This window comes from Megalops cyprinoides, chromosome 10 (genome assembly GCF_013368585.1).
Source record: "Megalops cyprinoides isolate fMegCyp1 chromosome 10, fMegCyp1.pri, whole genome shotgun sequence".
NCBI classification, from domain to species: Eukaryota; Metazoa; Chordata; class Actinopteri; order Elopiformes; family Megalopidae; genus Megalops; species Megalops cyprinoides.
This window is the reverse complement of record NC_050592.1, coordinates 10,419,860-10,664,082: the sequence shown is the minus strand read 5'-3', so window position 1 is coordinate 10,664,082 and position 244,223 is coordinate 10,419,860. Positions and strand designations below refer to the sequence as shown.

The window sequence follows — 244,223 nt, the reverse complement described above, 5'->3', positions numbered from 1 at the left end:
CCGCATTAGACCACAGGCTATAATAATATCTACGTCACTGATGGTCTGGGTAAAAAAAAAAAAAAATGGCTCCTCCCTGTCTAATATCAAAATAATCACCTTCTTAACACTATGCACACTATGCATGTTTTCCTCTCTGAGCTGCAAAGTTGTGCTTTTCTGTCCTGTTTTGTATTTGATATGCTACTTCTGGTATAACTCCTTTGTAAGGTTGTTATTGCAAAAGAGAAGGTATCTGCAATTACCTTCCTTGATAAATAAATGAATGAATATAGATCGTAATTATGGAAAAGTTAGAGTCATTAATATGCAGTGTAACACCTCCCTGGTTCTGTGACCTCAGAGGCCCCCATGTTAATTGATTCCTGCTGTCTGAGAGTTTATGAGTTTGCTGAATTATTTAGTTCTCAATTGATATATGTGTTTGACATCAATGTAGTGTCTGTGGACCCTTTTTTCTCTGGCAAAAGGGTAGTGACTAATCAAATTTAAACAGGCAGGGGTAGGGGTGCCGGAAAAGAAAATTACTGTCATGAAGACATGTGGAGTGGGGTCATGGATATGCTGGAAAGGGGGAATAGTGATTAGTGGTAAATATTGGAGGACACGGGCATGCTGGGAAAACAGAGTGGTATGAGGGTCTTATGGGAGCAGATCTGGTAATAGCAGTAAGAATCATGAGAATCGGGAACGGTGGTATTGAGGAGGTTGTAGCATGTGTCACTGGGTGAGTAGAACATGTATTATTGCACTGAATGGTGGCTATTAGTAGTAAATAAACACAAATTAATTGTTAGAAATGAGCATGTGCTCAGAACATTAATGAGCGGACCCAGATGAATGGAATATTCCAGTCAATAGCACGTGTGCGTGGTCGGGGATTAGGGTCGGCAATAAACATAGATGGGAAGTGGTTTAGTAATGAGAGTATGAATATGCAATAGGACTGGGAATAATTGAATTAATGAGGGACTAAGTGAGAACTGGATATACGGAAGGACTCTGTGTGCAAGCTACATGAATGAGTTGATTGAGTGAGGTGTCGCAGAAGGAGGCAGCGGGGACACACAGACACTGGGGGGGAGATGCCACTCTGTACCCTCTCTAATGGATGTGTGTGTGTGTGTGTGTGTGTGTGTGTTTCCCTGCAGAGCTCCATGTACTCTCTGGCTCTGAAGTGTCTTATCAGCCTGTCCACGGTTATCCTGCTGGGTCTCATCATTGCCTACCACGCCCGGGAGGTGCAGGTGAGTGCCACCTGCTGGACACCCGTAGCAGCTGCAGTATGGAGCTGGGATTTGGGACAGGAAAGTCGGTTGCAGGTTTAGTTCCCAGATGAGGATCTGCTGTCATACCCTTGGGTGAGCTGCTTGGCCTACATCACATCTGGAAATCTCTGACTGCATTAATGGGTCAGAGTGTCTAAAATATGAAGAAGTAAATAATTATGCATTTTATGAGCGCTGATAAGTAATGACACCGACATATTAAAACCTACGTACAGTACCAGTCAAAAGTCTGAACATAGCTGATAAAGATGGTGGGAAGCATACATTCAAAGACATTTTTATGCTTAAATGCTTGAAATTTGTTACTTAGACAAATATGAATGGTGAAGCTGATGCCTATGTATGAATTTATTTCCAAAAAAAATTTAAAGAATTTGCTACTTTGAAGAATCTAAGTTATGAGATAAAAGATAGTTTTAACTTAAGACTGTTTTAGTCACTGCATAATTCAATTTGTGTTATGTCATAGTTCTGATGTCTTTACTATTATTATAAAATGTGGAAAATAGTAAAGGTATAGAAAAACCCTTCTATGAGTGGGTGTGTCCAAACTTTTAACTGGCACTGTATGCATTACGTACACCGAATGATATTTGGTAACATATTGCATTGAGGAGCTGATGAACACAGAGATAAGGCGAGACTCTCTCCTCCATGTGCTGCTGATATCCCTATGCACAAAGGGCAGGTGAAGACACACACGACATGGATACTCTAGGTAACTATCCACTGACACAGTATACAAAGCAGCTCATTACAGTGTAACCCACCTGGGAGACAGGTATTTCCCCTCCCCATACCATGGTGCAGCCACAGAAATTATTTTAAGGACTAATTCTCTGCCTTTTTGGTAATATACTGAAAAAAGGCTGATAAAGGTCTCAGTGCTGTTTTGAAAATAAAACTCAGGAAGCGGGATTTCTGGTACTGATGCAAATTTAAACATATGCTAATGAATATGTGCCCGTAAATCACTGCCACTGATGATCAGTGATAAAGACAATCTATTGACACGGTTGTAGTGGCAGACACTCATGTACAGGCACGCTGACAGAGGGATACAGAGTACACGTGCACTCACGGATTTACCGAAACACTCACGCTGTGACGTAACTCTGACAATCAAATACACTCAGAAGTAGACACGGAGAGAGAGTGGGAGAGAGGGAGATAAAAATGGTCTTCTCTTAATCTCTCAGATATAATACCTTTTGATTAAATGAAGTTTGAGGAGGATTTAGTGATAATCACTTTTTGTAATAACTGGGAACCCCTTTACCACTTTACGCCCCTTCCATTCGTGTCTGCCCAGTCCTTTTTACTGTTTGCAAAATTGTTTATTTGCATTTATGCAAATGAATGGGTGTGTTTCCATTAATACACGCTGCTGTTGCTGCATGAAATGAAAGCTTCTGTTCAAGGAAGATAACATTCTAAAGATTATTGCACATCCAGGCTTGGATAGTATTGGATCGTACAGGATATTTGAAGTGGTACGTTCCCTCTCTCTCTCTCTGACTTACCTCTCTTTACCTCTTTTGATCCCTCCCTGCCCCTTGCTTTGACTGCTCTCTCTTTATCTGATTATGTCCCCTCGTCTCTCTCTCTCTCTCTCTCTCTCTCTCTCTCTCTCTTTCTCTCTGTTCATTGGTTTACCTCCCCTTACCTCGCTCTGTTTTGGTCATAAGTGTCAAGCTGTTTCAGTCTCTCTGGGTATTCCTGTGCTTCTCTGGTTCTCATTGCTTCTTTGCATGTGTATGAGTGAACACAGTCAATACGCTAACAAATAAATCAATAGGTTTCAACAGGGGCGGATCTTTAACACGGAACGGATGGCAATTCAGACCTCTTATTCATCCCTTTAAGGGCTAAAAGGGAATTGTCGTTTTTTTTCAGTTGGGAATGAATTTTTTTTCTCGAATCTAGGACAGTGTATTGGGAGGGTTGCTGTTGAACATTCTAGGAAGGTGTCAGTTCTGGGGCTTGTCTTTGTGGCTCATATCTGTCTGATTCAGATCCCTCCGGATGACTGGATCCCTCTACGAGGAGAGGTTGGGAGCTGTGTGTCAGCGCTCCGCCGGGTTTCAATGGCGACCATGAAAATAAAGCAGCTTGTGTAATGGCCACATGGGCAGGGTGTGCAGAGGCCCTGTGTGACTCCCATTTTGCAAAAGTGCATCACTCACTGTCAGTAAGGGAATAATGATGATAAATTTATGGCGGCGCACCCAGGCAGGGCAAAGAACTCTAGACTTTCATACTTTCATCGATAGTCAGCTGAGACATTACTTTACATTTAGTTGCTTAGCAGATACTCTCATCCAGAGTGACTTACACGGGTTACAGTTTTACATGTTACCCGTTTATACAGCTGTATAATTACTGAGGCAAATCTGGGTTACCTTGACCAAGTGCGCAGCAGCAGTGCTCCCACGGGGAATTGAAAGGCAACCCTTAGGTTATGATCCCTGCTCCTTACCATAACACCCCACTGCTGCCTGGTTGTTATGTTACATGTTGTTTGGCTGCGAGAGCGGAGGGAGAGAGTGATTGTTGTGGTGTGTAAACTCTTTTGAGCGTGACAAACGCAGAATCAATGAGTGAGACTTACTTAGTGGATCAGACAGAAACAGCTAAATTTCATGGTGCGAGCCTCCGTTGTGACAGGGAGAAGCATCTCAAGATTAGCACGAGCTACTACTGTCCACATTGCACTGCGTTATAAGGGAATAACTGCCTCACTTAGGAGTATGCAAAAAATAAAGGAGGTGCTCGCCACAGAACCATAGGGATATTTTTTGCTCAAGTCAATACTCAGGAGCTCATTAGTCTGGACCTGGTCCCAGTTTCTATGGTTGGGAATCATAATGGATGGAGCGTTGGAAAGTTACAGTATGCTGGTCTTTGAGGAGAGTGTTTATTGCCAGGAAATCTGCTTTGTCTATAATGCATTTACTGCTGGGCCCACTGATGGTGCAGCGCTCCATTATTTTGTTACGCAGTACAAGGTATCTTAACTTGTCCTGTGGCTTGCGTCTTCTGTTGAGAACAGTAGGGGCAAACCGAGCAGCTCACTAGATTTTCAATCTCAGCTAGTTTTTCCTCGGCCACGTCTTTGTGCAGGTGCCCCGGTGCCGTGACCAGAGTGGCTCTCATTCGTGTGATTACCGTGGCGTTTTGGGGAAGGGAGATCACACTGTTCCGTCACCTCTAGGTGATGCAGTTATACAGTTGGGTGTACGGTCTAATCATGCTGGCCCAGACCCCCACCAGCGTCTCTTCCTGGGAACTTGTGAAAGAGACTCAGTTCTCTCCTCACCAATTTTCGCACTTTCCCTTCCCCTCTTTCTCACTCCCTCCTGACCTGTCCCTTTTTCCTGCTCTCTCACTCCCTCTCCTTTTCCAGTGATTTCTCCCCCACCCCCCTCACTCCATCTCTCAGTGTATACAGTGATGGAGTGAGTTAGGCAGCTCAAGCGTGTATGGGCAGTAGCATTCAGTCACTCCAATTGACAGATTACCTTCCCTAATGGAATTTAATTATTTAACAGGTCCTGGTGGCCATTTAACGAGAAAAAGAAAGACTAAGAGGGAACGAGTGAGAGTGAGGGAAGGAGAGAGTGGGTGGGAAGGAAAAGAGATGAGGGAAGAGAGAAGAAACAGAAAGAGGGAAAAGAAGGAGCGGGAGAATGTGGGTGGAGAGCGAGACGGAAGGAGGGTGAGGAGGGGAAGGGGCGTTGAGAGAAAAATGACAGTCATTTCCTGACGGCGCTGTGCATCTGAATCAGATCTATTTTGATTTTGCTGGCCGTCACTCTCCAGGAGGGAATGGGGCGCTCATGTCCAGCTTTTGATTGTTTTTATTACTCAGATGTAAACACACAACAGGCGCTGTGATTGTAGACTAATCCAGGAGTGAGAATACAAAGAAACCGATCTGTTCATGTGCAATCATAAATTCATAAACCCAGAACCAGAATAGTAAATCTCCAGCAGGGGGACAGATTCATTGCATCTGATAAAAAGGAATACACAAAGATCATGCATTCTCATGAAGAATGCTGCACATAAATTCCCTCTATATATCTATGTTATACAAAATCTCTCTCTCTCTCTCTCTCTCTCTCTCTCTCTCTCTCTCTCTCTCTCTCTCTCTCTCTCTCTCTCTCTCTCTCTCTCTCTCTCTCTCTCTCTCTCTCTCGCTTTCTCTCTCTCTTGCTCTATCTCTCTCGCTGGGGACCCTAATTAAGCTTGGCTGGTCTTTGATGTTGTCGCCTTGGCAACAGTCACCATGACGAGGCTGGGCTTGCAAAAAAACATACTCACACACTGACACACAATATACACACGGCTGTACACACACTGACACACAATGCACACATACGCATTGCTGGCCACATGGCAATGCAGCCTCCCACTCATGAACCCCTATACATGCCACAAACGGTGTTCAGATTAATACATATATAACACAAACACCAAGTGCAGGCTCACTGATAATAACACCGACCCCCAAGGTACAGTTAATAATAGTAGCGATAAAAAGATGTACTCCGCTATGGGTCCGATAAAATGGCACACAAGCACACAGGAACACTACCATAACACATACCCCTGTGTCAGTGGTAGTAGTAATAATAACAACAACAGTGATGGCGGCTTCAGCAGAGGAAAACGGGTGAAAACTCTGAATGTCATTGTTAAATAGCATTAAATACCATGAGAAAGGTTTGTGTAACCTTTTGAAGTATAAGTATAGCAGTATTTATAAAACAAGTTATGAACTCATTAATATTAATATTGATAATGTCAAAGCAGATGATTTCAGCTAAGCTGTGCACCACCCCCCTTCCAGCGTCAGTGACAAATGCCACATGTTAATACCAGCTACTCCACTACCAAGTATTCCCTGTCCTCTTCCTCTTCCCAGCTCTTCGTCATCGACAACGGGGCGGATGACTGGCGCATCGCCATGACGATGGAGCGTGTGCTGCTGATCGCCCTGGAGCTGCTGGTGTCGGCGGTGCACCCAGTGCCCGGCGACTTCAAGTTCCACTGGCGGGCGCGGCTGGCCTTCTCGTACGCGCCCTCGCTGGCGGAGGCGGACCTGGACATGGTGCTGTCGGTGCCCATGTTCCTGCGGCTCTACCTCATCGCCCGGGTCATGCTATTGCACAGCAAGCTGTTCACCGACGCCTCGTCCCGCAGCATCGGGGCCCTGAACAAGGTCAGGAAACGTCCTCTCTCTCCTCCTCCTCCTCCTCCTCTGTCCTCATCCTCCTCCTCATCTGTCAGTCCACACCTGCTTTATTGGCATGAAACCTGATTTGTAAACATTGCTAAAGCATGTTATGTAATGCAGAAAGTGAAACCAATAGTAAATTGGTAATAGTAAAAGTACAACCAAATTCTAAAATAAGATTAAAACAATGATTAAAATCTGTTCTAAAATGCTTCACAGTTTCATAGTTAACAGGAAAATATATATGTCAGTATCATCATTTGGCCATTTACCCTCAGCCTATGGCAGGCTAAGATGTAGGGTAGGATTGATCCTTTCCCTAGCAGGACCCTCTCTCTCTCTTTCTCTCTCTCTCTCTCTCTCTCTCTCTCTCTCGTTTATCTATCTATGTGTCTATCCCTGTATTTCTCCCTCTCTCTGTCTCTGTCTTTAGATCTTCATCACTGGCTGCGCCAGCAGTCTGAGGTCATACTTTCTCTCTGTCATGTCTGTCTCTCTCTGTCCATTCTTGGTTCCGCCCTCTCCTCCAGCACTTGTCAGGAGTCACAGAGGTCAGCAGTCTGTCTCTGCCCGCGGTGCGGCCGAATGTACTGCAGCAGCAGAGACCCGTCCAGGAGGCCGTAATGAGCGTGGTTGCCAGCCTCTTTTGAGCGGTTGTTGTGCACTGTCATGAGCAGGGGCCCCCGTGAGTGGGTCCCACCCCTGACTTGTGTTGTGTTCATGCCTCCAGGTGCACTTCAACACGCGCTTTGTGATGAAGACCCTGATGACCATCTGCCCCGGAACCGTGCTGCTGGTCTTCAGCATCTCTCTGTGGATCATCGCTGCCTGGACCGTGCGCGTCTGTGAAAGGTGGGTGGGGGGGGGGGGGGGGGGGGGGGGGGGGGGGGGGGGGGCAGGGGGGTGGTGGCGGGGGGTGTAGGCAGGGGGCTGAGGAGAAAGGGAGAAACCAAAAAACCAAAAAGGGGAGATGGAGCAAAGGGAAGGGGGGCTGGGGCGGAAGACAGATGGAAGAGAGACGCAGAAGAAGGGAGGAGAAGTGAGGATGCCGTGTCACTGTGGGGGAAAGTCCTGATCTGACACCGAATGGAGAATTGGAGCAGGAGTGAAAATGGCACAGCGGTCTCAGGAGGTGACAGCCGGGGAAAACAGGGAGACTCTACAGAGTGTGTGGCACAGAAAAGAAAAGACAGAAAGAGAAATGACTGCACTGGGTCTTCCATATAGTACCACCCCCCCCCCCCCCCCCTTCCCTGTCCATCATTGTCCCTAATCTTCTCCTGTCTTGCTAATATCCAGAACCTTGGGATCTGTTGAAGACTCTCTTCTTCTTCTCTCTTCTCCCTCTGCGTCAGGTACCATGACGCCCAGGACGTCACCAGCAACTTCCTGGGTGCCATGTGGCTCATCTCCATCACCTTCCTGTCCATCGGGTATGGGGACATGGTGCCCCACACCTACTGCGGCAAGGGCGTGTGTCTGCTCACTGGTATCATGGTACGTCCGCTCCACCTCACGCACCAGTCCAGGCAAGCTTCACTGGCAATGTGCTTATTACTAAAACCTCTCACATATACATATTAACAAATGGATAGAAATAACACAGCAATGCAATAACAACAAGCAATCCCGGCACGTATCTATTTATCTTCCAAACACTCTGACACTCTTATTTTCTCTGCCTCATCTCCTTCTCTCTCTCTCTCTCTCTCTCCCCTTTTTTCCTCTCTGTATGCACGTAACTATGATACAGTCTGTCATCTTATCTGTTCATCTCCTCAATATTAGTCTGCTTCTATGCAGTGCCTCTCTGGTTGACTGGGGAAATAAGTGTCCAGATGTCTTTGTGTGGAAGAAGTGTTACTCCCTCCGAAGTTTGGGTTGAGTCCTGGTGACACTCACTCGCCCCCCCCCCCCCAAGACAATATTGTAGCCTCTGTCAGATTCCATCTGAATATTTTCTCCTCGCCGCTGTGTGTGTGTGTGTGTGTCCTGTGCATGTGTCAGCACTGGCGTCGTCACCTGGGAGTTCTTGGTGTTTGTTTGTGTCTGTCTTTGCTGTGTGCTATTACTGTCTCAGAGTATCTGCGCTGCGTCTTTGTCCTAAGCTGATGACACCTGACACAACATATGTCACTTGCGTGCGGGTCTCGGTCTCTGTGTTTATTTCTGCCTGCCAGTCTGCCTGCCTGCCTGGCCGTTTGTATCAGTTACTCTGCCTTTGGGTGTATTTCTGTCAGAGTGTCACTGCTTTGGGTGCAAGCGTCTCTCCATTCCTGCCTGCCCGTTAACCTGCTCTGTGTGTGTGTGTGTGTGTGTGTGTGTATGTATGTGTGTGTGCACGCGTGTGTATGTATGTGTGTGTGCACGCGTGTGTATGTGTGTGTGTCTGTGTGTGTATGTCTGCTTCTGTGTGAGTTCATGTGTTCACACGTGTTCATGTCTGTGTGTCTGTGTCTGTGTGTGCGTGTTTGTGTGTGTGTGTGTGTGTCTGTGTATGCGTCTGCGTGTCTGTGCGCGTATCTGTGAGTTATTGAAGGGTAAATGCATCTGTCTGTCTGTGCCTGTCTGTCTCTTCCTGTCTCTGTGCGTCTGGGTCCCCCTGTCTCTCTCACCTCCTGTCTGTCAGACACTGAGACGCCCCACCCCTACTGCGGCAAGAGTGTCTGTCTGCTGGCAGGCATGGTGGTTCTCTCTCTCTCTCTCTCTCTCTCTCTCTCCATTCATTCACTCGCTTTTTCTCTTCATTTATTCTCTCTGCCTCCCTCTGTATCTGTGTCACCCTGTCTGTTTCTGTGCAGCGCACACACTCCCAAACGCCTCCTCATTCACTCACACATCTACAGAGAAATGCAGACACACACACACACACAGACTCACACACGTACATGGAGGCACACACTTGGGGGTGGATACAGACACACAATCACACTGACACAGACAAACTCCTACACATTCACAAGCACACACACTGATATAGACTCACAAGCTGATCAAGGCAAGCTCCTACGCACTCAGAAACACACACACACACACACACACACTGATCGAAAAATCCAGAATTATACAGAAATGGACAAATTATCAGAAACACATTTAGTTGGGTACAGTGAGGGACTTCATTTGTGTTCTCTGTCTTTTCATATTTGTTCCTGTTTTATTTTAGTAAGCTGTGAGAAGGAATGGATGTAGAGAGAGGGGGAGGAATAGATAGAAAAATAGAGGAAGAGTGAAAGAGTGTGCATTAGAGAGGGATGTGATTCAGTGAAAGTGATTGTAATGACTTTCTATAGGTGGAATTCTCAGCCTCGTTACCATGACAACACTGAAGGCCAACACCGTTTGAATATACCATTGCCCTGAGGGGCGTCAGGGGCTGGCAGGTGGCGGGGTTAGGGTGGAGGGTGGGGGGTGGGGTGTGTGTGTGTGTGTGTGTGGGGGGGGGGGGGTCATTCATGGATACCAAAATAGATTTTAAAAGCATGTCACTGTAAGATATTTTAGTCTATAATGCATAACAATGTTAGTGTTTTTCATTAACAAAATGTTATGGCCAAGCAGTGACATTTATTTGTTTTGAGAGCAGTACCAGAAACACTCGCTTTTACTAACTAAATAATGAAAGTGTACAATAATGCCTTATGGTTCCCTTTAAAAGAAATACTTTTTGCTTTACCAGTAGTCATTTAGGTACTGTACTGTACATTTCAATCCAATAACAAAAATGGATTTACAGGGAAATACTTTGTTGGCATGTATGAGGCGGTTATGCTAAGCAATGTTGGCAGGCTCACACATTTAATGAACACAAAATGAATTCAAATGTGATCTTACATTTATATCAGCTTTAGCAATTAACAGGATGCCTCATAATAAGGGCTGTTTTCAATGCTCATAATCACAAAGTTATTTAATATGCGCGGTGTCATTTAGTACAGATAATGATATACTGTTGTTTATTCGTATCTTTATTTATATTCCTTGAAAAATCACATTGTTAGGGCTTTTAATTAATTTCCATAATATTTCATTTACAGGTCTAAAAGCAATGCAAATATGATGTGAAGAAACTCATTCTGAGTCTTGGACAAGACTGTGGCCAGACTTCAGTGTTATTTATGACAGGAATTTCTCATTTACTGGACAATTTTTAAAATCCTGTCTACAGAGTAGATTTAACGAATGCAGGCATGTAAGCACAAACACATATACACACACTCAATTTTGGATTTAACCTTTTTTTTTCATTCAAATGAATTCCTTATCTGGAGTTACATGCCCGCTAACAACCTAGTCCTCTCTCTCACTCTGTCTCATATACATATACATATATATATATATATATATATATATATATATAAATATATATATATATATAATATGAGATATATACATATCTCCAGCGTTAATTCACTGTGTTGTATAGTTCCAGTTCCTGTTTATGTCCTCTCACACCCTCTCTCCCTCTCTCCCGGTGGAGTGTTAATGAAATGTATTGGGTACATACCATACTAACCACTGCCTCTGTCTCTTGTGTAATGGGCTGTCATAGCCCAGTTAATCAGTCTGCTGGTGGAGCGCACAGCTGATTAACTGTTTTCCCTGTCTCATTCTTGTTCTCTTCCACCCCTTCTCCCCATCCCTATCTCCTCTTTCCTCCCCATTTCCTTCCAAGGGGGCTGGATGCACGGCGTTGGTGGTTGCCGTGGTGGCAAGGAAGCTGGAGCTGACCAAGGCGGAGAAGCATGTCCACAACTTCATGATGGACACCCAGCTCACAAAGAGGGTAGGGGGGGACTCTGCCTTAAAGCCGACACTCAGATTTGTCTGTATAATGGCTTTCAAACCATATTGCCCTCTGGGACGAAGTGCAACCCGGCCAGCATGTAGCATTGTACATCAGACAGGAAGACTCTAGTGCAATTCTCACGTGGGAAACGTGGAATGTGATTGCGTATGGAGGTCTCTCTGTGTTTTCCGCTGCCCACTGATGGAGGTAGTGTTGTTTATGCGTTCTCTCAGCCCCGTTTAATTTTTCATGCTGTTGAAAGACCGACATTACAAAAATATCTCAAAATATCAAATATGTAGGATGCATTACGGCTGTATGGTTGCTGGCTTGAGGGCAGCATGATCAATAATTGCAGCACAGATAAATTATCAATTAAAAGCTTGGTTTTCTAGTGTTCTTCTGGGGAGATGGGAAATTTGGTGGTACCCCATGAATGTATCCAAGAATTTTAACAGCTTTATGAGGGTTTACAGTGTTTTACATTTTAGCAGATTTGCTTTAAAGTGAAAGAACTGCTTTGCCTTATAGAGCACATCAACATTGGCTGATTAATAAATATTGTACTGCATGTGTAATTGTTTGAATATGTCTTGCATGTGCTGTGTTCAGAACTGTAGTTTTTTGAATAATCACAGAGAGAATATTTTATAGAATTAGTTAGTTTTGGTTGAATTACAGCGCTTTTAGTTTCAATAAATAACTTCACAATAATTAAGACTTGAACACAGGACTAGAAATATATGACGACGGCAAGCAGTACTTAAAACTTGCTGAGAAATTGATCAATAACAATTGCATCATAGCAGTAAGGCCTATCATCATTTCTAAGCTACAGATTGAAACCCTTTCCCCATCTCCCCATAGATTTGTGGTGTGTAAGGATGTATTACAATCCTTTTTTCAATGCCATACATTTTTAAAATGACATAGAGGACACATAGATTGCCCTTCTCAGTCCCCAAAATAGAATAGTCCCCCCTTCCCTGACACAAACAAAAGCCATTATTCTTTAACATGATACACCGTACTACTGCAAAACATGCACGCTACCCTACCGGCTCCTCCCTCCATAGAGCTGGGCGCTTGGACCAACTCCCCAAACAAATCAGCTGTTCCCACGCTGTACCTCTGTGGTGTATCAGTGACTCTCCATTAGTCTGGGTTACGAGTGTCTCCTGCCTAAACTTAAGTGGCGCATTCTCTGTGATGTGCAGAGATTCTGTTTGTTAGATGAGGGGGATGCAGTGCTCAGACAGGGAAATCCAGTAATTTGCTGGTACTACTGCAAATTGGGAATTTCCCCAGAGGGGGCTGAGGAGCACTTTTTGTGTTTCTGGCACCATGAATTTAACTCTGCACAAACCCACCAGCTGATGAATGAGTGAGAGATTTTAGAAATGTGTGAACTGTGAACCCTTTGAACTGGAAAGGCCTGTCTCTAATTGGATGCCCACATAAGTTCACAGTTGTTCTGAGACCCCTGCGACAGCATGTCAGCCGCAGTAATCTGTAATCGGAACCAAACACCATTCGTGGTGAGAATGAGAGTGAAGCAGGGTTGTGTTATTGCTCTAACACGCTTTTCTGTCTCCATCAACTGCCATAATACACCTTCTGAGTGGTAAGGTCCCCCCGTGGAGTTCGACCTCCCCTCCCCCTTGTGGTCTGACAGAAATCTATTTGACCTCTGTGGCCAAAGGTGCCAAACAAAGTCCACAGAATGATCCCTGGTGGAGCTCCAATATGAACATGACAGTGCCTTCTTTGCCCTGTCTGTACTCTCTGAAAAGGACCTCCGAACAGCTATTGTTACATTAACTGTAGCCTCTGAAAGTGCTAGATTGCTTTTGAACAAGAAGAAGAACACAAGTTCTCCATCAGCCTATCACAGAAGATGAAATAGACAGCTTCTCCAGTCCTTCCATTCAAATGAATGGAGGAACTCCACAGAAAGGCACAACTTTACTACTTTACATCTAATCTGGGCTCCTTTTTCACCAAAAACAGACCTAAATTTGGAAATCCCCCCCCATTTGAAACAAAAAAAGCACAGCTTTTAGATCTTCCAGGCAAAATCGGTGGTGGAAAATTCCAGACAAAGCCTTTGTGATTTAGGGAAGAATCCTTTATCTACAGACACTGTTTAAAAAGTCTTTGTAAGACTTGAGCAATCTGCTTATAAGAATGAAGTGGAATGAGAAACTGAGAAATGTGTCTTTCCACTGAGAAGTTGGTCATTCCTTAGCCTATGCTAGGATCCTATGAAGAATCAAGGAAGTGTCACATCATAAAAATGAATGCAAAGCAGCAAGGCACCACAGCCGCAGTTATCGTGGAGACACTCGAAAATAATGACCATGAGTCAAACTGTGGTTTTATGTTGTATTTCGTTAAGGCCAATGACTGGGCATTGGCTTGAACACCGCCAGCAGTTTGCAGGGTGACATTCGTATAATTAATGTGAGTCATGCTATTTTTAATTTATTTAACAAAGAATTGTAGGAAAACACTGAATACTTCAAATATGTTTTGTTCTGTGTTTGAAGACCTTAGCCAAGGACATTTCCTAATTAACTGAGAGAACAATGTTTGAAAGAAATGGCCAATTTTCCCCGTCGTTTGGAACCCCACTTTTAATAATCAACCACTCATACGAATGAATTCATTCCTGGACAGATGTGATTCATATGAGAGGAGTGCACTGTATTTTTGTGAAAATGAGAGGTGTCATTCAGAAATTAGTGCATTCTTGAGCTTAGTACATTCCTGATGGTGGGAATTTCACCAGACCATGTGGACCAGGTTGCTGAGCCCCTCGGACATAACGAAATGGCAGCAGGGGTGGAGACAGACAGGAGGAGAGGTGCCAAAAACCACAAAGAGGACAAGCTTGTGGGATTTATATAGCTGCTAACACAGGTGTGACTGGTTTCAGGTCATTAGATAGGGACAGGCTGCGATGCCCTTTCCCGAATCTTTGTTTTTGAAAACTCTTATGAGTCTTTGAAAGTCAAACTTCTAGTTTACTGGACCATTGTGATTCCAGCTGTGCTGCATGATCCAGAAATATACATCACATGTACTAGACATTACAACATTTTGGAGGAGTACCACCAACACTATCTCCGGATTAGCTGAGAGAACAGAAGCACAGACGCTAATGGCTTGGCCTAGGTAAATTCCCCCAGCAGAGACTATGATCCTCTGCAACCAGCTTTCCTGGACAGGTCACGCCACTGACATGCCGGATGCCCTTCTGCCAAAGAAAGGCTTTTTCTTGCAGGTGAAAATAGCTGACAAAATGGGAGGAAAACTAAAACACTTCTTAGATACCTTGAAGACAAATATCAATAAGTGTAACACTGATATCCACTTTGGCAAGTCCTAAAGCAGCTCAAGACTCAAACCTGAAAAAAAAACATAGTAAGGCTCTTTGGGAAGGAACTCAAAACTTTGGCACAGCTTGACGACCGGCAGAAGTCAAGGAAGAAAAAAAAAAAACTGTCAGAAAATCTGATGCAACACTACCTCGCCCATTCCTTCAGGAGACACCTGTTCTTACTGTTAACAGATGTGTGCATCTAGAACTGAGCTCCAGAGCCACCTGCAGACTCACTAAAACTAAAATTCCTCAGAAAAAAACAGCCCTACTCATTTCAGAGTGATCACACGCTATTACTACTGCTGTTATCACTGATCCCTGAAGGAATAACAGTTTCTGATAGTGAAAAAGCAAGCTAGGAATGGAACAGTAGTTAAAGGTAGGAACGGTTAAAAAAGTAAATAAAAAATAGTAAAAAGGAAAAACTACATCAGGAAAGAAAAACAGTGCTTGCACGTCAAAGCTCATTGACAGGGATACACAGAAACTTTATGCGATAGTTGCTAAAAACCAAAAAACAGCAGCCTCAGAAGTTACCAAGTTACCACAGAACTGAGTCTGCACCTCAATAACCCAGTCTCAACAAAAACTGTGCATCGTGAGCTTCACAACGCTAATAAGTTATGGTAAGGCTGCCATTCCCAAACTGCTCATAACCAAAGCCAATGTGCAACAATGCATCTAAAGAGCACAATGCCTGGACTTCTGAGAAGTAGAGGAAAGTAATATGGTCTGATGAGTCATCTTCTACTCTTTTTCCTACATCCGGATGGATTCAAGTTTGGAGAAAGCCAAAGGAAGCCTTTGACCCACATTACCTTTCCCCAACTGTTAAACATAGTCATGTATCTTTTATGGTATGGGCAGCTGTCTCATAGGAGTCATTGGGTCTGATTACTACTCTGCACAGTAGATTTACAGCCAAGGTATAAAAGCCACTTTAGGCAATCAGGTGTCTCCTATGGTACAAACGTCCCATATTCCAAGATGGTAACACCCCTCTACACACTGCTTAACACATTGAAGAGTGGCGTCATGAACACCAGGGTGAAGTTAAACACCTTCCATGACCTTCCAAATCACCAGATCTAAACATTTTTGACCCTTTATGGGAAGCTCTGCAATGAAGAGTGCAAAGTAGATTTCAACCTCCTTCACCCCTCAAAGAAATGGAGGCTTTCTTTCTTGAAGAATGGTCCAACATTCCACTGGAAACAGCTCAAAACTTTTGACAGCATTTCCAGGACTCGAACGACTCTCTCTGTCTATTATATAAATATATATATGATAGACAGAGAGAGAGATAGGTAGAGAGACAGACACAAAGATAGCTAGATGGATAGGGTGACATAATTGATATTCACAATAACAAAATGCATTGGTTTTAATATTTAGGATCACATGACCTGTGACCATTGGGAATAACTTCTCTACATGGAAGGGGTTTTTATGCCTGTCGCTGACAATGTGCTCCTGAATGTGATTCTTCCAGATAAAGAATGCTGCAGCGAACGTACTGAGGGAGACCTGGCTGATCTACAAGCACACCAAGCTGATGAAGAAGATCGACCATTCCAGAGTGCGGAAACACCAGCGCAAGTTCCTCCAGGCCATTCACCAGTGAGGCCCCTGACAGAGACAAGACATTCACTGCAATCCACAACACGGACTGCTCTTCACCGCACCCCAACTCACATCAACACACTGCACCCCGGTGCAGATACAGACACAGACTCTGCAGCTGGCAGGTGTACCCTATCACACACCCCATCAAGCCATCGCACCCTGAGGAACATGCTGTTCCCCAAGGGCACCCTGTCTGCATTTAAGTGAACTTGAGTGAGCAGTGGGATTGATGCTGTGCTGTTTGTTTCTAGACTGCGCAGTGTGAAGATGGAACAGAGGAAGCTCAGTGATCAGGCCAACACTCTGGTGGATCTGTCAAAGGTGACACACTCACATGCACATGTGCGCGCACACACACACATACACACACACAAAACTACAAACACACACAAACTACACAATGCCTTACACCAAAAGCACACGCTAAACTGGCTCGGCGTGAGGCAGGATTCAGCTGGCCGTCTTGACTGTTTGCTGTGTGTATGGATACATGCTCAACACATCGACAAGGCCATTCAAGTAACCTACACACTGACACAGTGTAAAGACAAATGCCCTGAAGCAGGCAGCAAAAATACATGTGTTCACACATAATAACGCACAGTGGCACACTCACACATACCTTTATACCCGCCCCCCCAACAGATCTCGGCATTCTGCCGTTTCCATGCTGACCTGTATGTTTCGGTGCCTTTGAGTCTCCTAGCAACCAGAACAAGTGTTAAAACAGGGATGACAGAGAGAGAGAGAGAGAGAGCATGAGAGATATAGAGATCGATGGGGGGTGTGAAAGAATGCAAGCAAATGTAAATATTTACTCTGTATGTAGAGTATGTATGTGTGCGTGCGTGCATGCATGCGTGCATGAGTGTGTGTGTGTGTGTATGTCCTCTGTCTATCTCTCATTTTTCTTTCGGATTTATGTCTTTTTACTCTGTACACAGTTACCACAATTGTTGTATGTGTAAACTAATCACCTGTAATAACTATATGGCAGGTTATTGGATTACTCTATACTGTGCATCCACCTGGCCATTGACATCATTCTGTATTATCCATGCCTCTCTGGAGGGTAATCCCCTCAGATGCGTTACTCCTCCAAGTCCACTGTTAACCTACTTTTAAATCTTTCCTTCTTCCCGTCCACATCCCTTTGCTCCTCCCTCTGTCTGCCTTTTTCTCCATTCTCCACCTGCCTGTCCTTTCTCTCCAACCTCCTCCCTTCTCCCCTGCCCTCTCCCACCACCCTTTCTTCCCCTCCTCCCTGCACTTCCCTCCCGCAGATGCAGAGCGTGATGTACGAGCTGATGTCAGAGCTGAACGACCGCAGTGAGGACCTGGAGCGTCAGATGCTGAGTCTGGAGCAGCGGGTGGAGCAGCTGACAGCCGGATTCAGTGCCCTGCCCGCCCACCTGTCAGCCACCCTCACTGCCCAGCACACTGCCCTCCTGCACCTGCTCCGGGAGAGAGACAGCAAGGCCGGGCCGGAGAGGGAGGGCAGCCCCAACACCAGCTCCTCCAGCTGCTGAGGAGGAGACGCAGGGAGGGCGGAGCCGGGGGTCAAATACGGGGCAGGGATATGTTATTGGGGGCGTGGCTTAGATGGGGGGCAGAGGGATTATAAGGGCAGGGCAAATATGGTGGCCTAAGAGAGCAGCACCCACCAGCTGCTGAGAGCGAGTGGCATCCAATGGGGAGAGAGGCAAAGACAGGAAGTGGACATGGAAGGAGACATGAAAGAGGAAGATTTCAAAGGGAAGGGGGTTCAGGGAAGGAAACACGGACAGCGATCGATAAGAAAAATAATGAAAACTGAATAATTTCATGGAAACTGGACTAATTGTGGGGAAATCTCTCTGCCCCTCGATCAGGAATGAATGACAAAAGCTTTTTAATCTCACAATGTATTTTCTAACTATAATGAGCTAAAGAACATCCCTTTAACAAGAATTTTAGTCAATAGATTTATTCCGGGTAGTGGGATTGCACTGGATAAAGAAAGACAAAAACCCAATATGAAATATGTTCCACTTCCATCTTTCAGACAATACAAACAACCATGTGACACCATTAAGCTACACAGTTCAAGCCTACATAAAGCCTATGATATCTACACACTGCACTCCCAAGACAAAATGTTATGTAATACAAAAACAAACCATTGATAGGAAACATGCTCACAACTGATTAATTCTGTAGCCATTTTACAGGTTATTCATACCCAAACACAAAATACAGTATGTTCTCACTGTTTACTGTACTTGAATGTACAAATCTCTTTCTCTCTGTCTCTCTCTCCCTCTCTCGCTCACACACACACACACACACACACACACACACACACACCTTCAAACACACACGCATTTCATATACATCTTTGCTACCAAAGTGCTCTCTCTCTCTCAGTGACTGAAATGGACTCTACAAAGAAAGGTAGAGAGACAACACAAAGAGGGAGAGAAGGGGTGATTTGGTGTCATTTCCCGTTCACTGAAGATCTCTTGGGAGAAATGGCTAAAAGAGAATATGAAAATAAAGACAGTTTGGACCCGCACTTTTTACAGCCAATATGACAGATGAGAAGAACAAGCAACTACTGGAGCTGAATCAACAGAAGCAAAAGAAATCAGACAAAGTATAAGAGAGACAAGAAAAGAAGAAAAAAAATCAGATGCTTGCAATGTAGAAAAAACCAGAGGAACAACTGAAAAGAAATATGGTGTAATGGAATATCTAAAAGACTGTTTTGCTTCTGACTCCATTCTAAGGAAATAGTTTTTAAAACTGTCTTATAGCAACACCCTGTGGCCGGAAAACTGAACTACACCTGCTTGGAATATTGTACGGAAATCTAGCTTTGTATTGCTCATTTTTTACCATTAAAATATTAATAACACAGTTATAGGTGATATTTACTATTATACTATAGTATTCTTCTCATTCGTAATGACAATTATTAAATATGTATTAATAAAACCTTTAATAACACTTAATTACATATTACTAAAATAAAGGATAGGAGAGAGGTGCCATTTAAGGTTGAAATTATTTTGTAATTTTATTTTACCAGAGAGAATTAATAAAGTATATATCTATATTACAATACCGTGTAAATGTTTTATTTATTCATGTATTTATATTGCTTTTTGTTGCTAAGTCTTTTGGAAAATATGCGCAGTATTGTCAAGTTTGGGTTGCGAGTTTGGTTTTTGTAGTTGAGGCACAGTAGAAGCTGTTAGAAGCAGAACAAGGAACAACAATGATACTGATGTAAAAATAACGATACAATGAACAGGCCGTGCAAGCAGCGATTTAAAGTCATTTTGGAAGCTTTCGTTTTTTCTCGAAAGTTCCGGCTCTCGTGCAGTGCAAAATCAGAGATTACATTGATGCTTTTTAAAGGATGCATCCGCTCAATCCAACGACTGGCCACGTCATAATTTCAGACATGCAGTTTTTTTTTTCGTCTTAAAACGCCATGTTGTTTTTTTAGGTGTTGAGTTGACACATCAAAGTCAAGGCAAATGATTCCACCGTTTTACTTTAGATACAACGACAATAAATTTGTGGCCTCGAAAATGCACGTTTTTTTTTTCTACGGTTCTTCAACCTTTTCCACGGTAACGGAATGTAATTAATGAACTCAGTCACCCTTCTAAGAGAGAACGCTAACGTGATCGTAACAATAATTACGTTATGGCTGCTACAGAGTTCATTTGTAAGAGCCATTTTGAATATTTCCAGTAATGCTAAAATTTAGTCTGAAGTGGGGTTTTGTGATCTACACTTTACTTTGAATAGCCCCACTACCCGTGTGTTTACACTGTGTAACTGCTGAGCATACTCACGTGGTTACATAGCACTTTCAATCTATAGTACTCCATACCTGTCTGTGGCTTGTGTAATTACACTTCTGCAATAACCAAAATGATGTTTATGTATACAGTAGTATATGTGTGTGTGTACATCATTTAGATGCAGCATAAATACACATGTATCAGGACAACTTAATGTAAAGAGACTGTCAGACTATTAATTACAGGAACCAGGTTGGACGTTTTCATCCTACTTAATTGCGTCATTGCAAAAACAGCCGTGCACAAATCCACACATGCCCTTAAACTCTCGGTAACGAGCTCCATAATTAATAGAAACAAACATTACATTGTCTCAGGAAGGGGTGTGAGGACATACTGTGTATATCCTTATCCGGTGTGTGGGTGGAATTTCTGGGAATCTACAGCGCTAGAGGCAGCAAGTGTGCCGCCTGCCTCTCTCTACTCCTCTTCTATTCCCTCGGTGCACCTGCAGCCAGGGTTCCCTGGTGTCCACACTATGTTTATCCCAGCTGAGACCACAGCTTGGGGCAGGCCCAGGGTCCAGAACCAGGCCAGAGGGAGGCCCTGCTCTCAGCATAGAAGGGGATGAGAGAGATGAGGAAGTCTCGCAGCGTAGCGTATTTGTGTTTCGGTGTTGTTTGTGTACCATTGTGAATTCCAAGGGATTCATTTCAGTGGAAGAAATAGTTTGTGTGTGTGGGTGTGTGTGTGTGTGTATGTGCACATGCATGTGCGTGCGTGCGTGTGCATGTGCGTATGTGTGTATGTGCGCATGCATGTGCATGCATGCATGCATGCATGTATGTGAGTGAGTGGATTGTAATGCGCTGCGCTGTGACGTTGACGCTGCGCTGTGACGCTGTGACGCATTGTCACTCAGATGACCTGGGTACAGATTGTTCTCAGAGGACCTACTGTTACATCTGTCCACTATGTCATACACCTCACAATAGTTAACTCATTATAAATTAATACAGTGCTATTTTTTCTACTTCATTGTTTTAATGTTTTTACACTGAAAATAATGAGAGAGGGTCTTACAAACCCACCATCATAGCAAGCTAGGAAACGAGTTTCTAAGTTCAGAAACGATTATAGGTATGGAAACAATTTAGGTTGCACTTAGCAGTCTTGTGGAAGTGGCACATGTTGATTGTCCGCCTTTCAATTTAAAGAGGAGAGTAATACTGACATCTTGGTGCAGTTATGCTTCATGGCAAAACTCTGATACCAAAAACTCACAATAGAAAATAGAAATTCCATTGTTATTTAGTTTACCATATTGTAAGTTTTGATGAGTTCCAAAGAACATAGTAACGAAAGGCATACAGCACATTATTTGGAGTAGGTGAATGAGTAAGATTGTGCACCTGGAAGAGTCTCATCTCTGGACGCCTTAAAATGAACAGGGAATCACACCCTTGTGTGCCAGGGGATTTTTTTCCCAGCACCAAACAACTACTGTTCATTTTAAGTACGAAAATGGTGCAATAATAGAATAAATTATAAATTAACTAGGATTAGCATGTATATTTATTAGCATGTATGTTTATGAAGTAATGTAGTGATAAATAAAATTAGTATGTATATTTATATAGTAATGATATAAATACATTTAATGCATAAAATAAATGTATGGCAATGTGGTTTGGCATAATACACTGTGCAGGAACAGAGAGTGAAGCCAGGAACAGCCAGTGTTGATTGGCGCAGATATTCAAAACCGTGAATCACAAATCTGTGAATGGAGAACCCTTTGTAATTACCTAAATGTACCACTTCAAGTTTATCTTCTGAATCAATGGACAACATGGCATATGTACAAGGTTCAGCATACTACAGCTGCGCTGCACCAACATAACTTATTTTATATATGTGGCAGAATAAAAATGATGTAAGACTAAATTAGTCTTCCTTCAGCTGCTTTATTTGGTATAAATTTGTAATACAGCTTACAGCCACATTATGCATGTTGCCGGTTTGGGCAGAACATGCCGGTCTAATTAACTGGCCTCTTCACACGTTCCTTCACAGCGATTGTTTTCATGAATTACCGGTGCTCCCCATTTCCAGTCTTAAAAGGGAATCTCGAGAGTTCTGCATTAAGAGGTAATAATCAAGAGAATATCTGTGTATTAGGAATTGCACTGGAGGTTCAATTCTTTTTTTTAAATTTGACCTAAAGATCAAGTATTCCTTATTTGAGATCATTATTCAAATTACTATTTATTCTTCGAATATCAGATTTTTATTCACTCACATTAATTAACTAAAGATAAAGTAAAATCCTGTCATTGTGAAGAAGAGCCCTACGTAAAATGAGATCATTCATTGATACTGTTTTTCCTTACCTGAAAGAGTGAGTGAGTATAGATCTCTTTGCAGTGAGTCAGTATTTACATGGAACTGAACTTTCATACAAAGCTTTAGGGAAAAAAATTGGAGTTGGCTTTCATGAATATTACATCATGGGAGCCGTAGGATATTGGAATATCAAATTAACATTACATAACGGAAATGCGCATAGATAATATGTATCATAAGACTATTGTTTTTTTTTCATTGTCAGAGCTGTTCATTTATATTACAACACAAACTAATAGCAGTGGTGTGTGTGGTTATCTGAGATCTGAATTTATTTTGTCAGTGTATGACCAACAGCATTATAACAGTGTACCTGGGACTTACTTTGTGTTGGGATCCATGGGTTAATAGCCATTGTTCCAGAAAACAAGGCACCTAGAAATGTGTTCACAGAACAAATTATTTTCAAATTATAAAGGTCACACCCTTCCTCTAGCTGAATATGGTGAGGTACAGGTTGGCAGAGAAAGGAGGTCACCATTGTGGACCATCGAACAGGGCCAAGCCTCACTGTCTCTCACATCGTCCAGTTTCCTCCACCAGTTGACCCATTAACCTTCAACCAATCAGGGACTAGCATGAAACATGACCTTTTCTTCCACTTTTATTGGCTGCATAACATTGGCCTAGCTGTAACCTGGAGCCAGCTGTCCATTCACTTCTCCTGTCCTGAGGCTTTGTCTATGTTTAGAGCTTTAGAATTACTGTTTGTAAGTTGCATTATAAATCCAATATTTTATTTATGAATTTTAGTATGTTTATCAATTTAAATCTAGTTTTAAAAGGTGTATAAGAGTAAGAACACCCACAGCTCTACTTAATGCAGGCACCAACCTCTTCTGGGAGCACTTCCATTAACAGACCTTTGACAGAGTAATGTGTACTGTACTTTCCCTAATAATCAATTCATAATTCAATTCATTTCTTTATGTATTATCAGTTTATAATGCTAACGTTTATAATTACTTTGCTTTGGCAGTATTTAAACTCTCTTATCATAACAATTATGTCTTTTAAATTGAATCAAATGGACTGCTCTGCTCATTTCTTCCTCTTGGACTCTTGGTGCCAGGAGTGGCAGTCCTGGCAGTCCTGAGTGTCCAAGCCTCCCAATGAGGTCTGCATCTCACCTCCCCACTGCTCCCCATTGCCTTGCCCCAGGCCATCTGAGTGAGAACTCACACACCTGGACACGTATACATACCCAAGGAATCACACACCGATCCTAATATCACAATATACACCCTGCTGCATGTTATTCCCACAGACTGCACAAAATGGCAGTGACCAATCTCTGTCATTGGTCATTGTCATTGTCTATCCCTTTCTATCGGTCTCTCATTCCTTCTCTCTGTTGGAGTCGGAAGGAAGACAGGTGTGTGTGTCTGAGACTGAGTGGTAGTGTCACATGTCTGACATGATCTTGATGGCCCATGATGGGGACACCCACTTGGCTCATCGGTCACAGTCAAAGCTTTGACCTTTCACATCTGACTGCCAGTTGCCTTCTTGACCATCGCAGCCATTCCTTCTGAGTTTCTCCCTTATCTCTTTCTCACCTTACCATAATGTAGTGAAAACATTGGAGGGAAGTCTGCCCTAATAATTCCTGTTATCTGCAGTACATAGGCTCCACCAGACTGTCCTAACTCTGTGCTTCCATTTTTGCTACAGTCCTAGATCTACTATGTCCAACATAATGCTCCAGTACTGGGTCAAGCACCAGACATCCACATAATCAAATTTTATGCACACTGATGTATCATTTCCAGTATGCATTTTGTTAATGACATTTTTACCCAGGTGATTAACAGTTGCTGAATGTATAATCTTATTGAACAGCCTTTTCTGCGCATTTTATCTTATTCGTCACCCTTCATGTCAGGTAATGAATATGATTTTGTCGGAAATGTACAGAATGTTAACCACCAGTTCCTCTCTCCACCTCACTAACCACCCCATGGTCTGGCTTTGGCCCTGAACCCCCCAATCAGCCTGAGGCAGGAAGTGAAGATCCACAGCCCCTCAGTCTAGCTGCATGTGTTTCCATGGCAACCCGGGGGGGGTGTACTCCGGCAGCGTTTGCGTGCAGCTAAATCGCACCGAGCATTCCAATGTTACATAGCCGCATCATTCTCTTACTTGTGTTGACGTAGCTGTGGCCGTCTCCGTGGCTGTGCAAGTGGAGGGGGGGCTGGCCGCTGGACGGTGTCTGACAGCAAGGTTGCCACGGTGACTGCGAAGGGGGCAGTGATGGCAGGGGAAAGGAGGGGCTGCACTTGGGAGCAGGTTCCAGACACACACGCAGTCCACTATAAACTACAGAGGGTCATGCTACTTATATACAGTAACATACAGTAAATTGTACATTGTAACACACCCTGCACACAGTGAAAAAGTAAGACATGCCCTGCACATTCAATGTCATCAATTCACAGACGACCATTGTGCAAACTTTCATAAATACATGCTGCGCAGCATAACACACATTCACATTAATGCACACTATACACACATGCTGTAACACACTGGCTTAGTCAAACACTTCACACAGTCCCTGTAACATGCCCTGCTCATTCTGGCAACTTTGTTCTCTTGCTGGTGGCTGTGTACTCTCTGTCCTCAGATGATTGTCCTGAGGTCAAGGCGGATACAGGGGAAGGTGTAGGGAAGTGTAGGGAAGTGTGGTGGCTTTATGGGAAAATCCAGTTCACAACCGAGCCCATGAACACACCATTGCAGGGATCTAAGTGCACAAGGTCTCTCTTGCTCTCCCTCTGTTTGTTTTACACGCACAGCTACACATACACACGCACCGCACTCAAACACTCACTGTCACACAGATACAAACCCTGTCCTCACTCTGGTGCCCATCAGAGACTACTCCCTGCAGTCTCTGCTGGCAAACATGAAACTGGTCAGAGTCTTCACCTCTTGCAAAGGTCCACTGGTCTGCAGATCGGTTCAGGCAGGTCCACTCTTTCAGAAATTAGAAAGAATTCTGCTTTTATTATACCTCAGGGAAACCTAAATCATCTGAGAGCCTCAGGTCTAATAGTTGCTTACTCCAAGCCCCTATAAAACCAAAGTCAACCCCCCCACCCCCCACCTCCCCCCACCCGCACCCCCCTTGAGGACCAGAACTGCTTACCCCTGCTTTAGGGTTTATGAGGAAACCATTTATTTCCGGGGGATGGAATCAATTAAGCCATTTCATTTGGGTGCATTAAGCTTGTGATCTGATCAATGGAGTTACGTATAAATAATCTGAAAGTTCCATTAGTTGAGCTAGCTTAACTGATCAATGTCTTTCATATGATTTTCAGTCAGCGGAAATTAATGAGATGACAGTTAAGCATGCTCTTAAATGCTGAAGCTCAAATTGATTAATTGCTTTCAGTCTTAAGAAATGGATGGTGAAATGGTTCCCAATAAAACCCTACAGCAGTCAGATTGCCCCTTCTGAACCAGGGTTTGGAAATCTGCTGTAGTAATAAGTAGGTCTGGAATTATGGTGCATTTTATGCTGTATATTGTGTATCGGGTGGTACTACACAAAGAAGTACTATGAGTACAAATTAGCTCTATATAACCGTACAATGTACGTTAAAGTCGTCAGCATGCTCTAATTAATTAACTTCATAGCAAAAACAATGCTATACATTACATTCCAGTTCATTCAATTCAAACCAAACCAGTGAATTACTCAGGCCGGTATTATACAGAGATGTGAAATACACAGTGCTTTAGTTACAACACAGCCACCAAGCAGTATGCATAGGGGACAAATCTACACGGTCCTTAAAGAAGAATACTGTTGTACAGCACTGGCTGGATGGTACACTGTTGCCATAGAGTCTTGGACAGCAAGCGGCATTAATCCTCTAATATATCATTGAAAAGCATAATTTGTCATCCTTTTAAAGATTTTCATCTAGCATGTTGCACGAAATCATAATTTGCTTAATATCTTGGTGACATAAAAACTGTAAGTAGGTTAGATTATAAAGCCAAATGAGAACAGCAGTGTCCTACCACTCAAATTATGTTTACATATTTTTACTTTTTAGGCTTGTCTCACCGCCACAACCTCTGCTGTGCTTGCAAGAGGACTGAAGTGAGATGAACAGAGTCCTCTGCCATAGTCACGCGAAGCCAACGGCTAATTCTCACGCTGCGAGTCACAGAGTGTACCACAGGGAACAGGGCAGAGATCGGACGATGGAAGCTTCTCCGCTGATGTCATCCAAACAAATTTGCAGGCGCCTGACAAGTCGTAGGGTGCCTGAGAGCGGTGAGATGAGGAATCCCGTCCGACGTACCCACCCCTACCCAAGGCAGAATGAAGCCAATTTGTTCCACTGTTGTGGGTTCCCAGCTGACGGCACAGTAGGAATCGAACCCGAGCCTTGCTGACTTGAGAGCCCAAATTTTTGCTTAGGAAAAAAAATTATGCAATGTTGAAAATGAATAACTTTGTCTCTTATATTCCATGCCTGCTAAGTAATGTATTTTGTAGTTTCATTTAGTTAACAAATCTGATGTAATACAACTAGTAGTAATTACTGATAATGTTTTTGCATTTAAACCTTATTTATTTGCAAACTAGATACATCACATTTCACTAAACACCTTTACTGAACATCTGTTGTTTACTTAATTACAGGTTCAAGGCTTGCTGGAATGATTTCAATGGGGAAAACACAATCATAATTACTTTAATGTTAATATGGTTTAAAAGATATATGTTTAGGGGAGCTCAACAGTCTCCTTTAAGGACAGATGGCTTATTGCTGCCACCTGCTGCTAAAGAAAAATAAACTTCCTTAGGAGTTCATCTGGAAGAGGTGTTTGGTGAAATAGAACCACAAACAGCCAAAAAAGATATATCCTACTCACAGTGTTAGTTAATTAAAATTTAAATTTAAATAACCATGTTATTTGATAAATTTACTTTACAATTATTAAAGATTTGACAGCCCAATCGGTGATAGTATGTACAAATGTTTACTTTGCAAAATGTTTTTTTTTAAATGTTACATTTTGGGTGACAGGGATTTTTACTGAAGGGGTGTTAACTGACTTCATTTGTCTTCATTGTTTCATATTCTGTTGCATATCTCTGACAATATAAAAGGCATTTGTCTGTCTTTCAGGCAAAGGCATGGATGGTTCCAGCTGGAGACCAGAACACACTCTGCTCACTGGTACCATGGAAACACATCAGTATAACATCAGCAAATATATTGGTCAGCAGGAAGAGCTGTTTACTCCACGGTTCCTCCACAGTGCAGTGGTTTTCCATCAACTTCTTTCTGCTCCTCCTGCCCCACCATGTACCTTATTAGCATAGAGGGCAGACAAACACAGCCTGGAGCTTTTGAACTGTATGGTCATTGCACGTGTGTGTGTGTGTGTGTGTGTGTGTGTGTGTGTGTGTGTGTGTGTGTGTGTGTGTGTGTGTGTGTGTGTGTGTGTGTGTGTGTGTGTGCGTGTGTGTGTGTGTGTGTGTGGAGTGTCCTGAAAGAAAACATGACCCATGAAGCTGATTTTTTTGGCGTGTGAGAGACTATTCAAATCCAATAAAGAGTGGTTATCACATTCTCAGTAATGCTGTGTTAGCCTCAAGCTGAACCATCATGCTAATACCCCCAATGAAATAAGAAACGGCACTGAATTTCCATAATGTGCTGTATCACCAATATGTCCATATTTCCATGAAGTGGTGTAAATTGAAATTGGGCCATTAATTTCAAACCATGCATTTCTTTTAATGTGTGGAATTTGCATCTTGATATGTGTGCAGTTCAGCATTTTCAGCCATTACTCTGAACTGTATAACTGTTTTCCATCAATGACGCGGCCTGCCACTGACACTGGGAGGAATCTAACATTTTCATTACTGCACCACATTGCATCACAAGACTGGATGAAACATTTTGGGATTTTTTAATATGATTATGTACATATATATTCAGTCAAAGAGACAGAATTCAACTTACAAGCATGCTCACCATTTCTAACTCCTTAAAAAGCATGGATCATGTAAGAGAAGATATTGTTGCCGTGGGGACGTATTGACCCTATGTCATGTGAGGGTCTATTGTCAATAAACCCTCACATGAGGGTTTATTGTGAGAGAACATTGTCAATGATTGTCAAATGTCCTATGATAAACCATAAATAAATGATAGTTATTCATTACTGCATTTCATACAGAGTCTGAACAGCCTGGACTTGTTCCTGCATTCCTCTGTGTGGTCGGGTACTCTGCCATAATGCATTCTGTTTTAGGAATAGGCAGCACAATAATTTGGTTTGTACTTTTGTATTTCCCAGTGAGCTGCGAAATGTACACACTCAATCCATAGCTCTCTACAGCCACCTAGAGGTCAATGGGAGTATTACAACTCCATGCTGTAAGGAACTACTCTTCACATTCTGTTGCTTGGATAAGGGCCATGTTTTTTTTTCTCTCCCTTACTGAGAGCACAGATTGATTTGTCATCAATCCCTCACAGGCTTGCAGATGTTCCTTTTCTGTTGGAAATAAAGCCGTTTTTCATCTGTATTTGATTGCTACCTTATGAAACCCGTTCTCATTCTTTTAGCTCGAACATTAATCAATCTTAATCTTTAAAGAACGTGTACTCGTGTCTGGACGAACATTAAGATAAAGAATAAGAGAGAGTGGCAAAGGGGGAGAGATGTTGCCTCACCATTTATGTTATATGACAGGCAATACAAAGAATAGGAAAGATGCATTAGGTCTGAGAACCTTTTTGTATTACTGAGTAAAGACACTGTAAAATTGAACTTTAAATTTTAGTGACAAAGGAACATGTCATTTAGAAGAAAATCAACTTAACACCAGAATTATATATACACGTGCCGTTCAAGTGTCTTTGAAAATGTGTCCATATGTGGCTATATTTCAACTCCTTGTGTTCTTTTTACCAATTATACCTTGTCGGTTCAGTGTCAGTTACCATATCTCTCCGACTTTTTTCTTACAATGGCAGTAGAACTGTGTGGAACACAAATTATTATCATTCTTTGTTTAGGAAACACCCTTATCCAGCATGACTGACAGGTTACATGCTAGTTAATTTGGTCGAGGTACCGCTACAGAGCCTTTCCACATCCAAACCCAGAGCCTTTCGGTCGGACCTATCTGTCGCCAGCAAAGCACAGAAACAATGCTGTTAACTATGAGCATCCTACACAATTCTCTGTCATGCAGCTTAATGCTCTATGACCATGTTTCTCCTCCATGAACTCTGTGTGACCCCCCCCTCAACCCTGCAGTAACGTCTGCCACTCTCTTTGACCTTTTCCACTGCCAGATCAACCTCCTCAGTATTGTCCACCTCCATCTCTGTTACTGACACTGACTCCTCTTCCTCTCCCCATTATTCCATCTCAGTAGTAAATCAGACAGTATCAGTGGAGAGTGTGTAATAAGGGGCATAGTGTGTTACAGGCGGTGACAGCATCAGTGAGTGTGCGTGATAGGCATGGAGTGTGTTACACGCGGGGAGGGGGGGGGGCAGTGTCAGTGGAGAATGTGCGGTGGAAGTGGAGTGTGTTGTATGCAGGGACAGTGTTAGTGGAGAGTGTGTAGTAGGGACAGAGTGTGTTACAGGTGGTGACAGTGTCAGTGGAGTATGTGTGGTGGAGGTGGAGTGTGTTATAGACAGGGACAGTGTCAGTGGAGAGTGTGCTTGGACGGGTCCTTGCAGCTCTTCAAATACTGGCTGAGAGGGACCATTGTGGCATATACCTACGACGGCTCATAACTATTGTACAGGGTCCAGCACATATCTTATAGCGACCTCCTAATAATAGCATATTCTCACAACTGTTATACACTTAATCAGTGTGTACATAACAGGAGAAAGTAGTCTGTGGTATTAAAACAGGACCTCCCTCCTGCCCATCCACTTCTCCATGAGTTTCTTTCCCTTTCCTCCACTTCTTCACCCTCACTATCCTTCTCCCTCTACTTAACTTTTCTTTTCCATATGCCTATCCTGCACACCCCTCTCCCTTTGCCTCTCCTGTCTTACCCTGATCCTTCCTTGACTCCCTGTAGGGATGACCTAGTTCAAGCCACTCCAGCCACAGTCATTTTGAGCCATACTGTGGCCTTATTAAACCCTGATAAGGAAAGAGGGAAGGGGTGGTGGGCCATAAGCCCCTTTTCCTGCGAGTTCCAGGTGGAATCATGGCTACTCAGTCCTGTTCTGACCCTACCCTGCCCCCCCCCCCCCTACAAAATGGATCATCCAGCCTGGGGACGCAGTCTACTTCCACACCCCCCAACTGAAGCAGAAGGCTACTGGCAGAATAGGGGTTTCCATGTGTCGCTCACCATCAGCTTTTCTGGGTTTTCAGTCTCATAAGGAGGCCACAGCATTGAAATATTTAACCTGGACGTCCTGAGAGGGAGGCTCTCATACTAATTAATTACTGGTGAGCTCATCACTGGCTCAGTTCTCTAATCATCCTGGTTCTGAGTGGAGTCAAAATATGTTCCTGAACTGACGGCTCATGAATACTCATGAGGTGAGACAGACAGCAGTCATCGCTGGAATCATTAAGCTTTCAGAGAGTACTGCTTTGGTGGAGACACAAAAGTCAGGACAAAAGTGTTTCCTGCAGCAATAAATGACTGAAGGTAAGGGAAGGAATCAGGGAAGCTGAGAGGGCAGTAGTAGTTGCTGGTTATGACCGCCTCACCTCAAGTGCCTCAAGTGGCTCACAATTTAAACGTAATGTTTTAGCAGATACGTTTTCATAATCAACCGACATCAAACAACTGTGTACACTTCTGGATTTACAGTATCAAGGGTCGCTGGTGAAAACATACATAATTGTTGCTGACTGTGTAGTCAACTTACATGTAACCACATACTGTATGGATACTGTGAAGCCACACTTACCCTACTCTCTCTCCAGGCCAGTGTATACCCAGTCTTTGTCCTTGGCCTCTCCTCCCTCTCTCCCCCTCCGCCTTCCTACACAGACACCCAGCTGTCTTCTCTCTCATCTCTTCTGAAATGCCCTACCTTTACACCACCTGCCAGTCCCACTCCCATCAACCAGACACTTCCCTGAGCTGTCTGTCCTGGGCCCCAAGGATATGCTGGGAGTGACCCAAGAAGGAAGGCAGCAAGGGCACAGAGGAAGTGATGTCACGACAGGAAGATGGGAAATGAGATAAATGAGGAAGTAGAGATTTTTGAAGGTTGTATGGTGGACAATATATTTGTGTGAAGAGCAACTGTTGAGTCAATCACCAGATTCAGTATGTAACAAACCCTTGACCTGTATTTTCTTTCACGCCTCTGGTCCCTGCTGGTGCGATTCCCCACTGGGGCACTGCCGCTGCACCTTTGGGCAAAGTACCTAACTCAGATCTCATCAATATCCAGCTGCATAAATGAAAAATGTGAAATTGTAAAAAATGTAGCAAATGTTAGTCACTCTGGATAAGAACGTCTGCTAAATGACAATAATGTAATGTACTACGCTACACAGGGGCTCTACCAGAAAGATTGCCACCCCCCTCCCAAACTCCCAACCATCACTGTGACCAAACAGCTTCCAACAAGTCAATGAAACACATGCTGTGCAGGGCTATAGACCCCTGATGCTGAGGGGATGCAATGCAGGTCCAGCTCTTTACAGACCACTTTATCTCAGAACTGGTGAGGACTCAGTAATCAGAGAGTGTGTGTGGGGGGGGGGGGTGGCAGGTAAGACAGCCCCTTCCTGTGTGCACCAGCAATTAGGAGCCCTGTGCTTTGTTGTTTGTATCAAAGGAGACGACACCTTAAAAAGTGGTCAAACTGTACAGAGACGGTCAGGGAAAAGTCCCATACCACATGATGCCACCTCAGCACAAAGATCAATTTTCAGTGCAAACAACTGTATCTGTCCTCTATCAGTCTTACACTTGTGTACAAAAGCTTCTTTTTATTGCTGTACTTCCATCAAATGTTATTTGTGTTTTCTCTCGGAAAATGAGTAAGCATCCACAAAAAGATGCGTTTCAGTGGTTGAGACCTGGAAACATTCCCAGAACACACTGGCTCCGGACCACAGGCTGAGACATGCTTCCAAAAGAGTTTTTGCACTTCAGAATGTGCACCAGCACTTGCAATTCCTCACCTAAACACACTCTTGTCCAGTGGAGCTCTCCCACAAGAGGAGGAAAGAATTTTATGCCGTGTATCACCAACAGCATGTTGACCCTGTCCACCATCACTAACCAGATGCTATAATATCTGCTGCCCTATTCTCCCCACTCTGCTTTCATACACCATCCTCCCACAAGTTTACTATGTAGAAGATGAAGCTACAGTACACATTGCTAGAGAAGTCAGTACAAGCATGTGCAGTCAGTAAACCTTCATCTACAGTGGAAAACATATTTCAACATTTCAAAAATCTAAGGATACACTGGTACAAAAGCAGGAGCTATAGCCAAAGGGGTGATGTGTGAAAGCATAAGCATGCTATAGGTTACCACATGGGGTTAAATGAACCACTTTTGTTAATAGAACATGAAGAAATAAACTGCCAAAAGAGACACCATGCCAATCCTTTAATGATTACCAAAATTTTATTGAGTGAGAGGTTTGCGGGTTGGAGTTACAGCATATCAGTGGGTCCAGTTTGGTTCTTTCCTGCTCAGCTAGCAGGCTTGATGCTTGCAGGTCTTTCTTCTCAGTTCCGGCTCCACACCCTCCAGGTCAGAAATGTCACGGTCAAATGGAAGTCACTGATGTTGTGCATTCCAACCCCACCTCTCGCCCCGCCCTATGTGGGCACTGATGAGACTAATGCTGCTTCCTCCTGAAAGAGCATCCTAAAGAGTGACACAGATAGACCGTTAAGCCTCTGACCAGGAGGGAGATGACCAAACACTTTTTAAAATGTACAAAGACATTACTTCACAGTTTATGGGTTGGGAAGTAAAAGGCAGCCAGGTTTTAGTTTCCTAGGACACAGCAACTTTTTGACATGGAGTGTCACTCTGCATGCAAAGGAACATTTACAGAATTAAGAGGAACTCTGGTGAAATCACACATTGATATATTTGATGATATATATGAACATTATTATTAGTATTACGTCAAACACATACCAGAGAACCTCAATATAACGTAGATTCAGTCTTATATTAATCCCCTGGTGATGCCCATGGGTCATGAAGAGAGTCATTTTGTCCTCAAGTGCACCTCTGACAGTCCTGCACTTTCTCTGAAGGCCAGCTGCACAGCTCTGCCTCAATTCTGCACTCTAGCTGAGAACTGAACTCCCACACTGGACAAATTGTACCAACTACACTGACATTTTTGAAATCTAATGCATGGTATTCAAGTTCTTTATTACTTGTCAGATGTATAGCAAGAATTACAACTTATTTTATGACATATGATGTGATTTTCTCATTGACCGTTTTCCTGTGTCAGCTAGCTAGCACATTCAACACCCAATTCTGCAGTCACCTCTAAAAAGTTATCTTGCTAACTAGTCAGCTGCTCCAGAATGGTATCTCGCATAATTCATAGCTCTGTAAGACAGTGAAACAAAACTGCTACGCAACCTAGCACAAATGCAACTTAGCACACATTTTTGTTAGCACATTTTTAAAATAATGTGATAAATAACATTTTGAACCACAAACTGCACACACATTCAGTCACACAAGGATGGCATCCCATTTTCCACCCAGCTCAGGCAGGTTTACAACATCTACTGTAGCTCCTCCTCAAAACTGCGTTTTGACAAAATTACAGACAGGAGCTCTCCAACCCCCTAACACAACACGGGATCTGCATTCCAAGCGCATGTTCGTAAACATATGAAATCACTGATTCTGATAAGGGCTCCCCTCATTTTTTCCCCAATAGAATCAGGCAGACGGAAGTAGGATGGCATCAAAAGCTTACTGACACAGAGTCCGAGAGGAAAATGGAATTCACCAGAATGAACAGCGATGATTTAGCTGCTGCTGGGCACAAGGGGATTAAAGGGAAGCAGATGGAATGAAGAAAGTTAATACCATTGTAGAAACTAATACCATGAAATGAAGCAGATGGAAGGTTTGGCACCACTTGCTACACGGATGGAATCGGCCAACCTGTCACAGCGCACGCACGCACACATACACACACACAAACCTCAGCCCTTACGCAGAGAGCTGGAGAACCAACACTGAAAGAGCGGAGCAAAACTGTCACTGCCCGCTGAGGAAACAATGCCAGAGGCTAGGAAGGCAGGAGTTACCATAGCACCACTTCACAAGGGAAGCACCACACAAAGCAGCAACCAAACAAGTGAACGCACAGTGACAGGAACAGCAGAGATCTCACAGCTCTGACTGTTACACAAGTCACCGACTGACCTGAGCCTACCGCTGGTTTCAGCCAGTCGGTCAGTGACTTTGCTCAAACGGAGCAGCACTTTGTGACACAGTCCAGAGAGAAACTGCACTTGGCCTCTGGACAGAGGGAGACGGGCATTTGCTAACCTTCTGTGAGGCGCGCTTTTCCTCCAGTGGGTTGACACAGCACCGTCGAGCAGCCGACACACAGGACGACAGTCTGAGCGTGGCTGAACACTGTGGTGATCTTGTAGCATCCTATGAGGGGGGGAGGGGGCAAAAGGGCAGACGGTCACTTCATACTGCTACACCACACACAGGCCCACTGACAGACCCAACACCTGCTGCCTGTCCAGCTAGGTTGGCAGAAACGGGCTGCACTCTGACAAAATGCTGTTTCAAAGGATGACAAAACGCTGCACTTGCATGCCATGTTGAATACCACGTTTGACAAGATCCAGGCCTTTCTGTAACCATCTATATCACCATTGAGGATAAGGCCATACTTGAACTGAGACCCAGACCACGAGCATGTTGTCCACTAACCTGGACACTTGACATCCATGAAGTAAGAGTTTGGGCTCTGGACCAGACGCTTCTTCTTGTGTCGTCTCTTCTCTTCCTCAGGGGATGGGTGCAACAGGTCTTTTGCGAGCTGCAGGAAAATAAGAACGTTACTAGAGAAAGCTGCTGTTTCGAAGTCGGATATGTTGGTAGCATGTATTGTATGAATTAGAGTCAAACACTTTTTGAACTCATGATTAAGCAGACAAAAATGACAGTGGCCTAGCATCCATGAGGTGGGTGGCGTTTTCGCTCGCTGTCTGTGTCGGTAACATTTTTCTAGGTATCCGACTGCAGGTCAGTTACGACACTTCAATGAATTAATCCTACAGTTACCCGGCGGGTTGGCAACACTGATGAAATTCAACCACGTAGCAATACCTAGCTAGCTAACAAATTAGCTGGAGAGACTGGATTGACCTAGCTAGATAATTCAAACAATTCCCTAATGCGTCAGACGAGTACGGCTAGCCACATGTCCTTCATTTGCTAGCCAACGGACCAGGTTAAGAGGCACACACTCATTTAAACTCATAACCAAACAGCTGCCAACAAAGCTCATGAATTGCTGTAAGATACAACGATTAATACACCGCGATCCACATAAATACCCTGTCCATTCCGTCTCCATGCTTTGTATTGCATGTAAGCCGCCATCTTGTCTCTGAAACACAGATCCATAACATGCGTTCGTTTCTTAACTGTTAGGTTTTATTCGCAACTCTCCCGACCTAAGACTTGAAAAACGCACGGATACATTTGTCAGTTTCATACGCAGTGATCGGTCAAGTCGTTTCTCTCCTCGGCTTCCTAAAACCTATATTACAACAGATTTTAGCGACGGCGCCAACACTTACTGGCATGTTGGCGAGATAGCAGCCGCAGCCGAAAAGGAGGGAGAAGCGGAAATAGACAGTTCTTATGAACGGGGCTCTTAACCAGGGGCAGGAAGTATCCGCGAAGCCATCTTTTTTTAAAGCTAGCTACGTGTGCGAAGAGAATGGTGGGGAGTGTTGGATGCCATATTGTTAAGGTCGGAAACTAAACTATTTGAACTCCAGTTATAATGTCCCGTTTTTATTTTTCTAACACTGAACTTATAAATTATGTAGGCCTAATCATCTTTTCTGCACAAAACATTGCCCTTCATTTGAAACATGTTATGCTTCTCAGGGCATAATCCACGTTGCGATCATATATCAAGAGCAGAAGCGACTGATTATAAGGAGTACATCTGTAGATCTCTAAGAACTTTAAAGGAACTTGTGTGCACACCTCTCTCACTGAGATGTCATTTTGGGGTATCAAATCTGAAGTGGGACATTTATAGCAGAGGTATTATTATAAATGAATTTCTTCATTGAATCTCGTGAAATGAGAGACAAGCCCACGTTGCGAAATCAATAGGCCTAGTTTCCGATTATAACACAGATTGGAAACACCCTTCAAAATGCCACATTGTAAAACACATTGTTGCTTTTTTGAAAGATCATTCAAAGTGAATTAGCGCCCTCTGTTGGCACAACACGCATGTTCCCACTCTCCCACTCCCACTCCCTTCTGTCCAACCTAGCGGAGTGCTTGGGAACCTTTCGACGTAATCTGTCGAGAACTCCGACAGCAAAAAAAAGTAAATTTTTAAGCGAAAACGCGAATGTGTAGATACGTGTTAATCGATCCTCTAGGAAGAGAAAAAGGCTTGTGTTTGATTCGTTTTATTGTACTGTTGCTATGTACAATACTTTAAAAACTCTGCGATGAGGGACAGTTAGAGTTAGCATTTGATTCAACTTTCGCTTTTATGTATGTTTCTCCTGTTATTTTCTCTCGGAAGAACTGAAACTCGGTTGAGGACGGGAATCTGTGACATCTTTGGAGGACAGTATCCAAATAAACATAAAGACTAAACTTCATTCTGTCAACGGAGAGTTCATAACTTCGATGTGGTTATTGTGGGAAAAGTAGAGGCTTAGAAAGGGAAAGGCGGAGGTTTATGAAAGATTACCGTACATTTTTACGTTCACTGACTGGGTGTATAGAGAAGACTAACAGACAATGGCGAAGAAATACGACTTTCTATTCAAATTATTGCTAATCGGAGATAGCGGGGTCGGCAAGACTTGTTTAATCATCCGATTTGCGGAGGATAACTTCAACTCCACTTACATATCGACTATCGGTAAATATAACATGAGTCGTCTTTTTCCCGTTGCTGTGTTTGATATTGATGTTTATTGTCGTTGTTTGTTGTCGTCATACTTTTACTTCTGCTATCACTAGTTACATATTGTATAACAAAACTACCACAACCAATGCCCTCTCTCTCATGTTTCCAGTAGTGCTCGTGTCAGTACCTGTTTGACTGCCAGCTCTCTCCTACCCATTCCTTTTTTATGCCTCTATGAATTGCTTATCTCTGCATCTGACCCTGCACTGGCTCTATACACTACCTATCTACCTATCCTTTACCTTTTTCCCTTCTTCCAACCCCCCCACTCTCCCCACTCTGCTTACACCCACCCCCACTCCGTATCTCTTTTGCAATCTTTCATTCTATGCTCAACATAATGGCTGTCTTCCCTGGCCTTTTGTGCACTCATCCACATCTTCGAAAAAGACCCCCCCCCCCCCCCCCCACCACCACCACCCCTCCCTGTCTCCCTGTCTCTCTGTCTCTGCCTGTCTTTATCCACAGGAAATCCAGACAAAAACAAACCTAGATGCAACATGAGTGAGAGAGGGCGAGGGAGTGGGGTCATTAGATGGGGCAGAGAAGAGAGATGATGAATGCAAATTCTGTAGTCAGAGGTGTTTAATTGGCATGACCTAGATTTGCGGTTTTGCCAAAGCTGTGGCCCAAAAGTATTTAACACGCTCCTTCCCTTCCGCTTTTACCCGCCGTCTGCCTTCTGCCTACCAAACACCAAACACAGCTCACCTGCTCTGTCTGTCACCCTCTGCAGGCATCGACTTCAAGGTGAAGACGATAGAGGTGGAGGGAAAGAAAGTGAAGCTGCAAGTCTGGTGAGAGTCTCACGCGCCCTGAAATCAGTGTGTAAACCGGGTCGCGCCGTATATGGAGTTTAATCTGTGGAATCCATGTGTAAAATTCAGCAGCGTTTCAGTGCACCGCTGAAGACACAGAGAATGCCTTAAGTGTACCGCATGGGGGGATGAATCGCAGGCGTGGGTGTACTGTACTGGAAATCAGCTGATGTTCGCACAATGTCTGACAAAATACTCACAAGCACATTAGTACTTACACCCTCCTTGATGAAAGCAGGATATGAATATTTCCCAAGAAATAGGGAAATTTCAGTGGTTTCTGAAGATGTTTACACAAAAATGGCTTCTCCAGTGTAGCATCTGGGGCACTCTATGTGTTTGTGTATGTAGGTGTTTGTGTTCTTTCGTTATGTTGCATTAAGTTCCATTCACATGACTATGGTGAACTGTTTGCAGCACATTTAAATACTGTACATGTATAAAAGTGAATAGTCTAGTTTGGTTAGAATATATAGTTTACTACACATATCTGAGGTCAGAAGTTACTATATATAAAAAGTTGTTTTTTAATATAAAAACAAAAAGAATCTCTCCAAAACGGTCACCCCACAGCATACAATTAGAGCTGGAGAAACACAAGTAGACTCTTGCATACTTTTTTAGCTCAGCAAACCTCAGCAGTGCAAACTACATACTCAGGGTTGAGCTGGTCACTGCAATTCAAAGAGAACAATCTGCAGTGCATTTCAACAGCGGGTAACTTGTCTGCGATATTGTAGTGGAGAGCACTACAGAGAGAAGCAGGGAGTCAACATGCGTGTCCACCGGAGTCAGCTGTGTGTTTTCACAGGGATACAGCCGGCCAGGAGAGGTTCAAGACCATCACAACTGCTTATTACAGAGGGGCAATGGTGAGTCTGTCCTTCCCTCGCCGCGGTGAAGCAGGCACATGTGACAGGGCGAGTTAAGGTATATGTGCTCACTGTGTGCGTTTCTGTGGCTGACGGATTAGGGCATCATCCTGGTGTATGACATCACTGATGAGAAGTCCTTCGAGAACATTCAGAACTGGATGAAGAGCATCAAAGAGGTAAGCGAAACACAGGCAAAAGATAGTGATGTGACATCTGGGGGGGTGGGGGGGGGGTCTGAAGCAAAAGTCCCCTGCAACCAGATCTCAAAACTAAACTAGTTTTATTTTAAGTAAAAAAATAAGCTGACATGCTGTAAAAATGCTAATGAACCATTAATCAACATATGGATGACATAACATTTGCTTGCGTGATTGTGTTGGAAATATGGTCACAGGATATGTATTCATACATTCCCTTTGCAATCACTTTGCCACACACTGAGTTCCAAATTTCCGATAACAGGCCTGTTGCTAAGTACAGTCATGTGACTGCATATTCAGTTCATAGCACAAAAACATGCCACACATTTTTTGTTTGGCGCTCAGATACAGATCAAGATCATTTTCTACACCACTCTCAGCTTCTTGCTAGCTGAGTGATGAGGTTCCATCGAGAGCTTATTTGGAACAGCAAACTAGTGGATACTGGGGTATTCCAACATGAGGGGAAATTACAAAAATGTTGTTTTGCACACTGTATTACAGTATAATGTCTCTGGTGAGTAATGAACCCTGTTCACAATCCTGTTTCCCAGAATGCATCATCTGGGGTCAGTCGAATGTTGCTGGGGAACAAATGTGACATTGAAGCCAAAAGGAAGGTGTCCAAGGAGACGGGGGAAAAGGTGAGGAGAGGCACAACAGTAACCAATCAGAATCATTCCTCGTGTTTATTCACAGTGACACTGTCTCTCTGACTGCCTGTCTATGTTTTGCCCTGCTAGTGCAGGTCTGTAAAAACAGGGTTACCTAAATGATAAGTTAACATGTGAATGTGAGGTCTTGTTTTACTGATATCAAGTCATGTATGAACATATTTTGTCAGAGGGTCTGTGCTGATTTCCATCCAGATGAAAATTGTGGAGCTAGGGAATTCTAAATGTTTGTAGTCCAGATACTATTAATACCTCTGATTTCTTCAAATGTGTAGCAGCATTGGGGTTAATAGAGGAGAGATGTGTATATTGAATGGAAGTAAAATGGCCAAATATACCTCCTTTAAGTTATTTTAAAGATGTTTAGATATTATTAATAGTAGTTACTGTATGTCTTTCTGTAAATCTGTATTACTTCTGCTGTTGAAAGCAATTAAAACTGTGGACTTTAAAACAAAATATATTTTCACTCACATGCATACAGATACATGTAAACGGAGAGATGGTTTTGTGTCTATGCTTTGTAGTTGGCAAATTATTGCTGTTTTAATAGTAATACTGACAGTGAAGAAGCTATATAAGTAGTAGTGTTCACAGTAATGATATTGGTGTGGTATTCATGACAGCTGGCAAAGGATCATGGGATTCGATTCTTCGAGACAAGTGCAAAGTCCAGCATCAACGTGGAGGAGGTGAGGGAGAGAATGGAAAAAAGAGAGAAAATAGCTTTGAGTTATTGACTTATCTAAACTGCCTGTATTCTGTCTTATTTTCTCATAATTCCTGTAACTGTTCAGTAGACCCAGATGTAGACAGTGGTCTGTTTTGCTTTCTATGCTATTTTCCTACAGGCCTTGCTTAGGAGGTGACAGGCAGTTGAAGATTGTGTGAATAACAGACTTAAGCAAATGTTTCTCTTTTGGCTAGTAACACAAGATTATGAGTTTGGCTGTCACTGAAATGGACAAAAATGTGCTATTCATGAAGAGGAAAGTGTGTCCCCTTTCTCTCTCACTTGTTTTCTCTCTTTCTTTCTGTCTCTAGGCCTTTGTTGCTCTGGCACGAGACATCCTACTGAAATCCAGCAAGAAACCGGTGAATAGTCAACCTAATTCTGTCTACATGACTCCATTGATTTCTCAAACACACACTCAGCATATCAGGAGTGACTGCACACACACAAACACACTGTTCACAGACACAAACCAATTGTACACACAGGCACACATTATACACATATTGTGACTCACAGAAAAGCCCCAAAACAGTCTTTTCACCAAAGAATTATTCTATCTATTATTCTTAGGATCAGATTCAAATAACTGTTGCAGAGACTATAGTACAGAGTGGTACAGCATTACGATGTGCCCTTTTTTAGTTGGCTGCTTGTTCTTCCATGTCATATGTTTGTTGTGTAGCTGGGAAGTGTAATATACAGATGTTGCTGTGCGCTGCTCTTAATGTACAGTTTTGTGTTTTGTGTCTCATAGGGTCCTACAGGTCGAGAGGTCAAACTGACCACCACTGAGAAGAAAACATCCAAATGTCTCTTACTCTGAACTGAGCAAACAGGTCATTACCAGAGGGGTATTAATGGATATGAGGGGCGTTTAGGAGCAGTATTACAGCCAGGAGTGTTTTTATGAATGGCAGTGTAAAGTAGGAAAGTGTTACGAATGCAGGATAGCCAAGGGGAAGTTTTGAAAGGAGAGGTTAAGTAGGAAGATTGATACTATAACATAGGTATACTGTACATACAAAATACAATCTGCTGCAATGACTTGTGTTACCATGGTGATTACCATGTTACTTTAACTCTACACAGAATTACACTTCAGTTACACTACAGAGTCACACATTATTGGCAAGATACAGCTGAAAAGTATTATGAGATGAAAACTGAGTAGAATATTTGTGGGTGGATTAGTTTAGACTAGTACTGCCCAGCTACCTGGAAGACTGCATTCCAGTAGGTTTTAATTCTATCTGAGCACTTTATATCCTGATTGAAATCACTGTCCTTTTTCATTGAACCAATTCAAACTTGTCAGGTCCTTGAGTGATTCAATGAGAGCTGAAAACTTGCTGGACTGCAATCTTCCACGAATGAAGGAAAGCCTTGTGGCTGAGGAGAGTGTGATTGAGAATGTGGCAGAGAAAGATGGAGAAATGTGGGATATACATGGGCAGGGGTGGAGGAAGGAAGGGTATAAAGAGTATGAATGAGTCAAAGGAGCAAAGTCTCAGAAAGGAAGGAAACAGCATGCTGATGAGTGACTGGAATACTGACGCGTCTGACAGACTGACGGACGGACTGACTGATGGACTCACCGGTCGTGTATCTCATAAGGTCACAGTTTCTGTATTTGTGCAAACAAAGACACCGCTTTTCCCCGCTCAGTCTTATCACTGCAGAGTCACTGTGGGGCTACTTCTGTCTTTCTGTTCCTCACTGTCACCTTCACTCCCTTTCCTGTCCTTTTTTTTTCTGTCAGTCTTTCACTCTGCAAATGAAAACATTCCTTACTTTTCATTTATCTTGTTTTCCTATCAGATTATATACTGTATGAGCTGCTTAAAAGACATCAACCAGACTGTAAGAATATAAAATAAAGCAAGTTAAAGGGACGTTCTTTGCTGAGTTTTATATCTGTGATGCTGAATACACACACATGCCCATGTATCTATCAGGTACATACCAAAAATATTATTATTATGTAAAAAAGTGTTTTTTGAAAACTGCTTCCACTTTTTAATGGTCCCAAATACAGGATTTCCTGAACCGGAAAAGCAATACAGTTCAACCTTTCATGGAGACCAGAATGTTCGACACACAGACTGGTTTGTTTGCTTTTCTTAAAATAAACTCCACATGCTATCAATTGGGAGCAAGACTAAGTGGAGTTATTGGTTTAATTTAATTATATTAATATTACATTTATTAAATGTGTACATTATATGAAATAACAAGTAGTCATAACATATGGATATGAGAATGAAAATGACTGAAATGTTTTCAAGACCACAATCTCGTTAGGGGGTAAGATCAGAAAACACAGATTACACAGATAAAACATAAAGTAGCATTGATTTGAAACAGTGCGTGTTAAATTTGTGTAAGCTAGTGTCGCCCCGACTGATTACTTGTTTGGTTTTATTTTGATATCAGTCATTTTAATTGCAGAGCATTTTTTTAAATTATCCTACGCAGAACATGACTTGCCTTTTTGTTTACTAAAGGGTTATATTATAGGTTATATTAATATTAAAAATATATACGTATTTAACAAAAGTAAAAGTTAGCCTGGTAACGAAATCACCTACGAGCACCTGGCAAATTACTTTTTCATACGACCTATGTATACCCCTATCTTTTCACATGATTCCAAGTAAAAATATTCACAATTAGACACCGTCCGCTCATTGGCTACGGCGTGGATAATAAGGACAGTTTCCGGTGAGGAAGGTATCTTAGCGAGCACCTCGCGTGGAGGTAAATTCCGGAATTCGTGTGATTTCGTTGTACTCTCTGCAACTGCTGTTTGATAATATTGCCGTGTCTTAAAACCAATCGAAGTGAAATCACGCCTGAGACCCATATGTTTGTTTGACGCATGTGAGAGATTCAGGTCGCTAACTTCATCAGAAATAAAATACATTAACACGACACGTCGGTACCAGTAGTGAAAACGGGGTTTGCCATGTTTTGCGAGTGCTGGTTTATATCTTTCGGACCAGCTTTTGCATTGTTCGTCTTTGCTGTCACAGGCAGTCCGGTTCGCGTGGTTATATCGGTCGTTGGGTGAATGTAAAAGTTCGATCGTTTGACAGTGCTTGTGAAGCTGTTTCTGTATTAAACCAAGATTAATTTAGGGTGACCATACGTCCTCTTTTCCCCGGACATGTCCTCTTTTTGGGACCTAAAAAATGCGTCCCAAAAAGAGGACATGTCCGGGAAAAAAGGACGTATGGTCACCCTAAATTTATATTAAGGGGTGGTAACATAGCACCACATACCCATTCAGGAGATCCAAGGAGGCTTATATTGCAGCTCTCCAATCCATAAACGTTCTTGGAATAACAGATGTTTCCTGACAGAAGTGCAAAAATATGGAATGTGCATGGTTTTAAAGTGCTGCATGCCTAATTATTTGGTTTTGCTTGAGTAGTGGAAAATTTTCACAATATAATGGAGGCCATTTGTTTCATATTTTGGAACTAGCTGTCTACAAGTTGGCTTCAGTCCATGTGGCAGCAAAAATTACCGTGTTGAGCCTGGGTCCGTTGTGCACTTTGCAGAGAAACATATATGTCCTAACTGTTTAATGTCATCATTTTTTAACATCCTATTTTCCCTGCTCTCTCTCTCTCTCTCTCTCTCTCTCTCTCTCTCTCTCTAAGGGCCAGTTTGTGGCTAATGTCTCTGTTATTGTCTTCAGTGCTGTGGTATGCACGAATGTCCGTCTTTGACTACCCTGATCCAAGCCTGCAGTTGCAGCTTCTGGCCACCGGGGTGGCGCTGGCAGCACTGCTTCAGGAGCTGGTAAGGGCAGTGTCATGCATCCTGCTGAGGTGCGCTGATAAGGATACCATGTACAGGTGTCCCAGTTGTTGCACTGGCTGCATGTGTGTTTGTCTAGATTTGGATTTTCCTGTTTGTACTAAATAAGAATAAGATTATCACATCCTGACACAATCACAAGTTTGTTGCCGGTTTTGGGTTTCTCATGTGAAAGTCACAGATTTTTATATGAACCCTTGGTAAGGATTAGAATGCCATATGATTTCTCGAATGAAATGTTTCTTAAATATTTATGGATACGGTTCATATTAGAAATCTTCCCTAATTAGACCTCTTAACAGAAATGTATATCCCAAAAAGGTAATCTGAAACAGGACATGTCAGAATATGTGTTCATTTCACACAATCCAATAACTAAACAAACACATACAGTATTTAGACATCTCCCTTGTTTTTACAGATATGGTTGTGAGTTAATCTTTGGCCAAAGTGGCTATTTGTTGTCTGTGTGCCTAATTCATCAAATGTGGCAAAGGAAGACTCCTGCTTTCTCTTCAACAAAAGTCCTTAGGTGGAACTTTGGCAAAGGTACAGAATGCAAACCAAACTGAAGATTGAAACTGCATTTTACTGTAACTCAAAATGTCTCACTCTGCCTCTGTCTCCCTCTCCCAGTGAGCGGCTTGGCCTTTGGCCTAATGAGCTCAGCCTTTTCCTCTGCCAACATCCTGCCACTGTCGCCGGGGCCAGGCATTGTAGGAATTCACGGGGAATCGTCTCACTTCTTCATTACCTCTGGTATGTGACAGCAGAGAGAAGTAATTTCTGTTACTATGTTTAATTAGAAATAGTGCCAAACCCCAAATCTTAACCATATGCTTTAGCACAACACTTTTTTTGTGATAAGTAACACACCCTTTGATTCAATTAAGCAAGTTAGTATACATGGAGGTGAAATATGAATGTATTAATAGTTCTGGACACTACCCCCATCTCCTTATACTTGTCCCATTTACTTAAATTGACCTCTATATTTACCTCTTTTGCCTTCTGTATTTTCACGCCTCTCTCTTCCATTCCCCTTTCTGTCTATCTACTGTGTATTGTCTTCCCTCCCTTTCCTGTGCCACCATTTCCTTTCCTTCTGTCAGCTTTACAGCCCATGATGCAATTCTGCCTCCACATCCGCTGCTCAGTGTTGGTGTTCTCTGCCTGTGAGGGGGCAAGTCGGGCGAAGGGCGTGTCTGTGGTGCTGATCCACCTGCTGAGCTGTGGACTGGTAATGGGTGGGGGAAGTATCAGACAGACCTAATGTATCCTGCTCTGACTCTCACACAGATGACTAAAACTGAGGTCATGGAGACCCGGTGTTTATGCTATCTTGTCATGGGGTTACGTGTATTCTGGGCAGTTAAAATATGTCCTTTTCATCCATTAAAGTGGCAGCAGGTGAAAGTGTGTTTTCAACTCTCTGACTTATACTCTGATTTTCTAGCACTAAATATGTGAAAAGTTCAGCAGCATTAAAATTACATAGCATTGCAAATGGGGGGGGGGTCATTTGTTGTAAGCAATCAGTCTTTTGCAAAAATATCTGGTCTTTTTCAGTTCCAGTCAATTGCAAAGCCAAATTAAAACAGATTAAAAACTTCTGAGAACAATGTGTAGGTCTGTGTGGTATGTGTGTACCTATATCAATAATTAGCCGAACTGAGTCATGCAGGAATTGGCTGGAATGAAGCCAGTTTGTACACTAGTCATACAAGATTGGGGTTTGAAACACTTGATCTGTGAGAATGAATCAGTTTCCGTTTTCTGCCTCTTTCTCCCTCAGTCGTTCTTGAACCCTCGCTATTACCTGAGTATGCTGCTGCAGTGCATGCTGGTGGTTGTCATGGTGATATGGGCATGGGGCGGAGTCTGGAAGGCGCAGATGCCCAGGTTGGCTGGGTTATGGAGGTGCAATAGGCCCACTGCTGAGGGTTGTCATTAACAGTGGAACATCTGGTGGGCAGAATGTGTCCTCTGTCTACCACAGTGTTGTATGTTAGGATTATAGTTTTCTTTTTTAAATTATCAGCACATTTAATGACTTGGTAAATAGCATGATCATATTCATATCGACTTGTGGATATTTGTCCTCACTTTCATCTGACACATATACAACATTTCTTGCATTTAATGAAAAATGTGATGTTTGTTTACAAATTTTTCTTCTTAGTAGACCAATGTATAATTAGTGGTGTTCCCCTTTACTGATTCGTACATTTAAGGCCTATGTTGCCAAGATTGCTAAAGTAGCAGATTTCCTCATTTAATCTGGTTATTCAGTCAATGAAGAGTCATTTACTGCTTACAAAGGAAGGTAGAGTGTGCTCATGGAAAAAAACAGAGGCAGAAAAACTTTGACAATCTCAACTCAATAATAAAGAAGCACCTAAATCAATTATGCGTGTGACTTTAGAGGACCCCACCCCCAATAGAAAGTTCTCGTCCAATATTCAATTATAAGGGTCCTCTTATTATAAATTTCATTGGGCTGCAACAATGCACTATATTGAAGTACAGTTAGCAAACTGGGTCGTGACATTTCTTATCATCCAATTATCTCTGGTTATTTAATGAAAATCAAATGTAATTCATTGTCCCAATTTCTATAATTGTCAAATACGAGTTTGTTGTACATCTCTTGTTTTCGGCAGGACTAAGGGGAAGGATCAGTATGATGCCTTGAGGAGTCCCATAGAACAATGATGCCGTACCACTCACTGCCTCAGCCACAACAGGGACAGCACTGGGACAACCTGCAAAAAAAATCATATCAACAATTGCCTTATCCATATTGTATGGCCATGCAGGGTCAATAGAGAAGCGCTATTTTATTGTTGCTATTTTGCTGGTTATGAAATACTTCTCAATTTATCATAACTAATGAATGTACTATTTTTGATATATACAGGCATTAACAAACAATTTGGAAAATTGCGTACTTGACATCTGTTGCTCTCATTTGTAACAAGAATATTAGCATTTCACTCACACCGCCCTAAAAAGAATAAAACAACAAAAATGTGTTTATATTTGTAGTGGAGGGAATTATCCTAACACAGTGTATTTATAATTATGCATAATAATAGCTTATATGAGAACATCTTATGGCTGATTATCCCTGATCTTGAGTCCTATTTGGTTGAAAATGTTAAATGTTCTGGTTTGTAATGGGGCATAAATAATAATCAAATCACCATATACATGCATGCAGATATGCATATTTATGTAGGAAAATTACAACACTTGTATTCCCTTTTTCAGTTCTGTCCCTCTTCATTTTGTTTTCAGTTGGTCTTGTTTGTGATCTTTCCTAAACTAATGTATGTAGACATTCTATTAGGACCAGATATTGAATGCATGCATTCCTCCTGTTCTCAATCTAGGGGATTCATTTTATTAACAGGAGATACCCGTGCTGGTCTGTGTTCCTATGCCATTTTGATTTAGTCTACATCCCTTCAAGAATGTTCATAACAAGCCAGCAAATCAGCGGCCTGTTTCAGGAAGCAAGCTCAACTAAGCTAAGCTTTTCTAGAGTTGACCAGTTTAAGTTAGCCTGCTAACTGATTTCAGATTGCTTCAGTTTCATGATGGTGAATTCTGGCTAAAGTTAACTACATAACTGAAGTCAGATTTGAATGATCATGCTAATTGCTTGTGTCTGACCCCAAAAGCCATGAGTGCTGCTTATTGAGTCATCCTTTTGTAACTATGAGTACCCATGACAGAGCCTCAGAGCCTCAGAGCCTTTTCTGCAGGTGAACAGAAAATCTAAATGGAGCTCTATGAGGAATATTTATTCATTATAAATATGAAAAGTTATGCAGCAGCTGCTACTAGAGCCGGAGAGGAGGCTTTGCAAAAGTCACCTATAGGCTGCAAACTTTATTTCTTAATCATATAAGCGACTGCAAAGAAAGACTGCAAAAACAGTCCATCAACACAAAATAGGCTAACAGATCAACATGGCGCTAAAATGAAATATGGATTTATGGCATAATGTATTTAAAAGTATTTTTGTTTTAAGTAGGCCATTAGGGCACTCGGTTGGACAACATACTGGCTCGCATTACAAGTAGTCATAAGGACATAATTAATGGTTCATGGCTTTAAGCCATTAAAAATAATCATGTCCTAGGACATTTAAATTTGTGTCATCCATGTTTATTGCCTGTTTTTAAGGCGCCAATTCAAGGCTTTCGTCTACACAAAATGTCATCAGTTTAGTGAGTAACAGCAACATTTTGGAAGAAGTGTGCTTTAGCTAACTACAACGCCGAGCGGTCTTGCATGTTTGGACCTCCTGCAGGCACACAGTATCCTGTCCGATTGGATGTCTCCGGTTGCCCTTGGAGGCGGTCGCATGGCAACCGCCCCTCCCGTGCAGCTTCAGAACCTGGCTGTGACAATGTTAAAACTGCCGCATCCCAAACCGCATGGAGAAGCCTCTGTCCCTCTACTTTGGTCTTTTTTTCGCTCGTAGTATTTTCAGACAGCATTCTCATATGTGTACATTACTATCCACATGTACAGAAACACTCATATTTACACGTATGACTTAATAGTGTTTAATAGTGACTACAGCATTCACGTCACCTGTGTTCAGAGGAGAAGATGAGGAATGAGAGGGAAAGACTGAGCACGTTCTGTGCGGTCGAGTGCAGCGTTGAGGGTGAAAGTGAGCGAGGGGGTGAGTGTGAATATGATTTCCTAACTCCACCGATGACGTAGAGAACAGCGCAGTGAAGTGTATGTCCGGGATAAATGCACAGCGCGAGAGAGCAGGACAAGGACCCGCGTGACTGCTGCAGGGAGGGGAGAAGGGGGGAGTGTGTTCCACCACAAAACTCCCACTGAAGAAAAATGGAAAAATAAATATCCAAGGAATCTCTTTCATCATCGCCATCATCATCAGCAGCAGCTTCCAGTGGCATATTTATTTCCAATTATAAATAAGAAACCATCAAATTTAGATGTTTTTGCTTTTTATATCCAATGCATCATAACTATCATAAAAATCAGCGTGCTTGGATTTATCCGCATACAGTCTTCTTGTTTTTACTTATCGGGGCTTATTTCTGAATTCCTATCTTGGCTGGCAGCGAGGATGCTCTATAGCCGAATCTAAATGAAGACATCCGTTCTTCCGGGCCCGTATCCAAAGGCTTTACGCTCCACCTTTATTCACTCTCACCGCACGCGCATTCGTGAGGATTACATGTTTTACGGTATTACGGGTTGTGATTTTACAGAAGGACAGGGAGACGGGGACATAGCTTGCTGTGGGCCTAATGTGAGTCTTGTGAGCAGATGCGGTAGTGTCACGGCCTGTACGGTGCAGATACCGCAGTGCTGCCGGGCTGGGGAGGGGGAGAGAGAGGTGAAAAATGACAGAGGGATAGGAACCGAGAAAAGATGGATGCATGCTGCGAGTAAAACGCGTTTTTATTAATATGTACTGTATTTTGTAAAAGTGTACCAAAGTCGCAAGAGTGACCGGACACGGTGTTTTACTCGCGGCAGCGCAACTGCTCTCGCTTTGCAATATGTTGTCTTAAAGTGAGCTGCAAATGAGTTGGCCTGCGTATTACCATTCGCCGAGGCAGGGGGACTGTATCTGTGGTTAAGCGAAAAGGATGCCATGACCGACGAGACTTCTGATGTTCCACAATGATTTTGAAAAGCCTGAAAAGATTCTTAAGACTGCTCAAACTCTGGATCAAGCTTCCGTAGACTAGACTGGACACAGGCTTACCGTACAAAGTTATACTGGACTGTTGCTAACTGGGCCGTGTTACTCTTGTCTAAACTTGACTGAAGAATCCATATTTCCGTATATTTTTCTAAATTCTTCATCAGAATTACACCTTACTCTTCCCAGTAATCATCCTCTGTAGATTTACACCGTTCCCATATATTACAACAATTCCCTGCTTTGTAAATTGAACTGCTCTCAAACCCCCCACCATGCCCTCCCCATCAGATTCAAGTAGTGTGGTGTCGGTGTCAGGGTCCCGGGGTTTGTCAGGAAGTCGCAGGGGCATGTCTGGGCGGGGTGGGGCACGCCTCCTGCTGTACCTGGGCTTGTGTCACCTGGGGCTGGGTGCCATGGTTCTGGCCTTCAGCTTCACCAGCCTGGCTTTCACCTCCTCGCCCCACATTCGACAGTCCTGTCCTTTCTGGGCTGGCTTCTTTGTGAGTAGATTTCTTGTGTGTTTGTTCATGTATGTGTTTGTGTGTGTGTGTGTGTGTGTGTGTGTGTGTGTGTGTGTGTGTGTGTGTATGTGTGTGTGTATGTGTGTATGTTTGTATGTATGTGTGTGTGTGTGTCTGTTTGTTATTTGTTTGTGTGTGTTTTGAATGCGCCACTGCAAGTGAAATTCCAACTGGCTTGCAAAGTCATAGATCAAAGCAGTGCAATACCTGTTTTGCAGTGCATTAAACCGGTTATTGTGTCATGTCATATTTGTATTTTGTGCAGTTGTTGTTTTGCTCATGAAAATGACCTCCAGTTGGTTCACCTCTTAGAGTAAAGGATAATGATATAGCTGGGACTGGTGCTCAATGCAATACCATGGGAAATTATGTGTCTCATACATTTCAGTTCTGTTTCTCTAGGTGGTGGCTTCAGGACTTGTGGGGGTGATATCGTGGAGGAGGCCAATGACTCTGGTGGTGTGTATACACAAGAGACAGGGCATTGAGTTTTGCGTGAATAATCTTTTTTACTTGCTCTTACAAAAGTGCTTCTTCAAGCATCTCCTTAGGGTTTTATGGCAAACTAATTACTGGGATTACTGAAGTATTGCCAGATAGCCTGTCGGTAATTGCAAAATGAGTAGCCAATTTAGAAAAACAAACACATGGCCATGAAATAAGAAAGACGTGATACATATTGAAAGTACCACAGCATGCTCAGAAGTCAAAGCATCTGCCAAGTAAATACATTTATTGTAATAAATCTATGCTTGAATTGCCAGTGCACATTCATATAGCAAGTGTTCTAAAAGGATATTGTTAATTACAGATCAGATGAACAATTTAGCAGTGCTCCTATAGTTCCACTGTTCCCATAGCTCCCTGGTGCTATTGTGTTGTGTGCTTTTCAGAGCAGCACAGCACAGTGGCTTTGGAATAAAATAATATTTTTACCCAGGTAGAAATGTCAAGGTAGAATAAATGGAAATGGAATAAGTCTGACTTGTTGTTCGCCTCTCATCCTGCAGGTGTCACTGTTCATGTTGCTGTCGGCTGTGTGTGTCATTCTCAGTCTAGCTGGATCAATGCTGTCCTGCCAGAATGCTCAGCTGGTGAAGTCATTGCAGGCCTGCCAGGTAGTCTCCTCTCAGTTTCAGCTTAGCACAGTTAATACACACATGTGCGCTACACTCAGGGCCAGTGCTATGGGGGTGCTTAGGGGTGCACCCCCAGACGGACCTCAGTGCACCCCCAGTTGTCTCCTCATACCCTGCTGTCCACATAGTATTTATTACATTTTTTTAAGATATGACGCGGTGGATTGCAATTGCACCCCTGTGTATTTTGCAATTGCACCCCTCTGTATTTTCTCTCGGCGCCAAGCCTGACTAAACTGTGCAACACTGTGTTATACTAGACTGTGCCGTCCTATGCTAAACTGTTCCATATACGTTGTGATAGTGATGCTTGTGTACCGGTGAAAAGTCACATTTACATTTACATTTATTTATTTAGCAGACGCTTTTATTCAAAGCGACTTACAAAAGTGCATACAGCAAGTATAGCGACAGTACGGGGACAGGATGTGTACAGTTCCACAATGAGACAGTTCTCAACTGAGAGCAAGGTCTGTTTGAGGATAAAGTATTATTAGATTTGTACAATTACAGCCTATAGGGCAACTAATACGATACACTTTCAAATGGCGGACTTCAACAACTTCAAACGGCGCAATGAGCATCAGGGTAAAGGCGGCAACAAGAGACAATTTAAAAAGCACAATTTAGAAAGCACAGCAATTTACAACAGCACTGATGGGGGGGGGCAGCAGTTGTGTGCTGGGTCAGTCCAGGTAGAGTCTGAAGAGGTCACTTCTTAACACCGGTGAGATTCATATGAGGGCAGCATGTGCATTGCTGTCTCATAGAGCTTTGTGCTGTTGTGTAGATGTGCGATGGACTGGTATTGTCTGTAACAGCTGTGCTGAGTGTGGCGCTGGTTTCGTCTTGCTGTGTAGGTGGAGGACGGGGTGTGCTGGTGCTGTGACACTGGAAACACCTGTTCCCTGTCAGATGACACGCTGGTGCTGTACCCCCACACTGACTGTCACTCAGTCCGCCACCAGCTGAAGGTATGCATCCCTCTCTCCCTTTCTCTCTAATCCCCTCTCTGTCTGTCCCTTTCCCTCTATCTGTCTGTTTGTGAGTGGCTGTATTGATGCTGTGCAGAATGTGTTTGTATGTGTGTGTGGTTGTCTCGTGTGATGTATAGTGTCCATTGCCTTGCTCTGACTGTTTGTGTGTGTATGTGTGTGGTCAGGATCTGCTATTCAGCGCCTGTGGTCTCAGTATTCTCTCCACCATCATCTGTACCCTGTCCACTGTAACCTGCAGCATTCACATCTTCTCTCTGGACCTGCTACACTTGGTGAGTGTTCCACCCACACGCACACACACAGACATATGCACGCACGTACATACCATAGAGATAACAAAACAATCATCCGCATCCTCAAGCAAGATTGAATTGTCTGGTAAAATTATAATGGTTTGTAATATTGGTATCTCTCTCCCCTGTTCTTTGTCCCTGTCCTCCCCCTGCCTTTACTCCCTCCCAGCTTGTTCCACATCGCTCTCGCTCGGTCAACCCAGAATGCACCACTCCGCAGGATGCCTTCCTCACCAACATCCTGGACTTCGAGGAGTTTGTGCCCCCCATACCACCGCCACCCTACTACCCCCCGGAGTATACCTGCAGCTCGGAAACCGATGCTCAAAGGTGACGGTTACAATGTTGTCCCTATACAACGATCGCTACACCACTCACTGTACACACTATACACATTCCTCTCACACACTAGGCTGGAAACCTGACACACTGAGGCACAGATGTGCTGTCACACTCCTGGCCCGCCTCAGTGGTACTACATATCATTAATCCCCTACTGACTTCACTGATACTGTCGCTGGCATTTAACTTTTATGAATATACTAACATGTCTAATGATTCTCTCTTCACACTGACATACTAACACTGTAACACTAACCCTGTGGTGCGTGCGTGCCTGTGTGTGGGTGTGTGTGTGTGTGTGTGTGTGTGTGTGTGTGTGTGTGTGTGTGTGTGTCTGTATGCACGTGTGTATACGGCTCTCCCTGCAGTATCACTTACAATGGGTCTATGGAAAGTCCAGTGCCTCTCTACCCCACTGACTGCCCTCCCCCTTATGAGGCTGTCATGGGACAGAGGGCAGCCAGTCAGGTGAGTATCCCTCCGTATGCATTCCACCTGTACACCTATCTGTGTCATTCACTATTCATGAGTGTGGACCAGTCCATGTAACCAATCATAATACTGTCCATTTACATCTCTCACTTTTCTCCTCTGTGTGTCATTTGATTTTTTTTACCTCATTGTTCTCTGTACTTCCTTCTTCCTGTATGTCATACTCCTGCATCTCTACATCAGGTGTAGTTACTCTGTCTGCTCTCGGTGTTCTCCTCTCTTCCACTTTAGTTGTTGTGCACTTGTGCTTCAGCACTGACGGTTGCTTCGTCAGCCATTTGTGTCTGTATTTTTGTCTTTTCTCTCCTCTTCCCCCCATGCTTTTTATTGCTGTGTCCTTGGCAGAGCATGTCTCATTCTCTTTGCCTTAGTTGGTCATTAATTTAAATGAGTCTGGTGAATTTTGGTTGTCTAGGCAACGGTTTATGACGCCAATGGGACAGAGTTGTCCTGTGAGAGAGGGACGTCAACTGCCTTCAGTGGGGAGGGTGAGTCTCTTTTTCTCTCGTGTTCTCTCTTTCTCACTGTTAAAAATATCAAATGCCATTCACAGACTTGAGGCAAACACTGAATCATTTTCGTCGCACCTGTAGTGAATGTTTCATAGCACAAATTGTGTAAGGTTACAAATTTCTGTCACAACTCCATGCCTAAATTGCACATTCCAATCCAGGGATGGGAATATGTTTACATTCCAATCCAGGGATATGACTATGTGTGCATTCCAATACAGGGATGTGAACATGGGTGCATTCTATCCAGGGATGTGAATATGTGTACATTCCAATACAGGGTTGTGAATATGTTTACATTGCAATACAGGGTTATGAATATGTGTACATTCACATCCAGGGATGTGAATATGTGTATGTGAAGCACTGAAAGCAGAATGCATCCCCTGCTTGTTTTCCCTCAGCCTCGATGGACAGCGGCTCCCTGCTGATGTCAGAGATAGTGGACATCCCGGACGACAGCTCCCCCTCTGAGGACTCCTGTCTGCTGGAGGTGGGGGTGGGCGTGAGAGGGCGTGGCAGCAGCGGGGGCGACGGGGGCGAGTACGTCAGCTTCCGCTGCCCCTCACAGAGCCAGCCCCCCCCTGAGGTTCCCGCCATCTGCCCCCAGCCCCGCCGCTGTTTCAGAGGAGAGAGGTCTAACTCCTGCTCCTCTCCCAGCAGCTCAGCCTCCCACAGGTAAGGGCTGGTCACTTCACAGTATTAATATGCTGTATTCATGTGTCTCTGCCCAGCCATTCAGCCTGTCCTAGTGTTTTTTCTCTTTGGCCCTCAATGTCAGGGAATACATTACATTACCAACATTACATTGCATGCATTTAGCAGACGCTCTTATCCAGAGTGACATCCAGCACAACAGAACATAAGTGTATCCTTTCAAGTTGAATGAGCAATGCAATATTTAAATGGAGTTATAGAGTAGTTAATTTTGTCTCTTATAGTAGTGTTAACACTAGAGCTGCCAGTGCCTTCACATTTAAATTTTAAATTACTCTGCTGCTGATATGCAGTTGTTCATTGGACATGTGTGTGTCCTTTTTCTAGATTTGTGTATTTAACATGCTTGTGCCGCTTGGAAAATCAGGACGTGCCGATAAAGTGTTTTGATTTGAATCATCATATAGAACAATTCACCACTTTGTTTATATTGATCTTTGTTTTTCCCATTATAAAACAAACTGTACTTGTCACGCCTACTGTAGCCAATGAAGGACTGCATGATGTACATTAAGCAGGTGAAACAATGTCAAGCAGCAAGGTGTAACAAACACAGCCCCAAACCTGTGCTCTGAATGTTCAGGAGACACGTGTCATACATGTATAGTGAGAGTTCAGAAGTGAAAATTGTGATATACAGGGCACAGGGTAAAAATAGCCAATATGTGTTTTCGTTCATTATTCATTTTATTTATTTCCTGCAGCAATTCATAATGGCTTGAGTGGATTACCAGTTTAACAGTGCAACAGTTACACAACCACATTTTATTTAATAATTTCCATGATTATCTTATAAAATGTATACACGTATATGGTTTTGTATAATGTATGTTATGCTGTGTATAATTGTAATCTGTTATACATAGCCTCATTCTATTTGATTGTCTTTTAAATAAATATTTACGTAGTTAAAATGTAAAGCATTTCTTTGTTTTGTGGTAAATCTGCTCTCTTTCTGCTGTCTTTTCACACTCTCTATCTGCAGGTCTCCAGTCTTGCGTCGCCAGGCCATGCTGGCCAGCAGTTGCTCCCAGCTGGAGCTGCTGGGGGGCGCTGGGTCACAGCGCTCCTCCATCCCAGAGATCCGTGTCCGCCCTTGCACCCCGGCCCGCCGCGGCTCCGACACCCCCGCCCCCGCCACGCCTGCCTCCCCGGCGACCAATCGCAGCAGTGGCCCGCCCGTCCTCCTCCTGCCCCCTTACCCCCGGCGTCACGGCGTCGGGCGGGACCGTCGGGACAGCGACTCCCTCCTCCCGCTGGTGCGGTCACACAGCGAGCCGGGGCTCAGCTCGTCCACAGACACAGGTTCGAGAGAGAGAGAGAGAGAGAGAGAGGGCTTTGTCCATTTAAGGGTGTCCATTTAAAAAACCCCTTGGTCAGCTTATGCCCTGTCACACTCCGTTTCAGGTGACTTCAGCGGATCGATTGCCAGTAAAGGAGTGAGCGAAGAAGGCTCCCAGACCTCCTCTGAAACTGGTGAGGAGGGGCTCAAAGAATGGAGTAGGGCTAATAGCAGGGTTTTAAGAATGAAAAAGAAAACTTTGAGCAATGTTAATAATCAGATGCTCCATAAAATCCCTTACCTCTGTAGCCATCAAACTGCCTTCACACAGGAGACAACATAATCCTTCTCCTGGCTGATTGCCTGAAAAGTAATCAGGTCATTACTCACGCCTCCTCCGTGAGTCATACACACAAGAAAGCATGATCTTTCCACAACGGTCGGCATATGGTAAAGTCAAAAGAGGCAAGACATCCTGTGTTTTCACTTATGAAATGAATATTGTAGTGCAGAAATATTGTTACTTTCAGAGGACATTTTATAGATCAAGATGGATATGGAGGGAGTCAGAAGAGACTCTGAGTGACTTTTAACTCCCTAGGTGATCATAGATCAAATCCAAGATGGCTGTCTGTCAGATGAACTGTGTACAGATGAGCTGATGAATGCGTGTATTCTATCTTTGTGCTGACCACTCTAATAAATGTACGGGGGAGTAAAAGGTGTAGCCTATAGTCCCCCTCCTCCTCATACTGCATCTTTCACTCTACCATTTTTCTCTTTCACTTACACTAACCTTCCTTCTGTATAACCTGCTTCTTTACTCTCCTCTATCTCCTTCTCCCTCTTTCCCCCTGTCCAGGTCCATCCTCTGAGGCATGTCTGTTACCTCGTTCTGCTCTGGCGCCCCCTAATGCTCTGCCCAGGAAAGGCAGTATGAAAGCAGGGATGGGGGTGTTGCCCTCTAAACCTCCCCCTGTCTCTCCTCTCCGCCTCCCCAAGGACTGTGCTCGCTCACTTGGAGACCTCAAGGTCATCCTCTAATCAACTATTCATAGACTGGCTTTAATATATTTGCATATTTAAGTTTTGATGAGCATGTCTTTGCCACTTTTTGACTCTTTTGTCCATGTCTTGTTCTCGCTCCAGGTGACGAGAGTCCTGGTGGCTCGATTCCTGCAGCGATCTAAACGCAATCTCGCTCCCTCATTGGATCATGCTGGGAGTAGCGGACAAGGGCCAAAGAGGAGGGCCGGCGCTGAGGGCAACGGGACAAGTCATCGCCCTTTCGAACAGGTGAACCAGATAAAGGAGAAGCACAGCGCGTGGCAGCATGTGGGAGATTAGTGGTGAGCAGGTACATTACCTATCCAAAGCCTCACCCTCTTTTCTGCCATCGGTCAGGTCCTGCGCAACTCCTGGGGAGCCAGCAGGGGGCAGCAGTACCAGCAGCACTCCCACCATCGCAGCCACCATTCCCAAAGCGAGAGCCATAGCCGTCGCCGTGACAACCCCGTGCGCGTGGAGGGCATCCACCTGCGCAGCTGTGGGGACCTGAGCTCCACCTCCGCGGCCTCACTGCGCAGACTCCTCTCCCGGCCCCACGGCTCCTCAGGAACCTTGTACACAGAGTCTGCACTGTGATTGGCGGAGCAGGAGGGGATCGTGTAAGGAAGAAGGGTGGTGGAAGGAGGAAGAGATGGGGGGAGAGACAAGGAAGTGCAGAATTCATTCTGTGTTGTTAGATGACAGAGGTGGGGAAATGAGTACACTAATTGTGCTGTACAGTTGAGATGAAGGAGGAGAGAGGCATACAGATGAGGGGGATAGAATCTGGGTTAAAGGGAAGCAGGGATATGGGGAGGGGGGTGTACTCAGAGAGTAGAGGGAGGGAGGGGAACACGGGATCAGTTTGGGGGAAAAATAATGTTGAAGAATAGAAGGAGAAAAGAGGAAAACAGTAGTGAGGAGCAGAGAGACTGAGAAGAGACTTTACAGATGGAAGAAGGAGGGACACCAACACCAACAACAATGCCAGCGATCCACCAATACTTCTGTAAGAAGGAATGAAATGAACCCTCACAACAGTCGCCTTGGAGTCTATCCCAAACACCATACAGAGACAAAATGGTGCTGTTCCTCATCAAGCCTCAGTCTTCTTCCTCCTCTGTCTCCCTCCGTCAGTTACTTTCTCCACTCCAATCTCCCCTATTTTGACAAACTCGCCACGTATCTGTGTGACAGGCCATTGTCACACAAAAAGAAGAAAACACAGCGTGCACATCTGCTCAGCTGCACACCTGCACAAGCTCACATGACAATCTCCACAACACACACACACACACTCACATTGTGCCGGCTTCTTAATACACACCTCATGTTATTGTCTTCCACATCTTAACGCACCTGAATGACATTTCTGTCTTTTTGGCAGAGGACAAGGGGGACGCCTGAACACAGCTTAGGACAGTGTCGTTCTGGTCAGGGCCTGTGTGTTTCTGTACCAGCATGAACCCTCTTGTCTTTTTGTCACATACACTGTAGACACTAGAGAGTCTCTGTGAAGGAAACTTAGGTGATGTATTGTATGTACTGTGTCTATAGTTGCTGCACTTAGAAATGTTGGATCTCTGGGGAGTCTCAGGGACCCTAACATGCAGATAAGGTTTTTTTTTTTTTTTATTTGGCTGCCATGTCTAAGAAAATTATTATTTTGGTTTATTTTTGTGTGTGACAGCAAGCTTTCGTCAATATATTTTTCCTCCATGTGATATTTTGAAGCTCCCTTGAAACCTTCCTACACAGTGTGTCAGTCCATCCTGAATGGGAGGTGGTCATTTTCTAGTGTTGCCATGGCTGCAGTAACCTCCTTGCAGTGAAATCCTCATTCTTCATTTATGTCATTACTTCATTTCACTGAGAGGAGAAACTATGTGTTTAGTTTCGCAGTGAGAACAAGACTCCCATTTCACAATGATTTGAGTCAGTCTAGGTCTGATATTTATTGAAGTTTGCTCTTTGTTTTCTTTGAAAAGCGACCCAGAGACAATCTTTGCCAGCACTTATTGCCCAATTATACAGCTGTTCAGATTCAGATTAACTGTCTTGCAAGTTCAAACATGCAACCTGTAGTCTATTTCCTCAACCATAATGTTGCACTGCTGCATAATAATATTTCTTTCAGGTGTTTGTACACATAGGATATCACCATTGTATGAAAGCTGTCATGTTAAAGGGCTTTGGTTGATCCTGACGCTCTGGATTCATGCTGTTTGGTTCATTTATATGAATGCATGCTTTGAAGTCCCAAATGTATTGACCCTACACAATGGGAGTCTTGTTTGTATCTATCCCAGCATATATATAATCCTCTACTGTTGGACTTTGTGATGTTCCCTCAAAATGTGCCTGCATGTGTTGTAATGCTTTTTTTATGGTTTCTTCCTTACTTAACCACTGACAATAGTACAGCCCTGTTACAGTGTGATTCTGTATAGATGGATGGGGTCTGCTTGGGTACTTATACAGTGCAATACTGTATGTTATAGAGCACTTCTGTATGGGAAAAATAGTGGCAATAAATGTGTATGTACAGCTGCAGATGTTAGAGGGCAGATACTTAGAGTGGAGGGGGTACATTTTAGGACTGGGAGTTATTTTAGTGATTAACTGGTCAGAGTGATATAGTGGTTTCAGTCCAGGCTTCAGACAATGAAATGTCACCTTACAGACATTATTTATGTCAGCATGGACACCTCTGGTCATCTTAACATTTTTGGTTTGAACTGAAACTTCTCTTGAATCCAGGTGGAACCACACCTAGTCCTTCCTCTCTGACAAGTGTACCTTCCTCCCTCTCTCTCTCTGCCATCTGGTGGATACAGCTGGAACCTCAAAGTGAAAATAGACACACTATATAGATTAAAAAAAACATCCACACACTCTCAGAGGCACTGACCTGTGAGGGAGTTTAAAATGGAGCTTTAGTTTCTACCTCCTGTCTTGCACATCAATACATTATCCAAATTAAAAACTGTATGGCTATTCATGATAGAGTCTTGATACTGACTGAAATTATCTTGATAAACATGCTTTACAAGGATTTTAAAAATGGTTCTAGTTCAAGAACTTTTAATGCAAGTTATGTAATTATATCTGTATAAATATATGCATACACTTACAAATATGATGGATATGAACAATTTTGCTCTGGTTTGTGTAATTATTTGTATGTGTGAAATTGTGTGGTTTTATGTATATAGTAACCATTTTGTGTTAATAGGTCAAAATATGTTTTTATTTTTTCTCGTTGTCATTATCATCAGGCTAAATCAAGATTTCAGAATTGCACTGAATACAAAAGCATCTGATCACACATGTTAGAGTAAAGTCATGGTACATTAGATAAATGATTCGATATTACTAAGGTAAGTTTGTATTCACTACTATTGACAATCGCTATATTTCAGATATGTTGTATTCATTCATATCGCAGTCGGCTGTCTAGAATGAGTAGAATCCACACGTCTCTGTAGACCTATTTATTGTGTAGTCATGTCCAACGTGTCGTTCTTAATGATAAATGTTAGATACCCTACTTGATCAACAACTGAAAATCAAATCAAATCACGTTCAATGTTGCTCTATACAATGCAATACCCAGCTCTCACATATTCTACAATATCTAGCTTTAAATACGATGGATGATTAAGGCATTCCACATCGATTCTGCAAGTAGGAAGTAGTATCACCCTCAGTCTTCCACTCGGCTCATTATTGTTTCCACAGTAACGCCACCTCAACATCAGATGGGTCCACTGTGCAAGGCTCCGCCTCCTTAGCCGTTCTATTGGTCTTAAGCCCTAAAGCCCATCCTCGTCCGATGGTAATAACCAATAATAAGTTGTGATGTCATATGAAGCCTCGGAATGCCGCGCCTTTCCAAAACATGCGCAATATATCATGGAACTTGGAGTTCATTATAGCGCAAGGTCTTTGACAACCAACGAACCAAAAACTACAACGAACAGAAAGCACCTACGGCAGTAGTTTGACGTTTTGCTCGATGCGGTAGAAGGAGCTTTGCAAAGTAGTACTTGGTCAGTTAGTAAGTGTTGTGTGGACCTGGATGCAAGGATGGTAAGACCACAGTATGCAATATTCTACATGTTTCGCCTAACTATAGTGAAGTATTACTTACTATTATTACTTGGATGATTACTGCTTTCATTTTGATAGAATTTCATTTCTCTGTATCTACGATCAGGCTAGCCAGCTAGCAGTTGATGTATCTAGCTGATACCCTCTGCAGCTATTTAGTTTGGGAGCCAGTTTGCTAATTATAGCATTTTGAATTCTATAATTAGACGTTGTTTATACGAAGGGACCTTGAAACGTTTTTATATTTGCTAACAGTTCTGTCATACCCAGCTAGATAAATTAGTTGAGTCACCGCTGCACTCTAGACTGGTTAGTAGCTAGCACTGTAATGTTACTTAAACTTGCCAGCATAGTGCAATTATTATCTCTTCATGCCTTTATGCTTTATGTTATTAACTGATTCAGTTGAAATTTATATCGGAAATGTTGCTGGAAACGCTAAATCCATTTCCTCACTAAGGATAGATTATTCTTTGTTACTATGTGAACCCAGAGCAGTTTGCCCTTGTACCACAATTTTTGGTAGAACTGTGATGTACTGGTTTGTACATTTGCACACACACTTTTGTTATTATACAATATTGCAATACAAACTTATACAAATGTGAAATGATCGTACCATCTGTTGCATCATGTAAGGCAAAAATGATTCCATTTGTTAAATATTTCATAAATGTTCATGTCTGTCTGTCTGGTACTCTCTCCCACACACTTAATTTCCTTCCAATATCCTTTTTCACCTTCCCTTCTCTGATGTTCTCATCTCTCATTCCTGCAACTCTATTACTCTCCACCCTTCACCAAATTTTCTCCCTCACTTCTGCATCCTCTGTACCTCTTCTGCCTCTTTCAGGGTGACACTAAGTGCAGTAATGGGATTCAGCACCAGGGGTCAGCGAAGACTGATGCCCAGCTGTTTGACGAGCAGTTCGAGGAGCTTGTGTCAGAGCTCGCAGAAAAAGACTTCACTGACCCTGTCCTCACAGATGCCCTCAAAAGGCTGAGAGAGGTATTGCACACACAGAAAGCATTATATTTATACTGTAGATAGATGTGGTGGAACTCGGATAAAGTGGGGACAGGCCTTCAAAATACTGCTAATATTTTTGTCAGGTTTCTCATCAGAAGAATCCCATAGACACACATACATGTATTGACATACAGCTGGGGGAGAGAGACAGTCAGTTACATCAAGTGCCATGTGTACGGTTACTGGAGACTTGAAATCACTCCCACCTTCACTCATTGGTCTTGAAGAGCATCAGAGATAAAGATCAACTGTTCATAAGAAAGAATAATCTTTCTAACCTAAGAAAGAATAATCTTTCATATTAAAGTGCAGCAATATACTGTAGTGTAAAAAATTGTAAATTCCCTTTGTTGATAGATTGGTCAACTTATTCTGAGGGAGGCATAAGTCTGATTCATAAATCTCTCCCATAGTCAATGAATTGACTACCTGATTGCCTGATTTCAGATATCTGTGTGACCTACAGTGGAGCACAATTCATGGAATTGTTCTGTATTTTGTGTGTTTTGATGAAGGTTGTTTAGACCGAAACATTAACGTGTGGTGCTCTGAAAGGGCAGTGTGCAAGAGTCTTTCCTGTGGCTGACGAAGCACAGCACTCGTCACTCCACAGGCATTCACAAATATAATGCTGTGTTGGTGATAGAAGGAAGTAACACACACCAAAAAGAGCAAAATAATCGCGTCACTTTCCTCTTTCGCAGGTGCTGAGCTACAACGCCCCAGGAGGCAAAAGGAACCGAGGTCTGTCAGTGATTGGCTCCTTGAGGGAATTAGTCCCTCCCTCAGAACTGTCGCCTGATGCTGTCCAGCGTGCGCTTCTGGTTGGCTGGTGCATTGAACTGGTAAGAGGGATGAGCAGGGCCTAAGTGGTGTAGACTGGGAAATGCATTTGAAATACAGGAGCATGCTTCACTTTTAGTTATGAGCGAACAGTGTAGTACTATTGGATGTATGACACTGGACTGTATAGCACTGTACAGGTGTGTCGTTTGACTGTCACTGTCCTTTCAGCTTCAGGCATTCTTCCTGGTAGCGGATGACATAATGGATGCATCTCTGACTCGGAGAGGACAGCCCTGCTGGTATAAAATTGTGAGATTGATCATTCTTTTTCACTTGAATTTCTATCATTCGCCAATTCAATCATGAATTATTAGCGTTTACCCCCCTATATACAAGTGTTGCTGTGATAGTCCTTTGACTGCTCATGTTTTTCTCTTTTATTCAGGAGGGAGTGGGTCTGGATGCCATCAATGACGCGTTCCTCCTGGAGGGGGCAATCTACAGGCTGCTCCGAAGGCACTGCAGGGAGCAACCCTACTATACACACCTGCTGGAGTTGTTCACAGAGGTGATACACACACACACACACACACACACACACACACACACACACACACACACAACAGGCCTTGCCAAACATAAGTCTGCTACACACACCTGCTGCAGTTTTCCATAGAGGTGAATGTAACTATAGAAACAGTCACAATTTGCAAAACATAGGACTGCACTGCGCAGCATGCTATGTTTGCGCACAAATCCTGTGGCAGGTGTTCATATTATATCGTTGCAGTACCGTTTCACAGCACATAACCCCTTGCTTGAAGCAAGAGATTTATTTTAAATGTGTGAACTTTCTGAATTGATCTTTTTACACATACGCATAAGAAAACCAACAACCAACCACTTGCCTCTAACCCCTCCTAACTGCAAAGGTGACATTCTGCCACCACCTCATTCTGTGTGTCCATCCTTCCCAGTTTCTTTTTCGCTGCAAGCTGCTGTATCGGCTTAACAAAGATCCCATGTTGCGGAAGTGTTTCACACCAGCGCTTTGACAAAGTCTTTCAGACAGATAAAGACAAATGACTGACCCGTAATGGAACTCAGTCTCTTAATTAGAGCAGGCCCTGCTTGTGTGGGTGAGGCAGACAAAAATAGCCAGCGTTGCGGTTTTCAAAGAGAGACTGAGACTGTCTCAGCAAGAGGCATGACTTTAAAAGTAAGCGGATGAAAACGCACGCTGTGTGTTCAGGCTGAGTGTATCAGGGTGCCAACAGCCTCAGGTTGCATTGTGTGCGAAGTCAGATTTTGTGAATAGTACTTGATGCTCCTTTGTTATGTGCTTCTCACTGTTCCTCCCTTTCTCTGTGTCCACATCTCTGTCCCCCTACCCTTTTCAGACCTCTTTCCAGACAGAACTGGGTCAGGCATTGGACCTGATGACAGCTCCCCCTAATCAGATTGACCTAAACCGTTTCACAATGGAGAGGTGAGGCACCATTTGCACCCGTAACATTGCTCAGGAGGTGTTAGGGAAAAATGTGTGAAAACTCTTTGGGTTAAATCATTCTCCACACAGTGACCTTACAGAGATTAGATACGGAGGTAAAGTTTCATGTTATACTGCAGATGGAAAAAAAAAATGATTGATGGAAAGTAATTGAGTCTCCTCTCATTCTCATTCCCCTTTTCACACCACTCTCAATCCTCCTCAGATATAAAGCCATAGTGAAGTACAAGACTGCCTTTTACTCCTTCTATCTCCCTGTGGCTGCAGCAATGTACATGGTAAGTGTGTGCTCTTTATATATGCTGTGTTGTATATACAGTGATGACAGATATGTTCATTTCTAAAATTGTCTGGTTGTTACTCAAGATATTACAGAATAGTGTTTTTTTTTAAGTTCTCAAATTCAAGCCATTTTGCAAAAGTAAAAGTGTAAATAGAAGTCTGCTTGACAAACTGCGAATATTATTTTAAGTAACGTGATTATTAGTAACCAGAGTACACAGAATAATGTTAAATAGTCCAGTAACCTTTTTGTCTCCATCCTTCCTCCCCCTCTACTGTACTTAATCAGAAAAATGTGTGGATGTGTCATGAGTTGTCGTTTTATGTGTGTTCATGGATTGTGTACTGCAGGCTGGAATAAACAATGAGGTGGAACATAACAATGCCAAAACCATCCTACTGGAGATGGGGGAGTTCTTTCAGATACAGGTATGACTTCCATATTGCTTATACTTTGCATTTTCCTTGGAGTTTGAATTGCCGATTCGATTCCCCGCTGGGGCACTGCTGTTGTACCATTGGGCAAAGTACTTAACCCACAATTGCCTCAGAAAATATATAGCTGTATAAATGGATAACATTATTAAAAAAACTGTAACCGATGTAATTTGCTCTGTATAAGAGCATCTGCTAAATGTCATTAATGTAATGTAATGTAAAACATTAGAGGGGAAAAAAGGACATGTTCAAAGAGGTAGGTAATGTGAAGAATTATATGAGATGAAGTCTAAAGAAAGGTGTGCTGCTTCTAGGATGATTACCTTGATTGCTATGGAGATCCCGCCATCACAGGCAAGATTGGCACGGACATCCAGGACAACAAGTGCAGCTGGCTGGTGGTGACTGCACTGGGAGTCATGACCCCTGCACAGAGAGAAGAGCTGCAGGTGAGAGAGGAGTGGATCCTAGCCAGCACTGCACAGTAAAACCCCCATTGTCTTTTCCCTGTCCCTCTCAAGACTAATACAAGTGTAACATGGCACAAAGAAGGGAAAAAAACAGGTTAGATCTATTTTTTTTTTTTTTTCGGGTAAACAACCTGTCTCACCTCACCTCACCTCTCCTCCCTCCTCCCTCTGTTAGTCCTGCTACGGGCGCAGCGATGAGGCAAGCGTGGAACGTGTCAAGGCGCTCTATGACACGCTGGGGATGCCCGCCCTTTACCGGCAGCACGAAGAGGACAGCTACCAGCGCCTGCTGAAACTCATCGAGTGTCACGCCAAAAACCTTCCCCATGCCGTCTTCCTGAACTTTGCAAAGAAGATCTACAAGAGAAACAAGTGAAGGGGCCGGAAGGATTAGTGACCAAATACCCTGGATAGGACTGCTCCTATCAATGATACAGTGAACAGAAAATGTTATCGTCAGGTACAGGGAAGGGGGGAACGCTAATGGTGTGACACTACATGCAAGTGTGACCCAGAGAGTGCAACATCATTAGCACTATCACTGATATCTGTAATTATGTTAGAGAAAGATATAAAGGAGCAAGTGACTGTGCTTCATAAATTAGAGAAGCAATCTGAAGATCACTGGACATAATGCAGATGAGCCAAGTTAACATCCTATTCGAGCTTTCTCCTGCAGTGATTTATGTTACATGCGATGTTAGTGGTGATGTTATCATGATTAATCTGTATTTGATACAAAGAGCATGATTATAGGGGAATTGTTAGGTTCGCGCCTCACCTTTACACCTGAGTTTAAGCATTTAATCATTAATTTATTTGAGACACAGCATGGAGAATGCAAAAAGGGATGAATGACAACCACCAACAGCTAAGGTGAAGTATAGTGAATGAATTGTTTTTTAATAAGTATCCCTGTTCTGTGTCATCTTGTCTATATCAATGTCCTCTCTCTCTCTTTCCCTTTCTCATTTTCTGTGTCCCACTTAATTGCTCCAATCTTTCCCCCCTTCTCAGTAACTTACTTGTAAATTTTGTTAATGAAACTGTGTTCCAAGAGTAGGAGAATTTTAACTGTTTATTAAAAAATACTGAATACATTGTGGATTCGTTCATTAATTAGCAAGGAAGGAAGTCTGAAATGGCATCTGACCGTGTCTACGCGTCTTCATGTTAATGTCGACTAATAACTAACAATAACCATCAAAGCTGTTTTAAGTGTAAAACATGTAATTTAAATATTTTAAAGTAATATATTTTTAAACTAAATACATTTTAAAGTAAAATTTTGGAGGCGTATCTGTCACAGAAATGGGGAAATTATTCAATGTTTCGAGGGGAACGCTGTTGAAAATCATGACGGCATAAACCAAACACAGGCAAACTGCATCAGTTTTCAAAACTAGAAGCTCACCAAGAGGGATAGGTAGATGCTTGGTAGGATGGTTGCTAAAAACCACACAACAATGTCCTCAAACATTACAATTACAACTGAAGCTCCTCATCTATGACCCAGTCTCAACAACAACAACAACAACAAAAAGTATATTGAGTGTGACAAATGTTGAGGGTGCAGTTCAGAAACTGTTTGTAACCAAAGCCAATGTGTGACAACTCGTAACTTAGTTCAATGAGCACTTCTTTCTTCACAGCATTGGAAGAAAGTATTATGGACTGATGAGCCATCTTTTACTCTTTTTCCTACACGTGGACAATTACATTTAGAGAAAGCCAAAGAAAGCCTTCACCCTGCATTGCCAGTTCCCAGCTGTTAAACATGGTGGTGGATCTCTTATGGTAGGGGCAGCCATCTCATGGGAGCCATTTGGGTCTGATTATTACTCTGAATGGTGTACTTGCAGCCAAGGACTGTAAAGCCATTTTATATGACCAGGTGCACCCTATGGTGCAAGAATTTTTTCTCCAAGATGTTCCCATATTCCAAGACAATGATGTCCCATATACACTGCTAAATGGAGGGAGGGTCTGGAACATAGAGCACAGGGTCGATTTCAACCTCCTTCATCTATTATGCATAATGTCTTATAAATCTAAAAGATATAATCTATTGTAAGATATATATATGATCTATTTGATTGCTGTTGTGCTGTTGCTCTGTTTTTCTGTTTTGTGCTTGAACCTGCTGAATGCATATATGCAATGCAGCCTATGTATGTAGCCTTTCTTTTTAAGTGGAATATTCAAATGCTTACCGCATAGTGTTTAAACAGCACGGGTGAATATAATTAGATGATGGCAGACGGAACAGCAGAGAGAAAGACTGGGCTTAAGTGGAGGAGAGGAAGCGGTGGCATGAAACACAGCTAAATAAACGAAGATGGAGAGGGCGATTGAGGAATTAAGGGGTGGGGTTAGTTGGTGGTTGGAGGGAGGGGGGGCGGATGACGAGCGATAAGGAGGTGGTCGCTGGGAGAGAAGACTTCGCGATCATTCAGAGAGGGTCCTGTGGCTTGCATCTGCATCCGCAGCATTCTGCCTCCATTTTCCCCATCATTTTCTCCGCTGCCGGTGAGTTTTAATGAAGGACGGCCTTTTCCTTTTTATATGCGCTCCTCCATTTGTTCTCCAGACTAAATTGTATTTGCGGGTCCTGTATTTCTGTCCGTATGTCTGAATTTTGTATTCTTATACTGAATAGCTTTATTTTTTCTCATAGCTATCCAATCAGCTTTATTAAATGTTTATTTATAGCTATTTATGTATTGAAACATGTACGTATTTTGTCTCTATGTAGATCATAATGGTGATTAAGCGGGGGAGGTAGCAAACTGTGCGATGCGGCGGGGAGTGCCCCCCTCCCTCGTCTACCGCGGCCCCCTTGGATCGATAGATGCTTTGGTAAATACCTGTAAACAGGTTATTTACTGCTGACGAGGTCATATGTGTGTTCAGTATATTATTATAAAGATTATTATTTGTAGTCGAATGCTAGAATTACATTTTTTTCCCCTGATGTAATGATTGATATCTTTCTTCCGTTTGATCCAAGGACACTGAATGATTGTGTGCATAGCCAGCGGTCTGTGAGAGAGAGAGAGAGAGAGAGTGACAGAGAGAGAGAGAGGAAGAAAGAGAAGCATAGTGTCTGCGTAATTTTTTGTGCTCTATATAATTTCGTTCGTGTACCCAGTGTGATCTGCATTTGCGTTTGAGAAGTGATGCGATATGTGCAAATTACATGCCATATGTGTATTTGTTCGTCTACATCATATTCAAGTCGTTTCAGGTATATAATTAACAACCTTCATTTATGTTCATTTGAGGTTAGAGAGGGAGAGAGAGAAACAGAGAGAGAGAGAGAGAGAGAGAGAGAGAGAGTGCATAACAGCATTTCCTTTACTGTAGCCCTGTGGCATATCGCTCAGCAGAGCGGAATGCATTGAAATGCTGAAATATGAGTATAATTGTCAATTAGTTGCCTACTGTCTTCATTGGTTCTGTGCCTGACTTTGAATTTCTCTCTCTCTCTCTCTCTCTCTCTGTATTTGTGTGTGTGTGTGTGTTTGAGAGAAAGAGCTATTTCATTCCAAAGGAATAAAAAGACTGCACAGGCAACTGGGCTGTAAAATATGGTTTTGCATTCTGCAGTGTTTTTGAGGGATAGAGCAATTATGATTAAATGAGCCCAGAAGCTATGGTTGTGTATGTTACATTTTGGCCGTTTTGAATTTCACAATGGATCAGGAGAAAAATTGAATGTGGTCTGTCATAAGCTGGGTTGGTAATAACAGAGCAGGGGTGAAATGTGTTGACTCCATGTCTCTTTTGTTATTTCAGGAACTGAGTGGAGTCAAGATGTGAACATGATGTATGTTCCTAGCTGGGATCTTTTCTCCCTCTACATCTGACACGGACTTTCAAAACGCCAAAAACAGACAATAGCAGCCTCTGTTTCCCATCATACCATCCATCATTCCATATAATGCTCTCTTCTGCTCGCCCTTCTGTGCCCCCTAGGCCCCGTCGCTTTGACAACCACAAACGTAACAATGTGGTTGAACCAAAGTCTCTTGGTCAAGGTGTCAGTAGGGGGGACAAAAACATGAACACCACCACCACTGCTACTTCCTCTTCCCTATGCCGAGCCAGCAAGGTGCCTGCTGAGTCTTCCAGGTCAAGAAGGGGCGACCAAGTCCGTGCCAGTGTGGGTCAGCCCAAGGTAGACCAGCGAAAAAATAGTAGCATTCCAGTAAGGGCAAAACCCAAACCTAAAACTGGACATTTACCGTGTGATCCAATCTCTCTTCCTGACCCAAATTGTAATGAGCCAAGTTTGCCTTGCTTGTGCTGTGATGGGCACTCACCCCAGGACAGCAACAGCCTCTACAACCACAACTACAACAACAACAACACCATTACCATCAGACAACAGCTAGAACAACCAGCCCAAAAACAAATCGGGGAGGAGACATCTCAGAAGGCTAGGGACACACAAAAAGCTCCACAACAGCACAAGCAGCAACAAAAACAGCCGAGCAGTCCTCCGAATGCCCCAGAGAGAGAGAAAGCAGTTGGGAATGAAGATACGGATACCAATGAAGGCGATGACGAAGATGACGATGACGAAGACGATGACACCCTAGTTCCCTCCTGCCGTGACTGCCCTCCCTCTCTTCTGGAATTCTCCCTCACCTCCTCTACCTCCTCCTCCTCCACCTCTATAAGCAGTTGCTCAGATTTTGAGAATGATGGGCCTGACACTTTCTCACCCTCCTCCAAAGAGATGCCCCCTGAACTGTCCCCACCAACTAACTCCCTAGCTTCCCTGCCTAAAATGATCCCCATGGATTCCTGTCCCCCTCCGCTACCACCCCTACCTCCCTGCTCCCCAGATGAAGGATACCCCTCTGCTCGATCCTCTCCCTCTTCAGATCTCCCAGAGAGTAAGCTGTCATTGGCACAAAAATGCACAAAACTAGATTTCCTGGCCCTCTTGGATTCAATGGATCAACTGGGCAAAAGAGAACACTTGAATCAAGTGGTCCGATTGGCTCGCTGGGAGATGGAGGGTGAAGTGGAACTGAAGGATCGACTCGGTCACTTGCAGAAGCTTGAGCAGGTAAACACACAAGTGAAGCTGGCTCACCTGGAAAGACTTCAAGATGCTGGGGTAGATTTGGGCGAAGAGTATCTTTCAGATGGCCTGGATGGGATGGGGAGCATCGGTGATCAGTGGAAACTGTACAAGGGGCATGATATATGTGACTCGCAGGAATTCTCAGATGCTGGAGTTGACATGACAGCTCCCTCAGATGTAGATGAGCCCTCCCTCCCCGACTCACTTGCTCCCTCTCCCTTACAGCCACCCCCCAGGCCCCCCAAGCCACCTATGAGACACATGGACTCGCACACAGACACACACACATACATTAACATTAGCATCAACAGTGATACCCATAGCCCCCCCATTGTCTCCTCCACATCCTCTTCGAGCCCCTCATTCAGTACGGTCTCTTCAGCCTCTTCCTCTTCCTCCTGTAAGCCTGAGAGCACCATAAGGGTGCCTCCATCCCTCCTTCCTCCTCCATCACAGCCCCTCCCCTATTTTAACTTTTACTCCACTAACCCCTCCCTGGCCTCACCCCCACCCCCAATTCCTCCACCCCGGAGACGGCACAAAGCCCGGATGGAAGCTCTCAGATCTGCTGACCCCGAGGGCGAAAAAACACCCCTGTCCCTCCCTCCTCCCACCTCCCGACCCCCACCTCTTCCTCCCCCTCCTGCTCTTCCCTCACCTCCCGCCATTCCTCCCCCTCCTTCGCTTCCGCCCCCTCCCTCTTTTCACGCCCTGGATGCGGAGATCCGCAAGCTGCTGGTGCTGGCCGGGCTGACCCAGGCTGAGCTGCTGAAGCTGAGCCCTGAGCTGGGGGTGTGCGTGACAGGCGTGCTGGATGATGGTAACGATGAGCTGTCCCAGGATGTGAGGTCAGGACAGGCGCTAGAAGAAAAGGAGGACGGCGAGGGAAGAGAAGCTCAAGAAGGAGTAGAGATAATGAGGGATGAATGGAGAGAGGAAGACAAGAAACAAAGACTGAGAGAAGTAAAGGAGTCAGGCAGTAGAGAGGATGAGCAAGAAGGATCATTAGAGGAAAAGATGGAGGAGAAGAACAGAGACACCTTTAGGACAACCTCATTTACTGAGATGGCAAGAAGGCGCAAGCGAAATGGCAGCAACAGTAACTCCAGCTGCAACTGTGGGCACAGTCTGGATATTAAACCAAACCCTGATTCTTACTACAGTACAGCTCATTGTAATTCAAATAACTCTGTGCCTATCTGCAACAACAATTATGAGTACACCTCGATGATAGAGCCGCCTTCTCCTCCTCCTCCGCCCCCTCCTCGACCCTTACCACCCTGCCCCCCAACACTCCCCTTGCCACCTCTCCAACCCCCCCTGACTTTGTGTACTGTCCCGGCCAATGCATCCCGGCCAGAGCGCTTTGATTGGCTGATAGCCTTCTCTCCAGACACAGAAACACCTCCCTTTGGAGTTGAGGTGTCAGGTCAGGGCAGTCCACACAAGTTTGCGATGGGGTCGAAGGTCACCACTTTTAAAGAGCTGCGCTACCGAAGCAGACAGAACCCACAGCCTCCTCCAGTCCAACCGGAACCCGACCCAACAGTCATAACCCCTGATCCGGACTTCTTGTACAACCTGAAATGGAGGAGAGAGAAGGCTGACGGAGATGGCACCCAGTGGGAGTACACATCTCAAGCACATTCCGCCTTCCTTCAGCCACAACCTACCAGATCACTGACCTTCATCAAGGAGATGCTGCAGGTCCCAGATGGGGGTGGACTGCCGGACTTTGGCCCCCCGCAGCGTATTGGCTGCTCTGCCAGCGATGGCAACCTTTGGACTGCAGGGGGCAACAGGGAGGGAAAGAGAGAGAAGGAGGAAGAAGGAGGGGTGAGAGGAAGAGCAGATGGAGGAAGGAACTTGGAATCAAGAACAACAGGTATGTCTGGGGTGTCTGGGGGGTGGTCAAACAGTCCAGTGTTTTATATACACTTACACAAGGACTGTGAGAGCAAAATAAGTTCTGACAGAGAGGCACATTTATATGTAAGAAAGTGGTGGTCCAACTGTGAGAATAGATAGACTGACATATCGGCATACTAGCTCGCAAGGACAGAAAAGCGTTTGCAGTACAATGATGGTATTTCTGCAGAGTCCTTAGTGCGGTGTCATTCCCAGGATGATGTCATCACTGCCTCATTGAATTATTTATCAGCTCTGCAGAATAGAAGTCTCATAGTGTGCTATCTCTCTCTTCATGTCTCTCTCTCTCCCTCTCCCTCTCTCTCTCTCTCTCTCCCCCGTTCTCAAATTACTGAAATAATATGCATTACATTTCTGCATGCTGAGAACACTTACAAAATTATATATCAGAAATGCAATGTACGACACTTAATAGCAAGAAATAGATCTGATTATTTTAGTGCAAATAAAACGTCCAGGGTAAATTGGTATTATTTATAGATAAACCATCATAAATCTGTAGTCACAACAATTAATGATCATGGCAGTAAAAACACAAGAGAACGAAAGGAATGATAAGTGATGATGTTAAATGATTTGTGTATTTGAGTACTTAAAGAGATGTTTCTCAGAATCCCTCTGGCTCTGACTCTCTGTTTTGATTCCTTTCTCTTTCTGCCTCTTAGTATACCACGGTGTCTCTCTGTCTCTCGGTCATACACTCACTTTGTCCATTTTCTCTTTCTTTATTTTATTACCTGCTTCCCCCTTTTCTCCTTGTCATTTTTTGTCCTCCCCCTTTATCACCCCATCTTTTGCTTGACCCCTTTCTACACTCTTATACTTTTTGAAAGTGCTATTTCCTTGCTCCTCTATCTCTTCTTCATTGTACTGGCCTGTCCTTCTCTGGTCCTTTTCTCTCTATCCATATGGTCAGCTGATCATTCGATTGTCAAGTTTAATGCAGTTTTGTTGTTATATAGTAGGTACTTGTATCATGCTTCCTTACTCTAAAAATCAAACAATTGTTAAAAGCAAATTATTGTAGTACAAGCTTGCATTTGTTGGTGAATGTGTGTGGCATCAGTTATGTGGCTAAATTGTACATGTATAAGTGCATGTTTTTAACATGTTGACGTAGGTGAACGTACTGTCTTCTGGCATTTATAAATGTATGTTTATTGTGCGCTCACAAGTTCTTTGTCACTTACATATCTGCATATGTGCAAATAAGTGTGTTTATGTTCAGCGGAGTAGGTGCATATATCAGTGTTTATTAGGTGTGGTCATCTGTTAATGTCAGAGCGTGAGTTGAGCGTCAGATGTGTGTATCGCTTTAAGAACAAAAGGGGAGTGTCTGAACCATTGAGCCAATAGCAGAGAAGTTGTAGTGGAAATACAGGAAAGGCTGTGTCAGGCTGTACTGTATCTGAAAAACAGAACCACAGAAGGTATGGGGATCAATATAATCTATCTCTCTTTTTCTGCATTATTTCCTATGTAATCAAACGGTTCCATCTTACTGTAAGGGATTCCCTGTTATACAGGGAGGAAGAGGCAGATTCTGTACACAGACAGTATTGAACACTGACTCAGCACAAACATACAGTACACATCGTGAAAGCCCAGCACATACTCTTAACGGGGACAGGGCACACAGTGTTTTTATGAGCATGTAATAAACATACAGTTAAGCGTTCCATCTTGTGAAGAGAGCAAAGACTATGAAGGCTTGATTTGTCCTGAGAAGGAACCTAACGACGGTTAAACCACTGAAACTGAAGGTAAAAACTGACAGGAAATGAGACAATGTATACAGTATTTATGTGTGTGTATGTCTGAAATATGTTTGTGTACTCTACATTCATTTTGAATGTGTGTAGCCAAACATATTCCAATTTGAGTTGCATTTGGTTAACTTATAATTGTTGCATTTGGTTAACTTACAATATTGTACTCCACAAATATATAATACTAAAGGTTTCTTACAACTTGATGATTTTTGTACCTATTTATGAAGACCACTTTCAGTTAAAAAGTATTTCAGTATGCTTTCTGAGTGTTTGCACATGCACAATGAGAACACATGAAGTGTGAGAAGTGTATGCTGAGTGAAATTTTACTTCGGTGTACCTTCACAGATGTACATTCGTTCTCCACAGACGCTAACATTCTCTCCATTTCTCTCTCTCTCCTATTTATTTGCAATGTCCTCTTTTGCTTTCTTCTCTTTTATTTGGCGCAACTTCTCCTTCTTCTCCTCATCCCTCCATCCCACCCCTCCACCTCCTCAATGTGGCCTCCTCTCTCCTGCTTATTCTGCCGCTTCCCTCATTTTCGCTCGCTCTCCACGGGCAGTGTCCTCTCCCCCCCTGTCTCTCGCCCTGCCCCACTCCCTGCCCTCTCCCTACTTCCTTCACTCCAGCCCTCAAGGCCCCCGGCTGAATCAGGCTGGCTTTTTTGGGCCCCGGGCAAGAAGCTCCCCTCGGCATCATAGCCATAGCGACCGAACAAAACCCAGTGTTTCCATCACACAGAACAACGGAGATTTAAAATACCTCACTGAATCAGAGAGTAATACACACTCACTGTGCTATACTGGTCCAGGGAGTAATGCAGACTCTCTGTACTATACCGACCAAAACAGTAACGTAGACTCCCTCTACTGTACCGATCCAAACAATAATAGGGACTTTCTGTCCAGCTCTGTTCCTGAGAGAAAGAAGACCGGCGCTGATTCTAACAGAAATGGCAACACAGTCGTGCAAATCTGCACAACCCCTTATAAAAATGTAGAAACACTGTGCTGCAGTAACACGCGCAGACAGTTTGACATGGACTCGCTGTATTGCGCTGACTCTGAGAGGGGGGGTCACGCAGACACTGACAGCCGCACTGGTTTGGATCAGAACAGCAACCGGCTGAGCTGGCGGTCTACGAAAGAGGCACAGCGCTCGGCTCCAGCCGTTTGGTACCTTTACAACCCCAGTAACTGCCCCTTGCACAAAGGAGCCCCTCCCCGCCTCTCTCCTGTTGGAGCGATTTCCCCTCCTCAGAGGTCCGGACTACCTGCCCCAGGGGCAGATGTGTCCCGTCTGTGCTCCCCGCTGTTCCCCCGTAGTCGCACCCTGCCTGCCCTTGCCGCCCCCCTTTATTACCCCTATCTGAAACCGGTCTCCGCTATTGCCCCCTTGAAGGACCGCAAAGTCCCAATTCTCACCAAGCAGGCACAGCTGTGTACTCTGAGTAAGAGCTCTCTTTCTCTCTCTCTCTCACACTCTCTCTCTCTCTCTCTCACTCTCCCACACACTCGCTCTCTCTCCCTGTCTCTGTCTCTCTTTCTCTCTGTCTGTCTGTACACTACACCACTGCTATACCCTACGGATGTTGGGTATATTGTGCTAATATGTTGCATGGACCAATGAGCATGAGAACACTTAACGAAAAGGAGATTAACCCAAGTTTATTATCTGATAATAATAACAATGACATTCATCATGATCTTTATTTTTGTCATTTTTTTGTGTCCATGTGTAAAAGTATTGTTAGAAGTCGTAAGCAGGTGCACAAATAGGTTCCAGTGTTTGTAAGTGGCTTGGTTGTGTGTCATGTGAGTGGACATGTGATGACACTGTGTATATAAATGCACATTTCTGCATTTATATAAGCAATTGATAGCAATTTAATATTATCTATAAGCCATCTTCTAAATTATTATTTTCCAGTGCATGTTAACATTTCCTTGTCATCTGAACACAATTCTATAAATACGTTCCCTTTGTGTCGAGGATGTCTTAATTTCAGGGACAATGCACATACTTTTCCTTTTCCTTGCTCCAGTAAGTGGCAGATGTTTAACTGTAGGCATGAGACATGTAAATTTAAAGGGGGGCAGTGCTCCTATTCTCAAAGGTACTGGAAAAATACCGTGTAGTACACATCTGTAGCCTCTGATTCAGTACATAATGCTTTATTATTAAAGTGGCCTTTTGTTAAACTATATATCCTTTCTGAGGAAAAGGATGAAAAATACTTATTACAAATTAGATGACTTCTTTATCCCAAGAACCAAGGCAGTCCTGTGTATATAGGGTGTACTATTAAAAAGGATTTATTATATGGATATATTCTGTTGGTAAATGTAAAAATACAGTGTAAAAATTACCAAGGGGTGATTGCCCATGCATAGCGCCTCAAGCATCCTTCATTAGAGCAGGTTACATTTGTCTGTTATGTTGTATGGAGGTACAGTGGGACATAACTGTGTAACATTATTGAGACTGAACTATAGAAGAATTTGACTGGGCTTCCTCTCTCACTCCCAGCAGTCCGTAGCGTGTCATTTGCTGGCTCAGTGCAGAAAGGCGGGGCCTGGATGGCCAATGATGTGAGGGGTCCTCTGAGAGGTCAAGAGCTGTCTTCTTTGTGCCTCCAGGAAAAAAGAGGTATGGGCCACCACTTCTTGCCATACACGGATAGAGACTCTTGCGTAATTGTTTAAACTGTTTTACAAATCCGTGCATCAGAACAGCCCTGTGCCACTTTGCTGTGGTGCACATCTATGGTAGCCTACAAAGCAATTTATGAATACATACGTACAGTATGTACTGTAATGTACTATTTGGGCCTTATGTGGATAATGTGTATGCGCTATTCGTGTAAGGATTTGTGCATCAGTATGTGACGCTATTGTACTGTCGTTCAGCTCTCCTCAGTGCAGTCAGTGTTGCAGTGGAGGCCATTCTGGCACAGTTCAGCTCTTCTCGAACCCTCGTCCAGAAGGTTAGCATCTCTCTTAATGCCTTCATCTCCTGCTCTGAACATTTCAAACAGCAGGAGCCACAGTTGTAGCAGGAGTTCTTGGTGTTGCTTATATCAGGAAACACATATTAAATATCCATAAAAATAACCATGATGTCTTTCTCTCCTTTTCTGTCCTATCTCTCTGTTCCTCTGTCTCTCCCAGTCTTTCACAAGTCAAAAGGTGCAACAGTGTTTTCAAATATCCCTTTCTCCTAGTCAGTACAAGCCACTCTGTGTATTAACCACCTTGCCCCTACACCCTACCTAAATCTCAATACCCTCTTTTTCTGTACCTCCCTTCCCTGTCTTGCTGTCCCCCTTTTTGTCTTTATATCCCTTCCTCTCTTCATCCCAATTTCTTCTATCTCTCTCTGGTCCTCACCTCTCCTGTCTTCTCTTTCCTTCCTGCTCCTCTTCGCTGGTCTTATCTCCTCCTCTCTCCACCCATCTTTCTTTCTCCTCTCTGCTTTTCTTGGTCTTTTCTCCTCCTTCTCTCCTGTCCTTTGTCATACTCCTCCTGCTCTCCTCACTTCCTCTCTCCCCTAACCACCTGTTCTCTCCTCCTTTCTCCCTCTTATTCTCTGTCTTCAATCTTCCAACTCCCTCTGTCTCTCCACGGTCTCTGTCTTGCTTCTCTCCCCTTTCCTCTTCCTTTCTCTGTCTTCTTGTTTCTCTTCATCCCTCCGCCCCTTCTCTTCTTCTCTGATCCCCATTCGTCCAGGCCCAGTCAGGTGACAGCAGCATAAACCCTTCTCTGGGGCGGCTGGTGCTGCAGTGCCTGTGCCCGGCTCTCCGCAGCCTGCTCTCTGACGGCCTCAAGCCCCACCAGAGTGACCTCATTGCAGGCAGGAGGCCAAATTCGCCATGGGGGCTGGTACAGGCCTCCACGCGGCCAGGTATGGAATAGAACCGTGCGGTATAGTCACTAACATGACACCAGGCTGTTGTATGGTGTGTCAGGTGCAGGAGACCAATCGAAAATATCTCTTAGAATAGGAAGTAATTTAAATGTGCTAGTGTGAATGCATTGTGAGTGTGCTGTTTAGAGGATGTATGCAGCTTCTCAGTTTGGCTTATGACCTTTCCTCTTGCCTTTTTTTAGTGCTGTCATTCTTTGTTAAGTATTTCGATGTTTTTCTCCTGTTTTTCTCCCTCTGCCCCCACCATCTCTTTGAGTGCATCTGATTTGCAAGTTGATTAAAACCACTCTAGTTCGGCTCAATGAAACCATTATATTAGCTTGAAAAAGATCTGTTTCAGCATATCTGACTCACGCTTCCTCTTTCCCACAGGCCCCAGCACACAGGCCTTGTACAACCTGCAGTGTCGAGTCGCTGAGCTGCCCCAGCTCAGGCAGAACAGGCATAGGTTCAATGCCTTCCTGCTCGGCCTGCTCAAGTAAGCTCTGGTTTGTCACAGTCCAGCTTAACTGAAGTTTTATACTGGGGTTAGGAAACACCTAGCCTGGCTTCATCTGGCTTGAGTGAACCTGTACTTAATACTGTAGGGCAGTATAAAAATGAAATGTAACAACACTTGTTAATCACTGTGTGCTGTAGCTTTGTGTGCTAATCTCATTTTCTCTCTTCTGCAGCATAAAACTCTTGGATTACTGGCTGTCACATCTGCAGTCCTGTGATGGTACATACTTATGCCTACAGATACCTTTCTCTCTGAGCATACAACTTGCACTTTTGAATAGCCAATGTTATAAATACCACACAATTTGTATTCTTACACACTGTACTTATAATAAGTATGAAAACAGCACATAGGATTCATGATTCATATTTTGTCAAAGGCATGTACCCAAAATCACTGTAGAGGCGTATATATGTTAACAAATTATTTTTCTTCTTTCTCTCCCTTCCTCTCACTGTCTTTTTTTCCCCAGATGTACTGACGACATACTACCATCCCAATTCCTTCATGCGTCTGTCGCACACTTCCTGTCAGCCCCTCTTTGACGAGCTCCTCCTCCTGCTGCAGCCGCTGTCCCTCCTAACATTTAACTTAGATTTACTCTTCCAGCACCACCACCTTGACCCCGCCTCCCCTGGCCTCTCCCCGGCCAATCACAGTCCAGAAACACCCAGCCCGGCCAATCAAGACTGTAGTGTCAGAATCTCTCCCAGGGGGATTTCCCTCGGCAGTAGGCCTACCTTAGACATTGTGTCAGAGCAGGACTTCAGGGATTTGGAACCGGCTGAGGCTGCTCAGAAAACAACAGCTTCACCCAACCGTGTTGTTGATAGTGAGTTAGATGATCAAGCCAGTCACAGTCCGGTGCCAGGAATGGCTTCGGCCAGCAAGGGAGAGACAAGCCCGCAGCTTCAGTGGGTACGGGAGACAGAAATTTTGCCCCCTAGTGTTGGCAGCCTCTCTCAACAGGCTGGCCAGGTTATACAGCAGGGATGGGGGGCGGTAGTGCGCTGGGGTGAGCGACTGGGGCAAAACTGGGGCAATTACCATACATCTAGTGCAGCTGGATCTGAGGGGGACAAGCCCCCTCCTCCACCACAGGACATTTCATCAGGAAGTTCCTCAAGCACTCTTATTCAGCCTGATCTCATCAGTCATCAATCCCCGTGCGACTCTTCTCCTGAAAGCAGTCCCACAGTCCCCTGGGGTCTGGGCAGACTTTTTGGGGCCTCCAGGGGACAGAAAAATGCTCAGACACGCACACCTTCAGCTAGGTGAGCTGCCTCTGTGGATGTCTGTGCGTGCCTGTGCACATGTGTGTGTGTTGGTGGTAGGAATCAAACGTAAGGTTTGTGGATGTGGGAACATAAAGTGTTTACAGACAGTTATGTTTCAGTCTAGCACAGTGCAATGTCTCTCACGCTTCCCACTCTTCCCTTCCTCCATTGCTTATGTAGGCGTCCGTCCCATTGGCTTGCCCCTGGCGTTTCTGTTCTGAGCCGCATAGTAAGTCCCACCCAGAACCCAGTGCCTGAAGAATGCAGGAGAGATTCACCAGAGCAGAAGGAGACGGAGGAGACAGAAGACAAGGGAAGACCTCTCAGGTAAGAGTAAATTATTCAGATAACTCCATTTAGTTGAAGTTTTGAGGCTGTATGTATGTTTTGTGCTTTGTGCTTTTTTACATTGCATTACATTATTGTCATTTAGCAGACACTCTTATCCAGAGCAACTTCCATAGGTTGCAGTTTTTATGTGTTATCCATTTATACAGCTAGATATTTACTGAAGTAATTCTGGGTTGAATACCTTGCCCAAGCGCACAGCAGCAGTGCCCCAGCAGGGACTCAAACCAGCGATCATTCGGTTATGAGCCCTGCTACCACCATACTACAAAGCCACCCTACAGGTTTGTAAGTGATATCACTGTCTCCCATTTCCTGTTGTCACACCTCTTTGTCTGTGTGTCCAGGTCAGTGCGAACCCTGTGTGACCACACGGGCACAGGTGAAGAGCTGAGCTTCCAGAAAGGGGAGGAGCTGGAGGTGCTAGAGGGTGTCGACCACGACTGGGTTCGTTGTCGTCGGGGAGACAAGGAGGGGCTCGTTCCCATTGGTTATACCTCCCTGATTATGTGACTCCAGCAGTTCTGACTGGATGAAAACATCAGGAAGGGTAGCAGTGTTGAAATAACCTGCAGCAAGGCTTATCAACTCCGGTCCAGAAGGACCTTACTTCCTGTTTCCTTTCATTCCAGCTATTCAAGTAATTATTGTCCAATGTAAGAAATTCAGCTTCCCTTCCTCTTTCTGAGAGTGTTCATGGTTTAAGTCATGGACACCGGAACACCTGTGTGGACTGTGGCCGTTCAGGACCGGAGTTGTGTAGCTGAGACATAACATACCCTTAATCTCAAAAAGAGAGGAAAATAGTGATTTAGTGATTAGTGGCTGTGTTTAATGTCCATCTCTCCTCTCTTTACCCAGGTTTGTGTTTGAAATGTTTCTGCTACTATTAGTGTTCAGTTGAAAACCATGTAAAACTGAATGTATAAATATAAATATATATATAGGAATATATATTGAATTTGCATTGGATGGACAGATAGGCAGAGACAGAAACTAGGTCATATCAAGTTAAAAACAATTACCACAGACAAAGAGCTGATGAGAGTTGTGAAATAGCACAGTCTGTTAATTGTATCATTCAATGTCAATCATCAATATATCACATACACACTTAATTTGCAATCCTGCTTAAATATCACTCACTATAATTTGCTTTGTAGTGTGCTGAAAGAAAATGAGTGTGCATTGTGTCAGTAAAATAAGTATCAAAGAGCTTTTAAGTGTTTTCATTATAATGGAATAAGCTATTACAGTTACCAAAATCTCTAGCACTATTGAATAGATGCAGCTGTTTATTATAGAGAAACAGACAATATATCACAAATTCTCAGAGTGAAACAAATACAATACCAATGCAAAACAATGTTACATACAGAATATATCAGCCATGTTATGAGTAGGCATAGCAATACTAAGGCTCTGTCATTGGATAGTCAAAATTCAAAACGATCTTCGTGTTTTGCAAAAGTATTAAAGATCTGTCATGTTTTTTTGCAAAATGATTTTCACAGGGCTGTCTATAGATTTAATAACTACTATGCTTACAAATAGTATGTAACCAGGTGTTTATGCACTTACAGAACACAACTGTATTACAGATTGCCTGGGAAAGGCATCACTTGTGGCGTTGGCACTTTGACAGAGGAATGGGCCATTTACTTTGACTTACAGAAAGATAAGACCTATTTATGTTGCTAAAAAAATCTTATGAAATTATCATAATTATTATTATTTATATGTGTGATAGTAGTATTCGAGGTGGTAGCAGCAGTGCAAATAGTATGCTATCATTATGCTGATTATTGCTGTTGTGTTGATTACAATATAATTTGTATAGTTTGTTTTTGATGATGTATTTTAATAGCTATGCATACACTGTACATGCTACATCTGCCCCAAAGCCTGGGAATCTGGGTGGCAACTCAGGGTGGGTAAACATGGGGTCAGAGGTCAGGATGCATGAGACTGCATGAGGTTTAAAAATATCTCTCTGGAAGTATAGGATGAAGGCTGTGGTCTTTGATCAGCCCCAGTTAAACAGCTCCTGTGCCAGCAATCCTACACAGCAAAGCACTGAATCATACTCAAAGGTTCACCTTAGGTGAATTAGAGTGGAGATGTGGAAGACCGAGGGGTGGTGTGATGATTTAAGATGGGTGTTCTTTTGTCTGTTGTAGCCCATCAACTTGTAAACCATCTTGTAATGGGAGACTCAGAATCATAATTAAGTATTCAATTTTTTTTTTTTTTTTTGCAAAAATGAGTTCATAGCAAGGATGCTAAATAAGTGTACAGATGAATTTGAGGGTAATATAAGTGGCAGTCACCACTAGCGTCTGTCATCAAGCCAACATAGATGTCAGTTGTGTAGGCTGTTGCTGGGGTGCATCACAGCCATACTAAAAGGAATATCAAACAAACAAAACAACAAAACTCAGGAATGCGATCATTTTGAAAGATGATTTGTTGTAATAGTGGTAGGATTGTCGACACTGGTATATATATTTTTTTTTATTTTTGTACATTTTGTTTAATTTATTTAAACGTCTGTCAAATTATTGCATTTTAAAAATGTGTTCAGTTGTTAATGTTGTGTTATTTATTGATTCAGCATAAAAGGGAATATAGCTGTCATCAATCTCCCCCTCTCTCTCTTTCTATCTATCTATTCATCTGGAGGTGTATGTGTAGAAGTGGGATCTGTAGCTCAGTGTGATTGTCCTGACTGTACCACACCAATACTAATGTACTGTGCTCCTGCGATAGTGTGAGTCCCTGTTAAGCTGCCCCTGCATGTGCTTGTCTGTAAATACCCAATAAACTGAATGTCCCCCAATAACCCTCATCAGCGTGAGACTGATTCTGTTACAGGAATCGATTCATTGTGTCAATGAGATATCGGCATTGAAGCGCACCAGAATAGCACTTTTCAACCCTTTCAAGGATCTCAAAGCAGCCACGTTGCCTTAGGCTTGCTCTCAGGGGGTCTCGGGCCTAGTAACAATGTAAAGCTGCTTTGTGACAACTTGTGTTGTAAAAAGCGCTGTACAAACAAAACTGAATTGAATTCTCATCACCTTTTACCCTTGCTGAGGTGGGAGGGAAAAGGCATTTCTTTAGCTGTTTGGTCAGGACTTCCAGGAATCCCCCTCATCTTTGCAAGAAGCGTTTTGGGGATTTTGAATGAATACAGGGCCACCCTTTAATGTCTAATCTCAAAGATGGAATCTTCTGCAGCACTCTCTCCCTGGAGGTTTTATCCATGGTCCCCCCGGCACCCGAATACCACTTCTAGCAGCAACTTCATCGCCTGCAAGACTTCATATACTGGATGTTGCCATATAAAGTAAACCTTATTGACTCTGAAGTCCTGAGCATATTATACAGAGTGATAAAAATAGTGGAGCAGGACCTACTTCAGAATTACACCCACCTAGAGGTACTGTCGCAGTCATGACAACTCCTGATTCTGGATGTCCAGGGTATGAAGAATTTTAGAGATTCCCTTCAATCAGCAATTGACTGACACCTGGAACAAAAAGGTGATTCAACTGCCTCAATTTACTCATCTGATAACTGAATATTTTTAGCAGAATCAAACCCTGCTGTTTTCTCCTAGCTCTGTTTTAAACTCCACTTCTTTTGTGCGGCCACCGCAATATTCTCATTTTCATTTTCCTTATGAAGTAAATCTTGTATACTACTCAAAGCATATCTGGTACATCATGTAAATGCCTGAATGGTCTCGTCTCTTATGGGATCCAGAGACTATTGTGATATCAAACCAATGACTGTATGACAAATGCCTTTTGATTTCCAGGGAAGCCGTTGGATTTGTTCAGGCATGTGACAGACACATATTTTCACTTGTTTACTTTCTCTTGCTTTTGTCTCTTGTATGTGTCCAGTGTCTGTTCATACCTTAATCACTAAACAAAAAAAAACAACCAACATTGAAAAGACAAAAAAATGACCATGTTTCCTCAAAAAAAGATCAGTTTAATATTTTACACTGTTTCCAGGAGAGAGAATAAAGGAATTACGCATTTATCGATGCTCAATTTCTATAATAATATTATATTAGTAATAAGAAGTAAAATAAGCAACGTTACACATTACATCAAATGTAAAATCTGGAATAAGTCTTGTTTTTAAATCAGTATTTTATTCATTTTTTACAAAGATCAAAATTCAAAACCACATTTTTGGGCGATAAATTATTTTTTTGTTTTGTTTTTATTTTTCCTAAAAGTAAATTATTAGCAGCATTTGTGTAGCAAAAACTCAGACACATTGCTTTCATGCAAACTAGATAAATAATCCTAATAACCATAATCATATTTGCAATGATAATAATCATGATAATCATCATCTATTTGCAATAATGTAGTGCTTTTTATTAAAAAAAAAAAACAAACACAAAAAACTAATAAACATATAAAAACAAAAATTAAAAACGGACAGCATCGTTGTGACTTTAGAATCATAATTACAAACTTTGAACCAGAGAGGAAGAGAACTGGACAAAGAGAACAACCACACCCAATGTCTGCCCATCAGTCCATTTACAAAAGCCAACGGTTTTGCGATTGTCTAACCAAAAAAAAAAAAAAATTAACGAAAGAAAGAAAAACAGAAGAAAAGTTACACAAAACACACGCAAAAATACAAGAGCTGCGTTTATAACCGCTTTCACAAAAACCATATTCTAGTTTTCATTTTTTTTAAAAAGAAAACATGAAAAAAAAAAAAAACTATAATCTTTATGAGGAATAATATTGAGTCGACAGGTTTTACTTTTGTTTCTGCCACCTTTCAAAATATGATAAATTTTCACGTTGGTCTGTTTTTTTAGTGTTCAACACTTTGCAGCAAAATCGAGAAACATCATTTTTCCTGCTAAATTAATAGTAACTAGAGTACGTCAGTGTCAATACGCTGTCCTGTGCCTCCACATCATAGTTTTAGATTTAGTTTATAGATGCAACAAACTGTGATTTGGATTTAAGCATGTTATTCACTGCTAACAGCACTTGTTGCATTTAATAGAGACACTCCTGTTCTGTGCTTTCCCAGCTTACACGTGACGACAATAATAAGGGCAAAAATAATAATAATAATCATGATCATAATAATAATAACTGTATTTTAATACATTTAGGGCTCCATAGGTTGGGTCCTGTACAATACAATAGAAACAAAATCCATAGTTGAGATATTGCTTTTCGAGACTCAGCTCACTTCATTCCAGTCTATATACAACTTGGCACTTTACAGCTCCTTCTCTTCATTTGTCAGTTTTTCCATCTGTCTGTCTTTCTGTATCTGTCAGTCCATCTGTGTAGGATGGCAAAGCCCATCTGTTTCTGTAAAGTCAGTTCTGTCTACCGTTTTTCTGTCCTGGGTCCTAACCATTTAAATATCTCATCACAGTTTTTCAAAAACATTCTCCAAGGCAACCAGACACACAAACAAAGAACAATCTGAACAAACCCCCCCCCCCCAACACCCCAACATCGCCCCCCCCTCCCCCACGTAAATTGTATCATGTTAACATTGTACCACGTTATCATATATATATAGATTAAGTGCTTTTCAGCTTTTTTATTGTTTTGTATTAACCATTAATGACAAACCTGGTGCAGTGAAGCCCTTAAGTTTTGCACAGAACTCTGCCACACCTATCTAGGCTCCAGACTTTTAAGTCCCAAAGCTTGATAATTCCTCCACTCTCCCTCTGTCACCACCCTCTGTTTTTTTTTTTTTTTTTGTAAAGCTGGTGTTTAGACTGTCTTCAGGTTTCTATGCTTTCTGCATAACATACTGGATTAGATGTACCACAGCCCTGAACACAACAGAGCTCAAGAGAGCACCTTCCAAACCAGGCCTCTGAACATTGACTCTCCGACACTGATCTAAAGTTGGGTTAACTGTGTGGTAAAAACAAACAAAAAAAAAACAGCCTATGCATCGATTAACTTAGCAGGTTCCTTGTTACAGTAGTGTGTGTGTGTGTGTGTGTGTGTGTGTGTGCGCGCGTGCACATGGGCCTGTGTCATTGAGTGTGTGTGTGTATGTGAGTGTGTGATTGAGTGTGTGCATGCATGCACGCGCGCATGTGTGTGTGTGTGTGTGTGTCTGTGTGTGTGCATTCTCTGGTTTTACTGAATAATATTTCTGCAAAAAAAGACGTGTATAATAGTAAAGCACAACAGGTTGTGAATGTCCATGCTCTGTCCTCTAAACTCCTGACAGCAGTGCTTCCTCCACACTGCCAGCGTACTCACTCTCACGGTGTCTGCCTCAGGTCTCACGGTGCTCCCTCTGTTCCTGTCCACGCTGAACCTGGCGCGTCTGCTCCTTCCTGCAAGCTGTCTGTCTGTTCACATTTCTATTCATTCGCTGTCCACTTCTGCCTCTACTCTTAGTGTGTCCACTTTAATCAAAGTATTTAGTGTGTCGCTCTTCCCGCAGGAATACTAGTTCCGTTTGAAACATTTTGTTTTTGGACACATTGTCTCCTTTGTCCGTTGTCCGTACACTGTGTGGGTGTGTGTCTGTGTCCCTGCCCCCCGACACACTGGGTTTCTTTTCCCTCCATTTTATCTCTTACTTTTTACACTGTCTCCACAGTGTCCACCTGTCTGCCAGACGTCTATCTCTTCGGGGAAAGAGAGACAGGAGAGAAGAGCAGGCGTGCGGGGGGCGGGGCTGAGTGGAGGAGGAGAGAAGGGTTTACCCCTCATTGTCTCTCTCGCTCATCCCCGTTTCTTTCATGCGACCACTGGCTTCCTTCATTTCTCTGCCATTGCATCAGAAGGGGTGAAGGAGGCGTGGCTTATGAGGTGCAGCGGGTGACATCATTTCCTGCCACCGAAGTCACCCAATCCCAGCGTCCGCCTGCGTAGTCGCCGCCCAGATCCCTCCTCCAATAGATAGGTCACGTCTATGACTGAAAGAAAGGCAAGACAACACTACTATTAACATGGTATGATAACTGAATTCAGAAAAGGCTGACACAATTCCGTCACCTGGCTCCCTCCCAAAGCCCCTCCTCTCACACGCATCTCCCTCTCTCACCATTCTTGCTGGGTGTTTGGTGCAGTAAGTTCAGGAGTATCTTGTTTAGCCGGTCCCTCTGCGCCTCTCTCCTCCCCAGCTCAGAGTGGTGGAGGGACGAGGAGGAGGAGGGCGTCTCCAGAGCTTCTCCCTGCTCCAGCTCTGCCTCCTCCTCTTCCTCGCCGCCTCTGTCTTGGGGGGTCTGTGGTTGAGAGGCTGTGGGCGGGTGCGGCGGATGGGACAGGAGGGGCGGGGGCTCTCCGGGAACAATGTCCATGTCCCCCTCCCCGCCTCCCTCCTCGCTGTCCATCTGGGGCCCCCCTCCTCCGTCACAGAGCCGGGGGTCGCCAGAGGACGAGTCTTCTTCGCAGCCCACGCCGCCCAGGCCGTCCTTACACACCAGCTTGGGCCGCTCGCTCTTCCAAGAGGACCGCCCTCCGTTCCTCTTGTAGTTGTCCGGGACATAGTGTGGCTGGGAGCACAAACACACTCTCTATTACCTCTAACTCCAGCACTTACAACAGATCAGTGCAATAAAAACAAAACAAATGTCAGTTATTCAGACCAGAATAACAGCAGATGGAGGAGAGAAAGTTCCAAGTTCTGTGATTAAATGACTGTGCTTCAGAAAACTACGGATCGATGTGGATTAATGCCACAGAGCTATTTGAGTGCCACCACAATGACAGGCTCCAACTGTATGATCCTGTCAGCATTTTATTCTGTCGGTGTTAAAGCCGCTGGATTTCAATGTGCTGTGTGTGGCAGCTTGACTTTTATTCAGCTATCAAGTAGCACCGCAAGACTCAAATGATTACATTACTGCTCACTGCAAATCCTGCCGAATTTAATACATGGTTTCAGTTCGTATTTCAAATAAGAGAGAATATATTTAAAGGCTGCACTGAAATAAGAATATGTATGAATTTAAATCAGGGACACACTGCCTGTGATTAACAACATACACATGGACGGATGGATGGACAGATATGGACACACAAACACAGACACACACGCACACACAGAGACAGAGACAGAGACACAGAAAGAAACAGTGACACAGACACAGACAGAGACACAAACTCACAGACACAGACACAAACTCACAGACACAGACACAAACACACAGACGCAGGCACACAGACACAGAGTTTCCCTGTTCTCACCGAAAAGTCCCTTTTGGGGGTCAGCCTCTTGGGGAAGTGGTTGAAGGCAAAGGGCTTGGTGCAGACGGGGTAGCGGTTGCGGTGGATCTTGTAGAAGAGGTGAGCTGACTTGTCCAGGCGGTAGTCGCAGATGTACACGTCCTGCTCCTTCACGCCTTTGGGCCGTCCTGTGTGTGTGGAGGGGGGGGGGGGGTTATCAGTCAGTCACCTCCGTGTTACAACAGCACCCGAGTTCAGGGTGATACTAATGATGAAGTGATTTTCATACAGCACTTCAAAGTACTTTCCAAAAAAAATAACTTCAGCAAAAGCTGCACATTACATCATTAGCATTTATCAGACGCTCTTATCCAGAGCGACTTACCTTCGGTTACAGCTTTTTTTTTTTTTTTTTTAACAATGTTTCCCAGCAGGATATTTACTGGGGCAATTCTGGGTTAAGTAGCTTGCCCAAGGGTACAATAGCACTACTGCACATATGGAAAGCGTGCACAGTTTATAACAGAGATGACAAGCGATAAAGTTTATATTTTAAATATGAGGGTGCATGCGGGGGCCTCACCCTTGCAGTAGGTGTAGAGGTCCAGGACACAGCAGGTTCCCACTACGGCCTCCAAAGGGATGATCTCGTAGAGCGGCACACGGAACAGCTCGTTGTGGTAGAAGCGGCGCGAGGGGGAGTGGTGCGTCTCGTGGGGGCGGAAGTAGTGGTGTCCAAAAGCGAAACGCTCGCCCCTAAGCAGGAGAGAAAAAAGAAAGGAGTGAGGTGAAAGGAGGGACAGAATAACAGATTCAGACGGTGGAATTCTCAAGCCTGCACCTCAGTACGGGGGCAGAGTCTTGCTTGCATGCCAAAATGCTTCTGCTCACCCCATCGAATCACCCCCTCCCCCACCCCTTCCTCTACTCAGAATCCCAGAAGACCATCCGTATCTCACTTCTCGTTCTTCCACAGTTTCTCGATACGGAAGATGTCCAGTTTGTCCCTGTTGACATGGGACAGGAGGCGGTAGGACTGTCTGACGGGCTGGCCATCTGGGGTACGCCGGCTGTCCCTCATCAGGTACACACAGTCACCTGCACAGGTAACACAAACACACAGCTTAACACAGCACAAGGAAAATACAGCTTAACAGTCATTTATATACGAAGAACACAGACAGAACTTAGTTAGTCACCTGCACAGTTTGTTACCACAAATATGTTCCATCTAAATATGATCATGGTAAGTTAATGCAAGTGAAAAAAAACACTTCCAGAAGTCCATTACTCTGCCTCCCAAGGCATAGCTGAGAATTAGCAGCTCCAGTGGGAATGATGAGTCCTGAAACTTACCCTGGTGCAGCAGCAGGTCGTCTCTCAACAAACAGATGTAGTAGACGGAGCCAGACTGGGCATAACTGGGCTGGGGCAACATGGGCACCTCCTGCAACATGCCAAAGAAGCCACAGAGTCAACACAGAGGAGAACCCACTCTTTAATTTGCCCAGACACCCCTCCGCTCTGGCACACAGAGGAGGCCGGTGACGGACTCACCCTGTCCACGGACCGGGGGTCACACTGCTCGCACAGGTAGTGCTCCACGTCCGCCTTGAGCCGCATGCAGTCACAGTGCTGCCACACCTGAGGGAAGGGGGGGGCGTTACACACCACTCACACTGTCACCAACACAGGGCTCATACGCCCATCCTAATGCATAAAACTAGATCTTACATGGTTTCGCTGAGGCAGGGGTTAGGTTCTTCAAACTATGAGAGGAGTTAGATTAGTGGTGCAACAACTAGTGGCAGAAACAATCAAATCAGAAGTTGACTGACTTTTGACACACATGTAACGCATATACATATGGACAGCAGTGTAGCATAGTGGTAACGAGAAGGACTTGTAACCGATAGGTTGCCAGTTCGATTCCCTGCTGGGTCACTGCTGTTGTACCCTTGGGGAAGGTACTTAACCCAGAATTGCCTCAGTAAATATCCAGCTGTTTAAATGGGTAACATGTAAAAAATTGTAACCTATGTAAGTTGCTCTAGATAAGAGCGTCTGCAAAATGCCAGTAATGCGTACAATACGTCTACAGAATGCAGTTGCAGTGTATTGAAAGTCAACCACTCAAACTGAACACTTTTTTTTTCCGGGATTCTCCACCCCGCCACCCCTCTCCTCTCCGCCTCCGCCCTCCCCTTCTTCTCCTCACCATGCATTTCTCGCACTGGATCATCAGGCCCTCGTCCTTGTACATGCCGCAGATGCAGCGGATGACGTCGTCATCCTTGTCGTGCGAGCCCGCCCGGCCGTGGTGCTGGTGGGCGTGGTCGCGCTCCAGCGAGTCGGAGCTGTCGGCCTCGCTGGCGGTCTCGCCCATGATCTCGTCGATCTGGACGGCGGCCTCGTGCCGCGCCCCGTAGTAAGCCTTCCGCAGGCGGCAGACGTCCCGCCCCACCGAGGACTTGCGCCCGTAGTACTTCTGCGAGTGAGGGCGTGAGAGAAGGCCTTAAATCGGCGTCGGAATTTGGGAATGGTAATCTGGGTGCTGTTAGGAAGGCGCTGCATAAAATGACGCTGAATATTTTCAAATGTGTCGTCGCAGCACCCTGAGAAGGGCCAGCATAAACTGAGAAAACACATCCACAGACGCAGTACTGCATCTGAACACAGAAAACCTGCCCCAATGGGACGCCGCATGGCCTCCAACTCCTAAACATTTACACTGACAATTCCTCCCTCATGTTAAAGGAGTCCCATGTAAAGAACAGATTAAAAAAACACATTCCTGGTTTTTAAAATGATTCCTTCAAGAGTACGCCTCATCTTGTTTTTCATCCTGAGAATGACAGTGGCCAATATAAGCTCCCACACACACTCACCTCTGCGTTGCGGAAGACTTTAAGCATGTCGGTGTCGAAGGCCTCCACGGTCTTATAGTGGCCAGTTAGGATCTGCTTCTCAATGGTGCTGAGGTCCAGAGGGTCAGAGACCTTCTCATAGTACTGTGTATTCCTGGGGGTACAGTGGAGTCACTCTTACACAAGGAACCACTGATTCAAAATGGCTGCACATGCCACTGCCGTATAGGACACACGCAACACTGTAGAATACAGGGACACAACGCTGTACCACATGGCAAAGCAGGGAAGCACTGCCCCGTACTGCTGCACACAGCCTTGGCCAGCGGTTTCACAAGCAAAGCAGCCGCTCGCCAGATTAAACGGCACACAGCATACTCGCTTTTGCCAAGGCTACTCATTCCATAGAGAAAACGCCGTTGCACATTCTTACAGAAATCACACGTCCCTGGAACACACATAAAATGCTACTGCTCAAAAGCTGTTAAATGCTGCTGTTCATACACTGTATATACAGGGTGTAATTTATTTCCAAGTACTGCTATACAGGATACAAAATATGTAAAAAAACTACTGCTTGGGCCAAGGGGGTGCTTCTGTCATGTGTGTGAGCTGTGACTCAAAAAAAAAAAAAGTCGAATAGCTTATGATGATGGCGATGGATCTCAAATTCAAACATCAGGGGGCGCAAGCAACACACCAGCAGCCTCAAGCCAATGAAATCCATTTAACTCTAACAGCTGATATGTGTTACTGTCACGACGAACCATAGTTATTTCACCTTAATGCACAGCTTACAAGGGATATAGTACGTCTCTGGTATGCCTGTGTACCAAAAGTCAGCCATTTAAACACACATCTGTTCACTGGACGAAAACGAAAAGGGGAAATGAAGGGTGTGGTAAAAATGGATCGCCCCTGTTTAAAATGGTCCCCAGTGAGGTAGACCGCTGTTCACGTACCAGATCCACGCACTGACAATGCACACAAAGGACGTATCACTGTTCATTCTCCAGGTGCCAGACACCACGCTACACTGTTTCCATAATAGGATGAACAAGCTTTGTTATAGCGCAGTAAAGAGCAAAAGTAGCTTTGAAAAATGAGCATAAGTCTATAATTGGCTAAATGACAACACAAACGGCAGGAAAGCTCCTTAATGTGCATTTTTCTGAGCTGACATCAGTGACCTGGGACACAATACAAAAGCGAGGCTTCATTTTGACTCAGCCTTTGTCCGTGAAATCACCGCCAAGCCGGCCAAAAAAACTGACTGACGGAATAAGTGAATGCGGAAAGCACACGGCACACAGAGAAGGCAAAGGAACTGTGCAGAGGAGAGAGAAGCTGGCAGCGGATGTGGCTGTGGTGGACAGCGCTGATTTTTGGAGGCAGCCAAATGAGGAGAAGCAACGAATGTGACACAGATCAGAATGTGGACGGCACTCGCGTCCTCCTAATACTCAGCCCCACCTCGTGCGATTCATCCAGCCAAAAAGTTCAGCATCCTTACTGATGAGAACACCACTGCCTCCAGCAGGCGCTGACTGACCGGTTATGTTCATGCTCTCTGAGAAGCTGCACGCAGAAACATTCTTTCCAACATCGGAAAAAAACCATATGTGTTTGAGTGGGAGGGGAGTGAGTGATTATGCTGGCATGCCATCCTGTACGCATCAACCTGAACGTTACCCAGGCAAGGCCCGATGCTAACCGTGCGCAGTCGGTCACACACTGTAAGACTCACCGTTTCCTGGAGGGCAGAGTGAGCAGTGGGGCAGCGAGGGTATGACTGGATGAGTCTGCAGAGAGAGAGAGAGAGTCAGACAGGTTAACCACATCAGTGGCGCAACACAATCTGCAGGCCCACAAGGGCGATCAACATTATCTACACGCACCACAACAACCTCAGTCATCATCTCCAAGTAGGTGTCATTTCAATGACACTGCCAGTAAGTATCACAGTAAGATTGCCTTACAAATGTAGCAAAGGAGTGTGCACCCCTCATTAATAGTTGGAGCCAAGCAGAGTAGCAACAGTCTCATTCTTCATGGGGTTGAGTACAGTATCATGAATTAATGGAGTTAGGTACTGCAACACACAGACCCTTGAGGCTGAGTACATACAGATGTTGAGAACATACAGAGTAGCACACAGATTTCTGGGGTTGAGTACAGTAGCACAATGATTGCTGGGGTCAAGCACAGTAGCATAAATTGTTGAGGTTGAGTACAGTATCAGGCATTAATGGAGTTAGGTACTATAGCACAGAGACCCTTGGGGTTGAGTATAGTAGCCCACAGATTGCTGGGGTTGGATCGAGCAGCACACAGATTTTCGGGGTTGATTGGAGTGGCACACAGACCCTTGTAGCTGATGATCATGTCGCAGATCTCCTTGAAGATGTGCGCGAGGCGGGCGGTGCGCGTGACCTCCATGTTCTCCTCGGCGGCCGCCAGTCTCCGCGTGCGCACCGACCGCGACGTCTGCAGCGCCGAGAACTGCGTCAGGAACACGTCTGCGAACGCCCAAAAAACCACCGGTGAGCACAACCCCCAACACACCCGACACACAGCGAGCAGTACAGACAGAAATGTACATCCACACCGGGCACGATGGATAGGAGCGGATGCGCCCATACCTCCTCACGGCGCCACAGAGCCACACAGGGAGGCGCACCTGATTTGATGTTGCCGTCGTCTCTGATGACTCCCCCCCAGCGGCTGTAGAGCGAGAGGCTGCCGCCCTCCCTCTCTCTGTCTCTCTCCCGCTCACGCTCTCCCTCCCTCTTCAGCAGCTCCTGCTTCTCCCTCACGCGCTCCCAGTTCCTGACCAGGAAAACCCGGTGCTTCAGCACAAAGTTCCTGCCAGAGAGACGGGGGGGGCAATTATTCAGCATGTTGCCGTGAGGTTCTCTCATTTTCGTGACCGTGAGAGCAGCTTGCCTCTGTACCTCTCTCTGTTGGACATGGGCTTCATGTGCAGATGAGGAGAGAACTTCCCACTGTCGCTGGACTCTTCCTCCTTTCATGGGGAGAGAGAGGAAAAAAAGAGGAGGGAGCTTCAGCAAATCCTGGGCTGTGAGGGCCAACTGTTGCCACTGAATAATCACAAGCATTTTAGTCTTATTGGTCTCATTTCAGTGACTCACAATGCTGACAGACTGAAACACCACTCACTTAGTTTCAGTACTACTAGTTCTCTCAGTTTCAGATTTAGTAAGTGTGAAATGATGTCCAAGTGTCAAGTGCTTCCCCGGGCCACAGGACCACCTGCAACTCCGGGCCTAATTTAACATTTAAATCAGTTTTGATAAGTGATCAAGGACTAAGACCAGAGCAGCCCTTGTAGTGGAGCTAATTCTTCTGATCCTTACCCGCTTCTTGAGCTGATGCTTGGACTTGCGTTTCTCCTTGAGTCGGCCCGGTCTCCGGGTCCCGCCCCCGGCTCCGCCCCCCTTCCCAGGAAGCCCGTTGACCCGCTGGCTCTTTCCCCCGATGATGCCCCGGCAGCTCTCCGAGCCACACTTACACACTTGCTGTGCGGAGAGAGGTTGATGGAGGGTAAAGAGAGGGAGGAGAGATGGGGTGAAGGGAGAAGGATGGGTGAAAGGGGAGAGGATGAGAGGCAGGTGGATATGCGTGTGGAGAGAGGGAGTGAGTTACAGCCAGAGGAAACAAGTGATCGCAAAGACAGAGCAGCATTTCTGTGGGTGTGGCTGACAACAAGGGCGTCTCACCTGCTTCTCTGTGTTGAAGGAGTGGAAGTTGTAGTCGTAGGTGAGCTCTGTGCCGCTGTCCATATCCTTCAGAGCGAACAGACCAATCCGGTACACTCCATTTACTGACCTGAGAGGGCAAATCGGGCATGTCGTTCAAACACACTCTAATCAAATGCAAAACATACACATAAGTACACTTACATCTGTAACGTCATCATTATCTACCTGAAGCTGTATAACACCCACGTAAGCTTCAGTCCCACCAGACAGTGAACTGATCCTGTATTAACCTGTTCACAAACTATACTACGCTAACTATACAAACTTTCCAGAAGTAACTTAAAAATAATTCCATGTCCTCTAAGTGCCTGGCAGGGTCCCACACAGCATTCTGAAACCTTGCGCCTCCTCTGTGCCAGCAAGCCCTGCAGCTGTCCTGAAACCCACACAGTGAGGGATCTACCTAAACTGCCAGACGCACTCACCACTTCTGCATCTCGCAGTTGGGCTCGCAGCTGTGGTTGATGAAGCGTGCCTCGTTCCCCATGCGGTAACTGTCAATCACCATGCCGCTGTCCAGGTTCAGGCAGTAGTGGTCGTTATGCTTGTAGTACTGCTCGATCATACGGTTCCTGCGAGCGCGCGCACACACACACACACACACACACACGCACACACACACACAAAATCATGGTCAACACGGCCAAATTCAGCCCACACAAGCATCCCTTTGAAGGAAACTCCCAGTTGATTTGCATTACCTGTCAATGCAATGGCGTAATGGTAATGGTGTGCATTTGCGGGTGAACTAATTTCCCTAATGTGCCTGATGATGCATGAAGGGTCTCAGGATATCCATACACAGAACTCAAGCTGGTCAGTGCTATCATCTATGTTTGCACGTACTGTGCACCTGCCAATCAGAGTTCACTTAAGTATCTTACCCTTATTGTCCTTAACCACTAAAACAGGTAATCAAGCCATCTGTGAGCTACACCTACAGAGACGGCAGTCGGAGGTACTTCACAATGCGCTCCACAGGTATGACTCACAGGGGAATGCAACCTACTTGTGTTACACATACCTGTGGTGGTATGCTTTGACCAATGAGGTCAACCTCCTTATCCACTAATGCAGGGGCAGTCCTGTTTGAGTGTGTGAGTGTGTGTGCGTGTGCATGCGTGTGTGTGTGTGTGCGTGCGTGTGCATGCGTGCGTGTGTGTGTGCATGTGCGTGTGTGTGTGCATGTGCGTGTGTGTGTGTTTATGTGTGTTCCCCGCTGTCCTCCTCACCGGAACTCCTGCTCGCTGACCACCTCCCCCAGGTACTCGATGATGAACTGGCCGGCGCGCAGCGGCTCCTTGGTGCGGATGCCCCAGCCCTTGCCCTCGGCGCGGAAGCGCTCCAGGCACTGCACCCACTCGTGCCTCTGGATGTGCTGGTTGTCACACTGCTCCCCGCAGGGGCAGGTGTTGGGCGCGCACTCCGCAAAGATCATCCTGCGGCAGACACAGAGTCCAGGGGAAGACTACCGTTTACAGTCAGCCACTCTCCCCACCAACATCGTAAATAACATACAGGCAAGGCCAGGGCTGTGCCTTCAGTGTCATATTAGATGACTATATGAAATCCCAACATGGCTACAACATTATTTAATCAAAAAGAAATCAGCAACATGTAGTTCAGAATCAGGAAGCCTGAGTGAGAGGATCTACGATATCCCAATAATTAACCCTGTGAACCCACTACTCCTACAAGCATGAAGTAGCAGCATTTGTATTTATGTGTTATTAGTGGTGGATGTAAGTACGACATACAGTTTTTTGTGGGTACCGCGTGGTGTGTGTGTGTGTGTGTGTGTGTGTGGTTAGTTAGTGGGTGAGTACCTGTTGAGGCAGTCATCGATGCAGCCCTTATCGGCACGGTTTTCTGGCTGCTTGCAGTTACAGGTGGTTGGCTCATACCCCGAGAAAGGCTTCACATCCACGTACACATCTAACAGCGGGTCACAGGGGGGAGGGAGGAGAGCGGGTACTCAGAGTTTCAGCGTAAACACGCTAATGAATTACACAGTGCCACGACACACAGAGCCGGGCACAGCAGCGGTGCGCGGCGCAGGGCCGGAGGTACTCACTAGATCTGATTTTCTTGTACAGAGGGACGTCAGGCTTCTTGTACAGCTGCAACACAGAGAGACACTGTCAGCGGCGAGGCAGCCGTTACAGGCTGAGAGGTACAGACCCCGCAGCCCAGGGGCAGAGCTGTTTATGCTGGAGCTGGGCCCCTGGCCCCCTCCTTCCCACGGGACTTCCTGCCCTCAGCTCTGCAATAACACAAACTTCAATGAATGTCATAATAACAAGTACCTGGTTGTGCTTCCACTGCCACAGGATGTCGTAGGGGAGCTGGAAATCAATGCGCTTCTGTCTCAGATACTTCCCTGTGAGACACATGCGGAGGGAGATTAATAGCCGAGCTGCACCCACCGCCGTATGCAAACCATTATTTAACACAGCTGCTTTCAGCCCGCTGCTTCTCTCGTGGGGATCCTCGGAGGACACTGATTCACTCACAAATCCCATTTCAATTCAATTGGTCATATCCTTTTTGAATTTCTTCATCAGACGCACGCACACACACACTCACACACACACACACACACATGCACACATACACACACACACACAAACTCCTATTTCAATGCCAACTGTTGAACTTATTTTTCATCCTGCAATTAATCCTATGACTCAAGAAAGCAAGTATGCTTTTTGTACCTAAACTGAGTTAAATCAACAACACACCACACACACGTACACACACGCGGTTGCGCACACGCACACACGCACACACGCGTGCACAAATGTACACACACACTCACCGACATGGATGGGAGCTGGAAAGAGGCCATACTCGTGCTCCCCTGGCGTGTACTCCAGCCTCTCTTTCTTCAGTTGCAACAGCTGGCTGCGAGGACTGAGGTCAGAGAGAGAGACGCACAGTGAGGACGTCGGAGCTGGAAGGAACATGTTCATAACCACACATTTTCTACTGATCGCTCATTACTCGAGCACTATGCCACTGCGCTGTGCCAAAGCCCTACAGACAGCAGAGCAACAGAGGTGGGCACGTCAGAGTGTCTGTGCACCATGCCGTGAGGCGGTGAGCCACAGAGCACGCAGCAGGAGTGTCAGAGTGTTGAAATGCGCACACGTATCTGCAGCTGCTGATGGGCTCGAGCCTATCAGTGTGTCACAGGCAGAGAAGCTTATGCATTTTCTTTGTGCATGTGCCTGTGTGAGTTTGTGGGTGTGTGTGTGTGTGCGTGTGTGGGTGTGTGTGAGAGAGTGACAGAGACAGAGAGACAGAGACAGAGAGAGAGGGAAAGCAAAAGTGCATGTGTCTGAACTCACTCCTCAGTCTTGTACACGTCAGAGTAGAGCCCCGCCCTCTGGAACTTCTTCTTGGGCGGTCTGGCAGCTCTCTTTTCCCGTTGGCTGCTCAGGGCTAGGGCCGGGGCATGTTCCAGTGGTGACGGCACCAAATGTTCCCGGGAGGAGTGGCCTTCAGCCTTACCCTCCAGAGCTCTAAGAAAAGACAGAGACACAGGAGCACACACTGTCTTTAGCTCACAGGACTTGTAAATGTACTAAAAATCAGCAACGCCCTGGAGTCCTTTTATGTCAACACAATGAACTGCATTCAGAGATTGGCAGTGTATGTATCATAAACTGTGTTGTACAGAGGCAAAAATAAGCAACATACTAAGGGTTGAGGCCCTTCTCACTTTGGTATCAACTGAATGTATACAGAAAATTTAAACTCAACTGAATGGATACAAAGCACCACAACCAAACAAGCTGGAGGAAATTACATGTTCGGTGTTCAGGACATTATAGAAAACATCTGGAATAATTTCACGGCCCCAAAATTAAAAACCTGTATAAACCAGGCCAATGGAAAGAGTATGGAATGTATTATTAAATGCACTGAAAACACATCTACAAGAAGCGCTAAGCCAAGACTCAAGCCAATTAGACTTACACTTCAATTGTTCGTAGTACACACTTGAAAAGTGTAGCTCATTTTGGATTTATAATTGTCCTTTCATGTTTTCAAAATATTGACCGTGACTTTTGGTGAAAGTTGGCACCTGCAGACTGAAATCGCACCTCAGCCTAATACCTTAAATTGTGCTCTGCATCAGGTCCTAAGCAATAAGCCATAATAGCTGTATAGCTCTTTCGTACACCTTATGAGGTGCAAGCAGATATCAAACAGTCCTGCAAAGTTTCTCCTATTCAAGCGCTGGAATTTCATAAGCAGTGAGGGACTGCCAACAGCCATGAAAAATAACCACTAAGTAATGTTATGTGTCAACAAAAAAAACTGCAACTTTTTATAAGCTGTTCATGTTTCTTGTCGGACCACAGCTAAAAGCAGCAAGACCACTGTGGAATAAGAAAGATAAAATGCCAAAGATCCAAGTCACTGGAAAATACACGCAGGGGAGGGGGAAATTCATTAAGATGAGGCAGAAGCACAAGGGTCTGCTCTGTCCTCAAACAGCCACCACGACAAACAATGGAAGCCTGACGTGGAGAGAGAATTAGCCGTGTACCTTAAATAAAAACAGGTGGTAACTTTTGTAAGCCCTGGAGTTATGACAAGTTCCTTTTAATCAGCAGCAACAGTGACCAGTGGACAGTGCTTTACGGCTTCAAAATTTATGCCAGGTCCTGAGACAGTGCAGCACAGCACGACTCCCTGACTCAAACGCTTGTTTGGTGTGTGCTGGCCCAAAGTCCTCCGATTCTGCAGCAGCCACACGGTTTCAGATTCACTCGGAGCACACTCGTGCGCAATTCAAAGGACCTCAGTATGCGTGCAACGCTCTACATGCTGCGATGAAGACACAACAGCAAAAGCTCCAAGTCAGACTGACAAATACCAAGAGATGCCTCATTCATATAGCTACACTGCGTTTGATTCTTTTTCCTCTGCACTCATAACAAACAAGTTTCACATCCTCTCAAAGAGACTTGGTTCACGGAAGCAATGACAAGCAGAGCTTTACGAAAAGGTATTTTATAAAAATGTAATAAATATAATCACTCAATAATAACGTAACGCCGAAACAGGACAACATTCCATTGCATCCAAGTAACTGATTGGGATCTGACGTAAACTGAAGCACTAACCAATAGCTAAACTCTGTACAGCATGCCTTGTCACAATGTGTAAATCCTGTTGCCTGTAGTTCTGTATGAGCAGGACAAATAACAAAAAAGGACAAATAAAGTTATATTTTATTCTACTGCACAGCAGTGTACAGCTGAGAGCAGAGATTAATTACACCACCTGGTGACACAATCTGTAGCTTTCATAGAGCTTCTTTGTTTTTTAACCTGCCCGTATTGAATGCGTAGTAACAGGCAAACAGGTAAAGGTCTAAAATGTGTTGCAAAGAGAAAGCGCATTGAATTCAGCAGTACAGATGGCGTGCACTGAAATGCACTACCTTGCCGCATGGTCTTACCTGCGGAAACAGTGCATCTCCTCCTGGGTGAGCCAGCCTCTTCTGTCTCCTCCCCTGGGTGCTCCCCCTGCGCTCTCTTCATCTTCCTCCTGTTCTTCCTCCTCTTCCTCCCCCTCCTCTCCATCTCGGTCTCTGGCCCAGCGCTTCCTCTTCTGACCCCTCCTGTGCTGACCCTGCACCACGGCCTCGATCACATCGGAAACTGTATCACCCCCCCCTCCTCCTCCTCCTCTATCTCTGTGCTGAGGGGGGGGTACCTCTGGGGGCGGAGGTGAGGGCGGCGGGGAGGGCAGGGGATACTTCCTGGGACGTCCCGGGCGCCTCTTCTTCACCACGTTGTTGCCCGTGCGGGCCTGCCTCTGCAACTTCTTAGCCTTGAGAATCTTGTTGACGTGGTTCAGGCTGCGCTTAGTGGACAGCACCCTCTCAAACCCCTGGCCAGACGAATGAGAGGGAGGGTGGTGGGAGGGCGACTGATTTGAATGGTGCGGGGAAGCAGGGGCGTCCAGGTAACAGGCTTGAGAGGAGCGTGTAGAGGGGCTCGCCTGGCGGCTACCGCTCCCTCTCTCCCGGCTGGGGGGTCTCCCGGGCCCCTGTCCCCCTCCCCCGAGAGCGTCATGGCTACAGTGTGAGTGCCGGGAAAGGTAGTGTGAGTGCGAGTGCCCGTGAAGTTGGCTGAGCTGCGGGCTCGGCTGAGAGTGATGGTGGTGGTGCAGTCCCCCCTCTGAACACTCGGGGGCGACAGAGCGTGAACCCCGTGTCTGAACGCCCACCGTCATTCCTGCACAGTGGGAGAGAGACGAAGAGCAAAGAAAGCATTAAAAGGTAGCCAGGGAAAGATGAGCAAGTTTAATGCTTTACCCTGACCAGAGGGATCGAGAGGGATCGATACACCTTCTCCTTGTCTCACTGTCATAATGTTGTAGTCACCGCCTTGTTCTTTTCCCGGCAATGACTTGGCCAGTATGGAATTGGAATTCCCAGGGGAGCACACTGAATATGACATTTATTCACAAGAACACACCATAAAACCATAAATATCAAAACCAATTACAACCCAACACTAAAAGAAAAAGAAGAAAGACAAGGTGAAAAGGTAGACCAGTTGCCCTTGCCAGACCAGACTGTCCACTAGCCCTACATGGAATGGGACCAAGAATGATGTATTACAGTGATGAAATGAGTCAGAGCAGTTTCCTGCAAAATTGGCCTTCCCCTAAAGGATGACTGTTTCTGGTAATCCCCCCAAACACACACACACACACACACACACACACACACATACAATATGACACTGCATGTATTTACAACGTGAAAGACAAACTAATCTGAGAATCACAATGCACATACAGTCTAAAATTCTAGACAGATCTACTGCAATAGCCACTTACAATCAGGCACTAGAATTATCTGACTGCCCACTCGTATACACTCTGCACACAATGCTCTCACTAATCACAACACTCACTTTCTGCCACACAGTAAGCATGATCCATATCGCATTTCTGTTTCAGCTGACTGAGACCGTTGGTCAGCGTACCTGACATGCTGTTTTACTGGATATTTGACCTTTAGTTGTGAAACCGGTCAAAAGGCAGAAAGAGATGGAGGGGGTAAGTAATTACAAATGGGCGGGCATTTTGGAGGTACATATTCATCTGCCTATTTAAAGTATTCCTTCCAAACATCCTTCTTCACAATATTATTCACGATGCATCCCTCAAACTCTGTTGTTCCTGTGCTCTCCATTTCTTCCTTCTCTCTTTCAATTCATCTCTCTCTTTATTCAAAATTACTCATCTTCTGAACCTTAGATAACCCCACCCCCCCCAAACACAGGCCAACACAGACACTCAAACACTGCAAGAGATATCTTACAGCAACACTAGCAGGTCAATGGCTGTGTGAAATTCACAAGCCAGTAAACATAAACCACACTTACAGACGTGCGGTACAGTCATAACAAGAGAGCCTGAATTTCCGGTAGCTGGCACTGGCGCACTAATAAACATGTGAGTAAGCAAATCTGCATGTGAGAAACCAAATGAGTATGTGAATAGGCAAATTCATATGGGGCTGCGGGACAGTTAGCTTCCCTTTATTTGCTTACTAACAGACCTTCATCTACATTTTAGATCTTAACCTTGAACTGAGTATAATTACTATTCGACAAAAGCTCAATGAAAAACATTCATTTTTAATGCAGTATTGTAACTGTTCACATGGAAATGCTTACTCGGAGCAAATCTCACTGTCTTATTTATTTTGAACAGCGCCTAGGTAAATTATAAGCCAGGTTCAAAGCCTGATAAACCTCTGTCAAAAAAAGTGAAGTGAAATTTCTTTCATCTTTATTTCTGTTTCCTTGACTAATACATTTCAGAACAGTGCTGTCTCAATTTAAGAAAACAGAAAAAAAATTAACGGCAAAGGAAATTTCACTTTGAAGTAGCAGCCTTCACCTTTTTTAAACCCTTGGGTGTTTCAGTGCACTTGCACCTTCTGTATATATTTTTACACATTTCAGAACATGTGAGTGTTTGTTCCGAATGCGCTGATGGGACTTCCTTATCAGAACGAAGTGATGAAAAAGCAAAACCTAAACTGATTTTCTCCTGAAGAGCCTCACACTTGAAAGAGTAGCTGTATGAAGGAAATGACCCATCGGTTCGTCTCTTCACACACTTGCCTTGTTTTACTCACACATTCGTCCCGTTTCTCTCCTCACACACACACACACACACACACACACACATCCTCTCTGTTTATCCTGACACGTTCATCCTCTCAGTTCCTCTCCACACACTTGCCTCTTCTACTCACACTGCATTCTTAGTTCTCTCGTCACACATTCTCCTCACATCTCCTCTCACATTTCCATCCCGCATTTCCCCTCGCATGTCTCCGTTCTTCTCTCGCTTTTTTTCCTGCTCTAACATTCGTCCACTCGCCACAGATTTTCTCACCATCTCCCCTCGGTCTGTGACCGGTGAATGACCCCATGTCCTTAGTTGTAATCCCATGCTTAGCCTGGATTACACCTATTGACTGGCTTGCTACGAACACACACACTACAACACAAACTCCGCATGGAGCGTGCACTAACGTGTTTTGTTACGCAAGTGGAGTGATTCCTTACACACTAAACCTAGCCAATACGGAACATGCTCACAGGCTATGATAAACACTGAGAGGAAACTCAGTCCTGCCATCCAATTGCCAAAACATTTACTGTATTTACCACAAGCCAATCTGACAGAGAGACACTGTGTTGCACACACATATACAACAAGGACTGGAATTCCAATGTTAATTTAACATAATCTATTGACTACGTACACAATAAATGATAGAACCCAAAAATTATGATATTTTACACTTATTGTTAAATAATCTTAAAACTCTTATATTTAACAATTCACAAGAACACACACAGCCAAAATATAATGTCATATGGAGTACTTAATAGATCAAAAAGGGAGCTGAGATGACTTATCTAAATTTAACCTAATTACATCCACCTCAACAGGGCAACAAACAATTTGAACATCATGCACCCCCTCCCTCCTCACCTGTCTCTCTCCTCTCCGCTGATGAAGGGCGGTCCTTCCTCAGCGTCTTGTCCAATCCTGCAAAGTTCCTGGCACTGACTGTGCTTCCACCCCTCTTGCCCCTTCCAGCCGCGGGGACTGTCCGGCTCAGGGCAGTGGCAAACAGGTTGGTATGATGCGTGGAGGCATGTGAGTGCGCGGACATTGGTGGTGGAGTCTGAGGCTCCTCTTCTTCACTGTCCGAACCTCCTGCGAGGTCTGGCTGCTGTCCTCCTGCGAACGAGTCTTGGCTGGGGTTCTGGGACAGGTTGGCATAGTCCGATTCAGGGCTCCCTCTCCTCAGCCAGGGCTCCAGGTGTGCATGCCCCCTGGACGCTCCAGCTGATGACAGATACGAAGGCCCCAGGCAGGACAGAGATGTGTCCTTATGTTTGTACCTCTCCGCTGAGGAGGAGGAGGAGGAAGAAGGGGAGTTTGCCGCAGGGGCTGTTGAATTAGAAGCATTGGTGGCAGAAGTGGGATCTTTTCCGTACCGGTAACGTCTCAGTGAGTCCATCATTCCCCCACCGCCTCCTCCCATTCCTCTACTTCCAGACACCCTCCCTCCCGCGGCACCTCCCCCCTCTGCCCCACCCTCCTCCTCCCGTCGGTCCCGATGCTTGTGCCTGTGTTTGTGTTTGTGTTCATGAAGCCAGCTGTAGGACAGCTCAGGGGGCACAGCGGGGTAGAGCACAGGAGACCTGCCCCCTCCTAAAAATTCCTGTCTGAGAAGCTTGTGTTTCTTCTTGTGAAATTTAGCAGGGTTGAGCAAGAGGTGAGGGGCATGGTGGTGCATGTAGGAGGGCGGAGGGGGTGGGGGGAAGGAAGGGGAGTGGTGTGGGTGCGGTGGAGGGGGATGAGGCTGTGGGTGGTGCGGGTGGGGATACAGGGCTGCAGCTGGTGGGTATCCTCTATAGTAGCTCAATCCAAGAGGGGTGGTGGAGTAGGGAACACTGTAGGAGGGGTGGTAGTATCCAGCTCCTGACAGGGGGAACCCCAGCCCATGGACAAACGGTACCTCTGCCATCGCCTCACGCAGCTTAGGTGGGCGTCCGCGTTTTTTCTTGAGGTCTGGCTTCCGGACATAGTGAAGGGAGTCACATGGGTAGGCTGGGTGCGGAGAGTAGTACCCACTGAAGTTGATCCTAAAAATGGTGGGGAGGAGGTCTCTGGCCAAGTAGTGATGAGGGAGTGGGTGACTGTTGCTCCCTAAGCTGCTGCCACCGCTACTCCCACCAGCCCCAATGCCTGTCCCTCCAGTCCCGGCACTGCCTAGTCCCAAGCCACTCCCTAACCCAACCGTACTGCGGTGTGCTATCCGAATCTCACTCAGCCTGATGATCAGGTCCTCCAGCTCAGCCAGAAAGTCCGGATCCTGCCTGCGAGACCGGAGCTGTAGGTACTTCTTCTTGCGCTTGCGTTTCTGTCTCTTCAGTTTGTCATACCCAGGGCAGCTGTGTCCCCGCCGCTTGCACTTGTGCTTATGTTTCTCCTTGTGGCCCACCAGCGCCGATGGTGGCGGGGGAGCATGAGTCCGGCAGGGGTCTGGTGACGTCCCAGGGCCCAAGGGGGAAGGAGAGGGAGAGGGGTGGTCGAGCAACACTGAGGACGAATGCCTCCGTCTGCCACGGGGACTGACCCCTACCCCTACACCCGCTACAGATCCCACTACCCCGGGCATCATCATTCCTGCCGCCATGCCCTGGGTGATACCCACACCACCCACCCCGCTACTACCGCCTCCTTTCTCCCCCCGGTCAGAGGTGCTGTTGTTATCTGTCCCAATGCCGCTGTCACTGGGTACAGTTTCCTCGCTGTGCGACTCGCTGACAGGCGAAGGGGTGGCTTCCTTAAGCTCGCTCAGGTGCGCAGGGGACGTGGGCAGCAGGGGTGGGGGAGGGGACAGCTTTCGGTAATGGTACTGGTGGCGGTAGTGGTGGTGGTGGTGCCCGCGACACGAGGACTTTTTCAGCGAGGGAGTGATGGAGGACGACGAGCCCAAAGGGACGAGGGGTCGAGGAGAGAGGGCCGGGGAGGACGGTGGAGGGAGGGGGAAGGAATGGTGGGCGTGGTGGGAGTGGCTGCAGTGTGGGTGCTGCAAGAAGTGCACGGACCCTGGCTCCACAAAGCCTGCATCACTGACCGGACTCTGGGCCCTACTAGACTGTGAGAGAGAGGGGGAGGGAAAGACCTCTGATGGGGGTAACTGTTGCTGCTGTGCATGTACAGACTGGGAGTGATGGTGTAGGGGTGACGCGGAGGTCGGGGACAGAAAAGGTTCAGGAGGGGTAGCAGAGGAATTGGCAGAAGGGTTGGTTGAAGCCTTAGGCTTGCGCCCTCTCCTTTTGCCCATGTATATTGTCCCTTTTTTACTGACATTAATTTGGGGACCCAATTTGCCTCCAAAAGAGGCCGCGAGGGAGGATAAGGAGTGTGTTGCAGCAGCAACTGAGCCCACTACCCCTGTCCCTGTCCTGCGAGAGGACTCAGCCTCACCTCTAGCACCCCCGACTCCTGCCACGGGTCCCAGCAGGATTTGATTGAGAAGACGCTTGCGCTTCTTGGTTTTCATTTTGTTGATTTTGCGAATTATGGTTTTCATCATCAGCTGCCCGTTGCCCTTCTTGCGGAAATGCTTGTCCCCTTCCATGCCCTCCCCAACGGTCAACCCACCTCCCCCCTGCTCCTCAGGTGCTAAGGTTGGGGGTTGGGTCTCCTGAGGGAGGGTAGGGGGCAAGCGTTTGGGACGTCCACGCTTTCTGGGCATAGGCTTTGGAGGATTCAGGTCTACTTCTGGATGCAAGACAGGCGGGTCCTCCTCTTTGGATTTGAGCAAAGAGTAGACCTTGGAGGGGGGTAATTTGAGAGAGCGTCGAGGGACAGGGGCATCCAGCCTAGGCATCTTGGATTTGGGGCGACCCCTCTTCCTGGGAGGAGCTTGGAGGAGCTGGGAGGTAGCAGGAGGGACCCGATTTGGGTTAGGAGGTCGTCCCACAGGCCTGGGTTTATGTGGAGGCAGAGGCAAAGGTGATGATGTGGATAAGGAGGATTTGCGCAATTTAGAGGTTTGCTGATCAGTACAATTAGCAGTGGCACTCAAGGGAGATTCCTTGCCCTGTGTCAGTCTATGTGTCCGATTCACAACCCGAGTCCAACGTGGACGTCGGCCTTTGCGTTTCTTGAGGGGTTTGCAGTCTTGCTCTGGGGGGGAACTAGGGAGAGCGTTGATGTCATCTGAGCAAGGCACAGAGACACTGGTAGTGGGAGGATTTGAAGGTGAAGCAGTTTGTCTTGTGGAATCGGAAGGGGCTGTTCCACTGGTACCTCTGTCCCGATTTGGACTTGGCTTGGTTGGACTAGTACTCTTTTTGCTCTGCCCAGCAGAAGACAATACAGCCGCCTTGCTGCTACTCTCCTGCCTCACAGGTCCTGAGGGGGGAGGGCATTTGTTCATGCTCAAGTCCCTGGGACTGTCTTTGTCTCTGTCTCTTTCTCTGTCTCTATCACTGCCCTCTGTCTGGGTCGGACCTCCTCTTGAAAGGTTGACAAGGGAGGTGCTCGAGCCACGCCGGCCATCTGGCGCTCCCCCAACCCTCTGATCTAAAGAAAGTGGGGGTGCTGAAGTTGATGCAGGAGGGCAGGTGAGATGCGTATGTTGCTTGACACCGTTGCTGCTTGCGGTGGTTGTAGAGCTGCTGGTACCATTAGTGCTTGCAGTGCTGCCGTTACTGCTGTTGGCGCCCTTGCCTTCACAGCCCACTTCTTCTTTCTTAGGAGGGGTGGAAAACTTCTCCAAAATACTGTCTCTGTGTCGTGGACCAGGGGGGCGGCCAGGGGGGCGGGAGACAGGAGGAGGGTGGGCCGGCTGGGAATTGGATGGAGGAGAGGAACCTGTTGTTCTGCTTGATGCAACAGGGTCTGGCCGTGGGGGACTGGGGGAAATGGCAGTTGGAGCTATGTTCGCGTTTGTGGGGGCAGCGACAGAGGGCAGCTTGCGAATCTTGCCCTTTGCCGATTTTGAGGGGGGGCATGTGGCAATGAGCTGGGCCAGTTTCTCCGTGACGGTGGGCGCCCCCCCATTTAGGACACCCCGGTCCTTCTCCCTCTGGCCGTCAGTTTGGGGGGACTGCGGCGTGGGTGTTTTGGAGACTCCTTCGGCGTTGGTGTCCTGTGTTGAAGGGGCTGGGGATGGAGGTGTTGGGGTAGAGGAAGCTGGGAAGTTGGTTGGGGAAGAGGGGCTTTTCTTTCCAGAGCGGGGAAGTTTGCCATCAGCATCAGGGCGGTGAAGATTCAATGGTCTCTCCGATGATGTGTCTGATTTCACCTCTGACTTACGGGCCAGCTTGGGGGGAGCCTGTAGAGAAATGCAGAAATTAGAATCTACTGTTGTTAATCACAGCCATTAACACACACTGTCTAGACTGGTCACAACTTATATTCCCAGTGCACGTCAATAAATACATCTGTTGGCTTCAGACTTCATACTATAGCAAACAGGATATTTTAGTTATTACTCTTTTTCTCTCACCTCCCATTTGATTATCTCTCCTAACTTTGACATAAACAGCTGGTAAAAAAGAGAGAAATACAGCACAAAGGGATGGAAGGCTGAGGGTTGGTGGGTTATCTACTAACAATGAAACCCAGATTCATAATGTGCGCAGTATTGTGTTTAATAGGTTGTACCGTTATGCGTTTCTTTACTGCCTCATAACTGCATTTGCCAATGAATGATCGGCAAATGAGAGGCAGAGAGACAGACATGTAGAGAAACCCTACTTCTCCTTGCTACCACTCAATAGCATTATCAGGGTCAGAGAGAGGACAGTGAGAGAGAAATTGGGAGGGGGTGGGGCGGAAGGGAGAGGAAGAGAGGACACAGTGACATAGAAACAGTCGAGAGGTAGAGGGCAAGAAAGAGAGGGAAAGGGAGGCTGCCAAAGAAACATGAACGTAAAGGCAGGGAGAGTGGCATGTAAAAAGGAGAGACACAAAGGTAGAAAGAGAAACAGATTAAAGGAGAAAGAATAGAGCATAGGTAGAAAGAGACAAAGAGAGGTAAAAATAGACAGGTAGAAAAATCGAAGCAATTTCACTGGTAACTATAAATTGCCACCAACAGAGACCCAGAAGTTTAATGTTTTCTGTTTGGTTCTTAATTCTGAGTGCACAGGAAATGGTATTCTGCATCTCCAGCATAAACTGCAGCATGACTGACACAAGTGCTTATGTCTGCAAACCTGAGATGGATCATACTCCACTAAAGTGGGACATCCACTGAATAGTGGAGAAACTTTTCCTTACCCTTTTGCCTAACATGTTGCCTGTGACAGAGGTGGGTGGAGCAGGAGGAGGAGGAGTTGGGGGAGCAGCTGACAGAGACGAGGAAGGTGGCGGGGGCTGGTTGGTGATGGGGTTCAGAGACGGGCTCCGCTCTCTGTCTCTGTCATGTGAGGGGCTGGGCACGTGGTTACTCCCTGTGCCCCCGCTGTTGGCCCCACCTCCACGACTGCCCCGCCCACCTCCGCGGCTCTGTCTCACAGAGGTCCTGATGGCCGGCCGGCAGACGTAGTTCTCCAGGATCTTGGGTGGCTTCTTCATTCGCTTTGCCTGTAGACCGATCTTGAGTTTGACATTGCCCTCCGAGAAGGTAGTCTCTTTGACTGAAAACTGCTGCTGCTGTTCACTGCTAGCGCTGCCCCCTCCAGCTGAAGCATCTGGTGTGGCGCCTTCTCTCTCCTTCTCTCTCTTCTCCTCCTCATTCTTCCCACCCCCTCCCTCCTTCTCCGACTCCCCTGGAGGAGCTACGGGGGGGAGGGGGGGTGGTGTTGGTGGCCCCCCCTGAGTTCTCTGATCCATCAGAGATTTGGGGGGGGGAGTATGTGGGACAGAAGGGAATGGTATTGTCGCCCAGTACAGTTTGTAGGGAAAGATGGAGGGCGAGGGATAAGGGGAGAAGGGAGAAGGGGAAGGGGACTGGGGTGGTCAGAAAAGCAATCCTGGTTGATTGGCTGTCGTTTTATCCTCTTGCAACAAACCAGTCCTCTCTCTCTGTGATGAAGTAGGAGAGAAAAAGATGGAAGGGAACAGAAATACAGGAACAAAGTTAGATTTGTCATTCTGATTACAGAAAAGTAATCAGCAACAACACTCACATCAATAAGTAGATAACCACCGATAAAATAACAGAAGAAAGACCATAATTGTGCATTTCACCCAAACACTGGCATAAATGTGGAGTACAGTGACTACTGTTGTAGTATAAACAGTGATAATGCAACACACCTGTTGGTAAGGACAATGTAGTTATGTCCATTCCAAAAAATAACTGACACACACAATCGTCAGTACTCAAATACAACAAGCAGTGTACTGACAGTGTTGTGTGGTCTGCACTAACTGTTGTTATGCTACTGTAACCAGTGTAGCACAACAAACTAGAAACAAAAGACATATGACGTTAATACTTTAACATAGTAACTGGTAAGTATGCAGTCCAATGCGGTCCTTAATCCTGTTCCTGAGAGACATCCAATAAAACACATCATCTGCTTCTAAAGAGTGCTGAATAATTTCAAGTGGGTCATCTCAGCAGGTGCTTTCTACGCAGTGAAGTCATTTGGATATAATTCAGAACAATGACCTCAGTATCTTGTCCTCAGGGGCTATATAACATCCAGCAGTATTTCCCTGCCTATAGAGAAGGTAAGTAGAATGAGCTCAACTCATACTGAGGGTTTGTGGACTGCTGCTAAGGAGGAAAGTGCTGTATATAGCAGCATAGCCTGTTATATTAAGAGCAGTGCAGAAGCTGAATGAAGATTTGGGACCTTTTCCCCATGCCCCACGCCTACTTTCTATGTTTACTACAATTACTCACTCCCTCTTGCTCTCCCTCCCCTCCCTCACACATACCATACTCTGGGCCCACCTCCCTCTGACTGTCTTTCACTCTCTTGCTCCCTCACTCCATCAATCCCCCCCCCCCCCCCCCCCCCCCCCCCCCCACGCTCCATTTTTCCTTCCCCTCCTCTCCTTATTGTATTCCTTCAGAACTCTGGTCTTCTGGTGATCTTTTTTCTTTCTTCCTTTCCTACTGTTTTCCAGCTTATGCAAGCCACATTTCCCTCCCTCTCTCCTTCTTCCTTCACTCTGTAGTGGCACAGTGGCAATCCAAATCACAAGAAACAAACTTAAGCCTATAGGAAAGTGAAGCAGCTACTCTTAAATTCCTAAAAAAAAGTCAAATGAGCTTTTCATGGGCCCAACGGTGAATTGACATTAACATGAAATTACAATTGTAACACAACCCAACAATAACATTCACTCACAACAGTAATGTTTTGCATAACTCTCTCACACTTCTTTCTCTCTCTCTTTCTCTCACTTTCTCTCTCTGCTGACCACCACACAGCATTGCCAAGATAAACACCCTCTCTTCTCTCACACTCACTCACTCTCCCTCTAACAAAACACACCCTCTCTGTCTTTCATTCTTTCTTTCCCTCCTGAGACACTTCTCATACTCTTTGTCTCATACTCATTTCCCAACAAATTTTCACTGTCTTTTCCAGAGATTCGAGATTACTTTTTGAAAGTCCTTTCCTTTTCAATGAAGGCAAAGTCTCTGTTGCTTGCCTTCCCAGCATCCTTCTCTGAGCCATCACCTTCTCTCTGGCTCTCACTCTTTCTGTTGAGACAGCAGTTTGATCCAGTTGTGCTCTGCTTAGCTGTATCAGGTAAACAGGTTCTTTCCCTCGCAAATGCAGTGATGTTCCAAGGATGTGACAGATAAATTCGCAGCATAATGCTGTTACTGGTTAAAAAAAATGTAAATAACATGCTGAGTTGTGCCCTATAAACAGCTGTAGAATGCCTGAATGAGAGTATGAGGTAGCCAAACACCTGGCTGACTGACAATATAGCTGAAAAAGAAATACTCTCTGTACTTAACTGAACAATCTGTCAACGGCCTTTACACTAGCTGTCTTTACACTAGCAGACTGCCTGACTTGTTTATTGACATACAAACCGACAGATAAAAAGACATGCTGGCAGACCATCAGTGGCTTGACAGACTGAAACAGACAGTCCAGGACACAATAACCAACAGAGACGAGACCTGGACTAATTTACAAAATTTAGTAACGGACTGTACTTTATAAGAGACAGATGAACACCTCAACTTGGACTACTTCAGTCAACTGACTCAAATTTCAAGAGTGAGAAAACTGTAATACCACGCCACAGACGCAGGGACAATAAGCGATATACAACCCACACACTGTACAGAAAATATATACAACAACTTGTAGACAGAAATGCCTAAAGTTCTATAGAAATAGTGATAATGAACTGAACGACAAAACGCCAGGATTACGAAGAAAACATACTGGCTTGAGAAGCCAGGCAACTAAAGCAGGGAAAGAGAGCGACAGGGAACAGCGCGAGTGACAGATGTGAGAGAGAACAAGAATCCTGTGCAGTCAGTGAGGAAACCGTAAACAAGTAGCGTAGTACCCCCCCCCACCCCAACCCCCCCCAACCCTCCACTGTTGCACACATACGGCTAAATTCACCTACGCCACTAAGCCCTCACAACTGCTTAAGACCGAATGCAACCAAACTTGGCTTAATCACTAGCAATTTTAGCACAGCAGAGCCGCTTGTAGACATCCCCGTGCCACTCTCGTCATTCTACTCTCGCTGAGGATGCCACAGTTACTATTGTTTAAAAATGTAATTGACAACGTCATTATGCAAATACTATTACTGGAGCCTTCATCATGACAATTCTGCAGCTCCTACCGAAGTGTTACTGCTGGCATCCCTGTTTAAACTATCATTAGCATGGTTTTCATCATCATCATTATTAGCCATTATCAGAGTTGTACGTCCTAATTGCTTGTTGCAAGTGTTATCGTGAGTATTGCTATTGACGGCTACCCCTGACAGCACATCCAAAACAACCATCTTCACAACAGTTAAATTGCTGGCGTAATTCAAAGACGCGGAAGGCTGTTAGCCACCCGTTCCGACAAAACGTTTAGATGCGCATGTGGCGAAGCACGCCGGAGTAAGGTTATTTGAGGTACATCTTGTTATATTGGTGTTATCTACATGTTTTATCACGTGTCCGTTTCAAAATTTAAAACGACATGGAAAGCCATTCACGGGGCCAGCACGGGGCATGTGCTGAAACGAGCTGCCCCATATGGTGAAGCTAAAAAGATGTATCATGTAAATTGTACCACAGACTCTAGCCTCTGGCGCAGTTGTATGATCAAAAAGCGTGGTCGTATAGTACTTGTGTACAGCTTTCACAAATGCTCCACCCAGCTACAGCCCAATTTTGGGCTTGCGAGCATCTGCTGTACTACACAACGTTTACAACTTAAATCTTAAATGCATTGACTTTATTCCAGTTTTAATGGGTTAATTGCTTCAAACTCGGCCACTGCCACTTGACAGATTATTTTGGCTAACAGTGGATTTCAGTCGATGTAAAATGTTGTAATGCAGTCGGTGGGTAAGTCAAAAAAAATCAACAGTAACTAGCTACTCAGCAGACATCGTCACTGTCATTGCTCTAAATTGTGCCGTTGTTTTACTACAACTACAGAAATTATAGCGTTTGACACCTTATCCATATCAATTTATGGAAGAAACCCGGCGGCAACAGCTCAAATAACAATACAAATGCAGTATCCTCTAAAGTTAAACGGCAGATCTCTCAAAGAAAGACACCCGACAGAACCAAGGCTAAAAATATGAAAACGTAAATATCAAAACAGTCACGGTTTCTAGTTTCATTCCAGCTTCATATAACTGTAAACTAGATTTCTTTTGGAGGGAATACGGGCTTGCAAGGTTCATGAAAAAGACTTCTGTGTGCATCAAAATGACCCCAAAATCAATTATAACCAACTATACAGAGGGCATAACAATCTGGCATTATTATCGAGTTAACGAAATCGATCACAATAAGATAAATAATAATAATAACAATAATGGTATAAGGTTAGAAAATTAGCATATAGGTGGCTACTCACCACGGTGCAAGTCCAAAAACGGTATTCACATCATTCGGATTGAAATCCACTCTCCTTGCGTATCAACATGGTCAATGCTTTATTTTGATCCTCGTCGTTTTTTTCGTTTTCAAAATGGCAAAATATTCAAAACAGTCTCAACGTGATAAAGCAAAGGAACTCCGATGTTGCCAAATAGTAAAAACGTGGGGGAAAGAATGACCTGTACCAAGTTATAAGTATTGATGTTGACAGTAAGACAGCTTGCTAATAATACTAATAAGGATGGCGAACAAATCCATAAATACAACTAGCAACCTACCCCCCCACAACCTTGACACAGAGTACGACCACCGTTAGACCTCGGGCTGAAGGGTTCGGCCACGCATACAGTCCCAAAATCGTCGTACAAACAGAAAAAAAAATACTAACAAGGCATTTCCCATGAAATAGCAAGTTATTAGATCACGAGAGGCATAGCAATGGTGGTTCAATCGTCCTAAAAATTATAAAAACAGAAAGAGCAAGTCGTTATAATTGTTTTAAGGCGCAGATACAATAATCGTGGTGAGCGCTCCTGTCCCTCTCATTTGATAGCTAACGTTAGCTACAGCGAAGTACAATTCATTCAGTGTGTGATGAGGTACAGTAGCTAGCTGTATCGATAATGTTTATTTTGCATCATTCGCAGCTAGCTAGGCACGTTGTATCAATTTCTCACGCTGGGTTAGTTAGCTACGTAGCTAGCTATGTGAGCCTGTGTGTCAGTCTATGTCGTTTCGTCTATTAGCCAGCTAGCTAGCTGGCTAGCTAGCGGAGACGTGCTAGCTAATGCATTTTGTTATTTAATAGCTAGCTGCTACAGCTAGCTGTCTAGAGCTAGCTAGCTAGCTACAATATATTTATGTGTGAATATATCAAGCTAGCTAGCTAGTGTGGGTACAGCTCACAGACAGTTCAGTCACATAAAATATATTATTATCTATAATATAACTGAACAAGAGTAAAAAGATTAAGATTTTCTTGACGATAATTTAAAATTGTAATAATAATAATAAAAATATAACAATATTAAAAACACGAAGTGTCAACAAAATGGCGGCGACGTCGTTGAATCAACTGAGTTCCGAAATGGATCTCTCCTTGCTTTCTCTGTCTCCCTCTCCTTTTTTCTCGCAGCGGTCGTTGTCCTTGTGTCTCCCCCGCCGCGGAACACCCTCTCCGGCCTTTCGTTATCAGGGCCGAGCCGAGCTGAGTCGGGTCGGACTGGGCCTCATTCACAAAACCGGGCCTCCATGTCAGTTGAGCCCGTATCAATTCTGTCAGTAAAACACGGGCATTCTCACAGAAACACGGAGGGAGGGAGAGAGGGGGGAGGAGGAGAGGCGAGGGAGGGAGGGAGAGGGGGAGATACAGTATAGGTCTTTCTCGTTCGTTCTTGACTTTTTACACTAACTTATTTAAAATATTTTACATTCTCCCCGCATCACGTGCAAGTAGCACTCTGTTACTCAGTAACTATATGTTGTTACTTTCTACATGCAGCTGGGGGACAAACCTGCCAAATGTGTGAAGTTAATGAAAGTAATTGCGGATAAACTGATTTAGCTGGCCTGCCTTCAATTAAGTACGCGGGTTTTCGTTTCCGACTGAAATCGTGTTTACTTCACTGTAAAAAAATAATAATAAGGGTCCGCAGGGAGCAGTGATTCTGGTCCTTACATTAGAACTAAAAACCGCGTAAGATTCGTATTTTCATTGGTTCTTACCCCAAGAGCTCTCCGTTTTCATTGGTCTCCTTCGTGATGATGCCGGGAAATTCATAGTTACAAAATAGTTTCAAAACGTGTTCAATAAACCACATGGTAATTTAACCGCGTGTCTCAGCTCTTTGTACGTCTCTGCATATTTCATGGTTTGCCTTTTAAAGTTGTACCCTTTTTATTGAATTTGTTCTGAGAGCACCATATCCTTCCCCGATCCTGAGGTAGTCTCGTTATCGTGAGATGTCAAAGTCTTAGTACGAGGCACGCTGTGCAGCAACCCAAATTTAGCATAGATTAGTGTAGGTATAGTTAGAATATAATGATTTGTTGTTGTTGTTCTTTTGTTCCGTTTTAGATGCTTATGGAATTTCTGTCCGAGAGTTTGTTCATGAATGAGTGTTAAGCAGATTCTAACAAGATCAAATTATTTTGCCCTTTCACATTGTCGAATTTGTTTAAGAAAGGAGGCAGATGAAAACAAACCGTGGCAAATTGCTCAGTGTTATGTTTTTCATATTTATTTTTCAATGCTTGAAGCAAATCTTGAGGGGAACAGTGTCAACCGATTTTCATCATTATGTGTAGCCCATAGTGTTGCGTAATGCTAAGAACGTCTTAATCACTGTCTTACCGACTTCAGTGTATCAGCCTTTGATATCAGGCATAGCAGGTATAACCGTTTTTAAAATTATGGTTGGACAAGGAGAACTCAGTTGTTCCTTATATAGAAGGGTTTCAGCATACCCTTTGAAAGAAATTCGTCACGATAAATATTTGGATGCGAAGTTTGTTCTTACACAACAAAGTTAGTAAATCTTGGGTTACTACTACGTACATAAAGGGGATTGTTTTTGGTATGTTCAATCATTTTTACTGGTGTATTAACCAGAGGGGGCAGGCCATCACAGGAGACATTCCTAAAACCTTTCTTTCTACTTTTTTTTTTTTTTAATATTGTATGTGTGTACTGTTGTATGTTTTATATTTAATCGATATCTCACCCTATAGCAGTGCACGGTCATCAATGTCTATTGCTGTTCATATTCTGAAACGCATGTCTTTAATAAACCACATGGAAAAAAAAAAACCAACCAATGTCAACACGCTAAACATGTTTGATATATAATGTAAATAACAACAAAACTGAACCCCAAGATGTAGTATCTTCCACAACAAACACTCCATTTATCACGCAGCGCGAATGTTAAGTCAAGTTTTACTGAACAAAGAATTTGGGGCTGGGGGCTCAATCAAAACAGCAAGTGGATAAATCATTTGATTGTCTTGCGCTCTGCTAGATTATCTTGGACAGGTGTTTGAGCTCTGCTAGATGATCTTGGACAGGTGTTTATTTTCCAGGGACAGATGGACCACCATGAGCTAAGTAGACGTTAGAGAAGAAAAAAATAATAACAATTTTCAAATTATTTTCGGACTGCTACATGTGACTGCATGTGACTTGGCACCACGTTGTGCAGAAGGATCTTGACTTGCTACCACTGTTTATCAACGATTAAACAATACCCGAGAAAGCAACGAAGCATACTTTGCTGCGATCAGTTTAAGCAAAATAAAGACTGATATAAAAAGAAATACGCAGAGATGTTATATGTCAATGTTCTTAATCAGGAAAACAGCCTTCAATATCAATATACATTACAAAATAATAATGAAAGTTCTTAAACGGGGCATCTCGTGGCATTGGTCAACATAGTGGACAAGTTGGTCGGGCACAATGCAGCAATATACAATTTAATCCACAATTATAAAGAGCAAACTGTTCTAAACATACACAAACTAATTTCGTAGTTTAGCATAGTGTCTTAAATGTATTGATAATTGAAAGTCACGGTTCACGGTGGGAACTAATCAGTCTGCAAAGATTCAAGTATTAGGACCAATTAAAAGGCGAATCCTCGCGCGGTTCCTCAGCCTCTTACGCGAGCTCAGGTTGTATCCACCGATCACATTGGTCACATTTTCCCCATGGGATACACTGATACTAGCTACGGGGGTGGGTTGCACTGACAACACGCAGCTGCGGAGTTTACTTCCTATGCCTTCGTCATATTGCCCCAAACGAGTATGGCGGCGTCCACACTGGTAATGCGGTGACAGAACGACCGGACAAAACGGGTCATATCAGTTAGTGTTTTTGCTGTTACATTCACGAATGACACGTTTGGACAAGAATAAAGCTGAAGGTTACAAGTACGCATTTTCTACACGTCGTTATCATTAACTGCCCGGTTCTTGGTATGTATTGATGTACTGCTAGCCGATTAGCTTGCTCCACATTCTCGTGTGCTGTGGAATGTCAAATTGATCAAGGACGCAAGCGAAATATGATTAGCTAGCTAGTTAACTATACAAGGTAATAAATGTATTGCAGATTGCGTGCTAGTTAGCTAGGTTTTGGTTTTGTACCGCTGTCATTATGTAGTAGTGTGTGTGATGTCTTGGCCTCAGTCAAATAACAAACGGTAATAGCTATCTGGCGATAGCAATTGAGTGCGTTGTACTGTTTGGATGATAGCTTTGAATTTCACGGTGATGAATAAATCTACCTAACAAGTTATTGAATCCCGATGTTATTGTGTACTCAACATTTTGATTTACTACTATATCTTTCAATTAGCTTTTATTTTAACTGCTACCTGTTAATGCTGTCGTTCAATAGTCCAGCGTATTCCACATCATGGCTCTACACAGGCTGTCTATGAGACTCCGACAGACAGTAAGTTTTCAAGTTACCCTCACCATTATTTGTTTTTATTTACCCGTGCTAACATCATAAATGAAGAGGGAAGGGGTTGCCTGTTTGAAATCTAGGTAGCACACTCGGGCTAGTATTGTTACTCTTTAACAGCAAGTGCAGTGGGACCTATAATGACCATAGCCGACTCTCTTGCCAGTGGTGTGTTACGTCTGCTTCCTTGAGCCAGCCTGAGCTACATATTCCTGTGACATCAGTGGGATAGTGTAAAATGTACTGGGCTTTGTGGCATTTCACAAAGTACCACAACTTTCTCATCAAATTGAAGATGCAAACACTTTTGCTCTTGGATGGTAGTGTGTCAGTAGTGTCTCCAGCAGAGGTCATCATATTGTTTCTACACAGATGTTAGTGTGTGCTAAAGAGATAACAGATTTGCTTACGAACTAAGCTGGACATTTGAATTTCTGTAACCTTCTCGTGCAAATGAACAATGAAATCGACAGGTGACCCAGGCACGCTCCTTTCATGGCACCGTGTGTGGACAGCAGCTGGGGGTGCTGGTTGAATCTGAAATCCCAGCCAGAAGTGAACATGCAATCTCCAGAACCACAGAGGGGGATCCAGTGAGTACCGCCAGGCAGATGTTTCTTATTGCCTGTCACTCTTACAAGACCCATCTGCTAACAGAGAGGATACTTGTCTGACAATATTTAAGTCGCTCAACTGCACTGACTCTCTGTGTCTTCCTCTCTCCATTTACTCTCTCAACTTTTCTACTTCATCACATGACTTCCTCTTCCTCCCTTCAGGCCAGTCACACGGAGCACCATGTGGGTCAGCACTACACCCTGCCTCCCAAAGTTCTACGATCCCTCTTCCCCCATGGACTGCCCCCTCGATTCCAGATGCAGGTAGCTATGAGAGGGGAAGCAGGCTCTTCACTCTGGGCACCAGAGACAGAGACAGTGCTGTGTGTGTGTCTATGGTTATTGATTCTCCCTTTTGGTGTCTGCTCCAGGTGAAGACGTTTAACGAGGGCAGTGTGATGGTGCGGGAACCAGCCCTGGAGCTTATCTCGTACCTGAAGAGAGCCAACTACACAAAGCCTGCCTTGCGCTACCTGTTCTGTATCCTCTGGCCTGTGTCCATCCATACCTAGTGTTTACTCTCACTTAACCCTGCTCACTCAGAAATGCACACTCTGCTTCCTCACAATTGTACACAGAAGGACCTGTTCAAGCAACTGAATACCCCTGCACATATTATATTGTGTGCATGTATACACACATATATTTGGTGCGCACTTGTATACATTTTAGAAACATATTTCTAAGGCAGTGTTCTGTGTTGACACATTTGTGTGTGCAGATGTGTCTGTTTAGTGCATTACCACATTGTCTCTATGTGTTATGATTAATTGCTGTGTTGTAGAGCTCTTTTGACCTTGACTGGTTGTGTAGATGGGGAGACAGGCAGTGGGAAGACAATGTCTATGTGCCATGCACTGCACTACTGTTTTAGTCAAGGCTGGCTGGTTCTACACATACCAGATGGTAAATACTACCTTATGACTGTTGCTGCAATGATATTTGTTATTAATAAACTAGTGTGCCCCTGAAGCGAGGTATTTCAACCAAGCACAATAGCTCTATACTGATATGCCTCTATGATGGTGTTGTAGCATACTATACATATTGAAACCTTTCTGTCACTGTTAACAAAATGAGACTTTGCTGTCTGGCCCCCGCCTCCCCTGTCTTTTAGCGCACCTGTGGGTGAAGAACTGCAGTGAGCTTCTCCCGTCTTCCTCCCGCCCTTCTCGGTTTGACCAGCCAATTCAGGCCTCCCAGTGGCTACGAAACTTCCGGATTACTAACGAGCACTTCCTGTCTAAGGTATTGGAGCAGAGAGACAGACGCTCACAGTGATGCATCATTTGTATTGACTGATTGATTGACAAGTCATTGTGAAATCACCCAGATAAAGACAACGCGGCGCTATGCGTGGACTAAGAGAGAGAGCACCGAGGAGGGACGGCCACTAGGAGAGTTGGTGGAGCAGGTGAGCCCTGGACCTCCTCTTCCTCTTCCCTCTAACCCACAGTACTTTTTTCTGTTTTGTTATCTTTATCAGTGCTTTTCCCCTTTTTCTTGGAATTATGTGTCTCATTACCTCACAAACGCGTGCAGGCATTTTTGTCTGGCACTGTCAATGTATTGGTGTCTTATTCAGCTGGGAGGGCACACATGACATTTAACCCCTGTCCCTCCCCTAAATTCTATACACTACATTTTCTCTGTCTGTTATTAATGTGCTGTAGCATCCAGTAAAGTCAGACAGTGTGCTGTGCATATGTGATGTCTTGCCATTCGGTACATTCGGAGCTGTTATCCCCTCTGCAGGGTGTGTCCAGAGTGAAGAGCAGCAGTGACGTGGTCGGGGCCCTGCTGAGGGAGCTGCGGCTGCAGTGTGGAGCAGGGGAGGAAGGCCAGGAGGGCTTCAGGCTGGCAGTGGCAGTGGATGGGGTGAATGCGCTCTGGGGGAGGACCTCACTGCGGAAGGAAGACAAAAGCCCGGTACGTGCTCTCCTCTGTGTCCCCCCCCCCCTTTTCTCTCTCTTTCTTTCTTTCTCTCTCTCTCTCATTCTCTCATTCTCTCTCGATCATCAGTCCATGCATCTGATTCTTCGTCTTTCCGTCCTGCTTTCCTCTCTCCCTCACAGGTTTCCCCTGAGGAGCTGACTCTCATCCATAACCTGCGGAAGATGCTCAAGAATGACTGGGTGAGAATCGGCATGTTTCTGTCTGAATGCACTTCCTAGTACTTCCTAAATACTTAATGAAACATAAAAAAACAATGAAAGACCATGAATTAAGAAACACTGCGTTGTGGATCCATTTGTTATTTAAAATATTCCTGTCAAATATTGTGTGAAAATTTCCAGATTTCTGTTTATATTTGATGTATGATTTGAGCCGTTTGCTTTGTTAGCTTTTACTTGAAATATAGACATTTCAAAAGTTGACTAATCCTGTCTCTCCTTCCCCTTGTTTGTCCTTGGGTGTCCACACTTTCTCTCACAGAGTGGGGGGGCCATTATTGCCACACTATCCAGGACAGGTTCCCTTTTCAAGCCCCGCTTATCCTACCTGCCCCAGGAGCTTCTGGGAGAGGTCAGATGCAATTCTCTGAAAACGTTCAACATGGGTTGTGTCCCAAATCACACAGTGGCATGACGTGTAGTGCAAACTCTGTAATGACTATTTCAGTATGTATGCAGAGGATTGCAAGTATGCAGTATGCATCAATTGTTTACACACGACTGCTTTATATTTCTGTGTTCACAAACTTTGACCTTATTTACATTAGCCAGGCTACCTAGCAAGCTACATATGTTGGTGTTTTGTTCTCATAAACACAACTACTGCTGAATTGACTCGCATGACAATGGGTCAAATGACTCATGTTAGCTTCACGCCTAAAACACACAGAAAACAAATATGCTATTTCATAAATACTCAAGGTTGTTTCCCCATTCTGAACTTCACAATTATGCTCCTCCCTTGAATTTGGTAATGAATTCTGGAGTAGTAAGTGTTTCACACTTCCTGGATGGCGTGCAGCTTATACATGCTTTTTCAGTGTTTGTAGTATGACATCTGGGTACTTTGAAGGATATTGCTCTATCCATAAACTCATGAATGTGTTTGATGACTGCTCATAATTTCTGTGCATACTCCATCATATGCTTAGTATGCTGGTGTGCAGTTTGGGACACAGCTGTGCAGTGGAGTTATTACTGTGGACTAAAAATAAATGAAGTTTTGCCTGTGTTTCTGACAATTACACTGGCTTTTAGCTACTGATTTTGTCTGCCTCTTAAGAGTGAGTTTTATAAGAAAATCAAATTAGAGAGGCTGAAATGGAATATTTCTGAGGTGGAAATCTCCTTCTTATTTATTGCAAAGATACACTCTTTCTGGGTCATACTAAGTTGATTTTTAAATAAAAGTAAAGTAAATAAATGAACGTGTAGCTACTTAATGATCCTTATAAGAAGGCTTAAACCCTCGATTTCATCCCATCAGGCATTTTGATTTACCCTCTCTCTCTTTGTCAGGAGGGCTTTGACAGCTTGGACCCCTTTATGCCCATTGCAGTACCAGTGTACAGTGAGAAGGAGTTTGAGAGCTGCTATCAGTACTACATCGACCGCAACTGGTTGCAGCATCCACACAGTAAGTTTATGTGCGATTCGTTGATATGTACGTTTTGCACAGCTCGTTGGTGGGTGTGTGTGAGACATTTTTATGTTGCTGGTTCACAGCATAAGACCTTCGTGTGTGTGTGTGTGTACTGTCCCCTGCAGGCCGCACCGAGGAGGGGAAGAAGGAGCTTCTCTTTCTGAGCAGCAGAAACCCAGCTGTCCTAGAGAGACTGTGTGCCTCCCTCTGAGTGAGAAAGCTGTACCTGCTTCGTCACAAGATACATTATTTAACCCACATTTACATCAACGTCATGCTTCATGTTATGTGTTTCATAATAAAATGCTGTAAAAATAAACATGGCTGAAATACTTTACACTCTTGTTCCATTTGGAGATTTTGTGGTGTTGAAGGAAACCCCTTGTCCAGTGCATTGTGGAGATTTTATGATTTTTGCACTGTTGGAGGAAACAGAATAATCAGACTTCTTTCTGTTATTAGTATAATTAATCTATGATTTGTGGGTGGTGTTGGACAGAGTTCTGAATAAGGAAATTTCACATGACTTGGCATTATAAGTGAAAATATGCAATACTGATCACTTGATCGGGGCAAGAAGGTTTGGATAAAGCTCCTTTGTTGGGGTTACGGGTCCAGGATGTAGGTTTACCTCTTAGATGAAAATCCGTAAGATTTGCCTGTATAAAGACATTAATACAATGTTAATAGTATTGCAAAACTATGAAATTAGCCGCTGTGTATCAGAAACGAACATAAAATAAGGATGTACGACATTTAGTTACGTATGGAAGCACAAAAATCACTATGCAATAGAAAGGTAGTTAATTACTGACAGAGTTAACTGGCCACCTAATGTCCGTCAATAAAGCGTGTGCACCTGCCTCTTGACTTGGCAAGTGCTTCACTGTCGACATCTAGCGGAATATTTATACAGTTACATCAAGAAGAAAAAAAAGACGCTGACCGAAATGTCACATGACCGTGATGATGACGTAACCACGCCCCTTTCGGAACTGCAGGTGTCATATGATCGCAGAGATCCCAAATTCACCGAAACCCGGATATTGGAATGACAACTTGCGACAGGCATGTGTCTCTCGGGGCTTGCTGTTACACAAATTGTATGTGCAAGCTAGGAAAATAGTGCGAGTGCGGAAGTCAGCGCAAAGGGGAAGGTATGACGAAATTGCAAAGTTTGCAAGTTTGCAGCTAACCTAGCCAGCTAAATTGTTTTGAGACGTACTTTGCCAGAACTGTTTGCGGGTTTTTGTTCGGGAAGAAATACCTCAGGTAATATTATATTTATAAAATGGCAGTGCGAACTTTGTGCCTCAGTGTCAGATCCATGCTGCAACGTAATGTAGCACCCAAATGCAGCATCTTCATCTTACATTCTCTCTGTTCACAGGATGACGCCACCAGCCGTCCTCCTCTTCCTTATGGTCGCGATAGCGGCTATACCTTCCAGCAGAGGTCAGTCGGGCAGTCTGTTTTAGTGAGTGCACTGTGGTTTGACCATTTACATCGCTGTCTTTCTTTCTAATTAGTGTATATGCATGGCAGTAAACTGTGGACATATGGAACGTTATCGTGTCTACTGCCCTCATGGCACTGCTCATTAATATAAAATTAATGATATGTACGCATTTTCCCACATGTTGGATCTTCTGCCGTAGTTAAAAAAATCAATAAATCTTCATTTCCCACCTTTGCCCTGTCAAGTGACCTTGCTTGCTACCTTATCCTGTGTGTGTACATATGTTACAGGCAGCAATGAATGTGTGCCCCGCAACTTTGGCCATGGCTCTGTGGTGTGTGAGTGTAACTCCACCCACTGCGACTCACCAGGCGTCATCACTCCGCCACCACCGGGGCAGTATGTCTCCTTCCTCACCAGCCAGGCCGGCAAGAGGCTGGAGAAGGGGCAGGGGCAGATGCAGAACAGCAGCACTGGGGCAGGTGAGGGACGCAGTCCTGAGGCTGGGGGTCTTTGTTGATGCATTATTTTGATAGCTATGATAAGATCACTATTGGAGTTTTATTTATGTAAGGAACAGAGGCAAACTTGTACCACCAATTAAGTATTAATTAGGGCTCATTCCCTTTTCTTCTCATTTTTCTTTTCCCCTGTTTCTTCATACTTAACTTTCTTCTCCCGTCCCAGTTCTCAGACTCACTATAGTTGGCTATCAGAAGTATCAGAAGATTAAAGGCTTTGGGGGCGCTATGACGGACGCAGCGGCCATGAACATTCTGACACTGACTCCAGGAACACAGGACCAACTGCTGAGGCAGTACTTCTCTGTGGAGGGTGAGTCTGGTTGAGAGTCTGTTTGTGTTAGTATCATCGTCAGTTCTCGGCAAAGTGATGTTAGAGGACATGGCCAATAGAGGGCACTAGTTAAGATGTGCCACCGCAATGAGGCCATATTAATCTAGCACCTCAAGACTTGCAGACATTTTAAGCTGTCTGAACAGTAAAGCATAAAAGACTAACTGGCTATAGCCATAAATCAAAACTCAAGGTATAAACACTGTAATGATAACTTACAGAGATGAGAAGTTTGGAGAAAAACGTCTCTGTGGCATACACTTTAATGTGTATAGTGTAAAAGACCAGTATTGATCATTGTTATTAATGTAAATCATAATGATTGTGTTTATTATTTATGAATTTTCTGTGTGCTGTGGCAGAAAAAACACAGCTGCATTTGCTAGCTGCCATATCACCCTGTTGGCTTTTTGTGATAAATGGCTTAAGTGGGGTTGGGCTTGGTGAATAACCAGATGGCAGACCTCCTGGGAAAAATATAGAAACCTCTTTTGTGCCTTGACACAGTCTGTAATCAGTCAATTAGTTGGTGGTGTGTTGGTGCCAAGGAGAGAACTGCAAGCAAGTAAAAGGAAGTTGCACAAAAGTCTTTCATAGAGGCTGCAAAATGTATTTTCTTCTATTTGCTCATGGTTAAAGTGCAAAATTGCTCAGTGTCTCCACTTTTCACTAAGCACTTTTGCATTTCAAATATGAGCCTCTTTGAAGGATTTTTCCTCATTAATATTATTGTAGTGTGCAAGTTTCCTTCCCTTGCTTGTAGCCCTCCTGGGAAACCAGGTAGCTGCTGGAAGTGGTGGTTGGCCAGTAGGGGGAGCTGTTTCCCCTTGCCAACTAAATCCAGTGCTTAAGCACAGTGATGGGGGCACTGCTGCAGAAGGTGCTGTCCTACAAAAAAGATAAATTAAACCAAGGTCCTGATGTGCTGTGGTGAAACGATTCCAAGGCACTTATCCAAAGAGTAAGGGTGTGAACACCGATGTCCTGGTTAAATTCCAAAACTATCGGTCTATCTGCCTACATTGGGCCACTTAATTATCCCCCTACACTTAAACGGCTGCACAGTCCCTTGCATTGTCTACTTAGATCCATCATGCTGAATCATTGTAAGTGCCCTTAAAGCAGCAAAGCTCAATATGTCACAAAGGGCACCAGCCTAATGTTCTTCTGATACATTGACATCAGAAAGGACTGTTTCAGTGTGCTACTTTAGCCCTAATGTAAAATGTAAAAGTCTTTATTTTTGCTGAGCCCCCACCACTGTGTGGAAGGTGGTTATGGTGAATGCTGCTCTCTGTCGCTCACTCAGGTATAGAGTACAGTGTGGTGCGAGTCCCCATGGCCAGCTGTGACTTCTCCACACGGCTGTACACGTATGCTGACACACCTGGAGACCTTCAGTTAGACAACTTTACCCTGGCCCCTGAAGACAAAAACATGAAGGTGGGTTCTGTAGAATTGAGCTATGGGAGCACAGCAAGCCACCTAAGGAGTTAAATGTGCTGATGTAAAACTTCAAAACGTCTTTGTTTTCTTTCACTAAGCAAACACTTAAAGTTAAATGCAAGCGAAGCAAATGAGCAATTTCCATAAGAGTCCATGAATGAAGATGCACAGGAATTTGTTTAGGGTGTCTCCACTTGCCACAAAGTCCTGGTGAATATTTCATTTTTCAGTGGGAGAATTCTCTCTATTCTAGGGGTGATGGAATCAATTCACAGAGAGTCTATTTTCATGCTGGTTATTTTACCAAAAAAGTAATATTCATTCCACTCTTAGTTGGATATATTAGTCATTTTTCTGTATAGATTTGTGCTGATGGATATCCCAAAACATACTGGCCTAAAATGTTTAAACATACTGTATTGCACATGTTCATTTTTAGTTGTTATATGTCTTTTATTGTCAAAAATGTTGATTTTAGTAAATGAGTAAGTGAGTAAGTAAGTAAAGGTAACTGAGAGATCAAAAGCTAAGACTGGGACAACAACCAGCACTCAAGAGTGGCCAAGCAGGAACAGAATCTGACAGCTCTGTTCTATACCCTGTCAGACAGCTGCAGCATATGCTAAAATTAAAGTACCTACACTACTGTCCCTTCTTTATCTATGTTACACTGTTAGAATTTCTCTTCCTGTGCTTTGTGTATCATATTTGGCCTCATTCTTATCCTTAGCTGTTTTTTTTTTACCCCCTTTCTCCCTGTGTTCGCCTGTCAAACAGCCATGACATCATCTGACAGTTATGTCACCATCCTGTCCTCTCTATTTCCTCTTTTCTTCTTCCTCTTCTGTCATCCTACCCACAATGCCCTGCTCAGATCCCATTGCTCCAGCGTGCTCAGGCGCTCTCTTCACGGCCCTTGCGTCTGCTGGGCAGTGCCTGGAGTGCCCCCGCCTGGCTCAAGACTAATGGCGCCCTCATCGGCAAGGGTACTCTAAAGGGGAAACCAGGGGGCAAGGAGCACAAGACCTGGGCTAAATACTATGTCAGGTAAACGGTGATGATGTAACACCACTCAGCAATACAAATCAAATGAATGCACATCTACTCAGGACAGAGGAGAGGCATAACTAAATTACACTTAGATCTGTTTGTAAGTTCCACCTGGTGTAGCAAACTACATTAGGCTATGTTAATAGGAATTCTTCTCTCCAAGGTTTCTGGACGAGTACAAGAAGTACAACCTGACCTTCTGGGCGATGACGACGGGGAATGAGCCCACAGCTGGAATGATGACCAATTACAGCTTCCAGGCACTGGGCTTCACACCGGAGAGACAACGTGATTGGGTGACCCTGGATTTAGGCCCAGCCCTCAACCAATCCCAGCACCAACACATTGAGCTCATAATTCTTGATGATCAGAGGCTGCTGCTGCCACACTGGGCCAAAGTGGTGAGTAGAAGGAGGAGAGTTGGAGGAAGGGGAGGGGGGCCTAAACTCGACTTAGATGTTAATAGACGGAGTGTATAAGTGGAAAAAGAGCAAGTCCACAGAACTCAGTGGGAGTCATACTTAATGACTCTTTTCCCTTCAGGTGCTCAGTGATGTCCATGCTGCCCGCTACATCCACGGTATTGGAGTTCACTGGTACATGGACCAGATTGTCCCGGCTCAGTTCTCCCTGTCCACCACACACCACCTCTTCCCAGAATACTACCTCTTTGGCACTGAGGCCTGTTCAGGCTGGACTCCCCTGGACAGAGGGGTAAAGTTGGGCAGCTGGGACAGGGCTGAAGACTATGCCCATGACATCATCGAGGTGAGCCCCAGGCTGTGGTAACATCACAGACATCAGCCTCATACCCATCTGACATACAGGTCACAGGGGCAGAGAGATTAGGACTGATTATCTTTTTTTTTCGATGGGATGTCATCTCATCTACCACCTAGGAGTGAAATTAGATGTATTTTGTTTTTTTTTTTAAGGTAGCTATAAAACCTATAGGCCCTCAGAACCCTGGAGATGCTTATTCTGTATCTTTATGTGGCAGAAATGTAATTCAAAAAGTAGTTTCCATTTTACATGAGTCACTGAATATATGTTCATTTTTTTGTAAAATCATCAATTTACTGTTTAAAATGTGCATGTGATGTTTCAGTTGAAATTTTTTGATCTCAGAGATGATGTATTTTTAAGGCAGTTGATCAGCTTTTTATCAGAAAATATGAAGCAATGACAGGCAAACACATTTAAGTGAATATGTAATTGATCTTATTGCATTATATCCAGAGGGAGGTACAAGTTAAAACATGTTTGCTGTTACCTTTCCAGTACTTCTGCCAAAAAGAATGTACCGGATTAACAGTGAGGGAAACAGGTTGTCATGTGACTTCTGCAACCTGCGGGAGGTTTCCAAATACAGTTGACACCACACCAAAAACAAATTCCATGCCCCTGTTTTCCTCTACTTTTTCCAGGACCTGAACCACTTTGTGACAGGCTGGACTGACTGGAATTTGGCTCTGGACTTGGGTGGAGGGCCCAACTGGGTCAAGAACTTTGTGGACAGCCCAATCATTGTGGACAGAACCAGAGATGTCTTCTACAAGCAGCCCACCTTCTATAGCATGGCCCACTTCAGGTGAGGTCCACCTGGGTGGGGCTGTCAGCCTGCGTTACACGTGTTCGATCTTATCTTTGCCTCCGCCTGTACAACCTGTCTCAACATCACCAGATGTTCTGTACTGTCATTCTTGATGTTCTGTGTGCGCAAAGGGAGACTTCATCGATGGCTAGTAAAATATTCCAACTGTCTCCCTCAGTAAATTCCTGTGGGAGGGGTCTCAACGAGTTGGCGTGTCATTCAGCTTGGACTCTGATTTGGAGAGCACCGCCTTTATCAGGCCGGATGGATCCACAGCGCTGACTGTCCTTAACAGGTGAGAGTTCAAAAGAAGGGAGTAGATGTTAGGGAATTTCTGCAGTCTCGTTGTCTTTTTCTCTCTGATGAAGTCTTGATGTTAGGGCAGATTTTATTTCAGTACCTCTGATCTGTCCCTGTCTCACTGAATACAAATGATTGTATCAATGTGTTTCAATGTGTTTCAGGTCTGATAAGGATGTGCATTTTGAGGTCTGGGACCCAGCTGCTGGCTACATCCCCTCCATCTCCCCAGCACACTCCATTCTCACACTCATCTGGGCAGCACACTAACAAGGCAACCATGCTCAAACAGGAACAGACACACCTTCAAACTGATATGCATGTAATCTCATACAGTATCCAGTAAATGGACAATCCTCCACCATTGCAGTACATGCATGCCCAAATGGCAAACTTGTCCCAAGCAACACTTATGGCTTGAATATAACTCTCACTTCAAGTGGCTTTGTCACTGATGCCTTGCACTGAAATTCATGACTGATTGCACACTCCGTTAGACTGTTTAAAATCATTACCAAACAGGCTTGTGTTAATTTCAGTATAATGTAAACCAATGATGTACATAATTATCATTTCCTGACAGTATCTAACCTAAATAAAGGTTATAACCTAAATAAAAATTCTATGCAACTTAAGGTGTGGCCATTAATTACTCAGTAATATCAACGGAAATGTTTTTTTTTTTTTTTTTTTAACTGAGTGCTCTAGTCAAAGGATGCTGTCACCAGTTTGAAATGCTGTCCATTCTCAAAACAGAAGAATATCTGATGCACCCCTCTGTCTCCTCCCTGGGATCTGAATTCATGGGAAAGGGCTGTCCTATGAGAGGCACTGTGTAGGTAGCAGTGGTGTCACCTGGACATGAGGCTTGTGGTTTGAAAGCTATTGAAAGAATGAGACTGGTATACTGTTGAGCATGGTACTGTACCTCAGATGCCCCTATAAAAATTGAAAACATGTATGAATTTCTTAAAAGGAGAGGGTTCGGAGAGCGCAAGTACACACACGACCCAAAGGACCATACATTATGCATTATAACCATACACACAGTCAAAACCCATGAATGGGGTGCCCGGAAGGAACCAAGACAAACAAAAGAACAAGTATAATCCAGAGTAATGAGACACTAGGAGTCTCTACACACTTCTCATTGGTTACATACAGTGCTGGGGGGCTGGCAATGTGGTTCACTCCTGTAATCCAGTGCCTTACATGTCCCAGTGCTTTCTACTTGTGCTCCAACAGATCTCATCCCCACTTCCTCACAGACATTCAGATGAACTGTAATTTAAACTGGATGCCTGACAGCGTAATCGGATCAGTTGTTGATTAGCCAGTGTCGTCTTGAAATCCGTATCATTTTCATATCTATAACATAATCAAATCAATGACAGCCCTGCCAAAAATACCCACACATTTTTCTGTGTACATTCATGAATCATATAAAATGCATATGGAAATGATTTTAATTGTTAATCATATGAACTATATTGAGATATATTAACATTTGATAACAGGCTTCACTAATGATGTACAAGATTTGCTTACATTACACTGGCATTGTTTGACTATTACCATTATCTACTTCATGAAATGCATCAAAGAATTCATTCACAATGTGAACAATGTGTTATCAGTTTTTATTCTTTTTTATTATCAATACATTGTCATACACATTTTATTATATATATATAACACATATATATATATATAATATAGTCATATTTAGGGATCCACCATTTATTATCAATATGCTTGCTTAGTCTTTTTTTTAACCAAAAGTTGTTGGACTAAAATTATTTACATTAAAAAAATAGAGCGATAGAAATGAGAACAAAAGATAAATTTGTCAACTGAAGAAATTAACTGCTGAAGATCTGTTGTAATATATACACCAGCAAGAGAGCTGTTGAGGGGGATGTGGAGACTGACAGAGACAGGGGAAGAAATAGGCAGAGTGACTGTGTTTTCAAAAGACCAATAGGGAATTACAAGTCTGCAGTGCATTAACCAGTGAGCTGGATCTGGAGAGAGAATTAAGTGAAAGGTGCGGGACAGATAAGAGTACAATCAGATAGGGGTATGAAGGCAGAGGAGTTCAGTGGGAATTATCAGAAAGTTTTACTGAACTTATACAGCATACTGCCGAATTGCAGAAGCGAATGGGGAAAAGGAGTGAAACTGGTTCAATAGCCAATCCTGTCTGTGGAAGGGTGATACCACTGCCGTTTGTGATCCAGGGCTTTGGTAACGACGCCCTATTGGACTGGCTGTAATCGGCTGGGTGTCAACTTTAGATAAGAAGAGGAATTCAAAGGTCCAGCCTCCTCTGCTACCTGCCATAGGCTGACAGGGCGGAAAGACAGAATAAAAGGTGCCAAGATGAATAGGCCAGCACAGAAGAAAGGCATGAGGCCATGAATCCCTCTCTGCAATGAACAAAACATGGCCACTCAGAGAACAGGACAGAGTATTACAAGGAAGGGTGTACATCTCCTAGGTGACAGACTGAGATGCACTGAGAAAAGAGGGTAAGACTGAGGCACAAAATGAATCTCTCAGAAGACCCATCTCCTTATGTGCGTGAGAGAGGTGGAGGGAGGACGTGGAGATGTACCTCTCAGAGGGCCAATCTCCCTACGAATGTGGGCAGGGGGAGAGAGAGGCGACGGAGGGACGAGATGAAGGTTTATCTCAGACAACTGTCTCCTGTGTGTGGGGGAGGCGCGTGAAGGGAGAAAAGATGAGATGACAGTGTAGCTCTCAGAAGGACCATCTCTCCTGTGTGCGGGGGTCCGTGTTGAGGGATGAGGGCTCCGTGGGCTGCTGGGTGCTGCTGTCCTCCCCGTTCAGACTTTTTCGGCACACCGGACACGTGTCATGCTGCAGAGGACAGGGGGGGACAGATGACATCATTCATTGCCTCTCCTGTGCATGTCATCCTTCCCACTCCTTTCCTCTCTGTGCCTCATAAGTTTTCTCCTCTATGTTTCTGAGGGACCCGCACTATCATCCTCACTTTTTACACCTCTTTTCACCTTGGCTCCTCTTCCTGTTTTTTTCAACCATCTCTATCATCCACAAATGCACATAAATGCACATCTCCCCCTCTAACCCCTTTTCTGCCCAATCTTCCCCCCAGCTCAGCTCCCACTCTCTCCCTGTCCCTCACTCTCTCCCTCTGATGTGCATCCCTCCCCTCGGCTCTCACCAGCTCCAGCCAGGGCACTATGCAGTCGCTGTGGAAGAAGTGGTTGCAAGGCAGCTGTCTGACAGGCTCGCCCACCGCGTAGTCCTCCTTACACACTGGGCACTCCATATTGGAGTCTGTCGAGGAGGGAAGAGGACACATACAGTGTCAGAGGGCTTTTGTTGTCTAGACTTAAAAACAACAGCACTGTTTACTGTCAAAGCTTGATTAAACTGCTCCGCAAAAGGGCAGAGCAGAAACAAAACACTTAAGTTTTAATTGTGAACATGCAAAGACATATCCATGCAACACGCAGCCTTGTAGACACTAAGGAACAACCATCAAATGAAAAGATCAGTTATGGAAGGACAACCCCATTATCCATTAGCTTCGCTCAGTGTATGACATTGTAGGAAACCACAAACATCCTGCCAGGGGCAAGGCTGGAAAGGGGAATGCAACTTGGTGAATGGATTACTGAACAGCACCACTCAGTGTGAATGAGAGTAATGAAACACACATAGATGTGTTAAAGTAAACACTGAAGGAGGGGGATGAGGGGCTGACCGGCTTGTTCCTGAGAGACGATGACTGTGGGGAGGGAGGAGATTTTCTCTTTCTCTGCAGGAGGGGGGCCCGTGTTCTCAAACTGACCCAACAACTGAGCCAAAGGGCACCATGGACAATCAAAAAGGAAAAAAAAAAAATAAAGTCAGTTTGCCTTCAGGGTTTGCCATTCTGACGAAAACAGCACTTGCGGTGTGGCAGGATGTCACTGACCTGTGTGATGACGGCGTCTAGTCCCCCCTGACCCCAGGCGTAGTCCCCGGGGTTCGAGTGCAGCATGCCAGTCCTGAGAGAGAGACACACAGGTATCAGTAGGAATGCCAATAACTGTATGCACTGACAGATAACTGTATGCAAGACAGATACAGTGCTAAAAGGAATCACAGAACTTTACCATGAGAGCGGAGGAGAGCCGGGGACTCCGGAGTTGGCAAAGAGACCAGCCAAAAACTGCTGTACAATCCTGCAGAGGGTAGGTGTGGCAAACAAAAAGAGGGGGATGGAATGAGATAAAAACTATTTACAGTGAAATACAAATAACTCAGATCGTTGAAGCACCCATTTAAATCTAAGTTTTCTTAGTCTGAACTTACAAAAAGTTTACGTTTTGACACTTGTGATTTGACACAATGCTGAGCAACTATCTGCAGCTTTAAGTGAATTCTCACAAATTGTAAGTGCTTCTTTTCTGCAACTTGTATAGCATTTTGCTTTCACAAAACAGACAAAAAAAGAACAAGAACAAAAAAACCAACGCTTCCTTAATTTTGTTGACCAAAGTTTTGGACAAACACCAGTACGTGAGTACTGAACGAGATGCTGAGTTTGCATTAGTTTCTCAGTTTCAGCTGATTAGGAAAATAGAACCATTCCAGCTTAAGGTCTAGTCAAGACTATCCCCACCACAGAGAAGGATGCAAATAACTGCAGAGGAAAAATTCGGCATTTTCAGTCTGGGAGCACCATGTGGAAAGTGAGTTTGAGGTGGAGAGCGGAGAAACTCACCCTTCTACTGCTGGTGAGCGGTCAGGTCGACTGCTGCCCCGAGACCGGTATCTCCTCTGACTGTGCAGGCGAGGGGGACGCCCAGGACCCCAGTGTTCACCCCCTCCGAGTGGAGTCCCCAGACCCCCTCCCAGACCTGTGCCGATGGGGCCTCCCCCGCCCCCACCTGGACCGCGGGAGTCAGGGTCCAAATTGTCAGAGTCCACCGTGAAAGGCCGTTCCACAAACAACAGGTGCCAGAGCTGGGGCAGGGAGAGAGCCGTCTTAGGACGGACAAAACAAAATACCCAGAATCCCACTCCTCTCCATTCCTGGATTCTATCATCTGACAACAGCAGAGGAGAGGAATGGAGAGTAAACTGAAGCTGGATCTGGTTCCCAGTCACACTACCAAACAATGCTTCCAAATTACAGATAGGTGTCCTTTCACAGCAACCTAAGGAACAACCACAAAACTGCCACAATCAAGATGCGATATGTGGTGATCATCTGTCAATCCACAAGGAATAAAAAAAAAGAAAAAACAGGAAATCCATGGCTCCAGTCACACTGAATAAATGCCAGCATTTTTCCAATTTTGGCAACTCAGACACACCGCAAAATTTCTGTAAAATCGCTGGAGGGTAAATGCAAGAACTCCACAATTGGTTTTGGCCCTCATTCACATCAAAGCGATGCCAGTAAATCTGTGCAAAAACATTGCCATTTTCTTGCAAGCTGGTGTTATGCAGTTGGGTTAGGGTGGGAAAGTCATGGAACACAAGGTGACAGGTGCATCATACCTCTGCAAACTGTGTAGCTGTGTCATCACTGATCCCGTTAGCGCCACCCTCCAGCAGACTGAGGGAATTTGTGCACAGGGAAACACTTTGTTACAATAACCATCATCATGGTAGCAACAGGTAAACAGAGGCTCCCAATATTTCAAATCATGGATGAAGGACACCAGACATTGACATTAGCTAGTCATTTCTCACCTGGAGTCTTCTGTCACTTCCTCTATGAAGCCTGACTCACATCTGGGACATATATATTCCTGAAAGCATACACCACACAGTGACTTCAGTCAGAAGATGGACCATTAGCTGAATGTGAAAGAGCTGGCAACTGGCAACAAATGGAAACATGACTCTCTTTGCTTAGTATTTTGTACACACTTGAGGCCTAAACAGCCACAAGGCCTCCTGTTCAATTCTACACTCCATATGACCTATAAAAGACCTGAAATTCTCAGCTTCAATGGTTATGTCAGCTGTGAGCACTGAGTCTTGACAGCACATCATGAACATAGCAATCAGTAATTTACAGATCAGCAAGTCAACGCATGTAAAGAACTGTAGGCCTACTTGTCTTCCTAACAGCGGATGTATATGCATAGTTGTGTGTTACATGCAGCTGAATGTAAAAAATACACTGAAATGATTATTCTATTTTAGGGACCTACACTTTCCAATTCAAAGTAGACAGCATAAAGTGCTAAGTGTGTGGGAGGGACATTCCCAAGGTATTAGACATGTAATTAAAAAAAAAAAAATCAGTAAGATGTTCACTTTCTGTTGGTTCCAGACAGATTTGCAAACACTGAAAACTTGCGCCTTCACAACCACAACAGCAGAGCTTCTGTTAAATATGTGTAGCTGTTGTGGCACTGGTCACAATCTTCCAGTGACAGACCCGCTGGCAGAGAAATATGGATTTACCGCCGACGGACAATACACAAATAGAGGATAACTGACTCACATAACCGGACGTACACACGCACTGATACAGGGTGATTCTAAGAAACAGCAAATGACACAAAAATAAATAGAAATCAACTCGCTTTCAAGTGTAGACGGACACAGCCATCTTACGACCTGCGGCGACCTTAGATGAGTCTAAACACCACTGAGCAGTTCCTGATTCAGTGGTATGCAGTGGCCTACACGTGTAACACCGAGTTTAAGACACTTGTCCCGCTGTTAGCTGGCAGTGCACCAGCCAGCTTACTAGGTATAGTTTGTCGTTAGTATCAGATTAGCAAGCTAGTAACTTACTGCCTATTCATTTCACTTTCTCTTCCTCCGCCAAATACAGTACGCACTTAGCTCACTAGCTAAATCAGGAGACTTGCGACCTAGTCATAATGTCAAACACTTTGGGCGTCAAATATCTTTAGAAAAGTTACAGGTCAGACTGGTAGAGCGGCGTCGATCTTAAATAATCAAGGATTTCCGATAAGTTCACCAATACACACGGAACCCGACTAAACACGGTCACAACACACACAAACCCAGCACAGCTCCGAATTCCCACAGAGCAACACTAATCACGCCATTTTCAACCGCATTTTAACATTCAGTTCGAGTATCGTTAATTTAGCTAGCTAAGTCAGGCTACACGAACAAAGAATTTCGGTGTTTCATGCCTGGAAAAATAAAAGCATAACAAAACACTGCTTCAATATTTATGCCGAAGGCCTTCCAAATGCCACTGCAGTTGCCTCGGGCTCGACTCGGTAGCGACGGATGAAGAGGCAATATCGGCGCCTGGACGGGACTGGGGGAAACACAGCGCCACGGCAGACTCACCGGGAGTTTGGGGTTGACTTCGCCTTTACAACAGTGACAGAAGAACCGATGCTGTGGAACAGCCGCAGCCTCCGCCATCTTCCACGGAATGGCACAAACACTGACGTCGGTCCTCCTGCTCAAACAGGAGGCGGTCCGCCGTCACCCCTGCATGCAGCGCGATGACAGCTGTTAGGCGAATGGTATATGCGGAGATTGCCGAATCACTGCCGAAGCTGAACGATTGGCGCAGCAGTGGGTGGCGGAAGTTGCCGAATAGCCTGATGGACACATGGTTTCTTGGTTTCTGTGAAAGAAGTAACGTTAGCGAGATTATTGTATGTGACTCAAAACCTCTCTGTCAACGACAACGTACAATACAACAACAACAGCCAGGTTTGTGAAATGCGTGGTGAAGTGTGATTTTAGCTACATGAAGTTAAACAATGAATTAAAGTCAGTTACTGAGTAAAGTTAGCTAGTTTACTGTGGAGCACCGCTTCAGCATCTACGTGATCATCCAATCTTCTGTACATACAGCGATGTAAAACCATATACCTAACTCCCTTAGACTGGCTTTAGTCAGGATTTGGCTTTTTCTGGAACATCGCATGCTAAAATAATGGCCGTTTACTAGCGAGTTAGCTAACGTTACTTGCAACACTGATGCTTAGGCAATAAAGTGTTCATGTGGCGTCACTGTAGGTAACAGTGCTAGTCCATTTGTGTTTGTGTCATAATGCAGCAAGAAAGAATGGATTAGTTTTGAGAGTGCAGCTGAGTTCTTGAATCAGTGAAGACGGTGGTTTAAAAAGAAACTTTCCAGGCAGCTGGATGCATTGTTACCGATCTGACTACCTAATTCTGGGAAAGGGTCAAGCTGTATGATGATCGTGGGAAAGGCAAGAGTAACAATGAGAGTCCTGTATCATATGTATGCACACATTTTCGTGGTGATTGTGTTAATATATGAATTTGTGTGTAGTGCCTCTGTTGACGTTTAGTCAGTGTAGTGGTTCTGTGGATTAAGATCTCTGGTAACTGCGTGTGTTTGGGCAAACTTACATATATCTATTGCTTGTTGTTTAACTGAAAAATTCCAAAGCGAGAATATCATGAAAATTACCTTGATTATTGTCATAGTTGGCATGATTTGTGATATAATAGGTGTAAGAATAATGTAATCTCATAATTACAAACAAAGAAGAGGTGAGGGCTTTGTTAGTTTGTTGGGCCAGTGTAGTAGAAAGCAAGGTGCACCAACAGCGTTTTGAAATGGGGTTGTGCACTAGTAAGCATCCAGTGAAATGTCACAGATACATGCAGGAAGGTAGAGGACCAGCTAGGCAGCAAGGCATAGATAGTCCCATGCTGTCCAGGTGAGTGTGTTGTGTTACCTTAATTTTCCCGGTGGCGCTATTGGAGGTCACCAGGATGTTATCTAGGGAGGTGGTGAGGCTGGACTATCACAGAGCTATGGAATGCATACTTATATGATGACTGTGTGTTTGTGTGCGTGTTTGAATGTGTGCAAATTGCATCCGTGCAGTTTTGTGGTGGATGTAAGGTTTTGTTTACATTCACATTTATTCGTTTGGCAGATTCATTTATCCAAAGCCACTTACAAGTGAGGCAGAGTACAACATGAGCAAAACCCATACATGGAGTCACAATATTAGAAATGCTGCTTGACCTAGTTAGCCAGACAAGGTACAGGCTTGCTGGTAGAGACACATGTGCATAAACCAATAAATCCGAAGCTTTTTTTAAAGGAAAAAAAAAAAAAAAAGAGTTTACTCTGCGTAGGTGTGTATGGTGGTTCTGTGCATGACGGTGTGGCTGTGTGTGAGCAGATGACGGTGCAGGAGGTGCGTCTGTGTGGGCTGCTGCTGCAGGAGCATTTCGGGGAGGTGGTGGAGAAGGTTGGAACTCACCTCCTGAGGACTGGAGCACAGACGCTGCGCGCCATCGCCCACGACACCAGCACTCCGCTAGACCTGGTACTGCTGCCGCTGCTGCTAACGCACACACACACACACACACACACATACACACAGTCTGACTCATGTACAATACCTACAGCCCACTGGACACTGCTGCTGTTTCATCCATAACCACTCTGTTGTCAGACAAGCACAGCTGTCTTTCTGCTGTGATATTGTGACAAAGACGCAGTTGTTTAATAAGGGGTCTGAATTGATTTTGCAGTTCTACAAATGCGGTGCTTCATGGGAAGAGGCCATGCACAAAAACAGACTTATAAGGGCAAAAGGCACATAGGCATTATATTACATTTCATTACATTATTGGCATTTAGCAGACACTCTTAACCAGAGTGACTTACATAGGTTACAATTTTTTTTACATGTTACCCATCTATACAGCTGGATATTTACTGAGGCAGTTCTGAGTTAAGTACTTTGCCCAAGGGTGCAGCAGCGGTGCCCCCATGGGGAATCAAATTGGCAACCTTTCAGTTACAAGTCCTGCTCCTTACCATTATGCTACACTGCCACCCCTTAAGCAGAGAAACACACATTCATGTGTTATTTCGTCAAAATGCATCTGATTAATTTGTCACACTTAATCCTGTAATGCAAGAACATAATAGAATGTCTCTTTTTCAGTCAGTATTGACATTGTCCCTGCTCTGCTCTCCCCCAGGTGAAGAAGTCTCTGTGTGTGCTGGTGCAGCACGGTGTCTGTGTGTTCGGAGGGGGCCGCAGGGGCCCCGGGGGGGCGGTGGAGTACCGAGCGAGCTGCTCGCGGGTGCTGCGCATCCTGCGGTATCCGCGCTACATCTACACCGCGAAGACGCTGTACGGAGACACGGGGGAGCTCATTGTGGAGGAGGTGCTGCAGCGCGGTCACATGACCCTGAGTCACGCTGTGAGGACCGTGGCTGACAGGCTGACGCATAACATGGAGGGTGAGAGGAGGAGAGGGAAAGAGGCATGGGCTGGGATAGGGGCATGGATGATGTGACAGACCCAGGGATGGATACTGTGAGGTTACAGTATTTTACATTACATTATCGGCATTCAGCAGATGCTCTTACCCAGAGCGACTTACATAGGTTACAGTTTTTGCATGCTATCCATTTATACAGCTGGATATTTACTGAGGCAACTCTTAAGTAACTTGCGTAAGGGTAAAGCAGCAGAATTGATCCAGCTACATTTCAGTTATTTTAAGTTAAGCATGTGTGTCACAGGTTCTCTTGTTGTTTAGATGGCTGTAGATCGGAGGCGTGAGGTACTTGTTAGCCATGGTTGCCTTTTGTTTGTGTGTGGTACAGAGGGCCACAGTATGGAGTACAGTGAGGTAGTATCTTCCTTTTCTCGACTGGTGGAGACCCATTTCCTGCAACGCTGCCCCCCTGTGACAGAGGTGGGAACTGCATCCTCAACAACATCAGCCTCTGACACTCCAGCTGGCCCAGCAGCTGTGCCGACCCTTGCAGACAGCCACCCTGACCGCTACACGCTGCCCCATATCAGTCTCACAGGTAACATAATTCTACACTGCGCTGCACACTCCAGAACACCGCTGCCTTCACCCTGCGCTTGTTTTCTTGTGTGCAGTGAATATGCTAGCTGAACTGTATTCAACGTTGTGCATGCTGTGTGTGCATGTGGACTGTGCTGTGTATCGCCATTTTGTGTGTACTGCATTGTACGCTGATCGTAGTGTGTGGTGTCGGATGACTGCAGGTCGGGGGAAGCGCCGGCGCTCCAGTGAGGAGAGTGAGGGGGAGCAGAGAGGGGGGAAGAGAGCCAAACTCGATACGGAGGCAGCGGTGAGACACCTCAGTGACACATTCACGCTCTTAGGGGTGCTGCATTACATGCTGCTTGTAGCGCACTACAGAAATGCCACTCTCATTCCCTTCCTCTCTGTTTCTTCCTTCTCTCCTTTCCTCCGTCTGCCCTCATCCTGCTCAGCCCTTGGGCGACGAGGGGATCTATTGGCAGGTGAACTTCGACAGGTTCCATCAGCACTTCCGAGACCAGGCCATTGTCAGTGCAGTCGCCAGCAAACTTGACCAGGTCAGTATGGTTTACTATACGTCACTACTTGATATTAACTAAACTTTGCCAGGTGAGTGTGATGTGGTATTGGTTCTGAATTCAGTTCATTCTGAATTAGACAAAGTCAGTGTAGCTTAGAATACCTAATAACTGAGTGTGAGCTGGACCAGATCACAGTAAATTGATATATGTCAGTATTCAGTTGGAGCAGGTTAAAGTACATGAGTATATCCTAGTAATCAGGCCAGAAATTTGGACCGGATCAGTGTGGGTGAGTATACAACAAGACTCGTATATAAAGAAAGTATTTTACAAACCAAGAAAGTGTTTTACAAACCAAGACTAATTTAGGTGTATTCTTTTGTATTTTTGAAGTGTGCGTGTCAGTGCTGACATGTCATGTCTTGGAAATGATGCTGATGTGCGTTTGTTGTATATAACCGCAGACAAGCAGTGAGATTGTGAGGACCATGCTGAGGATGAGCGAAGTGACGACCACGCCCACCGCCGCCTACACACAGCCCCTCTCTGCTAACGAGGTCAGGCTCAACACTCACCTCCCCTGCACTCAGCCTGAACACCACCAATCACAGAGCTTCAGTAGTTTCAGCAGGTCTCAACCTAGCATCAGCTGAACCTGTGAAATGCATTACGTGCTGCTGTACTTGTGTTATGTAATGTGTTGTTTGCTCTGTGAGCTGCTACATGCTACCCGTGATTTACAAGTCACCAGGGCATCTACCAAAACAACAAAAATAACCTTGCGTGACTTTTGATTTGCTGTGTGTGACCGCGTGCAAAGCTTTGCCTTTTTTTTATGGTTTTTGTTTCAGATCTTCCGCGCCCTCCCTCCCAGTTACAGCATCAGCCGCCCGGTTCTGGAGCAGTACCTCTCCCTCCTGGTGGACGACCCGGTAAGATGTCAGGCGCCAGGATTGGGATCGGCTCAGATCTACCGCTCCTGTCCTTCAGAACCACCTGATCCCCAGTGGAGAGTTTGATTTCTGTCTTTTCCTCTTCAGTGCCCCTCTGACCTGTCAGTGTCTCTGTCTCGCAGATGGAGTTTGTAGGGAAGTCAGGAGACAGTGGCGGAGGGATGTATGTCGTCAGTATCTTTTGCCATCGAGAGAATTGTGTTCACCACAGTGCTGCACTGAAATATACCACAGTGAACACTTTATACACGTAGAGCCACTTGAAAGTAAATTATCCTTACAATGCTGTACAATATAATGTAACTCCCAACAATACAGTACATTCTGTATTACTGTTTAAAAGCATATGGCTGCTCAAACTTCAGTGCTGTTTATGCAGTCATTGTGGGTAGAGCGGCAGTAGTTTCTGCTATACCTCGGTCCTTGACTGTGAGTCAGATCTGCACAAGGCCCTGGCCAGCCTGGCGAGAGCCACACTGGAGTCAGTGGTACAGGAGAGGTAGGAGGACCCGATTTCTGTCTCAGAATCTCTGCCTCTCTCTCTGTCTGCCTCTTTATGTGTCAGAAACTGTATGCCCACTATCTGTGCAAACACCCATTTTGGTCATATGCCCATCAGTTTATTTCCTTGCCTGTTCTCTGTTTGCTATTTATGGCTATAACTCTTACATTGTCTCCTTGTTGCTCTGACACTGTGAGTGTCATGGTCTCCCGTTCTCGCTCTCTCTCTCCTCCCACTCTCGTGCATCTGACAGCATACTCTGTGGGTGTAACAATTGGAGCTATAGTTATTTTTAGAGGCGTTCATAATTCAGGCCTCCCTCCCACGGTCTCTCATCGATGATCTGACATCCTCTTCCGCCCAGGTTCGGCTCGCGGTCGGCGCGCATTTTCCGGCTGTTGCTGCGGAAACGGCATCTGGAACAGAAGCAGGTGGAAGACTTTGCAATGATCCCCGCAAAAGAGGCCAAAGAAATGCTGTACACGCTTCTGTCCGAGAATCTGGTCCAGTTGCAGGTAACACAGATACATGCACACACACACACAAGCATGCACACATACGCACAGGAAACATACCTGTTTATGCACTGTGCTCTGTTTACTTCCACTCAGCTGCATACAGCCTGGAACAGATAATGCACACATTGCATAGCACACTGATGTCTGATGCTTTATGTGCCGTTATGTTTGCAGCTGAATGAGCGCTCACATGTGCAGATGGCTGTCACTGTCTTGAGGTCACTGCAGCAACAAGTCTTCATACACTGCAGCTCAGTTAGGCCTGGAGATGTGCTTCATGTGCTGAGCAGAGTTGTAATGGATGTTGTCTGTGTCTCCTCCAAGGAAATCCCAAAGACACCTGATCATGCCCCGTCTCGTACCTTCTACCTGTACACTGTCAACCCCCTGCCCACGGCCAGGCTACTGCTCCAGCACTGCTACAAGGTACTAGCACTGTGAGACGCCACCTACTGGGAGAGCGCTCTCCCAGCATGTTTGGAAAGGTTGTTTCCTGACCTCCCTTTCTCTCTCTCTTTTCGGCTGCAGACGGTAGCTAACCTGATCGAGAGGCGTCTGTATGAAACCAAGGAGAACAAGTGGGTCCCTCTCCATCTCTCTCAATGCTAGTGGTAATGATGAATGTGACCCTTCAGAGACATGGCTCTGTCTGGGACCATGTTGTCAACGCGCTGTTCGTAGACTGATGCCAGGCCAGTGTTGCTTGGCACTGCAAGTGAGACATGATGGTGCTGTTGTAATATTCGTTGCTTTTGGCCTGGTAGAGGCACCGCTTGGCTGCATTAGCAGTGCGTGATGACTAAGAGTAATCATTGGAAATGCAGATGAACCTGGTTAATGTCTGCTTGATTGATGTCCCAATTCATGTCAACGTCAGGTTTTCACAGAAGGCATTTGCCATGCATTTTTATGTTCGGTGAACAGCGTTACTGTCAAAACCTGCTTGGCGACAGCCTGAGTGTGAGAATGGGTTGACTTTTCGGTTGACAGGCGTCTGCTGGAGAAGTCCCAGCGCATTGAGGCAATTCTGGCATCGCTGCAGGCCAGTGGGGCGGAGACGGGTCAGCTGACAGAGGTGGAGGAGATGATCACCGCCCCCGAGAGACAACAGCTGCAGGCGCTACGCAACCACGTCAACAAGTACAGTACAGTCACACAATACAGGACAGACACACTGCAGAGCAGAGACACACAATATAACACAGACATACAACGCAGTGTTACCACGTCAACAAGTACAGTACAGTCACACAATACAGCACAGACATACAATGCAGTGTTACCACGTCAACAAGTACAGTACAGTCTTCCAATAGAGTATGGACACACAGTTTAACACCACAAATTCAGCACCATCAGACACCGCAGTAGTCACACAATAAACAGTCATGGGCAGTTCCACCACATTCACAAGTATAATAACATAAGTTAGTGTTCCTCATGAGACATACAGAGGTGTTGCGGATGGAGTCGCCAGTTATGATATGGCTGGATTATTTTCAGTGTCTTTAAACAATGTGTAATTTATTTAAGATCCTCTTTCTCCATTTCTCTCTGCTTGTGAAGGTTGGATTCCAGTGAGAACCAGGTGGATGAGACAATCTTCCTCTTGGAATCCTACATCAACTCTACAGAGACTACACACTGACAGCGTGTGTGGCCCACAGACACACAGTAACACAAAGAACAGGGAAAGTGCTTGCAGCAATACACACTTCCTGGCTCATAAGTGCAGATGCACTCAAAAACCTTTTACTGACTATGGGTATTAGCTGTGGTTAAGGCTAGATGAAGGTTCACACTATAAGTTTTATTATAATGCAGATGTGCATATTTTCTGTATTTACAGGAAACATTACTGCTTAAACTTTTTTCTGTGCTCAGTGCTGGTTCCAGACTTTTTCACCCCAACAGAAGGGAATGAAATGATCACAGCTGAGTGGTTTAATAATAAAATTGTTTGATCCTTAATGCTTTACATGTAAGTCTGTGTTTAAAAACCTCTTGATACAAATTGTTGATTGTGGACAGTTCTGTATGCAAATGGAGATCAATGTGTGTACCATCATTCACAAAAGAGTAACGACACATCTGAGAACAATATGTACAAATCAACTTTAATGTTCCAAAAAGTTTACGTTGCCTCTGAGTAAAAAAAAAAAACGACAAAACAACAGTGGTAAATTCACAAAATACAACATACAAAATGCAAAAAAAATATTTATTCTAAGACTTTATTTGGCATGGCTGAATATTAAATAGATGTATTCGTTTTGGTTGTGTTAGTGTGTTCTGTTTCAGAAATTGAGTTTTTCTTAGTGATTCCTGCCGCTACAAATGATGTAATAGTCCGATGGGCGATATTCTCATGGCACAGAATTCCCGTTTTGCTGAACCTCCATGAAAGCCTGACGTGAGGTCGAACAGGTTGTGCTTGATGGGAAGAACAGTGCAGAACATTTTACAGGGCACTGTTTCGTGCTGTTCTTTTTGAGCTGTACTGGTGAGGTTGTGCATTTTGGGGGGGGGGGGGGGGGGGGGGGGACAGGGTACGGGGCATGTGCAGGCTGTAGGTGTGGGGTGGGTAGGAGACACCGGTCACCATGGATACTGTTTCAGTCCTCTGCGTGCTCATCTTCCTCCTTCCTCTGTTTTCTTGTGAAGAACCCCAGCTGGGAGGGAGGACAAAGTGTCACGTTATCAATCCATTGATGCAGAAAGCAAACTCCAGAAGTATCCATCCATCCATCCATACTAGTATGGACAGAGTTACTCCACAATGATGCCAGATGGAGTGGTTGGTTGTGTGAAATAATTTTGTTTGATTTGTGTCCCAACCCCCGTTTCATTTACGTTACATTTACATCTATTAATCTATTCATTCTATCCATTTTTTTCTTTTTATCTAATTTCACCCTCCATTTAAATTTTTTGAGATAGTGTGTTTATTTATGCATACCCTTTGTAATGTCTTTATGAAGACATAATACTACCAAGTGATCCTTGGAACAATAAGTGTCAGTATATACAGTGTCAGTATATGCATCTGTGCTCAGATCTCAGTATACATAGTGTGTGTCTGTCTTTAGGCAGAATGAAATAAGCCCTTTTTAAGTTTCATTTTTTAACTGGCTCAGTTGGTTACAGGCCCATTTCATTACATTACATTCATTTAGCAGACGCTCTCATCCAGAGAGGCTTGCCTTATCCAGAGGCTCTTATCCAGACTCTGCCTCTTATCCAGAGTTCCCTTGCCACTAAACCGCAGTACCACAACACCGCACAGTACCTTCCACAGAATGAAGATGATGAGTGCAAGCAACAGCAGCCCCCCGATGATGCTGCCAATGAGGATCCACAGAGAGATGGGGATGGAGCGGCCCTTCAGCACCTCCAACACCGTCTGCGCTCGGGGAGGAGGAGAGAGACCGTGAGAGCCTCTTACCGAGAGGGACATAAATACCTAACCCTCAACAAGCCCTTTGCATAGCTGTTTACACCTCCGTCCCATCAGGAGGTGAGGCTCAAGAGAGCCTGCACCTCATGTCTACACGATTGCCACAGAAATGTGCACGTATTTGCATGCGTATCCACATGCAAGCAGGCAGCTCTCTCACCTCCCTCCAGATGGCGCTGTTGCCTAGTGTGATCAGGCTGGACTCCTGCACGCCAAGACTGTAGGTGCTCACAATCCTAACTGCTCTGAACTTGGCCTGACAGAGATGGCACAACACAGTTACTCAACACAGGTTATGGTAAACAAGGCTTTATGTTGTACAACACTGATTGGGCCATAATGTATGGGCACCACACCACCGCTGCAACACTGCAGCAGCTTTATTTTGTATTAATATACTGGCAGAAATTTTGTGTTGTATGAGTCACCAGCTCTAAGTACACTTTTGGCGGGGGCCCTAGAAACAACTTTAGAAACTGTATCATCTGTCACTCAATAACAGACTTGGCTGAGTGACTCCCCAAACTAACCATAGTAGCTTAGGAGACAGGCAGAAGCCATTAATAAGGGATCCATCAGCGTAGTTCCAGCCCTTGAACAGAGTCTGTTTCTGCACTTTTTTTGTCCGTAGCTATAAGTGTTGCCCTGTACTCTCCTGTACTCTCACCTGTCTGAAGAAGTTGTCCTGGACCCTCCGAGTAATGCGTATCAGGGCTGCCTCTCCCCGGTGCAGCTGCTGAATGTGACACAGCACCTCCACGCACCATGCCCTGCTGCAGTTCTGCAAGGAGAGACACATCGCACGCATCCCAACTGACGTAACCAGTCGGGAAAGGACTATACCCTGTTTGCAACTGCTGATGAGCAAGGTCTGGTAATTTCAGTCTGGGAAATATTATGAAATATAATACCACCTCTGCATGCCTTCCTGAAATCTGCATCCCTTAGGGCCTTCTGAACTTCTGAAAAGCTATCTAATGGATATCACATTTGTTTGCACAAGCTCTCACTCTCTCTCTCTCCCTCTCCCTCTCTTTCTCATTATACAGAGAGAGTATATGTTTGCGTGTGCATGTTTGGCTCTGGGAATGTTAATTTTGTGACTGTTGACTGTGTATGGGCAGTATTTGCGTCTTTCTCTACTTCTGTTTATCTCACCAGCTGATCCATCTGCTGCATGTCCTCGGGGTGAAGTGGACGCACATCCCTCTGCCTGTCCTTCAGCTGGGGCAGGTCACTCTGCACACTGCAGTTCACTCCTGATGCCTACAGAGCGACACACACAATGCCACATCCCAGTTCACTGGACCGCAACCCATCCGGGCTGATTCACATCCTGCCTGTCAGCACTGCAGCTGTGCCTTCCCAGAGATGCGGGCCCACAAACCATGCCAAGTGTCTGTATGCCCTGGTCTCTTAAGAATTTCTCAACAAATGATAATAAATCAAATCAACTCAAACACCGTCCAGACACAATAGATGTCAAAGGTTTGCTGATTCTTCTCTGCCTGGCATGAACTGGGGCACACTGTGGCAGACACAGCCTCACAGCATACACACACACACACACACACTCACACACGCACACACACACTACAGCAGCACGCACGTTGTGTGAGCTGGCATCGGCGACTAGCATGAAGACTCTGTCTCCGGATGCCACAGCAGGCAGGTGGATCCTCAGCTCCAGGTTGGTAACCGAGTAGCAGCCCAGGTTCTGCAGCTGCAAATACAAACACACAGGCTGGTCATTAATACAGCGACTTCACAACAATCACTCATCTGACCACATGACAGACCCCCTCACAATGCTGGAGCACAGCAAAAGCATTCACTAGTTGTATGTAAGGGACTCTATGAGGGTTGGACACTCAACACAGAGTGGTGAGTACCCTGAAGTTGGTGTGGAACTCAGGCCCGGTTCCTTCAGACGCCGTGCGGGTCGGGTGGACCTCATACCGGTTCAAATTGGAGTCACTAAGGAGGGAAAAAAAGGAAAGATAAGAGGGTAAGAGTGGGAAGAGCAGACAAAGGTAGATATGGAGGGGAAAATACAAAAAAACACAGGCAAGGACTGCAGGTGAGTGGAGGTGACAGAGAGATTGAGCAGTCTCTGACCTGGTGATGAACAGATCAGGCTCGTACTGTACGGCACTGTGCAGCTGAACGGTGTTGTCCTGTAACGTCTCCTCCCTCTCCACGCTGTCACTACAACATGCACAGACAAAACATACACAGATAGACCAGCATGAGTCTTGTGTCTTGTGTTCATGTCCTATTTACATGTGTTGTGTCTGTGCTGTGTGTATGTTGTTCTATAGATGGCATTTCACCTAAGCATAAAATGGAACTATATATAGTATATTAGAGCAGTGTTATTTTTTAAATTACACAATATTTCTGACGTGGGTCAGTAATTTTTGTAGTAACAAAAAGCAACAGTTTTTAATGAGCCACGGAAAGTGGTGGACAAACAGATCTGTGGTTTGACTGAATTTCAGGCCACGATTATGTTGTTTAAGTGAGCTGTATATGTTTTTTGTTGTGTTTAAGTGAATTGTTTCTGCGGGAACATTTTGTTTAAGTGAGTGGTTTGTATGTTGATAGTGCTTCTATGTGAGTTGTATCTATGTGTGATTTTGTCTATGTGTACACTGTATATCTGTGTATATTACATTAATATTACATTCCTGTGTGTGTGGAGAAGGAAGGGTGTGCTACCTGGCAGCTGTGAGCTTCATCTGAACCTTGTTATGAAGGGAGGTGCAACTGAACTCAAACTCCAGCATGAAGTTCACCTGACAAAACAGACATGTCTCACAAGCCCATCCCTTCAGTCAAGAATGAAAACAATATCAAACACTAAGAACAGGGAGTAGCAGACCTTGGATTGGGAGCGGAAGACAGGGTAACTGACGTTACAGGAGTGGCTGTTGGCACCGAGGGCAGTACACTCGATCTTAAACTGGGAGTCTTCCTGCAGAGAGAGAGAAGGAGGGGAGGTCAACTTCCTTCTATTCAAAGAGAGAAGACAAGGCTTCAACAAGCTGACACTGTCATAACGGGTGTGAGCAGCAGTTTTGTGACACCACTATTAGCAGTCGCAAAAGTAAAAGCGCTAACAGCTTTTACAGTCACAGAAATGAGACGAATAACAGATGTTACAGTCATGGCATGGCAAAAGCAGATGGCATGATGGAAGCAGTAGTCATAAGAGTAACAGCATTAAGGTTGTTACAGAACAGCAATAGCTGTTACAGTACCAGCAGTTAAGAATAGTAGTAGCTGTTACAGTAAAAGTAATGAGAGCAGTGGTGGTGTTACATCAACAGCAATCATAGCATAGAAGGCTGCAATATAGCACAAGCAGTGAGAGCAGTAGCAGCTTTTACAATAATTGCAATGATAGCAGCAGCCATTGTTACAGTAACAGTAGTAGGAGAAGTAGCTGTTACAGTAACAGTGGTGAGAGAAGTAGCCACTGTTATAATGACAGCGGTGTCAGCATTACCCACTGTTACAGTAACAGAGATGAGGGCAGTAGCTGTTGTTACAGTAACAGTGGTGAGGGCAGTAGCCGTTGTTACAGTAACAGTGGTGAGGGCAGTAGCCGCTGTTACAGTAGCAGTGGTGAGGGCAGTAGTTGCTGTTACAGTGACAGTGGTGAGGGCAGTAGCCGCTGTTACAGTGACAGCAGTCAGAGCGGTGAGATCAGTACCCGGATGCTGAGGCTGGAGAAGTGCAGGTTGCGGGAGTACTGCAGGGTCAGGCTGGTGTTGTAGGCGTTCTCCAGGCGGTTCTGCAGCTGCACCTCCACTGCCAAACGCCGGCGAGGGCTGCGGATCACGTAGGGATCCTGTCTGTCAGGGTAATGAGCAGCAATGTTATTACAACTGTAGTTCACATAAAACACGGTCAGGCAGTATCCTTCTGTGTGTGTGCATTGCAGAATATGGGAATTACATTCAAATCAGTGGTTCTACCAAGTGGGCCTCAGATGGAATCACAATGGTTAAATGAGTCTGGTCAACTGGACAGTAGGTGAAATGATTATGAGGTCATGGGGGTGTTGTCTTGTGGTGACCATGTTGCTCTGGACATCCACACAAAGAGAATGCAGGAAGTGTTATTTCAGCTGTGCACCTTGTCCCAGAGACGTCCATGCGTGCCTGAAGCACAAGGTCGGTCACACACACGTCATCCTCACCACAGTCCTTAAAGAAAGGGATCTGGAGAGACAGAGATAGTCAGTGAGACTGGGAGAACAGCAATAGTCAACACCAGTCTAACTGACTCTGTTCAATTACGAATCAGGTGCTCACTCTACTAAAGAGCTTAATTATGTGTTCTCGGGACATAATGATTGCGTGTGAATGTATATATTTGAAACTCAACGCACAAACTTCTTGATGGTGGTGGGCCATCCCTCATCCAGCACAGGCCCGCTCTCTGTATCATTGATCTTGAAGCGGAGTGAGAAGCCAATGGGCCTGATGTAGTCTGCTGTGTCCTGCCGGCGAGAGCAAAAATGTCTTACATCCAGTTGCACACACAGTAAAACCTATCATACCTACAATCAATGCTGTATGTTTTCTAGAACTATTAAAGTGTGCACAGTCCGCAAGTTCTAGTTTTACTCAATGAAACAACATCATCTTTTTGTTTTTATCAACTGAATGCAGGCTCAAAGAATACAGAGTACAGAAAAGATGTGTTACCAGAGTGCCATAGTGTTTTCCTGTCATTTCTACAGTGTAGAAACTGCATGTATGTGTGTGTGTGTGTGTGTGTGTGTGGCTTGCCAACTCACAAACACATGGAAGGGCAGAGCGAGGCAGACCAGCTCCCCGACCCGCACTCGTGCCCCGACCAGCGTCTGCCGCTGGGAGTTGTTGTCGAAGAGCGCCCGCGCCGACAGCTTCCTGTCGTCCAGCATGGCCCCCACCTGCAGCTCTGAGCAACACACACAGCAAAGACACGTCACAGAGGTGCGGGGGCAGTGTGTGGCAGACACGTGGGGGTGGGAGAAATTCAGCAAAAGTAATAATGATACAAGAAAATCTGTCAGCTTTCAATTAATCCTGAGTGTGTCAAAGCAATGTCAAAGTTTGACTTTGTACCGTATGACCACATACAGATATTCATGTGACCAACTGCATGGACTCCGTGGTGGGTAAATAAGCAGGATTCAAAGCCACCAATCCACAGGCAGGTGGACACACAGTTAGGACAGGACCTGTGAGGGCCCTTACCGAATTCAGTCCCATGGGCGCCCGGGGAACGGGAGAAGGCCAGGAAGCAGGCAGTGGCATTGAGGCAGGCGGAGTCCCGTGTCCCTCTCTGACAGTTCTTATGGATCACATTGATGGAATGGGGCTGGAAACTCAGGCTGACGTTAATCTGGACAATACTGCGAGAGCTGGCAGAGGGAAGGCCAGATAAGGATGGACACAGAGGAAGAAAGAAAAGAATGGGAAAGGGGCTTGTTATGAGTAAGGCAGAGAGCACAGCAAAATGAAAAAAGTCACCATCTTGTCTTGAAACACTGACAAAACAGACCAATTTTCAAAAACCCATATAAAGGCAAAACACCCACAACAAGGGAGAGGCTACAGTCCAGGAGATTTCTCCAGCTGAGCAATTACTTCGATTATTCTGCTAATTGCTGCCTTAAATTAAGCAATTTAAGGACCATTTGAAGTGAGTTGGAAAATTGGCTAGACTGTAGCTCTCTGGGGTTAGGGCTGAGCTCCAGAGGCCCAGACATGCAAGTGATGGTACCTGAGCAGCACTGCATTGCCGTGTGCCCCCACAGCCAGGTCCAGCAGCTTGTCCCCATCCAGGTCCAGCCGGGCACTCACACTGCGCCCGAAATACTGCAGGCCAGGGGACAGAGCCTGTCCTGAGATACGCTGCAGAGAGAGACAGAAGGGGGTGGGGGTACCAGTAGAGAGGAGACATGGGACAGGGGAAGGAAGGCAAAGAGTCGTGGAATTGTACAAATTGCAAACAAAAACTAGAAGAGGACAAAAAGAAAGAAGAACCATAACAGCCTTTATCTTCATTCAGAGCTTGCACGCAATCTACCAGTTTCTGGTAGAGATATAACAGATGCACACACTGTCCTTTTCCCTTTCAGTGACATTGACACATAGTCACCATTTCAACAAAGAGTAAAGAGCTGAATTGTTGTGGAGTGAATAATCATGATGAATAACCGAACCCAGGCAGACATACTCCAAGGTACCTGTTTGAACTGAGGGATGATGTTGGTCCCCTCTCCGTGGTAGACATACAGTGCCCCCCGGTGACCGTCCTCCAGTGGCGCACCCACCAGCAGGTCGGCGTATCCGTCGTGGTTGAGGTCTGGAGTGGCTGCCATGGCGTAGCCAAACCTAGCATCCTGGGCCTTTCGCTGTGACTGCAGGGTTCCGTTAGCAGTGAAGAGCACCTGAGAGAGGTGGAGAGAGAGGCGGGCAGGTCAGACTGTTTTAGGGGGAGGGTACTTCATTGCCCTTGTCTAGTCAGAATACACAAGTTAATTTGCGGAAGGGCCTGAATAGTGTTGTGCTCACACTCACTGGTCTGTGAGTGTTGTTAGCCTGGCCTGACACTGTTGCTCATTCAACTTGAATGGATACACCACTGTTCTTTCGTGCTGGCAGTTGCTCTGGGTGAGAGCGTCTGCTGAATGAATGTAATGTAATGTAATGTATTTGGCAGGAATTGATTCCCACATCAGCGAATGGACAGTTGAGGGTTTGTCACAAATGCAACACCAATCAAAGGTAAAGGCATTAAATATCCTTCTTCCCTCTTGGACAGTGCACAGATAAACACTCTGGATGTCACTCCCTGTCTTTTCTCCTTCCTCCCCCCTGCCCACCTCCTCTTCTCACCTTGTTCAAAGTGTACATGTAGACCCTCCCAGCCTCCTTGTTGCCAGCCCCGAGGAACATGGGCGCGGCCACCAGCAGAACGTCAGTGATCCCGTCTTGGTCCACGTCCACGCCACACACCTCACTACCGAAATAGGAGCCAATCTGCGAAGGAGAAGCATGGAAATAACATGGTGAAGACACGGCACCACTGTACATATCAGTGCTGATAATGGAATTGGAAAGAAATAAACAGCACAGCACAGCATCAGTCACAGAATGCCACTGTGCTGGAGTTTCCAAAAGACAAGTAACAGAGAAGAGGATGGCACACAATCACTTCTAACCTGATAATTACGGAGAGACTGTGACAGACGGAAAGAGAGACGGGTCTAATTAGAGAAGGAGAGACATACAGTACCTGCTCCCCGTTCAGAGCCTGTGAGATGGTAACGTCTCCATTGGATTTGAGGTCAAACAGGATCACTTTGCCCTTGTGTTTGAACCTTGGCGCTCCAGCGATATAAAGCCTCTTCCCATTCCGTACTACTACTGAGGACACCGTGTAACCTGCAGCACATACACAGTGACTCACTGTCACCTCACCACAGAGTCAACAAAATGCACACAGAAATACTACCATTACAGACACACACACACATACAATCACTACCACAAGAGTTACACGCAACCACACAAACATACAGTGATGCCCCACCATCACAAAGAGTCAACAACACACACACACACACACACACTCCCTACCACAACAGAGGTAACACCACATAAGCACACAATGACTCAGTACCACCACAGAGAATCAACAACAAACACACACATACACATATATAAATATGGATATGCGTGTAATTGCGTGCAATTGTATTGTAACTAAGGTAGGTCTGAGGGATTACAGGGCTGAAGGTATAAAGTGTGTAAGATGATGAGGGACAGTTTAATATTGTACAGGTAAATGTGTTAGGATAGAGAGAGATTTAAAGGCTGTCACACTTAGGGAAACAGTGTCAATATAAAAGTAAGAGTGTAATTTCCCAAGGTGCATTTAACAGTGCAGAGGAGACAGCCATACCTAGGTAAGCAGCATGATTCTTTAGCTCCAGGGGGAATTCCTTCTCAAAAGCCTCTCGTGGGGGCATAATGCGCCCCTGGCTGCTCTCCTTCAGCACCCCTCCTTCCCAGTCATACGCCCCCACCATCCCAAACAGGATACCATCCTAAAACCCAACATACAGTGAGACAGAGGCAGAGAGTAAGGCTGAATGCAGGCATTTGTGCAATTAGACTTAAAACTTTGAATCAAATTCCATGCAGCTCAATTATCCAAAAATGTAGCCAAGAGACCAAACCAGGAAGAAGGACAAAATGTGAGATACTGAAAAAACATCCATGCTGAAAAGGAGACGTGGCACAGGCAGGGAGAGATGGGGCAGGGAGTGTGTGTGTGGAGGCCAGACTCACATCCAAAACATGTGTAGAAAACCCAATCTGTGACATCTCCATCTCGAAGGAGCTCTGATTGTAGCCCAGCGTCCCTGTCATGATGCAGAAACCTCATTTTTAACATCACTCACTTCCGCCTCTGTCCTTATTTCCCTTCCTGCCTCATGTTCATCTTTCTGCTCTGCACAACTCAGGTCAGTTCAATTTGTAACAGCACACCGTGCTAATTCAGAGTTATATTACTACTGAAGGTTTGTGTAGGGTTAAAAGAATTCACAGCATTATTCATGACTCTTAAGCTGTAAAGATGCAGTGCCTTGTGTGTACCAAGTCTGAAGTGGGCATCATATTTCTCAGAAAATGCTGATGTCACATTTACCACCATACCTCCACCCCATCCTTCTTTTTATTCTCTCTTCACTTTACACTGAGCCTCCCTCCCTTCCTCAATCTCTCCTTGTAGAATTAAGATAATGAAATTCTTCCCTCCCTTCCTCCCTCTCCCTCCTCAGAGTTAGCTTGGCACTATTCCTTCCTTCCTTCCTCCCTCCCCTCCTGCCCTCACCCTCCAGGGTGAAGATCCGGTCCCCTAGCGCATCCACAATGTCGTTGAGTGCCGCCTCATCGGTCACATTGAAAAAGTACTTCTCGTCTGGGTCGCTGGCAATGTACTTGATCTCGTTGATGAAGGTCTCTGGATCCTGCTGCCTCCGGATGTAGTGACCCAGAACCTTCAGCAAAAGGGAGAATAGAACAACAACGCCTCCACATAGTTAGAAGGACAGAGTAAGCAGGCCAACAACACCTCCATAAAGGACAAAGACGAAGGCAAAATAAAAACTTTTTCACAACCCACTCGTGGGAGTATAGTGGAAAGAATTCTGTAATGTAAGAAGAGGCCTCTCCCAAGACACCTGAAAAAAATGAACAAGTACAAAGACAGAAGGGACCTCTGTAAATATGTGCTGAAAAGCCACCCAGTCTGGATGAATTTTGGGGGGGAAAAAAAAACAACAAAACTGAAAAAATCTCTACATTGTCAGAGAGAACGAGGTCAATATCCCCTGATATTTAGCAGGACAGGATGAGAGACATTAGAGGCCCAAAACCCACACTATATATAAAGGCAAATTATTGAGAAAAAATAACATCTCATTTCATCTCAATAACATCTCTTTATTCTCACGCTCCTTTTACTGTGGTTGCCAACTAAAAGCAGTGTATCTTTTGTCTTGAGAAACAGAGTGGGAGCCAACATATAATTATGCATATGAAGACACCCTTAAAAACTTCAGAATTTCATTTGACCTGCCAGCTTCCATTTTTGGTGGAGAAAGTGCTTTTGAGGTACCGAAAATAAACAGTAATGTTAACTTTCCTCGCTGGAAAAGGTAGAGCCTCGCTCCCTCGTCTACCTCCACCACCCCCAGGATAGCTGTAAAACTTCTCTGACTTTGCACATTGATGCATAAAACACAAAGCCATCCTCGTCGGACCACGTGATTCCTGCTTTTATTTTTGTGAGGTAGTTTCTTCACTCTCCCTTGAGTGTTATTTTTCTGTCTGTTTCTTAAGGGAGAACGATACTGCTAGTATAAAAAGCAACGAAACATAAAAACATGTCCACATTAAGTTCAAATGACCTTTCAGCACCTCCTCCCACCACTGATCTCTGGCTATGAGACAAAGGTCTATTCTGATGGTTCAGCAACTTCATGTACTGGACACATGTTTGGACACACTTCCTATCCCCTCTGAATCCACCTGAGATTTTCACTGCACCTTTGCCAATTTTTGCATTCAAACAAACAAATACATAGTAACTACCAAAGCCCAAACATCCGCCCCAAGATCTTTTTTTCTAAACATCTCCCTAAAGATTTTAGATGAAGGAAAAAGTAGAGAATTAGAACAAAAAAAAAAAAAAACAAAAAGCTGTAAGTGTAATTGCCAAGGCAAGGAAGAAACATTAAAACAGATAAAATGATTTTGTGTCTTGGATGTTTGGTTTGTACAGGAAGCCTTCCTCACATCCAAGCCCCCTCTTCTCTTCTTTCAAACTGGCATCCCCTTCTCCATGACATCACTTCCTCCAGCCCCACACCACCACCATACCATGCAGGGGGCCTCCTCTGCTGAGGACAGCGAGTCTACCAAAGCCATCCTCCCTCCATCTCTTCTCCTCTCTTCCTCCTCCCCGTCTCTCTCATTCCTCTGGCTCTGGTGGGGCCCGGGGCTCTGGGGTGAGCTCTCTGTTCTGGTTTCGTCATGGTCTCTAGTCCCAAATTTGAGGGAGGGCCACAGGCGGTAGAGCCGTGCATCCCCTTCTGTCCACAGACAGGACAGGGGCCACTGGGGGGGAGCGGTGGAGGACGGGGAGGAGTTTGAAAGGGGCAAGGGGAATACATACATGGGAGGGAAGTTTGGTGGGAGAAGGGGGGTTTATTTGGGATCAATGCAGGTGAATGACACACATTGGAGGGAGCATTGGAGGGTATAAATGAGGGGGATTTGGGGGCCGTCAGTAGCAAGAGCAGTAATCACAAGGTTTGCGAGAGGGAAAGTGAGAGGGAAAGTTGGGTTATTGAACATATTAGAAATGAGGGTGAGGGGCAAGGGGTTCACAAGAGAGTCAGAAAACAAATTTAAGGTGTGTGCAATTGTGTTCTATCCACAGAATAACATACATTATTGATACTGAACTTTGAGGACCTGATTTTTTTTTCTTACTCATATTTATCATTCACATTTTGTCATTCAGCAGAAACTCTCAGCAGACAAAATGGATCAAATGAAGCTGGATATACATACAGCACACAACTGACTGTTCAAACATGCAAGAGACAAGGCATTTCCCTCGCTGGTCAATACACTAACACCAGCTATTGTGGGGGGAGATTACAATGAGCAAAGCAGCGTGGGTAGGGTATGCTGAGGACACACACCAGTTTAAGGGTCACATAATTCTGGTGACCACAAATAACAGGGATGAGCGGGAACAACAATGGGATTGGTGCAGGGGCAGATTTAGGCTTTTTAAAGACTCTTTTTATGTGGGTTTCAACAGGACTGGTTAGCGGCATTCTGCATTTGAAAGTGGTAGTTGAGGCAGGTGTGAAAATGAAAGACTGAGATTTCAGCACATCTCTGGTGGACCTATAACCTGGACCTATAAATCCATCTCACTGAACTTTCACAAAACATAGCATAACCTGATGTAACAGAAACACACGTGAAAAAAAAAATCTTGGACATGAAAGACATATTGAGAAAATGAACAAAAGAATGAAAACTAGAAATTTACAGTGAAAGGGATGATGAAGGTTTTTTTATCAGTTTTACAATGTTGTCATTTTGGATGAGGAGTTGTGTGTTAGTGTTGTAGATTTGTGCACTGTTGTGCACCTGAGATGTTGCATGTCATTGGGACAATCATGTGCTGTTGTATATGTAGGGTGTTTTATATCAGTGTTGTACACTAGTTTGCCGCTTTGTGACTGGGTTATTGTGTATTACTGGTGTACAGTTGTGTGCTGTTGTGTAGTAGGAGAGTTGTGTGTGAATGGTGTAGGCCTGTGTCCTGTGGTGTAGGAGGAGCAGTGCACACTCACAGCGATGGCATATCGGGTGATGTTGCGTTTCTCGCACTCAGCTAGCGCGTCCGGAAGCTCCTCCCCGTCATGTGACTCTCCGTCCGTCACCACGATCATGACCTTGGTGGCCCCCTCCCTCGCACCCCTCTCAGGACTGAACGCCTCTGTGCTGGAGACGGAGAGACAAAAAGAGAGAGAGAGAGAAGTCAAAGTAGTAGAGTTCAGGGACACGCATTCTTGCCTTCAATACCTCACTTTCATTAGACTGAGTCTGGTCACATCTTAGCGTGGCCGGCTCAAAAATGTGTGTTTCCTTTACCTACATTGAAGCATGGCTTAAAGCAAGCCCGTTCAGGTACAGCTTTCTAAGGCAGACTTTTGGGCTACAGAGCATGAAGATACAGATCATCATCTCCTGCAATTTCGTCCTTATCTATCCATTTAAAGTCAAACAGCTATTAATGGACAGCCAGTACAGTATATGCTGTAGCTAAATAGGTAACAAATGAAGCAAACATGGTTTTTGCCTTTTACCAAAGCAAAGCAAAAACCTTTTGTTTCCATCCACTGTACCATAAAATGACATGACTATATAGCTATAATACCACTAATTCCCCAGAAAGATACAGTAGCCAGAGATAAAGAGAAGGAAATGGGGGTCATACAAGCAGAGACAGAGGGGGATAAACAGGCTAAGACACACAGAGAGACAGGACAGTCAGACACACAGACACAAGGGTGAAATGCGGTCAGACATGGGGTGACACAGGGCTAAACACAGAGACACATGGGAGAAACAGAGGAAGACACAGGGGAGAGATAGGGTCTGTCAGTCTGTCGGACCGAGACACAGGGGAGAAATAGGGTCAGACACACAGGGGGAGAGCCAGAATCAGGCACAGAAACACAAGGGTAAAACAGAGTCAGACACACAGGGGAGAAATAGGTTCAGACAGACACAGACATAGGAGAGAAGCAGAGTCTCAGAGACTCAGCAAAGGAAAGGGCTTAGAAACACAGAGACACAGAGAGAATACTCAGAGACACAGAAAACAGAGCCACATATAGACAGTGAGTGAGTGGTGGTCACAAAAGGGATACAGCACAGAGACAGACCCAGAGACCTAGAGCCACATACATATGCAGCTCATAAACTTGATTGTTGTATAAGTAGCATGCAGGTGTGTGTGAAAATCTAAACTTCCCTTCTCACAATGTCTGTCACAGATAGATACACACACACATACTGAGACATGCAAACCCCAAAGACCCACAAATGGCACATACACAGCCCCACCCTGTTGTCAGACTGTAACCTGCTTTCAAATGAGTCGGTCTGAAAGTTGAGTAGCAGAGTCAAGTCAGTCAGCTCCATCATTTTCAGGCGACTTTCCAGCTACGGGCTAAATATAACACTGCGGTTTCCCGCAAGAAACTCGGATTTAAAAACAAGCATTTCCTCATCCAGTCTGCTAATTACACATGCAGCCGGCGGAGACAGGGGGTGAGGGGAGAAAAAGGGGGAAAAGGGGGGTTAAGACTGGGAGGGAAGGGGGTAGGGGAAGGGGGCAAAAGGACATAATGTAAAAATGAGAAAGGAGGAAGGAAGAGGAGAAAGGAAAGAAGATGGCTGGAGACACAGAGGGGAGAAGGTAAAGATAGGTTTGATTTAGTGAAAGCGCAGTCAGATAGAGTGAAGACCTGAAAGTTTAAGCAACGGTGGTGAGAAGGAAGGGTTCGAAACAAAAATCAATTTGGGGATTAACTGGGAAAGTAAAGAAAGAAAGGGGGGCTAAGGAGGTATGGCTTGCTGTGAATTTGAGAGGCATGGGGGGTGAGGTGAATAAATAAGAGCGGGGCAGGAGAGAGTGCGATAGAGGGAAAGTAAGCAGAGCTAATTGTGAGGGCTGGGTTTATTTATGCTTGTTTTTATGGAGTTGAAGTAAAGGGGCGATGTGGTAAAGTAAGGGGGCTAATGACAGGTAATGAAGTTTTACAGGGCTGTTCTCACACATTGATTCCAGGCAGAAGAAAGTGAAGAAGAAAGTGTTCCTTATCATTCACTGATACATTCACACAACACACCGCATACAGGACCAGAGACTCGGGTTCTGAACCATGCGTGTGAATGTGTGTGCATGTATGTGTGTTTGAGTGTGCCTGTGTGACGGGGTTTGTGTGTGAATGTGAGTGTCTCTGTGTTTGTGCTTGAGTGAGTGAGAGTGTGAATGAGTGCGTGTGAGACAGTATTTGTGTGTGTGTGTGTGTGTGTGTGTGTGTGTGTGTATGTGTATTTGAGTGAGTCTGTGTGTGTACATGTATATGTGTGTGAGTGAGTGTTTGTACAGCTGTAGGAGTGGAAGCTGCCCTCAGCAGCACCACTGACCACACCTGCAGCACTGCTGAAACAGCTCCTTCTAGGCATCAAAGTACCGCTAATATCAATGTTATTGTAACCCTTTCTCCTTCCTTCCTTAAACCAAAACTATTATCGTTTCATCTAATGGTGTTTCTCTGTCTCTTTGTCAGTGGAGGTAATAGAGAGAGAAGAGGAGAGACATGGGAAACCAGAAGAATGAACAACACCAAGTGGACAGAAAAAAACTGGAAAACACAAAGACATGGTAATGATGCCATGGGAAAGGTAAACTGCATGGTTTTACATCAGTAATTAAAGTAATTTAGAATAATAATTAGTATAGTAACAATAAGGTAATTTAGAAAGAGTTCCATATCTATTCACAAACTATCTCTCCCAAGTGGCATTTTAAACTGTGTGGTAAAACAGGGCTCATATAATCACCCCAATTTCTGGGATAATTTTCAGGGTGTATTTTAACAGCGAGAAAAGTCCTTCGGCACCTTCGGCACGTGGCATTTGTATGATTTTAATAAAAGTGGAATTAAGTAAAAGAGAAATCGCATGTGAAAAATGTAATTTTAAGTATCGTGTATCCAGCCTACACACCTTTAAAAACATAAATGAAATGATTTTGTCACATACGTCAGGGATTAAATATCATGCCATGACCTCTTACTGTGTCCCACAAGTTTAACTTATACACTGAGGTACTGTTCCACTCCTGATCCCATTTGCAGAGACAGCAAATTCAAAGAAATCCAACAATTTCTTGTTGCACCACTCTGATGTTCCTTACATTGTGAGTCTGTTTTCTCTTTCTTATGGAAGAAATGATACACCATCTCATACATGGTTCGGCTGTTTAAATGATAGAGGTTGGAAAACTGAACATGTGGCCTGTAGTACAGTCTGGCGCTTGCGCCTCTACAATCCTCACTGTGACATCAGTGATTCTGTGAAGTCTATGAAAGAAGTGAACAACTGGAGACAGACAGAGGGAGAGGGAGAAAGAGAGAGAGAGAGAAAGAGAGAATGAGCTGAATGAGCAACACTGACCAGCCCATGTGGATGGCATATGCTGTGCGTGTCTCTCGCCCCTCCTGTCGGCTGATGTTCTTGGCAGCTTCGACCACTTCCTCTGTTGTCTGATAGTCCCTCAGAGACCACTCATGCACTGACACCTCTCCATACTGTAGTACCCCCACCTACACAGCACACAGCCACAATCAGAGTTACACACTATACAATGATTCATGCAGCTATACAAATCAACACAACTACACATTTACACATCCTTCTAAACAACCACACCGGGTTCTACAAATCTACACTGAAAATTAGAAAAGGAACATATCAATGTACATTACGTTATTCACAACCTTACACCTCATAGACAGACGTAACACACAATCACACAATAGCACTCTGATAAGCACAACTACACCTTAATGTGCTCAATTACACACTGATATGAACAACCAACTTTAGATTTCCAAAATTACGTAATGTGACATCATGCATAATTACAGACTGATATACATACTTGTTTACACAACAACACAATAACACCAAACAACACCTTTTTTAGTTGTACACATTATACACTGCTCAAGTAAACAAGATTAAACATTTAAATTTGGTGTGTTTAACCCATCATTGCCTGTGTGCACCCTGCTTTTTTCTGTCCCTGAGCAGAGCAGAGGGTTAACTACCAGCTCCTTGCCCTCCATTCCTACTAAAATGGATCTTTCTGGGAAATTTAGAATCTGTCCAAAAACCAGAGGAATTTCCTCCTTGCCTCGCCTCCTGTACTCCACTCCTTACCCCCTCTTCCCCCGTCTCTTACCACACTGAACTTCAACCTTGATTCATGTCCCAACTCATTAATATTGTCATTCATTTTAACATTATTTCCATGACTACTGCTGTTCAACAGCGCAGTTTTGGCTGCGGAGCTTGGTTAGTGTTACATGAAACGCACAAACATGCACAAGAGCCATCATTGAAATGACATCTAATCTCCAGGTTTCTGTGACTAAAATAATTTTTTGCACAGACAAACAGACACAAACATGACAGCAAATCATGACGAAACATGGACACACACACACACACAAAGTCATACAGAAACACAGACATAAATACACAGACACTTGCAGACATACACACACGCATTTACACACACATACACACACACACACACGCCGTACTTACCTGCATTTGCTCAGGACTGATGTGGAACTTGCTGAGGATGTTGCTGAGGAAGTTTTGCACCTCATACCAAGGGTAGATACTGTTAGAACCATCCAGCACAATCACTATGTCCATGAAGGTAGAGCACCCTAGTACACACAGACACACACAGACACAGGACTAGATTACATTCAACAAAGGCATGCGGAAGTTGTGTGTTATAGTACTTGGTGCTTTGGATTGACTTGTATGGAGCAGTGTTGATGTGTAACCAGACTTGCCATACTTTGCGCTGTCGGTGCAATGGTCTCTCGAGGCTCAAAGTTGTCACTGACGGAGGTGCAGATGCCCGTGCTGAACACTGAGGTCCCACACTCCTGTGACCACAGTGGGGCACATGCCTGGGGGGGGAGGCAGAAAAGGGGGGCATTGCTACTGCTACTAGGCAATACTGGAGCTGGCCATACCAATAAACATCACTGATGTAAAGTGAACCCAGGCAAGGGGAGAGGGAGAGGGAGAGAGTGAGGGCAGAGGAAGGGGAGAGGGAGGAAGGGGGGGGGGGGTAGAGAGGGGAGGTAATGGAAAAAGATATAATGGGGGGTGGGAAGACAGAGAGTTGACAATTGTTGACAAATGCTGGCAACTGACATAAATGCTTTTGCAGGGCTGGAAGAGCCCATGCCAGTGCAGCAATTTAAACTGAACTGAAATGAAATGAGGGGAAAAAAAAACACATAAAAATATTTACATCTTCAAAGCGTGCTATTTATTTGAGTTCTAAACCAAAGGGAAGAACAGAAGGGGGGGGGGGGTAGAGTTAAGCATACCAACAGATGAAAGAGAGACAAAAATTCATACACGCAGAGACAAAAGCAAGGGGGGTGGGGACAGACAGGGAGAGAGACAGAAAAAGTCCCTGGTTTTGCACGCCCTGTCATTACCATGGGCCGGAGCACCGATCCGACACACAGGCGGAGACAAAGAGAGATGGAGAGAAAGGGACGAGCGGGACCGGAGGAGAGGAGGGAGAGAGGTGCCCTGGCTTTTGCGAGGCCTGTCATTACAAAGGGCCAGAGCTGCATTCCGATCCCCTTATAGCCCTGACCACAAGGGAGAGTCGCGCGCGCACACACACACACACTCAGAGGGACGACTCCCACAACCGCGCGGGGCCGAGCCTTCGGGCCCGGCCAGCGGTGAACTGCACATGACTCGGCACCCCCAGGAGGAGGCTGCCTGCTGGCACGGCCACCTAGCAATTCCGCAAAACCATTCAGGAACGGGTGCGCTTTCACAAAACCCGGAGCGATCTGGCCGAAAGCATTCTCCGCCTTGCCGAGGGGGGACGCTTTCACTCCCACAGCCTGGGACGGAGCGAGAGGTGCGACGCTCTGAGACGTGATGGGAGCCATGAGCATTTTAATTGCATGGGGCGATTGCTATTTCTGACAAGACTGAGACAGAGACCACAGCACAGGCTGTCTTACCAGCCTGGACGGGCGTTGACTCTGAGTCAACACCCATTCATTCCTTCACACATTTGCCATCTCCTCCATCTCTCTTGTCATTTTCCTCTTTGGGGTATGCACATATTCACCCTGTTTACAGCAGTGGCCTGGGGTTTATGTGTGAGTGAGTACATGTGCGGGGGTGGGGGTGCTGGGTGAAAGGATGTTGAGTAAAAGTGAACCATGTAAAAGTGGAAGAGGATGTGGGAATGAGGCAGAATAGTTATCTTCACACAGACCAACAAAAAAAGAAAATGACAAATAATTTTCCTCTTTTGGGTATGCACCTATTCTGCATCATTCTCACTTCCTCTTCTACTTTTACATGGCTCACTCGACTCAGCTTTCTTTCACCCCCCCACAAAAACACACACGTACACACACACACACACACACACACACACACACACACAAACCCCAGGCCACTGCAGCAAACAGGGTGAATTCCCTAAAGGAGCGTGGTGAGGGAGGTGACCATAGACTGGGAATTTCTGCACCACACAGATTCAGGTTGAGACAAACAAAACTGGGTTTGAATCATTCGGTTGTCAGGAACTTAGTAGGCTACAACCGCCGACCCCATCCGCACATATCATTACCACGTCAAGCACATTTTTAAAAAGCAATGCATCATTATAATTTATCACTGACATCCTTACAATTGATCCAAAGGTGCTGTTATTGAACGGTGAGGGTTCCAAGGATCCTCAACAACGCGCTATCAATAGTGCAATTAAGATGCCACGTTTACCATCATTACCGCTGTGTGAGTACAGATTTTACCATACTACAGTGCCTGAAAATATATGCTGTTATAATGGCTTCCTAATCCCTTCTCTAAGACAGACACCAAAGTCCTACACTGGTCTAGTATGTCTAGTATATACTGGTCTAGTATTAAATGGATCAGTATGACTCTCTGAGACTGTAGTGACGGCATGGCGCGTGTAACAGTACAGCACTGAGGCTGCAGTGAACAGATCAGTAATGCTCTCTGAGACGGTTGTGAGGGCATGTTGTGTGCATCAGTGTGACTCTGTAAAAGTGCAGCAAAGGCGCGGTTCTGTCCCCCGTCTCAGTCTCACCAGAAAGCCGTCGGGTGTGTCCGGGCTCAGGGTCATCCCCAGATGGGAGTTCTTCAGCTGCCGGGAAACGTTCTGAAGGGCAGTTTCTCCTGGGCAGCAAGGAAACACATTGGCAGGGTTAGAAAGTGCTCCTCATCCGCTTCCGTTACATTGCAACCAAAACAAGTGCCTTACCGCCACAGCTCCCCCCCCCCCCCTCCAATTTAAAACACTACTCTGCAACCTAACTTGACAGTTAACAACAATTAACAATCAGGCTGCCATAACAAGTGTGAATAGAATGGAATGAAACGATGGTGATGACATTACAGAGGTGCAAACTTAACATTTTAGCTTTGCAGTATATTCATTTGCAGTCTTGATTCTTTTGCATTGGGGCTTTGCTAAGTGAAATGTTGTTGAACCAAATTAATATTGAATATACCTTGATTAAAGCCACATCCATATTTTGGTCGCAAATGTTTTAAAATTTTCAGTACTCTACCAAGAGAAGTGTGTGATTCAAGGACACAGGACACTATGGCTATTGTAGCTAGCTGCACATCAGACACCCTGCTCCAAAAGAAATAAGATCGTCACTTTGTCGGAAAGGTGCAGGTCCTTTCAGAAGAACCATTTCCTCTTCATCAAGGAAGCTTTCTCTCGCTCACCCAGGTTTACACTGGTGCAGTTGGACTCAGCCTCCTTTCCCACAGTGCACTTGTAGATGTCTCCTTTCCTGTTACTGGGAGGCCCGTCCCAGGGAGCTCCAACCAGCATCCTAGATCAGGGACACGCACCATATTTACACGTTGGGTGACCATCACTGCAATAATCAGCACACCTTGAGTGAACATATGTGTACTTGAGTGTACATATTCCAGCTGCCAAGAGGCTGCCAAGGAGAGCTGTCTTACTGAACTACTGAACAGGAGAATAGGAAAAGCCCCATATTTCTCACCACCTGGCTGGAACACCCATCCATATTCCACAGGGTACTGAGGGCCATTTCTTCAGCCTCATATACGTCTCTAGATTTATTCAGCAATCTGCCTAGATATATTCACTTACAGTTCTAGCATTCACTTGTTTCCGCTTCACTGCTTGCGTTGCTTTTTTATTCTAATTTTCTAACTGGCCTTCATTGATTGCTTGAACATTACCCGTACCCCTCATGTTCTGATATTGCCACCTTCAAAATGTGAATCCATTATTTGGAATTATTTTTATAAAAATCAGTTAGATTAAAATAAGACCCTACATTCATTCACAAATCAATCAGTTGAATATGAGATGGTATCGGACCCTATTTCCTCCAATTATAAATTGCTGTAATCAATATTTAAAGAAACTAGCATGGTCACTGCCATTTTCACAGCTACAGGAGTATTTTAATAGGATTGCATGTCTGTTAAGGTGACTTATTCACTAATGGCACTAGGTGCAGTGTCAAACAATAACATTATTATTAGCATTAGTTTGATCACTCCACCTATTGCCTCTCACTTTCACTCTTAGAAGTATAATCTAAGAAGATAAATCTAATAATATAAATTCTTGCAGGATTATTGCAACCAATAACAATGAATTCCCACCACTATGAATGAATGATTATTAACACAGGCAGCTCATCACCTAATGCCACCTCTGGTCTAGCACAATAAAGAAACAGAAATAATAACCTCCTTCTCATCGCTGTGTATGTGGTTGCATCACTTTGACGGTGAGGATGTGGGATAACTCACAATTTCTCCCCTTCGACCTCATGTTGCAGTACTGAGAAGCCAAACAAGGCGTCTTTGGGTCCAGTGAAAATAAGGGGCCTTTTCACATCGATATTGAAGCACTGACACAACCCTGAAAGCAGAGGTAGAGGGAGAGAGGGCCCCATTCAGGTTCTCCAAACAGACACACAATGTGATAATTTCCACCCAATTTCACAGCTAAACTCAGAATGCATAATTCCACATTATAAAACACACAAACACGCTCAGACTTTGGCAAATGGTTATCGCAGTCCTTACCGCCAAGCCCAACATTTTGGAAACGTGATATACGCGGAATTCGTTCACTGCACTGATAGAAAGGTAAGTGGAGTCGGAATGGGGTAAGGAGAGGGGGAAAGTTAAAAAAGAACAAGGGCAGGGATAGGCAAGAGCAAAGGAGAGGGGAGAGGGACGAGGGGAGAGAGGGAGGGAGAAAGGGAGGGAAGGGTGTAGGCTGTAATAACTGTGAATACAGTGGTGCCCTGTTTGAGCACACAAACCTGCCGTTTATACACAGAGAGAGATAGACTGAGTGAGCTTGAAGGAATGATGCCTCATTTGTGTGGTGCTAAAACTACTAAGCAAGTACATACACCTTAATTGTCAGAATAATATTTATTACTATAATTATGGTTTTCATAATCTCATTAATGTCATAATGACTGCGTGAAACAATAACACTAAATGCCATAGCACTAAAGGCTTTATGACTCGAGACACTTGATTAAAATCATCTGAGTGTTTGAGTTAAATGCTCCTAAAAGCTATGCCTTGTTGTGGAGGGTTGCTGTGCCCATGACCACCACCGGCACGGCACATTCTGCGGAAACATGTGGGAGCTAGCAGTGGCAGATGCTAGTGATGTCACTGCATTCAAAGATTTTACTGTCTATTTTAATCACTTGCTTCTTCTTCTGTTTTATTAGTTAGATAGCCAGTCCACAAGCTAGGCAGTTACTTTGTTACACACCTAACTAATAGTCAAACGTATTACCAATATTATATATCAACTGAAACAGGATTTTACAATTAGGTTATTGTTCATTTTAACTGTCAGTGCTGTTGAGAAATTCTGGCCTCAATCCCCAAAAGTCTAACTCATTTCATCTGGCTACAATGGATAGTTTGATATTGCACTAACTTGCTACAAGTTAGGAACACCTCAAAACATGTTTCCATAAACCATCCCAAAGGTGACCAAAACCAAGATGACCATCATCATTACAGCATGTCCACAAATGTATGTGTAAAAGTATACAAACTTTAAACTAAATGAAGGTATAAAAATGTCATTGTGAGGCAAGTAGACTTCACTCAATATGTTTCAGACTAAACAGGTTTCTGTCATGAAAGAAGAATTCCATGGCTTGTGCATGACATCTAGTCAGGCATGTACATGAAATGTGTTCTTGGCAAAGAAAACATACATATGATACAGATGTTCTTTGCTTCTGTTCTTTAAAAGGAAAAATATACAAAATTACTTTGTTTGCTGTTTATGATTCCATTACCATAAAGAAACATTAGGTAAACTTTGTAAGGGATGTTTGATCATAATTTGAATGAATAAACTGTCCATTCAGTATATAGACTTCAACATGATCACTGCATTAGGATTGCTGAAACACTAACATTAAGATTTAGGATTTTCAGACTTAAGTTTGCTTAAGACTGGCCAACTTGTGACTTGACCCGAGCATCCTTACTTGGGACTTAACTCAGAGCTTATAAGTTGGGACCTAAGACATTCTTGTGAGTTGTGTCCTTTTTCATTTATTTGGCACATGCCCTTGACTAGGGTAAAGCATCTTTAAAGATATAAGTTTGAGTGGTACATAGAGAAGTAGGACTAGCAGGCCCAGCAGCAGTGCCCCGTTGCCTTCCACCAACTGCCTCTGCTGTCATTCTGCCCTTAGATCTATGAGTGTCACAGTTGGGCAACTTTTGCTTGTTTTCTCAGCAGTTTTGTCAGCATTAAAAGGTTCTTAAATGTCTCTTAAAACACAGTTCCTACATGGTGTCAACCCCAGGAACCTGAACTAGAACTTGACTTTTCATGTTGGAGTTGGATTTTTAAAAAAAAAAAATTTATTCGTGACTGTAAATCTATTTAGCGCTTTACCAGAGTTGGTATGAGAGCGGGGGATTCCAAACGAGTGAAGAGATTCATCCTGATGAGTTTTCTCTGTTTCTCTCACTGTCTCCTCTCTCTCCCACCTCCACTTCCCTCTTTCCCTGTCTTTTTGGGCTTTGTGTCTTTTCTATACGCCTTGGCACTTTGTTTAAGTGGTCTATAAGTTACTAAATGTTTGTGTTCTATACGTTTTTCCACTGGCTTGGCTTTTTTGTCTTTTCTGAACTCTGTTTTTTCCCACACTTGTCTCTAGCCTGTTTTACAGCTTGTCCCACCCCCGTCTTGTTTTAATGCTCAGTAGATTTTATTGGCTCCACCACAGTCAATGAGACCAGCGCTTGTCATGACAACTGTCAACATTTATACAGTTCAGTGATAGTTGGGATATAAAACTAATTTAAAATTTCTAAGTTCTTTCCCCAGCACAGAATATGGATGTCTCAATGCACCCAGAGCTCAGTCTTTATGACAAATGCACTCCGCTTTGACCAAAGCTTTTCAAACTAGTACATTTTTGTACAATGGAGAGCAGTACCATAATGGTGTAACATATATGTCTCCTTTAATGTCTCTTTCCCTCTCTCACACAGTCTGATCGAATACAGCGTCCCATGAATGTGTCTATCCTAACCCTTTTTAAAAATTTCACTTTTAATTAAATTACAAGGCTTTCCTCCCACTTGCTGTCCCTTCATCATGTTTTGGACGTTTATTAGTCTCTCTCTAGGGGGGTGGGGGTGGATGGAGAGAGAGAGAGAGAGAGACAGAGGGAGAGGGAGAGGGAGAAATCCCCTGCCTCTCCATCCACACACCTGTGTTATGCATTTCAGTAAAGCATAGCAGAGTTTCAGAGCCTCGAGCCAGAAGGCTGGTCATAACATTCAGAGGTCTGTGAAAGCCATCACCCCCCAAAACACACTAACACCTACACACTTCTGCAACCAGAAAACACACAGATGTGCACACACAACAACTACATGCATGCCCATACATTTCTTAGTGTGGGTGATACATTACATCTTGGTTAAATGACTACTGCAAAGAAGGGAGAACATAAGACAAATAACAGCTGCTTCTGGTGACTTGTACTTTGGCCCATAGCTAGTAAGGCTTGTAATGCCTTAAACTGCAATGCCATTGAAGTCAGATTTACATATTCTGTACTATGATACCTCTGTGTAGTAGATCTTGATTCTTATATCTTTCAATCAGCCAGCCTAGCCAAGATGTAGGTCCAGCTTTCTATAAATAATAATTAAATAACGGAACAATGTCTCTTTTTTGGTTCTACAAAAGCGCTTTCTCTATTTTCTCACCATGAAAACAGGCCAGTCAGTCTGTTCTGGTAGAAATAACATTGCTAAACTTAGAGGAAAGAGATGCAAAAGTGCACTCAAAGTTTGCACCATTGAGAACCAAAAGCAGTTCTCACGGAAATACCACATTAAGTCACATAAAAAGGTGAACTGTGAAATAAAAACATATGATAACATAACTGCTGATTTTACATGATAAGACAGCTAAACTTGGTAAGGTGTAGCCTCAAACTGAAATAAAGCCTTACAGGTAATACCTCCAAAGAAAATGTAAACACACAATGAAAATAACATGAACAGTGATGAAAAGGTCTATGGGCTAGAAACCATACAATAGTGGATACAGAAAATTAGGAAACAGCTGCGCAAGTAAGAGGCCGTTAGACTGCCAATGATGATGGTTTGGAAGACCATAATTGGTACGGGACATCTTATACAGTAACACGTGTTTTCCACAAGATTATTATTATTATTATATATCCAGTTACAGTTATCATTCCAGTTACCATGCCCCGCATTCGCATCATGATCTAAATGTACAATTTTACAATACACTGGTTTATAAGAGATTCACAAACAGGCACATGAACATTCAGAGACTTAAATACGTACGCGGTAAGTCTAACGGACTCACTAACTTACCTTTCAGAAGCACCATGGACTTCAAGAGAAACAGGAATCCGCGTAACTCCATGTATACGAAGGGTTTTCTCTTTCTTGCTCACAATTTTTTACTTGTCTAATTCCCACGGGATCCGTTTAAATGCAGTACTTTCGGCATAACACACGCAAGCACACACGCTTTTTACTTGTCTAATTCCCTTGGGCACTATTTAAATGCACTTCCAGTGGCATAACTCACTCGCGCACACTCCAGCTATACAGTTGCTAGTATAAAGAATTAACCTCTCCGCCTCACATCCTCATAAAAAAAATTACTCAGTGTTATACACAATTATGGTACGTGAGTGTAACAGATACAAGATTTAACTGTTACTCTGTTCCGTTAAATCTGAACGATTCAGTTTAATCTAAACAGTAGCCGAGAGAGAGAAAGTAAATATAAAGTTTAATGTAGTGTACACCTAATATTAATGATCAGGTTAGTAGCATTAACGTGCTTTTACATTTACCGCTATTTAAATAATACCAATTAATTCAAATTATTATTTTTATAAAGTCAATACTTAATACGTTAATTAGCACAACCAAAAAAACTTTGATCTTACCTGCTTACCATGCATACCTATACAAATTTGACCTTGTTTACAATCCAAATTCCAGGTGTGCATTCCACTTGAAATACCAACGCGATGCCTACACCTGCTTCGGTTAACGGAAACTTGATTACTTGCCTGTAGCTTCACTGTTACATCTACTCTGTTGTTGTTTTTACGAAGCCCGTTACGCAATTGCTGCTCTACAAAGAAAATTAATACATATGAATTCCCTAAATATATACTATCACCAAGGCTATACCGGCTCTGTGATTGCGATATTTTGTCCCAACTACGTTTCAGAATGCTTGCTCTCCTTGTCTCTGGCACTATATTCCGATATTACCATTATATTAAATAGCTGCATTTACGTTTTTTATTTGCTAAGGTTTTGACATTATTTGGCTAATTTCAATGCTAATTAAATTGTTACATATTAAGGCAGCTTCACATTTAAACTCTCTCTTCTTTTCGTGTATCCATGTCCCTCTTTAGTTTTCACGTCTCTGGCGTTTTCCCCTTGGACAGCCAAAGCTCACTCCAAAATACACATGGGCAAATGAAAGAGTGCTTTTATTCCACTGTGTAGCTAAGTCTCTCCCTCGATGTTCTGTCGCTCCCTCTCCATCCACTGCGCGCCTGGTTCGCATTTAAAAACCCCAAACCACATTCGCTCGCTCTGTCTCTGTTTTCTTTTTTTTTTAAAACTCTTTTCCATCTTTATTTTTTCTGCATGCACACACCCTCCTCCCTCGTCCCTCCACCTCTACATGGGTGGAGACCACTCCTGTTCTTAGCTGAGAAATAGAGAACCCGCTTCCCAAAAGTGCCTACTTTTCAAAAGCGGAGAATTTTGGAATTTTAATAATGTAAACACAGGCTTTACCGTGCGGAGCGGCATATTAGCCCAAAAAGTCAGACTAGCCACCAATTATATTAAAAGACTCATATTGGATCGCTACTGGCTATTTAACGTTGATTAAAGAACATTAATATCTAAACTATTATCTGTTTCGATGGACTACATTAGGTCCTAGACTTGCTGTAAATATGTGCAGAATTTTAAATTGTAAAACATGCACTATATATGCTAAAATAATGCAAAAGTTGCTTTGTGAGAACCAGCTGCAGTGTGAAAGCTGTACGAAAACCCCACAGGTGAACGGTCAGAGCAATGAGTACAACATGATCGTGTACTTCTTTCATTGTCCACTAGAGAGAGCCAGTACAACGCGAGAAAATGGCATGCGGCTGAGACCGGACTGACGTAAACTGACGAGGCGTAGGCCTATATGAGTACGTTGAATAACAGTTACCACAATCACGAAAGCAGTAAAGCACTTTCATCACATACAGAGTAACAGATCCACCGATTGTTGCTGCCTTTTAGGAATAAAGATAGAAGTCTCTCAGGACTTTTTTTTTTTTTTAAATTGTAGGCCTAGCTAAAAAAGATAACACAATTTTGGTTTTTGGGTGGAGTACCCATTTAAACCTTTCCAACCTCCTTTCAGTAATATGTAGTCAGTTAAAGTCAAAGTTAAAATGAGCTTTTCTGGCACAGGTACTGAAAGTAGGCTACAGTATTGGTAAAGTCCTGAATAAAAGTTGTGAATAATAAGAACAACATTGAAAGGAATAGAGGATATCTGAAAGACAAAAGTCAATAAAGAGCCAAATAGTCATGGAATATTACACATAATTATTTATATTTTCTCCAGGCTACAGGTGTCGTAGAGAATGCATAGTAATTGCTTATTTCAGTTTCATTATGCTCCTATAAACATGTTATGAAGAATTATGAGAATCGTTTGTGTGTTGTCTTTTGAGTACCATGCCAACTCTTTGACACTGACTTAGCTTTTACTTGCAGGCAATTAATGATTTATATTGACAGGCCAGGCTCACTTCACAAGGTTTATCCTCTAGTCATGTGTAATCATATAATTTCATAAGAATGTTCTCAAGTGAGGTAATGTTAACATGGTTATGTTTCCAGTAATTCCAGAGGCCTAAGATTTGATCTTGAAGGACTGTTTCCTTGAGGTCTTCAGTTTTTTTTTTTTTTTTTTGTAATGGTGAGTATTATAGGAATCATCTATCAAAACATTGAACATGCAATAGTTTATTCAAGTTATTCATACTGGCAGCCTTGCTCTGGTGGAAGTCCACGAAAATGTTTTGCTCACTCAAAATTGATCCTGAGCAGAAAATAAAAGAGCAGCTCTCTACAATTTTTGGAAACTAGTGGATTGAGAAAAATGAGGAAAATTGTTCTTTTGAGTGCCACCCAAAATATTGTTTTGAAATCATGTTCCACTGTGCCACAAGGAAGGATACATTTATAACAAATAAAAAATGGAAAAATAACTTGTGCAATTACACTGTGACTCCTTCATGGGTTGTCATGTTTTTCTCAATCCAGATATATGACTGGGCAAAACATACTCTACTTCAGTCTTACCAATAATTACAAAATGATCTTGCACCACAGATCATTTCGCACAGCTTCATTTCATAAATTTCTCTGGTGATATGTGTGATGCTATTGTGGTGGAACTTTTGCATCCTCACCCTATTCAACTCCAAAATGTCCTGTGGAAAAATATGTCACTATAATGCTATCAATGATATGGTCTTCTTTCAAAAGACAAAATCATTTCTGTTGAATGTTATTGAACTCTTTAGTTTAATTTGTTTACCTTCATCCATTTGTATTACAATATTTACTGGCATTCAGCAAATGCTCTCATCCAGAGTGACTTATGTAAGCTACAGTTTTATCCAATTATACAGCTGGATACTTAATGAGACAATTGTAGGTTAACTACATTGTCCAAGTTTACAATGGCTTTGCCCCAGCAGTAAAGTTAACCAGCAACCTTTTGGTTATGAGCACTGCTCCTTACCACTACGCCATACTGCTGCCTGTTACAATTGCAATATGATGCACTTTTGCCCCTTGAAAATGCAGTTGAGACAAAAATATTCCACTGTTAACTAGCGAGAAATACATAGTTCCACCAAAATGATGTCCAAGGTCAATCAACCTCATCATTCCCTTTTTCTTATTCATTCATATGAATTGTTACAATAAGCAGTTTTTAACCCACCCATTCTCACCCCTGGAAAACTGTTTGGTGCATACTGTTCTACCCAAGTAGAGTCAGAGGGGGTAGTTTTCTGTCAGGATTGCAGGGAAATGCTTTGCTACCTTAATTTATGTTAAAATGAGCAGGATTTAAACACTATACATTGCTCAGCACAAAAACAAATGCCAAAGTAGTACAAAATGTGTGGTGAATTATTCTAGTTTCATTCAGCTAAAGCGGCTAAGTGCAAAGCAAAGAGGTGTAACATGTTTCTTTGCAACTCTTATTGGACTCTCATTAGCACAGGTTAATGAGATGCAGGCTGCCTGAGGCACAATCTATTAATGAACCTATCAATTAAAGGAAATTCCCATGATGCATCACTTGGAATGTATATCACAGGTCATAACAACATTTACATGCAAGGCAAATGTAGATTAATTAAGAGCAATCATCTAATAATAATGACCTCAATGGCAATGCTACGGCAGCTAAGATCATTGTAGACAGTAATTTTGCTCCAATCCATTCCAGCCAAAGAGCAGTAAAATATAATGGAAGTGGGGTGTTACCCTAGACACCCTCCAATTTTTAAATTTTTATCTAACAAATCATTCAAAACATATACAGATAAAACATAAAATCTCAATGTGCTTTGTCCTAGGTAATCTCTAGTTTCAGTCTCAGATATGGAGAGCTCAATTTGTCACTTCAAATAATAAAATACGAGAGTAACTGTAAGAACTGTAAGTGTTCATACTTTTCCTTTTTCTACATTCTAAGCAGAAAGCAAAAACATTTTCAAAAACATTTTTCGATGAATGAATCATTTATCTAAAATTCTTCATTTGTTCATTCTTGTATTCATTTCTCAGTTGAGTAGGTTATACACGTCAGCACTGTGTGCTGTTACCTAAAACATCTCAGACCGAGGGACTCAACGTATGTGTCTGTTCTTGTTGTTCGTCAGATGACCATCGTGTGTCGCTGTTATCACATATATTTATTCGAGCACAACGTGCAAACATATATATCCTTGTTTTTTTTTTTTTATTTTCTTGGTTGTTGGTAAGAATTTTTGTCTTTCTTGTTTATCAGCATCTTGTATCACGTGGGAAGCATATCAGCCGTTGTGAAGGGACACAGCCTGAAAAGTTCATTTTCAGGTTCACTTATACAACCGGTGTTTTTCAGTTTACGGACAAGCCTTGATTACCAGATCAGGAGATTAGATGAGGAGTCATGACAGTGTGCACAATGCACTATTATTTAAACGTTATTCACAGACAGTAAATACCATGAGACAGCCAGAAACAGAGAGAGAAAGAGATTAAATGAACCTTCTGTTCCCCTCACTTCCCACGTGCTCAGTTTTTCTCTTTGACATCTCCAACCTCACCTGCAAGTCTGCTCCCCTCTGTTTTCCCTCAGATACGTACCATTTCTTACTTCCCCCTCTCTCACACCCCTTTTTCTCCCTTTTCCGCACTTTCTCCCTTCTCTCCCTCTCTTTGCCCTCTTGCCCCTGCCGTCATATGGGGTCACATGGGTGAGAGGGGGCCAGTCATGTGATAATGTAATTAGATGACAGCCCTAGAGAAACTCCAGCCAGACACGCACTCTAGTCAGCAGACCCACATACTGAAACACACACAGAGCGATACATATTGACCAAAATCACAAACACCGTTGCATATGCGCAACTTCACTGAAATAAACTCTCACACATAGTAAAATAGGGCAGTGATGAAGTGTACATAAGACACGAACAGGATGGACAACATTACAACACTGAAGCTCTGTGGCACAGAATCACCCACAAAATACTTCCTTCTCCTACCTCCCGCCCTCTGTCTCCTCTCTTTCTGTCTCTCTCTTTCTCTCTCTCTCTTTCTCATGCACACACAAACACATATGTACATGCACCAAACACACACATAACATAATTTATGCATACATGCATAAGTCTATCTACAAACACACAAACACATACACACACACACACAAACCCAAATGCATGCACACATGCACACAGTGATCCACAAAGACCCTAATATACTGCATCAGTCATGCATGAGTTGGCATTGACTAGACCAACAACATAGTAGCAATGAGTCACATACTTATATAATTAATACACATACTAATGAGGGTGCTCACACGCACGCCTGCCCCACAGACACCGTGCATACACACACCCTGCTCACACGCACCCTGTCCTGCAGACAGTGTGGGTGAATTTCCTCACAGGCAAACAGCAAGGATTGCAACCAATGCATAAAAATGAATAAACCTTTTGAGAGAATGCCCCTTAACAGACCATGCCAAAACTCTACTGTTATTTTTTTTCAGAAAAGAAGTTGTTTACATCCTCAAGTGTGTTTTCCACCAAGAAACATAACAGAATAGTTTCTGCCCTCTCTACTTGTATTTTTGTCTTTCCAGTTCTGAGGTTTGGGGTGGGTCAAGTTCTGGGATAATGTATCAACATTGTCAGTCAAAATGAAACTTCCCATAAATACAACATGATTACATCAGCATGTGTTTATATTCAAGGGGATGCTTGTATCAGTCTGTTCAATGTTGTGTTTGTCTGTATATATGCCCTATGTATTAGTTTGCTCATGAGTGAAAGTGCTTGACTTTCAGTGATCCAGTATCTATTCGTGCTTGTATCTGATGTAGTGCAGGGTGTATGTGTGTCTTTGTGTGTTTGTGAGTGTGTCAGGGAGTGTGTGTGCATGTGAGAGAAGTGCATATGTCAGTCACGGCTTTTGTTGCCAGCCCAATGTGTTGCCAACATCTAAGGTGTGTGCCTCCAAATCCTCAAACCGCAGCATTCCAAAGCCAATCAAGAGACACGTAGCCTCATGACATCATCGGCTCTGGAATGAATTGACATCATTGCTGAATGGAAACTGAACTAGTACCAGGGGGAAGGATGGAGAAAATTGACCAGACTGTGAAACTGATTCAGTCGGAACGCAAAACTGAGAAACTAAGAGTCTCCATTTGTCAGCAGGGGAGATATTGATTTAGCTGTTCCTCCTGTTAGAGAGAGATTCGCTGTTTAAATGTACTGAGCTATCAATGACAGGCCTTGCATCTATTTGAAGTGTCTGGGGATGCTGAGTCAATCTCAAGAGAATTCAGGTATCCAGTTCATTGAATTGAGTTGAGAGAGAGAGAGAGAGAGAGAGAGAGAGAGAGAGAGAGCATATGGACTGGTTACTGTCAACCCATTAATTTATTTGGAGCATTGTTCTTTAACCTATTGCTTGAGGCCCCTGTCTCAAGTCAATTCAGACATCTGGAATTTATTGCTCCCTATCTCAGTGAATCAGCACTTCCTAAAGAAACAGTATTTTCTGTATTTTAACTGTTTCTATCAAATTTGCACCTTGAATGTGTTTGTACGCGCATTCCTGTTTAAATCTGTGTTCACTGCGGAGGGTGTATCAAACACTGTCACATTCTGCATCAATTCAGTAAAGAAATTGCATTAGGTAAGTGTACTGCTGGAATACAAGCAACAACAGAATATTTCTAGGGTGTCCATAAGCACATAGCTGCTACCCACAATCCTCTGCTTTGATCTGTCTGACTTCTGGGGCATATTTCAGTCATTTTCCCTGAGAGTTTACAATCTACTTTTAACTGCACTTGACCCCAAATGTCAACACCTTAACAACCCACCACAGCTTGGTTTTACCCATCTAGTGTGAAAAGCAACTGCTTCATTTGAGGTTGGGGGGGGGGGGGGTCTTTCTTGTTTCAGATACTGACAGGTTTATCTTTAATTTCATTCATTGATCAGTTATAATAACAAATACTGGTTTCAGCTCTCTTAGATAAATGACATTTGGCTCTCTTGGATAAATGTCATTGGCCTCAACATATAAAATTCTTTACATTTTTCTCATATTTATGTGCATAGCACAAGTTTGATTTTTGTGGGTGGTAAACCGATGTATTTGTTGACATAATCTGTTGTGAGAGTTTTGTGCATGTATGTCTTTAAAGCAGATGTGCTCAACTAAATAGAAAACAGTGGAAGGGATATTTGCATTACAGCTGGTGTGGTGTCTTATGCATCAGTGTTTGTATTTGAGCGTTTTGATGTGTGTATGCATTCAATTTGAGAGCAGGTGCATTTCTTTACATTCAATTTTAATTTCATTATTGTTGAGGGGAAATCTTCAGTATATGGGTGACAAACATTCAATCTCCATGAATACTGTACAACCCCCCACCTACCCACTCTCCAACTCCTGCACATGGAATCACAATGAAAACAGCATCTTACATCTTGCTAGACAGATATGAAGTGGATACACTCCACTGTCCTAATATTACCCAAAACATAATACAACAGTACCCCTCATAGTATTGAAATATGCGGGCAAAAACGAGAGTGCAAGTGCATTTCTGAGTGTTGGAGCACAGCCTGGGTGTGAGAAATGGGAATATGTGTTTTATGGTCTGTGTGTGGAGTGTTAGCGTCTGATGGCATGTATGAGGAGAATGTAGAATGTATGTGTTTGGTATGGTATGTGAGTGTATGTGTGTTTTACGGTTTCTAGGTGCTGTGCGATCTTTTTTGAGAAGGGAGAGACAGCTGCATTTAACTGCCCCAGGGGGCTATAAACACTGAGGGAGGGGCAGTTATTTACCCCTTTTTATTGGGGCAGAGGAAAAGGAGGGGCTCCTTTATTGGGGTCACACTGTAACTAAGTACAGCTGCAGGGCTGAAAGCAAAGGGAATGTGACTGTTTTAAACATTCTGAAATTCCATTCTCATGGTTCCTCTCCAACTGTCTTTTTCTTTCCCTCTCCTTTCTGTCTTTGTGCTTTGTACACGTCAGCATCGCTGTACGGCCTCTCTGCCCACATTTTTGTGTGCCTTCCTTCCTTTTTATGATTAGGCAGTCCATGGTGTGTGTCTTTGCACAAGTCCTGCAGTTTCTTTGCCGTTGCAAGCCCTCCTCAATTTCCAGTCCCTAAACATCTTGCTCCTCGTTAAGCACATCTGCTGTCAATCATCACCACCCAGTAATCCCATTGGCATTTCCTGTCCTCAGGGACCCGCCCACCTGCTCCTCTACTCTAAAGCTCCACTGGCCACTTGGTTTGTTGGTCACACCCCAGCTGCAATTCTTGGCTCTTCACTGGCCAGTGTAAGTGTTTGTCAAATAGGCCAACATTTAATCCGACACCCTTTATTATTTCTTCCACTGTTGCTATGCCAACAGATGTGTATGTGTCTCAGGTATGTAAAACTAATATTTGCAGGGATGAAATCTTGGGAAATGTCCCTAAAGATCCTAACACAAAACAGAAGGAAAATGTTATTTTGAAAATGAAGATCTGTTTTAATTTCATTTACTAAAAACACATAACAGAGACGGGGACAGAATGATTATTACGGAAAGAGTCTGGTGCCTCTTAATGAACTCTGGATAAAACATAGACTTTAGGTGAAACAAAGAGTGTCAGCAAAACAGAACAAAAGAGAATGTGAAGAGGGGGTGAAAGATAAATGAGTGGAAGAGAAAAGGGGAAAGGGGGAAAGACAAGAGGGATTGACAGATGGGTGAGGACAGAGCAGACACAGAGAGATGAAGACTGAAAGTGCAAAGTAAAGAGGGTGTGAGACATGAGAGGGTGGAGAGACAGACAAGTTATTCTAGTTACAGACAGCTGACAGACAGCCTAAAATAAGATGTGTGTCAGTCTGTGTGTGTGTGTGTGTGTGTGTGTGTGTGTGTGTGTGTGTGAAAAGAGTCATCACCAGCCTTAATGCCATTTTAAAGATATCCATCTCTCATTCCCTCTCCATTTACCCCACATCCTATCAGTGATAGGTTTTCTGCCCGTCTGTCTACATTTGTCTGCATGCTGCAGACTTCAGACAGTTTTAAACTTCATGATATTGACAGTCGTGATTCCATAGCACCTTGCAAAGTACGTGACTGTCTTCTCATACTTTGCAGCAGATTCATGCAACCATGAACAATGTCCACACAGTTTGGTGAGAAATGTCAGCAGTTGCTCTGCCCACAGTTGTTCACACAGGCAGGCCCATAATTACAGCTCGTATGGACAGGAAAGGCGGGAAACTGATTGACTGCTGGCACAGTTTTTCAGGAGAAGAGACCACAATCACAGAAACTCACACTGGCGTGTTTACCAGGGAAAATACAATGCTAACATTTTTATGGGGTCATTCACACCTGAGAAACAATCATTGGGGCACTACAGAAACTTTCTCGGGACACATCCTTTGAGACTATTTGATTGTCCCAGTCGTCCCGAACAATGGACTCATGGACTTACGGAGTGACACAGTAGCTTAGACCTCTACCTCTATTGTAATGTGTTTGGTTGTTGATCATTCGTATTTTTTGTAAAAGCCCTTGTAATAGTTTGTATTTCATCTTTATCAAGTAAATATGATTAGAAATAAATGAAGAGAGGTTAGAGAGAGCAATGTTTCAGTTATATTGTTATCGTATTATAGTGTAATGTTTATATATATATATAGCAAGAACTTTTCTGAACAATACCTTGTTTAGAGTACATGATGTTACTGTGTAAATACTATGGGCCTAAGTGATGATGCTCAGCCAGTTATGATAAACCTGTATTAATGAGTGAAATATAATCTGAAGTCAGTATCGTGCTTTATTGTTTTGCCATAGAAACAGTTATTTTCTAAAACCACATTTTATATAAAAGAAACACAAAGTAGAAAACATACAAGAGTAGATACTAGTATAATAAATAAAAAATCTAGAAAGGAAAGGGCAGAGACATTGACACAAAGCCTAACTGACTGACTCTCACACGGACTAACTCACAGGCACTGAGAGGACTACAGATGCACTCACAAACTGATCACCACACTGACACTCTGACAAACAGGCTTACTGAATGGCAGATAAGTGACTGACCAACAGATAACATGCACTTACCAACTGACTGATACATGCAAAAACTGACTGACACTCCTACACACTGATACATGGACCAACTGACTGAAACATTCAAAAGCTGACTGACACTTTGAAACAAGAGCGACAGCAAGGTACATGCACAAAGTGACTGACACTTAATCACTGTCTTACTGACTGACTGACACACTGACTGACTAAGCAACAGACTACAGGCATCATCCCAATAGTAGGCAGCTGTACCCAAAGCTGATGGGTGAAGTGGCATAGTGAGAAGGAGAGAGGAGGATGGAGGGATGATTTTGTCTTTCACTCTCGTACGTAGACCCGGGTGCAGACCACGTCATCAGCAGTCATTGTCTGAAACACATTACCGCATAACCTTAGAATGACAGCAACCACATTTCTAAAAAAATGGATCTGTACAATAAACAGCATTCATGACATTCCAATTAAAACACAAACAAACTCAAAACACTTCAAAACGACAATTGATACAGGAATATCAAACAAGCCTTGTACGGACAATTACACACAATTACAATTACACTCTCATACACAGACTTAAAGACATTACACACACATAACCAGTGATGTGGTCAAGAGACCACAGCTTTGTTTTAGTCTCATTCTGATGGGCAAAAATTTGTGGTCGTAGTTTTGGTCTCAAAACTTTTTGGTCTTGAAAAATCTGTTCCATTTTGGTCTTGTTCCTATGCAACTTCATGTAAACATATGCATAAAACAGAATGATGTCTCAGTTTTGATGTATGTCTTACTTCACAGTGGTCTCAGTCCACAAGTAATTTCTGCATACCGTCTAAGCCCTTATATGGAATGCAGGATAACTGACGTAATCGGCAACCAATAAGTGGCCTGCTTTACCAAGATGAGCTCCCCGTCATTGGTTATCTCACGGGTCCATGAGGTCTTGGGGCCTTCCCCCTTCTGCAGGGTCTGCTCACAGCTGATTTTACTGTCTGTCTCCCAACGAGGAAAACTCTGGACAAGAGAAAAGGGGGCGGGGAGGGAGGACATGCACCCAACAAGGTTAGCGCAGTATATGCACCCTGAGTGGCAGTCAGGAAGCTGACTGAGAGTGGGGGAGCAATGGTCACAAACACACTTGGCCAGATGTTAACACCGCCAGCAGAGGCTTTGAGAGGGATTTCAACCGAGAGAAGGAGACTGAAGGGGTGGCCGTGGAACAAATGGGCCGTCTCTGTGTCGGATGCTCGACGCGTTAACACTGCGCTGACACTGAGAGGAAATGACTTTGAGGAGGCAGCGCGGAGCGTTGCTGAGGAGTGCAGACTGCCACGGAGTATTTGCTTTGGCCGCTCCTTCTTATTGTGCTGCCAGAGAGAGAGGGAGGGAAGAGAGAGCAGAGGAGATGGATGGTGGGGGGGTTGGGGGGGGGTGAGAGAGAGCAAGAAAGAAAGTGAGAGAAAGAAAGAGAAAGGGAGGGAGGGAGGGAGGAGGAGGTCAAGCAAGTTGCCTCTCATGAGATGAAGGGTGGGGATCATTATGTCATTGAAGGAATGAACATAGAAAGGATTTGCAGCTCTGGTTGAACAAAGAAAGATAAAATGGAACCAAAATGCAAGCAAAATAGGAGCAACATATGAAAGAAAAGAAGAAGATGAGGCCAAAGAATAAGAGAGCAACTGGGAGCCTGAAGGATAGACAGGTAGAGGAGAGAGGGGAAAGGAAGAGGAGACATGGGGAAAAGCATGAAATGAAGAACAGGGTGATATGAAAGAGTAAAGATGTAAGGATGAACACAAAGTGAATCCATGAAGAGTAAGATAGAAGGATGGTGAGCAGATGGTTGGAGGAAGAATGGAGGAGGAAGAAGAGGGTGGAGACATGGCAGCGGTGAGGAGTGCTGGAGGAAGGCGGGGGTTACCGTGCAGGGGCGGCCGTCCACAGTGGTCTCATTAAAGGACTCCCCCACTGTGAAGGAGACGTGGGTGGTCCGGACAGAGGTGGAGGTCCGGATGGACAGGTGCTCCCCGTCTTGGGTGATCTCCACCGATGGCTTGGAGGCGGCTGCCACGGCGATCTTCCTCAGCATCACGTTCACCCCTGAGGACCACAAACACATTCACACGTGATATCACTCAATGCAAGACGCTACTAACCTGTTATTATAAACTGAGTGTATGATGTTAAAACTGCGTCATTAAAATTAGATTCCTACAGAGCCTGTGGAATCTGTTGACTAAAAACAACCAGGAGTTTCAAGTACAGCTTTGAGAGAGGGTGGTCCATTAAGGGTTATAACCCTACAGTGTTAGGACTGAAACTCCAGCCACAAGATTCACGATGTTAAAGTGAACTGTCTTGCAGTGTAATTTACACTGTCCATGCTGATACAGTATTATTTACGAAGTGCAGACAGACAGAGTTGGGGTGCAGATGGCACCCTCAGGTTCAGGATTTATATTGGTGCGGATGAGCAAGGGAATCATATCTATGCAGTGATCTCACCCGAGATCCAGGGAGAGAATCCAGCAGTAATGAAGGTCCAATATGAAGTCATACAAGGTAGACTATCCAACATCTGCCTTTCTTAAAAACAGCTGCACTGGCACAAGCAATGGTATTCATTTAAAAAATTCAAATTTACCATTTCATCACCAGAAATCAAACAGTACAATGCTGAACTGAACACACTGACCAAATATCCCAGCTCTCTCTATGTAAATGAGTATGTGTAAGGCATATGGTGTGCGTGTGTGTGTGTAAATGTGTCTGTGTGTGGTGGAATGAGTTCAGAGTGCAGAGAGAGGGGGAAGTTATTGGAGTCACCTCAGGGGACTTGGTAATCTGTTACACCTTCCTGTCAGGAAACAGCGATGGAGAGGGAGAGGAAAAGGGAGGGAAAGAGAGAGAACTGAGAGAAAGCACAGGAGAGGGTAGGACAGAGCTAGACAGAAGAAAAAAATAGGAGCGAGAGAGACAGAGAGAGGCTATGGGTGTCTCAGTGTGTGTCTGCTTTTCGAATTGAGTTTCACACTTCTCACCACTCACACATTCCCACCTGTCACTGTGTGTAAATATATACACACTGAGATATACAGACACACTCGTCAAGACATTCTCACACACACACACACACACACACACACACACACACAGACAAACACACACACACAAACTAAAATACATTAAATAAAAATGTAATTATGTGATATTTGCATTTTTATCTTTTTCAAATCAAGGTCGGTTTTGGCCTGTAGGTCAACAGTAAAAGATGGCCACACACACACAGACGGTCAGGGTCAGGGTCAAAGGGCAGAGGTCAGAGGAAGCATTTGGGACAGAGAGCGGGAGGGAGGGGGGTGTGGTGGGGGAGGGGGTGGTGACAGGTTGCTTCCAGCTGTGTTCTGCTCTCTTAATGAAACCCACAGCAACTTTGGCATTGTTCTCTGCCAGTCACACCAATAAAGTACATTTGGATTTGGATCTGGGAGAGGGAGGTCAACTCTTGTGTTAGTACTAGTGACCTGTAAATTAATTGTGTATCAGTTTGTGTGATGATGATGGTGTGTGTGTGTGTGTGTGTGTGTGTGTGTGTGTCTGTGCATTCGTGCATGCATGTCTGTGTGTGTATGCATGCATGCGTGCATGTGTGCATGTGTATGTGTGTGTGTGTGTGTGTGTGTGTGTGTAACCTGGCACTGACAGTAATTATCACAGTAGCAGAGTCTTCAGTTTTAGTGGGCGTGAGTGGATGAGAGGGTGTGTTCAATTAAACAAGGTCACTGTTCAAATACAACACAGTGCAGTTACCTGCAGCCTGGTGTCAGTACAGGTAAAACAAGATGAAGTATCCCAGGCACCAATGAAACAGGACTTGTCTGTCCTGTATCCACATTCTTCACATACACCTTCCTCCTCATCCCTTTCTTTCCACTTCAGTCACCCCCTTCCACCCACCCACACACATACACACACACACACACACGCACACACACACTTTCCCTCCAAGCCACCCATGCATACACTCACTGTCCCTCTATCCCATTCCGTCTTTCCTTCTTTTCCATCCCTCCATCAGTCTTTTTCTTTGTTTTACTCTCTTCCTTCAGTCAGTCCACTGCCTCTTCACACCCCCCCCCCCCTTGCTTGCTCTCTCTTTCTCTCTCTCTCAGCACGGTGCCCACTACTCTCCATCAGTTTAATGAAGGATGAGTGGAGCGACATATTTATGGTAATTGGAGCGTTTGGAGCGTCAGTCAATCTGGGAAATAGCAATGTAAGGATGAGACGCTGACTCCAGTTACCTCAGCAAGAACAATGGTGGCATTTAAGAGGTATTTCAAATACATAGACAGAAACACAGGCACTTTGGCCCGCACACTAGCTGTATTGCGTGACACATAAACTCTCCCACGCACACAAACACAAACTTGTGTGCCTATATGCTGCAACATGTATAAACAGGAAAGCACTGAGTGCCATGTACAAGCTCACACACACCTACACACACACACACACACACACACACATACACACACACGCACACACACACACACACACGCGCGCACACACACACGCACACACACACGCACACACACACACACACACACACACACACCTACACACACACACACACACACACACACACACACACACACACACGCACACACACACACACACCCTGCCGCATGACTAACTATCTGGATAGGCGTTGTCTGTTAATTCTTCCAACTGTTCATGCAAACGAGATAGGTGGAGAGTAGGACTACATGGCAGAGATGAAAAACAATGATTATTTGTGTACGTAGACCAATGCAGTTATAATTCCAATCTATTGGATGATTTTCACCTCACTGCCTGCTTGCATCAATCTCTTTCCATCAAACACATCGTACCCCCCCCCCCCCCCCGCCCCCCAACCACACACACACACACACACACACACTGATTCTGTCTCCCCTCTCCCAGCGACACAGACAGATGTGCTACCGTTTGTCCCCATTGTGTGAGCAGAGGGCTGGGGGGCAGTTACTGCATTTTCGGGTTTGTCTGAATGACAAAGACCCCCCACCCCTCCGACGCTGAGATTGCACAGCTGTGAGCCTCTCTCTCTCTCTGCCTGTGAAAGAACTCTCTGACGACCGAATGTAGCCTATGCAAAACATATTTATGCAAAAAAAGTATATTAAAATAACAAGGTGTAAATTGTACCGATTATAATTACGTTTCTCGGAAAAAAACCACATTATCTTTATCATCACCATCGCTTACCCAGTGCTTTCAGAAGCTCCTCGAAGTTTTCCGAACTTTTCATTTTCCAAGTTCCAGAGAAATCAGGGATTTTGCGATCCATATTTCAGTAATTAACAATGCAATTACTTTTTAAATGTTGGAAAATTATTGTTTTTATAAACTTTTGTGTTTGGATATTTTATTCTGGATTTTTGACAGCTTAGCTTTGTGGTTTTATTTTCTATTCGCCTTTGCACGCGTTCCGTTACCTTTCCTCCTCCTGTGAGAGTAATATTTTAGTCTCTCAAATGTCCTCTCTCTCTTTATAATTTAAGTCACTATTTAACCTTCTCTCACACCAGCCTTTGCATCTACCCAGATCCTTATCTCGACGGTCTGTCACCGTTTGTTTCAAAAGACCGCAGTATGAATGGGATGGAGAGGAAAAGTAGCCACTAATTTTGACTGCCGAAGACACGCCCTGTTTGATTCTAACCACGCCTTTCCAGAGTTACAGAGCTCCAATTTTCCCGTCCGTTTACCAATAGAAACCCATCATTCAAGACTATGCCCGCCCCCCTTTGAACATGTGCGTTCAAGAGGCGCCCATCTACCTCCCAATAAGTAATTCTGGCTTTAATCTCACCGCTTTCAAAAGAGTAATGGAACTAACCGCGCCCACACACGCTGGCGACTAATGCAGCTTTGTAATGAGTTTGCTGTCTTATGACGATTACAATTAGTAATCATGGTGGGCTGCTCATGGAAAAAAAAACAGAGGAAAGGTCAGCGAAATTAACGGTTTTTATTCATTCGCAAAACATTTCTGAAAAGTAATAAAGTGCTTACAAGCATACGAGACGGTGGGCAAAGTACCGACACTCCTCGAGTTCATAACCTTGCACCAGTCTGTAACTTTCAAAAGAGATACGTTAATAAAGATGCCAACAACGGAATGAACTAAAGGCCAATCCAACATCAGAAACGGTCTGAAGGCGGTAGACAGTCACGATCAGACTGATGACGATTAAACGCGAGGAACGGCACATGATCCAATGGAAGAAAGAGAGGATATATATGTGATCAGGAGTTAAATGAGGGATCGAGGGTGCGGGGTGGGGGGGGGGTCAGCCGGTGAGCGCCTCTTCTGTGGCTTCCTGCTGTTCGGACGGAAGAAAGGAGTGAGCGAGCATTTGGCAGCGAACGACAGGCGGGCAGAAGAGAGAGAGGGGGAGCGAGAGGGAGGTAGGGTCGGGGAAGATACTAATAAAGCAGAGGGTCACGGAGACACAGATGATGGATGGCAAAGGGGACAATGGGCGCCTTTACCACTCACTATTGATGGATGGTCTTCTTCACGCACTGCACCCTCCGATTATTACGCCGTTACCGAGACGACCATCGGCAAACACTTAGCCTTCGCTGCCACACAGGCTGATGTACCTCCCGTGATTCGTATTGTATTTTATGGTATATACTGGATTACCGCCGTTGGTGTTGGCGTACAGTATTTAACCATGTTTTACAATAGCATTTAACAGTGTAGCATATCAAAGTATGCACGCTGCAAAGTGATACACTTACATCACAGTTGGGTCATTAATACATGTAAGCGTGATATGTTTAAACCATACCAGGGAAACTACGCTGTTTGATGTTATCAAAGTACACGGCTTGTATTTTCAAGTATCTAGATTCCTGATGGGGTAAAAAGATACCCCCTGCATAGCAATCCAGCCCTCTTTACACAATAGCTGCGTGTCTTTACAAGTTCCTCCTAGCAGAATAACAGACCGCAATTATGAAGGTCCCATATCATGACCACAATCTCTCTCTCTCTTCCCTCTCTTTCCTTCTCCCTGCCTCGTTACCTACGCGGTTGCATTGGGGTCTGATCCTGTTAACTCTTCACTGCATGGCATTTCCATGTGATCAGAGGGGAAGTCCACAATGCAAGTGAGACTGAGGTCAGGGGTGCCATCTTGTCACTCCAGGGTTGCCAGATTTTTTGCTCTTTGCTTTTTTTTCCCTTTTAGCGCAGATGCCTGCATGTTTTTCCCATTGTCCAATGCTGATGTGGAATGAACTGAAATTGCATTTAAAAATACCAAATGTTTTGCCAATCCACGTGGAGTGTTTCACTTTTTTTGTGTTTTGTATTATGGACATTTTACTAAATTTACAAAATATGTGTGTTTTCCTGCATAATTATCAATCCCTCAATCAATTAAAAATATTTTTAGGGTTTTTTTGTTTTTTTGGGGGTTTTTTTTTGCAAGTCTGATAGTCACTTGTTTTGAAACAGTCCAGATCAGTGTCAGCTGAAGTTAAACATACCAAAAAGACATGCAATGCTGAGACTCTATATGGCTGCATTTCAATAATGTTGAGCAGAATGGAATGAAAATGGGCGAAAGGATCCACTCATGCAAGGGGAAGGTCACTGTAAATACACGGGTTTTAGCAGGGGTTTAGACCTTGAGTTTGGACCAGGAGGTAACCAAGCTCAATCAAAACCAGAACATCTGCAGGTTTGTTCATTTCCAGGAGCTAACCCCATGCACCGGTCAATTCACAGAGCATGTGCACAGAATAGTCCAGATGATCACAACTGCGCACGGTCAAATGATGACTTTCAGCAAACTGCTCTTGTGGCCTTTAGCAGTTCAGTGCAGCTTATCATTGAAAAGGGAATGTTCTCACGAGAGATTCACTGAGGTATTGTAGCATAGCGCTGCTGTATTGTGTTTGAGATCATGTGAGGATAAGTATGGCTACAGGAAAACATCCTATTAGTCCACAGGGGATATATATCCAGAAACAGCAATAGGCCTATCTATTCCCCCAACTCTCGCTTTTTACCTCACCCAATTTCTCCCTCCCTCCCTCCCTCTCTCTCTCTCTCTCTCCCTATCTCTTTTGTTCTTTTGTGCTGGTGTGACACATTCTTTGAACACATTGCAGGGAGAGAGACACACACACACAGGGGGAGAGAGAGAGAGATCAGCAAAAGAAAGGCAGAAACAGAAAAAGGGGAAAAGTGAGTAAGAGTCAGTGACCGTAGCTCGGGTCATTTTTAACACCATTGTTCATTTGGACATAGTGAAGGAGTGCAGGGCACACAGAAAGAAAGAGAAGCAGAGATCAAAGGCGAAAAGAGAGTGACAAAGATAGAGAGGGGGAGAAATGGAGGGCTGGAGGGAGGGAAGGCCAGGGAGATGTAAAATGAGACTATAATCTTTCTTTCTGAGTGTACAGAAATATTTACTGCCCCATTGCCAAGGAGCTCTTTCCCTCCCTCCATCTCTCTCCCCCCTCTCCCTCTCCCATTTTCACACTCCTTCTCCCTCTCTCTCCTGCCAGGCGACTCACTTTGGCCAAACTGTAACTGATACCCTGCACTGGAGGCTCACACAGCTACACACACACTTAAGCATTCACAAATGCACACAGACACACACACACATATATTCATGCACACATTCCATGCATGCACGAGTGCATGCATGCACGCATACACACATACACACACACACACATTCATGCACACATTTCATGCATGCATGAGTGTGCGCGTGCATGCATACACGCGCGCGCACACACACACACACACACATTTCATGCACGCATGCATACATACACACACAAATGCATGCACATGCACATACGATATTGATTATAATGTAAACTTTTACAGACAATACTCATGTTCACCGTCGCTGTGTTCTCATTTTAAGCTGCCACGTTGTCTGATAACTGTGACGAGGCCACACTGGCTCTGAGCTGACCTCACTGTCTTGCTCTTTCCCTGTGGCTGGAGAGACAGAACACACAACGAAGGGAGAAAGAGTGTGAAAGGCAAAGTGCAGGCAGAGAAGAGAAACAAGACCTCCCCATCCAACCCGGTTCCATCTGATAAACGCTCTCTCCCTGTCTATTCATCACCTCTCCTCATAGTCTTCTCCTCCCCTCCTCTACTTTTCTCGTCTGTCTCTCCCTCGCTTCCTTCCCCGTTGTGTTTTCCCATCCTATCCCATTACTCATTCTCACTGTCTTTCCGTCTGCCTGCAGCCCACTGCATCTCTGATTCAAATTCGGCCTTAAAATCGCGCAGTGTCACATAAAGGGCGCATTGTGTCGCTATCTTGGTGGTGCCTTCCTGTTGATCTCCATTATGTTTCCTGTTTCTTGTTCCGTAAGATGACCTACGGAGCTACGGAGAGAACGATCACTGGCCTGTTAACAGAAGTCCCATAGTCCTGCTTTTCCTTAAGAAGGTGAGTGCCTGTATGTACCACAGTTAAAACACACAGCTCTCGTGCTGTGATGTTTATCACCTGAACAACCCATATAAAAACCTGGGTGTGTAACCCTATCTCTAACCTTGACCTTGACCCCATTACCGGTCTTTAACCCCAGAGGAAGTGCCTGAAAAATTGTTTTATTCCTCTGCTTTCTGCATTTTTTAGAGGCATGCGAAGCATTTTTTTCCGGAAACGTGGCCGCATTTTGGTAGTTGAGTTTGCCTGGACCTCAACATAACTCTTCCTCCTTCACCCTCATAAACACGAAACAAACAGTTAGTCATTCTCTGCAGTTTGTTTTCTTGGCCTTCACCCGGTCCATGTGGGTTTGATTAGGGATTAGGATGGCAGGATTCAACAATTTAGAGCAAGAAGCAGAGTATGGGGGAGACGGGGGAAGGGTGGCACAGAAAGAAAAGTGCTACTGGTGATCACTTTTTATGTAGCGTTACACTGAGCACATACTCTGTGTGTGTGTGTGTGTCTGTGTGTGTGTGTGATTGTGTGCGTGTGTGTGTGTGTGTGTGTGTGTGTGTGTGTTTGAGTGAGTGTGTGTGTAGACATACAGTATACATGTGAATGTGTGTATGTGTGTGTGTGTGTATGTGTTTTAGTGAGTGTGTGTGTAGACATACAGTATGCATGTGAATGTGTGTGCATGTGTGTGTGTGTGTATGAGTGTGTGTGTGTGTAGACATACAGTATGCATGTGAATGTGTGTGCATGGGTGTGTGTTTGAGTGTGTGTGTGTGTATGTGTGTGTGTGGGTCTGTGTGTTGTGTTGGTGTGTTGATTTTGGAAAGTTTCCATTTATGTATGAGGACAGGAATTACCAATTAACGGGAAGAGACTGTGAAAAATGTCACCTTGAAAATGAAACTTACAAAAGGGTAACGTGAGGACAACCCATTATTGTTGCTGTAACCACTCGTGTTTTTTTAAATCTCAGGCTGCCAAAACATTTGTTTCTTGTTTGTTTTCCCTCCTGGATGGAATCTCGGTTTACAGGAATTAGTCATAGAATAATAATCAAGTCAATGTGATTCTCCAGCCAGGGGACCAACTCCTCAGCTCCTCAAAAAAGGAGCAATGGAAACATTATACTTACATTAAGTGCACATTACAAATGCATATGTCCATCAGTGATATGTGCGATTGTGTTTGTCTTTACCTGTGGGTGTGTATGTGTGTGTGTGTGTGTGTGTGTGTGTGTGTGTGTGTGTGTGTGTGCCTCAGTTTATGGTCTCCAGATGTGAGGTGAGTTTTGACCAGACTCCTTTATAACCCCATTCTGTTCCTTTTTTTCTTTCATTATTCCTTCCTTCCTTCCCTTTCTTTTTGTGTTTCCAATTATCATGCTGCTTCATAATGAGGTGCACTGGAGAGAGAAAGGGAGAGAGAGAGAGAGAGAGAGAGAGAGAGAGAGAGAGAGAAAGGGCAAGAGGGGGTTAGGTACAGTAAGTGGTTGAGAGAAGACCACAAAGGAAGTTTAGGACAGAAAAAAAGGAAAGAAGTAAAATGCACAAAGGTGGGAACAAAAGGAAAATAAGAAAAGGGGAAAGAAGCCAGGCATGATGTATGTGTGGAAGGAGAGAGAGAAAACAGAAACACGAAGACTGAGAGAGGGTGGGAGAGAGAGACCGAGGGAGAGAGAGAGGCTGAGAAGAAAAATAAACTCCTATTCCCATGCCTTCACCTTGTTTTATGTATGTTTTTCCATTTTGATTGTATTTTTGCCAGAGGAGTTCAATAAAAGTGTAGCCCGGCTTTTATCGGCCCCTACCTCCTTCCCTTTGCCCCTCTTCTCACCTCCCCACCCCTCCATTGCTTTTCACTCTTCGCTCATTCTTCTCTCACCTTTTCCTCCTTTCTCCCTCTCTCTCTCTCTCTTTCTCTCTCTCTCTCGCTCTCTCTCTGCGAACGATTGTTTTTGTGTTCCTGGTTTTCTTTTTGGCTTGTCGTGTGTGCGTGTTTGCTCCTGATTAAATTCTTACTGGAGTACCAACTGACATGTTGACTGAAATCCACTGCACTTGATCTTCCTCCTAAGTGCATGGACCTGTTGACTCACTGACATATAGCCAGACTATATAACTGAAGGTTGCACCAGGCCCGGCGCTATGGGGGTGCTTGGGAGTGCATTGCACCCCCAGATGGACCTCAGTGCACCCCCAGCTGTACCCCAATGTCTATGTAGCATTTAGTACAATTTTTTGACTGAATGACTTTTTGTGCCCCCCTGTGGATTGCAATTGCACCCCTCTGTATTTTGGCCTGGTGCCAGGCCTGGGTTGCACACTTGTTTGGAAGAATCACTTGCACATACTCATCCATAGACGTGTGAAACAGAGACGCACAAAAGAGACAGGAGCGATCAGCACGCCGCCACCACCGGTCTGTTTATCGGTTAGCGCTGTTTAGCGCAGAGACTGACTGACATTGCTGATAAATCAATGACTGACACGCAGTGACAGATTTACACACCGAGTATGTTAAGCTGTGTGGTCTGTGCATATTTTTAAGCTATGGCACTTAAGGCAGTTTAGAAATGGAGAGAGAGAGAGAGAGAGAGAGAGAGGGAGAGAGACTTTGAAACAAAGAAGAATGCAATGAGAGAAAAGGGTACACATTCCTGTACCTTGCAGTACAATAGTCAGTTGAGAGTAAGAAGAGGAGGAGGGAGAGGGGGTGGGGGTAGTAAATGACTAGGGTAGGATGGACACAGAACAGTGAACATGTTGCAATACACGTGACTTTGTTCATGCATATACCACTATCCCATAGTTTTCAACTCTTTGAACTTGAATTTCTGTGGGCCAGAGCGCAGGAAGTTAGAACCAAATGAGAACGCAAGCGCCCTCTTGTGTTGAGGCGCAGGCACTGCAGGATTGGTCACCCACGATGAGATCTTGAGGAGACTCAGTGGTTTTTGTGGTTAGTGCTCCCCCTGAGGGATGGGTGCAGTAGTCTGAGTCCCGGCAGGTGTCGGGGGTTGGCTTTAACGGGTCTGGAACCAGTTAGTCAAGTTCCGATTAATCAATTCACCTCATTATCTGTTAGGTCGTTTCTATTTTTTTTTCTAGATAATATTAATTTTACAAAGTAACAATATAACTGAAAAACATGCACATCTGTGCTTTGTGACTCTCTACCTCTCAGCGAATAAAAACCTGGGTATCTTAAAAAAGGAATTTTTGGGAAAAGAAACTATGGGAAACACACATCAACTATACAGTCCCATTTTAGGTATTCAAAAGGGGCTGGCAGCATAGCATCATGGTAAGGAGAAGGGCTGATAACCAAAAGGTTGCTGGGTCAAGTCCCTGCTGAAGCACTGCTGCTATACATGTGGGCAAGGTACCTAACTTACAATTACCTCAGTAAATATCCAGCTGCATGAATGGATAATGTGTAAAAAATTGTAACCTATGTAAGTCACTCTGAATAAGAGCATCTGCTACATGACAATAATGTAATGTAAAAATTTTTCAAAGCATTTTGATTGTTTATCTGTACCCTTACAGCAGAATCTATAACCTGCCTGCCTTACAGTTTCCACATCCTCCTTGATCAGAATCACTTTCCCATGGAGCAGCCGTTCTCCGGCAGAACAGGGATTTGCCCCATGCCAGCATGCACAGGAAGTGACAGCAGTTTCATGTTCCTCACATGCTTTTCTTTTTGACCATACTTCCCGCCTGAACGGCAACTTTGCAAAACTGTTGAAACATGCAAGTCACACATATGGTGTAAACCTGCATGGAACTCAGTGTAACGTTTGAGGAGAGTGTCACTTCTGTAGAGCTAGTTTTAATGACATAGGCATACAAGTCCTCAGAGGTCAAATATGGTCTGTTTTAAATAAGAGGCTATCAGGGCCAAGCATGGTCTTCTACCACATCCTCTCATGACACAGAACCTTGAAAGTGTCTGTTCTCCAGGAAGTGGAAAAAGGGGAACAGATTTCTCAGAACTTTGCCTGTAAATATTGCTGTATTGTAACTGAGCAAGGACATGATTGTTAACAAATGAGGACACTAACCTATTTGATAATTTAGACACAAAAATATTTGTGGAGCAGGAATGTCAACTAAGGTCTATGTCTGTCTTTTTCAATGAATTCCATTCATTCCATTAGTTGATTTTAAAATAACTAATTTGACTTGACTGAAATCATAAAAAATAGACAATGTAGCCAACCTCACATCAAGTGTGATCAACAGCCAGCAGGTACTGCCTAATTTCTGCTTTCAGATACATGAACTTTAGAGTTGGTAATGTCTTGTGCTTGAATTAGCTTGTCACTACCTACTTCCTGTGTGCACAGATGTTTAGCGCTTCATTGAAAAAGGGAACAGAAGCCAGGAGTGGTCCACATCCCCTCTGCCTTAAGAGCTGGAGTTCATGTCAGATGTGTGCAATAATGAGCAAAACTCAAGGTATCTTGATTTAGATTCCATTTTATGTAGATTTCATCAATACCTTTATCAAATTCCTGCTCTCTCTTTTTGAAGTCAAGCACCAAGCAAAATACAGAGCAGGTGTATTTTTTTAAAAAAAAAAAAAAAAACAAAGTCAAACAAAGTCAACAAAAGCAAAATTGACATTTGGACTCCAGTTTCTGACTCCATTACAAATTCCAAGAAGTCCTTCCATGAATTTATAATTTGCATTACAAAGGAAGCATCTAAGTGAATCTCCACATGCTGCAATGTTAAGCACTAATTATTGTCAAAAAGATTGCAATGAGCAACGCACACCTACAGCAAAGCATAACAAAGGAAAATCGGAAAAAATATGCCTCCTGTAGCCTTCAAGCCAGGGTTTGATGCAAACTGGCAATCGGGGTCACTCTCCTTAGGCTCTGCAGCATGAGGATTCTTCTGAAAATGGACTGGGTGGCAGATCTCCTGAATTTTCTCACAGGCCAAAATGATATGCTTTAATTCATAAGTCACATTCCCGATTTTACAAGTTTCATTTTCGCTTCTCACTGTAATGAAGGAAAACAGGTCTTTGCTGATACATAAATTATTGCGGTGTATCTTGCCACCTGTCGGTTTGCAAACATCCTCAATGCTCTGTTTCTGTCTGTAAGGGAAAAAAGACTGGGTTGGTCTGTCACAGAGGTTGTTATTCCTTAGAAATTCTTCCCAAAGACTGGTGTTCAGACTCTCTGGAGCTCCTACATGTACATGCCTATGCAAGAAGGTGTCATAGCCATTCTTGAATGTTGCAGGCATACAGGGCTGTGTGTTGAAGTCCATGGCGCCGGCCAGTACCAAGCAGAGGTAGAAGGATGAGGAAACTGTGAACTCCATTTTGTCTGACTGCACACTGAGATGAGGGAGAAAGAAAATTAATACCTCAGTTGGCACAGACACACACATCCTTCCTACACATCACTCACTCAGGTTCACACACACTGAAACTCACAAATACTGAGACTCACTCACTCAGATTTGCATACACTGAGACTCACACACACAGATTCACACACACTGCAACACACACACACTGAAACTCACACACTCAGATTCTCACACACTGATATGCACTCACATCAAGGTTCACTGCTACCCACATACTCACATGCACTGAGCTGAACATCTACTGAGACTCATAGACACTGAGAATCACAGACATTGAGTTTCACAGGCAATGACGCTCACAGTAAAACAAGGAGACTCTCAGACAGGAAGACTCATATATGAATATGTTGCTCACAATTAAATTTCTATATTACAATTTATTTATTCATATTATACATTTTGGTGTTATAGATCGGGAGCCATATTGAGTAGTCTTATCAAAATGGTATAGCACATGCATAACCATGGTTGCTTTGCTGTAAATATTATCTGTTACATATGACACCAAAAATTGAATCCTCTTATATGACATGGCTGTGGTTGTGTTCATACAAATAACTAAATCTAGTTAGGTAACTGATAAAGTAATTGAGAAAAATGCACTGAGCTTGCAAACTTTACCACAGTTAAAATTTAGGCTGACCAGCTCACAACAGTATGAAATAATCGTAGTAAATATTCATTTATCATATTAATAATATTTATATTCAGTTGTCAGAACATAGCACATACAATGTGACAATGAAGCCCCTTATACCAGAGGCAATTGTAATGAATCATTTTATATGTTGTTTTTTTGGATGATATTTTATTTTAAAGAGACATTTCTGAATTTGTTTTGTGGTTATTTAAATCTGACTTTGGCAGCACAGATGTGTCTGGCTATGCCCACAAAGCAACAAAGGAAATTCATACATTATGTGAAGGCATTCCTTGGCAGTATTGTAAAGTAACATAAAGGGAAAATACCTTACAGAGAGATGCAGGGGTTGCAAGCTGTGCTGTATTTCTATCTGCTGCCCAAGTCAGTTGTGCACAAGTGTCTTTCACTTCGGGTTTTATGATGTGTGCGCTCATGCACCTGAGCATGAACAAGTTTGTGTGTGTGTGTGTGTGTCTACTCTACTTCCCCAGTGTTGAAATGAGCTCCCCCCAACAGTGAGAACAGTTGAGTCACTCTCCATCTTCTACTGTAGACTGAAAATTCATCTGTTCAAACTGCATCTTGGTTCAAATCACCCCATATACGGAACATTCATACCGTATCCTCTATACATCTATATCTCTACAGCTCTATATCTTCAAACTCCCCTTTGAACCTACTGTGACTTTTAACATAATGTTGTATGTTATCTAATCACTGCCACTATCAGTTGAGACATTGTTGATTTGCTGTTGTCACTACTCTCTGCATAATGTACTTTTTCAAGTGATCTGGATGAGAGAATCTTCTGAATTATTAAATGTAAATGTGTGTGCATTTCTTTGCTGTATGTATGTGTCTGTGCAAGCAATTGCATAACATGTCCATATTGCTATAGCAACATAGCTGGATACTGTAGACATCACTGACACGATAGCCCCCATGTGGTCATTTTAGATACTACATTTATCTGTTGGAAATAATGAATTATTTGTACAACAGTAGTAGAATGATTGTTTATTATCATACATTACTTAATTTAACTTCCAAATGAAGATTCGGGAGGAGTATTTTTTGATAATCCCAATGCAAGTAACAAATCTGTCCCATCCGCAAGCATAAAAAAACCAACTCACCACTTCCTGTATACCCCTATTCCCTCATCAACAGCAATACTGCTTATTATACTAAACAATCATATCTACTGAAATAAATCTATGCGTTTATGTATTTTAGCATTTACAGTGGATATAAAAAGTCTACACACCATTATGAAATTGCAGATTTTTGAAATGTAAAGACAGAAATAACAACAATGTAAATGTTGGACTTTTTCCATCTGTAATGTGACCTTCCAACAAACAAAAATAATTAGTAGGAACATTTTAAATTTTAAAATTAAAAAAACTACAACACCCTGATTGCCTAAGTCTTACATTTGAACTGTAAGAACATATTTATTGTACAATATTAATTTTGTATTTTATTCATATTTACTGTAAGGTATTCGTTCTACAATTTTTTGCCTTGCGTCAGATCAATGAAAAGATCTGAGTCAGTGTATCAGAGCTTTTACTTTCAGGCTTGGGTTTCTCTTGTTTGGGTGTAGTTACACAAATTAACCAGAAGGTGACAGTGTTACCCAAACCTTTGGTTTGTCAGCATCATTGCTGTTGAAAATGCACCTGTGCCTGTGACTTAAGTCACGTTTATGCAAAGCCTGTAAACTGTTCACACTGGCCAGAAGCTGAAAATGGACTTCATTGACAGACGTGAGTTTGTGGTGGTCAGTATATACACAGCGAGGAAGACTGAAGTCATAGAATTTATTACGATGCATATATATAATATGTACAACTCAATTCAAACAGGCATTCGCTCACCCACGCACACAACAGCTCCTCCCTTGCCACCCTTAATACTTACAAGCAATGCATGCCTACTTCTTATAAGAGGCGGGGAACGGGTAAGAGCAGTCAATGAGAGGACGAAGTAAGATTTGTGAACAGGCAGAGAGAAGGGAGAGGGGGGATATAGCTTTGAAGAGGTATACCAGCATAGATCCAATGATAGAAATAGAGGGATACAGATGCTTTAGACAGCATGCAGAAAGTCCATGCACTCCAACAGGAAGTAGATTTTGAGGTCCATGGGGGTCACAGAGGGGTCAGGGTTCAGGCTGAGTGGTGGCCTCTTCCTTTTCTGGGTCAGAGGTTGTTTTGAAAACCACATCCTGTTTTGGCTCCTTCTGAGTTTCCTTAGATCTGCAATTTATAGTTACTATTATGACTCAGATGAATATACCCTGTCGTAAATTATAATGCAATTATCTTGATCCTAACATACTGTACAAAACAAATGTTACAAGGGTTTATCTAAAGCAGTCTGATACAAATATCATACATTTCATGCAGACAAGTATGTGACACTGTGATAGTACGTCTTGGGTGTCATGACGTATTTACTTTGTGAAAGGTATTTATGTTTGTTGACTCTAAAGTTATGAGACTGAAACTGACTGTATGAGACTGAACTGAAATCACTAACTACAAGTTAGAGCTCTGTTTTAGGTTCTCAGGTGGAATTGTGGGTAAAACTACATACAAGTGTGCCAGAAATAACAAAAAGTCGAAACTAGGATATAGCTGCACATGGAAATATGAAGACATCAACACAAGACAAGTGTTAACCGCTATGTAGGTGTTAATCAAGTATACTTACAATTACAATGAAACACAAACTCACTACTACATGAAGACCCAAAAAACTAGAATTAATAACAATGCTTTGTCGTAAGAATACATGCTTCTGTAGAGAGCACTGTCATTAATATGATGACTTTATTGGGAATAGATGAGACATAAATAAGGACCAACAAATGATGAGTTACTTTGCTGTAATGAACGGAGATGGATGATTGGATTTCACACAGAATTTCCGCTAATGTGGTAAACAACATTTATGTGAGTAAACTACACATGTGATTATTGGGAAAAGGAGGAGATTATCAAGGGAACACTTCATAGTAAAATTCTCGTAAGGAAATAGAGATTAAACGATTACAATTATTGGGGATTATAGGATTTTAGTTTTGGATTAAGATTCTCAAGGAATACATGTGACATTGGTATTTCAAGTATGATTATGTGGGGGTACATTGTAGAGGGGTTGGGTTATAGGGACACAGGTTAATAATTTAAGGGTGACCTGGGCATAGAAGTTGGTCTGACGCTGGGCAGGACATCCCAACTAGAGGTGGAGCTGTCGTTCGATCAAGAGACAGAATCACATGACCAAATCAACTCAAAAAACATACACTGACAAATTTATGTAACACATTGTTGTGAACTAGGTTTGACCATCATTGGCTGAAAATGACCTGAATTTGAAAAGGGAGCAAAATGCAGGACGTGGAGAGACAGGGAGCGAGGAAGATTCTGGAGAATTGGCAGGAATGAGAGGGAGGAGTGAAATAGATCAAAAGCAAAGAGATGAAAAGTGAGAGTATCTGGAAGGAGGTCTGGAAAAATGACATCGTGGGCATACGATAAATGCAAAGGTAATATTCCCTACAAGCAAATAAAAAAAAAAGATTTATATCTGAAAGTAACATTAACAATGACAGTGCAGTTAAATTCAACGAGAAAAATCTGGGATAAACAAAGATAAATAATTCTTATAAGATAAGCACAGTTGCTCTGAACCCCTCTTGCCCGCTTACTTACTGCTCATTGATGGAAAAGGTAAAATAATAAGCAACATAACTATTACATCTGCTCCAACGAGAGCAGGAATAAGGGGACCTGCCAGGGATTAAAACAGTCACTTACCGAATAGTCTTCACAACAAAGCAAGCGATCACTGCCAGACCTATGCATCCACACAGTGCTCCAATCACCATGGCACACACTTCTCCTGTGGCAGACGGAGGGAATGAGAGAGATAGAGAGATTATGTGAGGTTATATTTGTACCTACATAGAAGTCATTTATATCTAAGTTTGTATTTGTGCATGTTCATGCATTCTCTTCTAAAGATATGGATAACTCATACTTGGTATACTCTTGGAATACACTTGATATAAGTGCACAAAATGAATATGTTGCACATCAGCTGATGGGCACAAACATAAAGGAAATGTTTATGTAGGAGCAGCCAGGTGACACTTTAAGACAACACAGAGCAAATAAGTCCAAGAACAACTTTCAGAGAGGGAGACGTTCACATCATGGATTTGCATTCAAACTTACCAACAGAGTAAATTGGGACAGTTTCTGGAAAAAAAAAAAACAAAACAAAAAAACAAATTTATCTTAGCAACATGGTGAACATGAACAGTGTAATGTTTTAATGTCTAAGTAAAGGGTGACAAAAGGAGTTAAACTGTCAATTTCATCTTAGGGCAAGTAGATCATGTTGTGTATGCATGTATGTGTGTGTGTGTGTGTGTGTGTACATGTGTATGCGTGGATGTGTGCGTTTGTGCACATCTAATTGAATATTTTAATGTTTTATGGATGTTTGAAAATGGTTTCTCCAAGAAGTGCTTAGCTTGATGCAGATAGTCATGAAGTCAAAAGCCTTATTATATTGGTATATAAATGTTTGGTTTGTCTAGCCAACAACTTCACTGTCTGTATTGAAAAGTATAACACATTTAGTCAGACAGATTTTGCAATAGCATACATTCTCTCTCGTGCGCTCTCCCTCAATCTCATGTAAAAACAATGGGGACAGTGTTCAGAAAAGGACTTTGCAAACACTAATCAGTGAACCAGCAAACAAACAGCTCTCTCCCACTTCCCTCCCTCTTTTCATTCTCTGTCAGTAACCCTTGGCCCTCTTATTCTTCTCACTCCATCCCCCTCTCTGTTGACCCTTTGTGCATGTCCCCACTTACAATAGTGGAGCATTAGTGTTATGATAAGACAATTTTTGCAGCTTGGAAAGGTGTAACAGCCACAAACACCGTGAAGCATTTCGAAATATTCTGCACTTGTCAGGTGCCCCTTAAAAGGTTTTCTGTTAATCATTATAAAGATGAACAGACAATGCTGATTGCAAACTGATGCTGAGGAAAAAAGGAGTAGAGTCAAGAAGGTGAGGAACAGGCTTATATACCTGTAGCTGGGGAGTCTAACTTAATTACACTATTACACTCACTTATATACTTATGTATGTACTTACACAGCTTCATATGACTTAGTTCTGATATCCTGCATGTATGGGTCACTCCTGAGATCTTACTAAGAATTTAGCATAGCAGAAAAGTGAATTTGTCACAGTCTCTTGGACCCTCGCTCTCCTCTTTGTGAGTGAGACAGGGCTCTGACCTGGGGGGAAAGAGGCCAGAACCATCCTGTGGTTCAGGGGCTGCGTGTTGCGGAAGTTGTCCTGGAGTGGAATGGAGTGAGATTCCTCTGACTCACTGGAGTACAGAGCTGTCTCCAGCTTCCTCAGCTGAGGAGAAAGAGAGACAGGGTGAGGAAAGAGAGAGATAGAGAGAGAGAGAGAGAGAGAGAGAAGGATGGAGGAAAAAGGCAAGGGCGTACCTGTGTGTGAGACACCTTGACCCTCTCCGTGAAGACGGTCCACAGCACGCTCTGGTAGCAGGGGGGCGTCGTCAGGGAGCCGTTGTACCGAAAATAGCGTCCAAGATTGAGAGGGAGCAGAGTCTGGACATCAAAGGCTGGGATGGACACTGTCATTCCTGCATGGGGGGGGAGACAGCGAGGGTCGGGAACAGAGACTGCGGAAACAAGGCCACACCCTGGCACAATATGCCCCGGAAATATGTTCTGCAATATGCCCTAAATGTCATGCATTTTACTGCGAAAACATTTCTGAAATCATTGTAAGCACTCTTGAGTAATTCAACAGACAAGCACAGGAAGGCAATTTTCTCAGTTGTAATTAGCTTCTATCTCCGATGGATTGACAAACGGCATAAAAATGCTCTGACACATAGACAAATGAACCTACAGACACAAACACTGATGGACAGATACAGTGATTTAGTGAAATATTGATGGAGGCTATGACAGCTAGTTTTACCTGGGTGTTTGATGCTGCCGAGGTAACTGATGATGTTCTCAAAGGCAGGGTTTGTATCTTCACCTGTCTAGATGATAACAGCCCAGTCACACAGTGGCATAAATTAGAAACAAGTTAAACTGCATGTTTTCAGCAAGGGAAGAATGAAATAACACAATGTCACCTCGATCAATACTCCCAGTACAGCCAACCCATCTGATTGCTTCTTAGCTGTGGACACATTGGCGTACAGCTCTGAGTTGTAGTGGACCACATGGAGCTGGGGAGAACAAGAGCATCTGTTAATCTGTACTTCCATACTGTTTGTGTGGGAGTGACAGTGTTTGCCTGTGTATGTATGTGTGAGAGAGCATGTGTGAGAATGAATGGACTTAGGAAATAGGGAGACCGTGTGTCTTGAGTACCGTGTGTATTTTAGAGTGTGCATGCGCATTTATATGTGTGACTGTATATCTTTGGTAGAGTATGGTAATTGTGAGAGTTTAAAGGGTTCATGCATGCACATGTGTGTTTGTGCAAGGGAAAGAGTGAGTGTGTACATGTGAAGAGGTAAATAAACAGGATTCAATGCGATTAAAAGAAACAAAGTGTATTTTGTCTGTGTGTGCGTGCATGTGTGTGTATGTGTGTGTGTGTTTGTGTGTGTTCGTACGTGCGTGTATATGTGTGCCATCTAATCTTTCAGAAAATCCCTCTCATTGACTTTGAATGAAATCTGCTAGTTCATCCAGTTTACACTGGGAACGAGGGAGGGAGAGAGCTGAGAGATATGCTGAATCATTAAATTCTCACTCTGACAGAGAGAGTGAGGGGGGGGAGAGAGAAAGAGAGAGAGAAAGAAAGAGAGAGAGAGAGAGAGAGAGAAAGAGGGAGAGAAAACAGAGAGTGAAGAAATGTGACTATTGATTGAAATGATCTTCTACTATGATCTCCTACTTTCTCGCTTTAATATTGCATTTCTGTTTTTTTCATCTGTCTTTCCCTTTCTGTGTCACAAATTATGTCACCATCCCTCTATCTCTCTCCCAGGTGTCATTTGGCATGCCTATCAATGAACAGATGGACAGGATTGCAAGTGCTTGGCCAAACCCTCTCCACGTTTTCTGTAATCCACCCCTTCACTTTCTGGCTCATTATCTCCTCCCTCTCTCACACTTTTCAGTATCATGCTCTTTCTGAGTCTCACTGCTCACCTTCTTACACAACCAAATGCTATGTAGTTCTTTCTTTGCCTGGCTTGGCCATATCTTCTCTCTGTCACTACCTCTGTTCCCTGTGCCATGCCTCCCTGCCTCTCCACTCTACTTTCTCCACTACAACTTTGTATGACCCACCCACTGATCGCTTTTCTTGCCCTACTCTTCTCCCCTTTTAATTTGATTCATACTAATTCATATTCATATTCACATGTTAATATGTGCCCATCCCCTCTTCTCACCCTCTCCCTCATCTCTTCCTCACTCAAAGTCCTTTCGTCCTTTCTATCTGTACCATTTCCCCCCAGCTCTTCCTTCACCAGGCACACAGATGGGCAGTTGGCACAGGTGGCCATTCTGTTTCCCCCCACAGAGATCGGGACAGGGACCCAAGGTGACTCAGCCAGTGTGGAGACAAGAACCAAAGAAAATCTGGAACATCTAACCCTGCAGTGCACCATCAATCCTGATCGTAGTCCATCTGATTCAACTCAGCATAACTCTGTGTGTGTGTGTGTGTGTAGGAGAGTACACGTGCATGCATGCTTACATGTGACTGTATGTTTTTATGACCTTAACCATGACAAGAAAATGTACTAATACAGAGAACACACTAAGCCACACTAATCCACTCCCAGGGAAACAAAGTTAATCTGCCATTACTTGGGCTCTGTAATTAGCATACATTAATCCATTAATTACACAATATAACTGTGCCAAAACTTTCTTCTAACAACAGTCCGGAGAGACTTGTAAAGAATCCAAGTGATTCCATAGCTTGGACACATATTTTGAATATTAAATTGATGGTTGCTGTAAGTAAGGTTATTCACTTGTCTGTGTTTGCATACATGTGAGTCTACGTGCAGATGCCTCAACTCCTTTGCCTGTGTGTCTATGAGGGTACTTAACCATATTGTGTGGACCGATGTAACCAAAAGTTTCATATAAAGTGAACTGACTGGAAGAGCTCCACGTAACCTTGCGTTATTAGATTGTAGCTGTACAAAACATTTGCATGGTGTAGATACTTTTTCTATATTTTTTCAACACTCCTGTGTGGACATTGTTGATGCCATAATAATTATAGATTCATGTGAGGACATATCAGCATGGATACTGTGTCCACCAGTGTGATCATAGTTGTGGTTCCCTCCAGATTAGATCATGTGCGATTGTACCTGTGTTTCTCAGCAGATGTGATTCTCAGCTGGTGAGATCCTGTGTGATTGTACCTGTGATTCTCAGCAGGTGAGATCCTGTGTGATTGTACCTGTGATTCTCAGCAGGTGAGATCCTGTGCGATTGTACCTGTGATTCTCAGCAGGTGAGATCCTGTGTGATTGTACCTGTGATTCTCAGCAGGTGTGATTCTCAGCTGGTGAGATCCTGTGTGATTGTACCTGTGATTCTCAGCAGGTGAGATCCTGTGCGATTGTACCTGTGATTCTCAGCAGGTGAGATCCTGTGCGATTGTACCTGTGATTCTCAGCAGGTGAGATCCTGTGTGATTGTACCTGTGATTCTCAGCAGGTGTGATTCTCAGCTGGTGAGATCCTGTGTGATTGTACCTGTGATTCTCAGCAGGTGAGATCCTGTGCGATTGTACCTGTGATTCTCAGCAGGTGAGATCCTGTGCGATTGTACCTGTGATTCTCAGCAGGTGAGATCCTGTGCGATTGTACCTGTGATTCTCAGCAGGTGAGATCCTGTGCGATTGTACCTGTGATTCTCAGCAGGTGAGATCCTCTGTACTGTCCTCACCTCAGCTGCGGAGCTGTGTCCGTCGATGGTGTGTTCACTGCCCCCTCCCCTGCTTCCGCTGCTTCCCCAGTGAAGGTGGAGCTGCAGAGCTGTAAAGATCCAGGGCAGACCCCCCAGCCCCATCCAACCAGGCAAGGACATCTCCACTGAGAGAGAGGAAAAGGGCAATTCACTCTATAGCAGCGTCATTCAGCTAGTGTCCATTGGGCTAAGTGTGGCCTACCGTGTATTACTTGTAACGCCAATGGCATTTTTGTATGTCCAGCAGGAGAATGCCATAAGTGATGGTGGTGTTTTATTCTAAATGTGCAAAATAATACCAAAACATTGTTTAACAGTGTGTCTGCATTCCTTATGTACATTTTCATATTTATCATTTAAACATTGAGTATCAAGAGGAAATAGAATGTTTGGCCTGCCAGCACCATTGAAAAACGTGATTTGCATGAAATGCTCTGGACTAAACCACAGAGCAGGATTTCTTGCGCTCGGTAATGTACTGTGTGTATAATATGTGGTGTAATATGTTGAGTAATAATACAATGGAGATTAATCAACAGCCACTGAATCATTCCATACAGGAATTACATATAGTAATATACTAAGAAACATCTTGGTCAACTCAAGAATATATTGGAAATGTAATCAAAATATCAGAACATAAATCAATACACAAATCAGAATTATATTGCAGTATACCAAAATGTGGTAAAGAATTTAGGTATTTAAATATATTTAGTGAGCTAAAAAATATATCCTCTAAAATCTGCTCTTGAACCTTGTTGAACTTTAATAGTCAGGCAAACCATGAGCACATCTCTTTGTAATAATTTTTCAGTGGTGTAAGGACAAGGTTCAATTGCTTGCTCAAATATAAATCAAACGAGAGGACATGCTTTTGTTGTTTGTTTACACAGAATGTTCTTGTCAACACATAAGTGAACTGAAAATGAAAGTGTTTTCGTACATTCCATTAGAATTCAGATGGCCTTTCATTTGTTATCATAATGGGAATCTGGGGCCAATGTGAATTCAGAGCAAATTGGGAGCATTTCAATTCTACGCGCCACCCTGAGAGACTGATTATCAAACGAACTGTGCGGCAAAAACACTAACATAACATTTCGCTAATTGTATACACCAACGTAACAAACTGCAGCAGGCCTGCAGTCCGAATGCCTCACTAAATCAATGAAGAAGTCGTGGCTGTGAAACTCTTACATTTAAAATGACTTGTTACGGTTAACAGTTTTGTGTCTTTGCTTTGCTCTTACTATATAAATTACTTGGACATTTGTAATTGCATTCTAATGAGCTAGTTCATGGTCCCCGACGCTTAGCGCTGGCTTTGAGGGGCTGTCAAGTGACCCAGCAGCACTGCACTGACCCACAGGCATGAAAAAAGAGCGTGTGGTTTCAGTCGTCCCATCTTCCAACAAAGCAGGCGAGCTGACAGCTCGTGGGAATTACTATTCAGTGCTGCCTATTTGCATGCTGGGAACTGCAGTTAAACACCGAGACAACATCTTGTGTCAGGAGGGCAACAAATGGCATTTTAAACAAACCGGTTTCTCCAACCAGCTTAGCCATTTAAGACATTGGCAACAGATTAGAATCAGAGTGCCACATGTGAAACAGCAATGAAATAGTAACCATATGTTATCCAAATATAGATATTAAAAATATTTTATCTAAATATAAATGTTAAATTAGAAAGTCAATATCAACCAGGACCTTGAAAGACATGGGTAGAGTGAGAAATGCATGGAAAGAGAGAATAGCAGGGACAGAGAGGCAGGTCCAAACTTATCACCTGTGTGTCCATTGTTGGTGAGGGTGAAGGGCTCTTTGCCTGGCTGGCGGTAGCCTAAAGGTCTCACAGGTGTCAGTGAGGAGTCGTGCTGGACTTGGGCTGTTTCCACGTCGATAGGAGACTGCTTTGTTCCCCCACAGTCAGGGAAGTACTCTGACCATTGAAACTGGCCAACGGAACCTGAGAGAGAGAGAGAGAGAGAGAGAGAGAGAGAGAGAGAGTGAAAGAGATGGGGTTCAGATGATGTCATACACCTGCCAATTAAGCTCGGACACCTGAGCTGTGTGTGCGTATGGACAAAAACTTGAGCACTCCAGGCATTCTGAAACACCTCTGAAGGTGAAGTGGAAGAACGGTAAGCTCTGATCTTAAAGGAGCATGCTAAAGGAGGGAAACGAACAGACAGGCAAAGTAGGATTCACGTCGTCCATCAGAAATGGATATGCTAAAAAGGAGAAGTGAGAGTATTAGCTCAGTGCCCAGTCATGCATGGCTGATGAGGTTGCACATTGTTGTTGCGGAAAGAACACAAACACTCCCCACCCTAATTGGATTGGGGAGAGAAAAGAGGGCTGAAGGGAGAGGGGGGGGACACTGAAAATAAAGGGACAGAGGCACAGAGAAAAAGGACTGAAAAAAAAGAAGAAAGAGGCAAGTTTGACAGGGAGAGGGAGCGTGGGGGATAAGGGGAAGTAACAGACAAGGGAAAGTTGAGTGATGGTTTGTTGATGATTGATTTATGGGTTTCAGTTACATAGTAAAAAAAAATAAAAAATAAAAAAAATGTTTAAAAATAAATTCAAATTTTAAATAATAAACACATTACATCAGTTATCACTATTAACTGTTATTTGGCTTAACGACCCAAACAGACCCCAACAGACTGTGGCCACAAGCCCTCTGGAATCTGAATTAAGTAGAACTTTTTTAAGGAGAGTCATAGCTGATCAAGAATATTTTCAGATATTGAAACATGGTTCAGCACAGCAGCGTTCTGATGAGGTCAGCTGGCTAAGGACTGATGCACAGCAATGCTGAAAAGGATTTTACTGTTTCTGTACCAAAGTGTATTTCAAATAGGTGAATACAGTCACCAGTTGCTTATCTGTTTTAGATTATCCAAGTTTTCAGAAACAGGGCTCCGTTCAGTCCCAGTCTGTGGGGATTAACAGGGGTCTAATCAATCTCCATCCACAAACAGGACTCTGCTGTTCCCTCCCCTTTCCCCAATGCCCACCCCTCTAAAAAAGGAGAAAAAAACTTTGTCCCATAGCTCTGCTGTTGTCATGGAAATCACCATGACAACCGTGAGACACATACTCACACTGCCACCCTACCTTTCATATGCGGTCCCAAATACATACGAACAATGGCATTCAATTCATGCATGCACAGAATACGTGATGCACACTAAACAGTGCTGGTCATATAATACAATATTTTCAACACAAAATGGAGACACAGTTCACTACTGTCTGTTGCACATTACTATATGCATGTGCAGCAATGTATAACACAACAATTCAATAGTGGCACGTGGTGTGTAACAATAACAGATAAAGAGGAAAGAAGAGGGGCTGTTCTTGCGCAATTCAGTGCGTCCCATACAAAAGACCCACAGCGCTGTCGTACACCTACATTATTCTACAGTAAACTGGGACAAATTAAACGGGCAGTTGTGCTTTACAGCATTGTTGTGTGCACGCTATGCTGTGTGGCTGCACTATGTAAACAATGAGTACTGTTCGGCTTTGTACTACAGGCACAGTTTGTTGTTGTCAATGCTTCTCTTCACACTCCTGTTCTGCCTCTCTGCTCGGGACACATTTCCCTTCTTGCTCTTATCATGCACCTGCTGCTGTCCCATTCTCTACCCTCCTCTCTTTCTCTTGCTCTCTCCCTCCCCATCTCATTTTCTCTTTCTTCCTCTCCCCCTCAGTGTGACCGTTTCTTTGATGCCAAGATAACAGACTGGCCAACTGGAAGTAACAGACAACGGACAGAGAGGGAGAATCAGCCAAAAGTGAGAACAGAGGAGGGGTATGGAGAGAGTACAGGAGAGGGCAGGGCAGGAGAGGAGAGGAGAGGAGAGGAGACAGAGGCTCCAGGTGTACCAGTCAGATGCAGTGTGCATTATGAATACAAAAGAGGAGAAAAGTATCACGATGGTGGAAAAAGACATTTAATATTGAATGTCATTTGGAAGATGACATACTGGAGAGAAGATGGAGACTGAAAGCAGTTCTGCAAGAGGGAGAAAGAGAATGGGGAAACATTAGTGTATTGGAAAGATGAGTGGTCTATATGCTAAATTCTGACAGAGAGACAAATAAGGGCAACTTAATCGGGGTCTGAAAGTTATGGTGAGATGACAGAGATGGCTATCTGTGGGAGAGTTAAAGAGGTCCCATGAAGGAGCATATTCAAATAAATGCCATTGTTTCAAATTACAGGAGAGGACATGATACAGAAAATAACAGCTTTTGTGGTTTCTTGACATACCCCCCAGGTAAAATGTTTCATTGTTTAAATTCTGCAGAGATCCCCTGCTATGTCACCCTAAAGAGCCCAAGTTATCTCCTCTAGCAGAGGAGAGCACTCTGGAGAGCATTAAAGTTTCAGGCTTAAAATTATGACCTTACCAGTATAGGTCCAATGTGTATCTGAAATTGCGAGAGAGAGACCGTTAGTTCATGCACACTCATACTGATGCACCCACACATGAAAAGCTAGTGTCACCAAACATTTTTGTCCACCTATGTACAGTGTTGATGTACAGTATAATATTAAAACATCACTAGTATTATAATATATAATTAAATATATACATATTTATAATTACATAATATAATTACAGTAAAATATTCTGAAAATATTTTGGAAATATCATAGTAATGGTATGAGCTACAGCACCATACAGATCAATACATTATGACTAAATGTATATATTTTACTATAATATACTGTCTAAGATAATATAATACAATGATATTATCGAGAAACAAATATGCTGTTACTACTGTTACCGCTACTGCTACTGGTAATAAGAATGTTGGAATCAGCTATAATAATATGAACGATCTTACCAGAACCTGAACAGATTGTCCATTGTTGAAAAAGAATCAGCTTAATGATCACTATCCCAAAAAAGTCCATAATGTTACTTTTCCCCATGCACAGTTAGAGAAACAGATAGTGGGTTGACAGACAGACAGATGCACTTATCCACACTCTTAAAGCACCAAAAGTACTTGAAGTTACTATTATAACAATGATGATGGTGATGATGATGATGCTGATGATGACGATGAATGACGATGATGGTGACGATTAAGTTTCTGACATTAATGACAGTGAGTTGAATTCAGAGCAGGTGGGAACGGGAGAGAGGGAAACAGAGAAGGAAAGAGAGTTGGAATGCAAAATGAACAAGTCAGCGAGAAACACAGTCCAGTCCTGTTCACTGAAAAACCCATCTGAATCAACTGTGAGGTTGAGTGAGAGAGAGAGGGGGGAGGTAGGAGGGGGCAGAGAGTAGGGGGCAGAGAAAGCTTAAGGGAAGGGGGAGAGAGAGAATGCGAGAGAGAGAGAGAGAGAGGTGAGAATGTGAAGGGTGAAAGAGTGACAGGCTTAGGGGGTGGGAGTAAATCAAAATTGTAGATGTAAATATGCCTACTATTTTAGATTAAATACACATAATGTGTGTGTGTGTGTGTGTGTGTGTGTGTGTGCTGTTGTGTCTCACTGTGTTGTTGTTTCTTTTCATTTATCTGTTGCCAGTTCATTCAGCTGACAGCGAGATCTTTCTAATCTCCCCATAATGAACTGGACTTTGTTTCAAAAAACTGAGAGGGAGGGGGTAGAATTTAAGAGAGTTAGAGAGAGGGAAACTGGCTGTAGTGAAAAGAATAGAGATTTATTTTAAACAATGGCACAACATTACAAAAAAGCAAACTGTCATTTGTACAAAAGGTACTTATTCCAGTTTTGTTGCTAAATTGATTTCTAACAGAAAGACGTTTCCGAGCTAATGGCGACCTCTACTGGTTAAAATAAATTTCACCGTCCTCTAAGCCCTGCGGTTTCGTTGCTGTTCAGACGCGTAACGTTACAGCAACTCCAGTAATTGGCTAGCCTCGCCCGCTTGTTCGGGTTTAGTTTTAAATAGTGGTTCACTTGCTATAAAGCCTGGATATTTTAGTTTGAAGACCTCTGGCTAGCTAGGTAATGTAAATTCTGATCTACTAGAGATTCATCAAATAAAACTTGAAAAGTTGTTAGAATGGGTTGAAATTAGCAGTTAGTATTCAACATATAAGTGCGTCTTTACAGAAGTCCAAAGCTTACAATTATCTTACTTCTTACAAGCTATCATAGTAACATCGAGTGAAAGTGTAGCCTATTTTTTTCAGGAATTTAATTGCATGTCCGAAATGCAACACCCTTAAAACCGGCTTGCTGTAATATACAGTGCAAATTTACTTGCTCTGTTGTTTCATATAACATACACGTGCATCGGCTTAACAGCCAGCGACTTCTGTCACACCAGCCATGGACATGTCTTGCGGCGCTAACTTTAGAGATGGAGAACTAGGCATGGAAATAATTGGCTAATCAGAGCCGTCCCCTCGTGTAGGGTGGAGCGTCTTTATGCTGCCGCGCATCCACGGGTCTATACATGTGGATCCGCTGGGGCACTGGTGGGTTGAACTGTTAAGCAGATGATGCTCTGACTAGGTCTACAGCCAAGGAGGTTTATCATTATACATTCCCTTGTTATAGCTGTGTTTGTGTGCATTCATTTTGCTTCAGTAGCCAATATAGCCACCACTTCAAGCGTTTTACTGATAACCCTTTGATTTGACTCTGTTTTGGACTGCACTATGCACTGAATTGGGCATATACACTGTAGTAGTAATTGTGTTCCTTATCAAGGGGAAATTTTTGAAGCTTTACAGACTGGAAAGACCCTGAGTGGAATATCCTTTTTGCATTGATTGATACAGCAAGGTTTTTCTCATATTTGGGGGTTTACAAGTTTGTGGTGATGGCTTCTCTCCAAATCACTTCCTTTAGAGCTGTCTTTTTACGGGGTAAAATATAACAAGAACAAAACAAGCACACCCATATTACCAGTTTTGAAAATTAATTTGGCAATCTTAAACCTCACTTGTCCCGAGTTTCATTTCTGGTGCTTAGAAATCGAAGTGGAGTTATCCAGGTTGATAGTCTTTCAGAGACACCATTTTTCCTTTATATTCTGTGGCCTAATATAAATTGATACAGTACTTCCCTATAAGATGGATTCTAGTGAGTCCTGAAAAAAAGCCATCTGCTTGCTCACTGTGACCTAGAATCAAGATAAAAATATCCCACAAAGACTAAAGTTGTTTTCTCATATAATAAATACATTCAAGACATAAGTACATCCTCAAAGACAATTCTGGTGCTATCAAATGCTTGGGGGCTTGCTAGTCACAGTAACTGAGGAACATACATGTGAAAGAACTAATGGTCATGTTAAAATAGAGATGAACCCATATCTTACCAGCCCATTAGGAAGAGCAACTTTCTCATACAACAGTATGTTTTCAGATAACTGCCATCTTCTTTTGCAGCTTTTCAGGTTACTGCCTAATAGGGTGACAGCCTTTCGCTGCTCTGAAGTTTCTGTTTGTCCTGTGTTAGCAGTCTTCTGTCATGCAGGATTGTTGCAAAGGCCATTATCTCCACATGTTTCTTTTTTTTATTTTTGTTTGTTTTGGACTTATGATAAAGCTGGCCAAATGATAAAAATATAAGACCAAAAGGTTCCATTATGGAAGTTCCAAACAAGCATTTGGATGGAGAATTTTCAGTCACTATCACTTCAATTATCAGTTAACCAAACCTGGACAAACCAGTCCTATCCACGGCTGTAAAACTCCCACTTGCTACTTCCTTTCTGCATTTGCTTTTCACGCCATTCCTCCTCCACCCCTTCTCACCCTTTTCTCTTTCCTGTTAATGATGTCCAATCAGGGGGTCAACAATTTTGGTCTGTGACCAGGTGCAAACCCTATGTTGGACTTCAAGCCAGATATCAGTATCATTATACATCATTTCCAACCCTCATTCATATCTACTGAATGTTTAGTAGTCCATTATCTCAAGAGATTTTGCTAAATGAAACAAACAGTCTAGTGTCTAGCTAGTATATTCTGTTGAATTTGTCTACATCGTTTTGAACTGAAGAACTTTGGCCCGGTATTGAATTCTGGTAAATTCTGGCCCCTACAGGGCCTTTGGATGCCTGGTTTTCTAGTTATATCATGCTGGGGTATGCATTGTGGTATGAAGGACCTGTCTAAAGCATGAGATCCAGCCCTCTCCTGCAGCCTTGAGAGACAATGGAAAAGCTTTACTATTGTCAGAATTCCAACTTGTTGACATTTTCACAGGTCAAGTGGCTGAGACATGGTGAAAGAGGGGTCAGAGAGTCAGAAGTCAGAAAAAGATTGAGGCAACATGACTCAAAGGGGAGGCAAAAGGACTCATAAGGAGTTAGGCAACATTTGATACAATACTGAAATGTTCAAATTCCATGCAAATAACATGGCCCAGTCTCCCCCTAGAGAGTTGGTTGTTTTGACTGAGTTAGGAATGGTCATCAGTAATTCTGAGATTTGCCTTGAAGATGTTTTGTTTGATCAATAAAGTATGCATAGTTATATAAATTAGATACTCAGTATTACAAGGAAGCAACAGTCTCATGATGTGGGCCGAAAACACAGACATTATGGTCATATCAATCCGTTCCCTGTCAGCACTGCAGGCACTAGGCCTGGACTTTTCTAGGTGTAAGAACAAATTGGCAGGGGTTACCCACACATTTCAAAACATCAGCAATTAGTAGGACTATTGTTATTTTCCGTGCCTTTACAGACTGTTATATGACATTTGCATTCTGTAGCAAAGAAATATGCCTGGTATACTGGGACTTGGATCAGGGGTCTCCACAAAGTTCAGCCAAAATCCATGTTGTTATAGGTTAGGGTATGGTTTATGTTTTAGGGGAGTTTGTATTCCCCATATTTGATGGGTATTTTATGCTTAATAATGCCACTGATGCACAACTTGTTTGCCTGAATGCAGACGTCATAGAAATCAATTCAGCAAACAATCTCCTTCTGCAACATACCGACACTAACTATTATCCAAAGGAGATGAATTGGTTCCACAGCCACCTTTTGCAAATAATTATTTTATTCAATATTTTGTAAACGAATTGCACATTGAAGCCTCACAGTTAAATTGCTTTCACTTGCTCGTGAGACTGCAGTTTAAAAGCATGCAACCCCTTCCGTACTCAAAAGTGATTTATTGCAAAAAAAGCAAAACAACCTATTCGATGCTGGTCGGGTGTTACCCTGCACCTGTAACAATTATGTATGACTTCCTTTTTCTCTTCTATAGTTCTCCATCTTTCACTAATGCCTCATTTCCTCATCAAAATAATTGCAAGACTGCCTTTTATTTCTTATCAGTCTGCCCAAGTATGAGCTTCTACAGTGTATTCTCAGTTAACACTGATATGTCCCCTGTATCGTCGTGGATGAAATGTATACATTTGTTACACATGAGAATTGACTTAAGGCATAATTAAAATTGAGTCATTCATTCGCTTTCAAAGTTCGGAGATTACAGAAGTACTGCGTTACGTTATGCCGTAAAAAATAGTTAAAAAAAAGAATGTTTCTTAATTTACCAATTCAGTATTTATTTTCGCTTTGACTGATTCGCTTCCGCGGTGTTGTATAATTTTAAGTTTTCATTGTCCCGTTATTCTTCCTGCATACTCTCCTTTTTAAGTCAGCACGGTTTAGTGGTCAGTTCAAACGTGCAACTGTAGCACCCGTTGAATTATATTACGCAACGGTCCAGGCACACAGTCGTTTCCCATTGGTTGGAGGACTATCTGGCTGGGTGGGGCGAAGTAGTCCTCCTCAACAAGTATTGGCTTATTTGTGACCTGGAGGCGGAGTTATGGGATTTCATTCACAAATCTCCGGCTCGTTGACTCCTGAACATGTGCTCGTTAATTAACGAGGCAAACGCGTTTATCTTCTCCTCTGAGGGAGACACATGTCTGCGCCAATGTGTGCGACTTAACAGGACAGCGCTTCGCGACCTTAATTACCAATTGCACACTCGTCATCAGATCTGCAAAATGTACGTCTGGGCAGTATCGTAAATAAATCCCCCCCTGCCCGTTAAATATCTCCCTCAGTGCTGTGCAACGTTTCTGAGCGCAACGTTTAAAGGAGGTCTGTTTTCAACCATCACGATGAATTCAGACCAAAATCATTTAAAACCGTTCCTAATTACCACTCACATAGACGATGAAGGTGTTCAGAAAAGAAAGACCAATGGTACTCAGCATCCGTTTCCATGGGCATGTGCCTCTGTGGCTACCTCCCCGCCCCCTGCCCCCTTCCTTCCCGCACACCATCCCCCAAATACACACACTTCCAACCCCCCCTCCCCCAGCTGAGCGCTGTCACAGTATGGGTGGAGTGAGACAGTACCCTGCCACGGGCAGCAACAGAAGAGATGGGAGGCATGCCGCGCAGTTCACTACACACAGACGACCACAGAGATTGCCTTATAAACAAACCCCTAGAAGACACTCAGACCGTGGAAAACCGTTGCTCCTCCAGTTCAAAGAAATGACTGTTGAAGAGAAATTATCAGTCATTGTAATTTCATCATTTATATGCTTTTTACGCATTATATATGCCACACTCATACTATCAACGCTGATATATATATATACTACTTAACCTCTTTCTCTTCCTCTCTCTCTCTTTCTCTCTTATTATTCATCCTTTTTCTGTTCCACTGAATCATTGCAGGAAACAGGCACATTTGTTGCAGCATATGCCGTTGACTCCCCCTCATTCCTCCACAAGGCATCGGCGAGAGGCAATGACAGCAGGGCCACAGACAGAGGGAAACAATAAAGATGCTCAGTTTCTGGCCAACCCTCTGCAATCAGCTAGAATGAAGTGGACTGTGCTCCCGTGCTGTATCAAAACTCCCAGTTAGTTAATGGTCGCTGGATGCCCTTCACCGAAAACTGGGTTAATTTTACATGATATGCTGGTGAGGGATGGAATGGTGTTGTGCTTTTTTATTTTGCACTCGCACCTGTAATAATATATGCCCGTTATTTGTACTGTTCTTTGAAGTGGAATGATTCCAAGGGACACTTTATCAATTGCACTACTGACATCAGACACCAGAGGGAGTAAGAGGCAGCGTCAGGCCCATGATGTGAACGCGGAACTCGGCTGACTGATGTGTAGCTCTTTCTGTCATTTCCACCCACTGACAAAAATATTGCCTCATGTATCAAGGCTTGCCTCTGTGATGAATCCAACTGGATGATCAGCAAACATCGCAATCCCAGTGTCTCTAAACCTTAACATCTACATGCTGGAAAACTCATCGCTGCTTTGTGACTGCCCCCTCTCCCTCAGCAATGTAACTGTTTCATCATCCCAGAGTTCCAATGAACTGGGGGTGGTGCTGGATACTAACCTGTCAATATAGCAGCAAAGACACGGAGCTGCAGATTCATGTTCTACAAGATCCATAGAATTCATCCATTGCTCACAACTAAATCAGCACAACTCTTGGTTCGGGCTTTGGTGCTCCTCAGAAGAGACTTCTGTACCTTTTGTTTTCCTGGCCTTCCTGTCAGATGCTTCCAGCTGATCCAGAATGCAACTGCTTGCCTGACCTACAACCAGCCGAAATATTCTCGTGTCACACCTCTACTCATCTTTCTACACACAACTCTACCTGTTATGGCTCAGATAATATTCAAAACTCTGGTTGTGGCCTGTCAAGCAAACAAAAACTGCACCACCATATACTTTCAATCTCTCACCACACCCTGCTCTCCTGCCAGACCACTTTGGTATAATTCCTCTGCATTCCTACTGGTCCCTAGTCCCTTGTAGTCGCTCATCACATTCATGCTCCCTCTCTACCCTTGCTCCCAAGTGGTGGAATGAGCTTCCTGATACTGTCAGATGCAAGGTCAGCGTCCATTTTCCATCACAGACTGAAAACCCACCTATTCTGAATACACCCTTGGTTCTCTCTTCTCTGACATCTCCTAATGCTAATATGGGCGAGTAGCAGTAAAATTGGTTGCAAATTAAACATGAGACATAAAAGCCTGGGATCACCACAGTTTTTTGAACATCATAAATTCAGTTGGAAGTGCTTTGTGACAATACTAATCTGTGGCATTTAAAGTTGTGCAGCTTAAACTTAATGTTGTACAGTAATAGGTTAAGGTTGTATCCCCTTTGACAGCACATACTCCCATTGTGGCAATATTTCCAAAAAATGGTGCTAAAAGGTTGGCACTAATGCTTTGCTATCCCTGAAACTAATTGCCTAACCCTATTTTGTGCTCTTTTGTAAATCGATCCAGATAACAGCACCTGCCAAATGACTACATGACCAAATGACCTCACCCTTAGTGGAGTGATTCCAAAAGCATGGGTTATTTAAGATCATTGCCAAATGGGAAGTTTAATGTCACATAAGTATCGTCAAGATACAGTACATGTTTGAAATAAAAAGCTAAGTGATATCAGAAAAAAATAGTAATCTTATTGTCCCATAAATATAACAATATAGTCATTCTTTAGTGTTTATTTCTGTGCAAAATATGAAGGTAGATATGCACACTGAATATTAAATGTTGGATCTTATTATTCAGGCAAGTGTTCAGTTAAGAACCATTAGAATTGATTATAATTAATGTAAAGATCTTCACCATCAGCCTTTTGCATCACAGAAAGGGTGTCACAGAAAATACAGCACCTGAATTGCAGGGATCTGGATTAGTTCAAGAGCATGTGCTCCATGATGTGAGAGTACTGTAAGTCGAAGTCTGTGATGCTGTGTCACAATATGGTCAATGTGGGTGCATTTCCCAGGGATACACTAAAGCTGTGAAGTCAAGTTCACTGAAGTAGGCAGCTACAGACAAAGGTTATACGAGTTTTTTTGCCACACAGAGTACAGTCTGCCGTCATATTGTATGCGATACGATATTGCCACTTGCCACGTGTTATTCAATGATGTCTCTTGACATACTTTGTGTGATTGTGTGTAAAAGTATGTAACAGTTCCTCTACTCTGTATTACTCTAGGTTGAAGAACACATTGAAACGGAGGGATATAGCCTGCGTTGTTGTGCGTGTGTGCGTGCGCGATGCAGACGCGTGTGTTTCTCTACCGCTGGACTGGTACTATCCACCCCAACACACGGATGCCACATGTGTAGGCGGGGCCACGAGTACGACAGCCGCTAGCCAATCGCTTACTAGGGGATTGCTCACTGGCTACATTACTGACCAATAGGAGCGCTGGCTGTCAGGCAACCAGCCAATGATTAGTCGTGTGTGGCCCGCACACAGTTCGGCACGTGTAGCCCTGCACATGTTGACGCTTGCAATGGGCAGTAGAGGGGGAGAAAAAGAAAGAGGCTGAGAGAGAAGACGATTGATTGGAGTTGTGAACTGAGACTAGTGAAGCGGACACTGGGACAACACGCAGCGCCGGGGTGTTTTTCGGAAATATTTGTGACTAGCTGTGTAGGATTAGCTATCGTTACAAACATCGCTGTTTCTGCAGTTGGGGCCAGCTGATTATTGTTGTTGTGGTGCCGTCTCAAGGTGAGAAAATGTCTTTTAAAATGTAGCTAGATGGATACGTAGCGAGCTAGCCACCTAGCTCCGAACAGCATTCCGTTACAGAATGTAACATTAGGCTGTTGGTCGTTGAGACCTGGAAGCTGAAATAGGTTTTGCCGATATGGTGTTGTGCTTTTGTTTTCAGTGAAGTATGTCTGCTAGCTAGCTAGTTAGCTTTAATACGACACTTAGCTAGCTAAATGGCTAGATAGGAAGCTGACAGGAAGCTAGCTAGCTGTGTAATTGTCAAACTGTTAGAACCTAATATATACCCGTCGTTCTCTTATGAGAATATGACGTGATGTGTTATAACGTGCTCATGTAAAATAGCACTTCACATATGTAGTTGCATGCTCCACGCTGCCCGAATGTTCCTCTTGTGTGAATGTAGTTAGCTAATGCACTATAGTTAGTAAAAGAAATCTGTTAAACACGCATATGTCAGTGGAATTTATGTACGTGTACATGCAGTTTGGGGATTTAGCTATTTCCTACATGATTTTGGATTTCCGTATAACTGTCTTTATTTTGCCTCCGCTAGCAAATAGTTTAAAATGTGCCAAGTCGTCATACATAGCAGAACACACATCTCCGGAAGGTGTGCTCGCGCTGAGAAGCAGGCACACACAGACAGTTTGGAAGTCTGGTGTGAAGTGAGACAGAACGGGGGGGGGGGGGGGGGGGGGGGCAGAATTAAGGGAGAAGAAAGAAGGTAGGAGGCAGAGGCAGAAGAGGTAGGCTAGTGCAGGTGTTCCTTCGCTCATCCCCATGAGCCTGTCTATGGTTGGGTTTGGACATAGAATTTTATAGTTAGTACTCTGTGTTATGTGTGTGTGTGTGTGTAAATGCGGACCATATGCTTGTGTGTACATATTTTTATGTATATATTTTATCCATGGATGTTGTCTAGTATACATTTTGTTGACAGTGTCACATACTGTATGTATGTGTATGCGTATTTATATAGCAGAAGAATTGCCTGTTGTAAGGCAGGACATTTGTCTACAAAAAAAGGGTTTCGCGTGGGGGGGAGTGGTTGCACTGTATCACCATGTCTGTGTTGCATTACCAGTGAGCTTGCGTGACCCCCTGTCTCTATTTTTCCTGTCTGTCAAATTTTAGACCAGCGGGGACTCCCAGATTAGAAAGGGAGAGAGAGGGTCAGGGAGAGAGGGAGAGGGGGGAGTAGGGTCGAGAGTGAGAGATGTAGAGAGGAAGGGTTGTAGAGAGAAAGAGATGCGTAGCAGCAGAGAGATGTGGAGAGAAAGGGAGAGAGGGATTGGCCTGTGAATCGGGGGAGGGGGGAGACATAGGGGAGGGGGTGGAGGGAGAGAGCGAGCACTAGAGGGAGGAGAGAGAGCAAGAAAAAGACCCTGACAATCTGACGGTACTATTACTACTACTACTACTACCACCACCCTTCCCCCACCTCACACCAGCAGACACATGCACTCACGTTTCTGCTGCAATGTTAATGAGGACTTCACATTCAACCTGCTGTTTTTTTTTTCCTCTCTGCTTCTCTCGAGTGGAGCTCCACAGAAAATCATGTCACATATTAAATTTTTGCGAGTATGTTGCCTAACAGACTTTGATTTACCCCATTCTCAACTCCTTTCCCGCCTGTCCCTTTCTCTCCCTCTCCACCCTTCCCGGATGTGATGATTTTGATGCTTGTTTTTTTTTTTCATGGAGATCTTGTATCTTTTTTCCACAGTGATGCAGTCGTCAGGAAGCACTTCCTCCCAGCCCTCCCATGATTCGCTATGCTCCAGTGACAGCTTCCTCTTCAGCGATACCGACCATGCGGAGGAAGACACGGATGTGTTCCTATCTGAGGGTGACAGCAGAGAAGGCCAGTCCAGCCGGGCCTTCTACTCCCCGGACAGAGCAGGTACTGCCAGTCCGTCATCGCAGTGGGCCTGCGATGGTTTCGGGGATCAGGAGAGGTCCAGGATCAAGCCCAGCCAAATGGAACGCTGCCCCAGCACCTCCTCCTACTCCGCCCTGGTGTCGTCCTCCAGTGGGGGAAAGATGGAGAAGGAGCAGGACAGAGGGAGAGCGGGGCAGACGGAGGGAGACCTCCTCTTTGCTCAGAAGGTGAGTCTATCTTAATTTGAGTGTTGTGTTTCTCTTAATGAGTAATGGTTTTGTTATCAAAAATGAGCAGAAGTCTGAAGTGTGACGTCTGAATGCTTTAAATTGTAGCTCGGCTGCTGTTAAAAGTAATGAGTAAAATTAGTGTGCTGTATTCCTTGTTTTGTGGCATTTTACTTACCTTCTTCCTCCTTCTGCCTTGTCGTTGTGTTGTCTCAGTGCGCAGAGCTTCAGGGATTTGTCAGACCTCTTTTGGAGCTTCTCAACGGGCTAAAAATGGGGAGGTTTGACAGAGGTATGCACTTCGAATCCTCTCTATGTGTGAAAATATATTTTAGGCAGGGGGCAGGGTTCTGGGACAAGTTATCCTCTCACTGTGGCAATGTGGTCATTCTGCCATGGCTGAAAGTTCACATTCTTTCATTTGCTCTCTAGAGTTCAGTTGGACATGCCTTCGTGTTAAGTCACTGGCAAGTTTGTGATGGAGCTTATTTTTGATTGGCAGGTTTGAGCAGTTTCCAGCAGAGCGTTGCCATGGACAGAATCCAAAGGATTGTAGGAGTTCTGCAGAAACCCACAATTGGGTAAGGACCAATTGCCACTAGTCCCCCAACTTCTATTTAACGTGAGCTCAAGATCATTTAATAAGAGCGTTTTCCTGTCCATAATGACAACACTAACACTGTGGCAAAGACGCTGTTACAAATTACATCAAAGAGGCTTTGCACATAATACAGTTATTATCAGATTTCACTGTTAAAAATGAATATTTGTATTTGTTTTCATTTTTGAAGTAGCATATTATGTATATCTGTGATATTCAGTTCTTTCTTGCTTTGTCCTTGTGTTCCACAGTGGGAAATACCTTCACACCCTGCTCAAAGTGGAGATGATGCTCAAGCTGTGGTTCCCCCAAATTTCGCCCTGCCCTCCCTCAACCACGGACTCCTCTGCCCCTCCTCGCAGCACCCCTCCGCACAAGCACAAAGACCAGCTGCACATCCCCGTCAAGGTGAGGCGGCGGGCTCAGTCAGGTCAGGTGAAGGGCAGACGAGTCTGCAGATTCCGGGGCTCGCAAATGGTCTGTTTCTGAATACTTTGAGCTTGAGCACGTTTTTAATCATGGCAAAGTGAGGCCAAACTTCTATCCAATTATGTAATCAAACACTGACATGAAGCAGTCCACCGAAAGCCAGGCTTAAAAGACCCCTGGTACAGTGTTGTCACAATTACTGTACCTTACTATACTGTACACAAAAGTACTTGCACAATACTGTGCAGACAGTTCGGCCTGTTGTTTCACGTGTGTATTTTTCTCATGGTTGAGCACATTGACTAAGCGTGCCCCCCTCTATCTGTTTCTCCCTCCTGCTGCCCCGCAGAAACGGAGGCTCAGCTGGTCGGACACAGACTCCCAAACCCTTCCGCCCCTCCATCGCAAGCGCTTCTCGCAAGGGGGGCGAGAAGAAGGACAAGCGGGGCCCGATGAAGGGGGAGCCCCGACGCAGCCAGCTGTCCCGGGGGCGCCAGCGAGAGAGCGAGGGCCCACCGGACTGGGAAAAGGGGTGGAAGAGAGGGAAGACGACATGGCAGAAGAGAGAGAGGGAGAGACGTCCGGGTACAAAGTCATCCGCTGGTCTGAGCCGAGTACTACCTGGGTCCACGTCGCCCCCATACTCAGCCCCACAAAATCATGCTCCTCTCACGGGGGCAGAGACGATAAAAAGGGAAATTTTGCTGTCCTGGCTGCCCCCTCTCCTTCCGCTAGTGGCAGCCCAGCCACACAGGACAGTTCCATCTCCTCCACCACACCTTTCTCTGATCCACACTGCCTCCCCCCTCCACAATGTCAGCCAGTCGCGTGCCAGAGCCAGCCTGTTGCCACAGAGACAGAGGATTGCGAGGGCGGGGCTTCGGAGACTTGTCAGGGGCGGAGCCACTCACTCCCACCTTTACTGAAGCCTTTGAACGCTGCAGAGCGAGGGAGAGTACATAGCCCCACGCAGACTTGATGCACGACACACAGCATTCCTAGACTTATTTTTCTAGATGCTGTGAGGTTTACATGTGGCAAGTTGGATTATTACAAATGCACTCATTTTTAGGGTGGGAGGGTTGTTGAGGTGATGAACCAATTTTGGTGCACTTTTTTTTGTGAGTGTTTTTGTGTCTCTTGAGGGACATTCTAGTTTTAGAGATTGGAGGACCACAATAGGAACACCATCTGTGACAAAAAAGAGGTTTATCACCGCAACAGATGTATATCATCAAGAGCAATATTATGACAAAAGTCTTTTCAATAACAATCTTCACAGCCACAATAAAAATTTAACACTATAGACAACAAGAACTACAACCATCAAACAAGGGTGGGGGTAAAAGGGGCAATTCTATTGGGTCCAGGTTAACAAGGCTTTTTATATACTTTTCCTGTTTTTAATCAGGATGTCTTTTATGCACAAAAACTTCCATTCTGCATGTGGAATTCAGTGGGACATAATCCCACATGGAATCAAACTCTGACAAGAACATGTTAATTTTTTCCTTTGTAGATATGATCAGGTTTTTTTGACAAGCCCCTCAGAAAATCTAAGTGTAATTCCCCCACCCAAAGCTGAAACATCAACAGTAAGAAATAATACAAGGAACATCAACATTAAGACCAGCAACAACCGCGAAATGCATTAGTATGAACAGACACCATGTTAGATCAACAACAGGACAATAATATATACGGTAAAGAGCAGCTGAAATCACAAGTAGTAGCAGAGCATGTTATCAAGATGCCTACCTTGTGCACAACCAGATTATCTCTGTGTTTGACATCGGTAGAGGACAAAAGACCGTATCCACCAACAACCTAACACGGTCAACTACAGCAACAAAGGTAGCAACATCAAGTTAATCCACAACAGTAGCATTATCGGAATAGAACAGACCACATACACAGAAAATCGTCTTCCATGTGAAGTTTTGCAGGTTTAAACTGAATGAATCACGTACAGTTCACCAAATCAAATGGACTAAATAATGAATATCCCTGGACACACAACAAGGAAATACATCTTGGGTCAATTCATGAGAGGAGTTCTGGAGTGGTTGAATTTTTACATCTGAAATAGCACCTTGAAATAGACTTTGCTCACAATTTGAGCAATGATAACACAGAAAAACAGTATAACCAGTAGCAATGTACACAGTGTATGACAAGGGAAACGGCAGCAGTCATGGCAACTAGGCAAAAGAAATGTCCACGTAAAAAAAAAAAACCAACATCTGTATTTAAAAAAAGAATTGTAGTATGATTTTAAGGGTCCAAATTTGGAGAGGCCTCATTCTTCAAAACAACCTAAAATTGACCCTGTATTCCAGTGTTTACTGAGTGATTAGTTTATTTGATTTAGCATTTATTTATTAATTTATTTATTCGGTGACTGGGTTTTCTGTAGTGAGTTCTCTGAAAGCTTTGGCAACAACAGGAGCTACTGTAACTGTATATACATACTTCTTATTATTGCTACTACAAGAAAATCTGATTCAGACAACTGTGCCTTTACCAAATAGCGTATGTACATAAGTGATTTTTTACTACATTTTTGATTGCTCATTTGCTTGTCTGATTGATTGTTTTCTGTTTGCAAAAAAAAAAAACTCCTAGACTGTAGAACTCATTTTATTACCCATTTTGCTATTGCCTGCTAGACGCCATAGACCAGGTTCGCTTGCAACAGCCCATACACAATGCCTCTAACGCAGTTCTTTTGACAGTAACTTATATAATAGGCTCCTGACTTGCAGTTGTATTTGAGACTTTTTCGAGCTATCATTTTTTTTTGTTTTTCATTTTGTTCAGCAGAATGAAATCGACTGAATTGCACTTACAGACCCATGCTGTTTTCTCTGCTTTGAGCATGGATTTGCATCCAGAGAGAACTTGAAACCTCGAAAGATTCGGTCTTGATTGGATTTGGAGGATATGGAAGGGAGTGAGATTCCATTTGCACCTGTGTGCAGTTAATTCTGTTAAGCACCACGAAGAGATTGAGACTGACCATAACCTTCATGATCTCACAATAGAACACCCTTAACAACAGTATCACAATGTGAAACAGAACCACGTCAGTGTTATCTAATGTTGATATTTTGTGATTTTATATATATATATACATATATATATATGGAACCCATTTGCACTTATTTTAATTTTACTTTCCATGTTTGTTTTCTAAGGAAAAGACCAAACTTATTGGTCGAACATGATATGTCTTGTTTACTTCAACTGCCTTTTTTCATTACTGTACAGTTTCCCCTCCCCCCCGCCTCTTTGCCTCATTTGACTTCTCTCGCACTCTTCCTCTCTGATGCCCCTCCCTCTTCCACTGTCTCACTATTGCAGTCTCTTTCCTCTCTTTCTCTCTTTTCCCCACTCCCTTTCCTCCTTCAGTTTTTCGCATCTGACTACTTTTTCAACAATGATACGAAAGGAAAATGTTTTAATAAATGACACGCATTTTGGAAATTGTAGTTGGTTGTTTGGTTGTTGTTGTTTGAGCGTGTGTGAGCGTGTGTGTGTTTTCTCTCCTCACTTGACCACACACATGAACAGGTGACAGTTGACTGAATTACTCCGTCTGAACAGCTGTGACTCCATGGGGGGGGGGGGGGGGGGGGATTTAGTGTGACTTTAAATTTGGGGAAAGGGGTCTGACAGAGCTGGGGTGGCGCAGTGGGGGTGTGTAATCTGTAGACTCAACTCCATTAATTTGTTTGGGATTGTGCTGGATTCACCCCCACCCACCCCACCCCACCCGAAAATGGTTTGTGCAATTGTGCGTTTGTGTATGGCTGGTTGTGTATTTGTGTGCCCCGCATTTGTGTATTTTCACACTTTTGTGTCTACATGAGGCTCTGAATCCACACAGCTGTTACGTGCTAAATGGAAGAAACCAGAAATCTTCACCAAAACTGGGCGTTTTGCCTATGTGTGTAGGCATGAATTTAATCTTAATGTAAGTCAGTAGATATGATTTACATGCGGTATTGGTAAACATGAGATCCCAATGGTGTGGGTGTGCGTGAATGTGCGGTGACACACTGACTAGCAGATTCCCCGGCTGACTGGTGCTCTTTCTACTGACACACTGACTGCATTAACATTGAACCCAACAAAGGCGGCCTTCCTACGGCTTCCAAACAACCCCTCCCCCTCGCCTCCCTGTCTCCATGCAGTTTTTAGGAGAGGGAGGCTCACGCTCGTGGTTCAAAGTGGCTGAGCCCTCCCCTCCTTCCTCTGGTGGACTGCGACGTAACCGGAGGCAGAACAAGAGGGGAGGAAGAGGGAGGGGAAGGGTGGAGGAGAGGGGGAACTGAGGTGACCGAACTGAATTTTTTTGGGCTAATTTCGTTTTTTGTTGACTTTTGTCCAGGCTGAGCGCATTTGTGCTGAGGGACAGGAAATAAAGGCGTGTGTTGACGTACGCCACGTTCTTCCAAGTCCGAGGTCATCCGTGAGTGCGAGTGTATTGTAGGTCTAACCCTATTTGAAATGGTGTGTGTTTTGCTTTGGTTTGTTAATGAGACCTGCGGTCAAATGGGCGTGTGGTATATAAGCACTTAACGACCATGTGCATTCAACAAACTGGCTGAGCGGAGAATGTGCGTCTGAGCCATTCGTGTTTATCAGAGAGAGACATAGAAAGAGGATAGAGAGGGGAGACAGACTAGAGGAGAGGGTGGGGGAGGGGCGCCCTGTGCTTACTCACTCATTCGGCCCCCACCCCCCTCTCCCTTGCTCTCGACCCCCGCTGTGTTCATTCACTATGTTCCATTAGAGCTCACGCAAGCTGCCTGCTACTCTACTGCTGCATACACACTTGTGCTACGTAATTGCATGCATTTATACACCTACTCCACACGTGAACACGCACGGTATACCATTCATATCAGTCATACACACACAGTGTACACACACAGCACATGCATACAATATGCATCTACATTAGGTCCAGTCAAATTGTGTCTCTTTCAAACACTACACATTTATGTCTGCACATACTTCAATCACTTTCACACAGGTACTGTATACACCTGTGCGCACAATCTGCTTTCCAATGTCGCGATGATGTCTGACAATGTCAAATCCGTTGTTCACGGTGTGAGAATTTCCAAATACGCACGCACATGCTTGCACTTGAACTCTCACTCACTTAGAACCACAGGGGGGGGAGGATGCTGACAATCTCACACCCCCTGCAGCATCTTCAATTATTGAGAGATCGAGTGAGAGACAGAGAGAGAGGCAGGACTATGAGAGAGACAGCTTCTCATGGAGAGAGAGAGAGAGAGAGAGAGAGAGAGAGAGAGAGAGGAGAACAGGCATCCTTACTTCAGCAGACCCGCAGACCCCCCCCAGCCCAGTCCCCCTCCCCCGCTCCACACACACACACACACACATGCACACACATGAGTTGGGCACGGGGCACATGTACTCAGCAGCTCAGCACGCATGAATCATGATGTACTAAAAGAACACGGAACGCAGCCCTGTACTGAACGCAGCATGCATACGGTACAAGAAGTCCCATGCCAGCGTGACACACAGGTTAGTGCAACAAACACCACATGCTGAAGAACAACAAACCCCAAAGCAGAATAGAGCTGGGAAGTATAGTATCACCTGACATAACAACAACCAGAACAGTAGGTTAGATCACCAGTTAGAATCTAGTTCATCCCAGTATTACAGGCTGTGGAAAGGCACCTAGAATTTGGACACCTAATTAGCAAATAAATAACTCTGATGTCATGTGACCAGCAGAGTTGGTACTGAGCGCAGTTAGCAGCAGGTAACAACAGTGCGGTGGAGTGCTGTCAGATGTCCTGTTCCATTGTGGGCTGGTCCTGTTACATAATAAACAGCGAGTGTACGCATGTGTGATCCAGCAGCAGCATCCAGCATGGTATGTGAGATAGTATCGGGGCAGGGGCACGGGCTTTGCGGTTAGACACAGAGCCGCTCAATGGCTGCTCTGAGTAATTTGCATTCCACGGACCCGGCCAGTCATTTCAATCAGGATAAGGGTGAGCCATAATGAAGCGACACTTGAATAATTCAGCCCAGTGCAGAGCAGAATGTGCGTTTGGCACGGTATGGCGGTGTACAGTATAGTTACAGTACAGTACTCCACAACAGCAGCAGCAGCAGGGAGTGGTGTTATGAACAGCACTGCAGTGGGGAAGGGTACAGTGTGTAATCCGGGGGGGTGGCAGGGGGATTGGGGGGGGGGGGGGGAGTGGTGGAGGCAGATTGGGTAGCCTCAGGCAGACTGCTGCTTACACTACTACTACTGCACGCGGGTGACCCACATCACAGAGAGGAGGAGGAGGAGGAGGAGGGGGGAGAGAGAGAGAGAGAGAGAGAGAGAGAAATGGGGGGAAAACACACACTGGGTATGTCAGGATTAATGGTTAATCCCATGTTTTCCCTACACTATTTTTAGATGGTTTATGCGTAAAGAACAAAAAAAAACAATTGACAAAACAAATTTAAGTGAAATTAGTAATATATAAACATGTTCCTATTTCTTCATGGTGCTCTGCCCCCGACTAGTGGTCCAAACTCTGAACTGCTGCTTAAACAATATGGATGTGCAGGTAATAGCCGACCCTGGAATCTACTAAAGATGTGATTATTTCAGGTAAGGGTGTGTATTTTTGCATACTTTCAAGAAGAAAGATTCTCAACACATTTGTCCACATTTTGCTAACTTTAGAATGAGCAATTGACAGATAAGTGGTAAAAATATTCAAGAAATAGCAATTCAACAAATAAATAAGTGCCCCAATTTAGCCCGGCATGGTGTTTACCCTGTGATAAGCCAGGCCTTTTAAATTTCATCTCAATATTTTTCAAATTTGGTTTCAGCGGTTTTATGGCATGGAACTCCAGTTCTGCAGACTCAAAGAATTGCAGTGACAGTGTCTCACAGGTACTTGAAGTAGAAGCAAAGAGACCGAAGAGAGCAAAGAACAGCAATATCAACTCTTGGAAATGGTTTTATAGGGAAACTGTACTCTCACGATTTAATGCCATATTGCTTTAATCCAATACTACACAGCCCTGTCCTACAGAACATTAATGTCAGCATGCTAATAATTCCATAAGGAATAACGAATATGTGGAGCTAATATATTAGCTTATATGTATAATATTATACACAGTATTTTTTGCAAAATTTTTAGAAACATTCAATCACCTGATACACGCTATTTGTTTATGTGTGTCAGTACAGAGCAGGTGCTGTGCTGATCCGCTGATGTCTATGTCATCTGAATAGGCTTACAGTGGACTACGATGGCTAGACTGATACATCCAAAAGTGTAAGGACAGGAGATGTGCACAGCATCTGCCCTAGATCAATACCTGTTAAACAGACAGACCCAACCCCTATTTATGGAAAAATAGAGGGTACTGGAAGAAATCTATTATGCAATAAAACGACAGCAGGAGCTATGACAGAATAACAAAACTGGGAAACAAACAGTTGGTTTCAATAGAGAAGCGCAATAGGGTGAGCGATCCATAGTAAAATGAGGTGCCACAATTACATTATGTTATTGTCATTTAGCGGATGCTCTTATCCACTGCAACTTCCATAGGTTACAATTTTATCCATTTTTACAGCTGGATATTTACTGACACAATTCTGTAAACCTTTCTGAAGGGTACAGCAGCAGTGCCCCAGCAGGGAATCAAACCAGCAACCTTTTGGTGACCATCCCTGCTCCTTAACCCTACGCTACACTGCTGCCCTGCATTGTGAAAGCAGTCTGTCCAATCCACTGCCGCTGCCTGCCAATATAGCTGATGAGTAAACTCTGATTAGGTTGGTATCTTTTCATCCTGACACAGCTGGTTAGAATCATTTCAAGATGTCCAATGGACATCTCACATGCAAACGCACACGTGCATATATGCTCCAGTGGGAGAGGCAGCTGGCTGTGATATGCTCAGACATCCATCTACATGGAAACCAGGCACTCCATGGGCCCTCCAATGTGCAATTTTATAACAGTGTTCTACTGCCAAACCAAACCAAATGCATTTGACCACACAAAATATTTTTTCCTTGTCATTTTTATTTATTTGAAATTGTATCTCCCACATATATATGCATAAATCAACACAAACGCAACATACAGAAATCAGGTGAGCAAAAAAACTGCCATATATTATTGGGTATCGGTATCCAAACCTTGTGACGAACCTCCTGCACCACTGACCCTTTATCTTCAATTGCTTATTCCAAAACCTAGACTTAAATATATTACATCATCTCTTTGTTTATACAGCCTTGGAAACGACCCATTCGAAAACTGCATTTCCCATTACAACTACGTAGTTTGCTTGTCAATTCATCTACTTTTTGGGGTTTTTTGGCAAATGTTTCCTTTTCATAAGCAAAAGGCGAAGAAAATCGCCTTCCTGATGAATTTTAACTAGCGCAGAAAGTGTGCGCTGCTCCACATAGTTATTCCGACAGCTGATGATTTCCCCAACCGCAAATCCTAACCCTAACCATTTGGAACAACATTTTGTTTTACGGTCCAGGGTCAGTTCCAAAGGTTAGAAAGTGACAACAACGAGACAGTAGTGTTTAGAACGCATAGCCAGCGCACTGTTTTCTGACAGATGACAACGTGTTTACTCTGTAGCGGTAGATAATCAGCGACATGCGCCACCTGGCGGAGACAATAGTAATAACAATGTCACGGGAGGATAAAGAAAATAGATGTTTCCGCTTCCGGGCCATGTCTGGTTGAACGTTCCTTGTTCGCAACGCTCCCGGAAAGTTCGTGGTTGATCAAACTAGCTAACTGTCTAGCTAGCACCTGTGGGTCGTTTGCTTTGATTTTTTTTTGTTTTTATAGTCCCTACAACCGGTAATCCTTCTCAGGCGGCCACTCGCGTTCAATCGTTGGTGAGTATGATAGCCAAGGGTAATCAGCTACACGAGGAATACAAGTGAGCTAGCTATGCTAGCTAGCTAAGGAGGGAAATGTAGACCGAGGGAAATGTGGGGGAAGGAACTCATACTACTAGCGGTATACTCTGTTTTATGTGCTAGCAAGCACCTTTTATTATGTGCATAATACTGGTTATAGATTACTAACGTCTAGTGAATGTGTTCTTGAATTAAGTATCCGTTATCAATTCCTTCAATTTATGTTTAGACTAGTTGATGTTAAGTTAGTTACCGGCTGGTCAGGTAGCCGTGTGGTTACCATACAGGCTAGAACCCTGCAAAGTAGGTAATAAGTGGTTTTTAAGCTAGCCGGCTAACTGCATGGAGTAATGCATGTTAACGTTATTTTTGTTTGTTAGTCTAACATTAGCTAGACTAAGTATGATACGTGTGTGGGGTTTACCCCAAACCATTACTCCATCGTGTTGACAGTATATTACTATGAGTTGAGTAGCTAACCCGTCTGCACACCTTGTCCCTTTACTAGTCTCGACACGCCCCTCCAGCCAAAGCGAAATGCCATGCAGGTTAACTAGATAAACTTGCATGTAGTATTTACTTAATGATGGGTAGCTGCTTGGGAAGGAACCTCGTAAGACCACGTCGACGTAGCGACATGTCTGACCCCCTAGTCTCTAATGAGTTAAAAGATTTTAAATAGAACTACCTACAATGTTTATATAATTGTCAAAATGGCACATGGATAGTTACAGTATAGAATTAGTTCCACTACAAGGATACTGTATAGCCTCATAGTCTGATTGCTGTTCTTATATGTTTGTTTATATGTGCTGTGAGTGGGTGTACGCCTGTTTGTGCAGGCTAACTGATGGCGTTAGAGCAAGTGTTGTTGTATCTTTGTTTCTACCCGCTGAGCTTGTCAGTAGTAGTAGTGTGTAGAGCACATGTGTTGTAACACTATGCAGAGACCCCTGAGTGTGCAGTGTTAGTATAAGGATTCACATTGTGTTTGCAGAGCCCCCAGCATGTCTCTGCCGAGGCGGGAGGTGGAGGAGCTGCGCCCGTGGGTGGAGCGCACGGTGAAGAAGGTGCTGGGCTTCTCCGAGCCCACCGTCGTCACGGCAGCGCTGCACTGTGTGGGCAAGGGCCTGGACAAGAGGAAGACCACAGGTCGGTGTCTGCTCATTGGACTAATATGCTGTGATTCTGGCGGACCTGCCAGAATCTATCTGTCTGTCAGTAGTTAGGCAGTGCTTTAACCTGCCTTTGGATGAGATACCTCTGTCAGTTCTGGGTGCAGCCAGAGGACAGTCCCTAGCCTGATATTTTCCTGATGTGGTAGCGGGGAATGGTGTATGTTACATTACATTATTGGCATTTAGCTCTTATCCAGAGTGACTTACATCAGTTACAGTTTTTTACAATGTTATCCATTTATACAAATGGATATTTACTGAGGCAGTTCTGGGTTAAGTACCTTGCCGAATGGTACAACGGCAGTGTCCCAGTGGGGAATCGAACAGTTACAAGTCCTGCTCCTTACCACTGTGCTACACTGCCATCCACACATATCTCAGAGACAATGGGGACCTTTCCAGTTGGCTCTTGAGGGCAGTGCCCAAATAAAGGCAACATGTGACAAAAGAATCTGCATTGTGATTTTGCCTAATCCGTTCCTGCCCAACCGTCAGACCAACTCCGACCGTTCTTGGATGAGTCGGCGGGGGGCTTTGTGGAGAGGCTCTTCGAGGCGCTGGAGGAGAGCCGTAGCTCCCGTGGCAACAAGACCGGAGGGGAGAAGCAGCGGAAGAGAGACCTGAAGGTAGTTGGGTTCTGCTGACACATGCATGATATTATTAATACGCACTCACTCCCTTACGGAGGACTTCCTACTGTCAACCCAGATCAAATCAAAATCGCTCCTTTTTCCCGCAAGGGCACTTCCAGTGTGGCGACAGGCACAAGAAACCCAGGAAGAGCTTAAAATATGCATATAGTGTCACAAAAGTAAAGGGACCTCTCAGTCTTAACTGACAGTTGTCGAACTTTTCGCCCCGAAGGTAGAATGCCCTACTGGTTAACTAATGTTTCTGTGTGGGGTTGGAAGCTCCTCCCCCTCCTTCTTCTGCACACATCTTTCATAGATATCCTTGAGACTTTCCTGATTTCTTACTATTTTTTACACTGACTTTTACAGTCTTGCTTAATGTGTTCTGGTTTGCACTGCTCAGGGAGCCGAACGAGGCCACTATGCTGAAGGTGAGAATGGAATCCAAGAATTGTCTGAAAAGTGATTGCAGGATTGGTTGGCGCACCTGAAGTCACCCGAGTCTGCGCAGAAAGCAATGCATTGCTGGCATTTAGAGAACGTCCTGTCAGTTTGTCCTAAAAACAAGCTTGCTGCTAGTAGTTACTAGCATGCTGCTAGCACCATTACTTGGTCTGCAACTTTAATATCCTGTAGGGTTGGCTGTTCTCGGCAAAAATGTATGTTTTTGTCTTATTTGCCTTTAATTCCATGAAGTTCTCCCTTTAACATTGCGCGGACCTGTCCACTGTTGCCTGAATGCTGTATTGTATAATCTAAAGTTTAAAAAAAAAAAAGCTACCTCTTTAGAATGCTTAGAGATCCCATTTCTAGAAGATGGATATTACAAGACCTGGTTAGTTCAGGTTAATGGTTGCTAATGGTCCCGGTAGATGTCTAGCACTAGATGTCATGAATGTGTAGCCATGAAACCAGCCGTGTCGTCTGCTTTTAATGACCAGGAGCGCACAGTGGTGGAGCAAATTGGCTTAGTTCTGCTGGGGAGAGCGTCCCCGCATTGGTGTGTGCTCTTTGCTCTCTGCTTCAGTACAGAGGTTTCTGTGGTGGGACGAGCCTAATGCATGGATGGCAGCTCCAAATTGGGTGGGAAAAGTGAAAATTTGTTAAAAAAAAAAAAAAGAAAATGTGCAAGAACCTCGGAATGTGGTGTGGCTGGTACCCGAATACATTAGTTTGTAATGGTGAGGTGGTTTTAGTTTCAGCGGTTTACGTTGGGTAATAAGCGTAATGGAACCTTTGCGGTAGCTCTAAGCACAGGTCTCTTTGGCCTGAGATTAATCAGGTGATTAAGAAGATTAAGGGTGCGGCTGTCCAGTTTACTTCCAGTAGTTAAGTCTACATCCACTAAATGGGTTTCACTGACAATATTTCCTTTGCCTTGTTAGCTGTACTGTTGGTCAGTTTTCCTCGCTAATGTACGAACCCCATCCTATCAGGATGTGTTCGGGGACGACACGGAGGCGGGTCGAGACCCACCCGCTGGTGCCGAAGGGGCGGTGAAAAGGAAACGTGTGCCTCGCTTTGAGGAAGTGGAGGAACCAGAAGTGCTGCCAGGACCCCCGCCAGAGAGCCCAGGCATGCTCACGAAGATGCAGGTAACTCCTCTAACTGTGCTTGTAATACCTCCATTTACCTGTATTACCTGTACAAGGTAATTTGACAGTTAAGTGAATAAAGAAATTTTTGAGATGGGAAACAATATGTCTGAGTGTGTGTTTTGATGTGTATCATCCAAACCAGATCATTATTACCGTTAAACAAGTAATGATCTAGTGCGTTTGTCCTCAGATTAAACAGATGATGGAAGCGGCGACCAGACAGATTGAGGAGAGGAAGAAGCAGCTGAGCTTTGTGGCACCTGTGCCTGCCCCCCCGGTGAGATGAAGCCGTCCAGTCTTCCACTGCTATTTGCATCTCGTGATTACTCAAACTGGCCTGTGTCCTCCGCACAATCTGTTACCCTTTTCAGTGTGTTTTGTCTGTGTAATGCAATTTTAAGAATGATAACTTTGTGTACACTAGCCTTTTTGTCTGCTGATAAGTGATGCCTCTCAGATTAGATTTAATCGCCCCTTTATCATCTCAAGAAGGTTTTATGTGTTTTTACAAAACAGACCTTGTGACAGAATCGCTGTCTGTAATCGCTGCCACCTGCCTGAAAAGCCTTTGGCCACTCCTTATCTCTCTCTCTCTCTCTCTCTCTCTCTCTCTCTCTCTCTCTCCTTCAGAGGCTGCCCAGCCTGACCACCCCACAGGTGGACCCAGCTGCACACCTGCTGCCCTCCGCGCCACCACCCCAGGCCACCTCCCAGTCCATCCCGCCCTCCCAGGCCGCCACCTTCATGAACGACGCCATCGAGAAGGCCCGCAAGGCGGCCGAGCTGCAGGCCCGCATCCAGTCCCAGCTGGCCCTCAAGCCCGGCATCCTCGGGGCGCTGGGCACGGGCTCGCACAACCTGGTGGCCCTCGCCAACCTGCACGCCATGGGCATCGCCCCCCCCGTGAGTGGCCCGCCTGTCTCGCTTTCATTTTCCAGCGTCAGTCTCGCGCACATCGGGATCTCTCACCTTTCTTCAGTTAGACCCCTTTACATCTTCATCTGCACCCTTAGTTTATACATTGTCTATAATCACTTCCAGAATGTATTCAATAGTAGTAGGTGCGGTGATTGACATTCATGTGCATATGTCTACTTGTGCTGTTAGATTGACTGAATATTATGGAAATGTGTGTTACATGACATTACATTACGTTAAATTATTGGCAATTAGCAGATGCTCTTATCCACTGCAACTTACATTGTCACAGTTTTACTTATTTAGTTTAATTTAAACAGCTGGATATTTACAAGGCAATAGTGGGTTAAGCACCGTGCCTGGAGGTACAGCGGCAGTGCTTTAGTGGGAAATTGAACCAGCAACCTTTTAGTTGCGGATCTTGCTCCTTTCCACTATGCCACACTACCACACCTGTTCCAAAGCCCTCTCTTCCTCTCCCCCGCTCAGGAAAGTGGAAGCCCGGGAGGTGACAAAGCCGACCCCCCTGATCCTCGACGAACTCGGGCGCACCGTCGATGCCAGCGGCAAGGAGGTCGAGCTCACACACCGCATGCCCACTCTGAAAGGTGCGCCATTCATCCGGCACTCCCCCCTCCCTCTCCCTCTGCTGCCTCTCTCCTGACCTCAGCTCACCTCAGGGCTTTGCACCCAACGCTGAAGTGATGTGGCGTTGTTGCGCTTCCTGGCGCCGGTCTCTGATCGTACCCCTTCTCCCCCGCCCACCGTCAGCCAACATCAGGGCGGTGAAGCGTGAGCAGTTCCGGCAGCAGCTGAAGGAGCGCCCGGGCGACGACCTGGAGTCCACTTCCTACTTCGACACCCGCGTCGCCGCGGCGCCCGCCCAGCGCCCCCGCAGGGGCTTCAAGTTCCACGAGCAGGGCCGCTTCGAGAAGATCGCCCAGCGCATCCGCACCAAGGTCCGCGTCCGCACGCTGTATTCCTTCCGTAGCATTACCTCAATGGGATAAATGGGATTTGTACTTGTAATCCATTTTAGGCACAGATATGGGTATGAATTGGCGAATGTCTCCGTTGGCTTTCATCTTCTACAGGCCCAGCTGGAGAAGCTGCAGATGGAGATCGCCCAGGCGGCTAAGAAGACGGGAATCCAGGCCTCCACCAAGCTGGCCCTGATCGCCCCCAAGAAGGAGCTGGGGGAGGGCGAGGTGCCCACCATCGAGTGGTGGGACTCCTACATCGTGCCCTCCAACATGGAGCTGTGAGCGAACCCCGATGCACACCTCTCAGCTGTGGGGCCTCTGCCCTCAGATCGTTCTGTGTGAATTTCCCCAAGTAGATGGGAGGGAATCAGGGGAAGAATTTCTCTGTTTGGTAAAGAGTAAGAGCAAAACAGCTGGTGGATCAGGTCAGACTATAGCAGTGCCTTCTAATGGTTGTATTGAACAGGTGCTTGAAATACTTAAGTTACGTGGACAGTAAATCATTTAAATATTAATGAATTAGGTGTGACCGTGGGGATGACACATGATCAAAAGCAATCTGAAAGCCATATAGCATTTCTGTAGCTTTAATTGTATCACTGTGGTAAAAAGCCTCCCACCACTGCTGATGTTTTGTTTTCCATCCCTCTCACTCACAATTATAGCCACTCTGGGCACACACAGGGAAGTTAATGATGTGGTTTGTTTCAGCTAATGATGTGCTCTCTCTGTCTCTCACTCAGCACCTCTACCACAGTGCTTGACGAAATGGAATTATTTGGCGTCACAAACCTAGTGGAACACCCTTCCCAAATCAGTCCTCCAGGTAACTGTCAGCTGAGCGGGGCAACTCTCGTCAAATAGCCGTTCGGTTTGTGATGTGATTGAACAAAGGTGTAAAGCAGGTGGTACACGCTACATGCGTATTTTACCAAGTTGACAGACTGAAGTGTGTAGTGCAATTTAGAGAGTTAATTTACAGAAACGGATGTTGCAAATAAGAAATTATAGTGTAGCCAATAGCAGAATCCTTAGCTATCTACAAGGCAATTGTCTTTGCAGTTGACTAATTGAGGCAACAGGGCTAAACAATTGTATGAATGTGTAAGTATGAATCATATTAGTTGCTGGCCGTCTGGAAGCCCAGTACTGTTTGCAAACAGCCAGCCAGCGAGCTTCAGGTGTACACTCAGTCTGATCATCAGATTTGGGATGTGTGTAAGGGTGTGGTTTGAGGAGGTGAGTGCTCAGAGATGCTGCTGTTGTGAGGGGGGGAGGCGGTCGACGGGGTTGGAGCATGAGGCATGAGCTGGCGTCAGTGGAGGAGGGGCTGAGGGGCTACGTGGGAGCAGTGTGGCTGAATACCTGAAGGCACTGTATGGTAGCACCAGGCTTTGGAAGCAGATCTCTGACTGTCAGTGGCTGAGGATGTTGAGGGGGTGTGGCTTTAGAGTAGGTGGGGGTGTATGATCCTACAGAGTTCTGGCTGGGTTGGAACAGCCAGGTGGTGTTGGACGGGAGACAGATTTGGAGGGAGTCGTGTCCAGGTACTTGTTAGGGAGGTTCTGTCAGCCAGCCATGTCGGTAATATTGTGTATAACATCGGGGATTGGTGATTGATAGTCGCTGCAGTTTATAGCTGTGTGAATGAGTCTCTGGCTTTGACATGCCTGTTCTGTCTCTCTCAGTGGACACAGATAAGCCGGTGACTTTAGGGGTGTACCTGACCAAGAAGGAACAGAAGAAGCTGAGGCGGCAGATGCGGCGGGAGGGGCAGAAGGAGGTGCAGGAGAAAGTCAGACTGGGGCTCATGCCCCCTCCAGAACCCAAAGGTAAACCTCAACAGCTCCCGTTACCTTATGACACTGTAATGGCTAACATGCATTTCAATGTTATACATGGAGAAGCTTTTGTGTAAACAAAGATGAGCTGAATATAACACACCTGTCTTTAGAGTAGTTATTGCTGCAATAACTTGCTGCAGACAATAACTTGCTGCAGGCTTATGATCTTATTTTTGCTGGTGTAACAATTACTTCTGAGCCACAAAATAATATGATGTAATCATCCCATTTAACTTTAGTGACTAATAGTTATTGTTAAAACAAAAAATATTTTAATCCTTTTTTACATAATGTGTTTTAAATTCTGTTTTTACCCAGGGGTTAACGGTATTGATTTGTATGATTCTATTTGTAAGTCCAGTTGTTTCGGGCATTCACAATGCTTGGTTAAGCCTGCATTATTTTTCACGGTTTCAGTGCTGAAATGGGGCTTGTGGGGAAGATAGTTTGTGCGGGATGTTGTGACACTTGCCGCCTCCTCTCTCAGTGCGTATATCCAATCTGATGCGGGTGTTGGGTACCGAGGCTGTACAAGACCCAACGAAGGTGGAGGCCCATGTCCGAGCACAGATGGCCAAGAGACAAAAGTGAGTCCGACCGCACGCGCCCATCTGTCCTCCTCTGGTGGCATCACCCCTCTCTCCCTTGCACGTCTGTGTTGCCATGCTTTCCCCAGTATGTTGTGAAACGGCTTTTCCTCTCGGTCTCTCACCGTCTCTCAGGGCACACGAGGAGGCGAACGCCGCCCGCAAGCTCACAGCCGAGCAGAGGAAAGAGAAGAAGGTGAAGAAGCTGAAGGAGGACCTGAGTCAGGGGGTTCACATCGCAGTGTACAGGTGAGCGTCAGGGGGACACGGGAGCCCTTTATGACCATCACGTGGGACAGTGGAGAGAGCTCTAGACCCGTCACGGCATGCCACGGCAGCATGCCTCAGGCCATGATGGATTATGACCATAATTTCCCTTTCTCCTCACTCTGCCTGTTGCAGAATCAGAAACCTGACAAGCCCAGCTAAGAAGTTCAAGGTGGAGGCGAACGCTGGCCAGCTGTATCTGACAGGAACAGTGGTCCTCCACAAGGATGTCAACATTGTGGTGGTTGAGGGAGGTGAGTGAGTAACAGGCAGATCTGCCTGAGCTCCTGTCGTAATCCTGCCACCTGCTTCAGAGGTTCTCAAGATTTTGTTGCCATCAGTTTAGGTACAGACTGCACATTGCCTGTTCAAGAACTGTGTTTTGCACAAAGGGATGACGACACTGTAGTCTTCTCATAGCTACAAGAGTTTTCAGCCCCTGATTTTATATTGTGATATATATATATATTGTCTTACACATATGCATTTACAACCTTACATTACAACCATACCATAAGTAAGTCTGCTCGCCATGGCTCTCTGTTCGTACACACTCATATTTTCAGCATTCAATATGATACCTGCATTAAGTAATACCATATTTCCTCTTACAGGTGGTGGTCAAGACAGTTGTGTAATCTTGGCTCCACAGGCAGCGTTCATGCTAACTGGGTGTGCAGTTTTTATTAATATGACTTCATTTGCTCTGTCTGCTCTCTCCTCACATCCTGCATTTCAAGGTCCCAAAGCTCAGAAGAAGTTCAAGCGGCTGATGCTCAGCAGAATCAAATGGGATGAACAAACCAACTCCAAAAGAGATGGTGAGTGATTGCTGGCAAGAGGGCACTTACTTGCCTTTGTCATCTCTTTGGATGCGTGTCTTTTTGTCTGATCTGATGACTTCTCTGTAATCAATTGTGATGCGTTGCTGTAACATTAACCCCCCCCCTCCCCTCTCTGTCAGACGCTGAGGGTTCAGACGAGGAAGGAGTAAAGAAGAAGAACAAGTGCTCTCTGGTCTGGGAGGTGAGTCGCCGTCACACAGCGCAGGCGACCGTGTCGAAGAACTGCGATCTCTAATCTCTTCCCGTTTCATCCACCCGCCTCTGTCTTTCTCTTTTGCTCCAGGGCACGGCAAAGGAGCGCAGTTTCGGGGAGGTGAAGTTCAAGCAGTGTCCCACGGAGAACATGGCCAGAGAGCATTTCAAGAAGCACGGCACAGAGCACTACTGGGACCTGGCCCTGAGCCAGAGCGTGCTGGAGTCCAGCGACGACTGAGAGGGGCTAAAGGGCAGCCTGTGGGCAGGCCGAACCAGCGGCTGTCTCTGTGTCCGAGTGTTTGAGCAGTCTGAAATGTTGTGGACTGTGTGTTTGTGTTTCAGGGTTTTGGAAGGGGTGGGTATGCCTCTAGTGCACTGGAATCCAGTGACATCTTCAAGGGCAATGAAAGAGTCTAGTTAAACATTTGATACGTTTCTGATGTCTGTCTGACAACGGCTGTGTCTCCTGAGCGTGTAAACCTGCGTAAGAATGGGTTTGTATGACAGTAGATCAGTCAGCGGCACACGTGTGAATCTCTGGCAGTGTGGGTGTATCAACCTACCAGTTTGTCAGAGTATTGTGTGCTGGACTGTGATCCTGCCTGTAAGTGTTACACTGCTGCTCTCAGCTCTACTATTGATCCACCTTGGCTGTAGTTTCTGGGTTTAGCCACACAGTGGCGCCACTTCCTTTAAATGCTGTGCTATAGGCAAGAAGTCTTTGCAAGTACTATATCTAAATTTTGCTCCCAGCCTCATTGTACATTATAGAATTTGAACATGTTTCTTTTACTCATGCTGTACTGTACTGGCAAGAAATAATCAATCCATCAGTGTGAAGATGAATGCTGACAGAAACAAAATGACCTTTTTTGTGGCTGCTCTCGGAACTTTTCATTGATTGCCTAATTTTCTTTCATTTTGAAACCTCAGTCAAATTGAAGATGTTTGCTAAATTGATAAGTATTTTGCCAATGTCAGATATACACCACTTAATTGAGGAGTGTGGGGAGTGGGGATGTAAAAGATGGATTGTCCTTTTTTTTTTTTTTAAACTGACTCATTGTTTCAGTTTCAGTGATATTGACTAAGATTAGGACATGCTGGCACACTGATGGTAACCATTGTAAATGTGTACATATTGCGAGGAAAACACACGCAGGACAATAAAAGAAAACATTTTAAAGAATTTTACAGCATTTGTGTTAACCTGCAGTCCTTATCTGATTTGCAGCATTTTACTTCAGCTTATTTGGGAAAGAAGGAATATGTAAAATTTATATACCTGAATTTTAAAGCACATTCTTTTCAGGGTGATTTTTCAAGTGAAACTGAGCTGACATTTAATTCTAAACTTTACAAATGTTTGTTCTGCTCTGAAGCATTGTTTTGAAGGGGGCAATATTCAAGGGGCTTTGTGAGCAAAGTTTGTCATACTGAAGTCATCCATTGTAATTTAGTGCTTTACAGAAATGGACTGTTTTTGGAGTTCACTTTTCAGTTACAATGTAAAAAGGTGATTTTAATGGTCAGACTACAGGTTTTTAAAAAGGGTTCATGCATATCACCTTTTAAAATAGGTCTGCTGTGCTGGTACTTAAGGATTTAGGTCTTTGAAAAAATAATGTAGTCTCATCATTAATATCAGTTGGAAGAGATTTGATTGTGTATTTACTACAGTTTGTATTCTGGCTTCCCTCGCCAAAATAATAACTACCTAAGTTAAAAAATCAAATCCTTAACCGCCCTCCTCCGAGACGTCTATTAAAAAAATGGTTCGTTACCAAAAAGTGAGAGCCTGCAATGGCGACATCAGTTTATGTCTTCACAGATAATACAAGTACTATGTAGGCGGAGGTTGACGCTTTAAAGTACAGTTAAAACG

General features: G+C 44.2%; 17 protein-coding genes and 1 long non-coding RNA gene across 20 annotated transcripts in view; 12 read left to right on the top strand and 6 right to left on the bottom strand.

The window, feature by feature from the left end:
* Positions 1-19,269, top strand: part of kcnn3 (potassium intermediate/small conductance calcium-activated channel, subfamily N, member 3) — a 25,869-nt gene extending 6,600 nt beyond the window's left edge. Inside the window, exons 3-10 of the mRNA XM_036539397.1 lie at positions 1,152-1,247; positions 6,220-6,516; positions 7,262-7,383; positions 7,887-8,028; positions 11,207-11,317; positions 16,198-16,325; positions 16,583-16,652; positions 17,615-19,269. Coding sequence (XP_036395290.1) covers positions 1,152-1,247; positions 6,220-6,516; positions 7,262-7,383; positions 7,887-8,028; positions 11,207-11,317; positions 16,198-16,325; positions 16,583-16,652; positions 17,615-17,860 — 1,212 coding nt within the window. The 3' untranslated portion in view covers positions 17,861-19,269. The remainder of the gene's footprint in view (positions 1-1,151; positions 1,248-6,219; positions 6,517-7,261; positions 7,384-7,886; positions 8,029-11,206; positions 11,318-16,197; positions 16,326-16,582; positions 16,653-17,614) is intronic.
* Positions 19,270-33,205: 13,936 nt separating this feature from the next.
* Positions 33,206-36,790, bottom strand: rps27.2 (ribosomal protein S27). Its single transcript, XM_036538671.1, has 5 exons — positions 36,780-36,790; positions 36,353-36,428; positions 35,478-35,586; positions 35,079-35,189; positions 33,206-33,410 (listed from the first exon to the last, which is right to left on the bottom strand). The coding sequence occupies exons 1-5, from the start codon at positions 36,788-36,790 to the stop codon at positions 33,382-33,384; spliced, it is 336 nt and encodes a 111-aa protein (XP_036394564.1). The 3' UTR covers positions 33,206-33,381.
* Positions 36,791-37,063: 273 nt separating this feature from the next.
* On the top strand, positions 37,064-42,874 carry rab13 (RAB13, member RAS oncogene family). The gene is made up of 8 exons (XM_036538500.1): positions 37,064-37,674; positions 38,459-38,519; positions 39,352-39,412; positions 39,514-39,591; positions 40,170-40,259; positions 40,916-40,981; positions 41,334-41,384; positions 41,780-42,874. Exons 1-8 carry the CDS (start codon positions 37,551-37,553, stop codon positions 41,846-41,848), a joined length of 600 nt encoding a protein of 199 aa, XP_036394393.1. The 5' UTR covers positions 37,064-37,550; the 3' UTR covers positions 41,849-42,874.
* A 1,823-nt stretch (positions 42,875-44,697) lies between these two features.
* LOC118784096 lies at positions 44,698-46,042 on the top strand. Its single transcript, XR_005005234.1, has 3 exons — positions 44,698-44,832; positions 45,487-45,609; positions 45,963-46,042. It is a non-coding gene; the product is annotated as an uncharacterized LOC118784096 (long non-coding RNA).
* Positions 46,043-49,486: 3,444 nt separating this feature from the next.
* On the top strand, positions 49,487-58,768 carry fam189b (family with sequence similarity 189 member B). The gene is made up of 14 exons (XM_036537987.1): positions 49,487-51,057; positions 51,481-51,537; positions 52,089-52,196; positions 53,078-53,191; positions 53,380-53,487; positions 53,678-53,838; positions 54,219-54,318; positions 54,758-54,830; positions 55,259-55,532; positions 56,557-56,876; positions 56,979-57,047; positions 57,716-57,885; positions 58,003-58,149; positions 58,258-58,768. The coding sequence occupies exons 1-14, from the start codon at positions 50,830-50,832 to the stop codon at positions 58,495-58,497; spliced, it is 2,169 nt and encodes a 722-aa protein (XP_036393880.1). The 5' UTR covers positions 49,487-50,829; the 3' UTR covers positions 58,498-58,768.
* A 3,168-nt stretch (positions 58,769-61,936) lies between these two features.
* Positions 61,937-67,533, top strand: fdps (farnesyl diphosphate synthase (farnesyl pyrophosphate synthetase, dimethylallyltranstransferase, geranyltranstransferase)). Its single transcript, XM_036539485.1, has 10 exons — positions 61,937-61,992; positions 62,867-63,022; positions 63,748-63,888; positions 64,058-64,138; positions 64,275-64,397; positions 65,230-65,318; positions 65,545-65,617; positions 65,973-66,050; positions 66,374-66,508; positions 66,705-67,533. Exons 1-10 carry the CDS (start codon positions 61,990-61,992, stop codon positions 66,903-66,905), a joined length of 1,080 nt encoding a protein of 359 aa, XP_036395378.1. The 5' UTR covers positions 61,937-61,989; the 3' UTR covers positions 66,906-67,533.
* A 1,420-nt stretch (positions 67,534-68,953) lies between these two features.
* Positions 68,954-72,537, top strand: LOC118784435 (formin-like protein 6). Its single transcript, XM_036538670.1, has 3 exons — positions 68,954-69,058; positions 70,328-72,419; positions 72,496-72,537. The coding sequence occupies exons 2-3, from the start codon at positions 70,473-70,475 to the stop codon at positions 72,535-72,537; spliced, it is 1,989 nt and encodes a 662-aa protein (XP_036394563.1). The 5' UTR covers positions 68,954-69,058; positions 70,328-70,472.
* On the top strand, positions 72,352-82,807 carry LOC118784745 (RUN and SH3 domain-containing protein 1-like). The gene is made up of 9 exons (XM_036539146.1): positions 72,352-73,512; positions 77,861-77,980; positions 78,241-78,317; positions 79,060-79,234; positions 79,631-79,736; positions 79,933-79,979; positions 80,233-81,034; positions 81,218-81,364; positions 81,733-82,807. The coding sequence occupies exons 1-9, from the start codon at positions 72,543-72,545 to the stop codon at positions 81,896-81,898; spliced, it is 2,610 nt and encodes an 869-aa protein (XP_036395039.1). The 5' UTR covers positions 72,352-72,542; the 3' UTR covers positions 81,899-82,807.
* Positions 82,808-87,511: 4,704 nt separating this feature from the next.
* On the bottom strand, positions 87,512-116,668 carry LOC118783964 (histone-lysine N-methyltransferase ASH1L-like). The gene is made up of 26 exons (XM_036537910.1): positions 115,360-116,668; positions 110,612-111,358; positions 105,290-109,661; positions 101,718-102,498; positions 99,592-99,765; positions 99,060-99,154; positions 98,548-98,621; positions 98,316-98,361; positions 98,068-98,176; positions 97,474-97,680; positions 96,667-96,813; positions 96,200-96,308; positions 95,837-95,998; positions 95,414-95,484; positions 95,140-95,324; positions 94,826-94,978; positions 94,207-94,261; positions 92,481-92,613; positions 91,811-92,080; positions 91,150-91,236; positions 90,949-91,039; positions 90,552-90,690; positions 90,176-90,348; positions 89,614-89,780; positions 88,469-88,919; positions 87,512-88,340 (listed from the first exon to the last, which is right to left on the bottom strand). The coding sequence occupies exons 2-26, from the start codon at positions 111,164-111,166 to the stop codon at positions 88,249-88,251; spliced, it is 8,898 nt and encodes a 2,965-aa protein (XP_036393803.1). The 5' UTR covers positions 111,167-111,358; positions 115,360-116,668; the 3' UTR covers positions 87,512-88,248.
* Positions 116,669-119,188: 2,520 nt separating this feature from the next.
* Positions 119,189-124,386, top strand: dap3 (death associated protein 3). The gene is made up of 13 exons (XM_036539375.1): positions 119,189-119,360; positions 119,785-119,841; positions 120,327-120,446; positions 120,633-120,734; positions 120,842-120,950; positions 121,284-121,376; positions 121,588-121,718; positions 121,804-121,884; positions 122,226-122,399; positions 122,546-122,605; positions 122,907-122,996; positions 123,944-124,061; positions 124,193-124,386. The coding sequence occupies exons 2-13, from the start codon at positions 119,803-119,805 to the stop codon at positions 124,276-124,278; spliced, it is 1,203 nt and encodes a 400-aa protein (XP_036395268.1). The 5' UTR covers positions 119,189-119,360; positions 119,785-119,802; the 3' UTR covers positions 124,279-124,386.
* A 696-nt stretch (positions 124,387-125,082) lies between these two features.
* gba (glucosidase, beta, acid) lies at positions 125,083-131,344 on the top strand. Of its 2 annotated transcripts, none has more exons than XM_036539134.1 (11): positions 125,083-125,224; positions 125,458-125,522; positions 125,817-126,008; positions 126,214-126,360; positions 127,691-127,824; positions 128,702-128,874; positions 129,041-129,278; positions 129,421-129,645; positions 130,305-130,468; positions 130,650-130,766; positions 130,936-131,344. In XM_036539134.1, exons 2-11 carry the CDS (start codon positions 125,459-125,461, stop codon positions 131,039-131,041), a joined length of 1,560 nt encoding a protein of 519 aa, XP_036395027.1. In that variant the 5' UTR covers positions 125,083-125,224; position 125,458; the 3' UTR covers positions 131,042-131,344. The 2 variants fall into 2 exon arrangements, with proteins under 2 accessions (XP_036395027.1, XP_036395028.1); XM_036539135.1 differs by lacking the exon at positions 125,083-125,224 and adding an exon at positions 125,242-125,339.
* Positions 131,345-132,506: 1,162 nt separating this feature from the next.
* rnf115 (ring finger protein 115) lies at positions 132,507-138,256 on the bottom strand. Its single transcript, XM_036539640.1, is given in 9 exon segments — positions 132,507-133,654; positions 133,983-134,098; positions 134,529-134,622; positions 134,742-134,814; positions 134,923-134,991; positions 135,534-135,775; positions 136,316-136,373; positions 136,511-136,569; positions 138,104-138,256. Coding segments are annotated over 9 exon segments (984 nt in total). The 3' UTR covers positions 132,507-133,534.
* Positions 138,257-138,361: 105 nt separating this feature from the next.
* On the top strand, positions 138,362-146,197 carry polr3c (polymerase (RNA) III (DNA directed) polypeptide C). The gene is made up of 15 exons (XM_036539639.1): positions 138,362-138,478; positions 139,936-140,082; positions 140,747-141,011; positions 141,381-141,590; positions 141,796-141,881; positions 142,027-142,131; positions 142,560-142,652; positions 142,947-143,027; positions 143,171-143,222; positions 143,487-143,547; positions 143,915-144,065; positions 144,393-144,494; positions 144,597-144,646; positions 145,059-145,208; positions 145,635-146,197. The coding sequence occupies exons 2-15, from the start codon at positions 139,936-139,938 to the stop codon at positions 145,714-145,716; spliced, it is 1,635 nt and encodes a 544-aa protein (XP_036395532.1). The 5' UTR covers positions 138,362-138,478; the 3' UTR covers positions 145,717-146,197.
* A 424-nt stretch (positions 146,198-146,621) lies between these two features.
* itga10 (integrin, alpha 10) lies at positions 146,622-172,624 on the bottom strand. The gene is made up of 30 exons (XM_036538926.1): positions 172,446-172,624; positions 168,333-168,444; positions 167,259-167,368; positions 166,609-166,697; positions 164,299-164,413; positions 164,034-164,161; positions 162,876-163,024; positions 159,476-159,626; positions 156,430-156,595; positions 155,883-155,956; positions 155,494-155,638; positions 154,825-154,973; positions 154,425-154,568; positions 153,773-153,976; positions 153,307-153,437; positions 152,778-152,944; positions 152,336-152,478; positions 151,925-152,035; positions 151,669-151,754; positions 151,244-151,385; positions 150,410-150,502; positions 150,247-150,323; positions 149,644-149,733; positions 149,418-149,502; positions 149,135-149,248; positions 148,684-148,791; positions 148,193-148,306; positions 147,686-147,781; positions 147,358-147,471; positions 146,622-146,740 (listed from the first exon to the last, which is right to left on the bottom strand). The coding sequence occupies exons 1-30, from the start codon at positions 172,495-172,497 to the stop codon at positions 146,684-146,686; spliced, it is 3,516 nt and encodes a 1,171-aa protein (XP_036394819.1). The 5' UTR covers positions 172,498-172,624; the 3' UTR covers positions 146,622-146,683.
* A 10,194-nt stretch (positions 172,625-182,818) lies between these two features.
* crabp2a (cellular retinoic acid binding protein 2, a) lies at positions 182,819-188,704 on the bottom strand. The gene is made up of 4 exons (XM_036539284.1): positions 188,325-188,704; positions 184,975-185,153; positions 183,951-184,067; positions 182,819-183,425 (listed from the first exon to the last, which is right to left on the bottom strand). Exons 1-4 carry the CDS (start codon positions 188,404-188,406, stop codon positions 183,375-183,377), a joined length of 429 nt encoding a protein of 142 aa, XP_036395177.1. The 5' UTR covers positions 188,407-188,704; the 3' UTR covers positions 182,819-183,374.
* An 11,321-nt stretch (positions 188,705-200,025) lies between these two features.
* ca14 (carbonic anhydrase XIV) lies at positions 200,026-212,923 on the bottom strand. Of its 2 annotated transcripts, XM_036538804.1 has the most exons (12): positions 212,518-212,923; positions 212,074-212,094; positions 209,432-209,611; positions 207,619-207,764; positions 204,822-204,917; positions 204,659-204,725; positions 204,157-204,314; positions 203,938-204,064; positions 202,855-202,878; positions 202,435-202,519; positions 201,812-201,865; positions 200,026-200,868 (listed from the first exon to the last, which is right to left on the bottom strand). In XM_036538804.1, the coding sequence occupies exons 1-12, from the start codon at positions 212,603-212,605 to the stop codon at positions 200,772-200,774; spliced, it is 1,143 nt and encodes a 380-aa protein (XP_036394697.1). In that variant the 5' UTR covers positions 212,606-212,923; the 3' UTR covers positions 200,026-200,771. The 2 variants fall into 2 exon arrangements, with proteins under 2 accessions (XP_036394697.1, XP_036394698.1); XM_036538805.1 differs by lacking the exon at positions 201,812-201,865.
* Positions 212,924-220,954: 8,031 nt separating this feature from the next.
* LOC118784944 (circadian-associated transcriptional repressor-like) lies at positions 220,955-225,301 on the top strand. Its single transcript, XM_036539439.1, has 6 exons — positions 220,955-221,172; positions 222,908-223,290; positions 223,507-223,582; positions 223,793-223,871; positions 224,143-224,299; positions 224,670-225,301. Exons 2-6 carry the CDS (start codon positions 222,910-222,912, stop codon positions 225,297-225,299), a joined length of 1,323 nt encoding a protein of 440 aa, XP_036395332.1. The 5' UTR covers positions 220,955-221,172; positions 222,908-222,909; the 3' UTR covers positions 225,300-225,301.
* A 7,811-nt stretch (positions 225,302-233,112) lies between these two features.
* On the top strand, positions 233,113-243,497 carry prpf3 (PRP3 pre-mRNA processing factor 3 homolog (yeast)). The gene is made up of 17 exons (XM_036538929.1): positions 233,113-233,267; positions 234,289-234,443; positions 234,965-235,095; positions 236,538-236,696; positions 236,890-236,976; positions 237,330-237,601; positions 238,107-238,225; positions 238,389-238,576; positions 238,712-238,878; positions 239,344-239,426; positions 240,289-240,432; positions 240,932-241,031; positions 241,167-241,280; positions 241,434-241,552; positions 242,039-242,119; positions 242,263-242,324; positions 242,427-243,497. Exons 2-17 carry the CDS (start codon positions 234,299-234,301, stop codon positions 242,574-242,576), a joined length of 2,121 nt encoding a protein of 706 aa, XP_036394822.1. The 5' UTR covers positions 233,113-233,267; positions 234,289-234,298; the 3' UTR covers positions 242,577-243,497.
* Positions 243,498-244,223: the final 726 nt, after the last annotated feature.

Coding starts and splice junctions, on each gene's coding strand:
- rps27.2 (XM_036538671.1), bottom strand. Junction 35,587..36,352: donor GCTATCTCGCCAACATGCCA/GTAAGTGTTGGC, acceptor ATTTTCCTGCAG/CTCGCAAAAGACCTGTTGCA. Junction 35,190..35,477: donor CATGGATGTCAAGTGTCCAG/GTTAGTGGACAA, acceptor CCCCCCTCATAG/GATGCTACAAGATCACCACA.
- rab13 (XM_036538500.1), top strand. CDS start 37,551: ATGGCGAAGAAATACGACTTTCTATTCAAATTATTGCTAATCGGAGAT. Junction 40,260..40,915: donor CCAAGGAGACGGGGGAAAAG/GTGAGGAGAGGC, acceptor TATTCATGACAG/CTGGCAAAGGATCATGGGAT. Junction 40,982..41,333: donor CCAGCATCAACGTGGAGGAG/GTGAGGGAGAGA, acceptor TTCTGTCTCTAG/GCCTTTGTTGCTCTGGCACG.
- fam189b (XM_036537987.1), top strand. CDS start 50,830: ATGCCCTCCCCATCAGATTCAAGTAGTGTGGTGTCGGTGTCAGGGTCC. Junction 56,877..56,978: donor CAGCTCGTCCACAGACACAG/GTTCGAGAGAGA, acceptor ACTCCGTTTCAG/GTGACTTCAGCGGATCGATT. Junction 57,886..58,002: donor GCTCACTTGGAGACCTCAAG/GTCATCCTCTAA, acceptor TTCTCGCTCCAG/GTGACGAGAGTCCTGGTGGC.
- fdps (XM_036539485.1), top strand. Junction 63,023..63,747: donor CCCTCAAAAGGCTGAGAGAG/GTATTGCACACA, acceptor CCTCTTTCGCAG/GTGCTGAGCTACAACGCCCC. Junction 64,139..64,274: donor AGCCCTGCTGGTATAAAATT/GTGAGATTGATC, acceptor TCTTTTATTCAG/GAGGGAGTGGGTCTGGATGC.
- LOC118784435 (XM_036538670.1), top strand. CDS start 70,473: ATGCTCTCTTCTGCTCGCCCTTCTGTGCCCCCTAGGCCCCGTCGCTTT. Junction 72,420..72,495: donor AGCTGAGCCCTGAGCTGGGG/GTGTGCGTGACA, acceptor AGGCGCTAGAAG/AAAAGGAGGACGGCGAGGGA.
- LOC118784745 (XM_036539146.1), top strand. CDS start 72,543: ATGAGGGATGAATGGAGAGAGGAAGACAAGAAACAAAGACTGAGAGAA. Junction 73,513..77,860: donor CTTGGAATCAAGAACAACAG/GTATGTCTGGGG, acceptor TCTCACTCCCAG/CAGTCCGTAGCGTGTCATTT. Junction 78,318..79,059: donor CTCGAACCCTCGTCCAGAAG/GTTAGCATCTCT, acceptor CCATTCGTCCAG/GCCCAGTCAGGTGACAGCAG.
- LOC118783964 (XM_036537910.1), bottom strand. CDS start 111,166: ATGGATCAGAGAACTCAGGGGGGGCCACCAACACCACCCCCCCTCCCC. Junction 96,309..96,666: donor AACTGCGAGATGCAGAAGTG/GTGAGTGCGTCT, acceptor TTGCCCTCTCAG/GTCAGTAAATGGAGTGTACC. Junction 89,781..90,175: donor CCTCTACACCTACTGCAAGG/GTGAGGCCCCCG, acceptor CCACACACACAG/GACGGCCCAAAGGCGTGAAG.
- dap3 (XM_036539375.1), top strand. CDS start 119,803: ATGGCTCTACACAGGCTGTCTATGAGACTCCGACAGACA. Junction 119,842..120,326: donor CTATGAGACTCCGACAGACA/GTAAGTTTTCAA, acceptor TGAAATCGACAG/GTGACCCAGGCACGCTCCTT. Junction 121,377..121,587: donor GGTTCTACACATACCAGATG/GTAAATACTACC, acceptor CCTGTCTTTTAG/CGCACCTGTGGGTGAAGAAC.
- gba (XM_036539134.1), top strand. CDS start 125,459: ATGACGCCACCAGCCGTCCTCCTCTTCCTTATGGTCGCGATAGCGGCT. Junction 125,523..125,816: donor GGCTATACCTTCCAGCAGAG/GTCAGTCGGGCA, acceptor CATATGTTACAG/GCAGCAATGAATGTGTGCCC. Junction 130,767..130,935: donor GCGCTGACTGTCCTTAACAG/GTGAGAGTTCAA, acceptor AATGTGTTTCAG/GTCTGATAAGGATGTGCATT.
- polr3c (XM_036539639.1), top strand. CDS start 139,936: ATGACGGTGCAGGAGGTGCGTCTGTGTGGGCTGCTGCTGCAGGAGCAT. Junction 142,132..142,559: donor TCGCCAGCAAACTTGACCAG/GTCAGTATGGTT, acceptor ATATAACCGCAG/ACAAGCAGTGAGATTGTGAG. Junction 144,495..144,596: donor TGCTCCAGCACTGCTACAAG/GTACTAGCACTG, acceptor TTTCGGCTGCAG/ACGGTAGCTAACCTGATCGA.
- itga10 (XM_036538926.1), bottom strand. CDS start 172,497: ATGGAGTTACGCGGATTCCTGTTTCTCTTGAAGTCCATGGTGCTTCTG. Junction 149,734..150,246: donor ATGAAGCTCACAGCTGCCAG/GTAGCACACCCT, acceptor TGCATGTTGTAG/TGACAGCGTGGAGAGGGAGG. Junction 149,249..149,417: donor AGTTCCACACCAACTTCAGG/GTACTCACCACT, acceptor TTGTATTTGCAG/CTGCAGAACCTGGGCTGCTA.
- crabp2a (XM_036539284.1), bottom strand. CDS start 188,406: ATGGATCGCAAAATCCCTGATTTCTCTGGAACTTGGAAAATGAAAAGT. Junction 185,154..188,324: donor GGAGCTTCTGAAAGCACTGG/GTAAGCGATGGT, acceptor TGTGGTCCTCAG/GGGTGAACGTGATGCTGAGG. Junction 184,068..184,974: donor TGGACGGCCGCCCCTGCACG/GTAACCCCCGCC, acceptor TCTCTTGTCCAG/AGTTTTCCTCGTTGGGAGAC.
- ca14 (XM_036538804.1), bottom strand. CDS start 212,605: ATGGGGAAAAGTAACATTATGGACTTTTTTGGGATAGTGATCATTAAG. Junction 207,765..209,431: donor CACCAACAATGGACACACAG/GTGATAAGTTTG, acceptor CCTCTCTCTCAG/TGGAGATGTCCTTGCCTGGT. Junction 204,315..204,658: donor CGGCAGCATCAAACACCCAG/GTAAAACTAGCT, acceptor CCCCCCATGCAG/GAATGACAGTGTCCATCCCA.
- LOC118784944 (XM_036539439.1), top strand. CDS start 222,910: ATGCAGTCGTCAGGAAGCACTTCCTCCCAGCCCTCCCATGATTCGCTA. Junction 223,872..224,142: donor CTGCAGAAACCCACAATTGG/GTAAGGACCAAT, acceptor TGTGTTCCACAG/TGGGAAATACCTTCACACCC. Junction 224,300..224,669: donor AGCTGCACATCCCCGTCAAG/GTGAGGCGGCGG, acceptor GCTGCCCCGCAG/AAACGGAGGCTCAGCTGGTC.
- prpf3 (XM_036538929.1), top strand. CDS start 234,299: ATGTCTCTGCCGAGGCGGGAGGTGGAGGAGCTGCGCCCGTGGGTGGAG. Junction 240,433..240,931: donor GCCCCCTCCAGAACCCAAAG/GTAAACCTCAAC, acceptor CTCCTCTCTCAG/TGCGTATATCCAATCTGATG. Junction 241,553..242,038: donor CATTGTGGTGGTTGAGGGAG/GTGAGTGAGTAA, acceptor CTGCATTTCAAG/GTCCCAAAGCTCAGAAGAAG.